This window comes from Acomys russatus, chromosome 8 (genome assembly GCF_903995435.1).
Source record: "Acomys russatus chromosome 8, mAcoRus1.1, whole genome shotgun sequence".
NCBI classification, from domain to species: domain Eukaryota; kingdom Metazoa; phylum Chordata; class Mammalia; order Rodentia; family Muridae; genus Acomys; species Acomys russatus.
In genome coordinates this window covers 76,120,963-76,407,720 of record NC_067144.1, presented here as the reverse complement: position 1 = coordinate 76,407,720, position 286,758 = coordinate 76,120,963, and the positions used below count along the sequence as shown (strand labels likewise).

General features: G+C 47.6%; 5 protein-coding genes and 1 pseudogene across 17 annotated transcripts; 5 read left to right on the top strand and 1 right to left on the bottom strand.

Annotated features, from left to right (window-relative positions):
• Window positions 1–15,465: 15,465 nt before the first annotated feature.
• Window positions 15,466–17,701, bottom strand: LOC127192949 (zinc finger protein 239-like). Its single transcript, XM_051150330.1, is given in 2 exon segments — window positions 15,466–16,843; window positions 16,846–17,701. Coding segments are annotated over 2 exon segments (1,167 nt in total). The 5' UTR covers window positions 17,027–17,701; the 3' UTR covers window positions 15,466–15,857.
• A 24,991-nt stretch (window positions 17,702–42,692) lies between these two features.
• Window positions 42,693–54,973, top strand: Zbtb21 (zinc finger and BTB domain containing 21). Of its 7 annotated transcripts, XM_051150325.1 has the most exons (4): window positions 42,715–42,921; window positions 47,715–47,858; window positions 51,495–51,660; window positions 53,686–54,971. In XM_051150325.1, the coding sequence occupies exons 2-4, from the start codon at window positions 47,844–47,846 to the stop codon at window positions 54,672–54,674; spliced, it is 1,170 nt and encodes a 389-aa protein (XP_051006282.1). In that variant the 5' UTR covers window positions 42,715–42,921; window positions 47,715–47,843; the 3' UTR covers window positions 54,675–54,971. The 7 variants fall into 7 exon arrangements, with proteins under 7 accessions (XP_051006277.1, XP_051006282.1, XP_051006280.1 ...); XM_051150320.1 differs by having other exon boundaries at window positions 42,693–42,821; window positions 51,495–54,973; XM_051150323.1 differs by having other exon boundaries at window positions 42,715–42,821; window positions 47,721–47,858; window positions 51,495–54,973.
• A 22,410-nt stretch (window positions 54,974–77,383) lies between these two features.
• Window positions 77,384–135,701, top strand: C2cd2 (C2 calcium dependent domain containing 2). The gene is made up of 14 exons (XM_051150335.1): window positions 77,384–77,924; window positions 88,239–88,337; window positions 102,154–102,273; window positions 104,135–104,239; window positions 108,473–108,595; window positions 110,860–110,983; window positions 113,187–113,295; window positions 115,448–115,512; window positions 117,023–117,147; window positions 117,875–118,049; window positions 119,364–119,477; window positions 124,189–124,316; window positions 125,996–126,320; window positions 135,376–135,701. The coding sequence occupies exons 1-14, from the start codon at window positions 77,664–77,666 to the stop codon at window positions 135,591–135,593; spliced, it is 2,091 nt and encodes a 696-aa protein (XP_051006292.1). The 5' UTR covers window positions 77,384–77,663; the 3' UTR covers window positions 135,594–135,701.
• A 6,594-nt stretch (window positions 135,702–142,295) lies between these two features.
• Window positions 142,296–196,481, top strand: Prdm15 (PR/SET domain 15). Of its 7 annotated transcripts, none has more exons than XM_051150315.1 (24): window positions 142,296–142,392; window positions 154,538–154,583; window positions 155,169–155,262; window positions 156,554–156,707; window positions 158,424–158,676; window positions 164,968–165,069; window positions 171,390–171,632; window positions 175,192–175,321; window positions 176,459–176,655; window positions 176,874–176,968; window positions 177,333–177,420; window positions 178,318–178,485; window positions 179,793–179,887; window positions 182,313–182,444; window positions 183,533–183,667; window positions 184,193–184,356; window positions 185,089–185,168; window positions 185,469–185,588; window positions 187,606–187,737; window positions 191,247–191,330; window positions 191,658–191,833; window positions 193,519–193,599; window positions 194,829–195,038; window positions 195,995–196,481. In XM_051150315.1, the coding sequence occupies exons 2-24, from the start codon at window positions 154,547–154,549 to the stop codon at window positions 196,469–196,471; spliced, it is 3,447 nt and encodes a 1,148-aa protein (XP_051006272.1). In that variant the 5' UTR covers window positions 142,296–142,392; window positions 154,538–154,546; the 3' UTR covers window positions 196,472–196,481. The 7 variants fall into 7 exon arrangements, with proteins under 7 accessions (XP_051006272.1, XP_051006269.1, XP_051006270.1 ...); XM_051150312.1 differs by having other exon boundaries at window positions 142,297–142,392; window positions 171,435–171,632; XM_051150313.1 differs by having other exon boundaries at window positions 142,297–142,392; window positions 176,459–176,553.
• A 21,750-nt stretch (window positions 196,482–218,231) lies between these two features.
• On the top strand, window positions 218,232–241,055 carry Ripk4 (receptor interacting serine/threonine kinase 4). The gene is made up of 8 exons (XM_051150326.1): window positions 218,232–218,469; window positions 226,869–227,160; window positions 231,635–231,783; window positions 233,307–233,356; window positions 235,262–235,420; window positions 236,126–236,229; window positions 237,513–237,774; window positions 239,376–241,055. The coding sequence occupies exons 1-8, from the start codon at window positions 218,282–218,284 to the stop codon at window positions 240,533–240,535; spliced, it is 2,364 nt and encodes a 787-aa protein (XP_051006283.1). The 5' UTR covers window positions 218,232–218,281; the 3' UTR covers window positions 240,536–241,055.
• Window positions 241,056–259,226: 18,171 nt separating this feature from the next.
• LOC127193046 (DNA-directed RNA polymerase I subunit RPA12-like) lies at window positions 259,227–261,970 on the top strand (annotated as a pseudogene).
• The last annotated feature ends 24,788 nt before the right edge of the window (window positions 261,971–286,758 follow it).

The following is a 286,758-nucleotide window of genomic DNA, read 5'->3' as shown; positions in this document are numbered from 1 at the left end:
ACCGAGCACTTAACAGGAGAGAGCAACTCCTCCGCCTACAGACAAAGGCCCACAATATACCATGTGTGCCTTTCTGGGTCTGGGACAGATACTAGGACTGGAAGCTGGACTCTGGGTGGAGTGCTGAAAGTTGTAGGGAAAGTGGGGGGGTGGGAGGTCTGGGAGGGGGCAGGAGCTCCACAGGGAAACCATCAAGGCCTGCGGATCTGGGCACAGGGGGACATGCACAAACCATCAAGGCCTGCGGATCTGGGCACAGGGGGACATGCACAAACCATCGAGGCCTGCGGATCTGGGCACAGGGGGACATGCACAAACCATCGAGGCCTGCGGATCTGGGCACAGGGGGACATGCACAAACGGATGCACCAGCCAAGAACAATGCATGCAGAGAACCAAGACCCCGTTCAGATGTCACCGACGGACGATAGCCATGATGTCCTATTCAAGTTAACCGATGGACTATGGACTCTCCATGTGTAACCGATGGACTCTCCATGCGGTTGGGGGGAGGGCTGCTGCTGAACCTCTGACACGCTCTCTGCTGCCCACAGTTTGGTTACTGCCTCTTGGCAAGACAGCCTAGTGAGCACACAGAGGAAGGGGATGCAGGCTATCCTGATGAGACCTAATAGGCTGTGACCAGACAGTTGGGGGATGACCTGGCTCAGCTGCTGTATCTGACCATGTGCATCAAGGAGAGTCTGCGGCTGCCTTCCCCAGTCATAATGGTCTCCTGCTGCTGCACCCAGGACATTTGCATCATCAATGTTTTTGGAACCTATCACAACTCAAGTGTGTGGCAAGACCCTGAGGTCAATGACCCCTTTCGTTTTGATCCAGAGAACACCCAGGACAGGTCCTCTGGCGTTTATTCCCCTCTCTGTGGGACCCAGGAACTGCATAGGACAGACTTCGGCCATGAGCAAGATGAAGATGGCACTTGCACTGAAGCTTCTGTACTTCTGCATCCTGCCCGACAACAAGCAGCCACATCAGACGGAGCTGATCCTGCATGCAGAGGGCCAGCTGTGGCTGCCAGTGGAGCCAGTGAGAACCAGTGAACAGTAAGCCATGTACTTTGTCCTGAACTTCTTAGTAGGTTAGAGAGGCATGACTCTGCCCTTGTAAATTACAAAGCACGATCGTGCTGTCATGCTGAAAGCAGGGGCTGCCAGGGTTCCACCGGAGCTAGGGTTAGGGAGTCCAGCTGGTTTGAGCCAAAGATCCCTGACTTCCTCTGGATGTTCACAGGCTCCGAGAGTTCGCTGTCCTCCAGCGAAGCTGTGCTACTCTGGGAAATTGGGAGATGGGGGCAGGGTGTGATTGAGCAGGAGAGGGACCAGGAAGAAAGGCCAGACTGAGAGTCATTGTTTTAGAGGCAAACTCTTAACTTCGCCTTTACCACCATTCTAAACTCATATGGGCATCTTGTCACATTGGAATTCTGTTTCAGTGGGCTGTATTTTGCTATGCATGTTAAATCTAAGAGGGAAAAAAAAAGAATGCTAGTCTCTGGTTAACTTCATTCTAAATTTTCAGCTCCAATAACCATCATCAATTGTCCAAGTACAACAAAGGTTGTTAACGTCTCTTGTTAATCATAGCTGATTCTTGAGTTTCAACACCTTCTGGTCCAGCAAAATGCAGGTTTTACATTAGTGGTGGTTCTGGTCTCTTCTTAGGAATTCTTCAGTTCCAGCTGACAAGACATCATAGATTATTCATACAAATGAAACTTCATAAGCCAGGCCTCCATCCACTATGCTGCCCTCAGCATACTTATTTTCCAAGCTACCATAGAACAGCCAGCTGAGCTCTCAACACTCAATAGCTTTTCTATCCCAAAGTTCCAAAGACCTTCCATAGTCCTCCCCAAAACAACATGGTCAGGTCTCCCACAGGAACTCCACGTGACCCTATTACCAACTTCTGTCTTACTTGGGGTTACTATTGCTATGCTAAAACAGCATGACCAAAAGCAAGTTGGAGTAAAAAGGATTTATTTTCAGAATGATATTTTCTAGTTCCATCCATTTGCCTGCAAATTTCAAGATTTCCTTGTTTTTAATAGCTAAGTAGTATTCCATTGTGTAAATGTACCACAGTTTCTTTATACATTCTTTGGTTGAGGGACATCTAGATTGTTTCCAGATCCTAGCTATTACAGATAAGGCTCCCAAGAACATAAATGTCCTTGTTATATGGTGGAGTGTTTTTTGGGTATATGCCCAAGAGTGGTATAGCTAGATCTTGAGGTTGAATTATTCTGAATTTTCTGGGAAAGTGCCAGATTGATTTCCAAAGTTATTGTACAAGTTTGTACTCGCACCAGCAACAGAGGAGTATTCTTTCTCCACATCCTTGCCAGCGTGTACTGTCACTTTAGTTTTTGATCTTTGCCATTCTGAAAGGTATAAGGTGGAATCTCAGAGTCATTTCAATTTGCATCTCACTGATGACTAGGTACTTTGAACATTTCTTTAACGGTTTCTTGGCCATTTGATATTCCTCAGTTAAAAATTCACTGTTTAGTTTCATACCCTATTTTTTAAATTGGATTATATGGTTTGGTGGTGTTTAATTCCTTGAGTTCTTTATTTATTTTGGATATTAGCCCTCAGTCAGATGTAGGGTTGGTCTTGTCCCAGTCTGTATGCTGTTGTTTTATTGACAGTGTCCTTTGCCTTACAGAAGCTTTTCAGTTTCATGAGGTCTCATTTATTAATTGTTGATCTTAGAGCCTGAGCTGTTGATGTTCTGTTTTGGAAGTTGTCTCCTGTGCCAATGAGCTCATGGCTTTTCCCCACTTTTTCTCCTAATAGATTTAGTGTGTCTGGTTTTATGTTGAGATTCTTAATCCACTTGGACTTTAGTTTTGTACAAGCTGATAAGTAAGGATCTATTTGCATTTTCTACAAGTAGATATTCAGTTATGCTCGAACCATTTGTTGAAGATGCTATCTTTTTTCCATTGTATGGATTTGGGAATGTGAATTGTAGTATGGTTGTGTGTGTGTGTGTGTGTGTGTGGTGTGGTGTGTGTTTCTTGGTTGTATGTATGTCTTTGTGCCAGCCATATGCAGTAACTAAGGAAGCTAGATTTACAGATGGTTGTGAGTGACACAATGGGCACCGAGAAACAAGCCCAGTTCTACCATAAGAGCAATGAGTGATCATAACTCCATACCCATCTCTCCAGCCCATGGATGAGAATTAATTGTCAAATATGAAGATGTAGTTTAGTAAATGGATAAAATATGAGATCTAATCATGTGCTGCATTCAAACAACTGATGGTAAGGACCAATATACTCAGAAAATGAATGATGGGAAAAGAGACTCATTTAGATTGTCTCCAAGGAAGAACAGGCAAGCATTTACCTCCAGCTTATCTAAAGCAAAAACTTCGAAGAGAACATGTAGATGACAAAAGAAATAAAATAAGGTCATGGAAAACAGTTGAATACATTAATAAAACAGAGTTTTCTTTTTTGGAAAAACTAAAAGTTGCAAATAATTTTTGAAATAAAAAAGAGAAGAAATAACAAGTAAACATGTTAATGAAGACAAAGGATACCACAGAATGCAAAACTTCAAGAGAGATTATTGTTAACTCAAAAAAAAAAAAAATCAAACTGGAAAGCTCAGAAGAAATGGATAATCTCTCCATATTCATAAACAAGGAAACAGAAAATCCAAATAATAATAAATTACTGCAATCACTCATTAATTATCTGCTGCAGATAATAGGTGTGATGCCCCTCAGGGCAGAGGCATCACAGGTTCTGACTCCTGAGTGATGCTCTTATGTGCTGCAATGGGGCTTGAGCTGAGGGTTTAGTGGAGAACCTTAGGCCATTAGGGCTCAAGAACTTGTTTCAGAGATACTTGTGGGACCCCAGCCTTATTTCTTACCATGTAATTCTGCCAAAATAATAATCCTTCCTCCTCCTTGCTCTTTCAACACCCAACTCATTTAATCTTTTTTATTCCATGTTTACTTTTACCTTTTCCAATGTTATTCTAAGTGTAAGCATTTGACTAACTGTGCTGCTGCAGATGTCAGGCAGAATTTCCACTAGAGTCAGGGAAATCCTACACAGAGGACATCTTTTATATTACGTTTAACTATATCTACAAAACCAAAACTTCTTCCAGGCCAGACACTTACAATGTCATCAACACTGTCCAGGACATTCAGTGTGACTCTGGGTCGATATTCTGAGTGCTCTTCATGAGAAATCTTGATGTAAAGTTCAGAGAAATTCATCATGGGCATTAAATTCGGCATGTAGAGACTGATTCTGGCTGAGAGAAGATGCTGTTCCAAAGTTGTCCTACACTGTTACGTCATCTAGAGAGGAGCCATGCTGCCCAGCATGCTGATATGGGGCCTATACATGTCCTCTTCACATCTGCAGACTTTTGTTTGGTTGGTTGGTTGGTTGGTTGGTTGGTTTTTTTTCTATTGAGAAACAGCACTTTGGATATGGGGAAGTGCTGAAGAAAAAGATTTTAGAGATTAGGGATAAACCTTAGCACAGCACCTTTTGACTGTCAGAGCAGAAAGGTAACAGGCCCTGACCTGGATAATTTTTCTACAATCTCCCATATATGAACATAAAATAAAGCATGACACTAATGCAGTGAAAACCTTGCTTTGGCAAGAACTTCAAAAGCCCTGACTGCCCAAGGTAATGGAAGGCTGTGGTGAGGGAAGCATATTTTTATGTTAACGCTTACAAAGCAGACAAACTCTGAAACTCAATTGCTTGCCCTGCTTTGTTAATTAGAGAAAAGCATAGCAATTCCATGGTCGCCATTGCTATTTAGAGTCCGTTAATGAAAACTACCTTCAGTACACAGTCTGGATGATTAGCCTCCCTTTGCATTTCTCACAGTAAAGACAGAACGTGAAAGTGCTGCTATTATTAGAGACTGCTGTGTCAGGATCAAAGAGAAGGGACAATGGCCACCGCATCTATTAACAGTGTTGGTCTTCTACAATGGATGCTGTTGTTTTTGACAAGCATTCGAGTGTAGCTGTGGGGACCGGCTGTGATTCTGCTATTGCAGAGAGCAAGAGTGATGAGATGGATCGGGCATATTATAAAGAATGTAAAAACTGTGATAGCAGCCTTCTGGAAATTAAGGATATGCTACTTCAGACAATATTTCCTGTGTGTGTGTGTGTGTGTGTGTGTGTGTGTGTGTGTGTGCGCGCGCGCGCGCGTGCGCACGTGCGCATATTTAGAGGGGGGCACTTTCTACTCCATATCACATATTTGGAGATCAGAGGACAACTTACTCTTCTTTGTTGACATCTGCTATGGGCTTGACCGTGAGTTGCCAAGATTGCATGTCCAGCACCTTTGCTCCTAGAACCAATTCTCTGGCCATGGTACTGGAATATTTTTAAACTTCTTTTTATCACATACAAGCATTTGAAAATTGTCATTAAATGCTGCATGCTTTTCTCATCAATTTTAACACCTACAGTAAAAGTGTGACATGTTTTCCCATTTCATATGTTAATGACATAGAGGCTGATAGAATGAGATAATTTCAAATAGCATTCCTTTGAATAACACAAAAAGCAGAAAAGGTAGAATTGCAGTGCTGTCGTTTGATCAAATGTCCTGACTTTATATACATCAGAAAAAGCGTTTTATCCAAATAAAACTGGTGCAACAAAAGGGAGGAAGGAAAAAAGATGGAAAGGAAGGAGGGAAGCAAGGAAACAAGGAATAAAGGAGAGAAGAGGGGAGAAAGAAAAAAAATCATTAAACACAGAATATATAAGAAGTGACCATCAATGGTTTTGAACCAATAGAAGGGGGCAATCATCCAGTCACCGGATACTCTTTAGATAATCAGAATGTTACCACCGCCCAGGCAGGAAGCAGCAATCATGTCACCACATGTGACCCTCTAGGCACTGCCAGATACCTGACAGGCCAGGAGTCCAAAGCTGCAGATAGAAAATACCAAATCTGAGCTCTCTCCTGACCGAGTGGATCTCCAGACTGACAGAGCGACTTTTCATTTGTGGCATCTAGTCAGAGAACTTACAATAAAAGTTACAGGGCATTTGTTTTTGTAGAGTTATGATGATTCCAAACAATACTGAGAAGGCAAATATTTATTTAGAAAATTCTGTAGAGGTTGAAGATTAGAACTCAGGCTGAATTCTATTTCATGGACACAATGGCTACACAGGCTGGTGAGAATGAAGGATATCTTAGTTTGCTGACTACATTGACCTTGAGAAAAATAAATTTTCATATATTTATGATTTTATAATTTTACAACATAGAATCATATACCAAGGTTACTCTCTTTTATGTTTTGTTTTGTTTTTGTTTTTTGAGACAGGGTTTCTCTGTGTTAGCCTTGGCTGCCCTAGACTCGCTTTGTAAACCAAGCTAGCCTTAGACGCACAGTGATCCACCTGCTTCTGCCTCCCTCGGTGCTGGGATTAAAGGCGTGCGCCACCATGCCTGGCTCTAATGCCAGATTTTAGAGAGATGCAGTAGTGCATAGTCGACAGGGACGTCAGCGGTTGGAAGCAATTCTGGGGTGCATCATGATACAGACCTTGCAAATACCGGATCACCTCCAGAGATCTCTCATGCTTCCTGGACTTTCCCAAATCAATGGCTCCTGACAGCATGTCAGAGGCTGGAAGCAGTTTGGGGGTGCATCCTGGTATAAGACCTTGCAAACACCAGATCACCTCCTAGACAGCCCACATGCCTAGTGAGCTCCCTTAACAGGGTGGCTTTTGGCAATTTAGGCCACTGTCACACGTGGCAGATTGGAAGAGCTCAGCATTAGCTCTGTATATCAGCATCCAGTAAACAACACCACTAAAATGATGTGTTTAAAAAATGATGTTGGCTACGTTCAACTTGCATGATAAATTCAATAGAATCCAAAGAAAATTCCTAGCAGTTTGCAACAGGAAACTTGATTCCAAAGCTATTTTTCACATGAGAAAATTCAAGATTCTCAGAAGGGTTATGAATAGTACTGGTTGGTACAATGTGATGTCTGTACTTACCACAAAGATAGAACAATTAAGAATGTGTACAAAAAAAAGAATGCGTACAATACTTGTGAAAAATTGAGGGGATTGGAGAGAAAAATATAAAAACATAAGCCTAAAAATATATTCAAGTTTTCATCAAAATACCTAAGGAAACTTGGACAGGAAAAATGTGAATTTGACCCATGTTACCTATGATTGCACATGTATACAAATTAAATAGACACAGACTTCATGACTACTACAGGAATAACTCAAAGTGGACCCTAAACTGTTATATTTCTGACCCTCCAGCTATTACTGATCTCTCTTCCAAACAGAAAGACCCCATGCTCTAGAGCTTTCTCTGTAAATGGAGGTGACCAGAAATGGGGGCTATGGCTCAGCAGCCCTTCAGGACTTCTTTGTGGTTTCAGGCACACACAAAACCATGTTTTAGAATAATTTAATGTCTGCTTCCTGGCACATGGATTATGTCACAAGATGTGGAATATATCCCATCCAACTACTCAGCACCATGCACACCTGAGAAACCTCTGCATCTCACAAACTCCTTTTGTACCCTGGAATTGAATTTCCATGAATCATGTATGCCACTGTAACTGGTGGTAGTGGGAAGTCAAAAGAATTCTAATCAAGCATTGTTGGAGGATGCTTCCCATCCTCTCCTTTCTACCATTTTCAAAACTATATAATATTTGAAACCAAAGCTGAATATGAATGCAAGCACCAGAACTTCTAGAGCAGAACCTTCTGATCCAGCCTGTCTTCCTACTGCACACCAAAAGTAATGCCCGTATGTGCACACCAGTGATATAAGAATCACAACTTTCCACTTCCAGGCCTGCAGAGGCCCCTCAGATCATCACAGGACCAACAGAACCAGTCTCATCCACAGTCCATCTCCATCCTAGTAGATCAGAGTCTGACAGGACAGCAGACCCTCTCCTCCTGGACTGGGCACGGTGGCCATCAAACTCACCACACATGGCATGTGGTCTTCCTCACAGTTCACTGTAGCTGCATCAGAGAGGAATCCTGGAAGGAACCTGTAAGCTAACTCCCACCAGTGCCCCTCATTGTTAGGCCTGCTGGGAGTCCCTCATCAGCGTGGGGAACCTAGCAGGGCTCAGGACAGTAGCAGCTCCTCTACTGGGAGATCAGAGATCAAATCACTTGGACAGCTGACAACTTCTTGGCTCTGACCCTCCACCCTAGGGACAGACAGAGCCTGGGGAAATCTGTGTTTAGTAGGCTTTCACTCTCCCACAGCACTTCTTGTTCCTCTCCCAAGGCACAGGGACCTTTGTTTACATATTCCATTACACACTCAATGTCCGCCGCAGCCATCTCTGCCTCATAGCTGGGATGTACTGTAGCCAAACTTCTGCCAAATTCAAACAGTAAAAACAAAGCAAAAAGTGGCCAGGAATTTTAAAGGAAGGAACAGTCAATGGAAGGTGAATTTAAAAAAACAAATAAAAAGAAAAGGGCATGGCTGCTCCTGTGCGTGGTGGAGTAGTACATTTATTATAGATAAAAGGGGGAGCACAGCCAGAGCCAGGGACATCTGGGAGACCAGAGTGGACATGACCCTGAGCCATGTAAAGAGAAGGAGGAGGGGAGAAGGGAGAGCCAGATCCAGAGGTCAGCATGGGAAATGATAGATGAAAAAGACCAGGTAACCAAAAGGATTGGATTACATAAGGAAGGGCAGCTGGGAAAAGAACAGCCAAAGCCCTGGGCTAGAGTACTGGGTATGTCAACCATTGCCCTGTAATGGGTAGGGACTGAAGGATGCTGGGAGAACAGGACAGCCAGGTTTGCATCGACTTGTTAAAAGGGCACCTCAGGCATTTGTCCCAGGGTTTGAGACTCAGTGGTAGACAGCGGTGAGAAGGGTGAAATATTTTCACTGTAATCTCAAACATTATTTTTAAAAGTTGAAACAGGCCTTATGGTCCAATATTCTTCAGAGACGAGACATACGTACTAGAGCACACCGAGTATTGCTCACACCTTTTCTCTCACGTCGTCCATTTCCAGACTGGAAAAATAACATTCCTGTTAGCCAGAGCCATACTAGTTTGTCAAGCGCTTCAGTCTTGGTTGAACTAATGTAAGTACAGAAATTTGGTTTCTAGAAATAAGTTCATTTCCTCATCCAGATTCTTAATTGCCCTGGTCTCTTTCTCTCCAAAATCACCAGTTTGATCACCTGACCACTTGTGGCTAATGCCAACGACTGTCAAAGCAGGAAAGCTCTCACCTTCCCTCCTCTCCGCCCTTGCTGTGCTGTGACTGCACCAGCTTTAAAGTTGGTCAGTGAAGCTCATTCTTACACAGGTCCCTTTTTATTTGCAGTTCTCCGCCCCCACAATCCAGGAAGAATGGAAGACACTCATTTACTGGTGTCTTTTCCTTCTCAATGACTGGACTGTATTCCAGGCCATGGCAGCCAAGGGTTAGGTGTTCAGAGCAAGCCTTAACCACACAGCATGAGGGAAGGCTGAACTACAGGTGATGCTGTTCCAAACAAAAGCCTTGAGAAGTAGAAATTAAATTCTTCTATCCAAGGTCTCTCTGTGTAGCCTTGGCTGTCCTGGACTCGCTTTGTAGACCAGGCTGGCCTCGAACTCACAGAAATCTGCCTGCCTTTGCCTCCCCAAGTGCTGGGGTTACAGGCCTGTGCCATCACGCTGGCTGAAATTATTTTTAGCTAATTAACTTTTCATCCCAATTGTAGCCCCCTAGCTTCTCTCCTCTCAGACCCACCCCACTTTCCCATCCCTCCCCCAAATCACAGGAAAGCCCATGAGAAATAGGAATTAAATTCCTAATGACCGGGGAACACTGGAGAGTAGAAACAAATAAGAGATTAGAGCAGTGATAAAATAAGAAAAAGAAACTTAAATATACCATTAAGTGACTTTTTAAAAAGATAAATATAATTGAAAAACACATAGATAGGGCGGGCAGTGGTGGCGCACACCTTTAATCCCAGCACTTGGGAGACAGAGGCAGGCAGATCTTTATGAGTTTGAGGCCAGCCTGGTCTACAAAGGGAGCCCAGGACAGCCAAGGCTACACAGAGAAACCCTGTCTCGAAAAGCCAAAACCAAAAAAAGAAAAAAAAGAAAAACACATAGGTAAACTGACTTTGGAAAAGGAATGGCACTAATGAGATAGTGTTTGACCTTGTCCCTGTGTGCAGTGTTAGCTGCTGAGACCTGTAACCTGACACAGCTACAGCCTGGTCTACAAAGTGAGTCCAGGACAGCCAAGGCTAACACAGATTAAAGAAGGGTTTTGGCACCTCAAAAGCTATATTGAGAAAAATCCACCATAGTACCCAACTGTTTGGGTTTTATATAATTCCAGATGTACTCAGTGTGACAACCAAGAGTAGCCATCGCAGCCAAGACAGAAGAGCTGAGGATTTCTGTCCTGTAGCAGGAGAGGAGAGCACGGTTGTTTCCAAAGCAATGATTTCCTTCAACACAGGAAGCACTGAGATTTTATTCAGGGAGTCTGAATGCACTCACATCAAGGTTTTCCTACTCCTAAGCGTGCTAAGTTAAAGCCTCTTCTGAACATGGTCAATGTAAAAGCAGAGCTATTCAAGGATATTCTTAGCTCAGAGTCATGCAGAAACAGATGTGAATTATATATGATAGACAGAAACACCTCTGGGATGTTCATCATGTGCCACAAGGTCTTAGCTGGAAATCAAGTAAACGACGCTGTGAGGTGGATTGTGTGGGGCCTGTGCTACATGTCAGTCGTGGTGTTTAGCCTAACAGATGTGTCAATGCCACAGTTCCCACATATACAAAGGACAGAGAACACAAATTCAGAAAACATCAAGGAAAAGTCACCTATCTGCACTGTGGACACTGTGCATAGAGGAACAGCTTTATTGAGCTATTCTAACCCCACAATAAAGCTGCTTTTGCCTCTCAGCAGGAAGGCCACAGCTGCTTCCATGCAGGACCAGAGGAGTTAATTTTAACTAGCCCTGACTGCAGTCTGTCTCGGGGCTATGATGTCACTGTCTGGAATCCTACTGTTTAATCTTTATTTTTATTTTATATGTATGTGTGTTTGCCTCCAATTGTCTCTGTGCAGTTCCAACAGAGGCCAGAAAGAGGTAGGGGATGACTGGGATGGAGTTAGCTACCATGTGGTTTCTAGGGATGGAACCAAGGTCCTCTGTAACGATACTTAACTGTTCTTAACTGTTAACCAATCTTTCTAGCTACTTTTTAATTTAAAGTTTATTTTTACACATTTTAATGTTGGGAGCAGTTGCACACTGGATTGGCAGAAGCAAGCGAGGGAGCTTCTTGGGGGCAGCCCATTCATTTTATGCACGGCTGAAGAATGGGTGTCCCTGGTCTAGGCAAAGCCCAAGGGATTTTTGCCTCAAGGCTGTGTATTGTTGCTATACTGCCTTACCGTGCTTGTTTCATATACCTGACATGGAATACAGGTGCTACTCTCTTCTGTTGGGCAGATTTCCTAGAGTCTTACGAATAAGAGTTTATGCTTCCTGGTGATCATTCCTGAGTTGATTCAAGTCACTTCCACCCTCTTGAAAACTAGGTAAAAGCTCAGTGAAGCCCTTGATTTACACCAAGAAGGAAAACAACATTGAAACAAATTAATAATCAAGGATATTTAGGTTTAATCCAAGGATTAAGGCCCAGGTGTACAGCAACTAACCCTAACGCTTTTACCCTAACCCACCATAACCCTCTAACTCTAACTCCTAACCATAATCTAAACCTAACAACGCTAACCCCAACCCTTAACCATAACCACTAACCGTGATCGTTACTGACATAGTTATCAATTCTATGATAAATTAAGCATAACCCTAACCCTCTAACCATAACCTTAACACTAAAACTCTAAACCAAACCAACCCCAAATCCTAACCCAAACCTAAACCTTAACATAACCCTAGCCAGTCTACCCTAAACCCTACCCTTAACCCTAACCTAACCCTGAGTTGTAACCCCCAATCTTGACCCTAATCAAACTCTATCCCTAAATCTAACCCTACCCTATCCTAACCCTAATCCCAAAGTTTAACAGTAACCGGTAGTCTAACCCTAACCCTTAACACTGAATAAATCCAACCCTGACCGTGAACCTAACCCTGAATAGCCCTAACCCGTCTAACCCTAACTCCCTGATCATGATGCCTAAACCTAACCCCTAACTTGTCTAATCCTAACCTTAATCCCACCTCATCTAACCCTAACCCCCAACTCTATCCCTAACTCTGAACCCAAACCCTAACATTAACCCCCTAATACTAACCCACTCCAACTACAGACATAACCCCTAACCCTAACCTTAACCCCTAACTCTAACCCCTGAAACCCTAACACTCTAACCCTAACCCCTGACCCTATCCCTAAACCCTAACACTAACCCCATAATCCTAAACCCCTCCAACCCTATACCTAACTCCTCTCTAACCCTAACCTTAAACCCTAACCCTCTAACCCTACCTTAACCCCTCTAATCCTAACCCTATCCCTTAACCTCCTAACCCTAATCCTATCCCCCTAACCCTAACCCTTATCACCCTAACCCCTAGCTCTATGCCCCAACCCCTCTAACCCTAATCCTATCCCCCTAACCCCAATCCTATCCCTCTAACCCTATCCCCTAACCCTAACCCTGATCATTACTGAACATATTTTATTAATTCTATGATAATAATTAAACATAACCCTAATCCCTAACCCAACACCCCCAATCCTAAACCCTAACCCTAAGCCCTAAACCTAACCCCTAAACCCCAACCCTGACCCCTAGTCCTAACCTTACTATTTGAATTCATGGGGATTTTGTCCAAGAGTTTGCAAGTCCAAACAAAACAGAGAGGGGCATCATAATGTCTGAGTAGATTTTTGATACTTCTCACATTTCTTCTCCAGAATAAAAAATCTTGTGTAACTGAATGTAAGTTTCTTGGCTAAAGATTTTACCACATCCTTTCTAGTCATGGATTCCCTTCAGTATGAGTTCATTTGGGTCCTCAAAGGCTACTAGGATATGCAGTAGTCTTTGCACACTCAGTTTTACTCTTGTGTAAGGTAACAGAAAGTGCAGAACTACCATACTGATAACATTTATGGGTCTCTCTGCAGTATGATTTTTTCTCATGATTTCTAAGACCACTACTACATACAAAGTCTTTACTACATTGCATCGGGTTTCTCTCTAGTATGTGTTCTTTTATGTATTTGCAGGTAACCACGTTGTGAAAGGCTTTGTCACATTGATTACATTTGTAAGGTTTCTCTCTCTTTTATGTATTCGAAGATCACTGTAATATGCAAATGTTGGGAAAAAGGAAAAGGAACTTGTCCTAAGTACTGCATAGGACAAACTAAGTCCATAGGGCAAAACTAAGTTCAATTTCCAGGCCCTAGGGGAGCTGGGGACTACCCAATAACTGGCTGCCAGCTTTTGTTATTCATCTTTTGTTCCTAAGATATAATGACTATTCCTAACCAGGGCTTCTGTGGTTGATGTTTAGTTCCTAACCACAAAAAAATAAACAGCTATGATTGGTTAGACCGCAAAACCTACGTTCTGTATCAGCTGAGACTGATCAGCTACATAAGGAGAGCTCTTATCCCTAAATACTGATTGGTGAAAAATGTAGCTGTGACTCAGGCACAAATGTTAGTGGTTTTCAATCTTAAAAGCACTTTAACATTCTTGTTGTGGGCTGGAGGCAGGGGTAGGGTGTCACATCTTAGCTTATAGCCCTGATTGATAAGTAGTGGCTTGATTACAATAAATCCATGTATTTGCATTGACCTGGTGTTTGTGCCGGATCTCAGTGGACCCGATAACAAAAAGGCTTTACTGAGCCAGGCGTGGTGGCCCACGCTTGTAATCCCAGCACTTGGGAGGCAGAGGCAGGTGGATCGTTGTGAGTTCGAGGCCAGCCTGGTCCACAAAGCGAGTCGAGTGTAGCCAAGGCAATACAGAGAAACCCTGTCTCGAAAAACTAAATAAAAAACAAAAACAAAAACAGGGGGGAAAAGGCTTTACCACATCGATTACATTCATAGATTTTTTTTTTCTCTCCAGTATGAATACTTTCATAATGATGAAGACTATAGAAATGTGGTGAGGGCCATACAGGTGACAGAAAAACAGCCTTAGAACTCAGGAAATATGGCCCATTGGTTAGCACACCCATGATGGGTGTACCTCAGAGAGGCAGAGCCCTGGGGACTGTGGGTCCTGGGGAGTCTATGCTGCTATGGAGCATCACTCTGCCTGTTACTCTTCTGCTCTGCTTATTTATCCTTGTTGTCTTCATACCCTTCTTTATTTATGAATTGTATGAAAAACTCTAAGGGGCTTCCTGCCCCACCCTGGGCAGCATCATTGGCATGCGCGACAACAGCGCTTGACCTTTGGAAGCACTGTGACTGGAGGAGACTGGTTCATCCACCACCCTCAGAAAGAACTTAGAGACGTAGACTGCTCATATGGTTAGGATGGTTTTGCTGGTGACTCTGATGTAGAAAATACTAGGGAACAATTGGAGTTCAGAAAACTCACACACTTAGTAGTTGAGCTAGGGACTTTCTGAAGCCAGGGAACAAGAACAGCAGCAGCCTGACTGGCCGATGTGGTTCGTTAAAGTTGAGCTAGTGATCAAGGTGATGATTAATTCCTTGTACCCATTTTTGCCCTCAGCTTCCTGGTACTATTTAATAAAAACTGTTAATGAGTGGATGTGCGCCTTGAGGATTTAAAGTAGAAATGACTGGTATATATATATATATATATATAATTTTAGATTTGTAATTCTTTTAAGATTTTTATAAGATCACTTTTTAAGATAATTGATCCTTTCTAATTGCAAATTGTAGCCTACCAGTACAGAGAAGCAACTGGCTGAAAAATTACCTTGCTTGCTTACACTTTGTTAATCTATAACACATTGCTTAGTTACGAATGTATGTGGGTTCTTGGGAATATTTTGTTTTCTTCACCTGCAATATGTAAAATGTTTTTCACGTAAAGGTACTGGGGAACATACTGGTTTTCCATAATCGCTCACTAAAAGAAAAAAATGTAATCACATTGTAATTTTTATACTGTTTGAAAGATTTTGCTGGGATATGTAAGTCATGGGAGAAAAAAAAACAAAGTTGTTGGAGCTTGTCTTGCCTCACCCGCCAGGTATGCATGATTGTGTGTATGTGTATAAATGTCCCCTCCTTTTTCTCTTTTTTCTTTGCTGTCCACAGTACCAGCCCCAGCCACAGGCCAAGGGGAGAACTGGCCCCAGTGAATCCACCGTTATTCGCTCACAGAAAAGTGAGCGATCGTTTACTGACGCTCTGTCCTGCCTCAGTTTACCCTGTGATGTTGAAGCTGGCCTTCGACAGAAATGTGCAAAGGCTTTACTTTATTAAATATATTCATAAGGTTTCTCTCCAGTATGAATTATTTCATGGTGATAAAGACTATAGAAATGTGAAAAGGCTTCACCATATTAAATACACTCACAGAGTTTCTCTCCAGTATGAATCCTTTCACACCTTTAAAGATAACTGTGGCATGCAAAAGTTTTATCACACTGACTACATTCATAGGTTTTTCTCTTCAGTATGTGTTCTTTTATGTATTCGATGACTGTTACATGCAAAGGCTTTGCCACAGTGGTTACATTGAAAAGGCTTCTCTCCAGTATGTGTTCTTTTATATATTTGAAGATGATTGTGATGTGCAAAGGCTTTAACACATTGATTACATTTTTAGGGTTTCTCTCCAGTATGTGTTCTTTTATGCCTTTGAAGATGACTGTGACTTGCAAAGGCTTTATGACATTTGTTACATTCATAGGGTTTCTCTCCAGTATGTGTTCTTTTATGTATCAGGAGATGACTGCTACGTGCAAAGGCTTTACCACACTGGTTACATCCAAAGGGCTTCTCTCCAGTGTGTGTCCTTACATGCCTCTGAAGATGACTGTGACTTGCAAAGGCTTTACCACACTGGTTACATTCATATGGTTTCTCTCCAGTGTGTGTCCTTTTATGTGTTCGTAGATTACCGTGACTTGCAAAGGCTTTACCACACTGGTTACATCCATAGGGTTTCTCTCCGGTATGTGTTCTTTTATGTTTGCAGAGGCTACTTTGTTGTGAAAAGGCTTTACCACACTGATTACATTTATAGGGTCTCTCTCCAGTATGTGTTCTTTTATGTATTCGAAATTCATTATGATGTGCAAAGGCTTTTCCACATTGGTTACATTTATAGGGTTTTTCTCCAGTATGTGTTCTTGTATGACTTTGAAGATGGCTGAGACTTGCAAAGGCTTTACCACACTGGGTACATTCGTAGGGCTTCTCTCCAGTGTGTGTCCTTTTATGTGTTCGTAGATTACCGTGACTTGAAAAGGCTTTACCACATTGATTACATTCATAGGGTTTCTCTCCAGTATGTGTTCTTTTATGCATTTGTAGATTACCATGACTTGCAAAGGCTTTACCACATTGGCTACATTCATAGGGTTTCTCTCCAGTATGTGTTCGTTTATGTATTAAGAGATGACTGTTACGTGCAAAGGCTTTACCACATTGGTTACATTCATAGGGCTTCTCTCCTGTATGAATTCTTTCATGCCTTTGAAGAGAACTGGGACATGCAAAGGCTTTACCACAATGGCTACATTCACAGGCTTTCTTTCTAGCATATGTTCTTTTATGATACTGGAGACTACTGTGATGTGCAAAGTTTTCACCATATTGAATATCTTCACAGGGTGTCTCTCCAAAATGAATTCTTTCAAACCTCTGTGAGTGGCTCTGATATGCAAAGGTTTCAACAGGTTGAGTATATTCAGAGTGTTTCTCTCCAGTATGATTTCTTTCATGCCTGCAAAGATAATTGGCTCATGTGAAAGCTTTACCACATTCATTACACTGATGAATCCATTTACCTGTGTGAATTAATTTTACAATTGGGTCTAATAATAAAGAGGAATCAGATCTTGAGGTTTTATCACTTTGTTTACGTTCATGGTGTTCCTCTTCATAATGGGCTGTTTTGTGTCTTTGACGATACCTGTGATGGTAAGAGCATTTATTACACGGCTCACATTTATAGCATCCTTTTTTCTATATGAGGGTTTTAACGTGTTTGAAGAGCACTAGAAGGACTCAGATTGCATTCGTAGGTTTTCCTATAGCGTGAATCATATCACATTTGTAAAGTGAACCAGGGCAAGTAGAAGAAATTCCACATTCCTAGTACTCAAAGGGATTTTCTGCAATGTGCGTTTGTGGATGTTACCAATAGAGTTGAAAAACAAAAGATCTACAAATTATTTGTAAACTTGTATTACATTCAGAAAGTCTACTCAAGGTGGTTTTCTTTTTATAATTGTTATGGGAGAGAGTGAGTTATGTTGCTTGTTTCAATATCCCTATAGTCACACAGCTTGTATCCATTATGACATATGATAATCCTATTGAAAGAAGAATACCAAATGACAGGGCTCCACATTGCATTCTCGCAGTTTGAGTTTTGTTCCTCATAGACATGTGGTATGGGATCAAGTCTTCTCCACAACAACATGCTTGACTCTCATAAACTGCCCCTCTCAATAAACACAGCAACTTTACTACAAGCACCTGAGTAACACCAGCATCACTATGTCCTATTTACTTACTAGAAGGTTTTGGACATATAGCTATCACCTAGTCAATGTGTTCTACAGCACAGCTCTAATAGGGCTATGATTCAAATGGTGATGTCTGTTAAGGCATTGTTTCCTTGTTTTCTTTCTTAGAGGAATGCCTTGCAAACACGAAGCAGTTACCTGACATTGAGGTACACGGTCTTCCGAGAACGTGATAATCATCACTACACTTAAAGCAGAGATTTTTTACACTGTTGCTTTTCTTTAAAACTTCCAGGGCACATTAAAATTTCTTCTTCAGCCTGCACATGAAAATTACCTTCCATATCTTCTAGAATTCTGACATTGCTCTTCAATATTATGGTCTTCCCAATTGTAGCCTAAAATATAGTACCAGAAAATGTATGATATATTATTGGAAATTAGACAAGTTTTAAGTTACTATATTCATTGAACCTTAGAACCATGCCTGATTTATTCACCTCATTGTTCCTCAATCTTAACTGAAATTACAGCAGAGCATCAATTAAAAAAAAAGAAACATTTGTCCTCTTATTTTAAAAAGCAAAGAAAATTCACAGTCTTACCTATAGCAGTGAGGTTCCTGTAGGTCTCCAGCATCACATCTTCATAGAGACTCTTCTGGAAAGGATGCAGCAAACCCCACTCTTCCTGAGTGAAGCTCACATGCACATCAGCATAGGTCACCGCACCCTAAAATGTACAATCATGTGTACAACAGAAAGCGTGATACTGACATCACTGCAAACGTATGTTTAGTTGACAACATATTCATATGATTCTGGTGCTTCTTCCACTTGTTTCCTGACACAGAGGTTCTAATGTAAACACCAAGCCATATGGCCTTTCTTATAGTGGTAAACACCTAGATCGCAACCCTGGACTAAACCTAGAATGATTGTACTTCCTTGATAGTTAATTTGTTTCAATCTTGTTTTTCTTCCTGGCGTAATTCATGTGGTTCACAGAGCTCCTAGCAGTTTTTTGCTAATTGGAAGGAGGGCTACAAGTTACTTGAATCAATTCAGAAATCATTACCAGGAACTATAAAATCATCTTCATAAGATGCTGCAGGAAATCCTCCCGATGATTGTGCCAGACACATGAGACAAGCATAGGCAGGCAATATAGCAACAACAAGCAGTTCTGAGGCAAAAATCCCTGGGGCTTTTCCTAAACCAGGGATACACACATTTGCCAGCCACACAAACACGAGTGGGCTGCCTCTCTAGGCTCATTTGCTTGCTTTTGCCAATCCTGCACAGCTCTTGGCATCCATGATTTCTGCACCTTTGAATAGGTTGTAGCATTGCAAGAGAAATGCCAATTTTAACAAACATAGAGACAAGCAAACAGATCAATAGTACTGAGCACAAATCAGAGAAATTGTATGAACAATTACTAACTACAAAGATGATGGGCAAGCTGGGTGTATTTGCTCATCCCAGCACTCAGGAGGCAGAGGGAGGTGTATCTCACTGAGTTGGGTGCCAGCCTGTTCTGTGCAAAGAGTTCCAGGACAGCAAGAGGTACATATTAAGACCCTGACTCCCTTGAAAAAAAAATCAAACAAACAAACGAAAAGATGGAAAGAACTCAGAGGTATTTTTTGAAGTTCCTACAAAGAATTATACATTCATTCCAGTTCTGTGTGCATCTTCAGAAATCCAAGGGACTCCAGTTTACAATGTAACATTAGTAAGATTTTACTAAAAGAGAATGCAGTTACAAATGAACAGATGGAAATATTAGCAATATAAATGTTGATCACAAATAAGCAACACGGGGCAGGAGAGATGGCTTCCCAGTTAAGAGCTCTTGCTGGCCTTGAAAATAATTGAAGTCAATTGCCAGTATTCACATGGGGGCTCACAACTACCCATTACTCCAAGTGCAGGAGCTCTGAGGCCATCTTCTGACTGCAGTGACGAGCAGGCACACATGACACACATATTCACACATAATACACATATTCACACATGATACACATATTCACACATGATACACACATTCACACATGACGCACACGTTCACACATGATGCACACGTTCACACATGACGCACACATTCACACATGACGCACATATTCACACATGACACATATATTCATGCATATTTTACTCATATTCATTCAAAAATTCTCAGAACAGACACAATAGGTAGGAAGAACGTCACGCGCCTGCAATCCAGTGACTGAGAAGGCTCAGGTCGTATTAATATCATGGATACATGCCATCCTGAGAACGGAGCATACCCTCTGCCACATTTCACAGTTCAAGGTGTAGGTGATGATCGACACAACAGCATATGCTTGCACGTACAAAACCCTACATACCCAGCCCACCAGCTAATAATATAAACACAAAAAGCCAGGCATAGTGGCCCACATCTAATCCTAGCACTCTGGAGCCAGAGTCAGGTGGATCTCTAAGTTTGAGGCCTGTCTGACCCACATACCTATTTTCAGGATAGCCAGGGCTACACAGAGAAATTGTGTCTTCAAAAACAAAAACAACAAAATTAAAAATATAAAAACCCCAGACTAGGGATGAAGAGATCGCTCAGAGGCTCAGTGGCTCCTAAGCATCTTTATGAGATCTGGTGTCCTCTTCTGGCAGGCAGAGCACTGTATGCATAATAAATCTTTTTTAAAAAGAAGTTCATAATCAAAACAAAAAACCCCACCCAACTAGCAAAATAAATAAGCATTGAATATCAATTGCTTCTACTTTATCTTATGTGATTTAGGGATAGAGTCTATAATGGTACAGGCATGACATCATGAGAAGGAAGCTGACTGATCAGTTTCAACCACAACAAAGAACAGGAAATGGGTTGAATCCATAGACACTCACATCCCATCCCCAATAAGGAATCTAGAAAGGCTCCTCCTACAAAAGCTTCCATAAGCTCCACGAAGAAAGCTACAAAGGACAGACAAATGTTCAAAGACATCAACTTATCTAGGAGCTTTTTGATTCAATCATCTGCATTCTGACCCTGGCCACTGAAAGCTCACGGTCATCCCATGAAGAAAATGCATTTAGGCTAACTTCAACGATCCCAATAGTCAGCAACAGCCCGTATACACTGTTCAAATGTCCAAAGACTCTTTTGACACTCAGGGCACGCTCTTCACTGATTCATCTTATAAAATCAATAAACAAGTTCTATCTTTCCAACATACAATGGTACAGAATACCCTTCTCATTCCAACAAATAGGAATGTGTACCTAGTGAGGGGAGAGTAGACAAAGGCAAGAAACCCAGCAGGGCAAACACCAAACCCTGCAGCTTTGTCTCAGAAGCTTCAAAGAAACCCTGTCTCGAAAAAAAGGACGAGGAGGAGGAGGAAAGAGGAGGAGAAGAAAGACAGAGGAGGAAGAGAAGAAGAAGAAAGAAAGAGGAGGAGGAGGAGGAGGAGGAGGAGGAAGCAGCTTCAATTTCAAAGGATTTAGATGACCCTATCCCTGCCGACTTCTCAGACACCCCTCAGTTTGGTTACTTCTACTTTCCACAATGAGGATTGCACATATCTTCTTAGGACAGTCCGCTAATTGGAAATGCAATATTAACTGGATCAAGCTAACCTATGCAAATCATATGCCACCAATCTGGTCTGTTTCCATTCACATTAATGAATTAATATACATGCTGGAAAATTACAAAATCACTCATCCTGCCTGAATCAAGCCCTCTACATAATGGTGCCCCCTGCAGCTGACTGCCTTAAACTTTAGTCTGTCGTCTAGCTGCTGCCTACCCCGTTTCACCCTGCAGTTTACACAGTAACCTTCTGGTCTGAAGGCAGAAGCCAGGCTCCACATGCAAATCCTGTTCCTGTTCTTGTTCCTGCAATGGACAGTTCACTGCATGACTCAAATGGGTAATTCTAAAACTATTGTGGTACTGCCTTTTAACTAAAGACTTTAGGAAGTTTAATCAAGAGGAAAGCAAGCTCATTGGCCTGAGGGGCAAAAGACTGGGATCAAGGTGACCTGCGTCAACCATAGCTTGTAGCAGAAATATTTTTCTAAAAGCCTGAAAATGCAACTGTCCCAGAATTAAAATGTCTTCCAAAGGAGAAATCAGTCCACACACAATTAAAAGATTAATTAAGAAAAATCTCTTTAATGACAGCATGAATTTAGCTCTGGCTAGTGTTCAAAGAAGAGCCAGCCAAGCACAGATTTTTGCATTCTACATATGCTGTCACCCTTAAGTCTCTTTTAGGGTCAGGCCACCAGGTTATGTTTTGAACAATTTAAATATGGACTGGAGGGTGGCAAGTCTAGCCACTTAGACAACAAAAACATCACCAGACTTTTTTTTTTTTTTTTTTTTTGGTCTTTGTTTTGTTGTTGTTGTTTTTCGAGACAGGGTTTCTCTGTGTAGCGTTGGCTGTCCTAGACTTCCTTTGTAGACCAGGCTGGCCTCGAACTCACAGCAATCTGACTGTCTTTGCCTCCTGAGTGCTGAGATTAAAGATGTGCGCCACTACGCCTGGCATTTTTTCTTTTAAGATTTATTTATTTATTATTTGTACAGTATTCTGCCTGCATGCATGCCTGCATACCAGAAGAGGGCACCAGATCACGTTATAGATGGTTGTGAGCCACCACGTGGTTGCTGGGAATTGAATTTAGGACTGTTGGAAGAACAGACAGTGCTCTTAACCTCGAGCCATCTCTCCAGGCTCCCAGAAGTATTTCTTAAGAACACCAGTACTGGGGCTGGAGAGAGTGCTGCCTCAGTGGCTAAGAGAATTAGCTGCTCTTTCAAAGGACCCGGGTTCAATTCCCAGCACCCACATGGCAGCTCATAACTGTCTCTAACTCCAAGATCAGACACCCTCACATCAACACACATAAATTAAAATATTTTTTAAAAACGAACCCCAGTACCCTGAAACAGCATGGCAGAAGTGGGAGGTTCTAGAGAATGGAAAAGAAAGGAAAGGTAGAAAGCATGCAAGCTGGGGTGTGGAGGTCTTCCACAAGCTATGTCTTACGTCAAGTAAGCTTTTAAAGAATAGTATCTTATATACTACTTACAGGGAGGAAACATAAAAGCCGGGCATGGTGGCTCACACCTTTAATCCCAGCACTCAGGAGGCAGAGGCAGGTAGATCTCCATAAGTTCAAGGCTAGCCTGGTCTACAAAATGAGTCTAGGACAGCCAGGGCTGTTACACAGAGAAACCCTGTCTTGAAAAACCTTTAAAAAAAAAGAAAGATAGGGCTGGAGAGATGGCTCAGAGGTTAAGAGCACTGACTACTCTTCCAGAGGTCCTGAGTTCAATTCCCAGCAACCACATGGTGGCTCACAACCATCTAGAATAAGACCTGGTGCCCGCTAATGACCTGCAGGTGTACACTGTATACATAATAAATAAATAAATCTGAAAAAAAAAAGAAAGATAGAGAGATAGATATGGGAGATGTCTATAAACTCAGCAGAAACTATCATACAATGGGACAAACTCAGGAGGAGTCTAATAACGCAATGCTGCACAAGGAGAACCCAGGGTATCTCAAGAACATCACTGACCACGCCCACAGTGGCCTTGGGACCCACACCCCCATGTAGTGAAAGAGTTGGGTTCTAAGGCTCTGAAGTAACCCCTTCCCAAAGGCCCCGGCCCCAGACCATTCCCAGTTCTCCCAAGCATATTCCTGGCTTTAGAGAAGGAGCTCTAACTTTATTTTCAGTACCTGGGGGCCTTAGGGAAAGCTCCCGAGGCCAGGCCCCTGACTGTTGCAGGCTCTGCCAAGCACGTTTCTGGATTTGAGAAAGAGCTTCTCCGTACAAGGGGACTTGGTGGAAAGACTTGCTTCTTCAGGCCAGCCCTCAACACAACAGTGTTTTTCCTTTTCAAAGAGTTGTCACCTAGAATAATCTTGTCTACGTGGCAGAACTACGCTTTTCTCAAGAAGAAAACTGGACCTTTATGGCACACCAGGCCTTAATGTTGACTGTGACTCTGCAATGCCCCTTGAGGAGCTTGTTAGAAGCCTGCTCCTTGATATGAGGATAGGCCTAGTGGCTGGTTCTAAATCAGAGCTGTCTCCTTTGATATGGGTTGGAGCCAAATGTCTGGACAATCCTGATGAAGAAACATGTGTGCCCTAGCATCCTCATCTCTAACAGGCCTGGTTAGCATGCGACTTATCTGTGGGGTGTTTTAGAGGCAGTCTCCCTCAGCTTAGAACCCTGCCTAAACCTGTCACTATTTTCCTAAGCACTGGTAAACCCTTTAATCATCAATTCTACTCTTCTACATCACGGTTTAATAGTGGAGTGCTACCCAACATATGAGATGCCGTTTACAACTTCCACAAAATTAACTCCAAATGGATCTTTTACACCTAAATGTCAAACGCTAACGACAACACTAGGGAAAGAAACTAGGGCTCTCCAAATTTGAGATCCTGCCAAGGATGTTTCTACACACAAGCCCCTGCTCCATGTACTTTGCATAGATGCAGACTCCACAGTGAAGTTATTCAGAGGCCACCGCTGGATCCAGGGAGTGACTAGGATCACAAGGGACCTCACAAGTGGCCACCGTTTACCACCCAGGCCCAGGGAGGACCCACCCACACCAGCTCCCGTTGCTCAGCCTCCTGCTCCTCCCGTTTTGGGCAGTGACCCTGCGCTCACCATGTCCCGACTTCGGAGCTTTCCGGAGCTCCCCTCCCAGCACCCAGCAGCTGCGCTCAGGGCACAACACAGGAAACCTGTAGCCTGCTCAGCTACATGGAACCTGCAGCACGGCACCCGGAAGAACCCGCCTCCATGTCTGATTGGCAGGTCCAGCTGGAGTCCCTGATTGGCCGGCGAGTCTTGAGTAACGTGAGCACCTCCCTAAGGGTTTCGGTGTGCTGAAGTGAACGCTGTCTAGTGGTTTCTGGCCCCGATTTCCAGTCCAGCTTCAGACCCTTTCGAAATCAGCAGAGACTGACATTCCAGCAGCACTTGTGCCTGTCCTCCAACAGCCTACCTGGCTGTCTTCCCATCCAGCTCCGGGGAGGACTCAGCAGGCTCTTCCCCTTGTTCCTCCTGCAATCAAGGTGGATAACTTGTGTAACTCATTACTCAGCTTGCAGTGGAGTTACCGATCTGTTCCACATGTGCAAAGATGCCCAGAATATTAACAATTGAGGAGAGGTTTTAGGAAACAAAATTTTTGTTTTATGGCTTAATGCTGGGTTCAGGTAAACTGCAGCTATTTTTCACCTGGTAGGTGTGATACTACCCTGGGAGAAAAGCAGGAAACAGACGAGTTTAAACACCGTGAAGTACTGTTCTTAGCCAGCACATCTTCCTGAGTGGAAAAGTGTTTTGTTTTTTAATTGTATTAGCAAAGGTGCTCTAGATGAACAGGCCTGATAGAATGAATCCCTCTGTGTGTGTAGAAAGTGGGTTCATTAGAATGTATCATGGGCTGTGGCCCACCTAGTCCAACAGTGGCTGTCTACCAATGGAAAGTTGAAGAATCCAGTAGCGGTTCAGGTTAGGGTCAGACAAGTCAATCATCATGGCTGCAAGTTCCTTTTCTCTCCTTACAGTAGGCATACACGCCATCGGGTGTACCTGACGTGTGTCCTCCTGGGCTCCCATTGCTGCCTATATACCACGTGGGAGATAAACTCAGACTTGTAGATTTTGTCAAGTGCTCAACCACTTTGTAAAGACTTGTATTGTCAGTCTCTCTCCTGGTGTGTGTGTGTGTGTGTGTGTGTGTGTGTGTGTGTGTGTGTGTACTCTTCCCTAATTTTGCTGAAATTTAGGCTTTAAGCACTGAGTCTAAGTCAGTTTCTGATGCTTTCAATTCTGTATTTCTTCTGGGTCATCAGGGCTGAGGTAAAAATAAACTTAGATCAACCATTCACTTAGATCAACCTTACTGCTGTTAATAACATGTTCATTGGGGCTGAAGAGTGAGTGGCTCAGTCCTAAGAGTACAGGCAGCTCATCCACAGGGCTTTGATTCCCAACACCCAAGAGAAAGCTCACAAATGTCTGTAACTCCAATGGCATTATGGGGGATCAGGCACTCTCTTCTGGCCTCCACTGATACCTGGATGCACCAGGTAAAATCAATTTTAATTTACACACACACACACAAACACACACGAAGAAAACCTTTTGTACAATAGGGAATCACAGATGTAACTTGCAGATCTGGCGTCCTAGGAGGCAAGAAGAACGCATCAGATGTCCTGACCTGGACATACAGGCAGTTCTGAGCCATCTGATGTGGGAGCTGGGAACCAAATGTGGGTACACAAGAGAAGCAGTACCACTGCTACTAGTGCTCCAGCTTCCAAACACGTCATTGTAATAAGATGAATGCTCTGTCACTCATTCTGTCTCCTATCACCTGAGGGTGATCAAGTCCCTGCTAGGTGGTTGCTGACGGATTCGCTGGATTTCTATCGCTCTGTGAATGGACTCTCCAATAAGAAAAATCTCCATAATTTAAGATATGCTTTTTGGTTTTGGAATATTTTTGAGACAGTATTCCTCTACATAGCCGTAACTGTGTTAGAGCTCACTATGTGGACCAAGCTGACCTCAGTCAGAGAGCTTGGCCTGCCACTGTCTCCCAGGTACTGGGATTACAGGAATGCACTTCTAAGTCCAGCTGAGATACGCCTTTTTAAATTACCTCTCCTTGAATCAGGGAATTGAAGAACAAAATAAAATTTAAAAAGTAATTGTTATTGTTTAGATGAAGAGTAATGCTTCTTGAAATTCTACATTAATAATTTAAACTTGCAAGTCTTTTTGTATGTTCTCAATGGCTTGGTTATTTTCTTTGCTTTGTTAATTTCAACTATTTAAAAATATTTGAATTATGTGTGTATACACCCTTGCAAGGTATATATGTGGCAGTGAGAGTGCAACTAATTACTGTCTATTATCTACTTTCTCTATGTGAGTTCTAGGCATGAAACCCAGACAGTCATTTGGTTTTGGTTTTGGTTTTTGGTTTTTTTGGTTTTGGTTTTGGTTTTTTGAGACAGGATTTCTCTGTGATAGCCTTGGCTGTCCTAGACTCGCTTTGTAGACCAGGCTGGCCTTGAACTTGCAGAGATCTGCCTGCCTCTGCCTCCTGAGTGCTGGGATTAATAGCGTGCACCACCACTGCCCAGCTGAGAGTCATTTGTTTAAGTGACCTCAGTGGCTCTTATTTGGGCATTAAAATTATTTATGTATGCGATGTGTGTCGTTCACCATCAGTGGTAGCCTGGCTTGGCTTCCGTGTCTGGCTTGCTTCTGGATGAGAACAGAGGGCCCTCAAGGTCAAAGGTCCCGTTTCTCACTCAGGGACAGAGAGCATGCAGGGTGAGGCTCCCAGTCCCACCGGGCTTGGTGTAAATGAGTTTTCCACTGGGTATTACAATTAGCTCTTTTAGCATGAGATTGCAGGTCTCAGATGGAAAAGGGTTCCAAAAGCAGACAAAAGAATCAGAGACAGCCTTTTGTTAGGAATCCCACAAGAACAGCAAGCTACACAACCGTTATTAGATACACAGAGGACTTAGCACAGACCCCTGCAGGAACCATGGCTGCCTATTCAGAGTTTATGAGCCCTCATGACTCCAGCTTAGTTGATTCTGTGGGCTGCATTCTCCTAGTGTCCTCAACTCTTCTAGCTCTACATTTATTCCTCTCCTTCTTCTTAAGGATTCCCCACGCTCTCCCTAATGTTTGGTTGCGGGTCTCTGCATCTGCTCCAATCAGTTGCTGGGTAAAGCCTTTCTGATGACAGTTGGGCTAGGCAACATCCTGAGTATAGCATAATATCATTAGGAATCATTTCATTGACTTTTTTTTTTTTTTTGGCCAGTCTTCTTTGCTTCTGTCTCTGAGCCATCCAGCTACAGGTTCCTGGCCATCCAGGCAGTGTTGGTCATGGTTTCATGCTCAGGGAATGGGCCTCAAGTTAGACCATTCATTGGCTGTCCACTCCTACAAATTCTCCATAACCAATACCCCAGCACATCTTACAGGCAGGACAAAGGTTCTGTGGCTGGGTTGCTGCCCCATTTACAACAATGGAAGCATTTCTTTGTTAGAGAAGATAACCTGCTCAGACTCCTTATCCTGCATTCCTAGGAGTCCTCGCTAGGGTAAATCTCATAGGTTCCAGGGAGCATGCACTGTACTAGGTTTCCATATCACCTCCCAAATGCCACCTTGTCTCATCCTATACACCCTACCTCCAGCCAGTTCCTCAGCCTGTCCCTTCTTGTGCCCATCACTATCTTCCCCCAGTCAATCCAGAAAATCTATTCTATGTCCCCTTCACGGGGAGATCCATGTGTCAGCTCCTGGGATCGTTGTATAAAGACAGCCAAAGTAGACCCCACAAAATTGTCTTCCAAGCTGCACATATTTGTCATGGCCTAAAAACCTATAATCACATCACATAAATTCTTGAGTCTCCTTAAGAAAAACTATTCAAATAATAAAAATACATACACAAAGTGACATGGTAGCTGAAGTCAAAAAATTTTAGTAGAAAAGAGATTCCATGAGAAATTTATCTGGAGGCCATTTGTGTGATATTTTGGTTCCTAATCTTCTTTATTCTCCCCATATCCTGATAAATTAAGAAAGACAGAATTAAAAAGTAATGGCCTGGTTTCTTAGATAAAATACTGATTCTGTTGGATGTTTATTACTGATGATTCACTCAGTCTACAATGTAAATGATACAAATGGTGTAGAAACAAATGAAAAGTCTGTATTTTGTAGAGAAATGCAGTGCTAGGTAGTTTCAGAAGGCAGTCATGTAGTGAAAGAGAGACATGAGTTTAGCACCATTAAAGAGACATCCCTTGCTCTGGGTTGGAAGCCTAGGAAAGTACACTAACGTAAGACTCTACCCAGCTAAGCCTTTAATTTACGGAAGGAGTATACAAATCAATTCCTACTAGTTCCAGCAAGCAACTTCATATACAACCTGCTGCATGAATGGTCCAAATATGGTAGGGTTTAGCAACACTTTACAGAATCACTTATGTTATACTGGTTCTGAAAACAAGAAAGATGTAAAATTAAAAGTTTGGATTGTTCTGTAGTTTCATTTCCTTACTTTTGTACACATCTGTGTTTGGCACAGTCAGAGCCCCCAGTGAGGAGACTGTGAGAGCTTACTGTATGAAGCTGTGAGGACAAAGCTGGGTTGTATTTTGAGACAACAGGATGCTGACATACTGAAGCTATGAGACATCTGCCACACAGAGCTGTGTATAGGGCGCGGAGGTATCAAGGGAACAGATGCATGAAAGGTTGCAGGGATCGACCTATTGAATATGAGCCTTTGAGTGTGAGGCCCCATGGGTCTGAGACAGATCTGCAGTATTTGACGTTGGCCCTGCTGAGTTTCAGTCTTGCCTTGATCCAATCTTCTTTAATTTGACCACATTCATCTCCGTCCCCACCTCATTTATTCTTCTTTCATACAATACATTCTGTTGGTAGTTTCCCCTCCCTCCACTCCTCCAACTTCACCCCCTTTCTCCTCTCTCCCCCACGTGGAAGGGTCAGCAAATTATGTCATCTGCCCTGTTTGGTCTTTTTTATTTGTTTCTTTTGTCTGCAGCCAAGATTTTCAGAAGGTCTCCCTCTGTCAAATCTGATTTTTATCAATTTGGACAGAATCCACACTTTTTCTTCTCCTGTGGTAACATACGCATAGCCCCTCACCCAGATTAACACATTTCCTGCCTTCCCTTCTGAGGTTAAGACATCCTTAACATAAGCAGGTTGATTTAGTTCAGCAGTTTTCCCCCCATAATCCAATGTCTCTCAGTGCTGTTGTTTCTGTTCATTAGCATTCAAAAAATTTTAAGTTAATAAAGCATTATTCAATCTATCTCTGGGGGTATTTGTTACCAGTTTTTGTTTAAGCATCTCTTTTCATGTATGATTGGATTGAGAGACCAAAATAATTAAAATCTGTATCTCAGGGTCACAGAGACAAGAAATAGACTTAAAAGGCTTAAACACAACTTCAGAGAGACTTGGGCGAAGCTACAGGAAAGGGACCTAGAGGAGATAGTGTTGAAGGACTCAAAAGGGCCTCCAGCCTCAGTCATGTGACCACATTCCTTTCTGTCCGCCCAAGATTTGGTTCCTAGGAAAACAGACCAAAGTGCTCCAGCCCTGTGCACTATTGCCTGCCCTGTTCCCGTAGCAACAGCCAATCAGCACAGGAGGGGGCATTCAGCTGAAACCCGAACTGGATGTTCCTTTGGGTGAGAAAGTGAACAAAGAGAAACAAGAATGTTAGAGCCTTTTTAGTAAGCTATCACTTTAGGACACTAGACCCCCTTATGTATCTTAGCCAATAGGCGTTTGCCAAGCTGGGACCTCCACCCCTGCTTTGGGGCACTGGGAGGGAAAGGAACGTAAGTAACCCCCAGACAAGAGCAAAGGGTCCCCTCTGGACACCACTGCATTGGTAATGGCCCTTCTCCTTTTTGCTGTTACATAGGTTTCACCTCCTGGGGATTTTGGGGGAACTGGAGGACCAGGCATAACAGGATCTCTCTACTACTAAGCAGTAGGATTGTGTGGTGTACATATTATATGTGGAAAATTGCTTCGTTTTAATAGAGACATATGCTGGAGCATTGTTAGTCTTAGTTTGTACAGCTATTCCCAAAATTGCCATAACTTGTAATAAATGTAATTGCTGAATCAGCTTTTTTCAGAACTTAAAAGCAGTTGACCATTGCAATCCTGAATATGTATCTCTAGCATGATGCATTAACATGTGTACATATTTCAGAGTTTTAAACTCCGCAAGATGAAACACATAACCCATAGCATGACATTGCTTAAAGGTGACGTCATTGAACAGGATCTGTACTCTTAATTCGGTAGACAGACTTTCATCTAGTAATTGATCCTCAACAACATAAATATGAGCTACAGAAGAAAAATAGTCATGAGTGAACATGCTTGTTTTAATTTTCATTTTGTGATGTCATAAGTCTTTGGGTATATCCATCTGTTTGATGGCTGGCAAAAAAGTTAGACCCTGTAATCTTCCTGGATTTCTAATAGGAATTAAAGGAAGTTAAAACAAAAACAAAAACAAAACAAACAAAAACAAAACCCCACATGGTTTTTGGGCACGAACTTGCCTTAACTGCCCTGTCTGTAGCCCTGTAAACGTTTTAAAGCCTTTATATATCATCTTACCATTAGGCAACAGAAAACAACTCATACAAGAGAAAAACCTTGTTTATGTAAACAGTTTGGTGGAGACTTTCAACATCACAGTTGCCTCAGTTTCAAAGAAAAAAAAATCTTGTTTCATCTCTTTTTCATCATAGCCTTGAAGCAAGTAAATTATTTCCCATGTTCACACAAGTCTGATGGTAGAGATCACAGTATTGAAGTCGGCATTAAAATGTGCTGTATATGTGGCAAATTCATATACAGCTCTGGTCTCAGAGCTGTTCAGAAATCACCTGTAGTGTGTAAATATGTTTTTTTTTTTTTTAATCCCAAGTGTAGGATTTGGGACAGCCTTAGTTTATCTACAGATGATAACTGCCTCATGTGTCTCAGAGAGGGGTGTGGTCTTTGCCAGCTGCAGTTAGTTTAATTCTGAGGATTTGGTATAAATATGAGCGCTGAGAGAGAAGGATGAGGGCTTTGAGGAGACAGATGGAGGAAGGAGAAGTCTGCTTGTTCATCCCTGTGCTTTCCATTTGCTGTTGCTGGATTGCTAGACATCCTGATGGCTGAGATTGGTGTTTTCCCAAAGAACACAATGACCCTAACCAGCTGGAACTAAGCCTAAAGAGGTCTACATCCCCTATGCCTTCTAACCTTTTTTCTTTCCTACCTAGGGTTGGCAGGTTGGAAAGGGAGGTAAAGGCTTAAGGAACCTCAAATAAAGTGGGGTTAAAACCAGTGCCTACAATCACATTTCACCTGATAAGGACAACAAAGGCTGGACATGCATTTATGTTTAGCCCTGGATTTGGTCCCCAGCACTAAACAAACAAGCAGCTGGTGCTCTCATCTTTCTCATTTCTGTGGTCAAATTCCTAACAAAGAGCAAATTTGGGGGTGGGTAATCACAGTTTGAAGGGATCCAGTCCATCATGGTGAGAAGCTACAGTGACAGGTCATGCCATGGTGACAGGAGCTTGCAGCTGGGACACCTCATCTCCTCCCATCTTGACAGAACAGGAAGCAGAGAGGTCATAGGAAGTGAGACTCAGATACAAACCCTCAAGGCTCATCACTCTTTCCTTCCTCAAGATTCCACAACAGAGGGATGGTCTTGTGCACTGTGTATTCAGATGCTGATTTCTGTGCCCCTAGATCTGGTTGCAGTCTCGACACGGGCATTGTCATGATTATTGAAGAATCTCCTGTCTCAATGTCATGTAAAAAATGTTCTCCATCCTTTCTGATTGGTTAATAAAAAGCTGATCAGGCAATACCTGGACAGAGGAGATAAGAAGGAGGGCATCTGGTGTTGGGGGCAGGGAGAGAGGTCATCAGGAGATAGAGGATGGACCAGGAGAAGGGGCCATGAGATCGGCATGAGGATGTGGTTATGAGGAGTTCACCATGAGGACACACATAGAACAGAGGAAGCCAGGTCAACAATAAGATAGCAAGTAACTTGGGGCACATGGCTAGGAAGTGGCCAGATAAGCATAGTTGGGTTAGAATAGAGGAATATCTGCCTAGTTAAATTGTTTAATGCTTGTTGAATAAATTTAATAGGTCTCTGTGTCTCATTATTTGGGAGTTAGAATGGGAATAGAAAAAGCAACATTTAAAAAATTTCTTCCTACACACAACCTTTTTAAAACCGCCACTACTGGGGACTAAATGTTCAGACAGTTAACACTCAACCCCCAACTATGTCGTTACTGAGTAGTTGTTTTAGAGCCACTTGGGGCTTTTTGGCACTTGCTTCCAGGATGAGCCCCTGAACTGGCCAGCAAATACTGGCTGCAGAAGCCCCTACCTCATTTTAATACTAAGTTATGATGAGCAAACTTCAAGCCAAGAAGAGAGAATACAGGGTTTACTTTTAGGAGATCATGGCAGAGGCAAGTGTGGTTCAATAAAACACAGGCATGAGGGCCTGGGTGTGGATCCCAATACTCACACACACCCAGGCGTGGGAGTGTCCACCTGCACACACCCAGGCGTGGGAGTGTCCACCTGCACAAACCCAGGCGTGGGAGTGTCCACCTGCACAAACCCAGGCGTGGGAGTGTCCACCTGCATACACCCAGGCGTGGGAGTGTCCACCTGCTACAACCCAGGCGTGGGAGTGTCCACCTGCACACACCCAGGCGTGGGAGTGTCCACCTGCACACACCCAGGCGTGGGAGTGTCCACCTGCAACACACCAGGCGTGGGAGTGTCCACCTGCACACACCCAGGCGTGGGAGTGTCCACCTGCACACACCCAGGCGTGGGAGTGTCCACCTGCACACACCCAGGCGTGGGAGTGTCCACCTGCACACACCCAGGCGTGGGAGTGTCCACCTGCATAAACCCAGGCGTGGGAGTGTCCACCTGCACACACCCAGGTGTGGGAGTGTCCACCTGCACACACCCAGGCGTGGGAGTGTCCACCTGCACACACCCAGGCGTGGGAGTGTCCACCTGCATAAACCCAGGCGTGGGAGTGATCACCTGCACAAACCCAGGTGTGGGAGTGTCCACCTGCATAAATCCAGGTGTGGGAGTGTCTACCTGCACAAACCCAGGCATGGGAGTGTCCACCTGCATAAACCCAGGCGTGGGAGTGTCCACCTGCATAAACCCAGGCGTGGGAGTGTCCACCTGCATAAACCCAGGCGTGGGAGTGTCTACCTGCATAAACCCAGGCGTGGGAGTGTCCACCTGCATAAATCCAGGTGTAGGAGTGTCTACCTGCATAAACCCAGGCGTGGGAGTGTCCACCTGCATAAACCCAGGCGTGGGAGTGTCCACCTGCATAAACCTAGGCGTGGGAGTGTACACCTGCATAAACCCAGGCGTGGAAGTGTCCACCTGCATAAACCCAGGCGTGGGAGTGTCCACCTGCATAAACCCAGGTGTGGGAGTGTCCACCTACATAAACCCAGGTGTGGGAGTGTCCACCTGCATAAACCCTGGCGTGGGAGTGTCCACCTGCATAAACCCAGGTGTGGGAGTGTCCACCTGCATAAACCTAGGCATGGGAGTGTCCACCTACATAAACCCAGGTGTGGGAGTGTCCACCTACATAAACCCAGGTGTGGGAGTGTCCACCTGCATAAACCCAGGTGTGGGAGTGTCCACCTGCATAAACCCAGGCGTGGGAGTGTCCACCTATAATCCCAATACTGGGGTGGTAGAGATAGAAAGAGCCTCCTGGTAAGGTAATCTAGTTGAATTGCTGAGCTCTAGGTTCAGAGAGACCCTGCCTTAAAAATAAGATAGAAAGAAGGGTGTGGTAATGCACATCTTTGATCTCAGCACTTGGGGGGAGGGGTGGGGGAAGAGTCAGGTTATCTCTATAAGTTCAAGGCCAATCTGGTCTATCTAGACTGTGAGAGCCTGTCTTAAGAAAATGAAAGAAGGAAAGTGATTGAACTCTGGCCTCCACCATACAAATGCATACACATAAATATAACACTAACACACACACACACACACACACACACACACACACACACACACATGTTGCTTAATACCAATGTGATCTTAATATTCAAGTGTGCCAATCAAATGTATCTCCAGTCTTTAACCCCATTTCTTGGCACACAACTCCTTAAATCCTTGGGCTCTTCAAGGTGGTAAGGGTCATCTTTTGTACTCTCTCTGAGCAGAATGCTGGCTACCAGCCCTCGGGTAGCTTGAAGGTTGAGGAAGGTCACAAGAAAGGCCAAGACAGAACCAGAGAGTATGCAGTTTCAGCACCAATGTCCAGATAGAAACAAGGGACTGAAGCTTAAGGTGAACACCAACAGCCAACCTGGAACAAATGGCTGAGATGCCTATTGATATGCCAAAGCAAACACTGGCTGCTAGCCTCTCCCAGTGCCTGTTACAGAATCCTGTCTCCTCTCAGAATTTCTCACTTCTGCCCCATTCTAAACCTCTCCAGCACCCCCACCCCCAGCTTCTCTTTTCTCTTATATAACCTAGCCATTTTTCCTATGCATGCTCCTGGCTCTTGGTCTTCCTCTTGGCCTCTCGGCTCCTCTCTCTTCTCTTCCTCCCTTGCTCTCCCCTCCTCTCCTCACATGGTCCACTCTATTCTGCTGGAGTTGAGTCCAGAGTCTTCCAGATGCCACTGGCTGTGTGCTTCCTCATATCTACAATAAAACCTTCTTGGGTTTAATCAATCCTGTGTGAAGAAGCCTTCATATCAACCCAAAGGGCAAGAACTAACAGAGATTTCCAGAAGGCAGGGCCTCAGGAACGTCCCTGGATGTTCAATGTCTACTCTCCCTTGTGTCTCACGACATCCTTCTCTTCCTTTGTGTCTTTTTGTAAGGAACATTACTGGTAATTGTCAGGTGCTATTTGAGCTCACTGAGAAGCTTAAGTTTGAAAGTTGGGTTGCTCCTCCTCCCATTTAACACAACCATGTGTATGTCCAAGACCCAATGTCCTGGGTCAGCCCACCAGCCCCAGCTCTACAATGAAGAGAAGAAAAAACAGCCAGCAGCTAAAGGGATTAAAAAGTAATGTGGCCTTAAGATCAGCTAGGAAGTGCACCCTTTCCAACAGAGGTTGTTATGTTACTATTATTTATGCTACACTATAACAGCGCCTTCAGAGAGAACTGGAAGCTGGGCTCTTATCTGTACTTAAATTCAGTCATTTAAAATCCAGACCATGAGCCGGGCATGGTGGCGCACGCCTTTAATCCCAGCACTCGGGAGGCAGAGGCAGGCGGATCGCTGTGAGTTCGAGGCCAGCCTGGTCTACAAAGTGAGTCCAGGATGGCCAAGGCTACACAGAGAAACCCTGTCTCAAAAAAAAATAAAAATAAAAATAAAAATAAATAAAAAATAAATAAAATAAAATCCAGACCATATAGAGCTCCTTGGTAATTTTCTTTGCTATAAGCTGCAAATGTAAATAAGTATTCCTCTGGGTTCTAGGAACCATCCCACCAGTCACACATTAGGATGTGGAACTTCAATACACAACCAGCCACAGGCTTATAGTCAGTGGACAGTGGAGGGCAGTTTAGATGTTAAAGCCCAAAACCTCAGGAACTGTATGCTAATCCCAGGTAGATGGTGTTCAAATTAGACAATTACAAATGGTATTCACGGCTCTAACCATTGTTGGAAGTAGTTGGTGTTCTAAAGAGATGTGTCCCACCCTTAGGCTGTCAGACCACTGAAACAATCTGTCCCCACGAAACTGGAATTTCCTCAGGTGCCTCCCAATGATAAAATGAAGAAACCTGAAGCTGAGGACACACAATAGAGAAACCTGTCAGCCCACCTTGCAGGAGACCCTGGAGCTGAAGCAGTGACAGCTCAGTGAAGTAGCGCCTTGACCAGGACTGCTCAGACTCTGTGTGTGTGTGTGTGTGTGTGTGTGTGTGTGTGTGTGTGTGTGTGTTTTCACTGCACCTCTACCTCTTCGCTCCTCCTTCCAGTACAGTGACACTGAACACATTTCTGTTCTACATTTGGGCTCTTTAATTGAATTTTGAGAACAAGTGCCCAAGGGTAGCCTGTTAGAGTAGCCAGGGCCCAGGCTTTGACACTGAATATTCCCATAATAGTGCCCACAGCCTGACTCCTGCCAGTTTTTCAGGGATATGGACATTGCCTGGCCCAATAACTGTGGTCAGAATCACGTCATTGGGTAAGAATGGAGTGGGAAAAGCAATTTGAGTATTTTTTTCCTACAGCTGGGACATCATGATAGAACCAAACTATTAGTCTTGTCCACTGATGGTAAGGGGAGAATTGAGCATTGACAGGAAAGCAGGTTTTGTCAGGAGGCCAAGTCTTGCTGCTTCTGTAGCCCTGGCACAGGCTTGCACCATCTCACTGTAAAACCCTAGCTGATTTTTATAAGAGAAAAAAATCTTGGGAATATTGCCAGAGTTATGAGGATACTCTACACTTCTAGCCAAGAGTCTGCCAAATGGTTCAGCATGTAGACTTTGTAGAACCACAGATGATGTCACCATGGTTTCTGCTCACTGGGCATCTCTTCCTAACAATTTCCAAAGTGCAGGCACATTCATGGCTGTTAACATGCCTCAGGAACTAAGTGAGAAAGGGGCACTCACATATTTTTAGAAGTCATTTCAGACATATCCGGAAACCTGACAGCACACCAGATCAACTGAGTCACATCTGGGAAGGAGAGGGTAAGTGAAGACTGCCTACCAGCATAGAAAACAGATTAAGTCATTTGACCTGGTTTCAGTGAAAGTGCTCCAGGGCGGTTGCCTAGAATGCACAAACCACCTCAAAAGCCCATCACTCTGGAGGTGGAGGTAGAAAACTCAGGAGTTCAAAGCCCTTTTCCTCGGTGGCGTAGCAAATCTGAGACAAGGATGAGCTACACGAGACACTGTGATTAAAAAGTCTAGTGCTAGCACGTGCAACGTGAGGGCTATACGAAAAGACGTGTAAGCATCGTGTTTGCAGTATAAGCATGGCAAGCTGGAATGTGAATGCTGGCAAAGAGAAAACTCAGTAGTCACGATCTCCGTCCTCAGCAAGACCACAGCCAGCCACATGACTCTCACCATAAGGGACGCTAAACCCTAAAAATCTCCAAGACTTAAAAACAAAGCCAGAAATCCAAAGCAAAGCCAATCCCATTTCTGGTCTTAAGCAGCTCCTGGGGTGAGGACACTCAGCAGCAGTGTGTGCTGCAATGATGCCTCTTCCCTGCAGACCCACACCCTGCCAGGAAGGGGCTAAGTGAATGGATGTCTCTAATGAGTCTGTTAGTTTTGCCCCACATTCTGACTCTGCTACATTCCCAGGACAGAAATGGTCGGCTTCTTTCTGTTTGTCCAGGAGCCAGTATGACCTGTGCCGGGGACAAGGTTGGACTTCCTTGTGTATGGCCACAGCATAGGATTGGGCTGCTGATTATCCCAACTTCTTCTTCACCAGGCAGCCCAAGGCACCAGAGGACACACCCTGGCTTGGTCATCACTGGCCTTAGGATCTGTTGGGTGTCTGGGTTTCTGGGAAAGACAGTCCTACTTCCTCCTTCTGGCTCACAGCCCTGACTGCACAGGGTCCTGGCATTTATCACTGTGTCCTCAGTTCATATCTGTTTTTCTGGAGAGGGCAGCAGCTCCCCAATGGCAGAGAATATCTTCATAGTATTAATTTTCATAGTACCAAAGCCCAACAAGCTAGTAAGCAAAGTGAAAGCAGAGAGAAAATGAGAGTCAGGCGGGGAAATCAGGAATTTGAGGCGAGCCTAGACTACATAATGAAACACTATCTCAAACGAGATGACAAACAAAAAGCCAGAATAGTGACTGCTGTTCTGCCGAACAATGATTCTCTTTTATCACATCTTTAAAGATGTATTAGTAGCCGGGAACAGTAGCACACACCTGAAATCCCAGCACTTGGGAGGCAGAGGCAGGGGGATCGCTGTGAGTTGGAGGCCTGCCTGGTCTACAAAGTGAGTCCAGGACAGCCAAAGCTACACAAAGAAATCCTGTCTCAACAAAACCAACCAAAAAAAAAAGTATTATTTTATTTGTGTGTGTGTGTGTTTATGTGCACTTCACGCATGGAGATGCCATGGGTATTAATCTCCAGAGCTACAGTTACAATGCGAAACCCAATGTAGGTACCGGGAACTAACCAGTGCTCTGCAGGGAACTGATGAGCCGTCTCTCCAGCCCCCTTTATGTCTATACTGTTTAAAGATCAAGCTTCTCAACAGTGAAATAAACATTTAACCCAAGCCAACTTCACCCGTGCCAAAGGTACCATGATGATGCAAGCATCCTGGGTTCTGAGCTGAGGAGGCTGGGAAATGGGGAAAGGAGAATTACTCTCCAGGTATCTTTATAAGAAGTACAGGAAGACTGGGTAGACAGAAGAGGCCATTTGATGGTGGAAGCAGAGGCTTGAGTGACACAACTACAGGCAGAGTTGCCAGCAGCCACCAGAGGTGGAGAGGCTAGGGACAGTGTGCCAGTGTCCTCCATAGGAGCAGGACCCTGCAGACACCAGAGTCCAGCCTAACTGTGAGTGACCTGTATGAAGCCTCTAAGGTTAGGGTACTTTACCACCTCAGTCCACCTACCACTTCCACCCTCTACCCCAGCTCAGTTATTTCAACGAATAGCCACCCAAAACACGAGCTGGGCAAACTTGGATGTCCAGGTATACATTCAAAGTGAAGTGATATTTAAGAGACTCACAGCTGAGTAAAACTTTGCATTTACAAAAACACAGAAACTTGTTCAAACCCCACCTAGAAGGGCCGACCTCAGTTTACAAAAAAAAAATATGTTTAGCATATAAATTCAGAGAGGTTTTTATAACACCACAGCATTGTGCAGCACTGTAACCCAGTTTCTTATGGAAAACCCTAGCAACTGGGCCAGGATCCAGCCCTAGGAATGATCCCGAAGGTCTGGGAACACCCAGGTAACGAGACAGTCTCCATACCAAAGGAACATTCGTGTTAGCAGGGAAAAAGGCTTTCCAGCAGCCAGAAGATGGCATAGACATTACAGAGGTAAAACTGAAGCGTAAGGGAGGAGGCTGTGGTTTGACTATGAGAGGGAATGTGGGTGTGCCACACCGAGGGAACAGGGAGCTGGTAAGGCGGACTTGGTGAGGGTGGTGAACACTTGTCTACGACAGGCAGAAAGCACAGCAGCCATACCTAGGGTTGCAGAGGCAGTAGGCCACTGAAAGCCACAGGCACAAGTTGATGAGATGTGTAGGCATAAGGCTATTGTGTAATTCAAACGCTGATTTCTGTACCCCTGGCCCATTACTGGTTGCAACCCTTGTTCTGAGACTCTCCTGTTGTATAAGCACTGCTCCCCAATTGCCCCCTTATATGCCAATAAAGAAGCTTACAACCAATCACTGAGCAGGAGAGAAAATGGGGCTGGACTTCCTGGCAGCCAGGGGAGGAGGAGTTGGAAGAGGAAGTAAGGGATGCAGCCCTGGGAGAGGTCCAAGAGAGATCAGAAGGTGGAGCTGGAGAGGGGAGAGCTACAAAGTGCAAGTATCTCTGGGATGTATGCTGGAAGGGAACCAGATTAGCTGAGAGGGTTAATAATAGAATAATAACTGCTCAGTTATTGTGCTGTGAAGCTTGTTAAAATATATAATAGAGTCTCAATTATTTGTGAAATTGCTGGGTTAAGAGAGAAACTGAGAAACAAAAAGTTTTATAAAAATAACTTTAACAGACATGCATTTAAAAGAATGCATACAGCTAAAAGTGGAATCCACTGTGGAAGGGGACCTAGAAATCAGTCAAGTAGCTACAGACTGGCCAGTTAAGATAGAAGCCCAGGAAGAGCAGAGTTAGGGCCAGTGAGGAGAGACCTGAGGGATACCTGAAAGATAACCTTACAGGACCTAATTACAGATGAAGGCAGAAATTGAGAAGTAATCCCAAGTTTCCGGTTTATGTAGTAGAGCACACAGCAGTCCCAATAAGCAGAAAAGGACACCAAGTAAAGTTTAACAGAAGACAGAACAGACGAATTCATCTCTGAGTCCATTGCTGGGGACCATCCAGACGTTAACTCCTAATGAGGTGGTTAAATCATGTGGATACAAACAGGTACGTGGAAGCGGAGCTAGAAGTCCTGCCTGGGATGCATCAGTGCATGACAATCAAGGGGGCCAGGGGCCCACACGAAGCCTAGGGGGAACAAAGCCAATGTCAAATACAGGCAGCAACAGACAGCCCGACCAAAGGTACCAATGAGGGCAGAGGTGTGTAAACCCAAGAAATAGCTGAAGTGACATCAGGGCTGTAGAAGCAGCAGAACTGCAGAGCAATTACAGATGACAGAACCAACACACCTGAAGCCCAGAGGTGAGCTGAGAAGGGAGACACACAAGGCTTGTCTGAACAGATGTGGGTCAAGGTGTCAGGTTATTGCAGGATGAAGCGCAACTTCCCCCTAAAAGCAATGGAGAAACTACTGTTAAAGCTGGAGCAAGGCAGCATTTTAAAAGATTTGTCTGGCTGCAATGCCAGGGTGGAGAGAAACCTGGAGGCTAGGAGAGCAGTTAGAAAGTTGTGTGTACATTGCAGGGAGGGGCGGTGTGTGTGTGTGTGTGTGTGTGTGTGTGTGTGTGTGTGTGTGTGCGCGCGCGCGCGCGCGCGCGCCCTTAAAGTGACTGCATTGTCAGAGCATCTTCCCTGGCATGGATAAGGCAGTATGGAGTAAGAGGATAGGCGAGACCACAGCCCTCTGAAACCCAAAGTGTGGGCATGGGCAGGGGTCAGAGGAAATGACACAACATGCCAAAAAGGTGCAAGCCAGGGGACAGGACACACAGGGCAAAGCAGAATAGTGCTATCATTGCGTCTGAAGAAGGAACCGATGCAGTATCACAACCCAGAGGTCACCTGAAAGACCCAAAGGTTTCTGTCGTAGGCGGCTGTTAGGTCAGATTCAGAGAACTGGCAACCTCGTTGAAGGTGGAGGAGCCCAGTGTACAGGCAGCAGGCACTAGAGATACAGAAAATGAGCGGCAGAAACCTGGGAAATGGCTGGAGGGAGGCTGCTTTGCACTTCGTGTGCTTAAGGGAAACAAACAAATCCAGCTTCTATCTGGGCCTCAGGCTTTGCAACTCCACCCTGATTTTCTGGCAGGTAAAACACTCAGCCTTGTCGAAGGTGACCATCTGGAAGCCCTCTGTACAAGACTTCTTACTTTAACTGCCACAAAGTCCAAAATACAAAGACATTTAAAAACAAACAAAAACTCTTAAATGACTGTAGAAGAAAACTTTTAAGTGTGAAATTCTAAAGGCTATAGTCTTGAAATTAAAGAAACTAAATATTCAGAGCTATTCATTGCAGATTTTTTTTTTCCAATTTGGATCAACTTAATGCAAGATTCTTTCTCCCACATATCCCTCACACACTTCATAAAGCTAATTTATCTTGGTTCGTGTGGTTAAAAGCCACCTGAAAATCACACACTTCTTGGAACTTAGGACACCTAATTTAAAATCTAGGCATTTTAAAGGTCTGTTACAGAAATTCCACTGGCTAGACTGTCTGCTGCTATGTTCAGGCTCTAGAGAACTGCCCCGCTGTTCTGTGGCCTGGAGACTCTTCACAGCTTGGGGTTAGCAGGTTGGCATTTGTTACTGGCTGTCTGGTTTTGGCTGAGTACAAAGTAATCTGACAAATGGAACTGTATTTTTCATGCAAAAACTCTAAAAGACAATTGGTGTTGCAGGAAAAGGGTTGCTTGTTTGTTTTGCTTTTAAAGGGGGCCAGGGTCTCACTCTGCGCTTCAGAATAGTTAGCAGGAATTCTGCCTCAGCCTCCTGGGTGCTGGCATTACATGCATGCACTACCCTGCTCAGCTGCATCACCACTTTAAAAGGGAGAGGTTTGGGTCTGTGTTTGACAGGCAGATGCTACAGAGCGAATAAGGGGAACTGCCGATCTGAAGGGAGGTGAGCCTGGAAGCCCATCTTGTTCGCTGCGGCTCAGCTCGCTTTCGGGGGGCTACTCATGACCACAGACGCACACACCTACCCTCGGGGCATCCCCGCGCTCCACCGCTCGTGACCGCGCCTCCTGAGAGAGGCACCCACGCGGGGACCCAACGCGACCGCGCTCCCGAAGACCCACCCCCCCCCGGCCCGCCCCCAGCCGCCGGGCACCCCAATCCCAGAGCCGCGCACGTGACGAGCACTGCCTGCGATGACCTCATCCCTGGTGTGGGATGACGTCAAATTCAAGATGGATGGAATCACAGCGGCGGCGGCGGCTGCGGGTTGCGCGAGCCGAGTGTGAGCGGAAAGGGGCCCGGCGCCTGCCCCAGGGCTGAAGAGCGGTGAGTAACCGTCACGCTCCGCGCCCTAGGAGAACGTCGGGCCCAGTCGGGGGCTACGGCCTCTCCGCAAAACGCGGCCCTTTCCTGACGTAACTCTGAGGTGATTTCTCTCCTTTTTATCCTCCACCAGTGGGTTGCGGGCGCCTGGCCCTTTTACGCGTGCGCGGGGCCGCGGGCCTCACCGAGCATGCCCAGACTCCCACGTAGTCGCGTGTGCCTTTGCACTGCGCATGCTCTGTGCCCGCAGTTGGCCTCGCCCTCGCTACTACGCATGCTCAGCCACTGGGCCCACAGAGCTACTTAGTCTGGACGGGTGGCCTGGGTAGCCGCGGTGTTGGATCCGGGGTGCATGCCACTGCAGAGCCATTGAGACGCCGCTGCAAGCAAAGGCGCGCTCTCCGGGGCCGGTGGCGTGCGCGTGCGGGGCCGGGGAGCTGGCGGGCGGCGGGGCACCCAGCACTTGCAGCGGCTGGAGCGTGACAGCCTGGCAGCCGGCACTTCCGCGGTCACCTCCTGAGTTCAGGAAAACCCTTTCTTACCACCCTCCCCTCCCCCCGCCCTGGGCCCGGGGGTTTTTCCTCCGGAGACATAGCTCGGAAGACCTCACAGCAGATCACATGTTGGCCGGGTCTCACCATCTTCCAAATCTGCCCTTCTGCAGGGACTGCACCTTGTAGTCAAAGTACATATATGTGTGTTCCTGAGGCCCTGGGTTGTGGAGACCCGCACAGCACACTGCAGCAAGTGTGCAGGGGAAGGTTTTCTAATATGGGGCAGTGTAGGGGGGCATTGAGCAGCCCTCTGAAGCCAGGGATTTTTGTGTGGTGCGTGATCTACAGTTGCTTCCACATCCATGGACATCTGCATTACAGCATAGTCCGCTGGTTGTTCATCGGCATGACCCTGAGTCATAAGTTCATGAGGTTTGTCCCATGGTCCTCCCACTTTGTTGAAGAGGGCAAACGTAGGTTAATCCATGTTAGCATTTACACAGAAAACCCTCCTCCACTTCTGGTGATTAATCATTACCCTAAACCTTACCCCTAAATATTGACATTAAAGTGGAAAGGAAAGTAGTCACTTAAAAGTGACTCTTAATTCAGTCTATGTACTTAACAGCATGTTGTTTTTACTACTTATTGAAAAGTATAGGGCACATCAGTCTTAGGAAATAAAAATTGTCAATAGAAGCTCTCCCTTGAGGTATTAACAATATTATGTACTGGGGCATACTAGCTATGTGGACAATAAAAGCAACAAAATAGTTAACATAGAGGTCTCCAAGCATGGGGATAGTTGAGAAGCCATTTTAATTGTCCTAGTACTAGACCTGATTGAAGGTTGGATTTACGGATATCAAAGATTGGCCAAAGGGCAAAGGAAAGAGAATACTTTTTTTTTTTTTTTTTTGCCTTAGGTAGCCTGGCTAGCATCACCCCAACCTAAGGGAATGTATGAAGACAGCAGGTGTGAGAGTATGGGTCACAAGTTACATGTAGGACAGTGGGTTCCCTGAAGATGGATCTGTTCAGAAAACAGCCAGGGGCTAGAGTCTCTGAGCGAGATACAGACAGAATCAGTCTGGCCCCAAGAGCGCAGGAAAAGCGGAGAAGATACTCGGGCTCTACAGTCTTTAGAGAGATAAGGATGAGCAAGTTTAATACTCCAGTCTAGGGAGCTTCCTGTGCGCGGTGGACACCTGCTAAGCCTTGTGCTAGGAGTTCATAGGTGAAAACTGGCTTTTGTGGGAAGCATGTAGGGTCTTCTGAGGGTTCCACATACAAAAGCAGATGCATTGAAATCGCCATGTGGTTACTGCAGAGGGATGAAATGTTGCTGTTGGCAAATTACAACAGCTTTATCTGTCCATATGAATCTTTCTATACAAAGTGGCCAAATAAAGGAGAGATAGAAGATACTTTTAGGTTTCAGAAGACGGAAGTGCAGGTTTGTGGGTTAGGTGGTAAGGAGTGCCACTGTCCAAGGCAATTCCTATAAAGGAAAACATTGAATTTGGGCTGGCTTACAGTTTCAGACGTTTAGTTCATTATCATCATGGTGGGGCCATAGCATCTTCCAGCCAGGCACAATGCTGGAAAAGGAGCTGAGAGCTCTATCTCTTGATCCGAAGGCAGCAGAAGGGAACCATGTCCACACTGAGTGTACCTTGAGCATAGGAGACCTCAAACCCCATTCCTACAGTGACACACTTCCTCCAACAAGGCCACAACTCCTAATAGTGCCACTACCTATATTTTATCCAAGCATTCACACACATTAGTCTATGGGGGCCATACCAGAGCCACCCAGATTTGCTACAGAGGTGAGTTGTCATCAGTCTGAGAAGTCTTGTATGCTAGTTTGTAGTTTGGGTTTTTTATAGGAAATAATAATTTAAGAAAAAACCAAAAAAGGAAAGTCTAAAACAGGGCAGTGAAGTGGCCAGTTTTATTTAGAGAAAAAAATCAAAGAGCTTCATTTCTAGTCCTTAATTTAACTGAAGTAGAGACTAGAAAACAATCACATATTGTGTGGGATTCTAAGTTGGTCATCATAAGGAATGCCAAAAGTAATGTATTGGACCTTAAAGAGCTTGCAGTTCTGGTGGGACACACAGCCAGTTAGCATGTAGCAGTGGCTAAACACAGTGTAGTCGTGTGCCTGCTTTGTGTGGCAAAGGAGTTGGCAGGAGGCATTTGTTTTTTGCCTTTTTGACAAGGGCTTGCATCCCACATTGGCCTTGAACTCATAATCCTCCTGCCTCAGCCTCCCAAATACTGTCACTGTAGACATGTGCCACACACTGTATTTTGTTTACCTGTTCTAAGCTTAAGTAAGTTGAGGACTATGTTTGTTTAGTTGGCCTGCTTTGATTTAGTGTACAGACCCAGTGACCTAAACACTACAAACTCGCTTCCTCACAGGTACAGAGGCTGGAAGTTGGAGATAAAGATAGTGTTGGCAGGCCAGGTCTCTCCTGGGGCCTCTCCCCTTGGCTTATAGAGAGCATCTTCTGTGTCCTCTGAGGGTCTTCCCTCCATGTTTGTCTCTGTTCTAATTGTTTGTTCAAAGATACCAGTTTTATTGGATTAAGGCACATTTAACTTAATTAGCTATGTAAAGACCTCAGCTCCAAATATGATTGCCTTTTAAGGCGCAAAGGTTAGGACTTCAACAAACAAATAGGCATGTTGACTGGGCATGGTCAGCCCTCCAGGACTCCCGAAGGGTTAAAACTTGAACTGAGTTGGAAAAGGGGTTTGGTGAAATCTAGGATGGTTCAGGTTGACCGTGGAGGAGGTCGGGTGGAAGGTTATGTTTTAGGGACAAAAGCAGGAAAAAGCCACAGTAGGTAACTAAAGAATTTTAAGTAGTTTGAATACAGGTATCTATAGAGGCTTGAAGGGTTCATCCCCCCACCCCCCCAAGTTTGTATTTTAGCCTGTTCTGTTTTAACTAGAATAGATGGGACTATAACTTTACTCAGTATTGCATTAAGATGGTTCCTGAGCTCCCTCTGCACCCCTGGGGACTACACCACTGTCATACCTTTCTCTCCATCAGGACATTTAGCACACTGAAACTCAGTTTTGGGGTTTCCTAATCTCTAGATAGTAGGGCTTTGTCTTCCTTGAGAACCCCTGGGTAAAGAATGTAATTAACATCTCTTAGATACATTTAACCATGCTTTGTACATGGAGAGGGCCGGTGAGGAAGCTGCGTTCATGGAGGAGATTGTGTGCTGGGTCACTAGTGAAAGCCTTGCTTGGGGAATCTAGCATATGAAGGACCAACATGAAAGACAGGGCAGGGGCAGGCATTGCTCAGAGCCAGCAGTGTTACAGAAGAGCCATCCTCCTGGCTGAGCATGACAGTCCGCCTTTGAAGCAAATTTGAGCTAGAGAGAGGGAATCTGAAATGTGTTGAAATGGAGCACAGTAACTTGACACGATGAAGGATCCCCTAAGCCAGCCTGGCCTTGAAACCACTTTAGATAATTTCTGAATGTCTGCAATATTACCAGGTAAGGAGCCAACTTCCTGTCAACATGTAGTAAAATCAAGTGGAGAGTGTGAGGGCTAAATCCAGAAGTGAGGGCTTGGGGAAGAGCTGTGTCTGTGTAGTCAGATGTTGGGTGTTCACCTTGTGTTCCACACATCCCTTGAGTCCCAGGATCATGTTAGGCTCTTGTAAGCACTCTCCAGCATTGCAAAGGGGCAGCGTTCCCAGAGTTTAGCCTTAGATTAGTAAAGGGACATTTCCTGCAGACCCGTAAGTGCATTTTTTGGCCTGTCCTAGAGCATAGGTCTTTTGTAATGCTCTTTAGCTAGGTACCAGTCTCTTAAGTTGAAGTAGGGGAGATCATTGTGAGTCCTCTGTCATCTCCTCGCCGTCCCTTCATAGTACCCTGTTGAGTTTTAGAGTATGTGCTTCCCTTTCTTATGCATCTGTCTCCAGAATATCCTACTCCAAAATTGCCTACCTACCTTAAACCTCATTCTGAGTAGCATAAGAATTTAAATACTTGGGTTGAATTAATTTATATTAAGATACGGATGCCTCACCTCATCTAGTGTATCATAGACATTTGTGTGATGACATTAAGTATTTTCACTGAGTTCATTTATGAGGGGCTTTAGGGTCCTTCTAGGAAGTTGACTTGAAGCCAGGACAAGCTTCAAGAGATTTTAAGCCGGGGCCCATCAGATAACGTTCCTGGGAGTTCTGAGCCTTTGAATTTAACTTTAATATCAAGCAAGTCCCAAGCCTTTTCTGATTTCCTACCAGTCACTCACTCATCCACCCTCCCACCTCCCGGCCACATCAATAGCCTCCTGACATCAGTGTTCTTCCACACTCTGTGCCTTCTTTACCACATTGTTGTCTGCCCAGTCACAGGAATGTGAGGTGCAGGAGAACAGGAAGCCAGCCAACGAACTCACCTCCCACCACCAGCACCTCTTATGATGCACAGTGTACCGCGGGCTCACAAAACACTCGGGAGAGGAAGAGAGAAGAAAGATGTGTACTTGCCAGGTGGGATTTGCTCTGCAGACTGGGCTTTTCACAAGTTGCTTTGTTTATGCCTCATGGGATTCCCACATTTTGTAGGTGGGGCTAACACTGAACAGGCAGGGCACTTATTCACAGAAAGGAGGAACAGTCTTGATAAGAGTATGCTCCTGATAGGTGGCAGTAGACCAAAGACTTCCCCATGTATAGCTGTCTACCATGAGCTTTTACCATAACAAATCTCCCCGTTCTCCTTTTTTTTTTTTTTGAATCTTTAGGAAACAACATTAAGTAGATCCATCCCAGATAGAGTTTGGGAAGGTATTTTTGTAGGGAGATGCAAGTGATAAGGAAGTCAGCCTGATTCAGAATCTGTTTTTTTAGGGGCGTTTGTCTCAGCTGCTTCTGCTTTTAATAGGCTCTTCCACAACTTGGTTGCTGAGCACCTTCCAGGCTTTTTTTTCCCCATTGTTAAGTGATGGGATTTCTGCATAATGAGTCAGGTGGAGACGATCAGGCCAGGGACATGCGGTTGTGTGGTTTGTATATGCGATCTGTTGCTTCTGTGGAGTTATAGTTAACTCATGGAGGAACGTGAGTGTGCTTTACCTTATCATTCATTGAGAAAGTGCACCCAGCAGCACAACTGCTCTTCCAAGGGTTGAGCAGCTAAGATATCAACAGGTCAAGTCTGGAGGATGCACGTCCCTAGCCACAGTGTGTTGGATTGCCAGCCAACAGTCAGCAGCTCTGCTCTTCCCCTGTGTTTGTTCTCTCGAGGCAGAGTTTATACTTTAGTTGCTAAACTCAATAAGTGGTTACACCTGCTGTAATCAAAATGCAAGAACTCAAATAGTCCTTGTTTGCAGGTAGACCAGGACTGGGGCCATTGCTTTCAAGTCCTCATAATTAAAGTGTAAAAGCAACCCACAAGTGAAGGTGAATCCATATCACCAGGTCTCTCTCCAGCCACTCTTCTGCTTAAGATCTCTACTGTCTTCATTTTGGCTCCCAGAACCCTTTGTCTATCTCAGGGTCATGACAGTTCCCAGGGTGACTCTTGTTCTCTCATATTTGTAGTGCTGCATTTACTGCCCCTGTCCCTTGCAGGTCCCCTCACCTTTCCCTCCAATCTCTTCCCCATGCTTTTGGTCCCTCATCTGGCTGGCTTTCACCTATGTCTGGTGGCTGTCGCCTGTACTGATCTCTTACAGTGTGCATAGACATTTTTCTATTCCTGTACATTGTACATTGTCAACAGATTGCTGTGTGCCAATCCTATGCAAGACTAAACTCCAGGAGCTAGGCTATGCTTGTCTTTTTTACATCCTCTGTGCTTAGTAGAGTTTTAGCACATTCTGCATGGATGCTAGCTTGCATCTGTGGTTTCAGGTTGTCTTGGTTCTTCTTTTAAAAATAGAGCCTGAGCCAGGTGTGGTGGCGTACGCCTTTAATCCCAGCACTCGGGAGGCAGAGGCAGGAGGATCACTGTGAGTTCAAGGCCAGCCTGGTCTACAAAGCGAGTCCAGGACAGCCAAGGTTACACAGAGAAACCCTGTCTCAGAAAAAAAGGAAAATAGAGCATGATGGAAAGGGCCTGAATATAGATGTTTGGACCGAGATTCCAGGGAACTTTGGAAAGGAAACAGAAAGATGTGCACAAAGATAAGATTGATAAGTTGTCACTCACCTGTGGAGCATCAGAACTGAATCCCTAGAAAAAGAGAAGCAAGGAGGGAAGCAGCCTGGTATCTCTGCCAAATCCAGCTCAACAAAGGCCGTCCTTCTCCCTGTCCTGGCAGGGTCCTTGGAGATACCCTTGACTCTTCCCATTGCCCTGTAGTTACTCCGTTAGAAAACTTAATGGCTCTGCCTTTACATCCAATGCCAGCCCCTGCCAGGTGATCCTGTGTCTGTTGCTTTGTCATCTGCTGTCCACAATGAAGCCAGAACTGTTATAATTAAGACATAACTCAGGCTTCTTGCCTATGGTCCTCCAATGACTACCCATTTCCTACATAGTAAAATTCCGTCACAGCAACCAGCCTTACAGCCTTGATCTTGTCCATGACTCTCAGCTGCAGGCCAGAAGAGGACACCAGATCACACTATAGATGGTCATGAGCCACCATGTGATTGCTGGGAATTGAACTCAGGACCTCTGGAAGAGCAGACAGTGCTCTTAACCTCTGAGCCATCTCTCCAGCCCGCTTTATCTGTTTTTTAATTGCTGGTTTCAAACCACTAAATTGAATTTAAAAAAAACAACCCACTTGAAAAAAAAAAGCAGACCAAGCTTTACTTTTGATCTGCTGTTTCCCCTGTGTCAACATCTTTAGATATTCTCAGTGCTACAGACTGCCAGTGCATGGCTGAGTCAGTCTTGTGGCAGCCTAAGCCCAGTGCTTTTCTGCTGACCCCTGTAAAAGATGAGACATGTCTTTACACAGCTGTGAGGTGCAATGAACTAGGAGTGAGTGAGAAATGGAAATGGCTGGCAGGAGAAAAAGGATCTTATCCAAGGCCTTGTTACAAGTGAAAGAGCTACATGTCACTGTTAAAGGAAGGGAACCCTGATTGTGCTAGCTTCATCTCTAATGGCAGAAATGAAAGGCCAGTAACAGAGCCACACCTCTGTCGCACATTGCACTCTGTTCTCTTTGAAAAACAAAGAGCCTGAGAGCCTGATCTCCAAGTGACTAGTAAAGGCTGATCCCTGGGATCTGGGAGCTGTGGACTTGTTAACTTTGGAGGACTGTGGGCAAGGAGCCTGAGGGTGTGTGTGTGTGTGTGTGTGTGTGTGTGTGTGTGTGTGTGTGTGTGTGTGTGTGTGTGTACGTACATATGCTTACACATGTGTGAGTACTCTCTGTGGTGCTGGTGATGGGATTCAGGGTCTTTTTTTTTTTTTTTTTTTTTTTAAGGTGTCATTTGTTTTAGAAATATTTATTTATTTATTATTATGTATGCAGTGCTCTGGCTGCATGTACACCTACAGGCCAGAAGAGGGCGTCAGATCACATTATAGATGGCTGTGAGCCACCATGTGGTTGCTGGGAATTGAACTCAGGACCTCTGGAAGAGCAGTCAGTGCCCTTAACCTCTGAGCCATCTCTCCAGCCCGGGATTCAGGGTCTTACATGTGAAAGAAAGTACTGTACCACTAGGCTACATCCCCACCTCTGTGACAGAGAGAAAGTGCTCATATAGCAGAGCCCACACATCGTGTCACATGAGAAATCTGCTTCAGCCTAGACCACCAAGGAGCGGGGGGCGGGGATAATATGGACCTTTTCTTTGATACTAAGTTAAACCTATTCTTACAGTCCTGACAGCCACACATTTGAGTGTTTACTGTAGATGCTTGTTCATCTAACCTTTGCCACACTCTTGCAAGAGTGCACAGTTGTTACCCTGCTTCACACACAGACGTGTGTGCGGAAGGCATCAGCTCATAGAGTGAAGCTGGCACCTAGGCCTCACATTTGGCCCCAAAGCTCATACTCACCCACCAAGTTGCCTTCTTTCGTCTTTAAGTTTGAAGAGAACTTCAGTGACCTTTCAGCTCAAATTCCTTAGTCAGCTTTATAGCCAGGCTAAAGTTGTTGACAGTTCATACTTATTAATACAGATGGTAAAGGTCTCACCTCTGTCTTCCAGATAAACTGCAGGATGGAGGGACTGCTGCATTACATCAACCCAGCTCATGCCATCTCTCTGCTCAGTGCCCTCAATGAGGAGCGCCTCAAGGGACAGCTGTGTGATGTGCTCTTGATAGTTGGGGACCAGAAGTTTCGAGCTCATAAGAACGTCTTGGCTGCCAGCAGTGAGTACTTCCAGAGTTTATTCACGAATAAGGAGAACGAGGCACAGACTGTCTTTCAGCTGGACTTCTGTGAGCCTGATGCTTTTGACAACGTTCTGAACTACATTTACTCTTCCTCCCTTTTTGTGGAGAAGGGCAGCCTTGCTGCTGTGCAGGAGCTGGGGTATAGCCTTGGTATCTCCTTCCTGACCAACATCGTTGCCAAAGCCCCTCAGGCTCCTTTTCCAGCCTGTCCCAACAGGAAAAGAGTGCCGGTGGAAGACGATGAGACCAGCTCTCAAAAGCGAAGTGTCATTGTGTGTCAGGGCAGAAGCGAAGTGCCAGGGAAAGCCAGTGGTTCAGCCGTGCAGGACCTCAGCCATGCTGCCCGGGCCTCCCCAAGTGGTACAGTCAAGACCAGCACCAGTAAGCCAAATGTGGCCAACCCGCCAGAGCAGCTTCACAGCCTGTCTGTAACTGAAAAGAGCTGGCCGAAGGATAGTGCTGCAGTGTATGCAAAGTCTCTGGAACAGTCTGGGGCTTTGGATGATCCTAACAGGGGCAGTTTGGTAAAGAGAAATGCAGTCCTGCCCCTAAAGCCTTCACAGGACAGGGAAGCCACAGACGATAAACCAAGGGTGAGTAGCCCGCTTCCCAAGGGGAAAGCTATAGAGCTGGCTCTGAAGAGACCACGGCCACCTGTTCTGTCTCTTCGTAGCTCATCAGAGACTCCATATCTCTTAAAAGAAACTAGCAAAGGAGGCGGCCAGGGGGAGGACAGGAACTTGCTCTACTACTCTAAGCTAGGCCTGGTGGTCCCATCCGCTGTGCCCGCTTCTGCAAACCAAAGCATTGACAGAAGTGGCCCTCTGGTGAAAAGCCTCCTCAGGCGGTCACTATCTATGGACAGCCAGGTTCCCGTCTACTCCACGTCTATAGATTTGAAATCATCCCAGGGATCATCCACAGCGGCAAATGAGGCACTGGGCAGTGTGTTCTGTGCGATGTCTCAAAAGTCATCTTTAAAAGATTGCAGTGAAAAAAAAGCCCTGGATGACAGGCCTCAAGCGCTCCAGCCTCATCGTCTCAGGTCCTTTAGTGCTTCTCAGTCGACAGACAGGGAGGGGGCCTCCCCTGTGACTGAGGTGCGCATTAAGACCGAGCCCAGCAGCCCGCTGTCGGACCCCTCAGACATCATCCGGGTCACTGTGGGAGATGCAGCAGCAGCAGCAAGAGACCTGCCCCTCAAAACAGAGGAAGACCAGAGGGATATGAGCAGACTTCCAGCAAAGAGAAGGTTTCAGGCAGACAGAAGGTCACCTTTGAAGAAGTCCAGGGCAAGTGAGCACGGGCCTGCCGCCTCAGAAGAGAACTGTAAAGGGGGCAGGAGCCCTCCTTCCCTTGACAGCAACTTCCCAGATTCTGACTTAAACAGAGAGGAGTTTGGTGAGTTGGAGGGGACGAGACCAAACAAAAAGTTTAAATGCAAACATTGCCTTAAGATTTTTAGATCAACCGCGGGTCTTCACCGCCATGTTAACATGTACCATAACCCAGAGAAGCCTTACGCTTGTGACATCTGTCACAAGAGGTTTCATACCAACTTCAAAGTGTGGACACATTGTCAGACCCAACACGGCATAGTGAAGAACCCATCGCCAGCCTCTAGTTCCCATGCAGTTTTGGATGAGAAATTCCAAAGAAAGCTGATTGACATAGTGAGAGAGAGGGAGATTAAGAAGGCCCTGATCATTAAGCTGAGGCGCAGCAAGCCTGCCTTCCAGGGACAGAGTAGCTCCCCAGCACAGCAAGTCATCAAGAGGAACTTGCGCTCCCGAGCCAAAGGGGCCTACATTTGTGCCTACTGTGGTAAGGCATACCGCTTTCTCTCTCAGTTTAAGCAGCACATAAAGATGCACCCGGGAGAGAGGCCCCTCGGAGTGAGCAGAGCTTCTAAGCCGAAAGAGCGGGCTCTGGCACGCGCGGTAGAGAGCAAGGAGGTTTACCCGTGCCGCCTCTGTAATGCTAAGCTCTCTTCTCTTCTAGAGCAAGGCAGCCACGAGCGCTCGTGCCGGAACGCCACCGTCTGCCCTTACTGCAGCCTCAGGTTCTTCTCCCCCGCGCTGAAGCAGGAGCATGAGGGCAGATGTGAGTACAGGAAGCTGACGTGCTTGGAGTGCATGCGCACCTTCAAGTCCTCCTTCAGCATCTGGCGGCACCAGGTGGAAGTGCACAACCAGAACAACATGGCTTTAGCAGAGAGCATCTCCCTGCCCACCCTGGACCACAACGGTGAGGTGGCAGCTGCTTCCAGGCCTCAGGCCGAACCCAGCAAGGTAAACTACGTAGCCACTGTGAAAGAGGACACAGCGTTTAGCGATTCTTCAGAGCACGTGAACTTCGATTCTGAGGACTCCTCCTGCCTCCCTGAAGACTTGAGTCTTTCAAAGCAACTGAAAGTCCAAGTCAAAGAGGAGCCCGTAGAGGAGGCTGAGGAGGAAGCTCCTGAGGCCAGTGCAGCTCCCAGGGAGGCTGGCCCTAGCAAGGAGGCCGGCCTATGGCCCTGTGAGAAGTGTGGAAAGATGTTCACGGCACACAAGCAGCTGGAGCGACACCAGGAGCTGCTGTGTTCCGTGAAGCCCTTCATCTGCCATGTATGCCACAAAGCCTTCCGTACCAACTTCCGGCTCTGGAGTCACTTTCAGTCCCACATGTCTCAGGCCACAGAGGAGCCTGTGCAGAAAGAGGCAGAGGTGTGTCCTGTGCCCACAAACTCCCCCTCACCGCCACCTCTGCCACCTCCACCACCCTTGCCCAAGATCCAGCCCCTGGAGCCCGACAGCCCCACAGGCCTGTCTGAGAACCCAGCTCCAGCCACGGAGAAGCTATTTGCACCCCAGGAGTCAGACACACTCTTCTACCATGCCCCACCCCTTTCAGCAATCACATTTAAAAGACAGTTTATGTGCAAGCTCTGCCACAGGACATTTAAGACCGCCTTCAGTCTTTGGAGTCATGAACAGTCCCACAATTAAAGGACCTACCCCTCTCACCTGTCACAGAACAGCAGGCCCTCGGCTTGTAAACTGTGTCCTAAGACAAAATATTAAATAATAATAAAGGTTGGGAATTGTTATGTTTGAATTTTAAGTTTGGGATATATTAATACTGGCTGGGAATGTCCTCACAGCTTTAGAAACAAACTCTGAAATACTGTGGTTTTGGACCTCGGCTGCAGGGGTTTGAGTCTGTTACTGCTGAAGTTGGGTTAATGTTGGTAACTGCATGGTGCCTCATTCCAAGGCGTCACTATAATCACTTGATTCATATTTTTGTTGTTTTGGTTTTTGTTTTCTGGGTAGTAGGATGCTAGGGAAGTGCAGTTGTTTTTTTATTTGTTTGTTTTTTGTTTCTTTGGTTCTTTTGTTTTACTATTACAGACACCTAAGTTTGAGGTAACCCTTAGCAGTGTTTCTAAGACCAAAAAGAAGAGGTGTCAATTTGCAGTATTGAGTCAGATTTGAGAATACTTAAGCAATAAGAAAAGACAAACAAACCCCCACTATAGTAAATTATCCTGACACTTGATAAGACAAATACTTGGTATTTTATGTCCTATGAAACTTTCTTTTTGTATGAAAATTGTGAGATTTTTAAATCAGCAATAGTCACACTTAGATTTTTTTATAAAATAACAAGCTATCAGTCCCTTCATATAATCAGTGATGGGCACGTGCTGAGGAAGGCAGAGTGACGGAAGCATGTTTGTGGGGTGCTTTACAGCCAACAGCAACAGGTTACTTGAGAAAGCCGCTGAACTCTGGTGTGTTCTCTACATCATAACACGGCTTTCAACTGGTGCTTCAGAACTGACAGGGTTTGGTCTCGGCCAGCTTGGAGCCTGGGTGTCACTGGGATAAACAGTGCTAGCATGAGGTTAGCAGAGCCTTACCACAGCCTGGACCACCATTGCTTCTAGGGCCTTCAGAGATGAGAGGAAGTGCCACGTTGCAGCTTCCATGTGCTTTCCAAGAACTGTCTGTATGTGGAAGATACAGTTTTCTGCCTGTTTTTTTGTTTTGTTTTGTTTTTGTGAGGACTTCTATGGGAGTTTTGGAGTGGATGAGAGTGAAAATATCACTACCTGATATGCAAATTTTTATTAAAGCACTAGCAAGGGTCCAAAATTAGTTTTTGCTACTTGATGTGGTACCTAGGGTTTCGGCTCCTTTTTTTTTTTTCCTGTTCCATGTAGGTTGTTATTAAAACTCTTCATAGTTAGTACCCAGATTTCAGTGGAGTATTTCAAAAGGCAAAAACTTTGATTTCACTCCTGAGGGAGGATCACGCCTGGAAAAGGTATTAGGGGGACGCAAACCTCCCTGTTCACTTTTGCTGCAAGCTGTTCCTTCACATTTTCAAGGTGTGCTCTGGCAGAGGCACCAGCCATCTCACCAGCATTCTGCATCCATGGTGGCAAAGGCAATCTTTATATTGAAACAAATACTTTTTATAAAACACTAATTGACTTTGTATATTATAGAAACTATATGTACAATTTTGCCTTTTATCCTTTCACTTGAAAAAGCTATCAAAAAAATCCCTAAATATGTCTGCATTTCCTATTTTGTTCCTTTAATTTGGCAGAGAAGGGAAGTAAAATTGGATTGCAGTTACTGATTCTTGCCATCTGCTTTCTTGAACTATGCATTTTAGAGATGAACTAAAAGTGTTTGCCATTTAGTGAATGAAGCTAGTACCAGTCTAGGTAGCTGTCCACTGAATTCATTCTCCCTACGGTGAGTGAGTAGGCTCTCCTTATGAACACCTCAGAGTGTTCCTCCTGCAGGGCGTGGTGGTGCACGCTTTTAATCCCAGCACTCGGGAGGCAGAGGCAGGTGGATCACTGTGGGTTTGAGGCCAGTCTGGTCCACAAAGTGAGTCTAGGACAGCCAGGGCAACACAGAGAAACCCTGTCTTGAAAAAGTAAAAACAAAACAAAAACAACCCAAAATAAGACCATCTCCCTCTGTGGATAACTTCTTTGTAACGACAGAGTGATAATCTCCAAACCTGGCACTGCCCGCTCAGTGCCCCAAAACTTGAACCTATGCTACATTTTTGAAGATTTATAAAATAACCATTGTTGCAAAAAACAAAAAAAACACAAGTATTTTTGATCTAAATATAGGCTCTGCATATCTATTAGGTTTTACAAATTACCAGTGTTTGTCGCCTTTTTTGTCTAGGAAGAAAACATAAGGCTTCAAATAAAATTTTGAACCAAAAACATTTCTAATGCAGTTGTGGTTTTTCTATTGCTTTTTATACTGTATCATAAAGGCATCAGGCTGAAAGAATTTATTTTGGTGTCAAAAACTATCCTTCCACTCATGTAACTATTTTAAATGCTAAGAAACAAAATAACAAAAGACATTAATCACTTTATTCGGTAAACAGTTTTTTAGATAATGTTTATCTCAGCCAGCAGGCAGATATTTGGTGTTCAATAAATAGGTCTTTTGCCGTTGTAAATCTTTAGATAGTAAAGATATTCTTGTAAATGTTTTTCTGATTGTAATTTTTGCAAGTGTAGAAAGCGCATTATTTCTTGTAATTATTTAAGATGCCTGCTTTTTTATGAAGTTGTGGAAAGAATGTAAACTTTTAATATATTCTTTGTTAACATGAGAACTTGTTTTTGAATTGCTTTCTTTATGCGGAGAGGATTGAGTACCCACAACGTTGCTTCCACTCGGAGGAAGCAATGGGGCTGACAGATCCATGCATCCCCGGGTTAGCATTTCCAGGTAGCTAGCAAATCTCCCTTTAAAACTAGTTCACATGCATCTGTGGTTCTGCTAGATGTACAGCTGACCAGAGCTGTGTGTATTCTGCTTTTCTGTTTGAGAATATATCCTTCTCCTTGAAAAGATTGCCTGGAGCCGGGCATGGTGGCACTTGCCTTTAATCCCAGCACTCAGGAGGCAGAGGCAGGTGGATCGCTGTGAGTTCGAGGCCAGCCTGGTCTACAAAGTGAGTCCAGGATGGCCAAGGCTACACAGAGAAACCCTGTCTCGAAAAACCCAAAAAGAAAAAAAAAAAAAAAGAAAAAGAAGAAAAAAAAAGAAAAGATTGCCTGGTACTCAGTCACTTATCACCGGAACCTGCATGTAGCCCTTGTAGGTACTAATGAAAGTGGTGACTGAGGTGGTAAGATGGACCCCCTCTCTGGGACAGGGGCCTGAACACTGCCTTCCCAGGCTTAGTGGGCCTGAAGTCTCTGTTCCCTGTAGTTGGGCACTCATGCGCGTATGCGCGTGCACGTGTGTAAAATTGGTGCATTTTCTTAGTGCACAATGAGTAGCTTCCACTCCTTTAGATTTCCTTATAAATGTCATCCATTAACCTTTATAAGAATATTCAAAGTCAGTTTGTTGATTTCTGATATCTGATTGATGGTTTGGGGGTAGTTGTGAAATACATTATTGACTCAAATAATGCCATGCACACCCTTACTGAGTGCTTTTTAAAACAGATTTTAGTCCAGATATAGTGGTATGCACCCGTTGTCACCGTATTCTCTGTTTGGAAATCGAAGCTGGAAGATCATTGAGCTCAGGAGTATCATAGAGAGACTATGTCTTTAAAAAAAAACAAAAACAAAAAAACAAGTAAAGGTATTCAAGCAAGTTTTCTTTGCTTGTGGCTTTAGCGCTTGAAGACGGTTGACATTTTGTGACACGTTCCTCAGTGCCCCTCAGTGAGGAGTCCAGCTGGGAAGCAGGCCACTGCGAGCTTTTCTCCAGGGAGCTAAATTGGGGTTTAGATTCTAGAGAGGAAAGGGAAGTTAGGGTTTCAAAGATTCTTTTTGGAGATGGGCTTTGGAGAGTCAGAAGCACTCTTCTGTAAGTCGTTAAAATATAGTCGGATTCCACATTCTTGGGTCATTTGTGCACACTGAGTCTCCACAGTTCTTGGTTAATAGCGATTCTCAGAAGGTGGCCATTCACAGCTGGCTTTAACCCTAACTGCCCTGAGGGCAGTTGTTTTGTAATTGTGTACAATTTTTGTTGCTACATGCCTTTGCAGAACAGAATGCTCAGCTTTTTTTTTTTTTTTTTTTAAAGAGATAACCTTTTGAGGACAGAAAACCATAATCAAGTAGGGATACAGAGACACTCCATTGCTTACTCTGTCCATTTCTGTAGTGTTTCCTTTGTTTAATGGTGACCAACAACGGATGGGGCAATAAACATGTACTCTGCTCTGCTCTCGGTTGCGGTGGCGCTGGTATCTGTCCTTTGAGAATGACAAGTGGTGCCGTCAGAATGATGGGGGCAGTGCTGGTGAGTTTGGGGACACTTGATTACCTCACTCCCACCCCTATTCCAAGTTGCCTGTAGATTTAAGTTGCTAGTTGGATATATCCCTCAGTTATATGGGGTGCCACAGGTGTGCATGGGTGTCCCTCAGTTATGTGGGGTGCCACAGGTGTGCATGGGTGTCGATCTTTGTGTCATTCCTGCTCAGATTCAGTTGGAAACCACCATGTTCTTTACTTTCACAAGGGTGATTGTGTGTTAGGGAAGAGGGCGTGAATCCACAACAGTGCCCGAGCACCTGCCTTCAAGTTTCAGCAGAGCCACTGGTGAGCTAGTCTCGTCTCCTGATTGTCACATTTTTCACTGTAATGAGGCTCCTCCATCACAGGGATATAGTCCCTCTTTATTTTTTGCAAATACCGGACCGTGGGTGTATCACTAAGGTAAGAGAAAGGGCCCAAAGAGAATGGGAAAACTACTCTAGTGGATGGAGCTGCTTACATCCCTTCCAGTCGGAAGACATGGCCAGATTTAGACTGGCAAACCCCTCATACTCAAGTACCACTAGGTGCTACCAACACTGTCACAGGTGTGTGACATACCAGGTGCAAGTCATTGGCAATTCTCAGTGTGCAACTCTGAGATCATTGCTATCCCTAAAAAGAGACATAACAGCTGACGCCAAGTGCTTATAAGACACCAGAGCTTGGCTTGCTTTCACTTTATTCCCACTTCCAATCTTAGCCCAGTCATAGCTAGCCCTCTTCCATAGGGATATTCCTTAACCTACAAGTCTCATAGACTTGGTCATTTGGACAATCGTGAGCTGCCCCTTTGGTATAGAGTCCTTTGATTGGACCTGCCCTTGCTGTACATGTGTTTGGTGCCAGAATATCTCAGAAACAGTTGTAATGCAGTTGCCCTGTTTCTGGTGTGTTCCTTTCAGTCTTGTGCCTGAGGCAGAGCCTGCCTAGCATCTCTGTACTTTGTTTCTTTGCATCCAGAACATAATTTATAGGAGATGTTTTGAGACTCTTAAAATACCATTCCTTTTCTCAACCTTACCCTATAGTTTTGGCTAATACCTATTGGCCAGGTTATTTTTATTTTGTAGTCACTGCCAAATGGGAATTGCCTCAGCTCACCCTCACTTCATTTAATTATGGATTTTCATTCTTGCAAAAGCAAAACAATGACATGAGAGAGAGAGAGAGAGAAGAGAAGAAAAGAAAAGAAAAGAAAGAAAATCTTACGTATCCCCCACCCTCTTGTTCTGATTTACCTGTCTACTCTGGTGGGTTGTGGAGTCACTGATCCTGTTCCATCCAACTGCCAAGTTAATTCTATAGAGTTCATCAAAGGGCCTTAGTTGGTAGAGTGCTTGCCTAGCATGAGGAAGCCCTTGTTCTGCTCCTTAGCGCCACATAAACAGCACCATGACACACACCTGTAGTTCAAACACTCAGGTAGGTGGAGACAAGAATATCAAAATAAAGTTGAAGGTCTTCGTCGGCTATATATTTAGGTAAAAATCAGCTTAGGCTACATGAAACAAGCCAAGAAGGAAAAAAAAAAAAAAAGTAAATGATAGGTAAAGGCCGCCAATCCTGACAACCTGAGTTCACTCTCCAAGGCTCAGGTAGTATGGGGAGACAACTGAAAGTTGTGCTCTGACCTTCACATGAGTGCTGAGGCATGTGTGCCTATGCTTATAGACACACAAATAGGTAGTAATTAAAAGAAAGGATGGGGGCTGGAGAGATGGCTCAGAGGTTAAGAACACTGGCTGCTCTTCCAAAGGTCCTGAGTCCAATTCCCAGCACCCACATGGTGGCTCACAATCATCTATAATGAGATCTGGTGACCTCTTCTGGTGTGCAGGGATACATGCAGGCAGAGCACTGTATAGGTAATAAATAGATAAATAAATCTTAAAAGAAAAGAAAAGATGTTTACCAGATCAAAAATCAAAGAGAGATTATTGAACTATGTGTAAAGTCGGATGCTATTTCTGTCTGACTTTTTTTGGGCGGGGCGTGGGGTAAGGTTAAAAAACATCTAGTATGAAACACCCTGCTAGCTCTTTCATTGAGCACAAAAGCATTTGCTGTAGGGATGTTGTGTCTCCGAGAAGACTGGGCTCTCTTCCACAGCCTCACCACCACCATGCACACTGCTGTAGAACTGTCTGGTGAGAGTGGTCCCTGTCTGGTTGGGGTGACAATTTGGGCATGGTGGTGCTTGCCACCAGGGGTTGTGATGCAGGTCAGCTGGAAGGAGCACTTTCTCTGTACATACTTAGATTGGCCAGGATGATGGTGGAAAGAGTTCTACTCAGCCTCATAAGGTACATAATTTGGAAACTCTGTTGGAAGTTAGCTTTTTTTCCAGGGTACAGCTAACAGGAGGAACATTCTGTGCCCCTGTAAGTGTCAGGTTGTCCCAGATAAGAGGGAAAAAAAAAAACAAAAAACAAAAAACAGGCAAACAGGGTTGAAGGAGGAGGCCACACAGGCCAGCCAGGGCTAGATAATGACACCTTGTCTCAAACAACCACAAAAGTATGAGAGGTGAAAAACACCAAAAAGGATACCCAGGGGCTGGAGAGATGGGCTCAGAGGTTAAGAGCACTGGCTGCTCTTTCAAAGGTCCTGAGTTCAATTCCCAGCAACCACATGGTGGCTCACAGACATCTACGCTGAGATCTGGTGGTGTGCAGGTGTATGTGCAGGTGAAACACTGTAAAAAGATACCGAGGCTAAGGGCAAGGGTGGTTCGTTTGTGGGAACTCTTGAACCCACACTAAAAAGTTCTAGTGTGGTGGTTCTGGGGAAGTTGGCACAGAGGATCCATGGCGCTCACTGGTCAGCCAGCTTAGCCTAATCAGTGAGCCCCAGGTCCCAGTGAGTAACTCTGCCTCAGGAAAGGTACATGGATCCTAAGCACCCAAGATTGATAGCTGACCTTCACATGCAAACAAACACACATGCGAAGCCTTAAGCTAAGGAGTCTTCTCTGGCCACATGAGTTACTAGGAATGGGCCTGCTTTCCTGCCTTGAATGAAAAGCACAAATAAAATAGATGAGCCAACAGCTCTCGAGAACTGGACGCTGGAAAAGAGGTGATGTTGTCCACAGAGGCAAGGAGAGGAAGTGGGTTCCCCGAAACTGGAGCTGCAGACGGTTGTCAGCTGCCGTGTGTATGCTGGGAATTGAATCCTGGTCCTCTGGAAGAGCCGCTAGTATTCTTTAATTGCTGATCCATCTCTCCAGACCCATAGATGTGACAGTTCTTATATAATCTTGATGTTGAAGACTTCAAATACTTTATACTGATTGACATTAATACTTGATAAAAGCACTTATCATTAATGATAATTTCCATATGTAAAACACTTTATTTAATTTTAAAGTTATTAATTTTTCACATTTAGTTTGTGTCTGTGGGTGGGTATGTGCATGTGCATGTGAGTGCAATGTCTGTGGACACCAAAAGAGGGGTGTCAGATCCCCTAGAGTTGTATGTATGGGTGATTATGGGGTGCCCAGTATGGATGCTGGGAACCAAACTCCACTATTCTGGAAGATCTGAACCCTCTGTCCAGCTCCAGTTATTAAGAATTTGATGTTTAGTGTTACTTAATGCTAAAAAGAATATTTAATGAAAATCTAAAATTCTTCATTTTATTTTATTTATTTTTATTTATTTATTTATTTATTTTTGGTTTTTCAAGACAGGGTTTCTCTGTGTAGCCTTGGCTGTCCTGGGCTCACTTTGTAGATGAGGCTGGCCTCGAACTCACAAAGATCTGCTTGCCTCTGCCTCTGCCTCCCGGAGTGCTGGAATTAAAGGCATGCACCACCACTCCTGGCCTATTTTAAAGACTTTTATTAGTTTTAACTATGCATGAATCTGGGTGTAGGTATGTGCCCAGAGTACCCAAGGAGGCCGGAAGTGTTGGAACCTGAGATGGAGACACAGGCACTTGTGTAATGTCTGATGTGGTGCTGGGAAGCAAACTCAGGTACACTGCAAAAGTAGTTCAGGCTCTTAGCTACTGAGTCACTTCTCCAGCCATTGCTTTACTTACTTGTTTGTTTATGTGTGTGGGTTTGGGGAAAGAGACACCCACATGCCACAGCTTGCATGTGGAGGCCCAAGACAACTTGCAAGAGTCAATTCTCTCTCTCTGTCACATGGGTTTGGGACTTAAACTTAGACAATCAGACTTGGCAGCAAGTGAACCATCTCATTGTCCCTAAAAATATTTTTGATCATCACTTGGTGAAGAACAGTTATCAGACATGGAAGTCATCTGAACTGAAAGGCAGGACGAGTCAGGTGCTGAAAATACTGCTGCTTTCAGGTTTTGGTGTTTTGAAGGTTTTGTTGCTGTTTGAGGAGGGAGTTGAGACTTATTCTCATATAGCATAGAGTGGCTTCTAACCCACTATGTGGCCGAAGCTGGTCTTGAACTGCCAATCTTTCTGCCTCTGCCCCCCAAAATGCTGGGGTTACAGGCATGTGGCACCACACTTGGCTTGTTGATGTGTTTGTTTTATGAAAACCAACAAAGTCAAATTATAATAAATTCTGATGATAGAGCTGGTAAAATATTTTATCCTGAAGTAATATCATGAGATACCTACTTTCCCATCTTTCAGTATGTTTAGCTAATTTGATGTTCTACAAGAAAATGAATTTTAAAATATGGGGAAATTGCTCCTCTTGGATTTGCTGAGTTGTTTAGTTGTTGTGCACACCTCTTTCTACCTCAAGGAGATGCTTTTCCATGAGAGGGAGCACTGTTCCCTGCTAATCTATGTCAGGAAGGTGCCCCAAGGCCCAAAAAAGGCAACACGGTAGTAAAGGGGCTGTGCCAGGTTTGCCTTGAGCTCTGGGTAAGCAGACCTGCTTTCTGTAGGGAAGTTCTTCTTATAGGAGTTATTAGGGTCAGAGCCTGGACTCTGGGGGTCCTGACAAACCAAACTCAGCAACCTGTCCTCAATAGGCTGCTAACATGACAAGTAACAATGAAAAGCAGAGAAAGAAGATGCATTCAATGTAACCCCACTGGAGAGAGATACAAATACAGAGATCTAGTAACCACAAGTGCCATTTAAGGATGTGTACATGACTTTTAGGCTTAAACAGAGGACAAGGAGCATACATAGCTAAGTAGTCCTGGTCAAGGTGTGGTCTTGCCCATCATTAACCTGTCCTGTCCTAACTCCAATCACTTCTACAAGGTGGTCTGACAAGTTGTCAGAACTGTGTGAAATCTCTTATGGCCCAGGTTCCTTCTCATTCTGGGCCCCAGGCTTCAGCCTTTTCCTCCCAGCATAAGAGCCCCACAGAAATTCCAATTCCTTGGGAACCATTTCCATAGTTTGACAGCCAACGTGAGGGCACAGGTGTGTGTCTCTTTTACTATCTCCATTCTGTCAGGATGGTTATACTCTGAAGATGAGAAAAGCGTTTCAGACACAGATGTGAGCATTTGTCAGTTGCCTTCCACCTCCTGCCACGCATTAGTCTAGGTCTGCCCCCAGGGGTACTGTATGCCACTGAAGACCTGTGAAGCTGCACAGCATGGTGGCAGCCTCCCCCAGAGTCAGGAAAGAACACCTGGGCAGGAGTCAGTCAATGAAGCCTCTGAGAAAGAATGATGCCAGGGCCCATTTGGGCACAGACTGCGCCAGGATGAAGCTGGGTCACAGGCCGGTCAGGAGGACGCAGTCATGTAACCTCAGGCAAAGTGCAGCTCTTCTCAGATGTGGCTCAGAACATGGACTACACACCTGGTGCTCCAGAGGCTGTGGCCTCTAGAATGCTGAGTGAGGAAGGAACAGGAACAGGTAGCCTTGTTTTCTTTGTGCATTCTGTTTGAGATGCAAGGAAGGAGCCACAGCTGAGCACTTGGAATCAGGCACACTTGTGGGCAGGATGGAACTATGTGCTCCGAGCACAGAACCGTCCGTGGAGGACCAGTCTCCAGATGCAGGCCCAGGGCCAGTCTTCCTCCCTGACTTTTTTTTCCACATCTCTGACACCTCCTCTACCACCAATATCCATCAATATAATGAAGACTTTGAAGTCACTCTGATACCTACCACCTTTGCAGATAAAAACCAAAGGTGGAGGAATAGTAAAGCCTTCATCGGAGACAACATAAACAAATAAGAGTGGAGAGACAGGAAACACTCTAGAGCACTGGGTGGAGAAGTGAAGAAATTATCAGGCATCCCAGGAACCTCTTCTGACCCTCAGCCTCTCCAAGGTAAGTGAGAAGCAGCCTTGGGGGACAGCAAGGGAAGACTGGCCTGAAAGCATGTAGGATAGGGGTAGGGACAAAACAGGGATGCTGCGGGAACAAGGGAATTGACTCTATAACAGAAGATGGAAATGAGAGCATGAGAAATAATGAAAATTAAAAATTGATTCTACACACATTTTGTCTTGCAGAGAGAAACATCTTGTTTTGTAGAACACTGTTATGTCCAGTGACCCCGTTACCAGCACCATGCTCTCCTTCCTCTCCTGGGGTGACAAGTGGAAACTCAACACACAACGCACGGTCTCCACTGTGGGCATGAGATCCTGAGGACCCAGGACAGGTAAGAGCCGGAGAGTCCTGGCACCATCTTTATCAGCTCCTTTCTGGATTGAATACTTAATGTGATTTCAGTTGTCGACTTGATGAGCTTTAGATCACCCATGGGAACAAACTTGTAGCCGCGCCTGTGAGGGAGTTTTTGGATTAGATGGCGTGGGTCCCAGACAAAATAAAAAGGGGAGCTGAGCACCAGCATTCAGAGTGCTCTGCTTGTGATCATGGTCATAGTGTGACCCACTGCTTCAAATTCCTGCCATCTTGGTTTCCCCAGCATGGTGGGCTCTGTGCCCTGAAACTGTGAGTCAGAACAAACCCTTCCTTAAGCCGCTTTTGTCACAGTATCGATAAAGGGCCAATATAGCCAATATACTGCTGGGTGTGGTGACTCACGCCTGTAATCCCAGCACTCGGGAGGCAGAGGCAGGCAGATCACTGTGAGTTCGAGGCCAGCCTGGTTTACAAAGTGAGACCAGGACAGCCAAGGCTACACAGAGAAACCCTGTCTTGAAAAACCAAAAAAAAAAAAAAAAAAAAAAACCAATCAAACAAAAAAAAAAAACAAAAAAAGAACCAATATACTTAGTTTTTTGGAGACAGAGTCTTAGATTGTTGCCTAAGCTACCCTTAAACTCACAGTGATTCTCCTGCCTCAGCCTCTCAAGTGCTGTCATTACGGGCATAAGCCACCACAACCAGCTCTGGATCTTCTTTTCATACAAATCCTCATGTTTTAATTCACTGGTTTCTTTTTTCGTCTGCATCCCTTAGTGTGATTCCCTTCATAAAAGGGACTGTGCTAAACAGAGTACAGACCAGAACAATTAACACCAAAGCCAGCCATGGGCAGACCCACTGCGGAACACCTGCTGAGATGAGAGGCATCTGGAAGGCAGCCAAACACAATGACATCTTAGTTGGGCTGATGTAGAAGTCATCCAATAGATGCCTTTAACTCAGACACCTCGAGACACCTTAGATACCACGGCTTCAACAGAAGCTATGTCCCCTCAATTTTTCATACTGGAAACAACTCTTTTTTTTTTTTTAAAGATTTATTTATTATTATGTATACAGTGTTGTGGCCGCATGTACACCAGCATACCAGAAGAGGGTATCAGATCACATTATAGATGGTTATGAGTCACCATGCAGTTTTTGGGAATTGAACTCAGGACCTCTGGAAGAGCAGTCAGTGCTCTTAACCTCTGAGCCATCTCTCCAGTCCCCTGGAAACAACTCTTAATGCAGCAACATTGGCAGTGGGGAGGCGCATGGAGTGGCTAGCTGCCCTGAGACAGGTGAGTGATGCAGCCTGCTCAGGTGTCCTGAAAGAGGTCGGTCATGCCCTGCTGGCTCTCGTCCTCTGTTGCCTCCTCGCATCATGGTGTAGCATGAAGCCCTCACCGATGTTGGAGATGTGCTCTTGGACTTCTTGGCATCCAGAACCCTGAGCTCCACCTGTTACTCTTCACTTGCTTCAGCTGTGGCAGTAAAGCAGAGAAAGACAAAGCAGAGCATTTATTCAAAGCTGAAGGTAGGGCTAGGGAGAAGATACAGCAGGTAACATGCTTCCAGTGGACCTGAATTCAACCCCATAAACCATGTAAAAGTCAGGCAGAGGGTCCAGTGCTTATTATCCCAGCCCTGTGGAGGTGGAGACTAGCAGATCCCTGGGGCTCACTGACCAGCCAGCCTTGCCTACTTCATAACTGGAGACCAGGGAGAAACCCTGTCTTAAAAGAAGGTAGAGGACACATGAGAAACAATACCTGAGGTTGGGACACGCACATGCACACAGAGAGAGAGAGAGAAAGAGAGACAGAGACAGAGACACAGAGACAGAGAGAGACAAACAGACAGAGACAGAGAGAGACAGAGGACAGACAGACAGAGACAGAGACAGAGATAGAGAGAGAGCTGAAAAATTCTTCCTGTGTGTTGGGACAGCTATTTTGTGTTTTGTTTTGTTTCTTCTCATAATAGAACTTAATGGAGTTTCAGCCCAGAAGAAAGTCTGCTGGAAGCATCTCTGTGGCCCTCTTCCCCTCAGGCTCTGGTAACAGTGCTGTAGAACTCACTGTGGGCCACATCTTGTGTAGCATTTCCCACCAGTGTTTCAAGGGGTTAGTTGAAGGTTCTGAGTCCAGTTCTCTCAGAAGCCCGCTTCACCCCTAGGACTCTTGGTCTTCAAGGGAGCTGTCAGCTCAGTGTCCCACCAGCAAGAGACAAGTAAGGCCCAGGGCCTCCACACTTGCCCATGTGCCCAGCAGATGCCTGAAAACTGGCAGTGCCACAGCAACAGCCATGTTCCTAGGGTGAATGCCAATGAGCTGGGGAAACAAAGGAATCTCCTTTTAGGCTCTTGTTCCCGCCCCATGATTCTTTGGGCTCCAGCAGGGTGGGGACTTCCCAAGACAGAGTATCCCCATAACATCTGTGCCAGGGTCTGATGCTCCTGAGCCAAAGCTGTTCTTTTTTTTTTTTTTTTTTTAGACAGGGTTTCTCTGTGTAGCCTTGGCTGTCCTGGACTCAGCTTTGTAGACCAGGCTGGCCTCGAACTCACAGAGATCCATTTGCCTCTGCCTCCCAAGTGCTGGGATTAAAGTCATGCACCACCACTGCGCCAAGGCTGTCCTTACCAGCTGTCTGTCTACTTTGTTCTGGCTTCCACCTAAGGAACCTGTCTAGGCTCTCTTTCCATCCACCCAGAGTGGAACATAGGGCAGCCTCTGGGAGTTTCTCTCAATATAAAATGGGACTGTGGCTCTGTTGGCTTCTGCCGCAGAGGACGTTCCATACTTTATTGCAGAGAAGCCTCGCTGGTGAGTGAGCATGGCTGTAGAAGGAGAGTGCAGGGGGCCACCCCTCTTCTGCACACTAGAAGGCTGATTCCCCAAAGCATCGCAGGTGAGACCAAAGTTCTAGAATGCCATCTGTGCTGTTCTCTGTCACCTTGACACAAGCTAAAGTCATCTGGGAAGAAGTTAGCCTCAACTGAAAAGATGCTTCTACCAGACCAGCCAGTGGCCTAACTCACTGTGGGTGGTGCCAGCCCTGGGCAGGTGGTCCTGGGTGCTCTAAGGCTGAGCAAGCTATAAGGAGCAAGCCAGTAATCAGCACACCACTGCATTTAGCTCCTGCCTCCGAACTCCTGTCCTGTTTCCATTCTTGCGCTGACTTCCTGTGGTGTGGAACTGTAAACAAGATAAGACCTTTCCTCCCCAAGCTGCTTTCCTTCATGGTGTTTTATCAAAGCAATATAAACCCCAAGACACAGTCCTCAGAACAGTGGCTGAGTCACTACAGCTGCTCTTTCACGGGTGAATTAGCAGCCAGGGAAGGGCTGTTTGTGGGAAGCCAGAGCCTGGATGCACCTGGTGCAACCTCACCTTGCTCTTGATATCCCGCATATCTCGACGTCATGTTCCTTACTTACAAGTGAAATATGTAACATGTTATTTTCCACACGAGACTGTTTCTAAGTGCTAACTCAGGCTTACAGCATCTGATTCCTTCAGTGTTCCTAATTCCTTTTAAAGCATCTTTGGTCTAGTCCAAAATCAGTTATGTTGGTTAAGATCCTGGGAGTTTGTTTTTTTTAAATATTCATTTATTTGTATATAGTGCTCTATTTACATGTATCAGACAGAGGACATCTGATCCTATTACAGATGGCTGTGAGCCACCAAATGGTTGCTGGGAATTGAACTCAGGACCTTTGGAAGAGCAGCCAGTGCTCTTAACTCCTGAGCCATCTCTCCAAACTGCCCCACCCCCACCCTCACCCCCACCCCCACCCCCGATCCTGGAAGTTTTAATGCTGGTCTTTGCTATTCCTGCTGCATCTCCCTGGGATTCTATGGGGGCAGTTTAACTAAGGAGTCACTAGGGTACCAACAAAATTGGCTTCCAGAGGGGCTTCTGATAGTGGTGCCAAGGACTCTTGCCTGACATTATTATGTGCCTCTCTCCCCAACCCAAATCCATTCATTGAAATCCCAACCTTCCAGGTCTGTGGTGGTGGTACACATCTTTAATCCCAGCACTCAGGGAGGCAGAGACAGGAGGATCTCTATGAGTTCAAGGTCAGCCTGGTCTACAGAGTGAGTTCTAGGACAGCCAAGGCTACACAGAGAAACCCTGATTCCAAAAACCAAAACAGAACAAAACTGCACACCAATTAGAAACTTATCTAAGGCCGGGCGGTGGTGGTGCACACCTTTAACCCCAGCACTCGGGAGGCAGAGGCAGGCAGATCGCTGGGAGTTCAAGGCCAGCCTGGTCTACAAAGCGAGTCCAGGACAGCCAAGGCTACACAGAGAAACCCTGTCTCGAAAAACCAAACCAAACCAAACCAAACCAAACAAAAACAAACAAAAACAAAAACTTATGTGTTTTGTTATATAATGATGGCCCTCACCAAACAGGACAAGTAGACAAAGCAGTCACTGGCCCAGAAAATACTAAGTACCTGCTTGATTGCACTTTGTAATCACCCTACCTCCAGTCAGAAACATAAAGCATCATCCACTAGGGAGAAGGTGGAGGCCTAGGCCACTTGGGCTAAACAAGAGTCTGGAGTAGGGTCATGCTTGAAGCCAGTCTGTGTGTCTCCCTGTACAGCAGAGACAGCAGCCCCTGAGGCACAGGCACACAGGCAGTCCTTAATACCTCATCTTCCTATGTTGATGGAGTCTCCAGGGTAGGGCATGGCTTCACACATGTGAGTGCCAGAGTCAAAGGCCATCTTCTGCAGTGTCATTTTGCACAGAGGCATGTGTTCTGGCCTCTGGAATATCCCCAGGGGGTGGAGGGGAGAGTTTTACAGAGCAGTCATCACCTCCAGCTACTCAGGTCTTTATGCCACCCCAAGTTTGTTGTTGTTGTTTTGTTTGTTTGTTTTTTACAGAGTCTGCTGAGCTGTCTAGGAATCAAGGGCCAGAGAGCCAGAAGGACAGTATTGGGGCAAAAGTGGTCCAGGCTCTTCCTCTAGGCTTCAAAAAATACCAGATATTAGGAAGGAGGTAACTGAGGGTCCCAGAGGGAGAGGAGGAGGTTGTCCTCTGTCTTTCTATCCATCAAAGCCGACTTCTAAGCTGAATTAAGGCCTGCATTTCTTTTTATTCTTCCCTCTATCGTTTGTACTCTAGATTTGTGTGTCCAGAAGGAAGAGCCAGAATAATCTGGAGTTATCTATACTCTCACCTACCTGGGGAGCTGGGATTAAAGGTTGTACCACCACCACCTGGCATTGGTGTTCACCTTTTAATAGTCAGTGCCTTCAATCACTTTATTTAGCTATTTAGTTCTTTATACAAGAGTCCATGACGGGAGGAGCATCTGTTGGTTGTGCGTTCATATCTCCCTTCCTCTTCCCATGATTCTCACTGACTCTACTTTTTGGTTAAGTCTTTACATACTCTCCTGTTAATGTTGGACCCAGCTTAGTGTCAGTTCCCAGTCTGGCTTACACTATGAGACTTCAGATGTTCATCAGGAGGGACTAGTACTCCTCTGAGTTGAGATTTTTTTTTTTTTTTTTTTAGAATTAGCTCAAAATGCTGGATTCCTGCTTTGTGCTCCTGAGAATGATCCCACTCAAACACACACACACACACACACACACACACACACACACACACACACACACACACACAATTGCTCCTGGGAAATCTTGTGGGAAGCTTGTTCAAGCTACCTGCCAGAGGCAGGCTGTCACCCAGGTGCATTCCTCTGTATGTTTAGCTTGGGCAGAAACATGGGTGATTCCTTAGTCTGCCCAGGGCAGGTGGGCCTGCTCAGATGCTGACTGCATCTCCTTAACGTTTCTGTGACTCAGGCTCATCAGCAGGAGTCATCTGGGTGGGGTCTTAACACATGTCCTGTTGATTGACGGGTACCTGCACTAGGATGCTAACCATTCGAGATGATCATCTCCAGACAGGTGCTGGGACTGGATTCATCTAGGTAGCTCTCAGAACAGGCTTGAGACCTACAGACACTCTATATAGTTCCTTGAGTGGGTTCCTCAGTGACTGATCTCTTCTCAGGTTCAAGAGCGCCCATGTTTCCTTTAGACAAGTTTCTGTGTTCAGGAAAAAAGGGGGACTCTTACTTCCAGCCTTTGAGACTTTTAAGTATAAAATAAAATTTTCTTGCCTCTGTCTTGTAAAGTAGGATGGGAAGTTGAGTTTGGTCACAAAGAACTCAAGGCGTTGAACCTTGGTTCAGCCATTTTCTTGTGGCCTTGGACAAGTTCCTCCTCCTTTCTGAACTGAGCTTCATTCTTAAAGTGGGACAATGTTTTCCATCGGTGCTGCCATGATCAGGAAGCGAGTCCTTGCAGCCCAGTGTTTTTGGGGGCAGGATCTGATGGCAGCTAAGGCTCAGTACACACAGCTTTGACCTTCATGTGTACCTACCAGGTGTCTCACCTAGCTGGTGTATCTTTGGGACTTGGAGTGTCATCCTGTCAGAGGGGGCCCTGCTTCACAACACTGCTGTTTCTGTTGGCCCCACTCAAGGGAACTGGCTGGCTGCTCTCCACCCATAGAGGCTGCACTTTCTCTTGTTAAAAGTGCTGGGGATTGTTGCTACCCTCAAGGAAAGGCAGGGAGGAAAACAGGACCCAGCCACAAGCCCAGAAGTGGCATGATAGAAGAAAGGGGAGTTTCACTTGGGCTAGCTCTGAAAGGAGTGTGCGCGCATACGTGCATGCGTGCGTGTGTGTACCTTGTCTGGTTGGCTCCTTGCTTGGGCTTTACAGCCATGACAGGAAACTGGTCTAAAATGGATGAGTCCAGGATACTGGGCCAAATGTCTTCCCACACTCTGCTCGCTCTCCCAGTATAGCCCTGACTCTTGCACTACAAAGTCAGCTGAACAGGAATTCTCATGGTAACAGGAGCAGCAGAGTATGGGCCCTGCTGGGAGGAGACTGTCATAGTGCCCCAACGACTGCTATCTGCCAGGGTGCTGGGCACAACTTGATAATCACAGCAGCCACTTCCAGGAGAAGAGACAAACTGGAGCATCCTTTCCTTTTTGTTCGGGCATTTAAGAAAAATTTTTTCTTAATAATTAAGAAAAATTAGAAAAAAATTTTAAAGCCCTAATTCTTTAGAAGTATGTTTATAAACTTTTCAGTGAGTTGAGGATGTAGCTCAGTTGGCAGTGTGCTGGCCTAACATGCGTTAGGACCGAGTTCTGTCCCTAGTACCACATAAAGCTGGGCATGGTGATATATATTTAAATTCCCAGCACTCATGATGTAGAGACAAGAGGATGAGGAGTTTAAAATTATCTAAGACTACATGTGTACTTAAAAGTCAGACCGTGTAAGGAAAAAACCCCACCAAATATCTCTTCAACAGTAGTGAATAATTTCTCACACGAATGTGGATAACTGCATGTAGACACAGGACTTATAACATTAGATATGTTTATTGAATTTCAGAAAATACAGCATCTTCATATCTTTTAAGCTTAATTGGTAAGATGGTAAAATATGTGCAGCCTTGATGTCCAGATGAGGAAATTGCCTTGAGACAGGGTGAGTCACCATAGAGCATCCAACGGGCAATTCTTGACTAGATGACAAGCATCTCAGAAATGTCTGAAATGAAAATGAGAACAGTGAGCTGGGCCTGGTGGCACACGCCTTTAATCCCAGCACTCGTGAGGCAGAGGCAGGCAGATCTCTGTGAGTTCGAGGCCAGCCTGGTCTATAAAGAGTCCAGGACAGCCAGGGCTACACAGAGAAACCCTGTCTCAAAAAAACAAAACAAAAACCCAACCAACCAAACGAACAGACAAAAAAGAGAATGGGAAGAGTGGGGCCGTTTGCTTTAGGCCCTCGGAGCTAGCTCTTGGGAATGTGCTGTGAGGGATGGAATTCGGAAAACGGGTTCTGTGCTTTCCTCCTCTCTGCCAGGATATCCAGCCCACTAATGCTGGAAGTCCAAGTTCAGAGTGATGCCTTTGGGAGTCCTCCAGGCAGTTAGCTGCTCCTGGTGGCTCCTGTGGATTGATGTAACATGTTTGAGGCTAAGAAGCTGGGGGATGTTTCATCACTTACTAACCACCACAGAGGAGACCCAGGGTCAGCAGCCAGAGCACCTAGGCTCCTCCTCCATGCACAGACCCCTACCTCACCTACTCACAGAAACTCAAAGTCACTAAGTTTTGCCTTGAAGAGTGGTTCAAACTGGACTAAGGAGATGGATCGGTGGGTAAGAGCACTTGCTGTGTAGGACTTAAGTTAAAATCCCTTTGAATCCATGTAAACAGCCAAATGTGGCTATATGCCTGCCACCTAGTACTGGTGGGGAGGGGGGAGAGATAGAAAAGTACTGGGGCTTGCTGATCATCAGCCTAGCTCCAAGGTGAGCAAAGAGATCCTGTCTCTGTAGGCCAGGCTGGCCTTGAACTCACAGAGATCCATCTGCTTCTGCCTGTTAAGTGAAAGATAATCATTGTTCTAGGCACAGACTCAGAGAAGCTAAGTAAGGAGCGCTGGGGGTGGGGGTGGGGGCACAGGAATGGATCTCCCTGTGACTGGGGGGCAGGTGGGGATGGGAACAGGGGTGATCAGGCTGGCGTGGGAGGGGAGAAGGGAGAGAATACTGAGAGAGATGACTGGAATTGGGGGTCATTTGGGGGCAATGTAGAAACCTACTGCAGTGGAAACTCCCTGGAATCTATGAGAGTGACCCTAGCAAAGTCTCCCAGTAATGAGGGATACAGAGCCTGAACTGGCCATCTTCTTTAGCCACGAATGGCTTGTAGCAGTGGGACAGGGAAATCTACCCAGCCACAAAACCTTTGACCTACAATCTGTCCTGCTTACAAGATGTCTTGGGGTAATGGTGGCAGAGAAGTTGTGGGAGTGGCCAACCAATGACTGGTCCAACTTGGAAGCCCGTGCCACGAGAGGGAGCCCACACCTGACACTGCCTAGACAACCAGGAACCAGAGGCAGGACAGCCCAGAGACCCAGGATAGAACCAAACATGACAAATAAATAGTCAATAATATGATTCCTAATGACATTCTTGTACACTCACAGATCAGTGCCTCGCCCAATTGTCATCAGAGGGATGTATCCAACAACTGATGGGAGCAGACACAGAGACTCACAAAGGAGGGTGAGGAAGGATTGTAGGAGCCAGAGGGGTAGAGGACACCAGGAGAACGTGGCCCACAGAAACAACTAAGCAGGGTCCTTAGGGACTCACAGAGACTGAAGCAACAGATGCAGACCCTGTATGGGACTGAGCTAGGTCCTCTGAATATGTTATTATTGCTCGTTTGATGTCCTTGTGGGACTCCTGACAGCAGGAGTGTCTCTGAATCATTTGCTGTGTGCCTGGTCTTGTTAGGCCCTGTTTGGTGGTTATCCCTGGGAGGCCTGTTCTTTGTTGTTGTTGTTGTTTTGGTTTTTTGTTTTTTAAAGAAATCAGAGGAGGAATAGATCTGGAGGAGAGAGGAGGTGGACGGAGGGACTGGGGAGGGGAAACTGCTGACAGGATGTAATCTGTGAGAGAATAAAAGAAAAAGATAATTGAGAAAAGAGACAGAAACAGAGACAGAGAGACAGAGAGAGACAGAGACAGAGATCCTGTCTCAAGGGAGTAAGGCAGAAAGTGGTAGAGTGGGACACCTGATGTCCTTCTCTAGGACATGCCGTGTGCATGGGTGCATGTATCTGAAACACACATGGGCTTGTACACACACACACACACACACACACACACACACACACACAGTGGTTGAACCCAACAAACACTAACAGCCAAACATGACTGAGAACTAGACCCATAAAACCGCTGAAGGCAGGCACCCCTCATAGGAGAATTGTAGTCTGCTCACCAGGTCAAAGATGTGTGTGGGAAAGGAACAGCTGGCTGATGGGGAGCAATCAGGATGGAGAAGGTGTGTGCTGCTTCGCCAGAAAACTGAGTGAGCAGAGCCAGCAGTGGGTTCTAGGAGCAGAACTAGAAGTGTCTGACCCCTTCATGGACTTACAAGGTGTTTCTGCCTCTTGTCCTATAAGCCAGTGTCATTATTTCCCCACAGTTTGCTTCTAGAAGCAAATATTGACACCCTCCATGGCTACATGCCAACAGCCTCTTTGTAGACACATATGGAAATACGACACATTCCAGACTAGGGATGGTGGTTAATTTGCAGTTTGTTACAAGCCTGTAGCTGTGCCAGTTGGGTAAGCAGCCCCTGAGACATGTCCACGGAGGAACAAGACTGGTTGTACCAGTCACACAGGATGGATGAGCTCCTAGTCCCCACCCACACAGTAGCAGCCAGCACAGACACATAGACACACAGGCAGACTTGGGCACAGGTAGACGTGGTCTAGTCTGTCAGGTGCCTGGTAAGACCCACATCATCCAACTGCACAGATCTAGCTATAGATGAGAAAATAACCAATCTTTTCTTCAAATGAGAACAGATCTCCTTTGTTTCTGCTTAAACTGCCAGATGTAAAGAGAGAAAGAGGGAATAGGTCTGAGCCTCTTGACTATGCCTGTCAGTGCTCATCAGTCTGTGGTAACTTGCAGGATATGGCTAGGACCGTTTTTTGTTTGTTTGTTTGTTTTGCTGTTGTTGTTTGTTTGTCATTTTATTTTTTCAAGATAGGGTTAGGGAATTGTTTTTGTTGTTGTTGTTGTTGTTGTTGTTGTTTTTGGTATTTCAAGACAGGGTTTCTCTGTGTAGCCTTGGCTGTCCTAGACTTGCTTTGTAGACCAGGCTGGCCTCGAACTCACAGCGATCCGCCTGCCTCTGCCTCCCGAGTGCTGGGATTAAAGGTGTGGCCTACTGCGCCTGGCCCAGGTTAGGGGGTTTTTAATCCTACATCCTGACTGGGAAAGTTCAAACTCAACCCCAGCAGTCTTGAGCTGATTCCATTCTGTTCCTACAAGGTCCCTCTGACCAACTGCCACCCAACGTTTCTCCTCAAAGACAGGGGTGGAGGGACACTGATTCTAGGCCCAAATCTCCCCTAATGTAGCCAGTCATTGGCTTGCAGACTTCTACACAGTAGGAGAAGACTGAGTGTCAGGTCCACCTAGCCCAACTTGAAGCCTAATTTCATTGAAGCCACTGCAGAAAACAGCTGAACCGTGTGAGTTAAGGCTGTGTCAGGTCTTGGGAAATCTGGCTACTATTTCTGACAACTTTCCTAAACATTTCTTCTCAAGATGAGCCTACAGAATGCTGTCACAAATGCAGGAAACACGGATACAGGGCACACACATATCTCACCACCACATACGCTGTACCAGGTGCATATTCCACCCACCCTACCGCGCATGTACACACACACTCCAAAGTCAATGGTCCATCCACATCCTGAACTAGGTCCTGGCTTTGACATGCACGTTCTTGGATCTTGAAATAGCACAGGCATCATGCCCACATTGCAGCCCATGAGCCTACTTTAGGTTGACAGCCACAGGCTGCTGCAGCTAGCCTTGCAGAGATCTTAGTCCTGGTGGTGGGGAAATTCTTGGAATTCTCGCTTCATCTGGACTTCCCTCAGCCGCAGGCACACTCACAGAGAGCAAGCCATGGCGCCTGGCTGTAACCTCTGGGGTCGAATGCGACCGGACGAGGTCACCACCTAGTCACCACTCTGGATTGCGGTAGGAGAGACCGTGAGCGTTTAGGCCACGCGGGCCCTTGGGGCCTTTAAGGGGGCGGGGCTGTGAAGGGATACTCTGCTCCTGCCCCGCCCCCCAGGCCCAGCCTCCTCTTACTGCGGGCTGCAGGCTAGACGGCCAGGGATGTGAGCTAAGAGGAAGAGCCTTGCCCCGCACTTCCCAGCGGCGCGTGGGGAGCAGCTGCCTCTGTCCTGCGTTTCAGTCCCAGGCGCGCAGCCTTCGGTTGGGTGCGCAGACAGATCCCCGCCGCCCTCCCCGCGTCCTCGGCCTCCCAGGCTCAGGCCCCCGGGCCCCTGTGTCTCAGCGGATGTCCTGAGTCGCTAGCCGCCAGCTTTGCGCGCCCGGGGGCCCGCGGCTGCTCCGGGGAGTCAGGGAGCCCTCGCCGGGTATGCGCCGTCAGCATGGGCTCGTGGCTCGGCGAGGTACAGTGGTTCGCCCTAGTGTCGCTCTTCGTCGCGGCCCTGGGCACCGTGGGCCTGTACTTGGCGCAGTGGGCGCTGGTCAGGGCGCGACCCCCGCCCCGGCGGCGGGCGGAGCCGGACGAGGGACGGCGCCAGGAGTCGGACACACTCCTGTCCTGGATACTGACACTGGATAGCTGGGGGAACCAGTGGCAGGCGGCCTGGGTGACCGCCCTGAACTACGAGGCCGAAAGAAGAGGGGTGAGTTCCTAGGAGGGCGTGGTGATTGAGGGTAAGAAGGGCATCAGAAAATGCCCTGTCCATTGGAGTCTGCCACAGTCCCTGACCTGCCTTAAGTCTTTGGAGCGTACAGCACCCGCGGTTTGGGGGTTAACAGACCAAACATCTTCGATTCCCTGGGGTAGGCTGTCTGTGGGAGAACCACCCAGCCAGTCCCTAGTGTATTCTGGGTGGACACTTACTGATTTTGAACCCCATAAATGGAAAACCGTGGTCGAAATATGCTTCCATTTTGAATCTCTTGTCCTCTCTGCCTAGAGCTTCTAAATTCTGAAAGGCTTGCATTTCGGAGCACGTAGAATAGTGACCATTTGTTGAGATCTCACTATTTGCCAGATGTGGCCCAGGGAACTGTAAGTGCTTATGTCACTCCTAAATCAACATGGCATCCTCGCCATCACCATCATACTACTGGGGAAACTGAGGCCTGGAAGGTTAAAGTTACGTAGCCTTTGGTGTCACAGCCATGATGTCAACTCAAATGTGCTGACCTCACACCTAGGGCTTATTACCTAGCTCTGTGTTTCACACTCCTGCGGTTGTTTCTTTCATTGTTAATTGCTTGCTGACTTACTTTACTTTTAAGAGATGTTAGTGTAAGGACAAGTTCCTGGCGTCTACAATTTGGAGGCATTCCACAGCGGAATTAGGGGGTCAGAGCTGTCCCCCAACTTAAGGTACAAAGGCATCTGTACCTGCTTTGCTGCCTAGTGGAGAAGCCTTACACTGACAGCTTTGGCCACAGTGAATACCACAATGTTCAGTCACTGCCATGGTTGAACCTATCCACTTTCAGAATATTCCACAGTGGGCCCTGAGCCTAGTCAAATGACCATGGAGCTAAAAACCAAACAACAACAACAACAACAAAAGGGGGAGAAAAGCTGTAAGTATAAATTAGCACAAATCCAACAATACAAGAGACTTTACTCTGGACTCTCGGAAAAATATTTTTGGATGCAAAGGCTACAAGCTCAGTTGACATCTGTCCTGATACCTAGAGTAGGTGCCCAGTCAGCAGAGCTGGACCTCTACCCCGGGTCAACACCGAAGCTGTGTCCTCATATGTAGGAGTAAATATGATCCCACCGTGAAGCTGCCGTCACCGACCTACATTTGATTTCATGTCAGAAGCTCCAGCATGGAGAACTCAGAGTTGCCTGAGCTGATGCTAGTCTTGTTCTCTTTCTCTCTAGGGTGCTAGTGGGTAGACATGGGTGGCCTAGAGTTAGTGTTACTCCCTTCTGTGACTTTTGCATGGTTTATTTCCTGTCTTTTCTTGGTTGACTTCCTAGGGCACGGTCACTCTAGAGATGTTCCCAGGGTTTCTTGAGCTTGGAGGGTTGACCAGAAAGAAAAGGAAGCCCTCCTTAGCACTGGTCTTGGTTGAGCAAGTGAATTCCTATGGAATTAGTGGCAGGTGAAATCCTCTCACCTGTCACCCTGGCCTTTGCAGGTGGGGGCGGCTGGCTCTCTGGGTCTGTAAAGACACTGGTTTGTTTGCATGGTCCTGTTGGCTCTCTACTCTTTGCCAAATTTGGCCATTTATCCCAAGTGAGCTCCTGCCTGAAAGTCCCAGTACTATATAAATGTTGGGTTCAAGCTCAGAAACCGGTGGCTCCTGCAGGAGCTTTGTACGCACTTTTGCACAGAAGTTGGTTTTTATTTTACTTGATTGGCTAATGCCTGATACCTGGGACGCTGCTTGATTATATTCAAATGGAGGGTTTTGCGTGCAAATAAGAACTCAGTAACTTACCTTTCTACCCGTGTCTTGGGCTTTGACTGTTGTTACAGTGATGACGGTGGGGGACAGATGCTGGCATTTATACTAGTGAGAGCCCAATCCCAGAGGCCACACCTGCTGGAGTTTCTCTCTGCCCTCCCCCAACTTCTAATGCTACTAATCCCTGATTATGCTGACATTCCCACAGTTTACAGGTTCCCTGCCCCCACTCTGTCCTGAAATCTCTTTGACCCAGCCAGGCAGGCAACTAATACTTAGGAGTCAACCAGTACTTGGTCTGTCACTGGTGGAGTGGTATGGAGAGACACTGGTAATGTTTGATCATATCCAACATCTTCCATGAAAAAGGAAATTTTCTACTCAATGAAAACAGTAACCTGTCCTATTCTAGGTTTTACCCTAGGTGTGTGTGTGTGTACTGTGCATGCAATTGCATACATACTTTTGTATGTGTACATGGAGAGACCAGAAGACAACCTCAAGGACAGTATTCACTTTGTATTTTGACCCAGGGTCTCTTATTGGCTTGGTGTTCACTGATTTGGTTAGGCTGGTTGGCCTGAAAGCCCCAGGAATCCCCCTGTCTCTGCATTTACAGTCTCCACAGTGCTGGGATTACAAGCATGCCCCTCCTTCACACCTAATTTAGTCCTCTGGGTTCTGGGAATCAAACTCAGATCCTCAGGCTCACACAGCAAGAATTCCGCTCACTGAGCTACCTTCTGGGACCCATGGTCATTTTAAAATGCAAAAAAATTCTAAACTTTTTGCCCATGCCCTTTTCTCTCTAGAGGTGAGGAGCTGAGAGATCATGGTCGGCCTAGAGCCTGGTCTGGCTTCTTTGTGGCACTCTCTCAGCTACAGTCATACCCCGTGGGGAGCAATTTCATCCCTGAGCCTCAAGTGTTTCTTTAGAATGAGGTCCATCAAGGAGGTCCTGAGTGATGTCGCTTCGTCCATGTGATCCAAGGACTACGCAGTGACTCATGGTGGCTTCTTTGGGCTCTTATAAGTGTAGCTGTGTGAGTTCCAGTTCAGATTCCAGTCATTGCTCTAGAAGTAGTTTGTAGGGCTGTTAGTTGGGAGTGTAAGAGAGGAAACCATCAGTGACCAGGCAACTGGTCAGCAAGTAGGAACTGTGGAAATCATTGGAAATAGCCATGCATGCTTCTATGTCACAGTGCCATGTTCACAGGAAGGCCTTGGGCTAGCTGAAGGGTAGAAAACAGGAGATACTTTCCTCCCCTTGGGTGAGAAGCCACTGAACACACCTCTCTCTAAGCCATCTGTCAGCCAGAGATCTGTTGTACCTAGCAATGCATATACTTGATGGTTTCAATGTCAAGTCTAATTTCTCCACCAAGTTGACTTTGCCCATTAGTGGAGCCCATATTTCTGTAACAGAGAGCCAGGGAGCCCAGAAAGTATTGCGTTATCTGAAAGTAGCTGCTCAGGGTCACCTGCAGTTACCCCAACACTTTGGTTTATGGTAATATCAGTTACAATAGTGATGTCCACACTCCTACACCACCCAGGATTACCCAGGATTGCTGTTTCCACAGCCCTGGCTTGGGATGCCAGCAGGCTGGTAGCAGGTAGCCTCGCCTGTGGCTGCAGGGCCTCCCTTCCACCCCATACAGAGCCCCTGCTCTGCCGCTGGTGTGATGGGCTTCTCCATTGTTTCTTCCCTGCCCTCAACAGGCCGTAGCCCTAGATGAAAAAAAGATCCTCAGATCTGTTCATGTCTGTAATCCTTCAATTCAAGATTCCTTCAACGAATGCTTTAACACAAGTGAGTGAGACTGTTGGGCAGTTTACATTCTTTGGAGGATGGACTTGTTCTGAACAGCGTTGGCTTCTCAGATTCTGCAACTTGCAGGCAAATAATGGCCAGTAACTGCACTGCTTTCAGTTTATGCTTACAAGAGCCAATGGCAGAAACTGTGCACAGGGAAACTGGTAGTGAGACTCTGACAACCACGTCAAGTAAGGGTCCTGGGTCAGTTTGTACCTCACCCCCACTCCCCACTGAGAAGTAAATGGGCTGGGGGCAACTCTGTGAACTCTGTCATGGCCCCCACGTCGCAGTCTCCTTTTTGCAGCTCACACACTCAGGCCTATTCCCAGTATGAGCATCTTCCCGCAGGGCATCCCAGAGTTCCTTGTGGTACAGATCTCCTCCTCATTTAACGTCTTGAAATATCACAAACTCCTGACTCCTTCCGTCCTGTGAGGATGCAGCCGCAGGCACACACCCAGCAGACTGCCCGTGTTCGCTTCTTGGTCCCTTGTGCCTCCATCTGCTCTGTGGGCTGTGAGCTGAGACAGAGCTCAGTCTCTCCACACAGAGGTGGGCTTCATGACCAGCTCAGATGTGGCTGGGAGCGATCCCTGTGCGTGAGTTGGGTAAATGGCAGACAGGCCTGGTAGAAGGAGAAGACAGTGGCTGATTCTGGTTGGCGTCGATAAGACAAAGCTAACTCCCAACACACTTCTGGTGGTTGAGGAGGGAAGAGAGTTCTTTAACCATGTGGGAGATCCGTGTGAGCCCCTGCTGGAGTTTGATTCCCAACTCTGTGCTCTCTAGTTGTGTGGTCTTGGGCAAGTCTGATCTCTCTATATTGCTGCAGAAGGGAATGCTGTAGAGACGTGGTGAGCCTGTATAAGGCCATGAGCAGTGCCTGGCATATCCTGAGTAAGTAAGGTGGTCTGCTCTTTTGTGAGCTTTCCATTGAAAACTGTTTGACTTTTGATTTTGCAGAAAAGTTGGAAAGATAATAGTTTCTATGTGTTCCATCCCAGCCTCCTATAACTATCACTCAATTATGAGAACGAATTCACTGTTGGTACAGGGTTGCTGTAACTTACACCTGGAGGAATTCAGGTACATAAGGAGCTCACCCAGGCATAGTCTAACTACAGCCAAACACTCAATAAAATTAACATCGACCAGAACAAGAAGCTAACCTGGACACAGTGTAGCCACAAACTAAAAGCACCATGAAATTAACATTGTTACAATACAAGACATTAACATTATCACCATCCCTTTAATAAGAAAATAAAGCATCTCTCCACCTCTACAGCTTCCTCTGTACATCATCTTACTGTCCATGGGTTTCCCAGGACCCTTAGTTGGCATTTCTTAAGTTTTCCACAGTCTGTAACGGTTTCTCATTTTGTCTTGTTCTTTATGACGCCTTGATAGTATGGAGTTGTTGCTGATTGTCATTTTGCCGAATATCTGTCTGCTTTTCCCTGCTGTCGGGTTCAGACGGTACACACAGAAACAGCACCCCACGGACTGTTCACTATCAGGGAGCTTATCGGTGTATCTCGCTCCTGGGAATGTGTGTCCTGGCCCTTTTGGAAAGATGGCTTTGCACCTTTATGTCTTCACCTTTGGCTGTGGTTACCTTGTCATGGGAGATGCATCCTTGGATGTTTCTGTTCGATTTAGTGTTCCTCCGTGTGGCTGACCTGTAACAGTTACCTGTGTGCAACTGTGTGAAACAGTGATTTGCTGTTTCCTTCTTTATCAACTGGAACTCTGCTGAATCACTCCTCCATGTATATTTAGCTGGATGTATACATCATTGTGGATTTATGGTTTGTTTGTTCTTTAAATTATTCTGTGGGTCCTGACCCTGTACCATTACTATTACTTTGCTGCCTAAATTGCTAGGGTGAAAGCTCAGGGCAGAGAGAGCACCCGGCTGACCTTCCTCAGAGCCAACGTCCCAAAAGGAAAAGGCAGTTCTCCTTCTGCATTAAAAAGAAAGAAAGAAGGAAAGAAAGAAAGAAGGAAGGAAAGAAAGAAGAAAAAAAATCCTTCAAACTGAATGTCTCTCCTTCCTGCTTCCCATACATCTCTGTCCATATTCTGACTTCCTCTTACTCTCTATGGCTTCCCCCACCCCATGTTCACTCCCTGTTAACTGCTTGCTTGCTCTGCCTCTTGACCTATGGTTGACTTCATTTAATCCTGTTTACAATAAGCAGAAAGTTCTTTGATTAAAGGTGTGTGCTAGGGCTGAGACACACCACAACTAGAAACAGGTTCTTCCAGTAAATAACACAAGCTTGGGGCTCACAGTGTGATCAAATGCCCTGCAACATGCTGCTGTGTGCTTCTCTAGCCAGCTGTGTTCTTCGTCAGCCCACATGTGTGTTTCTTGTTTTAACTGTGTGTGTCTGTCTGTGTGTGTGTGTGTGTGTGTGTGTGTGTGTATTGTATATATGTATGCCGTGGCGCACATGTGGAGGCAGAGGTTAACTTGTGGGATTTGGTTCTCTCCTCCTTCCTCCTCCTGTGTCTGCCAGTCCAACCTCCCCTACTGGGATTTCGAGCAAGCATCACTGCATCTGACTGTTTGGGCTCTAGGAATGCTGAGCTTGCAGGGCAAGCACACCTCAGCCCTCTTCCTCACTTTTAGTTTTCTCTTTCTTGATCTGCTATTTGATGAATTTGAGTCGACACAGTGCTAACCCTGTAGAAACATATGTGCTAGAACACAGGCTCTGTGAATGGTCAAGCTGGTTTTCTGGATGTTCTTGTTTGTTTTGTTTGCTTGTTTGTTTTGCTTTTTCGAGACAGGGTTTCTCTGTGTCGCCTTGACTTGACTGTCCTGCACTCGCTTTGTAGACCAGGCTGGATGCTCTTAATACCCTTCTTCCTACTCCCTTTAAGTGGTTATGTCTTTCACGTGTTAATGTTAGGCTTCCTTGTGAGGGTTTGTTTCTCTCTAGTTTTTTTTTTTTTTTCCACATCTTGGTTTAAAGATGCTTTTAGCTGAACCTGATGACTTGAGTTTAATCACTAGAACCCACCTTGTAGAAGAGAATTAGCCCTTTCAAGCTGTCTTGTGACCTCCACGTGCATGCTGAGGCATGTGCATGCCATCTTCTACACTAAAAACATATAAGAAATACATAAAATACAATCAAGCTGGTGAGAAGGCTCAGTGGGTGAGGATGTTTATTGCCAAACATGGGCCGCTGCAGCCCACATGGAAGAAGGGGAGACTCCAGTTTGTCCTCTGACTCCTACAAGTGTTCTAGATTTTAAAATTAAACCCCCACTTCCAGTGCCGTGGGATATTACTTTTGTCACGTGCAGCATCCCTATTTGAAATTCTTGGGCCAGAAGTTTGTTTTGGTTTGGTTTGTTTTTTCTGAGACAGGGTTTTTCTGTATAGCCCTGGCTGTCCTGCACTCACTCTGTAGACCAGGCTGGCCTGGAATTCACAGAGATCCGCCTGCCGCAGCCTCCTGAGTGCCAGGATTACAGGTGTGCGCCACCACGCATGGCCCAGAAGTGTTCTTGATGTCTGATTCTGAAATATTTGTTTATGTGTAATTAGATATCCCAGGGATGGGACCTGAGCCTAATCATGCACTTCTCTTCCATTTCATGTGCAGCTTAAGGAGTGTGCATGGTGCCTGGGCCAGCACACGCTGAAGGTAACAACACAGATTTTAAACAGTCCTGTGTTTGAAACAAAGCTTCATGGCATGTATGAAGTTTTACACTTGTGACCCTATGGCTGAGCTTCCACCTGTAGTCAAGCTGTTCTAGATTTTTCCCTTCATTGCCTAGAGCCATTGTTTTAATCACAGAGGCTCTGTAGTATGGGTCAGGGTCTCAGGGTTACCTACCTGACTTCTTGGTTTTTTGTTTGTTTGTTTGTTTGTTTGGTGTGTGTATGTATTTGTGTGTGTTTGTAAGGACGGGTGAATGTGTGTGTTTCTGGCAGTTGTTACATGAGAGATTCTCATGCGTGTGCAGTCTTTAGTCTGGTGGTTGTGGACTGGTGCAGCCAGCCTTGGGCAGAACATCGGGAGTGCAGGAGTTGGTGGAAAGCTGTGGGCTTGCTCCACTCCTGAGCCCCAAGAGCAGGTGGATTGGAAGAAAAAGGCAGTCTTTTCATCCTTGCTTTTAGAAATGATTTTTTAAGGCCAGGAATGGTAGCGCATGCCTTTAATCCCAGCACTTGGGAGGCAGAGGCAGGTGGATCACTGTGAGTTCGAGGCCAGCCTGGTCTACAAATTGAGTCCAGGATAGGTAAGGCTACACAGAGAAACCCTGTCTCAAAAAGAAAAAAAGAAAAGAAAAGAAAGAAAAACTTTTATGTCCATTGGTGTTCTGCCTGCTTGTATATGTGTAAGGGTGTCAGATTCCCTGGAACTGGGGTTACAGACAGTTGTGAACTGCCATATGGGTGCCGAGAATTGAACTCCAGTCCTTTGAAAGCGCAGCCAGTACTCTTAACCCTGAGCCATCTCTCCAGCTTTCTCTCCTCTGTCTTATTTTAACTTACAATTTGTGTCTTTTGTAAAGAGAATCCCTTGACGTTAAAGATCTTCCCAAGGTTTTTCCCACAAGGCAGCACAGGAAGGAGCATCCACCCTACTTGTCTTGCTATGGCTCCAGGACAATCTGTGAACAGGTGGAGTGAAGGCAGCCCCATGTTTCTAGGCTTCTCTGGGGGCACTCTGTGTTCTGCTGGGCTCACCTTAGCATTCAGGCACTCTGCTGATGGCACCTACCCGGCACTGGCCTCTGTGCCACAAGGTCAGCTCATAGTACAGCAGATTCATAGTCCTTAGCCAGCTGCTCCCCCCAAGGCAATCTTCAGCTCCAGACTCTGCCAGTACAGCCTGGAGACGGTGACATCATCCCTCCTGCGATGCAGAGTTTACCGCCTCTCATGACTGAGGAATGAAGTAGGTGCTGTTAGCATGGGGTGAGGTTCTGAATCCTAGGTCAAAACGAACTGTGCATTTTATGCTTCATTTGGGTCTCTGGGAACTCTTAAAAGGTCAGGAGAGGATTATGTCACTGCTGTTGTGCGTAGGCCTGCCAGAACTCCTCTGGTGCCATCGCATGCTTCTGTCTTCTAGCGTTGCTCATACCCATATAGGTAACTAGCGTTCTGCCATGGAGTCCTGACTTACAGCAACTTCTTGCTACCCAGTCAGAATTTAGACAGGAAAGGCTAACTAGCAGGAAAAGCTAAAGAAGTTTTCAATCTTAGGGCATCTTAGTATGCAAGCTGGCAATTTCCAGAGAACCATATTTAAGAGGACAGTCCTTGGCTTGCTGTCCAAGCCCATATTCACTTTCATAAAGCAACAGTCTTACTGCCTTATAGTCACATTGACTTAATATATCTGCCATTTGGAAATTTAAAAAAAAAATCAAAACAAAACACAAATGAACAACAGAAACAAAAAACAGTAACAACAAAACAAAAATACCAAATCAGGGTCTCATGTAGTCCAGGCTGGCACCAAACTAACTCTGTAGCCAAGAGTAGCTTTGAACTTTTCATCTTTCTGCCTCTGCTTCTCACATGCTAGGATTTCAGAGCTGTGGCAGCATGCTGATAGAACCCAGAGCCTTGTGTATGCTAGGCAAGAACTTGGCCAGCTGAGCTCTATCCCTAGCCCTGACTTGGACATTTTTAACTTGAAAGACACTCCCCATCTCTGCTGCCTCCAGACAAATAGGAGGTTGACTCAGTGAGTACACCACTTGCCACATGAGCATATGAACGTGAGTTTGAATCCCAGCGCCCATGTGAAGGTAGCATGCATCTTTCTAATCTTAGAGCTCATATGGCGAGATAAGAGATATAAGGATCTCTGGACGTTCATTGGAAGCTAGCCTGGTGCATGTCTCAAACAAAAATGAACAGAGGTGGGGACTGACACTTAAGATTTTCCTGTAACCTATACATTCGGACAACAAATGTTTACATATACACATTATAAACACACACACACCACAAACAAACAAACAAACAAAAAAAACAAAACCAAGAGAGACACAGAGTTTATTGGAGAATGCATGGCTTATTGAACCATGTGGCTGGGGAACCAGGCAACTTTGGAGGGCTGTGAGGCAAAGACTGGGGACGCAGGCACCAGAGAGGTGCCTTTCCAGTCAGTAGTCTTCTGGGTCATTTCACATCCCAGAGAGATTCCAGGCTCTGGGTTTCTGCCCAGCAGTGGAAGAGGAGAAGGGTGATAACACCTCAAGTAGCAGAACTGCCCACAGCCTCACAAAGCAGGAGGAATTCCCTCCATCCAGGGAAGAGCATTTCCTCAGGAAAGCACAGCTGGGAAGGAGGTGCAGCCACAGCCTGCCCTGAGGCTGCATGTCTCCCCTGTTCTGAACCTTAGGGCTCAGCACAATGCTTCCTTGCTTTATCTTTGAGTCAATTGCCATCTCTGTCACTCCCTCCTTGTGGAGTCCTCCTTGCCAAGTGTTGAGCAATCTCCAATATTGGCTGGATCTCTCTCTCTCTCTCTCTCTCTCTCTCTCTCTCTCTCTCTCTCTCTCTCTCTCTCTCTCTCTCTCTCTCCCCACCCCTCCCCTTCCCTCCCTCCCTCCCATTGCTGGGATGTTCTTTTTACAAGTTTTTTCTTTTTAATTTCGTAGCAAGTGTGTACTTAAAAATAAAATAAACAGAACTCAAGCTACATTTATGCATTCCTCTTCACATGGCCTCTCTCTCTTCCAGGGTCCACTGTGTCTTTCTTTCCAGCAAGACCCACGGCGACAGCCCTTGCAGCTGAGAGTCGGGGAGGTCTCCAGTGTGGCCAAGTCAGCCCAAGAGAAGGTGAGCTAGGTATTTGAACTGTGCCATCTTTCCCTGCGTGCTGAGTGAATGCCAAGCTGGAGCTGGGCAAGTGCTTTGCTTCAGAATTACTGAAAATAGAACCTTTATTCTGGGAGAAATGGCCAGCCTATCATTGGATAAATGGATTGGAAAAAAAAAAAAAAAGTCTGCACAGAAGAGAGTATCATTCAGCATTGAGATAGATAGAAACACCAACACGTGTGTGTACCATCAGTTGGCCTAGAAAACATGTTACTGTGGGCAGGAGATGTACCTCAATTGGGAGCATGCTTACCCAGCATGCATGAAGCCCTGTGTTTGCTCTCTAGCATATACATTAGGGATGGTGGTGCATACCTGTAATCCTAGTACTCAGAAGGTAGGGGCAGGAAGACCAAAAGTTCAAGGTCATTTTCAGCTACACAGTGAGTTTAAAGCCAAACTGGGCTACATGAGACCCTATCTCAGAAAACAACAAACGTCATGCCACATGCAGCCCTGTGTTATATAATTCCATTTATACGGATAAACCAGCTAATAGAACCAGGCCAGAGATGCCAGGACCTGGGTTGGGAAGAGTCTGGTGGGGATGGGAATGGTTGCCTACAGGCAGAGGGTTTGTTGGTGGTAATGGCTGCACAGCTACAAATGTGTTGAAAGCATTTGGGTGCACAGTCTAAAAGGCTGAATCCTATGGCCTCTCGGTAAAACTGGCGTGTGTACGTATGCGAAGTTGTTACGTGTGAGGCGGAGTTTCTGAGCCAGTGAGATGTGCTGTAGAATGCGTGCCACTGCTCAGAGTTTACAAGTGAGATGCACACATGAGACTGACCAGAAAGTCCTGGGAAATCTCAAGACTGAGTCCCAGAAATATAAAAAAATCAACTTGCTGTATTTACATGACCATCTTGTACTTATTGCCTTTATTGCTAATGGTTATTGTTATTATTAATACCGTATATTTTATTTTCCTGGCCTCTAAATCTTCCCCAATATTAAGAATGGCTTATTTGCCTAATATTCAGCTTATCTTCCAGACTCAGAAACCCTCCCCACATGGCTAGTGGGGCATCCCTGCCACTGTGGTTCCCATGGATGTCAAATGAGTGAGACCTACTGTAAGAGGAAAAGGGGCCCTGTCAGGGCCATTCATTACAACCCTTGAGAATGTACTTCTATATACATAAAAAGAATATAGTCATGGGCTAGAGAGATGGCTCAGCAGTTGCTTGGTGCTTTGGCAGAGGACCAAAGTCTACTTCTTAGCATCCATACTGAGCAGATCACAGCCCTCTGTAACTCTAGCTCCAGGGTATCTGACACCCTCATCTGGCCTCAAAGGGTATCTGTATATACGTAAATAAAACAAAACTAAAACAATTAAAAAAAAATAAGACTCTCCTCCCTGCCTGCCCCTAACAGTTTAGCTTATGCTTGTATTTCATATTATCCTACACATGTGATCTTGTGTATCTGTATAAAATCTAGGAGCCACAAATGAAACAGGCAGTATTTGTTCTTCTGAGTCTGGCTTAATGAGATTCTCTCCACTTGCATCCATTTTTCCCATAAATGGTATAACTTCCTTCTTCTAAATGGCTGAAAGGAGTTCCATGTGTATTCAAGCCACGCTTTCTTTATGCGTTCCTCTGTTGTTAGACATCTAGGGTGGTTTCATAAGTTAGCTATAGTGGATACTGCTGCAGAAACATTTAGCGTGCAAGTGTCTCTATGCAGACATATGTGTTTTAGGCTGTGACATAGGCAATAGTCCTGTCTTCTGTCCCTGCTTACTGCCCATAGTGGTGACCATCCAGAAGCTAGATGACTTTCTTCTTCCCAGACTTCTGTGTGTTCCTCACCCCCCTGCATGTGAAAGACCAGCATTTGCAGATCTGTACCCATTTCACTTTCAAGTTACGTGTACAGGGTATGTTTAGCAGACCACTCGGAGGAAATCCCAGGTATCTCCAGATGAGGAGGCGAGTGCTACCATCCATCCCTCACCACCCCCCCTCCCCGCACACCCTGTGTCACCTTCACAGCAAGGACTATTTGTATTTGTTAACTTCTGTCAGCTTATATACATACTTTAGTACCAAGATTTCTCTTCATGGGACTTGAGATTCATCTGATCAGTTGTAACTTTGTTTCCTTACCTGTCATTGGTCTGGACAAGCTAGGCTTGTGTATCTCCCTTGCTTGGTTGTTATTAGGGTTAGGGCCTTGTAGAATCAGACTTATTTATTCCTCTTCCTTGGCAGGATAAATAGCTTACTTTTTTTCCCCCCCTCACAAGCATAAATGACAGATGCTGCAGGGGCCTGGTTACTCTCTCAGATTCCTAGGTGCACACTTGAGTGTGCCAGGTTTGGGTGGACTAGGTGGGTCCAAGATACTCTATTTAAAACTGGCCACATTGGTTACTGTGGTGCTATGCTATCAGCCCAAGGGAGGTCCCTTCCCTTCAACCATTGCTAGTACAGAAGTCACATGCCCATGCTACCCTTTTAGTGAGTCCAGAGAGCTCTTTGGAAGATCCCAGAGTGGTAAAAGGAACTGAAGTCTGTGGCAGGCGTTGGAACATTGAAGCTGGCACAGCCCATGTAGCAGGCAAGAACTGGAAGTAGATGGGCCTGTGGCCACTTTTTACAGGGTAGGAACTGAGGCATGGAGAGTGGAGATCATAACCTTCCTGGGACCTCCTTGGGAAGTGCCTCCTCCAACAGTCGGCATTGTCTCTGTCAGTGGCAGATAAGGACCGTGACTCTCGGGAGCTGGGCAGCTTTTGCTTGTTATTTTCTGAAACTGCCAGTCAGAGGGGCAGTGGAATAGTGCCAAGCCTGGCAACTGAGGAGGGACAGAGGTGCAGGCATTACAGCAGTCTAGTTTTAAGGATCTTCATATCTGCCCCCCAAAAAGCAGTATCAGAAAGTGGGTGAGTGCAGGTATTCCACTCCTTGGAATATACCCAGAAGATGCTCCAGCACACAACAAGAACATTTGTTCAACCATGTTCATATCAGCCTTATTCATAATAGCCAGAACGTGGAAACAGCTTAAGTGTCCCTCAGTAGAAGAATGGATAAAGTAACTGTGGTACATTTACACTATGGAATACTACTCAGCTATTAAAAACAAGGAATTCCCAAAATTTGTGGACAAATGGATTGAACTAGAAATGATCATAATGAGTGAGTTCACCCAGAAGCAGAAAGAGTCAAATGGTATATACTCACTTATATCTGGACACTAGCCCAATGGGCATGTCCCATGAATGTTTTCACTTACCAGGAAAGTGGGACAGAGGGGAGGACATCCTACTGGGACTCTAGGTGAGAGAAGCAAGGGAGAATGGGGAAATAGAAGGATCCAGAGGGTCCTAGAAACCTACAAGAAGAACATTTTGATGGGCAGATCTGAGCCCAGGGGTCCTGCTCAAACTATGGCACCAGCCAAGGACAATATGTGCAGTAAACTTCGAACCCCTACCCAGATCTAACCAATGGACAGGACATTCTCCACAGTTGAGTGGAGAATGGGGTCTGACTTTCACACGTACTCTGGTGCCTCATATTTGACCATGTCCCCTGGATAGGGAGGCCTGCTTGCACTCAGAGGAAGGATAGCAGGCTACCAAGAAGAGACTTGATACCCTATGAGCATATACAGGGGGAGGAGGTCCCCCTCAGTCACAGTCATAGGGGAGGGGAGTAAGGGGAAAATGGGAGGGAGGGAGAAATGGGAGGATACAAGGGATGGGATAACTTAATAAGTTATAAATTAATAAATTAAAATATATTTTAAAAAATATATTTTAAAAAAGAAAAGAGAAAGTGGGTGGGTGAAGTGCATTCCTATTAATCCATCTACAGGGTGAATACACAACCAAAGTTTCTATGAATAGTGTTTGTACATCCTGCTCAGAATCATATCTCTCACCATAGACAAAAGGGAACAGCAGTCGAAGCTGTGCGAATACGCCGATGTGAGCATAGGCTGTTACTCCACCTCATAAAGGAAGGAAATGCTGACACATTCTTTAGGGTATATGAGGACCTTTTACTAGGCCCAGATATAAAAGATTAGACACTGTAAGAGGTATTAGGTGAGGCTCTAGATATGGTCCAGAGAGTCGAGTACATAGGCAGAAAATAAAATGAGGGGTAGGCATGGAGTTAGTATTTTGTGGGGACATGCCTTCTGTTTGGGAAACGGGAAGTTCCGGAGTTTGGGAGTGGCACAGTGAAAACCAATAGAGAAATCCATAAAGATTTTAAAGGCTTTGTTTCATTCAGTCGGCCTTATTTGCAAGCTGTTGTCTTTCCCGTGGCTGAGCTGTGGTTTCGTCCTCACCAGGTCCTTAGTTTGATGGTGGTGGTGACATCCATAGACAGTGACATGCGTATGCAGATGCTCACATCTAAACTCTAAACAGAGTTTAGACACAGTTTGCTGCAAGTGGCGTATTCTGTCTCAAATGTAGAAGTTATATCGTTACAAAATTAGCAACTTGGGGCTGGAGAGATGGCTCACTGACTGCTCTTCCAGAGGCCCTGAGTTCAATTCCCAGCAACCACATGGTGGCTCACAACCATCTATAATGTGATCTGATGTTCTCTTCGGGCGTGTAGGTGTACATGCAGGCAGAGTATCGTATACATAATAAAAAATAGATTAAGCCTTAAAAAAATTAACAACTCAGAAAACAGAGAGGATGAACCTCCCCGAGACTAGCCCTATTCAGTGCATTTCCAGGTCTATTGCTTTGTTATGTCTCCCTTGTGTTATCTGAATTGTCTGATTGCCTCATCAGTGGGGGCATATGACTTGCTGGAGGGAATCTGCATGTTAGGCAAAGGCTGTGTTACCCTGGCAGGAGAAAGGATCTGAGGACAGGGCTCCATGCTCCCTTGCCTCTTCACACAAGGCTTGGCTTCCTCTCTGGATGTGTAGCTAGCCACACCCCGCACCCAGCCATCTTGGGCATAGAGGTGGTATGAATTAACTCAAGTGGTACACAAGATTGCTTGGCTTGAAGTAACTACTAACCACCTTTACCTGGCCTTAGCCAAGGCTACGTATCTTGTGCTAAGAAAGGAACAGGTGCTCCCAAGCCCAACACGTTCCATTTCATAATGTCTTTTCCCAACTGGCTACTTGGTTTGTGAGTGCATACAGAGGGCCCTAAGCTTGGACTTTGCCTGCAGCCTTTCAACACCCATGTGTTTCACAGTTGTCTTTGCAAACACAGTTTCATCATTAGTCCCTCTCCACAGCGCACAGTGCGCGGTCTCAGGGTTTGGACAGAGAAAAATACCAAGGGCAGGGGTGATAGTCAGGCCCTGCCCCCCACCCCCACCCCACTGAGTCTGGAACAGTCTGATCCGATTCACACAAGGCACTTTGGACGTTGAACATGTGTGTTTCGTAGTGAGTATCTTCATACTGAATATCTTCCCATTCAGTTCCATTCTGAGACTAGAAGGCAGTGAAAACAGCTGGGTTTCCAGGCTGAGGCCCCGCCTCTCACCCCACTTTTGATTGGTGGAGGACGAACTGGGGCTTCCCAGGAGCCCTTTAGTTCAAGAGCTTATCGGAAGGGCTCTCCGAATCCAGGAAAGCAGTTTGTACTATTTTCAGTTTATGAAGCTGCATGTGCATAGCGTGCATGCAGTAGGCATGCCCCAGGCCCCTCTGGACACGGCTTCTCCCAGCCCCTCCCTTCCTCACCTGCGTCTGGATGCAGGCTTCAGCACTATGAGTGACTGGTTATTGTTCAGTTGCCCGCTGACCTGGACCTCCAGCCTCCTGGCTTTCGAGATCGCTTAGTCTTTCTGACAATTTTACCTGAAAGCTGTGTAGGGACTCCCGGCCACCACCTGTCTCATTAGCCCACAGGAGACACTTGCTTATCACCCACAGCAAGCCCTGAAGAGTGGTGGCATTTTTCCTGTACCAGCTCCCTTCAAGGGTCATCTTGTTAGATGGCGCTTCCTCCAGGCACAAGCCTGGCCCAGATTTCTGGCACTAGTCATAGCAAGGCCTGCTGTAAAGAGGTGATCCACAGCGTGGGCTCTGCTCTCCTCAGGCCTTCTTTCCTCCTTGCTTAGTCTCAGCATGCACCAGCAGACTGGTGATTTCTCCCAGACTCAGCTACATACTCACACAGGAACTAGTTCCTACCTACGCTCTCTTTCTTCACATCCTTGGAAAGATTCTGCTCTAGAATGTTCCACCCAGGAGACACAAGGTTCTGTTTTCATGTAAGAGTATCCTGGAGCCAGCCCATCCTCCAGAGTGTGCGCTGTAGCCCTTTATGTCTCTCAGCTTCATCAGAGGCTTCCCTGTCAGGTGTCTTGACAATCTAGGTGCGAACCCTGGTGACGAGACCAGCCCTACCATGCCAGGGCCGCCCACTCAGTCACATTCCTTTAACAGGTGGGATGGGTGTTGTTTTAAATGTACTTCAACCCTTGGCAGAAGAGGAGAAATTCTAAAGTGACATTGACGTCCCTCTTGTCCACTGCCAGCCTACTAAAGCAATGAAGCTCAGAGAATTAAAACTTCTCCAGGAATCCTGTGCTCAGGGAAAAGAAAGGCTGAAGCCTAGTGCCAGTCAAAGGGGGAACTTGTCACTCAGGAAGAGGCTTCACACGGTGCCGACAGCTTATCGGACGTCGTGGAGGAAAGACTGAAGCTAAGACAGTGATGGATGGGACAGCGCCTTGGCCAGCCGCTTAGCTGTAACACCCTTTGCCCTCTGCGTACACACCAACCTCATGTCAGGACCCTGTAGATACACCTGGGACCGTTGGGCCCTTTATTGGTTCCTCTTCCCAATATGGCCACAGCGTCTACTTCCTTCTTGGCTTTTTATCAGTATTTGTCACTTCAGTAGTTGTATTGGGGCATGTAGCTGAGCCAGGCTGTTACGTTTGCCTGCACCCTGAGAACTCTGCTGTAACATGTTTGGAAAACTTACCAGTGCTAGCAGTGGTAACACTGAGAACCAACCGCAACGATTGCAAATGGTATCACCTTTCTGGATGAGTGGCCTGGTGCTCTGTGATAAGCTTTTTAAAATCAAGCCAAGGTTCCTAATGGGATAAGGACCAGCTTAGGCTAAAGGTTTTAAATAAAAGTCTAGGCGTGCTCAGGATGCAGGAAAGGCCCAGCCAGGCTGCTGAGGTTGGGGTGAGTAGGTCTGTGTTTGCTAATTGCAAATCCTTTCCCAGCAGGGCTGGGCATAGAAAACAGGGGCAGGATTCCATAGGGCCCCATGACATCCATACCTGTGATGGCCTTGGATATGAAGGGCCGGGCTGTGTTTCTTTTCATCTGTGCTCATGAAACTCCTGTTAGAAGAACAGAAAGTGCCGTTGGATGCAGGGGAAACTGAGACAAGAGAGTAAGTTACTTGGCCAAAGAACAGAGCTACCAAGTGGTGGCTCTCTGGCTGCTGTGCACAGTATTTTTTGTGGCTCTTGCACCTGTCATAAAAGAGATGAGATAGGGAGATACGACAAGAAATGAGACAGCCCATGAAATTGTGAAACCGCAGCAACAAACAGTGTAGATAGTGGGAAGGCCACAGCCATGCTTGTGTGGTCAGTGGTGTGCGCTTACTTCTACAGGCATGGCTACTGCGCTTTGTGTGCCGATGTCTACCAAGAGCATTGTGCTCCTGCTCTGACCATGCCTCTCTGGTTTGCAAGGGCAGTGAAGTCAGCAAATTTGTCTTTACTTCTCACAGAAATCTCCAGTGATCTTTTCGTTTGCTTGCTTTATGTGACTTGAAATTTCAGTCATGCCATTAACCTGGTATGTATGCTAAAATGCTAATAGGTTGTGCAATTTTTTTTTTTTTTTTTTTGAGTTAGGATCCTTCCCATGGCAGGTGGAGGCTCCTCCTGGGAGGTTCCACCCCCTGAGTGTTACTGTAGACTCTGCCCTTGATAGGAACCTGCTTGTTGGGTATTGACACATGGTGAAATGATCATTGGGGCTGCTAGATCAGGAGGTTTATTGGAACCCAGAACATCATGGATAGATGACAGAATAACTTGGCCTTTAATAGGAAGCACTAAGTGCCAGCAAGGAAAAGGCCCACTTCATTCCAGTCTGCCTTTTATAGGAAACATCTTTTCCATGTCTTTTCATGCAGAGTTCTTGAGGGAGAAAGCTTATACACAGATGCTTCTGTGCGATGCCATATCAAACAGTCACAATTCCCCCTGCAGTACGGTATTGGGGGAAAGCCTTTTTTGTCATATTTCTTGATATGAGCAGAGAGCTTTCCTGGAGTGGCAGTTAGAATCCAGGAAAGGAACCACTGTAGTTCAGGTACAACCCATTGTAGTGAGAATTCTGGAATTTTGGCTCCTTTAAAAACACAGAACTATTATAAGAATTTGTTTTAATCTAAGGGGTGGGGATATGGGGCTACCTCACACTGTTCTAGCAGAGGTGTGGTTTTGCCAGGTGTAGATAGTGGAATTCTGGGAACTTTTCAGAGGTCATATAAATGCTAGGGCCCCGAGAGGTAGGATGGCTAGTTGTTAGTTGTTCAGGGGGGTTGGTTGTGGTTTGTTAGTAGTCGAGCTCAAAGAAAGAACAAAAGGAAAGATATTTGATTCAGGGATCTCTCTCTCTCTCTCTCTCTCTCTCTCTCTCTCTCTCTCTCTCTCTCTCTCTCTCTCTCTCTGCCCCCTTCCTTTTCTCTCCCAGCTAATGATATAAGGTAGGAGGATACAGAGTAGGAAAAAAGAAGAATACACAAAGTAGTAAAGACAAGAAATACTCCATCTACTCAGCTTGCCTTGGAGTTGACTGCCATCTTGTTTCCAGAATTTTTCACTTTAGCCCCCTAGGAGAGTTCCTTATGAAATAAGCCTGCGAGTCTATATATTGTGACTCAATAGGCAAATAGGATGCATTGGTTACTTTCTCATTTCTGTGACAAAATTCCCTGACAAAAATCAACTTAGGAGGATGAAAAGTTTGTGTAGTTTATAGTTTGAGAGGATATAGTTCTTCATGCTGGGGAAGGCATGGTGGCAGGAGCTTGATGCCCTAAGGGAAGGCAATGTAGAGGTGAATACTGGTGCTCAGCTGGCTTTCTCCATCCTGGGCACCATCCTATGGCATGGCACCAACAACATTCAGTATAGTCTTCCCACCTCAGTTAACCCAGTCTACACACGCCCTCACACACATGCCCAGTGGCTTGTCTCCTAAGTGATTTTAGGTCCTATCAAATTGACAGTGTTGACTCTCATACTGTGTAGATGTGATAGTACTTAACCCTGGCTGGTTAAGATCCCTATTTCAACCACCAAACCAAATAACCCAATTAAAAAATGGGGCTCTAAACAGAGAATTCTCAACAGAGGAATATCGAATGGCTGAGAAACACTTAAAGAAATGCTCAATGTCTTTAGTCATCAGGGAAATGCAAATCAAAACAACTCTGAGATTCCATCTTAACACCCATCAGAATGGCTAACATAAAAAATTCAAATGACACCACATGCTGGCGAGGATGTGGAGAAAGAGGAACACTCCTTCATTGCTAGTGGGAATGCAAACTAGTACAACTACTTTGGAAACCTATCTGGTGCTTTCTCAGAAAACTGGGAATAGGGCTTCCTAAAGACCCAGCTATTCCACTCCTTGGAATATACCCAGAAGATGCTCCACCACACATCAGGGACATATGCTCAACTATATTCATAGCAGCCTTATTCATAATAGCCAGAACCTGGAAACAGCCTAAATGTCCCTCAGTTGAAGAATAGATAAAGAAATTGTGGTACATTTACACTATGGAATACTACTCAGCTATAAAAAACAAGGAAATTCTGAAATTTGTGGACAAATGGAGGGCACTAGAAACGATCATACTGAGTGAGTAAACCCAGAAGCAGAAAGAACCACATGGTATATACTCACTTATAATTGGGCACTAGCCCAAAAGGCATTTCCCATGAAAGTCTTCACCTACCAGGAGATTGGGATAGATGTGAGGACATCGGACTGGGACTCTTGGTAAGAGAAATATAGGAGATGGGGAAATAGAAGGACCCAGAGGACCTTAGAAACCTACAAGAAGAACATCGTAATGGGTGGATCAGGGCCCAGCAGGGTCTGTTCAAACTACTGCACTAACCAAGGACATTACAAGTAGTAAAGATCGAACTCCTACTTGGATCTAGCCAATGGACAGGACATTCTCCACAGTTATGTGGAGAGCGGGGACTGACTTTGTCATGAACTCTGGTGCCCCATATTTGATAACCTCCCCTTGGTGGGGAGCCCTGGTGGCACTCAAAGAATAAGCAGGCTACCAAGATGAGACTTGATAGCCTATGACCATAAAGTGGGGGAGGAGATCCCCCTCGCTCATAGACCTAGGGGAGGGGAATAGGGTGAAAGTAGGAGGGAGGGAGGAATGGGAGGATACAAGTGATGGGATAATAATTGAGTTGTAATCTGAATAAATTAATTAAAAAATAAATAATAAAAATATCTCTGTTTCAGAGTAAACACTGGGTACTCTCCTCACATCTCCTCACATCTTTATTGATACAATATTCTCCTCACATCTTTAAGAATGTTTATAGAGGGGAGAATAGATTGCAGAGTTGGGAAAAGACGATTTGGGAACTGGTGATAACAGGTCTGAAATCCTGTAGGGAATGTAGTTTAATGGGAGAGAGATACCCATTCCTTTTGGCTAAGGGGCTAACTAGGAAGCCTAGCTATCATTTTGTGGGGAAATCTGGATTCACAGTCAGGCTAGTGCACCTGGGTGATAGGGTGCTGTAAGGATGGGGCACAACTGGGACGCTGTAAAAAGACTTTGCAACTTGAAGCAGCCCCATTAATGACTCTACTGGCCCTGGGAGTAGGGGAGGTGAATGGCTTCTCAGTCCCTTCTCCTATGGCTGTGATGAAATAGCTGACAAAATCAGCTAGAGGGAGAAGGGCTTGTTTGCAGTCATTTGTATTTCAGCTAGTTTCTTCTTATGCTGTCCAAGACTGAAGCTGGGGACCCTGCTGCTCCCCTTTTTAAAGGGTCTGTCTGTTGCCTCAGTTAACTTAAGCCAGATTACTCCACAGGCATGCCCAAGCTAACCTGATTTAAGAAGCCCCTCATGGTTGGCTGTGAGTGGGGGAGCTTGTCTACCAGGTGGTTCCAGATCCTGTCACGTTTACAGCTAACACTGACCATCACAGGTAGCTAATTATGAGCTTTGGAGTCTTGTGTTCTAGAAATCCTCAAGTCCTTTGAATTTAGTTATTGGCCTGATTTCTTCTAGGCTTATCCAAATGCTTAAATGCTCTGTGTCCCTCAAGGGATGGCTGTTGGGCAGTTTTACATGTTCTTGGAAACCAAAGCTTCTTATGAGGTTTAAAACACACTTCTACCTCCCACCCCAGATCAGCTGTGCTCTCAGCACAGGGCTGATGGGCTCAGTGTAGAAGGGTCTAGAGCGTCTTGATGGTCGTGCAGCCAAAGCTCTGTTTTATTGTTTATCTCAAGCAGTAAAGGGCACAGGCCCTGGGAACAGGTCCCTGCATCAGCCATTGGCCCATGGGGTTCTTCTGCTATCAGAATTTCCACAAAGGATTGTTTATAGAACATTTATTTTTAACATAAATCAGTGACATTTCTTACCCAAACATTTTTGTTGTTCTAACCCTCCATGAACTCTGGGGTTGGGGAAGACATAACCGGTTCCTGTCATCCATCTTTTGAGAGCACCATCACAGGAAAGCATGTAAGAAAGATGAAACTGTTTCCTTCCAGAATTGAGAAGGAGGGTGATTTGTTTTAGGTGAACTCCTGATAGGCCGTGTGCTCAGGACTCCACTCCTAGAGTCCTGAAGCTTCCCTAATGGAGCTCAGAGCATCTGGAGGATACGTTAGTGTGTGTGTGTTGGGGAAACGGCAGAAAGCTATGTGTGGAAGCTGTGTGTGGGAGGCCAGGGGTGAGAAATAAAGAGGGGCTGGGTGGCCTAGCTCTGTGCTTTGTGCATCAGGCCTGGCAAAGTAATTATCTCCACAATCTTTTCACTTTGTGTTTTAGATTCTGAGAAATACACTGGAGGATTAAAGAATTTTCTCTGTCTCCCAAAGTGAACTGCAGGGGTGGGGTCAGCCATTCCCTGAGGGAAGGCAGAGGCCTCTCCTGTGTCATCCATCTTCAGCCGTCCAGTGGCTCAGTGGCCAGCTTCCGGGCTGCCTAGCCACCCTGCCGTGCAGCGCCTAGCATTGCCCTGTTACTGCACCTCCTATATACCTGGCATCTGGCCTGGTGCGCACTGGGCATGTTCAGGGCTTTGCCTGGCATGGCTGGAATCTGACATAGAAGATAGGCTCCTTTAGGACTCACTGACAAAAAAACACTGTGTTATTTTGTTCATAAAATGAAATACCTTACAGCAGATTGTGGTTTGCTTTATTGTTGGTGTAATCGTCTCTGTCGTCTATAACTTTGTTCTACAATACAAGTTCAGTTTATATTTGAGCTCATATTATAATTCTATTTTTGTTAGAGTTATTTAATTTTACATGCTTATAAGTTTACATAAATATTTTAATGTCTTAAAATTTATTCTCACATTAAAAAATAATATACTAAAGCTATTTAGATAGAAATAATTTTACGTCCTGGATAACATTTTTAACTTTTTTCTTCATCAACACATGTTAAAGTCTTTGGTTTGGTTTGGTTTTTGGCTTTTTTGAAACAGGGTTTCTCTGGGTAGCCCTGGCTGTCCTGCAACTCACTTGTAGATCAGGCTGGCCTCAAACTCAGAGATCTGCCTACCTCTACCTCTTGCGTGTTGTTTTAAAAGTGTGTGCCACCACACCTGGCTACTTTTTACATTTTTTGCTTGTAATGCTTATGACTTATTTTCTTTTAAAGGCTTACTTCAGCAAAAGATGGCAAGTGGCTTTTTTTCTACATGAGGGTAGAAATGTCTAGAGCTTTAAAAAAGTACATTTATTATTTGTATACATGCGTGCATGTGTGCTTGTGCGTATGTGTGTGTGTCTCTATGTGTATGTATGTGGTGTATGTGGTAGATGTGTGTGTTTATGTGTGTGTGGTATGCATGAGTGTATGTGTGTGCGTGTATGTGTGTATGTGTGTGTGGTATGCATGTGTGTATGTGTGTGTGTGTGGTGTGTATGTGTGTGTATGTGGTGTGTATGTGGTATACATGTGCATGTGTGTGTGCGTGCATGTATGTGGTTATGTGGTGTACATGTGCGTGCATGCGTGTGTGTGTGTGTGTGTGTGTGTGTGTGTGTGTGTGTGTGTGTAGGTCAGAGGTAACTTGTAGAAATTGGTTCTTAAAGCATGTTAGTCCTGAGGATGGAACTCAGGTTGTTAGGTGTGGTAGTTAGCGTCTATATGTGGTGACTCATCTTATTGGCCCTGTCTGGAGAATGTAAAAGCAGCCACTGTTAAAAAAACAAAACAAGACAGCGATTTTTAAAGAACAAAACCTTCATTATACATAAAAAAAAAAAAAAAAAAAGCATGACAACTAGACTTTAGCAGGACAAAATCTCTTAAGAATCCATCAGGAATCAAGTGTCTGAGGCAGTGTCTAATTCCTGAATTGTTTCCTGGTAGGAAAGATGTGTATCTGAGTATTTACCTAAAGTTGAGACTCAAAATTCTTTCCTTGCTAATACAGAAAGTCTAGGTTGCTCAGTGAAATGAAGGTGTCCACAGTAGGCACTGTCCTTGCTGTCCTCTGAAGATCCCCTGTCCCCTGTCCCCTGTCTCCCCAGATGGTGATCTGTCAAGTGGTGGGCGAGACCCTTCAGTTCCTGGTCAGTGCAGGGCCTGCCTCTGCCCCAGGCTCTGAATTCCAGCTGTATGACGTCCGGCTTTCCCCGTTTCATTTAAAGGTAAGGCTGTGTAGATGTCATCAGTCACAGGAAATCCGTGGTAGTCATGACCTTGTGCTCCCTCCCATAGGCAGGAGGCGGGGAGGGTCCTCCGTGCTGGGTGGCCGACACTGGAAGGTCTGTGCCCCACAGCGATGAGATGGAGCCCTCTCCTCTAGTAGCTCCTAGCCTGTATGCTCTGTCCCCTTTCTGAGGCCATATGGAACTAGGGCAGCATGGTGTACAGCTGGTTGGGAGAAGTGACTAGATAACTGGGTGAAGGCCCTGTGACCCACCCTGATTCTCCATCAGGGACTGTCAGCATTCAGCAAGCGCGGCCATGATGATCTTCTGCAAGCAGACAAGATGAAAATGGTGGCAGTTTGACTCTGAGAATAGCCATATTCAATAGGGTCCTTGAGGGCTACAGGACTGTGGGCTCATGGTCCTGTTGGCTATATTTCAGTTGTAAAGAGCTCATGCACTCCATCACTCTTTGCTTGGTCACTGTGCCTTGTGCCTTTCCAGCTCAGTCACCATAGGTGTAGTCCTCAAACGATACCTATTGGCTCAGTCTCCTGCCAGCCTTTCTCATTGTTAAAGATACTTATGATTCCTTTTGGTCATCTGGTGATATAAGATGTTCTCACCACTTTATGATCCAGGCCCTAACCACACCTGCCAAGTCCCATTTGCTATATCTGGCCCTATACATAAGGCTTCAGGGATGAAGGCCTGGCCTCCATGATTCTGCCCCCTCTTATATGAGTAGGTCTGTTCAATATAGGAGGCCAGTTGAGGCTGCTGGAGTGGCCCAGGCGATAGGGGGAAGGATTCCACGGCACTCCATATAGAATCCCAGGGACGTGTGGACATGGATACTGGCCTTGCCCAGGACCGAAGACAGGGTGCTCTGGGTCCCTTTGCACTCTCTGCTCTCCTATGGCTTGGTGACAGAAAGAGCAGCACGGAGCACAGTGAGGCTGTAGGGTGTCCGTGACACCTGGCCTGAGGAGCTGCCTGGGCAGAGGGGAGGCTACCCATTCTGGAAGAACCATGGTAGACCGAGGCAGCGACTGAGTCATTGTCCGTGAGAACAGGTGACTGAAGGAACACACATAGGGGCTGGAGCCCCGGCTCAGCGGCTAAGAGCACATTACTGTTCTTGCAGATGATCTGGGCTTGGTTTCCAGCATCCTCATGGTGGGCTTACAATCTTTTGTGACTCCAATTCTAGTGGGCATCTCAACTCTTCTGGCCTCCGGGGTCACCAGGCATGCACACAGTATACTTACATACACATAGGCAACTCATACACATTATCTTAATTACTTTTCTATTGTGGTGATAAAATATCATGACCAAAAGCAACTTGGGGAGGAGAGAGTTCATTCCAGCATACAACTCTCAGTCACACTCCGTCACAGAGGCCACGGAGGGTGCTGCTTACTGGCTTTCTCCCCATGGCTTGCTCAGCCTATTTTCTTATACAACCCAGGAGCACCTGTCCAGGGGTAGCATTTCCCATAGTGAACTGTGCTCCTCCACTAATCAGAATCCCTGCAAGATTGACTATAGGCTAATCCTATAGGGCCATTTTAAGGTTTGTTTAGGTTTGGGTCAAGTTGACAAAAATCACCTAGCACACACATAAAATAAAAATAAATTTTATAAAATGAACACACAGAAAGCGTTAGTGCACATGGACACACATATAATATGCATGCATATCTTGTACAAACACAGCACACAGTACACACATGCAACATGTGTATATAGTATACATATGGAACACATAATAGCATGCATACATGAGCTAATTAAGACTTGAGGGAATAACTCAGCTACCCAGTAACTGTTGCTCGATGGTTTGTTCTCACAGATGGAATTCCACATGGAAGAGAAGAGAGAGGACATCCAGATCAGGTGGTCTTTCACCCACACGCCAGACACAGCCATCAAGATTCAGCCCCAGGCCCCAGGGGAGGTCAGTCCGTAAGTCTTTGTCCTTCTTTCACTGGTGTGAGTAACCCTGAGTGGCTAGGGCGTGTCTCTAACTGGGCAAGTCTAAGGTGGGCAGCCCCTGCCAGCCACTCTCCGCTTGCTGACCTGGGCCACAAGAGACAAGGCGCTGAGGCTTTGACAGAGAGGACACTTCCCTTTCTACTCCTGGGGCCTCGGGGTATGAGGACGGAAACTGGGCTGCGGTGAGTAGGTGAAAGGTTCCCTGCTGTCACTTTCCTTTGCTGGACAAGGGAGTCCTTCCTGTGGCTTTCAAAAAGCTCCCTTGAAGTTCTGTTCCATTTCAACCAGCTCAGCCACCGAGGACTCACCACAGGAGAGACGTGTGGACTTTGTAGCATGTTCGCCTTTCATCTCACTTTTGTCTTCTCCTCTCTTTTCACTTTTTCTCTGGTGCTGAGAATGGAACCAGGGCCTTGAACATGCTAAACAAGTGCTCCGCCCCAGTCCTGTCGACACTTTAGCCTCCGTGTTTTGACAGAGATGTGCGCAGTATGAGGACTCGGTTGATTGGCTTTGGTTTGGTTTGAGTTTGTAAGTTTCACACACACACACACACACACACACACACACACACACACACACACACACACACACACACACACACACACTGACTAAGGTAACTTAACTAATATCAGACTGGTAACACAGCTACCCAGGGGATAAAAATGACTCAAGGAATCTTGAACACAGAACGGTCCCTTCTCAGCAAGAGATACCGAACATGTCAGGGCTTGTCTGTGTCTGTGTCAGCCTGTATAGCTGATGTCATTGTCTGAGAGAAGCAAACAGCAGAAGGAGGAAGGGAGAGAAAATGAATTGGGGTGGGGCTGCCCTTCTTTCTCCTTCCTTCTGCTCCTTGCTTCTCTCTGGTGATAACGTCATTTGTCCAGGGCTGCCGTCCACACAGGCAAGCTCAGCCACGTTGAATTTCTCATGTGGAGAAGGACACCAGTCTGTGGGATTCCTTGAGTCATTTTTTTCCCCTATGGATAGCTGTGCTACCAATCTGATATTGATAATTGCCTCAGTCAATGCTTCTTTGTATATTTACTTTTTATATAACTTATTTTTTATTTGTATGTGTATGGGTTTTGCCTGCATTTTTGTCTTTGTCTCATGTGCATGTGGTGCTTGCAGAGATCAGAAGAAGGCATTGGATGATGCCCTAGAAGTGAAGTTAGCAAGGGTTGTGAGCTACCTTGTGGGAGCTGGGAATCAAATGGGTGCTCTGAACTACTGAGCCTGCTCTTTAACTCCTTGTACATATTTTCCACTAATGTCAGTTCCACCAACAGTCAGACTGGGGAAAAGCTCTGCACCCATCCGTTTGGCCCTACTGGTATCTGCGCACAGCGACTGTGCCATTGTCTTTTTACAAAGGTGATTGCATTCATGCCTCCTCCTCCAGCCAGCATGCTGTCTGCATTGTGTACTTCCTCTTCCTCATTCTTTATGCACTCAATACATTTCTCTGTGGAGAGGCATTCTGGAGATCACCTTGTGGCTCAGTACTAGACCCACAGCACCCCTAGTGAATGAAAATAGCACTGGGATAGGGGAGGCCGGGAAGGGAGATTGCCCTGGCAACTGTTGGATAACGCAGGCCATCAGGCCAGAGTTCCTGTCTACTGACCTACGACTGTGCAGGTCAGACAGAGAAACAAGAGCTCAATAGGAGGCGTGGCCATCATGTGGGGTGTTATTCAGCCAGAAACGGAGTGGTGTGCTGGTGCATTGTGGATCCTGATTAGCCTTGCAAACAATAAAGCCGGATTCAGGCTACACTTGTGACATCGTGACACATCCAGTCCGGAAGAAGCAACCCAGAGAGAAAGGAAGATGGATGCCAGGGCTTGAGGACTTGATTCCTGATACGATGGAGTCAGAGTTTATCTTTGGGAAGTAGTGAGAAGGTTGTGAATATATTTAAGTAGTAGTTGCTCAGTACTGTGTATATACAAAAAAGAGCAGTGAACTGTACATTTTAAATGCTTATTTTATATCAAGTGACTTTTACTCCAACTTAAAAATGAAGGTTAGGTAATCAAGAGACCATTGAGGGGATAGGCAATAGCCTCCTGGTTCAAAGCACAGGCTCTTAACTGTTTTAACCACTTGGATTTGACTTTCAGCTCTCGTGATTATGGACTGTATGGCCCTGCAAATGTTAATTGACTTCTCTGTGCCTTAATTTCCTTATCTGTGAAGTGGAGGTAATGCGATGCAAGGATTCAGCTAGGTAACACACGTGTATGAGGCCTCCCATGGGAGCCATGGAAACGCCAGTCATTCTGGTTCTTGGTGTTTAATAGAGACCTTATGTTTTAGAGATTCGGGTCCACTTTTTAAAAATTTCTTTTTAAGTTTATATATGCACATTACATCCTTATCATAGCTCACTGCCTCCTCTCCTCCTGGTCTCCTCTCCTCTCTCCCTCTACCCCCTTGTCCTCAGAAAAGGGGACACCCCCCTAACCCACACCTCATATCAAGTCTCATCAGGACTGAGCTCATCCCCATGCAGGCCCAAGTCCACTCTAGGGAGGACTGGCCAGGCAGGGGGCAGGCAGCCAGTTGTCTTACAACAACATAAAGTCAGTTCCTGCTGTACAGGTTGCAAGTGTCCTATAAGCCAGTGGGAGCCAATGCCTCTAAAGGCCCGGCCTGTACAGCCAGATGGGGCCCCCAGTGAGGGTAAATGGCACCCAAAGTGCTTGCAGGCTTCCCACTACCGAACAGCATTGGAGCCAAGGTGGTGGATATTGGCAGAGATGTTGGCAGACCTTGACCATCACAAATTCTCTTCCCAAACCTCAGAAAGATGGCACGCATGCCTGGGCAGCCAACAGAGTATGACCTGTCATCTTAACAAATTATCTACTAAGGAGCCCCTTTTTCTCAAAAGTGAAAACCAAAGCTCTAATTGTGAAACGAGACTCAATGATACCAAGGTATCCTTCGCATTAATTGTGATTTTAAGACTAGATCCTTTAAAACTGAGTGTGGTACCATAGGCCTAAAATCCCTAGTCCATGGGAGGCAGAAGCCGGGGGATCATGAGTTTAAGGCCGACCTGGGATACACAATGAAATTTTCCCTTAAAAACAAAACAAAGGCTGGGGATGTATTCCACTGATAGAATGGGCAAAACCCAGTGCACTAAGACGTTTATAGAAGTGGTTCTCAACCTTCCTAATGCTGCGCCCCTCTATACAGTTCCTCATGTTGTGGTGACCCCCACAACCACAGATTGTTTTGTTGTTACTTCATAACTGTGATTTTGCTACTGTTACGAATCTTAATGTAAACATCTGATATGCACGCTGTCTGATATGTGACCCCTTGTGAAAGGGTTCCTTGACTTCCCAAAGGGGTCATGACCCACAGATCGAGACCCACCGGTTTATAGAGATCTGCTGCACAGAATAGAACCATACACACTTGGATGAGCACCAGTACCCAGCTAGGAATGGCTCAGGATGATTCCCGGGAAGCTTGTTGTGGTCCCTTCACAGGTTCCACATGGGGCTCTGGACCCTGAGCTCCAGAATGGTAACAGATCAATCCTGACTCTTAACTTGATGGGCTCTAGAATCACCATGGAAACAGACTCACAGACAAGCCATTGAGGGAGTTTCAAGGTTAGATAAACTGAGATGGGAAGACCCATCCCATAGGCTGGGATCCCAGAGTGGACAAAGAGGAGAAACAAGTTGAGCACCAGCATTCGTCTATCTGCTTCCTGATTATGTGCTGTGATTAGCTGTGTCCTGTTCCTGCCACCTTGCTTTCCCTGCCATGACTGACTGGGCCCTTTCTTACATCCACAACCAATCAATCCAATAGCTGAAAGCAGCACATGTTTTTTCGGGGTCTGGAGTCTTAGCCCTGGTCTTTGCCTTCCATCAAGTTCATGGCTGCACTGTGCCTCTCTGCAGCTCAGAGGCCTCATCAGCCCCACATAGTTGTTAGCATGACTAGCTCATTATGTCGCTGGCTGCACTCTTGAAGGCTGCTGCTGTTCCTGGCGTGTCATGAGCTAGCAGGACAGTTACAGTCCTAGTAACAACAGCCAGCGTAGCTCTCACACCAAAGCTGAGTGATGTTGTCTGATGGTTTTAACATCTGGCGCACTTGTCAGTACCTGCGTCTGGCATGCGGTGACCTCATGACCTCTCTCTCTCTCTCTCTCCAGAAACAGGTGCTCGAGGTAAACATGCTTTCTGAAGCCCTTGAGGATCTTCTCAAGCACCTAGTTAGTGCTGCCTCTCCATCTGTTTTTCTGAGCACCAAGCCTATGCAAGTTAAAGAAGCTCAGGTAAGCCCAGATCGCGGGACACAGGAGATTCCGAGCTTATGTTTCTAGTGCCTTCATTTCCCAATGTGGGGCTGACACAGCCCAGGCAGATATTGCCCTCAGTATTAGAACAGAGCCTTAGATCGGAGCTCCATGGTGTGAGACGTTGCCAGGCCACTCAATGTTGCTCTCCTGGTGAAGCTACGGTCCCCCACTTTGCACCATTCATTAGACACTGTCAGCCGGTGATGGGGTTTGATGCTAAATTCTAGGTGACTAGGGTCACAGGAATGTGAAAGATCATCTTTACCCTCATTTGTTTGCAGGGTGGCAGGCAGGGCTCAGCTAGGAGATTAGAACAACAGTAGGTTATGGACTTCCTTCTCAGAGAAACAAGGCAGGGGCCTCAGCCTTCCTAAACACCAGGGTCAGTTATCCACAGAGGTAGGGGCAAGCCTTAGCATCTTGTAGTAATCCTGTTAATGGTGGATTCTTGCAGAGCGGAGGGGACTAGCAACCATAAATATCAAAACTGGGGATGGTTCATAAGAGTATTTTGTATTTTCAGAATTCATGAACCCTAAAACATAAGGACCTATGCTATCATATCCAATCACATTCTAAAATGAAACTGTTCAGTTTCATTAAACGCCACACCCATGGCAGGCCTCTCCAGAGAAATTGAGCACTTGGAATGGGGGGTAAGAGAGATTTAAAAGATTTATTATGATGTTTTGGCTGATAAATACATGGTCTGAAGCCTTGCACACAAGGAAAGTTGACCACAGGCTCAGAGCTCAGGAGGATAAATGATCCTGTTTGATTCTAAAAGCAGAAAAAGAGTGTGGCCTGGCCTGAGCTGCCCGGAAGGAGGAACATTTGAGAGTGGCTCAGAATTTTCTTCTCAGGCCTTCCACTGACGGGGTGAGGCCCACTAGGAATGGCCGTCTACTTTACTCAGTCTGTCTGTTTAGATGTTGATCTCTTGCTCTGTAGCATGCAGCATACATGAAACCCTGGATTCAATTTTTAAGGTCATGTTTCCTAGGCATGGTGGCACGAGCTTGCAATACCAGCACTCAGGGTCAGACGTTCAAGGTCATCCTCCATTATAAAATGAGTCTGAGGCTAATGGAGTCTGGGTGACACAATACCCTGTCTAAGAAAAAAAACAAAAAACAAAACTTGCCGTGAACATTGATCTCATCCCAGACCACCATCATAGAAACACCCAGAATAGTACTGATCTGGGTATTGATGACCCTGAAGTGGAACTCTGGTACTTCAGTGGCTGAAGCACTTGTGGTACCAGTATCAAGACTGGAATTTGGATCCCTAGAACCCAAAGTAAATGCCAGGTGGACATAGAGTTCAGCCTGTAATTCTAGCCTCAGAAGGCAGAGACCAGGGGATCCTGGAGCAAGCTGGCTGGCTGGACTAGCTCTGTGTTCAATGGAGAGACCCTGCTTCAGTGACAAAGCATCTCATCTCCATCCCATCCTAGTGTTTTCAGGAGGTTTACAGTCCTTCTTGTCCTGTGGCATTCTTCACTCACAGACAGTGTTTGCTGGGTGGTACCCATGAGTGTCTGGGGAGATGTTAATAAGCATCCCCCGAGAAGTATCTCAAGTCCAATCAGCACACAGGATAGCTTGTGCATGGCTTTTACTGTTCAGAGCCCAGCACCTGTCAGAGAACCTTCTAGGGTTTTAGGTTCTTGTGCTAAATTTAAGAGCTCCTGTGAGCACTGTCATGGCAGCCAAGGCTCGATGCCCCTCTGAGAATAAGATATGTCCGCTCTGCCTCTGTCCCCTCACTTGTGCAGTATCAGAGGTCCGTAGAAGTTCTTCCTGTGACTGGTGGGCTCTGCCTGGAGACAGGAAGTGATCACAGGCTGATGGCCATTCATTACCTAGGTGTTGTCCTGTCAGGTCTGTCAGCCTGAAGACCAAGTCTCTATAAAGCACCTCTTCTGGGTCAGAGCATAGAACCATATGCTGGCTAGTCTTCATTGCCCTGGCAAGTAGACCACAAGCAGACTTTGAACAGGGCCCTCACTATTTCCAGGGTCTTCATTTGAGAAAGAAAAGGGGTCACTCCAGAGGCAACAGAACCTTTCTATGAAACAGAAGTGTCAATTCTGAGTTGACTCTGGGGGTCAGGTGCTTTGTTCTGGTGTCCGTGAAGACACTGGTGTCCCTGAAGATGGCGCCCCATATAGAAGCCAGCACCCCTGGCCAACCCCTAATACCCTCACAGCTGTTGCCTTGCTTTTCTCCCTGCAGACTCTACAGTGCACTTCTTCCACTGCTCAGGAATCCTGCCCTCCCAAACCTCCAAGGGCTCATGAACTGAAACTGCAGGTGAAGAACATCCGAGTCTCCCTGCTAAACCACCCTGGTGCTTCAGGTGGGTGTTGTTGCTGCCAGGGCCTCCTGAGGTTGCCCTCTGCCATGGGAAGGGCCTTCCTCGACTAGAGAATCCTCATATGGTAACCTGGGTGGGTCTACAGTGTGATCCCTGACTTCCTTGGCAGAAATATATAGTGAAAAGCTTGGTCTTTGGCTAATGGGCTTGGAGCCCAGAGGCCACAAGCCGTAAGCCCCTTAGCACAAGCGAGCAACTGAGGCTGGTGATGGTCAACAATACATACCCGCAGAGTTTGTGGGAAGGATTCTCAGTGTTCCAGATTCAGAGAAAGGGCGAGTATCTGAAACAGTGGCAATGCTAGTAACAGATTCTGATCATTATACAGGATATATATGCCGTGAAGGACCACACTGCACCCCATAAATATGCAAATGTAATAAGCTAAACTCATCTGCACGTATGTGAAGGTCAGGAAAAAGCAGTGTCATGGTTGCTTTCTGTTTTCAGCGCGACAGATACTAGCCTTAGTTTGTTTGTTTGTTTTTTGACTGAGCCAGTAAAGTCATGTTGAGTGCCCCCCCACCTCGAGGCTCTGAGCAGTCAGAGTTCTGCTGTCCTGAAAAGCTGGGTAGGTGCGTGGCTGATGGGGGATCAGAGTGCATGGACTCACTGGTACTGCTGGAGCTGCTGATGGGAGAAAGGCAGCTGTGGAACTCTGGCTCTCCCCAGAATTCCCAGTGGTCACTGCGGTCCCCCAAGCTTAGCAGCCTGAAGCAGGACATGACTTTTCAATTGCAGCTTGATGTTGATGAGGAGGAAGTGAGGTTCTGGTCATTGTTAAAGAATGCTAGGAGTTCTGGTCAGTATCTGCAAAGGTCCAGTTTACAAGGCATAAAGAGGCTTCATTTGAACTGTGTTTCTACAAAGCCGGCTGTAGATGATGTTTCTGGTGCAAGTGCTTGCATATTGCCTTTCGCGGCTGTATCACTTAGTGGCTGAGTGGGTCCCCTGGACCACCAGGCAGGGTGGGTCCCAGCCTGGGAGTCACATGCTATGCTACCAGCTACCATTCCCTGTCCATCCAAGGGAATTCACCTTGTGTGTACTGCCTAAGGTGCCCACATCTGGAAATGGATCCAAGTCTTCCCTTGAGGAGTGAGTGTGAAAGTTACTCTACCCGATCCATTTCCAGAAGGAGTCACAGAAGAGAGGACTTCAGGTCTGATGCTGCAGAGGAAACACTGTCTCAGGGCAGGAATATCTGTGAGATATCACAGTGCCGATATCAAGTGCCCTCAAAGGACCTTTGGTTAGAGGTCTGTGTTGGGAGGTGGTCTGATGTGTTTTGATGCTAATTACTGCTTGCTGTCTCTGACCCACCTTTTGCTTAATAAAAAGCCATTCCACCTGGGCAGGACAGAGGAGACAGGTGGGGTTAGGAGAGAGAGAGAGAGGAATTCTGGGAAGAAGAAGGACCACCACTAAAAAAGGAGAGAGACCCTGAAGTGAAGAGAGGAAGGCCGCCATGGGTTAGATGGAGGAGAAGCACATGGCTGGCAGCGTGGATGGAGAATCCGGCCCAGATAAAGAACATGAACAAGTATTTGGGATTATGAACCGGAGGTAGCTTGATAGAAGCTATTGGAAGCAGATGGCATGGGGTTGAGGCGGGGATCCCAGGCCTGCCACACTATGGGAGGGAGTTTAGAAGGTTGATATTTGCCCTGCCCCAGGTTAACTAAGGCTATTTTAAAATATAACAAGTGTTTGTGTCTTGATTGATCGCTAGCCAGGCCTACAGATAATACAGATAATATAAATAATTTAGAAACAAGAGGTCTGCTTGTTTGTAAGTGGGATACAGGTTGTCTGTGAGGTGCAGCCACAGTTTAGGCTTAGAACCAGCTAACTTTTGCTAGACTGTTAGTCATGTCTGGAAGAGGGGCCAAACCTCAGCACATAGCGTGTTGCTTCTGGATGAGGCTCCGTGCCAGGGAGCCCTGCCTGCTTCAAGGGTTGATGAACTGACGGAAGGAGGCGGGATGCTGGTGTGAGTCCAGGGCTGCTACCACCGAGCCATTGCTCCATCATTGAGAGCTTGTACATGGCAGACGACAGAAAGGTCTCTTAGGAGTAGGTAAGCTGAGATTATTAGTAGTAATTTTGCCCTTCTTTGTGAGAGTGAGCAAAGTTTTAATTCAAAAATAAAAGCCAAATACAACCTTGCTTTATCTGATCACAGGCAGCATTGGCTATGTGTGTGAGGCCCAGCTGAACGACCCTGCTCAGCGGTTCATCAGCACCCTAGTGAGAAACACTACAGACCTCGCGTGGGAGGAAGAATTCATCTTGTGAGTATAGCCTGCATCCTCAGGGCCTGCTGGTGGCAGCTAGACCTGCTCGAGATGGAGAGATCCTGGAATCACTGTGTAGCACTGTTTATACTAAGAGTTAATTAAAGACATGAAATCAAGTTGTCCTGAGTTTCTGAACCACAGCCAGCCCTGTGTCCAATATGGACTTTTTAGAGACAGCTCTGGGAATCACCTTTCTCCTGTTTCTCTGTTGTGACACAGGGCTGTTAAGGGATTCCCTGCTTCCCTCAGCAGCTAGCCACAAAGCCAAAGGAAGGCTCCAACTGATGCCAACCTCTGAAGGAGAAAATAGAAAAAAAGGAGGAGGCACATGTAAATCACTTATAAATAGCAATATAAAGATCATAACTAAAAAGTCATCACACAGGATCAAATGATGCAGTAAAATTCATCCATTTTGGAGCTGTGGCTCTGGCCAAGGGCGCTGGCTGCTCTTGCAGACCTAGGTTTGAGTCCGAGCACCCATATAGCAGCTCACATCCATTCCACTGGATCTGATATCTTTTTCTGTCCTCTGCAGGTACCAAGCATGAATGTGGTATACATACATGCAGGCAAAACACACATACACATAAAATAAGTACATCTAAAAATGTTTAAATAGCCATTCTATTAAAAATAAATAAATCCAAGCTGGGTGTGGTAGTGCATGTTTTTAATCCCAGTACCTCGGAGGCAGAGGCAGGCAGATCTCTATGAGTTTGAGGTTGGCCTGGTTTACATAGTAAATTCCAGGACAGCCAGAGCCATGGAGAGATCCTGTCTCAAAAATAAATAATAATCAAGTCCACTTGAGTTTGTGCCAGAAACGTAAAGCTGGCTTAACATGTGAAAATTCATCAATAACTCTCACTGTGTCACTAGGTCATAGGAGAAAGTAAACTTCCTGTCTTCACCTGCCTCAAAGAGAGTCACTACTGTTTAATACTGGTTCCCAGTTACTTGTTTTTTATTTATGTTTTTCTGAGACAGGATTTCTCTGTGTTGCCTTGGCTGTCCCGTACTCGCTTTTTAGACCAGGCTGGCTTTGCACTCACAGCGATCCGCCTGCCTCTGCCTCCTGAGTGCTGGGATTAAAGGCGTGTGCCACCACGCCCGGCTTGGTTCCCAGTTTTGAAACAATTAGGACAAATTCATGAACCCATTTGTAATTGGAGTTTTGAAGCTCACTGTGCATGATTGGTCCCAGGAGCAGAGCACTGGCATCAGAACAGGCATGACTTTGATCTAGAGAACTGGCTAGTGCACTTAGAGAAGAAAAAGAAATGACAGAAATGATGTGCAGATCTTGGGAGGGGAGCCAGAGAGACAGTCCAGTGGGTAAAGACATTGATGATTCTCAGGAGTTCAAAGCCCAGGACCCACTTGGTGGGGAGAACCAACTCTAGCAAGTTGTCCGCCGACCTCCAACTGTGTGAGGGTGTTTATCTCAGTTTGTTTGCTGGAAACAACGACTCCATTATTAAACAGTGCTTTAGGACTTGGCTGAATAAATTTTTATGAGACCCAGGCAGCAGAGCACTCGGCACCTGTCAAAAATACCTATGATACCAGGAATTAGGTGACTTAGGAGATCGCCTAACGCTGATAACGGTGATGGTGGATGTAGCATGGGAACGGGGACACCGCATGTATGTTAAGCAAAAGGTGTCTCAGGAAGGAGGAGGAAGGCATGTTGGATAGTCTGGGTTCCGTACTCAGTTAATCATATATAGTTGTGCTTTTTAAAATGGTAACAGTGACTTGTGGCTTTTAATTTTAAGTTAATAAAAATGAACCAAATTGATTTCAGAAGTCGAGATATCAGTCTGCATTGCCCACCTGTCATGTGCCTGCTGTATTAGCGCTGTCTGATACAGTTCTTATCACCAAAGGAGGGTGTTCCCTGAGCTCCCTCTGAAAGGCCAATTCTGGGTGCATTGGTGGCTATTTCCGAGTTGCCAGGCTGCAGGCATTCTATTTTCCATGAGCAACAACTTTGTGTTACTATGTGTAATTAAAAAAAATACATTGTAAAAACAAAACAAAACAAAACAAAACAAATACATTGTGTGTATGTGGGAGGCGGGGACCCAACCCTATAGCATTGAGGTATGAAGGGTTTCACAGGGCTTTGTTCTTCCTGCAGTGAACTGAATGCCAAATCCAAGGAACTGCTCCTGAAGGTCTCAGAGGATGAGCGCTCCTCAGAAGGTGGGTGCTGCGCAGGCAGAGAGCTCCAGACCTGGACTGGGGAGGGGAGAAACCCTGCAAAGAAGTCTGCCCCCTTCTCTGAGCCACAGGTCTCCCAATGGGAGTGTTTGGTGCAAAGTTGAGCATCAACAATGTCATTCATTTTGGGGACATGCTTGTCTAGTTTTTAAATTTTTTTCTTTGTGGGCTGGAGAGATGGCTCAGTGGTTAAGAGCCCTGTCTGCTCTTCCAAAGGTCCTGAGTTCAGTTCCCAGCAACCACATGGTGGCTCACAGCCATCTATACTGATATCTGGTGCCCTCTACTGGTGGCAAGCTAACCTGCAGGCAGAACACACTATAAATAATCTTTAAAAATTTTGTGTGTGTGTGTGTGTGTGTGTGTGCGTGCGTGCGTGCGTGCGTGTGTGTGTGTGTGTGTGTGTGTGTAACCGAACCTTGATCTTCTAGAAGAGCAGCCAAGCACTCTTAGCACTGAATCATCTCTCCACTCCCTGTTTTTAAAAATTCAGAATTTTTCATGAATAATTTTTAGATTAGAGGAACAATTTCGAACCATTCCAGACTTAATGAACTCCAATTAAAAAACAAAGATAAAAACCAAAAAAACCAGTAACAAGCCGTTGTTGGTTGTTTACACCTTTAATCCCAGCACCTGGGAGGCAGAGGCAGGTGGATCTCTGTGAACTTGAGGTCAGCCTGGTCTACAGAGTCAGTCCAGGACTGCCAGAGCTACACAGAGAAACCCTGTCTCAAAAAACCAAGAAGAAAAAAAAGAAGGTAACAAACTTTTTCATCATAGTCATTGGTAGCCCTTGGCAGCCCCTGTCCTAGTGTCCCTCTCTATGAAGGCCCCTTGGGCTTAAAATAGACATGTGATTCAGACACAGGAAATCAACAGTCCAGGGTAAAGTCACCAACATAAACATCGAGTGTACACCTGGCTATACATTGGGCAGTTTCAATGTTTGTTAGATTCTTTTATTTTTACATTTAGTGATGTGTCTGTGTAGGTCAGGGGGCAACTTGGAGGAGTTGGTTCTCTCCTCCATCTGGGGGCCCTGGCAATCAAGCTTAGTGGTCAGGCTTGGTGACGAGGGCCTTTACCCAGTGAGCCATTCTGCTGGCCCATAAATTATTTTTTCTTTCATTCCATGGTGCTGAGCCTCAAGCATGTTAGGTAAGTCTCACACACGCACACACGCACACGCTCGCACGCATACGTGCATGCAAACACACACGTCTGCGCGCACACACACACACACACACACACACACGTTTGTTTCCCAGTTTCTGTCAGTGGTTAAAGGATGGTTGGCGCAGTTCCATACCCTGTGAGGTTTGGATATTTCCTTTGCCAGGCCTGCCCTGTAGCCTCCTTCCCTCTGGAATGCCCACAGCCTCTTGGTATTTGGTGGTGACACTAGCGCTGTGTAGTGGACTTAATGGGACATCCTTAGGGTCGTGTGACTGGGAGCATCACCTTTGCTCTTCCTTGTCTTCCACTCTAGGTCTGTTGGGGACAACAACCATTCACTTGGACTTGTTTAGGAAGCAGCCTAACGGCCCACAGACCTTCAGACTGAACAGCGGGACAGAGCCTGACAGCCTGGTGTTGGGCTCAGTCACTGCAGAGGTATGACAGCCACAGTCCTGTCGCTTGCCTGCCAGGGCTCAGGCTCACTGTTGCCTCCATATGACATGCTAAGCTCACCCAGGAGGCCCTGTTCTCAGCATGGGTTGCAGGTTCAGGTGGAAACATTCTGCCAGGATTGGCTTAAGCCAGCTACCGAAGGAGATGACCTTTCCCAGTGTCATCTCAGCAACACAGCTGCCCTCTCCTTGGCTATTCTTGGAGTTTGATGCATTTGAGCTTGGTTCTCCTGGGTTTGATTAAAAAAAAAAAAAAAAAAAAGTAACATGGGTGAAGAAACTAGTGGTTATTTGAAGAAGAAAAAAAAAAAAAAAAAAAGCTAGTGTACTGGTGCTGGGTCAATCTGTTGCCAGTATCTGCAGAGTCCACATCTGCAGGCCCACAGCTGTAGCTAGCCCCAACCAGAAAATACTCAGGAAAATGAAACACAGCCACCCAAACAGCACCATACTGAACTTGTGCAGAGCTTTTTTTCTTACCATAATTTTTTGAGCTGTTCTCTTGTATTTGTGTTATTGTTTTGCATATGAGAGGGCATCTAAAGGTCATTACTATACCAGGAGAGGACAGCGGTGTTCTGTGTTCTCATGACACCATGTTCTGTGAGGGACTTGTGTGTGGGTGTTGGTCCAGTGAGTGTGGGAAGCAGCTGTCCATGGAAGACCTGGCTCCACTGTGTTTCAAAAATAAATGTCTGTCTTCGCCATAGTTTTCTTATGTAGAACCTGGTGAGCCGAAGCCCTGGCCAGCTCCTCCCCGTGTGTCTGCTGCAAAGATAGAAAAGGACCGCACGGTGATGCCGTGTGGGACTGTGGTCACCACTGTCACCGCTGTGAAGACCAAACCTCGCTTTGACACAGGGAGGGCATCCCCACTGAGCTCAGGTGAGACTGAAGTGTAGTAGTATTGTAGGAGAGAGCCACAAGCAGCCAGCACTATGGGCTACAGCACCGAGGCTCAGCAAAGAAGTCTGGTGGCATAGAAGGAGAGGGGAAGAAGGGAGAGGAGAGGGAGGGAGAGAGAAAAAGGGAGGGGGGGGAGAGAGAGAGAGAGAGAGAGAGAGAGAGAGAGAGAGAGAGAGAGAGTGTTAGTTGAGGGACAGAGGTGAGGTTCTGCCTGGCAGTTACACCAAAGTTGCAGTCTGGATCTAAGACTCACCCACATGGGACTCAGAACTCCATCACACTCATCACTAAAAGTCTAATACAGATAACTGAATGTATGTTAAACACCACTGATAAAGAGGCATGATGTGGGGCTGAGGGTTTGGCTCAGTTGGGCAGCGTTCACCTAGTGTAGCTGGGATCCCCAGAATTGTGTGAGGTGGGCAGAGTAGCACCCATTTGTACTCCCAGCACTGGAGAAGTGGGAGCCTCAGGAGTTCAACGTCATTCTTGCCTAATACGAAATTATCCAGCCTGGGATAGATGATGCCATGTCTCTAAAAACATTTTTTAAAGTTTATTATAATTTATTAAGATTACATCCCAATTGTTATCTCACTGCTTGTATCGACCCTTTCCCACCCTCCCTCCCTCTTCTGCCCTACTCCCCTCCCCTAGACCTCCTCCCCCACCATCTGGCCTCAGCCTATCAGGTCTCATCCGAATAGTCTGCATCCCCTTCCTCTATGTATCTACTGTGTCTCTCCACCAAGGGGAAGTGATCAGATTGGGGGCACTAGAGTTCACATCAGAGGCAGTCCCCTCTCCCCCCACAATCATGGAGAATGTGCTGTCCATCGGCTAGATCCGAACAGGGGTGTCTATGTTCACTGCATGCATTGTCCTTGGTTGGTGCCTAAAAACATTTTTTTTTAAATGGGGGCAGCACAAACCTTTCTAGCTGGCCCCTGGATGAGGGAATGAAAAGCACGTTGATAATTTATTAGTATATTGTTTCTGTTTGTGTAAAAGAACCATCTTCCCAAAGTAGCTCCCTTGGCACAGGTCAGGGGACCCACAGTTCACATGAGAACTACAGTTTCATTAGAATGGCTCTGAAGTTTTTACTCAAGTCTAGACTCTTCAGCCCCACTTTTGCAGCACAGTGAAAGAATAGAGGGTATATATTTTAAAGCCCAGCCCTGGTCAGTAACAACTTCAGGGCCTCAAGGTGCAATAGGGGCCTCTTCTCACTTTCTAGAATCTTCTGCTGAAAATTTGCATGCCCTTGCTGATGTAGTTCTGTTCTTGCAGAGTCCCCCGTGAGGACACCCATCAAGGTGAAGGTCATTGAGAAGGACATCTCTGTCCAGGCCATTTCGTGCCACAGTGCCCCAGTCAGCAAGACTTTCTCCTCTTCAGATACAGGTAAGATGTGACTGCTCTGCGTCTCTGCACATCAGGGCTTTAGGAGCTACAGTTTCCTTTTCTTTCCTTTGGAGAGTCTTTGGTTTTAGTGGCCAATAGAAAATGAAAAGGGAGCAAAGAATGTCAGGTACAGGATGATGGAGGACATAGCTAGGTCCCTGTGAGGTCTTGGGAGCACTCTAACAAAATAAGAAGGTGGTGGGGACCCCACTTTGTAACTTTATGTAAGCCATCTTTCTTATCTTTTGGCACGTGGGTGATGTTAGTGCCATTGCATGAGCGATACTGGGGACAGCGTGGCCTGGATGCTGTGCTTTGTCCACAGTGTCCGCTCAAGCATTTAAGAGTAGTTTTCTGAGCTCTGTAGGCATTTCTTTTAGTTATTTTTACACAGCTCCAACCAAACAGCTGGCAGAAACAGCATGGCGATGGGAAAGCTTATTTTGGCTCCAGTTTCAGGCCATCATGCAGGGAGGGAGGGGAGGCACGAGAGTGTAAACATGTAATGGAGTAAGTATCACATTGGACAAGGGGTTGAAGATATTCTAAAACCCTTCAAAGGCCTGTCCGAAGTGTCAGTGTCAGTCTCCCAAAATAGTGCCACTGACTGGGGAGCAAGTGCTCAGAATATGAGCCCGTGGGAGACATCTGATATCTAGGCCACAGTATTGCATCGTGGCTCCAAAGGGTCATCACCTAATAACGCAAAATGCATTTAGTACAACTTCAAGAGTTCACATAAACTTGATAGTTCCAATACTGCTCAAGGATGTAAGTCTAGAGTTTTGTTTTTGAGGCTTGGGAAAGTCCCTTAGCTGTGACACTTGTACAATCAACAGGAAAGTCATATATTTCCAGATTTTCGGAGTACAGAGCAATTGTGCCCACTCCAGAAGGGAGAAATGAGAATGGTAGGAAATTTTAGACTAGAGGGAAACTGAACCCCAGCAGGGCACTGAATGCTATAGCTCTGTATCTGGCATTTAATGCATGGCAGAAGCCGCTTGTAGCCCGTGTGACCTCTCTCTGGGGCAGGCTCTACTCATTGCCTACAGCTTTTCTTGGGACATGTTCCATGCTCCTGGCGTTGCCGACATCCCTGGGCCTCTACTGCCACTTAGGCCTCATCCTCAGAGATCTGCCCAGTGAGAGGCTTCCCACAGGAAGCCCAACCCCGAATGCCTGTTACTTGGCCTCACAAGCTTTTTTTAATCTAGGTGCAAGCCTTTATGATCCCATAACCCTTGTGTACTGCATGCCTGAAACCCTAGCACCATGTGGACACCACTAAGTTTCGCTGGTCACTTGCTAGTTGGCTAAGCCTCCTTGTATCATGACCACAGCAGTTTCTGAGTGCCTAGATGAACCTGTGACACACTTCTCTAAGCAGTCCCACCCAGCCCCTGCCACTATGGCTTTTGAAAGGCATGTCTTTCAAATGAATGTGCAGTTTTCTATGCTGGAGCTTGTGATGCCAGGGGTCTCACCAGTTCCTGAAATGTTCTGACAGCATCCTTCCTACATCCCAGTGCAAGCTACTTGACTTCTTCCTACCGGTTGTTATGGTGAATACAACCTATGACCACCTGTCACACTTGCTTTGGCAGCTTGAGATAATTCTTTTCTAGCTAAAAAGTTCATTTTTCATACCTTTCCACTCTAATTTTTATTCTCAAACCCCACTGTAAGCCTGGCTAAAACATACCGCAGTAACCATGCCACACCATAGCCTGAATGACCCATCCTCTTTATAACTTCCAGAACACAGGTTAAAATATAGGCAAGTTCTGTGCCAAAATGTAGCACAAATGGTCTCTAATCCTGTTCCCAGTAGAGTCCCTAGGTCCCATCTCAAACTGTAGGAACTCAATCTCACTACATTTCTCTCAGCACCCAGACCTCTCACACACCCACAGGAACAAGCCTAAGGTCTACTTATAGTATTCTAGAACTTTTCTTCATTTAAAAGAAATAATATTTCTGTTTATTTTTTGATACAATGTATCTTGATCATATCCACCCACAACTTCCCAATCCCCCTCTTCCCATACCTCCTCCAACACAAACCCATCCTGCCCTCGTGTCTTGTTTTGTTTTAAACTACTGAGTCCCTGTATGTATATGGGGCTATCCACCAGAGCATGACTTCACCTCCCTCAGCAGCCGTCAACCGCCAGTCGCCCTTCAGCTAGGAATGAGGCCCGTGAACCCACCCATCCATGTGAAATGTTGACTGGTTTGATATTGGGCAAGGGTTCACTGCTGCTGTGACTTCATGAGTACCAAGGCCATTTTGTATCCAGAGGGCAGCTTTTTACAGCACTCTTTCCTAGCCTCTAGCTCTTTTCTCCTCTTCTTCCAGATTGTTCCTTGAGCTTTGGGGAGAATACTTATTCTCAGAATTTTTATTAGTTATGAGTCTCTGCACTGATCACTGCCAAAGAGGGGGGCTTCTCTGACAAAAGTTAAGGTCAGCACTAATCTGTGGGTATAAACAAATATTTTTGACACCATGTCCATTTAGCAAAAACAATAGAGAGCTCCTTCCCAACCCTGGGCTTTTGACCAGCTTTATAGGATCAGAAGTGAATTCCTTCTGTGCAGCCGACTTGAAATCCAAGAAAGAAGTCGGTTACCCCATTAGCAGCCTGTTGGGTCAGTGCAGTAGGATGCAGGGTTCTGCTGGCTTAGCCCATTGATTCTTCTTCTCTCCCAGCAGCTTGCATAGCACCTTCGGGCAGGGAGGAAGTTTTCAGGTCAGTTTCAGCTTTCTCTATGTCCTAAATGGAAGTGTGTGGTGTCTTCAGCAGAAGGTCTTACCTTGTAGTTATGGTGGGCATCAAGGGCAGTGGCAATAGCCTGTGTCACTTTGGGGCCTCTAGGATTTCTTCAAGGCCTTTTCTAGTTCCATGTCTCCAAATTCTTCCACGTTCTCAAAGGTTCAAGAACCATATAGTTAGGCTTCATAGAACCAACAATCCACATCTGTACTTTTGTGTGTTTTTTGGTATCACTATGAAAAGGGACCTGACAGAAACAGTGTAATAGAGGATTATTTTGACTCACTTTTCAAGAGTAAATGCATGGTAGCCAGAGTGACAGAGCCATTCACGCTGTGGCTGACTAGGAAGCAAGCAGGAAGTTGGGAACTAGGGCCTGGGCTATAATCTTCATGGACACCAAGACGCCATCCCTAAAGGTATTATGGCCAGCAGAGTAGCTCCACCATCTGGGAGCGGGCCCTCTAAATGCTGGCCTATGGGGACATTTCACGTCAAGCTGTCACAGTACCAATTCTCCAATTTTAGGATTGTTTTCAGGTAATCAATACCTCAAAGGAACATCTTCCTGTGCATAAGACAGTATTGGGACCTGAATTTGATCTCTAGCCTCCACCTAAAAAGTGGGGAGTAACCAAGCAAGCCTGTAAGCCTAGCTTTGAGACCAAGGGTGTCACTGTAGGAACCAGCCCCTGTGACCTGGTGCCATGACCGACATCCCGCTCCCAAAGCACTTTTGTTGCCCTGGTTACTTCGTTTGCTTCAGCATCTCTGGGAAACAAGCCCAGGACCTTGTGTGTGCTCTGCATGTGCTCCAATCTACACCCCCATCCCTTCTTGTCCTCTTTAATTGTGCTCTAGCAGAACAATGTAAGCAGTAAAGACAAGCTCTTTGACGGAGAGGACTCACTAAGCATCTCCGCCACCTGCCTGATGGCACTGTTATCATTCTCCTTGTCACGTGGAGACTTTTTTTTTTTTTAAAGAAAGAAAACAAAAAAGAAAGAAGGACTTGCCTTATGGAGCTAAGGAGTGGGAAAATCACATAAACCATGCAGGCTCTGTCAGCAGCACTTGGTACATTTATGACACAGGAAGGGGTAGCCTTGTAATAGCTTTTATTGGGTGCCTCTGATTACTGTTCTGTGTCAGCCACTTTTGGGAGGGAGAAGGAGTTATCTGCCTTTGTGAGGACTAAATTTTTCCAATTCTTTTCTTCTTTCTTTTTCTTCCTTTCTTTCTCTTTCTTTCTCTCATGTGTGTGTGTGTGTGTGTGTGTGTGTGTGTGAGAGAGAGAGAGAGAGAGAGAGAGAGAGAGACAGAGACAGAGAGAGAGAGAGAGAAAGAGACAGAGAGACAGAGACAGAGAGACACAGAGAGAGAGACAGAGACAGAGAATGAACATGCATGTGCAGGTCAGAGAACAACCTGCAGGAATCTGTTTTCTCCTTCCACTACTGGGTCCCAGGGATCGAACTCAGCTGAGGTCAGGCACGGCACCTTCATTCACTGTACCATCTCTCCTCTGCCCACAACTTATTTATTTTTGTCTACTGGCTCTCGCCACTTTGCAAAGCTCTCTTGAGAAAAAGTATCAGCTTGTAATCAGTAAAACACATTAGTTCTGAACAGATACGTCAATTAGTAGCTCATAACTACCAGGAATCAAGTGGTACATGACAGTCGCCTTCCCTTGTATCTGAAAGTAAAGTTTTCCTGGAACCAGGCTTTGCCTGTTCATTTCCATACGTCTCCTGGATGCTTATAGTCTATGAGGAGATTAGCGGCAAAATCTCAACCCCTTATTTTCTCCCTCTTCCTCCCATGTTTGCCAACCACTGCTTATAGACTCTTCCTGCCCCCTGCTCTGGGACTTGCGTAGGGGCTTTTTAATTTTGCTACTAAACTCGGTGCTACCTTCCTTCTGGTAGAGCTGTTGCTGCTGAATGGTTCAGATCCTGTGGCTGAAGTTGCTATTCGGCAGCTCAGTGAATCCTCAAAGCTGAAGCTGAAGTCCCCACGGAAGAAAAGCACGATCATCATTTCAGGGATCTCTAAGGTAGGCAAGGGCTGCAGCAGGAGGCGGGCGTCTCATCCGCGCAGCACTCCAGTCCCTCGTCCATGCAGAGTGTCTCCTCTGCAGAGCACAGTACAGTTCCTTCCCACCAGAGTTAGTTACCTCTGGGACCACAGTAGCCCTTGGCCCTTGATACGGGAAGGTAGCAGCCGTCTGCTTGGTGATGCTCTGAGGCTTGAGAGCTTGGTGAATCATTTCTAAAATGATTACTAAGAAAGACACATGTAAGATGCCCCTTGTGGTGCAGTCTGCACATACCTTCCTCCCAGGTTCACTTTTTCCACATTACTCATTTCTAAAGCATTTAAATATTTTGCAGTAAATATGTGCATTCTTTTCTGTTATCTGATAGAAATAAAGGTTGTTCTATAGAATGTTCCAGTTCAGCTCCCCTGTTCTTCCACTCTGTGGTATCTTCATGGAGCAGAGGGTGGGGGTGGGGGTGGACCGCTTCTGATGGCAGCCATGCCATGGGCTGCAGAACAGCCTAGATCTTCAGTGCAAGGGGCTATGTAAGAAATCCTGGGTCTTCGAGACATTTCCAAATATGCAGGTGGAGAGAGAGCTGTAGTGAGGACAGATTCGGTAGTTGTGTCCATGACTAGGGTAGATGGATTGGATCTTCAAGGTCTTCAAGAGAGTGGGCAGGAGATCATGCTAGAAATTACCCTCTTAGTTGTTGGCAGGCGCCACTGGTGAGTCACCATAGATGGTAGTGTACACAATGTGTGGGTAGCCTGGGCCCAGGACTCCAAGAGAAAGCTCACGGGTGTCCTTGAACACCAAGGCGGGAGATGTCTCTTTTTAGGATGGCTTCTTCAGCTACCAGGGTGTGAGGGGCAGATCGCTGGGGCCACATAGTAGAAGCTGTTAGTGTAGGTTAGATAAGTAAACAAAAGATAGCCCATGGAAATCTGCTCTTCACTTTCCGGCTCTGCTTCAGAATTGCCAGCTCATCTTCACACTTAGTATATGTAAGCCATGTGTAAGCCATGATTAATTTTATTGACATGCAGACTGTTGTATTGATAGTCACCAAGCACTTCTGTAAGCTGGTTCATTTGTCAGCTGAACTTAGCAAAGCTACCTGTGTGCCTGTCACCCAGGTTGAGAACAGCATGGCTGTTGCCCCTTATAGTCACTCCTGTTGGACCACTGTCCCAGCTTTCTCTCTTACCTATTATTCAGTGCCTATAACTTTAAAACCAAATACAGTCCTTAAAAGGATGAAATCTCTTCTGGATAATTTCTACTTTGAGACAAAAAGAAAGTGCTTTGTAACAAAGGTATAAAAGATTAAGTTTATGCCCAGGTTCACACTCTTTACTGCCCTACAGTTTGTCTACTTTGAAGAAAGTGCTAGTCCTAGCACTCACCTTCTGGGTTTTCCATACTGATAGTCTACAGTAGGCTGGATGCCTCCTCTTCTCCAGCCCCCCAGCCTGTGCCTCACAGCTCTGAGTCTCAGCTAAGATGGAGACCTATTTTTATAAGTATCTACCACATAGCATAGGTACCTGGTATTGATATTTCTAGTCCTAGTACCTTGGAAGGCAATATTCAGGTGGTACCAAACCCTCCCTGCCTACCATGAGCTCTAGTCACATCCCTGGGCTGGCTTTTTACTTGCTCTCAGCATTTGTTGTACATCTCCCTGACAGACCTCATTGTCTCAGGACCACAGTGCTGCCCTCATGCAGAACTATGCAGCTGCTATGGACAGCTCCAGCCAGGGGGATGCCCCATCCACTTTGTGCCCTGCAGAGGCAACTGTAGCCTCTGCCACCGCCCCACTTGAAGAAGATGAGCCAGCCCAGGCCCTACCTGACCTCCAACCTAGAGAGCATGATCTGGACCCCTGGGACCTAGAGAAGGAGGCCCCAGCAGCAGAGTGGAGCTGTCCAGCCTTTCAGGAGCCTGATGGGGACGAACGGTCGGAGAGCTCCCTGAGTGCTTCAGAGGCTGGAGCCATCAAAAAGCATAAAGGTACCTGTTCCCAAGCCCCCAGCTCTTCACTTGGACATCCCTCTCTGTGTCCTCACTCCCATGCTTGCCCCCTCCCTTCCTCCCTCCCTCCCTCCCTCCCTCCCTGGCAGTCTGCTCAGCCACTGAGAGCTGGAGGGCAGGTGGGAAGCCTGCATGTAAGCAGCAGGGCCTCATCTTTGCATTGGGGGCCACTATGTTTTCATGCCTCCAAACCCTCCCTGTCTGCCTCTCTCCATCTGGAAACAGTTATCTAAGGCTTCAGAGTGTCACCAGGAGCCAGGCACCATAGTGGCCAGGGGCAGAAGAGAGTGAACAGAAATTAGCTTTTTTACTCCTCTCAGTCTCTTCCTCCAGCTAGCACCAAACCAGACCTCACCACCTGGAATCAGCAGGATCTAAAATGAAAGAACCCTAGGAACCAATCAATTCTTTCTACGAGCAATGAACCCGTATTTCAGAACCCTGCATTTCTTGGGCACGGGCACTTGGAACCAGGCCTTTGCCTCATAGTCACCTCTGGTAACAGCCCCAGGATTTAGAAACTTCAGGCTACTGAGCCTTACCTCCAAGATCTGAAGACCATACCTACTATCCACATCCTCGCAAGATGAGGGCTGAAGGAGGCACCTGAGTCAAACCAGGAGCTGTGGTAGAACTCGGTACCCACTCTTAATTCTGCCTTCTAGCTGGGGCTCCACAGCCCACTTTCCTCTGGCAGAGTTCTCAGTACCCTACCCCCAACCCCCGGAAAGCACTGGGCAAGAAACTTAGCCACCCTAGGGACTAGGAATCCTGCACAGCTACTTCTGTTAGGAACAGGTTGGGGTCTCCTGCCGAGCAACTCTGTCTCGTGGAGGACATGGGTAATGTCTGTAGGAAGCTGTGGTGCTACAACCAGGAGATGGGATACTATTGGCCCCTAGTGGGTAGAGGTGACAGGCACTACACTCCTTAAGGCACAAAGCACAGACAACACCACACAGCAGAGTGCAAGTCCCAGGTGCTGAGGCTGAGAACCTACCCTGGCTGCTCCAACTCTCCCCTGCCCATCCCTTAGCCATTGATGGGTAGCTGCTTGCCTGTGACCTGTGCCAGGACCATGCGGGGACAGATAGGAAGGACTGCATGTTAAGAGAGGAAAGAGAGAAAGAGGGTATTCCTGGGGGGAAGATTTCAGACCACCCAGCCTGTCCTTGGGGACCTTCAGTTGAACACTGTATCCTCTCTTGGTGAGCTGTGGCCCAGGGTGTCAGGTGGACTGTCTACTGGCCAACCCTATGTATACACTCTGACCTGTTTTTTTGGCCTAGGGTCAAAAGAGTCAGTGAGCAGGGAGGAGCAGGGAACATAGTGGGATATCCCGTGCCCCACTTTGACTCAATGGTCTATATATCCTCATGTCCCTACAGAACCCAAACCTCTTCTTGCATCCTCCAGGTCACTCAGAGGTGCCAAGCCTACTGCCCCTGTGCATCCCATCCAGTGCTGCTTTCCTTTCTTCCTCTAGCCTTTCCTGCTGCCACTAGCTCTGGTCTCCCTTGGGGTCTCCTCCTTGCTTTGCCTCTACCATATTTTTCCTCTTCTTGCTGGCCACACAGATGAATGCCTCTTGGGAATCTGGGTGTCTGGCACATCTTCTTGTAACCTCTATGCATGTGAGCTTCCCCAGAGGCTGGGTGTTGGGGGAGATGCAAACATGGTTGGCTGGTTTGTGTGTTTCACTCCTGGCTACTCCTGGAGTGGAGGTTGAACCTGCCCTTAGATCCTTGAAATGCCTTGACCTAAAGTCTTCTGAAAGGAAGTATTTGGCAACGTCTTAAAAGTTATTTTGTAGGGCCCAGGCATGATAGTGCATGCCTTTAATCCCAACATATAGGAGGCTGAGGCAAGAGAATCTCTGGGTTCAAGACTAGCCTGGTGTGTGTGTGTGTGTGTGTGTGTGTGTGTGTGTGTGTGTGTGTGTGTGTGTGTAGGGAGATGTTCAGTGTGTAAACTGTTTGCTGTGCAAGCATAAAGAACCAAGTTCAGATCCCGTAATCCTGGTACTGGTGGGTGACTGAGACAGAATCCCTGGAGCTCTCTGGCCTATAGCTGGTTGGTGAGTTGCAGGTGTGGTGGAGCATTCTGTCAAAAACTATGGTGGAGAATAATGGAGGAAGACAGCCCACATTGGCCTCTGGCCTCCACATAGATGTACAGGTGAGTGCATTTGCACATACCCCCCCCCCACACACACACACACTTAGTTTTCACCCTGAAGTTTCTAGAAGGCTTGTACTTAGCTTGAGGGGTTGGCAGAATCTTAACTAGGTCTAAGGTAGCTTGTCAAACTTTTTATTTTATGCCAGTTCTTTTTTGTTGTTGTTGCTGCTGTTTTCAAAATTGGTGCTACAGGGAGTAGCTTGGTGGGATTTAGCTTTGTTTGTTTGTTTTATGTGTATGGGTGTTTTGTCTGTATGTATATATGGGCACCACTTGCATGCCTGGTGCCCGGAGAGGTCAGAAGAGAGTATCCCATTCTTGGAATTAGAGTTCTAGGCTGTAGGCTACCATGTGGATGCTGGGAAAAGAAGCCAGGTCCCCTGGAAGGGCAGCCAATTCTCTTAAACCTCCTAGCCGTCTCTCCAGCCTCCAGGGCTTGGTTTTAAACCAAGGGTTACATACATGACTTGGAAACCACTGGTACCTCCTAGTATAGTGAGGAGAATGTTGGAGGCCTTGGAAGGCACCCATGTAACTGGAATCTTCCTGAAATTTACATGTTATGATTCTTTATCCAAAACAGAAATTTGATTTCCCAAATTCAGATTTATTTTAAGTTTAAAAACATTACCAGAACTGAGGATGTATCTCAGTGGTCAAGTGCTTTGTGTAGCATACATTAGGTCCTGGGTTTGTTCCCAGCACTTGAAAAAAAAAATTACCACTTCAGTTGTGTGACAATAAGCCGATTGGAACTATGCACATAAGTCTAAGTGGTAAATCTTACCCTATCTGTGCTCATCACAAAGGCCCTTAGAAAAATATAAGAAAAAACTGGAAAGAAGCATTGCCAAATATCTTGCATGGTGGCTTTGCTTGTTTGCATGTGTGTGCATGTGCACAAGTGTATGCTCATGTGTGCATATGTACACAAGTGTGTGTGCTTGAAAGTACATTTGTATGCGAGAGCATGTGTATGTGAGAATGTGTGCTTTTAAATGGATAAGCATGCACATGTATGTACAAATGCGAGCATGAACGTTCATAAGTCCAATGCTCACATGTGCATATATGTTCATGTGTGTGTATATAAGCATGTCACATGTGTTTGTAAGAGTCTGTGCTTATATGTGCATGGTGTACAAACAAGTGTAAGCATATATGTATGAATCTGCAAGCATGTGTTCATGTGCATGTACATGTGTGCAAGCGCGTGAGCATGTGTGTACTCAAGTATACGATACAATGATTCCAAACTCTAATTCATTCTGACCCTGCTCTCACGTGCTTTTCTTTTTGCCTTTCAACATCTCTGCATTTCGTGTTCATTCCCTTTAACTTAAGAGGATCACTATGCCAACCAGAATTAATTACCTACACAGTAAGTTGTTTTGTATTTTTGGCTTGCATTTAAAAAAAAAAATCTGTGTAATTGAGTGTGTGAAGAGCCCCTCACAGAGTGAAGGCTGCCTTTCCCCTTGCTTGGTGGCCTGACATTCCCTGTTTCTGGTTTTCTATGTTTCTGGCTTCTAAGTAGATTGTCACCTTCATCAACCATCACACAGGACACTTCCTCTGTCCTCTGATTGTACACACCCACCTTGGGATGGCTCCAGGAAGGTATCGCCTAAGTATCCTGACCAGGATTAGGGAGTGAAACAGGGGGTCCATCATTGGTTTTCTGTCCCTCGAGTTGCCCCGTCTATGACTGGTGTATGTGTGTGGGAGCTTCTTTTGAGATTCAAGGCTGCTTTAGGGCACTGGAGCACATCTCCAGGCTGCTGGCACCGTCGTCTTCCTATGCACAGATTTTTCCATAGACATCGTATCTTCCCCTTTACAGAAATAAACAGGGTAAATTTAGAAATGTGACAGATGGAATTCATAATAACTCTCAAATTCCTCTGTGTCTTTATTCATGCTTCTATCTTCTTGGGATTTTTTTTTTTTTTTTTTTTTTTTTTTTTTTTTTTTGGTTTTTCGAGACAGGGTTTCTCTGTGTAGCCTTGGCTGTCCTGATCTTGGGGAATTTTAAAGAGGAAACTAAAACCAGGAGCTTTCTTCACTGCCACCTCCCCATTTAAAAATTATGTGATTCGCCTCAGATTTCACGTAACCTCAAATGAAAGTTTGAAAACACAATGTGTGAAAATCAAATCAGGGCAGTCAGGGCTGGTATCTCCTTAAACACTGAAAACTATACTATCACAGACATATGCTAAATACTCCCTCATGGAGGCCGGTGTGATTTTAGCGTATGGACAATGAGTCAGAGAGTTTCCTTCTCTATAAAACGTTGTGCACAGAGCCTCCCTGCTCCTGTGTATTCGTATGGCTTGCTGTGAACTGTGGTCATCTGCTGTGCCAGAGGGCTGCAGATCTAATCCCTGTGAGTGACCTCCTCTACCTAACCCTCAGCCTTTCCCACTGTCTTCTGAGCCAAGTTCTCTCACCGTGGTGTGGCTGTGCCTCTCATCCTGATTGCTGTTCTTCTACTATTATTTGACCCCAGTGGTAATTATGGTGGCAAGTTTTCAACAGACTGTAGATGCATTAGTTCATGACTATGGCTCTGTGGTAGAGGGTTTACTTGGTACCCATGAGATGTGAGTTTGATATCCAGCGTCACAAATTCTTCTGGAATCCTGCCAAAGACCAAGCCAGTGCCTTGCTTTATCCTCCTGTCTGCATGTTCCTCTTCAAGGGTGGGTCTCATTGACAATCAAGGCCAGACTCTTTCCCTGGCAGCATGGAAGAGCTAGACCTGGGAACATTGGCTTCGGGGCCAATCACCCTGGCCCACGCATATGTCATTGTGTGACCTGAGCAGTCACTTCTCCAACTATAGTGTCCTCATTTTTCAGCAGGGGTCCTCCGGACTCGGGGCCGGGGGAGTGGGGTGGGATTGGGGGGACAGGGGTGGCGGGGGAGGCACTTAGAGCATAAGCTTAGTGAAACAGGCCTGAGTACCCACATCAAAGACATGTTCTCGGTCTGGAAACCAATGTCGTCTCACAGAAGCCATGATTTCTAAGAAGGCCCTATAAACCAATGCGGGAAGAAATGTACGTACATAGGATTGAGTCTATTTCTGACTGATGCTGAAAAGTGAAGTTTAACAAACCAGCAGAGGGGCTGCAGAGATCATGAGGAAGGCTGAAAGGACAAAACAAACAAACAAACAAACAAACAAAACCCAGCCTTGCTATAGATCACAGCATGATGCAGGGCCTTAGAACAGGTACAAGCCTGCTGAATAGATGGTGCTGCAAAAATGGCAGTTTGAGCCTTGGACAGTTGTACACACAGTAAACACACACTTGAAATCTTCCTTTTTCTTTGTTTTCTCCCTTCTAGGTCATTCTGCAGTTGATCTTAGCTAAACAGCTGAGATACAGTAAAATCTAAGCCTCTCAAATACACCAGTCTTACACTTGACATTTCAGGGCTTGCATTTTATTAGGCATTCCTGCTGCAGTTTCTCAGGGTCAAACTGTACTGCTCGCCAAGAAGTATGAAGATTGCCTCTTAAAACTGTTTGAATATAGTCACCTTGTGCCTGTCTTCATGGCCTGACTTCCTGTCTTAACCTGGCTGATCTATGCTTATCCCTTGTGACTGAGGCACCTGTGTTGTCTTAACTTCTTTTCTCATTTCTGGGATAAAATACTCTGACAGAAGCAACTTAAGGGGGAAAGGGTACAGTTCATCACAGTTGGGGGGGCAGAGACAGCAGGAGCTTGTAGCAGATGATTACATTGCATCTGCTTTTGGTGCTCAGTTCGCACAGTCCAGGAAGTCTTGTCACCCGGAGTGGGCAGGCCTTCCCACCTCAGTCAGTGCAACCGAGGCAACACTCCACAGGCTTGCCCAAAGCCTTGTCACCCAGGTAATTCTAGATCCTGTCGAGTTGACACCTGACAGTGACCATCTCATGTGCCCTTCAGACAGGTCACTCGGCTTTGTGCTGCACACAACCTGTGGTCACATGCCCCAGGGATAGTAAACTATGTATGGCAGAATATAAGACAACTAACAAAAGGAAGCCAAGATAGTGCTTGTCTCTGTGTCCCTGGCCAACATGTAAAAACATGGCAGCCTTGGATTCTGATTATTTGAGGAAGGGTAACAGCCGTCAGCCCAGCCACATGAAATGCTCCTTCTCCAAGATGTCCCCAGACCTTGGTACCTCAGATGGCCAACATGAATCCAATCCTCAACATTTTGGGTAAGATGCTGACTGGGTTTTGTTGTGAGGATCAGGGCATGGCTCCACTGGTTACTTCTCTGATGTTTGCTCTTCTGTACAGTGGTTTCTGGCCATCATCTTCGTCCAGATGCATCTGTCCCCTTTCTTGGCTATAGCATGTCCCTGGGGCTGTAGCAAAGTGCCATGAACCTAGTGTCTAAAATGATAGCTTTATGATCTTTTATCTCTAAATGCAAGCTCGGGATGGGAGTGTCCATTGAGGTCTTGAGGCCAGGAGGAAGAAACTACCCACGACCTTTCCTGGCTCCAGGGTTTGTAACAATCCTTGGCCTTCCTTGCCTTGCAGATACCTCTATCTTTACCTCCCTCCTCTGTCTTTCACATGATTTTTCCTCTCTGCGTCCCTTTCTTATCAGGCCACCAGGCATCAGACATGTTTGATTAGGTCCATCTTAATTATCGTCTTTTAATTTGATCACCTCTGGATGACTCCATCTCCAAATAAGAGTACATTCTGAGGTTCTGAGGGCCAGGAGTTCAACACAGGAACTTGAGGGAGGCACAGTTCAGCTCATAGCACTGTACAGACCATACCATAGGCCAAGCTTCAGCTTAGGGACATACAGGGGCCCTTCCTACCACAAGGGCTCTGGGGTCTACAGCTGGCCCAGGGCATGGATTAATGTGTTCTGTTTTCTAGGCTTCCATTTACCCTCCAACCTCCTCTGTTTCAAATGCGAATACAACTCCAAAGGTAACCTAGAGTAGAATCCAGGAGGTGCTTGTACAGCTGAGATCCTTACCCCATCTCCAGCTCAGTTAACTCAGGGTTTGAAATGCCCTTGAAGCCAGGAGTGCCTCTGCCTAGAGCTCAGTTCTCTGTCTGCCTGATGCCTTTGATTTGACAAAATCGCCCACATGGGCCAACTCCAGTCATCCAAACAGTAACTTGTGGTTGGTGTCTTGCTCAGGGATAGGACTCTAGGAACAACAATCCCACCAGTGGCAACACCAGGCCTGTGGCTGGGAGCAAAGTCATTTGCATGGATGTACTTAGCTCCTTTTCATTCTTTTCCAAGCATTCCCCAGATCCTGGCAATTGCTCCTGGATATATATGAATCTCTGTGATTCATGACAATCAGTTTGTTTGCTAAGGAAAGGTTTTTAAACATTTTCAGGAAAACGTGTGCAGAGTAAATCAGCTCATCCCTCTGGGACAGTCCAGGTTCTTTGCTTCTGCCAGGGTGGATTTTTGTTTGTTTTTATCAGTTTTTGTTTGTTTGTTTTGTTTTTTATATTTTTGAGATAGGGTTTCTCTGTGTAGCTCTGGCTGTTCTGGAACTTGCTTTGTAGACCAGGAGGGCCTCAAACTTGGAGATCTGCCTGCCTCTGCCTCCCAAGTACTGGGATTAAAGATGTGCACTACCCCACCACCCCCAGACCAAGGTGGCTTTTATAAACAACCAGCTTCTTTCTCCATTGTGAATACGGATGGTAGGGAGACCCTAACCAGGTCTCCTCCCTGCCCTTGGATGCTAACATGTTGCTATGAGTGCTATGAGGTTTGTGTTCAGAAGCACACCCACGTTATCATCTCTCCTTGGCTCCATAGCCAGGGCTCTCTTCTTGTGAACACAACCCCTTAAGGCAAATGGTAATGAACTTCATAGGACAGCCTGACACATCTTCATGGCCTTGCTGAGCCTGACCTATAGGATGCTAAATTAATTAGTACAGAAAATGATGCTGAGTTGCTTCTTGTATACGCTATGCCTTCAGCTGACCTTCAGGGATTATTTTCACCCCAGCAAGTGCTACCACTCTGTATTTTCTGTCTTATGCACCATCCTTGGCATCTGTGCCAAGGAGTTGAACCGTACAAAACAGAGAGTTTCTTTTCATTTTGTTTAGCCCTTTTCTTTTTCTTTGTTTTTATTATTTTTATTGTTTGTTTGTGTGTGTGTGTGTGTGTGTGTGTGTGTGTGTGTGTGTGTGTGTGTGCTGGAATTTGAATTCAGGGCCTTGTAATCTACTACTGAGGTAAATTTTTAGCCTAGCATGAGGATTTCTAGGTTGAAAATGATCTACTAATAAATTTCATGTGGTTTAGTCTAGTATGGGTGAATGGCTAGGTGGATGGATAGACTGGTAGATAAAACAGATGCAGTATCCTAGTGTAAGCACATAGAATGATCTAGAATTAATTAAAAAAAAAAAAACCTGATTCCCTGGAGAACAGTACTTTACTGAAAGGAAAAACAAAAACAAAAACAAAAACAAAAACAAAAACAAGCCCCACGATTTCCAGGGCTCTTAGCTTGCTCTTAGGGGCATGGCCTTTGTTCCTAAACACACAGCTCAGCCCTATGCAGAGTCCTAGTAAAAGGAAGGGTCTATAACGGACCCCAACTGACAACCCACACGTGCAGGCTCGCCAGTCCTGCTATTGGAAGGTTCTTCCTTTCACTCTGAGAAGTGGCCTCCTACCATCTACTAGGCTGTAGTGTTTGCCCCTGTGGCCAGTGGTTGCTCCTTGTTGGAGCACCTGGCTCTTTGTCACAATGTTGAGCGACTTTGCTTCCTCCTTGGCCTGAGTTCATCCTCCCTATATCCCTAACTACTCTTGTGCTCCCCTCTTGCAGGAGTCCTAAGGAAAGGCGCCAGGCTCTTCTTCCGCCGGCGACACCAGCAGAAAGACCCAGGCATGAGCCAGTCACATAACGACCTGGTATTCCTGCAGCAGCCAGAAGGGAGGCAGAAGAAGGGGGTGACCCTCAGCCGGCTCCTGAACAAGAAGCTGCTTGCCAGGCATAGAGGCAAGCACACCATGAATGGAACACCCAGTGAGCCCTGCCTATAGCCCGAGTCACCTCCTGTCCTTGCAGCCGGAGGATGGGGACCACAAAGGCCACTACCAGAATAGCAGGAACCAGAGCCATCAGATGCCTGCTTGTCTAGCTCCCCCCGTGCCCCCCCCTCCCGCCGCATGCCAATATTGTTGTCTTTTAAAGGGAAGAAACAATCTGCGTGTCTGGCCAGGAAGCTTCCCCAAAGATGACAAATGACACAGTCCAGCTTGCCACCAGATACTCAGTAGGAACAGCTGATTCCAGCTGTCACCATGCCATCTACGCATTGAGGGAGACCTGAATCAGTAAGCCATGTGTGCTCTGATGGACTATGGGTGGTAGGCAGGAGGGACCCCAGTCTACCTACCCCTTCCTCTGTCCTTCAGGGACTATTGGGGTTCATGTCTGGGTCATGGCACAAGGGAGAGGCATCCCTCTGGGCTGTTGCTATGAGCAGTATGGGCTACCTCACCTAACTTGCTGTTTGGAATTAAAACATGTATGTGGTCCTGGGGACGGCGTATGGATCCAGGCAGGAATTTTGACCTATGAGGAAATTACAATAGGAAAAGATGTGCTTTGACAAGTGTGAGAAGGTGGTTTGCCTTTGATATTAGCCATAGAAGTTAAAAACTTATGCAAACACTAACTGTGTCCTATGCAGATTATGCCAGACACTCCCTTTTAGAAATTCAGATGTGTTTCTTAGTTTCTCATGTCAGGATATCTGATTTTCCCATAGTGCAGACAGCATGCTAGACTCAAATATATTGAGGCCGACATCAGGAGCAGTGAATGATATAGCTTGTATGTGTGTATATGCGACCACACATACATGGTTCTTGCCAAATACAGCCAACAGCTAAAACAAAGAACTTTTAGGGCAACTGGGGAAATTATTCTATACCTCAGGTGCCAGTTAGTCTTAGGTGAAGGAATTTTTATAACAATCAGTGAAACTTGCAGGAATTCTTTTTATCAGGTATTCAGAATTCTACTGTGAACAGGGACTTTCTGGCTACATTTTAGGGTGCCCTGGTCTTTGTTTACTATGGGAAAATGATAAAGTTGGCACCTGGCTTCAGTGTCCCCATATATCTCTAAGGTGCTGTCCTCATCTGTGCCCAGCACTGCGGATTCACTGGGTCTTACAGCCTCAAGAGTCACGGTGTTTTGACTTGCCAATAAGACCCATTTTCTTCCCATAACAGTGGAAAGGCTGACAGAAAAACCTGAGTTCTCTCACTGATATGAAGTCAGGAAGTCCCTTCTGGTGTCTTCTGTTCATCAGAAACATATATTTCAGGAGCAAAGTCACTGTTGACCAAAAGTGTCTATGAAAGCCAAAATTATAGAAATATGTTTTTATTTTTTCCTGTCTTAACAAGAGAGATTGGGAAACTACATTGGAAATCCTTTTTCTTTCTGTTCTTTTCCTCTGTTCTGGGGATTAAGCCTGTGGCTTTGTGCACACTGGACATGCCCTTGTTTACTGAACTACTTCCCTCTTTTACTTCATCACCACCACCACCACCATCATCATCAAGCTAAGGTCTTACTAAGTTGTTTCCTGGGCTGCCCTGTGATTCATTCTATAGCCCAAACATATCTTGAAACTCTGATCCTCCTGCCCTCATCTCTCAAATAGCTGGGAGTACAGGCCTGAGCCACCCAGTCCAGTGAATTTTACTTCCAAACAAACATTTGAAAAGTCTAGATGGGTGTGGTGGTGCTGCCTGCGATCCCAGCACTTAGAAGGTGGAGAGAAGAGGATGTGAGCTTCCAACTCAGCCTGGGATACATGAGACCCCTCCTCAAAACAAACAACAACAAAAATAAAAGAAGAAGAACCTGAAAGCCTCTCAAGTAATTCTTGGGTGACTTTGAAGAGACATTTTGAACACACATTGTCTTTAAAGATCACTGTATATTAGTCACTGCAAAGTTCCAGAATGACTCCATCAACTCCAAATTGGTTCCTAAAATCAGTGATCCCTACCACTGTTTGGGAATGGAAGTGATTTAAATGCTGTGCTTTTCTTGAAGTATTGTTATTCCATACAGTGTGCAGAGCTGTGACACATACCTGCCAATTCCCAGAGACTACGGCATGCCAGAGATTCTGATTCTGAATTTTCACTGTGGGGCATAAGCCCCCATCCAACATACTCGGGGCCAGAAGTGTTTCAGACATTTTTTGGATCTGTGGATACCCTGATAGACTTTACCATCTGAGCATCCCCCTGTCCCAAATACAAAATTTTCAGAAATAGAATTTTGGGTTTTGGACTTTGGGGTTAGGGATGCTCAGCCTATGCAGGTTTGTTGGCCTGATTGGTTTTGGCATTTAGGCTCAGTCTATTCAAATGAGAAGGTATCAGGATTTTAGTTTATGCTTCCTTTCTTTCAGTTAACAGCAAAAAGAACAAATTGTTTTTAGCCATCCTAGCCCACACATGATCCTGTGAGCACATGCTCCTAGCTTCCCACCCACATCTAAGACTCGCTTCCTCTACGGTCTCCACTGCACAGCCTTTGCCAATAGGGAACACCACCACAGCAGAAGGTGCAAAGAGGGGAGACACAAACAGGTGGCCTCTGGGAGTACTCTGAGAAAATGGGCCTTCGCATCTCCAAGCTGTTGGTACACTTGTGCTTCGTCGTGGTTTAGGGTAATTATGCTGAAATGAACATCATTAAGACTGTGTACCAGGTGCCAACAACGCACATGTGTTAAGTCACCTCTGTCATACAATCTCCACTACCGTCTTTCATGGCTTCAGTTTCTGTCTTAAGGTGTTGGTAGAGTAATAGAGAAATTTCTCATAAACACTAACACACACGTCTGTGAATCTGGAAACAGATCTCAGGTTGGTTGGCGTGAACTGGCCACACTTCCCCTGTCCTTTATGCGGTGACTGAATAGAGCTGCTTGTGTGTGATGTGGGTGCAGCAATAACAAAACTAGGGTTTTCTTGCTCTGGTTGAAAACCTACTATGGACCAGAGGATCTAGACAAAGCACTTTATTTTAAATTTTAGGTTCAAAGCTAGCCCTCCTTCCATTGGTGACCAGTTCTAAATCAGTTGTGAATTTTCTTCTCAAGCAGAAAGGGAAAGATTAATTTATATTGCTGCCACCCAAAGTAGTGGGTTTTTTGTTGTTGTTGTTTTGTTTTGTTTGGTTTGGTTAATAAGCTCAGGGCTGTCATTCTTGAACTTTCAAAGTACAAGCTGATAGATGGTGGAAGGCAAAATGTGCCTCTGTCACACAGAAACAGGTGTGGGTACCGACCCTGAGGACCAGGTACTGTTTCCACTAACCCAACAGGCCAAGACCTGAGGACCAAAGCACCCGCATGGGGACAAAGTATGAACTCCCATAACCTCTGGCTCTTTACATAAAATGTCCCTGTTCTGTGTATAAATACATATTGGAATCACCACGCTGCCTGGTTCACTTCACTGACGGTGGGATGAAGATGTGACCACCCCTTGAGCTGTAAGCCATGGTTTTCTGCCCACTGTCATGTTGAATATCTACTGCAAAGAGAATAAAGGTAAAGGCTTTCCAGGTGTGTGGTGAGCCTGAAGCTGATATGTAGCAACTGGCAACTGTGACAATTGTATTTGCTGCAGCACTTTAGACATGGTGATGACGGGCAACATGCATCGAGACACAGTTGCAGCTTTACTGACCTCTCAGGAAAGAAATGTGCCATGGAAAGCTTAAGTTTAGTTGTTTCCAAGTCCTGGGTTGTCCTTAGAGTACCAGAGGCTCCTCTAATGTTTGAATTACTGCCACCCTTGTCCCTTTGTGTGACTGGCCATCACAGCCAGCTGACGGAAAAGATGTACTGATACCTGCTTTAACCCTTCGTTCCCGGCAATGGACTGGGGCTAAAATTCACTACAGGACTTTAGCAGTTCCAGGTACCTTCTGGGGAATGATGAATTGTGGGAGTTGCGAGCCAGGGTCTGCCTTAGCCTGGGTGCCCCCCAAAGCCGTCCCTGACATGGCCTATGGGAGTGAAGGCAGGGGAGCATTCATCAGTCTGAGTCCTTGCTGTAAGTGCCCCACCCCAGCAGAGGGAATAGGTAACAGTTTAGCCATGGCTATGTGACAGTGTTTATCCTTTCATGGGACATGGCAGTGGTTTCTGGGGTGGGGCTTGGGCAACCTTACTACCTGCTGCAAGCAGCTTCTCCCCTCACTGGTCTTCAGCTTCTGTGGTCTCCTTCACTTTGCCTAGCCATGTGCAGAAATAAAAGCATTGCAGTTGTAGAGATGATGCACCGAGGAGCCACCAGGGAGACCACAGGTCCCACTCAGACTCCCTCACTCATCAGCTCTGCTCTCAGCCTGCTTGCCTGTGTGACATCATGCATACGGGATGGCCAGCCACTGTCACCTTCCCTTCAGGATGAGTCACCTAACCCTACCCCCTAAGCCAAGCCCCATACAGCTTCTGCATCAAAGGTGGCACCTACTGTGGGGATATGTTAATTTTCTATTGCTGTGATAAAACACCCTGACAAAAGGCAATTTAGGGGGAAAAATGATTTATTTTGACTCATAGTTCCAGAGGGATTGATGTCCATTATCCCAGGGAAGGCTGGCTGATTACAGGAAGTGGGGCAAGACTCTAAACCTTGAAAGCCTTCAGCAAGGCTGTACTTTTTTTTGTTTTTGGTTTTTTTCGGGGGGGGGGGGTGTTCGAGACAAGGTTTCTTTGTATAGCTCTGTCTTGGAACTCGTTCTGTAGACCAGGCTGGCCTCAAACTCATAAAGAGACCCCTGCCTTTGCCTCCCAAGTGCTAGGATTAAAGGCATGCACCACCACCACCCAGCTAAGGCTGTACTTCTTAAAGCAGTGGGGTTCTTAACCTGTGGGTCACCTTTGGGGGCTGAACGAACCCTTTCACAGGGGTCACCTAAGACCATTGGAAAACATTTACATTGTGATTCATAATAGCAAAATTACAGTTATGAAGTAACAACAAGAATAACTTTATGGTTGGAGGTCACAACACGAGGAACTGTATAAAAGGGCTGTAGTATTAAGGTTGAGAACCACTGTCTTAAAGGTTCCACAACATCCCCCAAACAGTAGCATCAACTGGGGATCAAGTGTTCAAATACCGAGCCTATGGGGGGGAGGCTTTTTGTTCAAACTCCAACAGGAGAGGAGACCTCACTACTGGAGAGATGGCAGTACCCCGGCTCCTCAGACCCACCCACCGCACTAGGTAAGGCAGTGATGGCAGTGCCTGTGTCCTGGACTGGAGAGCATATGGAGACTCTGGATGCCAAGGTCTGCTTTATGCTGATATCCCAAGAGGGGACTAGAGGGCAAACTGATCACAATTTACCAGCTGTCCAGCTGATTTCTGCTGGCACCTCTAGAGGAACTCTGGACAGCCCATCTTCCCTGCCAGGGTTGGCCCCTGTCAGGCACCCTTTGTCATTCTAGAATACACATTTTCATTCCCAGCATTATCGCTGTTATGTTAGACTGGGCCAACTCAGGCCCTGCCTTCTCATGAAGTAGCTACCAAGAGCCCACAGGCCAGCTACCTGCCACAGTTCGTCCACATGCTCCTCGCTTGGGCTTAGCTTGCTGAATGTAGGTATTTTAGCAGGTACCCTGCACTCCTAGCATCTCTAACTCCTCAGCCCCCTCACGAATTCAGCTTCTACTCTGCTGGCTTCAAACATCACTATTTTTCTGTCAGGGGCACTCCATAATTATTTTGACCTTATGACATACCATTTGGCCTACAAGGTTTTCCTCTGAAATCTAGGTGACGCCATAACTTTAATTTTGCATGTATGGATACCACCACCGTCTCTTGCCAGCTCAAAAAGTAGCTGGTTTCTTGGGTCACCACTAGAGTGGCCTGAGTGCCTAGGCAGCTAAATATGGAGAAAACAATCTTGAGGTCATAACTTCCTGGGGGCCGGAGGGTGGGGGGGGGGGTGTAGGAGCAGGACGCCCTGACACTGAGAACTCTCAAGGAAAAGTCTTTCAAGTAAGTTTGCTTTTTATACCCTTGCTCAGTAGGTGATGCTCCGTTCAGCCTCCATGTCTTCCTTAGCCCCAGATTTACACTGGCTTTTCTGTGACCTGTCAACTTTTCCTTCTGTAAACAGCCTGATTTTATTCATATATTTAGTCCTGTTTCATGTGTAGAGGCTGAGAGAACTGGCCCCCTTTGGGGAACTGTGGAGGTGTGTAACTGTTTTAAAGGTGTGAAGGGCAAAGGTGTTCCACTCAGTTCACTACACTACACCATCTGCCCAATTCTCATGGACCACACAGCCCCTCTCCCCAGCTTTTTCGTCCACTCAGTCCCTTCCCCAGGATCTTCACAGCCTGCTCCACCAGCTCTCCATACAGTCTCTCCTGTTCTCCATTCCCATAGCCAGTTACCCGCTCCCCATACAGGAAGGCAATCATCCTTTATCTTTGCAACTACGCATCTCTGTCCGGGGTTTCTCAATTCACGAAGCCGTTTCCTGGGCTCACTCTCCAAACAAAGCCTCAGCCAGCTCCCATTCCACGCAGTCCGTCCTAGGCTCTCCGACCACGCATTCCGTTATCCCTGAACCCTGCTCGCACAGCCTGTAGCCCCCCCAAGCTCCGGGTTCAAGCAGCCGAAGCCCTTGGCCCGCCCCATCTGCCTGCATTGCGCACTACAACTCCCACGATGCCGCGCCACCGCCCCCCCGGTTTCCGGTGCTGCGCAGTTTCCGGAGCGGATCGCAACCTGGAGTCCGGATCCGACCCCCGCTCTGCACATTCCACAGGCAGGTAAAGCCCCGGGCCCGTGCTCCTCGCGGCCTCACCGCGCGCCCCCCGCCGCGGCTCGCCCCCCGCGCCGGGCCCCGGCCTGGCCTCCAGCCGCGCACCCCCCCCACGCCCGCCCCGGTCCGGCCGCCGCGCCGCCTGTTCTTTGTTACAGTCGCGGCCGCGGGCGCCGTGGGCGATCGGAGTCAAAACCCGGCTGGATTCCGGAGCCGCTCCGGGATCGCCCTGCGCCTGCCGGGTTCCGCCGCGCCGCGGGCTGGGCCTCCGCCCTGGGTGCCGGGCCTCGGGCCCGTGCGCACGGCCCGCGCCTACAGCCAGCCGCGCGCCCGGCCCACGCCAACGGGCGCCGGGTCGCCCACTCGCGGGCTCGGCGCCCTCCGCCCCGCGCGGGTTTGGGCGCAGCGCCCCCGGTACGCCCAGGCCCAGCAACCACAGCCAGGCCCTGCGTGGCTGGCGGGCTCAGGTCCCTACAGTCCCTTCCCGGCTACCCGGCCGCCTTACCCGGTTTTCGGGCGCAGCCCAGGGAGGGGCCTTGGTCTCCAGCCCCTTTGGCGTTTAAGAAAGTCCGAGGCTGTGCTGTGGCTCCCAGGCCCAGGCGCCTTACTTGTCTCTACCTTTTGGTGGCTCGGGGACTATAGTGGCAAGACTGGCTGGAGACACGTACCCCGCCTACTATCTAGGAAGAGGGTGGACAGGTAGGGCCCAGGGCCAGGTGGAGCCTGCATGCTCCCAAGATGAATTTTGAGAGGGCAGAGTTAGGACACCCAGCTCGCGGTGGGCGAGCGCACGCTCATCAGGCCCTTCTTGCAGTGGTTGGAGGGCCTCTTCACACATGCTCACAAGCATCCCCCTCCTCCGAAGTGGTTTAAAATGGTAGAAGCAAATGTGTGAGCTGGAGGCACGTGGACCTGTGCCTGAATTTAAAGCTGCCAACGCTTCATTGAAAAACACGCTAGAGCCTGTCAGAACCCTCGCATGGAGGTGCTTGTGCAGAGCCTGGCCGGCCGGGCTCTTGAAAGCGATTTTGAGGGTAAAATCTGAAGTCCCTGACTGAGGAATCGGGCGGAAGGACAGTACTCCCTGGAGAGTGCCCTGATGTAGTCGCTGAGACATGATCCTCTACACACCCCAAACCTATCGACTTTCCACATCTTACCTGCTGCACCTGCTTCCTCAGACGCCCCCTCCCCCTAAAACAAAACAAAACAAAACAAAACAAACAACACTGCCTTACTCTGAAATAAAACCTATAGATCGGATTATTAAAGGGAAAAAGAACTAAAATTTCTCTTTATGGGGGTTTATTTTTCTCCCTGATTCATGCTTTTGTGCAAATGTCAGTGAAAAATATACCAATTGTTCTCTTTGGGGGGGGGGGGTCAGGCAGGGTAGTTTAAGTTTCCAAAAGACAAATGGGTAAATTAAAACATCGACTCCAGCTAGGCAGATGGCAAATGCTTATAATTCCAGCCCTCTGGAGGCTGAGGCAGGGGGATGTTGAGGTTCAGAGAAGCCTGGGCCACTTAAGACAAAATCAGCTACAATTACAAGGCTGTCTTAGAGTGATTAGCTTTGAGAAGGACCACGGTTCCCAGGGGGATGTTCTCCTGTCATTTTTTTCCTGTGTAGAAGGTGGAGAAGACATTCCTACATTTTGCAGGAAAAATGGAGCTTAAAACTGGTCACCAGCAGTGCCTTAAAGGCTGCCCAGACTCAGTTTCTCATTTGCAGTATGTGGCAGACAGCTGTTCAGGATACCTTAGCCAGACTGATTTACCAGACCATTCCTGTGGCAGATCTTTGTTGACACCTTTTGTACACCCAGAAAGCAACGGAAGAGGTGTAGGAGGCATAAGTACCGATGGTTAGGCAAGAGTGGCAAGGCTAGGAAGGAGGAAGGCTGCAGGGCTCACACACAACTAGAACCAGAACCATCTGTCTAGGGCAGGGTGGCTGGGTGGGACAGAAGTACTGTGAGGAAATCTAGCCTCCTGGTGGAGAGCAGAGTGGCCTTGGGCAGACATGTGGCTAGCACACAGAAGCCTGCGTGGAAACATCGTTGGCGTCTCGAGCTGGGAGTGGACCAGGGTGGAGAAGCCGCAAGATGACGCACGTGGACAGGTTTGAGCGGGGCTGGCCCAGGGTCTGTGTCCTTAAGAGCCTGTGGCTACCTTGGGGAGCCAGAGTATCAAAAAAGTACAAGCCAGTAGACTACCGAAAACAGAAGGGAACCCTGAAGGGAAGATTCAACATATGGCTGCTGTCTTAGAGGCACCAGCTGCTCTACCGCCTGGGCATCCTCAGACTGCCCTTCCGAGAGGCCATGGACGTGACTGAGACCTGACAGCTCTCCTCTAGAGTCTCCTAGGATAGGTCTCCCTTTGCCCAGGGCAGGAGGCCACACTGATCCATTTATTCTCTGGCTTGGTGTAGCTATAGTCCTGGAAAATATCTTGGTCCACAGGTATTGGAGGGCAGGAGATGGGAGACAAGAGGGGAAGACATGGAGTCGCTGTGGGTGCCTAACCCTAACCCTAACCCTTCAGTAGCTTGAAGCGCTACCTAACTGGCAGTTTTGTCTCCTAATTCAGAAGGGTAGGCATGAAGCTCTGTTGTTCCTACCTCGTGTTCCATCTTCTCACCCAGGTGGCTCTTCATTCTGGTCTCTCAGGAGAAGAGCCATAGTGGTCATTTATTCTCAGCAGGTGAAATAACAGGGAACCATAATATGCCTTGTGTACTTCCTTGAACCAGCTGCTTCTGTTTTCTTTTTCTTTTTTTCTTATTTTTTGGTTTTTCGAGACAGGGTTTCTCTGTGTAGCCTTGGCTGTCCTGGACTCACTTTGTAGGCCAAGCTGGCCTCGAACTCACAGTGATCTGCCTGCTTCTGCCTCCCTGAGTGCTAGGATTACAGGTGTGCGCCACCGCATGCACCTGGCTTTGAATCTTTCTTTGGGTGCTTGATGACAGGTCAGTGAAGGCTGCCACAGCTCACCCAGAAGAAATGAGCATAGTCTATGGTCCTGTGAAATCACGTCTGATTCAATGAATAGACATACTTGTGTTGCGAGAAGTTACAACAGGGGCGTCAGGAGAGCAATTGCAGGCAACAGTGTGTAATGGACGGTTTAGGATCTCCAGGGAAGGAGGCAGGAGGGTACAGAGAAGAGGCGGGCTCAGCTTGCTGATGCTTAAAGAGAAGCTGGTTCCTGTGATTTGAATGTGACCGGGGCCATCCCGTCATGTTGCTTACGTGTTAAATGGCTGCATTTACAGGAGGGATAGGAGGCTCTGTTTTGGAAGTCAGTGGAACATTCTTTTGCTGCTCTTTTAACCTGGCCTGATCAGGTAAGCTGGTGCTGGGAATGGAGAATGGTAAAATGCTTCTGTGGAGATACCGGCCGAGAGAATGCTGTGCCTGGCACAAGGCCAGGTGGCTTCAGAGGTAGGTCTAGACCCTGGGAGGGGCAGGAGCTGCACCAGGATCCTGACTTGGAGGTGGCTTTCGACTGTGTGCCATTATCAGGGGAAGGGGACAGTCGAGACACTGCAGAGCAACTGGGTACAGACGGAGGAGGTACAGGTGGCATGGGGTATCCAATGAGGGAAGCAAAGCAGGGGACTGATCACTAAAGGAAAACATCTGGGTGGGGCCCTTGAGGTACTTACTGGTGGGGGATGTCGGCTATGGGGAGTGCCCTATAGACTCGTTTGCTGGAGCCAAGGGAAGTTCTCATAGAAACAGTTCCTGCATGTCAGATACTTTCATTCCGATTCATAGCACTAGCAATCACAGTTATGAAGTAGCAGTGAATTAATTTTATAGTAGGAAGTCACCACAACATGAGGAACTATTAAAGAGTCACAGCATTAGGAAAGTTGAGAACCACAGCCTTAGAAGGTAAGGAAGTCAGCCATTTCCCTAGGACTTTTACAATGGAAGGAAAGAGGAGGTCACACAGGTGACCTCCAGGCCAGACTCTTTTGTTTCAGAGTGTGAGCTTTGAGTGTCTGCAGATGCTGCCAGAGAAGGGTAATAGAAAGGGTTTCCAGGGGAAAGTGGGGAGCCATGCTTTTGGTGTGCATGTGGCAGTCACGCACTAAGAGAACTGGCAATGAGAGTCTGTTGGGATAGGCCTTAAGAGTCCGTAGGAATCTGACAGATGGAGAGAAGCCTTAGTCTGTTTCCTGGTGAAATAACAGAATTCCCTAGCCTAGGTAATTTATAAAGAGTGAGGTCATATGGAGGCTGTTCCCAGCTGCATTAGAAGGCACCAGGAAGCCCATAGGCTGGGCATCCTCGGGTTACCCTTCTGGGTCGGGGAGGCTGGGGCACCTTGCAGTATCGTGTGGGAGAGCATCACTGATGGGAGGGGTTGGAGGGAAGGAGGAGACCATGACAGTATAGGTCCATGAGAGGGGGATAGCATCTTGTGACTCAGTCGCCTTTCAGGCCCACCCACTCACCTCCTGATACCATCACAGTGACAACCGTTCGTAGCCAGGATTTTGAGACCACATGTACCTCATAGCAGTTCTGGGAGAGGAAACAGCAGCAGGTGACATGGAGGCTGGGAAGGGGATGTGAAGTAATCCTTAGGGAATCTGTGCAGGTGGATGCCCTGCTGGAGTCCCTTGATCTTTTCCAACCTCTGTCACATGGAATGGAGGCAGGCACCGAGTCCCAGGGGATCTGATGAGCATTGCTGGTAAACTTGTGCCAACTAGGCCTGGGTTGCTTGAAGACCCCCACTTCCTTCTGTTGAGATATACCCTGGTCCAGGGTTTGTTTGGCATGTTTTTCTGTGCACTGTGGCCTGGGCCTCCATTCACAGTTCTGAGGGCTGAGGAAGTTGCTAGTACCACAGGAAACTGCATGAATGATATGGCTTGAAAGACAGTACAGAAGCCAAGTGTGTCCTGAGCCCTGAGTAGTGTCAGGAGTGTATGGGTGACGCGGTTGGACTTCCACTGCCTTTTGACTGGGGAGAAGGAAATACACCTGCTGTGTCAAGACACTGCCTCTGATCTCTTGTTTGAAATGTGAGCCCTAGGACTACAGATGTGTACAGAGCCACCACATCCAGCCAAGAGGTTGTCTTTGAGAAGGATGTTGCCTGTGTCTACGCCTCCCTCTACAGGTCTTTGGCGTTTTGTAAATTTGGTGAGCACATGCTAATTAGTGATGGCAGGTTTACCTTTTATTGTAAAGAACCACAGTGCTGCTTGGCTAGGCTTAGTGCAGTGTATTAGGCAAGATGCTTCTAGAACTCCACTCTCACAGGCTGCCAATATTCTGCCACTATAACTGGTTGAGCTAGGATCCTCAAGTTGAAGAACACACTACTTCAGTTTTCCATTTTTATGCGCTAGACTATACACATCTCTTTTGCCCAGAAACCCCTCTGCAAGAACCTGAAGTGAACGTTGGAAGCAGCCTCACCACAGATAAGCTAAGAAATTCAGAAAGGATGGAGAAGTTAGGAAAGAAAGAGAGTAGGCAACCTTGACTGAGGACTCCAGGGTGCAAGAATGGCAGGCCCAGCCCTAAAACCTCAGATAATAGGGGCTAAACCACACTTTCTGGAGGGTTCTGGAGGTGGAAGTTGAATGCAAGTGCCTTGCTGGCTGGAAAGGAATTAGACATGGTGGCGTGGTGCTAGAAACTGTAGGCCAGAACCCTTCTGGCAACATCTGGCATTCTGAGTGAGATTGCCATGCCCTGACAGCTTGCTCTGCCTCCAGGTTGAAATAAACACATTCAGACCATAACCAGGCTTTCCAGGGAAGCTGCAAGGGAAGGACCACAAGAAGCAGAGTAGGACCACAGGAAGCAGAGTAGGACCACAGGAAACAGCAACGAGACGAGCAAAGCAAGATTCCAGTGGCAGTAAGGGATGGAACATGCAGACATCGGAGAAGGGAGTCGGTGAAATGGACAGACGTGGGCCTTACCTCATTGACTTGCCCTTCTAAACAGCTAGGTGAACCTATGTAGAAATTAAAGTGTGCAGTCTCCCCTCTTCCAGCAGTAGGCTCTGCACATGGGCATGCCCATAGCAAACCCTGCACACACTCGAAGAAGGAGAAGAAGAAAAAAGTCAAGTGGAGGAGCAGCCCTGTCTAGCAGGTGGTAAAGTTCGGCCAGATGAGGGCTCGAGCCCCATCTGCAGGAGCTGAAGCAGGAGTGGGGCTGGTGAGCAGAGAGTCGTGTATGGACACCCTGGGCTGTGGGGTTGTCGGGGCTAAGAGGAGAGAGTCCCATCAAGGCACCCTTGTGTCCTGACCCTGGCCCTAGGTGTTTGTGGGGTAAGTGTAGGACTTTCTGAAGAACGGTAGCTCAGATTGCAGGGAGGAAGCTACAGCTTGGCCACTCTGGTCACAGCAGAGGACCGCTGTATCCTGGCTGTTGTATTTTAAGACAGAGACTCTGGCCTTCTCACCTCAGTTTGCATGGACTGTTTTGTCCTGCAGAGGGTCAAGCGGGTGACAACTGTGTCCAGCTTGTGCCCGTGGAGCTGTGTGGGGCCTGCTGTGCACCTGCCCTGCTGGCATCTGCTCTGTGCTGCTCACTTGGACAGAAGAAGACTCTGAACTTTAAAGATGAGTGAAGAGGTAGATGGAGAGGGTGGGACAAACAGAAGGGAGGTGAGCCTAGCCTGGGAGCACAGCTGTGCGCACTGTAGAAGCGTGGCAGGCACAGCGAGCCGGGTTGTATAACGTCAGCCTGACAGGGCCTAGCATCACCTAGGAGAGTGGCCTCTGGGCAAGCCTGTGGGGGCTTATCTTCATTGCTCTTACTGATGTGGGCGTCAGGACCGTTCCCTGAGCGGAGATCCTGGACTGTGTAACATGGAGGAAGCCAGCTGAGCACTGGGAAGTACTTATCGCCGGCTGCTTCCTGACTATGGGTCTAGTGTGAGGTGTGGCTTACAGCTTCTGCTGTCTTTGAGCTCTCTTCCAAGATTGACTATCCTTGAACTGTGAGCCGGAATAAACCCTTTTTTCCTTAAGTTGCTTTTAAGTGTTTTATCCTGGCTTCAGGAAAAGACTAAAACGGGCAGAGAGTCCGGAAAGGAACATTTATTAAATGACAAAGCTTTGTGCTCCACAGGAAATGAGCTTACGAAGCCATAAGGCCAAATATGGGAGCCAGAGGTCAGGTGGCCAAGAGGCACCTGCAGCACCGTTAGCTGTGCAGTTTTTCCAGCATGGATGGTATGCTGAACCCATTCTGTGTCTGCATCTAGGTACATATGCACTTGCCTGCAGGTGACTGTTTCTGCACAGGAATGGGCAGGAAGCAGCATAGAAGGTCAAGGTGGAGAGATGCGTAGGAAGACTCTGTCTGCAGTGACTTGTAGCAGACCAGAAAGGCCAGTGAGGGAACCAAGGTCCAGGAAAGGTGATGACAGTCAGCCTCCAGGCAGCAGTGGCCGACATGCTGGCCTTCCTGTACTAGTTAGTACAGGCTGATGATAGTAATGTGGCCCCTCAGCCTATTTACCACAGAGGGAAGAAGCTCCCTCTACCCAGCTAGGCTGATGAGCTGCTGGCCTGCCCTGATCCTAACAAATCTATTCTGAGCGATTCCTCAGGCCTCCAGTGCCTGCTGTGACTTGAGTGGGGTCTGCAGAGTCCCAGGTGTTTAGCTCAGGATTCTAAGCCAGCATCCCTCTTTCAGCAGCTGTCAAACCTAGATCACAGTACAGAGTTTGGTGTAAGTTCATTTGCTTTTTCCCTGTAGAGATCTCTCCGTTATTGTTTTTAATATAGTCACAAGTTCCAATGGGAAAGATGGCCCACTTGTTTCAACAGAAATCCCCAGGGCCTCTAGACTAGAGCTGGCTCCAGATCCTTGAGCTGTGAATCTTCAAGCTAAGACCCATTGTAAGTGTAAAACATGCCTAGACTGCCAAGACTTGTGAGGAATTTCCTTAAAATGTGAGCTACATGCATGAGGATGCTTGGGGCAAGAGTGTGTACAGAGCGCAGCTAGGTCTGTGTGCTTGACTCTTCCCAGATCTTTAAACAGGGCTATAAACAGGGTTGTCCTAACTCCAGCATGGAATTGCACACCTTTAGTCCCAGCACTGCAGAGGCAGAAGGATGTCTTGAGTTTGAGGCCAGCTTGGTTTACATAGCAAGTTTCAGGGTTACATAGTGAGACCCTATCTCAACAAAACAATACCAAAAAAAAAAAAAAAAAAAAAAAAAAATTGATGGAACCAGAACAAATGGGGCCATCTTCAGAAAGGCTCTGTCAGGAAGCCTCACAGTAAGGCTAGAGTGACAGGCTACTGGCTATGTTTCTCCTGTGCAGTGTTGGCAGAGCAGCCATCAGAACAAGATAAAGGGCTGAGGCAGCCACGTGGACACAAGCAACAGATTTAATGGTTTATGTTGGAGCAGAGTCCTCTGTAAAGTCCTAGCTGACCCGGAACACGTGATTCTCCTGCCTCACTATGTCCAGATTTGTGCTGTTTTCGTTTTTTTTTTTTTTTTTTTTTAAGACATGGGGTCAGAGTTAAAATTTTTACATGTGGGTGCCCAGTCATCCCAGCACCATTCACAGGAAAGGAGGTCCTCCTTTTTCTACGGAATCTTGTGGAAACTTGTCTGGGCATGTGAGAGTCTGTGCCTGCCTGTTGAGCTTCATGCTGCCCTTCCTCCCTGCCCAGACCTCCATCGCTATAGCTTTATAGGTAAGCTTGAGATAGGCAGACTGAATGCCCCCACTAACATGCTTGTCTTAATTATTTTTTCTGTTGCTGCAGTAAGACACCTCACAAAAGTAACCTAAAGGAGGAAGGGCTTATGCTGTGGCACAGTCCATCACAGTGGGGAACGCATGGCAACAGGGGTTCTCAACAGTCTAGACACTCTCGTTGCATTTTAAAATTTTTTTAATTTCATTAATTTATTCAGCTTACAACTCAGTTGTTATCCCATCACTTATATCCTACCATTCCTCCCTCCCTCCCGCTTTTACCCTATTCCCGTTCCCTAGGTCTATGACCAAGGGGGACCTCCTCCCCCACTATATGGTCATAGGCTATCAAGTCTCATCTTGGTATCCTGCTTATTTCTTTGAGTGCCATCAGGCCTCCCCACCAAGAGGAGGTGGTCAAATATGGAGCACCAGAGTTCATGTCAAAGTCAGTCCCTGCTCTCCACATAACTGTGGAGAATGTCCTGTCCAACATGGACATATGCTCAACTATGTTCATAGCAGCTTTATTCATAATAGCCAGAACCTGGAAACAGCCTAAATGTCCCTCAGTTGAAGAATGGATAAAGAAACTGTGGTACATTTACACTATGGAATACACTCAGCTATTAAAAACAAGGAAATCTCGAAATTTGTGGACAGATGGATGGGACTAGAAATGATCACAAGGAGTGAGTTAACCCAGAAGCAGAAAGACTCACATTGTATATACTCACTTATAATTGGGCACTAGCCCAAAAGGCACTTCCCATGAAAGTCTTCACTTACTAGGAGATTGGGATAGATGTGAGGACCTCCTACTGGGACTCTAGGTAAGAGAAATATAGGAGATGGGGAAATAGAAGGATCCAGAGTGTCCTAGAAACCAACAGGAACATTGTGATGGGTGGGCTGGGGCCCAAGGGGTCTGCTTAAACTATTACACTAACCAAGGGCATTACAAGTAGTAAAGATGGAACCCCTACTCTGATCTACCCAATGGACAGGACATTTTGTTTCCTTATAGTGCAGTGGCGGCCTTCTGTCACCACAGCCATGTTTAGTTGGGTGTGCTATAGCTCTGCGCCAGCTTCGGGCTACAGCCGTGTCAGCTGGATGGTGCAGGAAACCTGCTGAGCCTTAGGCAGCTGCTGGGCAGGTGTCTGAGCAGGACAAGTACTGTTGCTGCTCCCTGGTCCATGGTGTGGCACGTGCTCTGAGACACTGGCGAAAGGTGATTTCCTCTCCAAGTTTTATACCTTTCCCCTTCTTTTTGCACAAAATAGTACTTTCTAACGTCCCTTCTTTAGGGGTATCCTTCTCATTTTTGGTTCTGAGATAAACCATCCCTGTGTAGCCCAGAGTGAGTGGCCTTGGACTTACCATCCTCCTGCCTCAGCTCGCTTAATGTGGGGATCATAGGTGAGCATTACTACACCAGCACTGTTCTGTTAACGTATGAGAGTTATAGAAATCTGGGGACTGGACTTGGCGTCTACAAAGGAATGCTCATGGATGAGAGTAAACTTTGAAAATGCACCTCAGTGCATGTGACCTCTGCTTAGAAGAAGATTCTAGAGGCTGTGCTATGGGGACAGATACATCTAATAAAGAATGCTGGGGAACCTAATGTTATGCACCATGTAACTGACCAGCTTCACAGTGTTTTTTTTATGTTCTCACTTTCCTCGCACACCAGCATCTAAAGTGTCCTGTCTTCTCGCTGCTTGGAGGGGTGGAGCTGGGGACTGGCCTGCTGCCCTAGGGAGAAGCATCGCACCACATCCCTGTGCACAGATTCAGGGTCCAAAACAAGCAGAAGAGAGTAGATTCTTTTTCTCCTGTTCCATTCTGATCAGCATTGTTGGCTGCGTGCTGTGTCCTGCTGGGGTCTAGCTGTGGCTTGGGTAGCCTCTTATTACCTGTTCTGGCCTCCAGCCAGCAGTACCAGCCATAGACTGAGGCAGTCCCTGCTTGCTTTCTGCTCAGCGACCAGCCACTGTCCCCATCCTGGCTTGGTACCCACTCTACATGAGTCCTGAGAGGCCAGGGAGAGGCGTGAGCTGGGTTAGAGTTAGTAGGCCAGCTCCTAGCTTAGACGCCGATTCTAGAAAAAGAAAATGTTTTGCTGAGTTTGAGAGTTAATGTGCCTGCTCATTGTTAGTATTTTTAAGCAACATGGAAAACTTTAAACCTGAGAGTCGCTTCCCTGGATTTTTTTATAGCACCTTTTTTCTCCCATCCTGCTGCTTTCAGCCCTTCCCTTCTTCGCTTCATCCAGTCTGAGTTTTCACGGAGGCTTTATTCTGCCTGCGCTCTCATGTTAAAGCAGCTGGGCTTGGGATGGGTTTGGAGGGCACGTGAGACTGACATTCAGGAGGCATGTATCAGCTTGCATCCTCTCCTGAGACAACCAGCCGTAGACCGAGTAATCAGATGGCCGGGAGGGTGTGGAGTTGGAAAGACCGTTGGGTGGGAGACACTGGGTGCCCCTCACTTAGCGTTTCTCCCCAAACTGAGTGAAGCAGGGGTTTTTATAGCCGCTTTATAGGTTTGAGCAGGATCGCTCTGTGGTCTACTGCCTACTGTGGAGATGGCTTTTGAGGCAACCTTCGAAGGATGCATGGGAAATAGAAATAGCTTGACATAGGGCTTTGTGGGGGCAGGAGAACCCACCATGGCGTGTGTCACACACTGCTTATTACCCACTCAGGGTAGATACTGAGGGGCAGCTTACAGTAGAAATGACTGCCTGCGAAGAAATCACAGCCCAGAAAGGGAGGGCAGAGAAGCAGTGGCAGTAAGAAAAGTGGCTTCTAAAATACAGTATATATTTTTATAAATGGCAGCTGCTATGAAACAATAGAGATCTGAGTTCACGAAGGTCCCCCGAGACATGAAGACATCCAAATATATTGCTTTTCCCTAAGAATCATTATTACTATAGATGAGGACATGTTTAAGGTTAAAAATAACTATTTCAGTGTTTGTTCTCTTGAAGGCACTGTGTTTTATATTCTTGCACAGGATTGAGGAGTGTTAGAGATTATCTATAAAAGCTATTGAGGAGCTGAAGAGATGGCTCAGTCAGTTCAGTGATTGCCAGGCAAGCGTGAGGACCTGAGTTCTATCCCCAGAACCCACATTTAAAAAGCTGGGCTTGCAGCATGCACTTGTAATCTCTGCACTGGTGAGGCAGACACGGGGTCTCTGATGCTCGCTGAACAGCCAGCTTAGCCTAATTGGCAAACCCCAGGTCCCAGGGGAAGTCCCTGTCTTGGAGAATGGCTCCAGAAGATTGACACTTAAGGATGACATTGACCTTGGCACACATATGCACACAGGTATATGCGTACCTACACACCTAGGGAAACACTTACATAAACCATGTTGTAAAAGCTCACTATTAATGGCGCTCTCTTGTATCTTGACAGGTGTCAGCAATGGCTGAAGATGGCAACGATGAGATCATGTTTATCTGTGAGTGACCAGTGGGCCTGTCTGGGGCTGGCGCGCTGGGGCTGATACTTCCTGTCTAGGCAGAGCGGCATCCACATGATGTTTGTATGGCACAGACATGCATCTCTTTTAAGTCTGTAATGTGCTGACTTGCTTTGTGAGCCTGAATGTTACCGGTCTGCTGTAGTGCTGTGGCCTCAGGCCGCTTCTCTTCAGGACTGCCATTAGTGGCACATGACTGGGTGATCCTTAACTCAGAAAGTCACCCGAGATTTAGAAAGAATGAAGGCTATGAGGTTTAGGGTCATGGGTTAGTGCTGTTCTAAACCCTGACCTTCCTCACCATGGAGATGATATGTGGGACTTGAAAGCACCATAGACTTGTGCTCTTGGGAAGGGGCTCTTGCTTGGCGTTCTGTGCTTTCAGGAGCACTAAGAGGCGGCTTTTGTAACAGGCCTCCTCCGTCTGCTGCACCCTTGCTTGTCTTTGTGTCCGCACACGTCTCATGAGCCTCGTTGCGTTAGAGTCCCCTCTCCCAGGTTTGTGGTCTTGGGTTTCTCTTTCCCTGGACATTGTCTTCTCTGACACACAGTGTCTGTTTACAGGGTGTGAAGACTGCAGCCAGTACCATGACTCAGAATGTCCTGAACTGGGACCCGTGGTCATGGTCAAGGACTCCTTTGTGCTGAGCAGGGCAAGGTGAGCGAGTGCCTAAGCTGCCACAGCAGCCCTGTCTGTGAAGAGGGGCTCTGCCTGTCTGTGTGGCCAGAGTGCAGAGGCCCCATGTGTCTGCAGATAGAAGGAGGCTGAAGAACCAAAGTGAGAGTGGGCAGGGTGGGGGGTAGGGGCGTTGTCCGGCCCTCAGGGAGCTGGGCACCTTCCCCCTGCGATCAGTCCTAATTGTTTCACAGCATGAAGGCATGTTTCCTCAGGGACCTCACAGGGCTGGGCTGTGCCAGCCTGGACTTCTTCAGTTTATGTAAGAGCAAAAGTGGCCAAACTGGCCAGGCAGTGGTGGTGCATATCTTTAATCTCGGTACTCAGGATGTAGAGGCTGGTGGAACTCTGTGAGTTCAAGGACAGCCTGGTCTACAGAGCAAGTTCTAGAGTAGCCAGGGCTACACAGAGAATCTCTATCAGGGAAAGAAAAAAAAAAAAAGTGGCCAAACCATAGGTCTGCCTGTTGAGTTTATCCGTGTTCTGAATCTAGGCCTCTATGGACAGGTATGCACTGTAGATGAAATTGGAGAGGGTAAAAGTTCTGGACGGGTCATCCAGGCAACAGGTCAGGTTTCTGACTCTACCAGGAAAACCACACCTTACCTTGAAGATGTACTGAGGCAGCCTGGTAGCCAGGCATTGCTCTTCAGGCCTTCAGAGATCTAGTGTAAGGGCCCATAAGCTGCCATGCCATGTCTAAGTTACCTCTGTGAGGCTCTGATGGTACCCAAATATGTCTCCCACTGGCCCAAGCCTCACCCATACTGAAGTTCTAGCTCTATGACCTCATTTTCCAGCATTTTCTTTGACCTAGTCTGGCTAATAAAGCCACATCCTCAGTGAAGCTGGTCCAGCCCACCCAGACCCCTTTGCTGATCTTCAGCATGTACAAAACACTTCACCATGCTCTGTGCCCCTCATTTTTCTCCCTTCCCCCACCCTTCTCTACATACAACCTTAAATGTCATAACTTGGTCTGGTTAAGTTATTGTGCCTCAGCACCCACACCAGGAATGTGGGGTCAGTGTTGTCTTGTGTGGCTTTAGATGTGTCCCTTAGTGTATGGGCTCTGGATCCTCCAAAGCTTAGCCCAGTCCTGTTCCCATGCATAGGAAGGGCTTCGTTTCTAACACCCCTCCCCCCACCCCCCCTCCCCCTCTCCCCCCCCCAACAAGGTGCATCTTTGAAGCCTGATGGTGAGTGAGGCACTGCGCTGCTCTGGTCCGTGGGAGAGCCGGCAGGGCCTCCTTGAGACTCCTTCTACTTCCAGGTCCTCCCTCCCCTCTAACCTGGAGATCAGGCGCCTGGATGACGGGGCTGAAGGTGTGTTTGCAGTGACCCAGCTAGTCAAGCGCACACAGTTTGGTCCGTTTGAGTCCAGGAGGGTCGCCAAGTGGGAGAAAGAATCTGCATTTCCTCTGAAGGTAAAAGCTGCAGGGGCAGAAGCTCCATGGCCCCTTCAGAATCTAGGGCTGCATGACTTCTGATGGGAGCGGGGTGAGGAACGCTGAGTGGAGAGGATTTGAAATGCAGGAGAATTCTTCCCTTTGCTTCAGTATGCTTTATGTCACAGAGTGTGAGGGTTAAGACAATGCCTATTAACTTGTAGCTCTTTAGGGAATACATTTAAGGACAGACAGGAATTTAAGAACAGACAGGAATGACCCCAGGCCGACGTAACTCCTCTTCTTCCCCAGCAGGTTGCTATGGCTGCAGCACAGTGATGGTTTCTGTAAGCTTCCTGCACTAGTGTGGTTATCTCACTCACATGTGTGAGCTGCACGAAGCTCTCAGAGATTGAGTGACAGCATGGGGCCTGGTGGCTGCACAAAGCACATCTAACTGAGGGAGAACAAAAACAAGACAGAAAACAAGTGTATGTCAGTTACAGGGATAGCCGAGGATCTAAAGTGAACCGCAGGAAGCCTGCTGAGGCTGAGGAGGCTCAGACATGGAGCAAGTCTTCAGAAATAGCTGTACATAAACAGATAAGGGCTGAGATGCTTCTCAGCAGCCCTAGGGACATTGTGTTCCTCCTTGAGACCCAGAAGAGGTGACCACCAGCCTTAGATGGTGTAGCTTCAGAATTTGGCACTCTTGGGATATTTGAGCTTATGGACCAGACTTCAGCCAAAGAGTACAGACAGACACTTGATGGTAGACACTTAAGGAAGAAAAAGAAAGGTTCTGTGCTAAGGAATAATGGGGAAAGGACTAAATCTGAGCCGAAGGCAGGTGGCTTTGTACCTGCCCTCTGTGGGCCCAGGTTATGGGTAAACCCTGGCGCCAGCTCATGGTTGGAGAAGGTCCTTCATGCCTGTCTGGCTTTCTTCCACCTCAGTTCTACAGTTTATTTTTCAGGTATCAACTTGTTCTCAGCTCTGAGTACCTGTGTATCTCAAGGGAAGTCCTGTGCCCATGAGAGGAGGGTGGAAATGTGCCTTCCACGCCCACTAGGTGTCACTGGGCGCCTCGTGGCCTCCCAGTTGGTTTCTGCACTTCTAAGGGCCATACACTAATAAGGGTGTGTTCAGGAAAAGCTTGGAGCAGGGCAGGGTCCCTGAGGAAGCAGCCATCGTTCCACAGACCCTGTGTCTATGCTAACTCAAAGACACTAAGGCTCTTCCTGTCCTGCCCACAATTAACTTTGAAGCGTTAGTGATGTTCTAAAGGCTGGGGCCAGCATACCTGGACAGAAGGATTCTGCTGCTGATGTGCTTGGAGCAGAACCAGGAAGAGAGTTCCAGTATCTCACCATGGGAGAACTCAGGTGTCCCATCCCCAGTGAACCTGAGAGGAAAGCTCTTTGTTATTATGCTGGATAGGAGGAGAGCTCAGGGTCTCCATGATGCCTAGAAAGGAGAACACTTGATGCCTGGACAGGAGAACTCAGGTGTCTTGCTCCCCAGCTGGCTGGCAAATAGTCCTCAGACACGCCATTGACGAGGGGTCTGTTGGATGTCTTCAGCTTCCTCCTCCTTGTGATTAGTCTGACCCATCTAAGCCAGAGTCTTTCCCTTGATCCCTCGGCCATGGTAAACAGCTTGTCAGCTGTTCTTATCAGAAGCAGTGTGATCTCCTCATGGTCCCATGCCACCCAGATAGACTGGTGGGTAACCAGCCCGTGGCCCTCTCCTCAGGTGTTCCAGAAGGATGGGCATCCTGTGTGCTTCGACACTTCCAACGAGGATGACTGCAATTGGATGATGCTGGTGCGACCAGCACTGGAGCCTGGGCACCAGAACCTGACAGCCTACCAACACGGCAGTGATGTGTATTTCACCACCTCACGGGACATCCCAGCGGGCACAGAGCTGCGTGTGTGGTACGCTGCCTTTTATGCCAAGAAGATGGACAAGCCCATGCTGAAGCAGGCCTGCTCCAGTGTTCAGGGTACATCCTGTTTCCTCACTAGGGCTGGGCACCATGCCAGAGATGCTAATGAAGGTGCTAGGTCAACTGCTAGGGCAGGGGAGGTGGGGTGGAGTCACATCGGTAGTGCTTGTCCCCCATGCCTGGGCATATGGAGTAACAGACAGTGCTCACTGAAATCTTGGGACTCTTGCTGATGAGAAAGGGTACCTGTCTGTCTGTCTTCGTGTGATCTGAGGCATTTGGGTATAATAGCAGCACTTGCTCTGGTCTCTGGGTTCCCACAACGGCCTGTCCCCTTGATGCTGTGAGGAAGCAGCTTATCCCTGTGAGCACAGACGCCCAGGGGCAGGACAGGCCAAGCGACAATGTAGAGCAGTGGTGCTCAACATCCCAAAGGCTGCGATCCTTTAATAATATAGTTTCTCCTGTTGTGGTGACCACCAACCATAAAATTATTTCTTGCTGTCTGTGATTTTGCTGCTGTTATGAATCATAACATAAATATCTCTGTTTTCTGTCGATCTTAGGTGACCCCTGGGAAAGGGTTGTTTAACCCCCCCCAGAGAGGTCAGAGAGATTGAGAGCTGCTGGTGTAGAGGATGAGGGATCCGGGGACAGGCCAGTGGCAGTGTAGGAGGTAAAACCCAAGGGCAGGCCTAGTGACAACAGTGTAGAAGGTGAGGTGAAGGAACAGGCCGCATCAAAATGCAGAGGGTGAGGAAACTGGTACTGGAACAGCAGATGTAGCTGCTGTGCTGTCAGTGTGCCAGTGCTGCCACTGTGCTCCTCCTCAAGTCTGCCTCATGAGCATGTGTGCATGTCTGGACAGATGCCTTGGTGTGTACATGTGATTGTTCTAAGCTGCAGAGCACATGATGTTAACAGATGCATGGGTGCCTTCGTGTGTGTATGGATGTGTGTGTGCTCTTGTGAGCATGTGTACAAGATACACTATGTACATTTTGTATGCATGTAGATGTATAGGTTTGTATATGTATTGGAGTATATGGAACCATGGGAATTACATGTCATTGTATGTTCAGGCATTCGGTAGTATACATGTTTGCACAGATGCACAGGTGTGTATATGCTAGTATATCCAGATCCATATAAGTATACACGTGCTTGTATATATACAGGCATGCAGGCATGTGCATGTGTACACAGATACACAGGTGTGTACCTATGTTAGTATATGTGTAAATTTCTAGGTATGTGTCTGTATGCTCAGATATACAGATATGTGCATATGCTTGTGTATATGTACACATATATGAAATTGTGCATGTGTAGACATATGCAGGGGTATATGTATGTGTTTGTGTGTGTCCTGGTGCATATGCATACAAGGAATGTAGTTCTTTGTGGAGGAATCATTTGACTGAGCCACCAGATTCAGGATCTCCTGTTGGAGAAGCCAGTCACTGTGCCTTCAGTGCCTGCCCTATTTGTTAACCTTGGTCCTGGGCGTCTCCCAGGGAAGCAACCTGGCTAGTTGTTGTCACAAAGTGTTTCTTCACTAAAGTGGTGCAATGCCTCTGCTTCTGACCCCAGACACAGTGACCTCTCATGGAAAAAAAAAGTTTTTTCCTATGCCAAGCATAGTGTGATACAGAGGCCTCACAGGGCGTTCCTGACATTCTGCAGAGATCTCACAGGCAGAGAGCTCTGCCTGTCCTATATTTCTAGTCAGGTGAAGTTTTGAGGAGTGGAAGTGTAGGCTCTGTTTTTTAACAATTAAACTTTATTATACAACCCAACTAGCTTACACAAGAGGGAAAAAGGGTTAAAGGAAAAAAAGAGTGAACCTTCCGGTATCTGTTCCACGGGACAGGTTCTTAGGTGTCTATGGCTTGCCTGTTGGTCCAGCCTGTTCACTGATCCACGTGTGCTCAAGCCTGGTCTGAATCTGTTGCTGCTCTCTCCTCTCCGCTTGTCTGTGGAAGGGCGGTCTCCTTCTCCCATTGAGGGTTGATCAGAAAAACAATAGTCCAGGTGGAGTCACCAGGTCTGTTTCCTGAATTCCAGGCCCAGGATGGCTCCACCCAGTCTACCTCAGGGTATCCATGGGGTGTCCAAGGGTAAAGCCCACCAATACTGTTTTCACCTGACAAAGCTTACAGTCTTTCCCACATGGAAGAGCCTGGGTGTGTGTCCTGGGCCAGCCTCATAAGCAGCAGCAAACAGAGAGCCAGGCACAGATACGGCTTCTCCCAGCTCAGGAGCTGAGAAGCGTTTCACTGCGTTTTGGGACAGGTGCAAGCAGGTGGGGACTTGTAAGTGGTGCAGGTCACTGACTACTGCCAACCGGGCGGCGAGCTAGAGTCTGCATGTCTTTCTACCTCTGGGACACTCACCTAGCCCTCTCAGGCTGGCGCTGCTGGCATATGCTCCCCTATGGTAGAAAATTTATTAATTCAGAGCTTTCTATTCACCCATTTTTGCTCCCAAATAATCGAGACAGAGACGTATTGATTTATTCAACAGTCTTTAACACAGTAACTGGGCAGATCTCCTTTATGTTAAGCTGGGCTAGTCTGGCTCTTTCCAGCCACATGCCCTGAGTTACTTGCCAGTATCGGTCCTGTCTGGCTGCATCTGCTCCATCAGGCCACATCCTTTCTCTCCATCTTCTTCCTTCTCCTCTGCCTCATGGTCTCTACCTGAGATCCCCCCAAGCCCAGGAGTAGAAGCCCTGCCTACCTCTCTTCTGCCCAGTTACAGGCTGTCCAGCCTTTTTACTAGCCAATCAGAGATAATTGGGGAGCAAAGTTTATACAACATAAACCTGTGTGTGTGTGAGAACGCACTCATCTGGATTGGAACCAGATCTCGGGGGGGGGGGCACAGAATTTAGCATCTGAATACACAGAACACAAAACCAACCTCCCAGCACTCCCCTGGACTTCCTCATTGGCTAAGAGGCCAGCTACCTCCCTGGCTGCCCATCTGTCCTTTCCCTAAGTCCCTCCACAGTACTCCCACAGAGCTTGGGCTATGTACTGGATGTATCCCCCCAGCATAAGCAGCCCGCCTTGCCCACATCTCAAAAGCCCACAGAGAGCAAGGCCTGTGAAGAGGTGAGAAGCATCTATAAATCAGCCTCAACTGATTCTAGTTCCCTAGTTGGAGGTAAGAGGGATGGACTTTGCACTCTGCTTAGCTCTAGGCATACAAGAGTTTGCCACCCCCAGGTGGAGTGTGCGAGTCTTGTAGACCTCACTTTGTCCTCACCCTAGGTGGGTTGGACCCCCGGAGCTATACTGTGGCCCAGGCTCTACGATAAGCATGGACCAGGAAGGCTCCTGCTCTTCCTGCCCTTTCACGTTTCCTTTAGATGGGCATCTTTATTACACAAGTCAGTCAGTTTGTGCATCTCTGGAATCAGGTCCTAAAGATGGATGGTGTCCACCTTCTGATGGTTGAATTTAGTGATTTTTTTTTTAACTTTATGATTGCATGAGTGGTGAGCATTTGCTAGGAGATTTTTTTTTTTTTTTTTTAAGATTTATTTACTAGTATACAGTATTCTGCCTACATATGCACCTGCCCACTATGAGAAGGCCCCAGATTTTACCATCTAGTTGCTGGGAATTGAACTCAGGACCTTTGGAAGAACAGATGGTGCTTTTAACCACTGAGCCCTCTCTCCAGCCCCCTTGTTAGGAGATCTTTATTATAAGCTTTGATCTTCCCTCAGCCTGTGGTAGGTGGTAGGGCTCCCTTGAGGCTGGGCAGCTGCAGCCCTCAGTGGCCACAAGACCACCAGGGGAACAGCTCGTATTACTCACTGTCACAGCTAGGGTGCAGCAGGCTTGGTGTTTTCACTTAACAACAGCTTTACCAGTCAGCACTGTGAGTTGAGGAACAAACAAATAAATAAAATAAAATAGTGGACATAGATTTTTTTTTCATCCTGGCTGTAGGTACATGTCTCTCTGAGCCCACAGTTGAGGATGATTTGCTCTCCTTCCAAAGGCATGAAAAGTTAGGTGGAATGGGCAACATGGACTCAGAATCACCCTTCCAATGAGAAAGGCAGAAGGTGACATCTGCTAGACCCTGGGAAGCCATGCTATGTCCACAGTCTGGTCGCTCTAGCACTCTCTGCTGCTGGCTCTGTGGCCAGTGTTTTCTCATTTTCAAACCAGTTTCCATGCATTCAGTTAAGCTCCCCACATGGAGTGCCCACGTCAGGTGCTTTCAGCAGGTGTGTGCAAGTGTGTGACTCTGCCGTAGTGTCCTGTCAAGCAGTCCATCCTCCCTCCCTTCCTGACTTCACCCCCGGTGACCTGCCCTGAGCGAAGCTGCTGTGTGCTCTGCTGTACTTCTCAGTCTGTGTGCCTGGTTTCTGACCTATACTCTCACCTAAAGCCCTGCTTCTCGTGCTGCTGTGGACTCTGGCTGTGTCATGTTGTTTGGCCGAGACATTTTCCTGTTTGGAAATGACAGCATCTAAGGACCGGTCTGCTGGCTATTGACTATTGATTTTTTTGTGTGTGTGCGTGAAGTTAACCTTTTGCAAATCTTTTATCATGGCTAATTGATTCTTCCAGTGAAAAGTCTTCACTCAGTGCCAGAGCAGCGGATTCCACAAATTCTCATGTGATTATTGTATTAGATGAAAGGAAACCCAGCCCGTGTGTGCATGTGCGCACGCTCGTGTGTGTGTGTGTGTGTGTGTGTGTGTGTGTGTGTGTGTGTGTGTGTGTGTGTGTGTTGTATATATGTATGCCATGGCACACATGTGGAAGCCAGAGGTTAACTTCTGGAACTGGTTCTCTCCTGCGTCATGTAGGTCCCATTGAACTCAGGAGTGTGGGGTTGGCAGCAGGCGCCTTCTCCTGCTGAAGCTTTGCTGGACCCCAAGGGCTCCTTTTTAAAAATTTCTCCTTGGGAGCCTCTGAGTGTTTGGGAACCTGAGTGAGAAGTGGGAATTTGGCTCTTTCCTCTGTTTACTCCCAGTTTCCTGGGAGTCCCTAACCAGATTTCTAGAAATTGGCAAAGAAGAGTTCAAACAATGGGAAGGACATTCAGGATGCAGTTCCCACCTGCCACCTTTTTATTAGCTTTTCCCATCTCTGATTTCAGCCTAACAGGTTCCACGCTGCACGGATGCTGGTCTGCATCCTCGTCTACTCCTTGCGTTCTCAGCACTAGTGTGGAACACAGCGAGTTGGGATGCTCTTTGCTTTTCACATGGTGGGTTACAGCTGCAGGTCTGAGAGACTCTCTAGACTCAGCTGCAGTGTTGAGCTGCATGGTGATAGGTCTGGATGCGGCTGCAGGGACGGTAGCTTTGGGCTGACCCAAAAGAGGAAACTAATTAGACCAGGTCGTAGCCAGTGCAGGACACCTGTGACTTGCTGAAAAGGAGCCTGCAGTCCCCGTCTGCATAGCCAGGGACAGTCTGTGTTTCTTGAGCCCCTGTCCTTTTCCCTCTTTCTTGGGTTCCTGTGTGTCATCATTGGATGGCTAGAGGCACTGCCTCAGCAGCAGCCATCTGCCCCAGTTGGGGATTTTAAAAAATTGGACAGTTAAAGCTTACTCCTACTTGGGCACCAGGCTCTACTGCCAGACAACAGTTACAAGGCACACACTTATCACAAAAGTCTCTGTGGGATATGTCAGGTCAGGGCCACAGCCATTCTGGGCTCAGGAACACTGAGATGGCCGCTGTGGGTCCCACCATACCCTGTTATGTGAGCCACTGAAAATGTAAATGTGAATCACATGCACACACACACGAGAGAGAGAGAGAGAGAGAGAGAGAGAGAGAGAGAGAGAGAGAGAGAGAGAGAGAGAGAGAGAGAGAGAATGTATGTTTTGTGTGTGTGTTGCTACAGGAAGAATGTAGGTAGCGTATCTATTTCTGAGTTACATGCCCAGCCCCCCTCCCCTTAAAAAAACCAGAAAAACAAAAACAACAACTTTTGAGACAAGGCCTTACTTAGTTGCCAGTCTGTCCTTGAACTTATTCTGTGACCAGAGCGAGGCTTGGACTTCCATCCTTTTGTCTAACTTACTAAGTAGTTAGTATTACAAGCCTGCACAACCAGGCTCAGCTCAACTGTGCATCCTGAAGGCTCATTTTTCTCTTTGGGAATATGAAGGAGTGTAGTTCCACAGGGCTGGTGACTGGGAGGGACCACATTTCTGCATCTGGTAACAGGACTCACACTGTGGCAGGGAATAACATGTCTGTAAAATGGGGATGAACTTGGTCAATGCATGTGAAACTGAGAGCAGTGCCTGCAATGCAAGTGCTCATGAGTCTATGGGCATCTCCTTGTGTCTTGTGTCTTACAGCTGCAGGCACCCCTGAGCCCAGTGTTCCCATAGAGCCTGAGCGTGGTCAATGGGTGTGTAAGGTGTGCTCCAATACCTTCCAGGAACTTCAGCTCCTGAACGGTAAGGTAAAAGTGGCAAATGGGGTTATTCAAGGTGGATAGATCATTGAGCATTTTCATCCATGTTGGCACATGCTCATAGTTGTCAGGCTTTGTGTCGTCTGCCTCATGGTTCGCAGTGAGCTGCTGTCAGAGCTTCTCTTCTTGGCCTTAACCTCCTAACTGTACTGCCGACTCAGCTCTGGATATGGTTTCTGGGCCAGAAACCGTGACTTGTCTATTGTAACCCTGCCTAGTTTCTGTATCTGACCATCTCCCCCTGTCTGTCTTTAGGACATCATGTTACCTCAGGCTCCCTGGAGATGGCCACGGGGGAAAAAAAAATCTACTCCATCCCCTAGTTATACAGGATCCTGGGAGCCTCTCTGGTGGGCAGTAGAGAAAGATGCCAGTCATATAAGCTACAAGGAAGCTAAGTGTGAAAGCTGTGACCTTTGTCACATACAGAACATACGGCCCAAACCCCAAGGGGGCCACTGGTTAGCAACTTCAAGGATGTGACAGGGACAACTGTGTTCTGCTCTTGTAACATGAGCAAATCAGTGATTGGAATGTTCTGGAATCTATGAGAAGGTTCTTTCTAGGTAGATTTTAGCTACAGAAATGCTAATGTGAGCATTTTCAGGAGACATCTTGGTCATGAGGCAGGGCTTACACATCTCTTAAGGATCGTGGCTGTCTGTTCTTGTGTTCCTGGGCTGTCTTCCTAATCTTGTCCTTAACTTGTCCTCTGCCTGTGGAAAATCACGTGTGTTCACAGATGGGAATGTGAGCAGCTGCCAGATTCTTCTTCTTTGTCTTCCTCCTCTTCTTCCTTTTATGTGTTTGCATGCATGTCTGTGAGCCACCTGTCTCCAGTGTCCATAGAAGCCATAAGAGGGCAGTTAGATTCCCTGGAACCCTGAGCTACAGAGGGTTGAGAGCTGCGGTGCAGGTGCTGAGACATGAACCTTGGTCTCTTGATGGGCAGCAAGAACTCTCAGCCACTAAGGTATCTCTCCAGCCCAGTCTGCTGTTGCTTCCAGGCTTCTTAAGAGTGCTGGGTTTGTGAAAGAGCATACATACCCTTTAAGTGAGGGCAAGGCCGCTCTGTAGAAACCAGAAGATGCAGAGACATTACACATATATGGTCACTCAGCCCTGATTGAGAAAGGCTATTTGATTCACTGGGTAATTTTCCTTGGTGACCAGTTTTAGTTGAGGAAAAAGCCTCCCTTCATTTTGGTAGTAGAGCTAGGTCAGTGTTCCCAGATGCCAGCTAAGATGACTCTTCTTACTATATACTTGCATTGACATAACAGTCTCATAACAGTCTGTACAGCCATGATAGCATTTTTTAGATAAACAGACTGAGGCTGAGTGAATAGCCCACCTGCCCAGGCTGTGTGGTTGCACATGCTGGAGCCATGCTCAATCACGCTCTACTACTACCGTGGGGTCATGAGGCTCTTCTTTCTCCTGCAACCCTTGCCTGGGTGTCCAGTGGGTTACTTGATAGTCGAGGGTCTGGGTGGTGAGCTGATCAAAAGAAGAGAGACGCAGAGCTGAGTCTCTGGGAAACTGGGCTGGGGCAGAGGGGCCTTTTGTTCCCTGCAGACTGGCTTTGAGGACAATTCGAGAGCTAAATGACGTGGCTTTGGTACACAACTCTATGGTAAATAGGCTTCATTGGTTCATACTATGTCCAGTAGGAGAATGTGAATCCACAGTCTCTATCTTAGTGACAATTGCAGTGGGCCTGAAGCTGCCTTCTGCAGAGCTTTGAGAGCCTTGCCTCCAGTGGGAAATTGGCTTTGTTGTTTAGACTCCAACCTATGGTGGTGTCTCCCCTCTCTGTGGTTGGCTAACTTCAAAACCAGATGGACTTGAACGCATTTCATGCGTTTATTCATGATTGAGCTTAGAACATATATGGCTGTAGGCAGGTGAGGGTCAACATGTGTCTTTTAAAGTCAGGCCCACCATGCTGAGCACCAGGGACCACTGAGGTTGGACAGCATGGGAAGGAAAGCACAGGCTGCTGTTCTTGACCTTTTACCTGATGCTGTCATTTCCTGTGTTCCCTTGGGGAGCCCTGCTCTTGTCTCAGGGGACCACTTAGGGGTGTCTGATTAAACATGAGGCAATAGTGAGTGTACTGGTTTTGGTGCCCTCCTGGAATTCTACTCCACTTAAATGCAAAGACAAAGAAAGGAGAAGTTGGGAGCACTGGGCACGGTTGAAGAGATGTCAGGGTGTGTTTGTAGCAGCATTAAGCTTGCAAAACAGAGAAGCCAAAGCCAGCGATAGGACACTCAAGAAACATGTCTGCTCCTGCAGAGCTTGGGGAGTGTAAGGATCCTGGGAGGAGAGGTCAGAGAAGCACAAACTGTTGGCCTGCTTAGAACCCTGGCCTCCTGGTCTGCCCCAACCCTGCCCTGGCCCCACCCAGCAGGATCTCTGCTTCCATCAGCAGAATGTGTCCACCCTTGGGAGAAACTTGAGACTGGGGACCCCAAAGTATGTAGCACTGAGAACAGGGACTCACAGGGTCAGATGTTGGAATTTGGACAGCTTCAGACTTCATTTTCTCCTCTTAGAGTGCTGGAGCTGGCTCAGGCCCCAGATAGGGAGGAGGGATTTCTCTGTAGAAACTAAGTAGGGAGATGAAGGACCTGCCAGTGCGACGCTCAGCCCCTGACCATCCTGCAGAGTAAGACTCTAGATACTGGAAGAAAACTGAACATGAGCAGGAGACCAAACAACTTGTCTGAGGAATCTGAAAACAACCCCCCCAAAAACCCTCCAAGCTGAAGTTGTCACTCAGGTGAGAGTTGGCCACGTGGCACTGCATCCTTCAGGTAAGAGGAGGCTGTTGCTGAAGGAATCAGCATGGTTTTGTCAGGACATGAAAACGAGAGCTGTGGTAATAGACATAAAGTCGGTGGAAAAGTGTCCAAAAACACAAAACATGGAGGACGCAAGCAGAAGAGATACAGAGACCGGAGAGATGGCCTCACACTCTGCAGGTGGCCAGGAGCGCCCTGTAAGAGAAAGGGACAGGCAATAAGAATCACTCAGTGGACTGGGGATGGACTTCAGTTGATAAAATGGTTGCCCAGCACCACAAACCCTACTGTCAGTCCCCAGCATCCCCAAAACCAGACATAGGTTACATCGCCTGTAACCCCAGTCCTCAAGAGGCAGAGGTGGAAGGATCCAAAATTAAAGTTACCTTCAACTACATAGTAAGTTTGAGATTACCCTGGTTTACATGAGATACTGTCTCAAAAACAAACCAGATAGATAGATAATAGTCAGCAAGAAAACACTAAAGGACGCAAGTTTACAACCTAGAACGACCCACCAGGCCAGCAATGTGACAAATGACAAAGACCCCTATGCTGTCATGGGACCTAATCATAGGGCTAGAGAAAAACAAACCGTTGGAGGGTAAGCCATTAAAAACAAAGACACTTGTTAAGACAGGAGGCAGACTCTTCACAGTCAGCAACCTAGGGCAGATGCTCAACACATCCAGTGAGGAGAACCCTGGAGCATGCAGGCTGTCGCCATCAGATCACGCAATGAAGACATTGTTACCCACACTAACACTGGATTCCAGAGCCCAAATGTGTGATTTCTGAGATCCCAGCACGTCGGTTGTGTTTTACCTGCTATCCTGCCCAAAGCAGTGTGCATGCCTTCTACACATAGGGAAAGGGAAGAGTCCTTTGCAGGGAATAGGAAACGGATGTGCAGGTCACCAGCCCAATTTAGAGAGAGCAGAGGGCTCTGGGAGGAACAGGAGAGAAATCCAGAAGGTAACTGTGACAGAGAGGAGAAAGGCAGAGCGTATACAAACTAGTAGCAGACATGGGACAGTGAGTGAGTGATGGAAGTTAAGGCTGTAATTAGCCACAGGATCAGGAAAGCTAACCACGAATGCTTTGTGGCTCGCCTGTGGATGGGTCCTTCTGCCACAGGATCAGGAAAGCTAACCACGAATGCTTTGTGGCTCACCTGTGGATGGGTCCTTCTGCCACAGGATCAGAAAAGCTAACCACGAATGCTTTGTGGCTCACCTGTGGATGGGTCCTTCTGCCACAGGATCAGGAAAGCTAACCACGAATGCTTTGTGGCTCACCTGTGGATGGGTCCTTCTGCCACAGGATCAGGAAAGCTAACCACGAATGCTTTGTGGCTCACCTGTGGATGGGTCCTTCTGCCACAGGATCAGGAAAGCTAACCACGAATGCTTTGTGGCTCGCCTGTGGATGGGTCCTTCTGCCACAGGATCAGGAAAGCTAACCACAAATGCTTTGTGGCTCGCCTGTGGATGGGTCCTTCTGCCACAGGATCAGGAAAGCTAACCACGAATGCTTTGTGGCTCGCCTGTGGATGGGTCCTTCTGCCACAGGATCAGGAAAGCTAACCACAAATGCTTTGTGGCTCACCTGTGGATGGGTCCTTCTGGCTGTGGTCCTGTAAACACCAGTTGTTGGCTTACACCAAAACTGATGTGATTTTTTTTTAAAATGGAATTGGGAGGAGTCTGAGGTCTAAGAAGAAAGCAGCATATATAGAAAGCAGAGTCTCCATACTTTGTCTTAAAGTGTTTGTTAGTAGGGCCTGGAGAGACGGCTCAGCGGTTAAAGTGTTAGTAGACACAGGCTTTTGTTTTTGTTTTCCTGTCATTATTCCCTGAAGGTAGAAAAGTAACTGTTCGCATAGCATTTTTTACTGCGTTTTGGTGTTTTAAGTGTTAATGTTGTGTATGGAACATGTATTGGTTTTTGCAAATACGGTGCCATTTTATGTAACGATCATTGGTGTCCGTGGGTTTTGATAGCCTTGGGTTCCTGGAAGTATCCTCTGTAGGTGTGACTGGGTGGATAGGGTGGGGCAGGAGACTGCTGTTTTCTGTAATGGCACCTTTCTCCTTGGACTTATTATCACCAATATCGTCAGTCTTTTCATATCAACAGCTTTACACTTCACTTACTTCTTACTGTATTTTCATTTTCAAAAGTAACTTCTGATGATTTATCATTTCTTTTTGGGTTTTTTTGTGAAGTTGTCCTTTGTAAGTACTTCCGTCTTAGTGTGTCACACTCTGTGGGAAAGTTAGAAAATACAGACAGCCAAGGAAGTGAGTCAAAGCTGCAATAGTTTCAGTGAGTAAAACCGTGGGCTGCACCAGCATATGAGCATGTGCCCTCCTGCGCTCACAGCCTGCCTCATGGTGACATCATGCCCTGCCTGCTCTCACTTCCAAGCATTGCTTCAGGAAGCGGGATGCGACCCACGTGGCAAAGTTCTGGAAGCCCTGTTACTGTATAAAAAGGGACATGGTGGCACTTGAAGGTACAGACAGAAGGATCAGAAGTCGAGGTCGGTCTGTGCCACACGACAGTCGTTAGTACATAAACAAACACATCGGCTGTTTGCTTGAAAGTTCAAAATCTGAAGCACCATACATTTCTAAAATTACAGTCCACCATGATGCGGAGCTGTCTGGTCCTGAGTGTGTCAGATGAGGGAAGCGCAGTCTGAAGGTGTGTGTGTGTGGTGGAGCCATTTTGCTTCAAGAACAATGAAGATAGTTCATTTCCTGTACAGAGGGCACACTCACCAAACACAGCATCCTGTGCAGAGGGCACACTCACCAAACACAGCATCCTGTGCAGAGGGCTCACTCAACAAACACAGCATCCTGTGCAGAGGGCTCACTCAACAAACACAGCATCCTGTGCAGAGGGCACACTCAACAAACACAGCATCCTGTGCAGAGGGCTCACTCAACAAACACAGCATCCTGTGCAGAGGGCTCACTCAACAAACACAGCATCCTGTGCAGAGGGCTCACTCAACAAACACAGCATCCTGTGCAGAGGGCACACTCAACAAACACAGCATCCTGTGCAGAGGGCTCACTCAACAAACACAGCATCCTGTGCAGAGGGCTCACTCAACAAACACAGAATCCTGTGCAGAGGGCACACTCACCAAACACAGCATCCTGTGCAGAGGGCACACTCACCAAACACAGCATCCTGTGCAGAGGGCACACTCAACAAACACAGCATCCTGTGCAGAGGGCACACTCACCAAACACAGCATCCTGTGCAGAGGGCACACTCACCAAACACAGCATCCTGTGCAGAGGGCACACTCAACAAACACAGCATCCTGTGCAGAGGGCACACTCAACAAACACAGCATCCTGTGCAGAGGGCTCACTCAACAAACACAGCAGAGGCCTGCCACAGTGAGGTGGGTGCTGAGCCGGCAGCAGCTCAGCCTCCCACTGTGTCATCACCCGCCCTTCTTCTCTTACAGAGCATCTCTTGGGTCACCGGGAGCAAACCAAAAGCCTTCCTACAGGTGGCCAGCAGCATGAGGCGGCTTCTGAGAAGGAGCCTGACGCACCCAGGATGGGGCCTCCCACAGCAGCTGAGAGCAAAAGCATCCAGAGTGTCATGGTCACCAAAGAGCCAAAGAAAAAGCCTCGAAGGGGAAGGAAACCCAAAGTGCCCAGAGCTGAGCAGCCCCTGGTCATCATCAAAGACAAGGAGCCTGCAGGTGAGTGCTGGGGCCGGTGCTATGTTTCTCATTACCTCTTAGTTTCCTGGGTGACCATCCTGGCAGAGAGCGTTGGTGAGGTAGGAGTCCCTCAATGAGCTGTTAAAGTATGATTATCCTGCAGAATCTTTTACACTAAAGGACTCCTGGGTAGCCATTGTCTCCGCAGGACTGGAGCCCTTAGTCTGGCTACATAAATCTTATTTATTGAATTTTGCTTTGTTTTGTTTTCTGACAGTCTTGCTGTAGTTGGCCTTAAGCTTAGCATGTAACCCAGGCTGACTTTAAACTCTACCCACTCAGCCTTTTGAGGAGCTGGGATGGCACAGCCTTGCCACAGTGCCTGGCTGGTGTTTGTGAGTCTTGGCCATGTCATGGCTGTCAGTCACAGATCTTCCGTTTGCCCGGCATCACCTAGTCCCATCATGTCAGTCTCAGTATTTGTTGCCCACTGCTTATGGGTGGACATGTTGCTGGTCATGGCCCTGTTCTTTTTAATCGTGTATGTATGTATGTGTGTGTGTGTGTGTGTATGTATGTATGTGTGTGTGTATGTATGTATGTATGTGCCAAACAGACCATGGCATATATAAAAGCCAGAAGATAACTTTGTTCTCTTTCAGCTCTATGAGGGCAAGGCCAGGCTTTCACAGTAGATATCTTTACCACTTTAAAATTTAGTCTAATAAAATTCAAAGTCTTTGTAAAATTCCAAAATCAATCTCTCTCCCCTCTCTCCCCTCTCTCCCCCCTCTCCCCCCTCTCCCCCTCTCCCCCCTCTCCCCCCCTCTCCCCCCTCTCCCCCCTCTCCCCCCTCTCCCCCCTCTCCCCCCTCTCCCCCCTCTCCCCCCTCTCCCCTCTCTCTCTCTCTCTCTCTCTCTCTCTCTCTCTCTCTCATATCAGTCTCTGAGCTGTGGAAGCCTGTAAAATAAAATTTAAGTTAAATACTTTCTTCACCAGTGGCCTCCCCTGGCCTCTCTCAATGCCAAGCCTCAGCTGTTCTTCATGCGTCCTTCATGCCTTCAAAACCAGTGCCACCTGGGTGACTCCTTAGACTACCCAGCTGACAACAACCTTGACTGTCTCTGAAACACAGTTTCTGTATGCTGACTCTGAACACTTCCCTGAAGATTTCACCTCAGTGACGATGGTCTCTTTGCTTCGGCTGATCACCATCAATTGTCATAGTAAAGCAGAGGTTTTCACTTCAGTTGTTCTGGTCCCTTGTTAGTTACAGCTGATTCTTGAACTGTGGATTTTCATCACAAAATAGCAAATAACCCTAATAAAGCCTTTAAGGGACTCTCCAGCTTCTCTCTGGAACGCCACAAGCTTCCGTTGTCTATCCTCCTCTCAGCATTGTTATCCGCTAAGCTCCCACAGAAAAGCTCACCAACCTTTGAATATTCCTCAGTGGCTTTCTAGCCCCAAGTTCCGGAGTCCTTCCAAAGTCGTTCCAAAGTCCTCCCCAAAACAGTGTGGTCAGGTCTCTCAGAGAAATAACCCATGATCCTGGTATCAGTTTCTGTGTAGTTAGGGTCACTATTGCTGTGATGAAACACCATGACCAAAGCAACCTGGGGGGTAAAGGGTTTGTTTGGCTTACACTTCCATATCATTGTCCATCATTGGCTGAAGTCACGGCAGGAGCCGGAGGAGGAGCTGATGCAGGGCTGTGGAGGCTGCTTACTGGCTTGCTCAGCCTCTTTCTTACAGAACCCAGGACCGCCAGCTCAGGGATGCCACCACCCACAATCACTAATTAAGAAAATAACCTACAGCTGGATCTTATGGAGGCATTTTCTCAATTGAGGGTCCCCTCCCTTCAGATGACTCTAGTGTGTGCCAAGTTGACATAAAACAAGCCAGCACACCACTTGAGCCATCTCACCGGCCTGGGCTGCTTCTTTGGTTATGCTGAACCCTCAGCTAAATTTGCAGGGATTCACTCTGTCGCTTGTACATGTCCCTGGAAAGCCACTGTCCTCATACAACCCCTGTCCCAGCTGCCTGACCTCTCTCTCTGATGCTCGGTCCACCTCACACGGGACAAGGTGTCTTACCCTGCTGCCTGTGCAACCGGCACTGATGCTCTTTATTACCTTTGCCATTGGGGAAATGAGAAGCAGCTTTGACATTGAAGAGAGACGAGAAGAGCAGCTTTCAAAGAACACTCCCGACTTTCCTGTGTCCTCCTCTCTTTGGCTATGGCCTGTTCTCTGAACCATTCGGACGCATCTGTACATGAGCAGGAGTGGTTTGAGCTCCCTGTGGGGTTTCCTTGCCTCTGTAGACAGGAAGAAACAGAAGGAACTACTTCCTGGCTGTCACTTGCAATTGGTAACAGTAGGTGAAGCCAGTGGCTCCAGAGAGGTGTCTCCCGGCCACTGGTGGGAGCAGATACAGAGGCCCACAGCCAAACGTTAGGTGGAGAGAAAGCTCAAATCAGAGCTCTCCATGGGTCCCTCCCCATGGAGCTTGGGGAACGCTGCAGAAGAGGGGAGAATTGTAGGAGCCAGAGGGGCCCAGGACACAAGGAGAACACAACCCACAGACCCAGCTAAGCAGGTCTCATAGGGGCTCACAGAGACTGAGGCAGAGAACTCCCTGCGCCTGCATGGGTCTACGCTAGGTCCCCTGCGTATCTGTTATGACTGTTAGTTTGGTGTTTTTAGAACTAACAGTGGGAGTGGGGTTGTCTCTGGCTCTTGGCCTGCTCTTGGGATCCTCTTCCTCCTCCTGGGTTGCCTCACCCAGCCTTGACATGAGGGTTATGCTTAATCATATTGTACCTTGTTTTGCTATCTTCCTTTGCTATGCTTGGGAGGAGAAGGCATGGGAAGGGGCTGGAAGGAGTGAAGGGAGGGGAAACTGGTCAGAGTGCAGTGGAAAAAAAAAAAGAAAAAGAAATAAATAAACCAGTGGCTCAGGGTCTGGGGTGTGACTCAGCTTGTTGTCTGCCCGGTATGCACAGAGCGCAGGGTCTGCCCAGCACCATAGACACTGAGCACGGTGGCACATGCTGAGAATTCAGATGTCCAGGGTTATCCTTGACTACATTAGAAGTTCAAGGCTAGCCCTGGCTACATGAGACCCTATTTCAAAAAATAGAAGGACAATGGTTGAAAGTTCTTCTGTGTAATCTCCATGTTTAATGTTACCCCATTTCGGATGTGGCTCTGAATAGGACGTTTACGCACCTTTGAACACCCTCAAGATGACTGGTCATACATGTAAATCTCTGTCAGAGTTTGTTTAATAAGCTACAAGATCTCACTGTATATCCGCCTGCTGTTTACCAGGACTGTCCCGGGTAGAGTCAGGAGAGGCTGAAATAATGTGATGCTTGGGCTTTTCAAGGCATGAAGTGCAACTTTGGTTTGGACTAAAAACGTACTTTCTTTATATACAAATAAACGTTTAAATACTAAAGTGTTCTGCTTTTATCCCTGTTGCATCCACACTCAGGATGTGCCCCCAGGGACAGTGCTTCTCCTGGGGCTGTTACAATCTGTCCCTTACACTGGGGATGACTCTTTTGTCACACCCTTTTGCACAGAGCACGTGGCAGAGATCATTACTGAGATCCCCCCAGATGAGCCTGTGAGTGCGACGCCAGATGAGCGGATAATGGAGCTAGTCTTGGGGAAGCTCGCCACCCCCACAAATGAAGTCAGCTCAGTGCCAAAGTAAGTCCTGACTGTACATGGCTGGTGCTTGGGGAGGGAGCGCAGGGAACAGCTAATTGGTGCTGGAGGGAAGGTGCCTCCCACCTCTGACCCCACAGCAGGCTTCATCTCTTCTGGCCAAAAGTGTGTGTTCTGAGCCCCAGGAGTTCCATAGTGTCATAGTTCACTCACTGTGAAAACTTTTTTCCCTTAAAACACATGACAGAATATTCACCGTCACAACTCTTTAAGGACACAGTTCAGAGACAACTGTGGCTGTCCATCCCCCAAGCCTTTTATCTACCCAAACGGAAAATGTCCTCAGCACCCACCATTTCTAGCCTATGTCCCCCATGACAGCAAAGACACAGTATTTGCTTTCTATGAATGGCTATTTTACTCAGCACATGCCCTTCTGTGTCACAGTGTGTGTGAATGTCCTCCATAAGGCTCGTGTTACACTGATGCATGTGCGTGCTCTGTCTGCTCTCCCATGGAGGCTCCTGGGGGCTTTGCCCCCAGCTGTGTGAGCGGGCCTGTTATGGCTCTGCAGTTGCTTGTATCTGGATTTTAGGCAGTTTCACGCCTTGCTCTGCTTTCTTTATTGTGAGCAAGGGAAAGAAGTGTTTATACCGCAGTTATAATTCCCTGGTGAGTTTTCGCCCTGAAGTTGACTCAGCTGCTGGTGTTTTCTATGCCCTTTGGAGTTGGTAGACTTCACCTGGTGAACCTGTGAAAATGTGGATGTGTTTATTATTTCTTTCCTTTCTTACTGCCCAGAGGATTTCAAGCCCATACCAGAAAAAGTACGCTTGACAGGATGAAGCAGCATTTAAAAGTCAGGTTCAGCGTCATCATAAAGTGGAATAGAGCTGAGGCCAAGTCAGGGCAGGGACCACAGTCAGGGCTGCTATGCTTGGAACACAGGTAGAGCTCAGGTCTGCTGGTGGCCAGTGCTGAAGCCAGAGTGAAGGTGCTCAAAGTGTCTGTGCCACCTGGGACTGGGTGGCTCCAAGTTCTGCCTTTCTTCTCCTCTCCTCCTCCCAGTATAGCTGGGAAATGTGGCTGAGAAACTTCTGAGATGACTGTGATCAGAAACCTTCACTCCGAGGACCCAGCCCCCACCTCTCCTTGACCAGCTGTTCCTCTCTTGGGCAGGTTCACGCATCATCCAAGCAGCACCATTGCCCTCAAGAGGGGCTTGGTTCTGTCCAGCAGACATGGCGTCCGGCGGAAGCTCGTCCGGCAGCTGGGTGAGCATAAACGAATCCATCAGTGTGGCACCTGCAGCAAGGTCTTCCAGAACAGCAGCAACCTGAGCCGGCACGTGCGCTCGCACGGTGAGTGCGCGCACGGTGAGTGCCTGCCCAGCCCACGGGGCAGGGCCAGGAAAATGTGTATCCATCGCTGGGTCCTTGCTGCAGAGCTGCTGCAAGGGGTGGCCCTGTGGCTGCCTGTCGCCTCCAGCACAGGGGCACCCCACCCAGACAGAAGCTTCATGTGTCAGAGATGGGTGCACCTCTCTGAGAAAGGCCGAAACAGTGACTCTGCCTTCTGTTGGCTCGGTCCTCAGGTGACAAGCTGTTTAAATGCGAAGAATGTTCAAAACTGTTCAGCCGAAAGGAAAGTTTAAAGCAGCATGTCTCCTACAAGCACAGCCGAAATGAGGTGAGAGGACACTCAGACATCTGACTAAGCAACTGTTTTCTAGAGGACCCACAGTAGGGGAGCTCTCGGTTCCAGAGGGAGGTTCCTCTGCCCCACCCCATGCGTTCTGAGCCCAGCTTAGCAGTGCTCACAGAAGCAGTAAGGACAACATGGGAGAACGTAGGTAACTGGCATTTAGGGTGCACTTATCTGAGTGTGGGGTTCTCTTTCTCACACAGTTGGACAGCAAGAGTATTCCTGCTAGATCAGGGGAGGAAAACTGTGGGATAGCCAGCCCTAGACGTTACTAGAACAGCACACACCAGGGGGGCACCTGTGATGAACTCATGTAGTCTTCCTTGCTGACAGTGTGCCCTTTGAGCAGGTGGACAGTGAGTACCGCTATCGCTGTGGCAGCTGTGGGAAGACCTTCCGAATGGAGAGTGCGCTGGAGTTCCACAACTGCAGGACAGGTGAGGCCCCTGCCCCAGCCACCTGCCCACCATGTCAGGAGAAAGGTCCCACTGGGCTCCTTGGGCATCTCCCTGGTCCTCTTATATCAAGGGATGGAGGGAATATTCAGAACTGTTCAACCAGTGGAGAAATCTAAAGCAACATTCCCTAAGGGAAGGAAGGATGGGTTGTCTCATGTCCGTTCTTAATTCTCAGACCCTGTGTCTGAGGCCACCGTGATGCAGGACCCTCATCCTTGCTGACAGGGTGAGCAGCAATGCGGAGTTTGTTCTAGAAGGGTGTGAGAAAAAAAATGCAAAGGCTTGAGACGGGAAAGGCCACCTGGCTTGTGGGAGCTTTCCTCCCACCATCAGCTCCCTGCACCTGTGTCCCCTGCTGCCACCCAGACATAGGTTTTGTTGCCACTTGGCCCAGGTTGTTGCATCCTGAGCCTGCTTCCGTCTGCTGCTCTCCAGAAGGGAAGTGGAAGCCATCTTTGTATGAGGGCAAAAGCCATCTGTGCTCTGAGCTGCACATGCTCAGAGGACAGCTGTGGTTGTAGGGTCTGGGTGCGCTCAGGCACTGTCTCTTGGGCCAGTGTAAGTGAACTGTGGAATCTGTGCAGGCAGAAAGTAGGCCAAGGAGTGGCGGCTCGCTGAGGCCTGCATGTCCTGTGCTCTAGAGAGGGAGCCCTGAGTTCACCAGTTGCTAGGATTTGGCCGTATAGCCAAATCACCAGAGGAATGGGGGTGGGGTGGGAGGAAGCAGAGGCAGAGGCATTACCTTAGAGGCCTACTGTTTTTTTAGAGGCTGGTCTCCTACTTTGGCTCTGCTGTTCACCCTGCTGAGCGGCACACGCTGGAGCCCGGTCAGGGATGATTTACCGCACGTTGTGTGTTTGTTTGCTCTCTGGACAGATGACAAGACGTTCCAATGTGAGATGTGTTTCAGATTCTTCTCCACCAACAGCAACCTCTCTAAGCACAAGAAGAAACATGGCGACAAGAAGTTTGCCTGTGAGGTCTGCAGTAAGATGTTCTACCGCAAGGATGTCATGCTGGACCACCAGAGGCGGCACTTGGACGGTGAGGCTGGGGCCTGAGATGCCTGCTTTCTGACCTGGGCCCTGCGGGTCTTGGGATGCTGTTAACAGTGCTGCGATCAGAGAGAAGTGCTGGGAAGAATGAGGACCAAGAAGCACAGATAGACTGCTGCCAGACAGTTATCTGAGGTGTTTCTTCAGAGAATGGTTTTGGTATGATGAGGTGTAAGAAAGGTCAGTACGGCATCCTGCGTGCAGCAGGTTCAGCCATGTGAAAGGAGTGGAGTGTGCCGGTGGGTCCTGTGGGGTGGTGGCCATCAGCCTGCACAGTAGGTTCTGTGACATCAGAGAATAATCCAGCAGAGTCAGCTCTCTCCACACATGGAGGCAGCAGCAAGAGAAATGAAACAGGTTAAACACAGCACTCTGACTAAGGCTGTCCTTATTTCCCTGCTAAGAGTCACAACCTCTTTGTCAGTAGCACTCACTGACATAAACACTATTTACAGAACAGTTAGGGCTGCGTAGAATGCATGACTATCAGCTACATGCACATAAGTCTGTGAAAACAAGACCAGGTCACATCCCTAGTCAGTTCCTGCTCTTTGCTCCCTCCCTCCCCACCTTGGTTCCCATCAGTTCATAACCTACAGCACAGTCCCATGAGATTCTTAGGTCCATGTGGTCCAGGCCCCACTCAGCCTCAAAGAACCATGGGCGAGTCACTATGCCTTAGTTTTCCTGCTTGTACAGTGGAAGTAATAATTGTTTTCAGAACTGAGGATACTATGGACCCTGCTGTTTTCTGTGAGGAACCTAGCTGGACTAGATCTACCACTCACATGTGACCCACACCACTACACCACTGCTGTGGGCAGCAGCTCACTGCTCTGGAAGCCGAGAATGCCCCTAGCTTCAGATCCACTGTGCTGTGCCTCACAGACCTGGGCCCCGACTCAGCCTGTTCCCTGATGCCCATGTCACCAGCTCTGTGCCCATGTCAAATCATGTAGAAATGCCCACAAAGGACACCTGGTTTCTCTCCTTTGGTTAGAGATTGCCTGTTTCACATGAAGTTGGTTGGTTGGTTGGTTGGTTGGTTGGTTGGTTGGTTAGGTTAGTTGGTTGGCTGGCTAGTTAGTTAGTTAGTTAGTTAGTTAGTTAGTTAGTTAGTTAGTTAGTTGGAGTCCTGTTGTGTTGCTCAAGGTAGCCCTGAACCCATGGGCTCAAGCAGCCCCACCAGCCTCTTGTACATCTAGTACCACAGTCTCTTCAGCATAGTTCCCAGGAAGTGCTGTGATCTGACCTGTGCTGTGTAGCCTCATATTTCCCATCTGGTTGGGATTTCAGGTGTGCGGCGGGTGAAGAGAGAAGATTTGGAGGCCAGTGGGGAAAGCCTGGTTCGTTACAAGAAGGAACCTTCTGGATGCCCAGTATGTGGCAAGGTAATGTTCTGCAGTCACTGTTGGTGTTGGAAGCCAAGTCCTCACTCTGCTAAGCTCAAGCTCAGAGCTGCAAACAGGGAGCATTATCCAGGAAACTTATAGGCATGTCCAGCCCACAGCCTGCAGGTCCTTTGCACCCCGAGATAGCTGTGAATGCAATCTGACATAAAATCATACGTTTAAGACATAGCACATGTCCTGGTTAGGTTTCTGTTGCTGTGGTAAACCATGACCAAAAGCAACTTGAAGGGAAAAGAATTGCTTATAGTCCATCATGAAGGGAGGTCAGAGCAGGAACTGGAGGCAGGAAGCCATGGAGGAGTGCTGCTTACTAGCTTGCTCTCCATGGTTTGTTCAGCTTGGTTTCTTATAGCACTAGGACCACTAACCTAGGGGTGGCAATGCCCACAGTGAACTGGGGCCTCTTGTCAGTAATTATCAAGAAAATACAACCACGACTTGCCTGCAGGGAAAACTAATGGAGATGCTTTTCTCAATCGATGTTCCTTCTTCCTAGATGTCTCTAGCTTGTGTCAAATTGACCAGAAAACCAGTTGCCATAATGAGGTTTATTTTTTGGCTTTCAGTTCTACTGTGCAATTCTTAAGTGTTAACTTTGTTCTTTCTTTCTTTTTAAGATGTATTTATTATTTATGCAGCATTAATGCCTACATGTGAGCACCAGATCTCATTATAGATGGTTATAAGCCACCGTATAGTTTTTGGGAATTGAACTCAGGACCCTTTTTTTTTAAAAAAAAAAAAAAAAAAACAGCCAGTGCTCTTAACCTCTAAGCCATTTCTTCAACTCCCTTTAGTGTTAACTCTGTAAACAACACCATGTTTCAGCATCAAGAGGTTATAAATGCATCTCCTAGGGCAACTGAAGTATCCCTCAGGTTATAAATTTGGCATTTTGGTCTCTGCCACCTGGGATGGGTTTCCAATGAATCTGCTGAGAAATGTTGGGTTTTGTTCTGTCTTTTGGTCCCATCTGACACTGTGGGACATGTTGTCCTCATGAGTGTCTGGACTTTGGCTTTGGATCCACATTGAAGAGATGAGATGCCCTGGGGCTTGATGCTGTCTGTGCCAGCCATCCCTGCTCAGTGGCCAGGTAGTATTTTCTAAGTTAGGGATAGCCCACCCCACGGTGATCAAGATAGTACGTATTCTTGCCTGGGAAGCCTATGCTGTTGTGCAGGTGCCTCCACATGAGCTGCCCTGGCCTTGGTTCTTGTCTACAATGTAGGCATCTGGGGCTCCTAGCACCTGTCCTGGCTGCCACACATACATTGTCCCATTTTTTACACATGAACACCTGTTCTCAACTGGAAATGCGACTGCTTGTTTGTTAGACTCAACTCTGACAACTCAGGTAACTGGAGGTACTAGCTGTGTCCCCAGAGGAATAGAAGTTATGTCCTTTACTGCACAGAGCCCATACTGGAGGTCACACTTTCTAGAAAGGGCTCTCTGTGCAAGTGCACACTAGGGACAGAAGTTCTTGAGAGGCTCTTTTACATATGACTCAGGCAGCCTCCAGTGTTGCTTAGAGGAGGAGCCACTGCTGAGCCTGTCACAGCCACACAAAAGAGCCATTGGCATAGGGTAACATTGGCACCTGGGCACCGCCACACTGGGGAACCCAGAGCCTCATGGCTGTCCTTTCTTGATGGTGAGAACATAGACGCACTGTCAGATCCAATGATGCTTTCTAGAGGAAATGAGAAACTGTGCTTTCATATTTCCTGGCTTCTTTCAACCTACAGAGCAAGCCAAAGCCTGTGCGCCATGTGTCAGCACAGTGGTAGAGCCATGTGGGACCTCTGAACTTAAACTGTGGGTTTGGGGTCCAGGTGATGCAGGAAGATGGAGATGGAGCCCGTGGCAGTGGATAAGTAGGCCCTGGGACACTTCATCTGAGGAAAGCCCTGCCATCGAATGCTCTGTGACCAGTGGGTCTCCTGGGACCCTTGGTGATGGTTGCATATCTGCCTTTTAGACCACACGTTCCAGCCCCAGCTCAGGCTTGGCTGTTAAGTGGCTCCCAGAGGACTAATGTGGATACATGAGTGAATCTGCATCCATCTCTCTAGGCTGGAAAGAGAAAGCAACATGAAACAGTACTCAAACTGAGTTGAGTGTCTTCTTTGGTATCTGCTTTGAGAAAATTGCAGGTATATCTGCATGGCTCCTCAGTGGGCCAGTGAGCTGTTTAACGCAGCACAAGCACTCTGGGCGCTCCCATTGCAACAGAGACTGGAAACAGCATGTCCTCTCTTGTGATGTGAGTAGATGTCTAAACCACCATAAGTCTAGAGCTTGCCAGGTCTCCTTGCCTGGCTTGTCCTGTGGGCCGTAGGGATCAGCTCATGCGCATGTCTAATAACCCAGCCCTCACTGCACTGCTCCCTGTTCCCAGGTGTTCTCTTGCCGGAGCAACATGAACAAGCACCTGCTGACCCACGGTGACAAGAAGTACACCTGTGAGATCTGTGGGCGCAAGTTCTTCCGAGTGGACGTACTCAGGGACCACATCCACGTCCACTTCAAGGTGCAGGTCCCATGCAGGTGGCACCCAGTTATCTGGCCGACCCTAGGGAAGTGTCTGTGTTAGCTTTTATGCTCCAACAAAGCACACAGATGAGGCACTCACCAGTAACAGACTACATTTCACAGTTCTGTAGCTGGAGGCTCAAGATGAAGGTGCTAGAAAGTTACTATTTGTTGAAGGCGTCCTCATTCATCCATCACCTTTTTGCTGTGTCCTCATGTGGTGGAGGGAGGAAAATGTTTCTGAGGTCTACCTTTTTTTTTTAAAGATTTATTTATTTACACATATGAACATTCTATTTGCATATATGCTATGTATGACAGAAGAGGGCATCAGATCCTATGATATAGATGGTTGTGAGCCAACATGTGATTGCTGGGAGTTGAACTCAGGACCTCTGGAAGAGCAGCCAATGCTCTTAACCACTGAGCCATCTCTCCAGCCCTGAGGTCTACCTATTAAAGGCTTTAATCCTACTCATGAGTGTCAGACCTTACCATTCCCCAAAGGGCCTGCTTTGTCACACTATGTAAAGTTTTAACACATGGACACTGGAGTTCAGATTGCTGTCATGTTCTTCCATAGTTGTCAGCATGGCCACCAGCAGGCTTTTCATACAGACTTCCACTGTCACACCTGGTTGTCCAGCTGTATGACCTGAACAGAGATTCTCCCTCTGTGAGGCCTGACAAATTACTCCTACCTGGATGTAAGGATGTAAGGCAAGCTGCTGCCTTCCAGCCTTCAGGGAAAAGAAGAGGGTGCAGGAGCCCCGGGGTGGAAAGAGCTGAGTGTGAGGACAGGTGGAGGAAGCACTTGTCTGCGTCAAAGGCTCAGTGTAAAGCAGAGCCGCGTCCAGGCAGTGCCGCGGCCATCTGGGGGCCTCTAGGACTTTGCCTGGTCATAGGTGGCATTTTGTGGGCAGGTGACCCCAAGAGCTGGTGAATGCCTGTACCGTGGGATCCCAGACCCAGGGCCATCCTGGGGGTCACAGGTATAGCTCACTAGGCAAACAGCGGATTCCCTGAAAGTCCTGACCAGAGCCGCAGTGCACTGCGTTAGAGGCCGGGTCTGTGGCTCCTCTGCAGGATATTGCACTAATGGATGACCAACAGCGGGAGGAGTTCGTCGGCAGGATTGGGATCTCCTCAGAGGAAAATGATGACGACTCTGATGAGAGCGCAGACGCGGGGCCACACAAGTACAGCTGCAAGAGGTGCCAGGTATTCACACCCTGCCGCTGAGCACAGGGGATGAGGAGCTGGTGATCGTGGAGCTTTGGAGAACTCATGCGCTGTTTGGTCCATTTCCTCCACTAAAGAAGATTGTCCCGTATCACCTGGGCTTAAGGATGGTACCCGTGGGCCTCACACCCATCAGAACCCACTGTGGCTTGTCATGTACATAAGCAGGACTGCTGACTGGGGTGGGACCAGTGTCCCGGGAACTGGCCTAAGTATCCTCACTGGCCACAGACTGGGGATGTCCTGCCCTGTCCCTCTCTTGGCCTAACCAGCCTGAAGCTGATCCATGCCACACAGGTGGGTTGCGTGCTTACAGGGAGGACAACTGACAACCGGGACCCGGTTTCCTCAGCCTCACCTGCTGAGCAGCAAGCTTCTGTGCATAACCACCACCTTGCCCTGGCACGAGTAACTAACCCTCCTCAGGGGGTCTAGGTGATACAAGTGTAGCAGAGACGCCCAGGGATGGCAGTGGTCAGCATCCTCCGCCCTGCGTCCTTACAGCTCACTTTCGGCCGTGGGAAGGAGTACTTGAAGCACATCATGGAGATCCACAAGGAGAAGGGCCACGGCTGTAGCATCTGTCACCGGCGCTTCGCACTCAAGGCCACCTACCATGCCCACATGGTCATCCACCGAGAGAACTTGCCTGACCCCAATGTACAGAAGTAAGAGTCCGGGGCCCCAGGCAAGAGGGGGACTCTGCAAAGCCACAGTGCTTCCGAGCAAACCACAATCACTGGGCCATCTTATGCCAGATATTTGGGGCACCTGTCCTTCCTAATCTTTCTCCCTACAGGGTTCTAACAGTAAAGTATGTTGGCTTACTTGACAAGCCAGCACAACCTTTCCAGCATAGCTAGGTTTCATCCATGCTGCCGCAGGTCAAAAGTCAGTCCAGGGCTATGTGGTGAGCAACTGGGTGCCTGAATTCAGCTCCCAGGGTCCGTGGCCAAGTACCTCAATACTTCAGAGTCCTGTGGCCAGGGTCCCAAATCAGGTATCTCAGGGTTGGCTTCTCCTAAACTCTCCTTGAGTAGCACCTGGCGTCTTCTCTGTGTCCTCATAGGCTCGGCCTTCTGTGCATTCCTGTCTCTTGTCTCCTCTTCTTAAGGACTAGAGCCACTATGGTGACCCCATTTTAATTTGCTCTATAAATGCCTGTCTCCACATATAACCACATTCTGGGCTAGGACATCAACAACTATTTGAGGAACACAATTCAGTCCATTACATAATACCTTTTTGCCTCACCTCCATTGATAAAGGAGCCCCCTTAGCTGGACAGACCCTCACAGCTAAGGAGACCCTCCAGCAGATGAGGCTCTGACAGTGGATGAGCCCCTCAGATGATAAGCCTCTAGGGATGTGTAGCTTCTGAGGTCTCTCTCTACTTTCAGGTACATTCATCCCTGTGAGATCTGTGGGCGGATCTTCAACAGCATTGGAAACTTGGAGCGCCACAAACTCATCCACACAGGTAAACATGCTCCTGCCATGGTGTTTGGTGCCAGCTCACCTGCCCCGTGCACAGACAGCCACACCTTGGCTCCCTCACACCCCATCCCCGTTTCTCCAGCTTTAAACCCTGGCCTCCCCTGCCACTTGCAGCACATCCCTTGTCATCTACCTGTGTCCACTCCAGGCCGTAGGGCCTTCTCTTTCCAAAGACTCCCATAGAGCATGTTGAAAAGGCAGCCCATGGTATCACTGCGCTTTTAGCTGAGACCCCTTTCTGTTGTGCGTTAAGGCTTTCAGACACTGCTGTGTTTGTTTATAGGTGTGAAAAGCCATGCCTGTGAGCAGTGTGGAAAGTCCTTTGCCAGAAAGGACATGCTGAAAGAGCACATGCGTGTGCATGACAACATCCGAGAGTACCTGTGTGCCGAGTGTGGTAAAGGTGGGTATGTGCCTGGAGCCACAGGGTGTCCTTAGAGTCGTGGGACACCCCAGCCCACCAGAACATGATCACTACAATTCTAGGCCTGAACATAGACATAGTCTGTGCTCACGGCTGAGTGGGTGGCCGCCAGCAATCATAGAGTCTTCTTGGCCAAGGAGGCCAGGGTCCCAGGTACAGGAAACTGTCTTTCTCAAAATCACATCACTTGCCACAAAACTATCCACAAGGCACCTGTATGGCCTGTAAGAAATGCTGGATGATACAAGTTGATGAAATTCTAGTTTGAGACAGGGTCCATGAAGCCTAGGCTGGCATCCTGCTTGATGTGTAGCCAAGGGTGACCCTGAGTACAACCTCTTTCCCTAAGCCCCTTCCTGCCTGGTTCTGTCTAGCTCTCCTTCTCTTGCCACATACTAAGTGGGTTCTCTCATCCTCCAGCCTCACTTCGAACAGAAGGCCTGTGACGCCAGGGAGCTCTGTCTAGCATACCAGCTGGTCTCTAGTGCACATACATAGACAGAGCAGAGCAGTTATGAGAGTGAGTGACTGAGACCATGAACAGGTGTTAGAACAGTGGAGTTGTGACCCTTTGCAAGAAAGACAAACAAGCTGTGGCAGAACACAGCGCTGGTGGCACTGTTTTGAACATAGCTTGATATGATGGAGGCAGAGCCAGAGAGGGAACAAGAACAGGCCAGTTACCTAAAGAAAAGTCTGCTGGGTAGCCAAGCTTTGGCTAAATCTCGCATCACCTATGGGTTTTGTCTCTGGGTGGTGGCGGGGTGGGGGTGGGGGTGGGGGGAGGGTGGGGGTGGGGGCAGGTGTGTGGCATTTTTAATTTGAGAATTGGGAGGAGAGGGGGATTAAGGTAAAATTGCTTTTCCATAGTCAGAGAGGCCTGACACTTACCCAGCCAGGGACTGACAGCTGGGAGACTCGGGCTGGGACTCATGTGTCCCCTGCTGGCTCTTGACTTGACAGGCCCTGTGACCCAGCTGGGTTGTCTGAAGTCTGTTCTCCACACTGAGAGACAGGTGAAGATGGGTAGGAACAAAATGGGCCTGGGTGCCTCCGGGCCTGGGTGACTCTGGGCACACTCTCCCACTCAGCATGACATCACTGCTGGTTTGTCTCCTGAGGTGGCTAAGGACTGCACCATGCCTGCCCTGACATGTGAGCACTATGGGTGTACTACTGCTACCGTGGCCACTGCCACTCACCCACTGTGCCTTGGCTGGTGAGGATGCCTGAAGTCATGAGGCTGTGGATTGTCTCAATGCCTAATTGACTGCAACAAGTTAAAAGTATCAGTCTGGCAAGATGGCTTGGTGGGAAGAGGAGCTTGCACATAGGGGTAATGACTGTTTGATATGTGCATCCTACAGAGTGGAGGAACTGACTCTGGAGAATTGTCCTCCAACCTACACGGTCCTACACTCACTCTCCCTTGCTCTCTCTTTCTTGTTCTCACACACACAAAAGAAAAGAAAAGAAATTTCTGATGGTTTTTCAAGACAAGGTTTCGCTATATAGCCTTGGCTATCCTGGAATTCGCTCAGTAGACCAGGCTGGCCTGGAGCTCACAGAGATCCACCTGCCTATGCACCCCCCCCCCAAGTGCTGTGCTAGCCCTAAAATATTTTTTTAAATAATGGCACTTTTTAAAAATCTAGTGTCCTCATCATAGTTAGCATTTGTGTCATCAAGACAGAAAATAGCCCTGGTTATCTCTATATTGCACTGCATCGTCTCAGGTGCTGTTGCTGACGCACTACCATTCTAATGGTACAGTAAGTCTCTAGTGGCCTCCTGAGGTGGTGACTTTGTAGACCCTGCATCTGGTAGAGTGGGACCCTCGGAGGTGATGCCACACCCTGCTTCTCCCCTGCCCATTCTGTGTCTGTGGAAGTTGTGCCCTCTGAGTTCAGACAGGTTCTTCAGGGGAGTGGAATGGGCACTAGTGCCCTGGGGCAAGTTCTTGGGAGAATGGCACTCACTGATCTGCTTCCTGCAGGCATGAAGACCAAGCATGCTCTGCGCCACCACATGAAGCTGCACAAGGGCATCAAGGAATACGAGTGCAAGGAATGTCACCGCAAGTTCGCCCAGAAGGTCAACATGCTCAAGCACTACAAGCGGCACACAGGTGCGCTGCCCCCACCCGCAGAACCAGACAGCCGAGTGCGCGTACAGAGAGCCCGTCCCTCAGGGCTGCCCCTCGCTGCTCCCTACAGAGAGCCCGTCCCTCAGGGCTGCCCCTCGCTGCTCCCTACAGAGAGCCCGTCCCTCAGGGCTGCCCCTCGCTGCTCCCGGCCCCAGCTTGCTTACTGTCCATCTCAGGGCTCTCCCACCTCCCGAGTACTGTGGCCCTGTGCATACAATTGGGAACCCCTGTTGTAACCATCCCCTGTGCCAACCACCTTTTTATGAATTTGTCAGTGGTCTCTGGCTGGGTCCCTGAAAATCATTACCACTTACTGGGGTACCCCATGTCTGCAAAGGATCACAAGCCCATTCTACCACCAGAGTGAGATCTTTTTTTCCATGTCTCTCTAGTAGGTCCCCCCCACCCACCCCAATGTGTACCCCTGGCTGCCCTGGAACTCACTCAGTAGACCAGGGTTGCCTTAAACACAGAGATCCATGTGCCTCTGCTTCCTAAATGGTGGGATTAAAGGTAGGCACCACCATTGGCACCACCGCTACCACTACCCCTGTCTCTGGCATATTTTTTTTTAATAATAGCTATTCTGACTAGGGTGAGATGATTTCTCACTGGAGTGTTGGATTTCAGTTTCTTGGTAGCTGATGGTTATGAACATTTTTATATATTTATAATATAAAAGGTTATTATTATAATCACTTCTTTTTTTTTTTTTTAAAAAAAAAATTTATTTATTTATTTATTATGTATACAGTGCTCTGCCTTCATGTACCCCTGCAGGCCAGAAGAAGGTATCAAATCACATTATAGATGGTTGTGAGCCACAATGCGGTTGCTGGGAATTGAACTCAGGACCTCTGGAAGAGCAGTCAATGCTCTTAACCTCTGAGCCATCTCTCCAGCCCCATCACTTCTTATTTTTAGCTTGGATAGCTTGTTTCTAAAGTTTTGACTCATTATACATTGTTCATATTAACCATCTGTCAGATGACTACTGACAGGTGTCTTCTCCCATTCTGTTTGTTGTCTCTCCACTCTGTGAGTTGTTTCCTTGGCTCTGGAGAAGTTTCATGGTATGATACACAGTTTTACTTTTGTTTCCTGGGCTTCAGGGCTCATCTCAAATAGCATCATGGCACCAATGTCTTGAAGTGTTTCTCCTAAATTTTTTTTAGTACCAAAGTCTTATATTTAATTTTTGATCTATTCTAAGTTGGTTTTTGTAGAGATAAGAGTCAAGTCTGAAGTTTCTGCATGTAGACATCCAGTTTTCCCGGCACTTTTGTTAAGAGTCAGTTGGTTGTACATGAGTTTATTTTAGGATATGTTTCGTGGATGTGTTTGTAAATATTTTAACATTCCAGTTTTTGGTATCTGTGGTGGCTTTTATCAGTGTTTATAATTTTTATTGTAGGAACATTTCACTGTTTTCATTGTATCTATTCAGGGTATTTTTTTTCTTTGTAGTTATTTTGATTAGAATTTCTTTAGTGGTTTTTAATTTAAATTGTACTTTAAGCCAGGAGATGATGGTACACACCTTTAATCCCAGCATTCAAGAGGCAGAGGCAGGTAGATCTCTGTGAGTTCGAGGCCAGCCTGGTTTACAGGGTGAATTTCAGGACATCCAGGGCTAGAGATAAACCCTGTCTCAAAAAAAAAACCAAAAAAATAAAGTATACTTTAATGAAAAGACCTTTTTTAATATAAAAATGATTTGCATTTTATAACCTGAAGCCGTGGTGGCATCAGGTTTTACAACTTGCTCCATAGGCTTCAGCAGTTGGCACTCCAGCACCCCGGTGCTCCGGAGGCATGTGGTGGACGTGTTCTCCTTCTTGGGAAGCCCTGTGGCAGCTTCAGGGACTCTACCAAGCCTTTGACCATCTTCAGTTTAGTATTGCCTGAAGGGATGCTCTTGTGAACTTGACAATATGCACTTTCACTAGTCCCAGGATCTTTATTGTATCTTTTCCCCAGTATGGCTACAATGTGTAGTTTACGTGGATGCTGAGGGTCCCCACTATATTTTTATAATCTTTAGGTCTAGACTTGAAAGACTTGATTTAGAAGTCTTGATTTGGTGATTTATGATGACTCTCCAACGTGTGTCCTGTCCTGAGATTCTCCTGTTCAGAAGCATCTGCTACGTGTCCAACCTGACTCTCAGGACTTTTTATTATTTAGTGTGTATTTATTGTACAAAATGACAGGCTTCATAACGTTTTTATGCATGCACATGATGTATGTTTTCATGATTTTTCACTAGAAGATGTATACATTATTGATGTATATTCCCCCCCTCCCCCAACCCCTAGAGGCTGGTCTTGAACTCATGGTATACTAAAGATGATCTGGAACTACTGATCTTGTCTCTTCTATCTGAGTACTGTGATTATAGGCGTACACTGCCGTTCTTGGCTTGCGCAGTACACGGGGCCAGATGCGCACTCAGCACCCTGAGCCACACCCTCAGCCTTCAGCTTTTGTGATGTGCATCTTTGTGTTGTTCTTTGTGTTGGGTAGTTCTCCTAATTCAATATGGTTCAGAGGATCTCCGTGCAGTCTTTGGCTGTCCCGCACAGAGATAGGCTGTGTGCAGGCAGGATGATTTGACTTCCCTTCTTCCTGCATTTTTGGTTCTTATCTCTCTCTCACCTAATTACTGTGCTAAAACTGTAGGTGCTATCTTAGCTACAAGCATGGGAACCGACACCTTGTCTCCTTTCGGATTATAGTAGAGCTCACTTCACCATCTCCCTTCTGGTACAGTGCTGGCTCTGGGCTTGCCATGCATAGCCTCATGCTGAGGTGTGCTCCGTCTGCACCGAGTTTGTTAAAGCCTTGTTTTGAAGAGACATTTGATTTTATCAAATACTTTTTCCATATCTACTTGAGATAATCATGAGTTTGGTCCTTCATTCTGTTGATGCGCCATATCACATTTGTTAGTTTTCTTGCATCCCAGGATGATGCTGTTTGATCATGCTCATCCTGTCCTGTGGGTGTGCTACTGGGTAGTGTGGGGGGGGGCGGATCCCTGGTGTTCGTGTGACCACAGAACCTCCACAGTCTCTCTTGGAGATATTCCTGTTCTTGCCGTCGGTCCTAGCTTTCTGTGGATGTTTAATCTCTTACTTTGTGTCTCAGAAGCTGCACGAAGCTTTTTGAAGCTAAGTAGTATATAGGTGAATTACCCTGTTGAGAGAAATTGTTGCTGTCTCCACCACTGGGCTCCCCTCTCTATATCTGTGTTCTTAGGCCTTCTCAAATCTCTTCATTTCTAAAAATATGGATAAAGGCTAAATTTTTGAGGCTACAGTTTCCAGGGTAAATTTGGGAATAGATACTGATTTATTTTTTAAATTGTCTTCTGACAGTTTGCCATTCCTCTGAGCTCCCTGCAGCATGAAGAGGCTGAGATGCCCTCTGTGCACACTTACACCGGAAGCTCACTAAGTGTGTGATTTTGACTATGACTTTTCCTGCAGGAATTAAAGACTTCATGTGTGAATTATGTGGGAAGACATTCAGCGAGAGGAACACCATGGAGACCCACAAACTCATTCACACAGGTAACTGAGTCTCCAGCATGGTCCAGACTGTGCAAGTGAGCAGAGATGAGAACACCTGCTGTTTCATAAACACTTGCAGAATAGGGCTGTCTTGGTTTAATCCAGCCCCTTGGCCTCTAAATCCCACTGTACCTTTCCAGTGCCTGTTCTTCAAGGACCAAGGCCAGTTGTCCCTGCTAGTCTTAGGCCAGTGGTCTAACCAGGTGATGGTTCTCTCCAGAGAAGCAGACGTTATGGTAGATGCTTGGCGTGGGAGATGACTGAAGCATCAATAGCTCTCTGCTAACTTGCATTTCTTTTTTCTACCCTATTTACGTGTGTGAGAAGTGGGGAAGCAGTGGACGTGTTCTGTGTGTGACAAGAAGTATGTGACGGAGTACATGCTGCAGAAACATGTCCAGCTCACCCATGACAAGGTGGAAGCACAGAGCTGCCAGTTGTGTGGCACCAAGGTGTCCACTCGGGCCTCCATGAGCAGACATATGCGGCGCAAGCACCCCGAGGTTAGCCTGGTGGGGACTCATTCCCATCTCTCCATAGAATAGCCTGGTCCCACTGTGGGTTTGGGGTACCTGCTCTGTTCTGACACCCCCTTGTCCTGGTACAACCTGAGTTTAAGGTAGAGACCTGGTCTTAACTAAGTCTCTAAATTGTACAGTTTTTTTTTTTTTTCTTCCTACAACAGGATCTGTGTAGCCCAGACTGGCCTAGCACTCACTGTGTATCTGAGGGTGACTTTGAGCTTGATCTTCCTACTTCCACTTCCCTGAGTGGGATTTCAGGCAAATACCCAGTTTTATGTGGTGCAGGGCCTTGAACCCAGGGCTTCATGCATGCTAGGCAAGCACTGAGTCAGCTGAGCTCAGGCCAATAACAAAACCAAATAAAGTTACCAGACCCCTAAGAAGGAAACTTCCTGAGCATGTAGGTTGAAAAAAAGGAAGTTGTGAGCCAAGTATTGCTAGATATGAGCAGGGAAGCTCTTTTGATGTCTATAGGTTAAAAAAAAAAAGCACATGTAAGCTGAATACCCACACGAGCTTTATCACCTTTAACAGATACAGACTTAGCGTCAGCTGGGACAACCACCCCACTGTAGGGCAGGAAGAACCATGTGCAGCTGTAAGAAGCACCAGGAAGCCTTCTGCCTTTCTGTGGGCCTCTAAAGTCCCGGTGTGAGCAGGAGACACAGTCCTCGGAGGCCTAGCAGTGTTCTGTTGGATTAGCCCAAAGACAGCTCCCTGCCACCCTCATGAATAGTGTACATTTTTCAACCTTTTGCAACAGATTTACGGGCTGTTGGGGGTGAGGTCAGATGCGTAGCCTTCCCCACAGTCGCAGTTTCTCTACAGCTAGTCCCTTTGGTAGCCCACTTTCCTTCTGCCTTGCTAGTGCATTCATTTTCTGCCCTGTGCTTGTGTCTGTGGCCTTACATAGGACTTAATTAGTCACCAGTTATGAGATAAGTAATGAGTCTAAGCAGGTGACTGGTGTTGCCCACCCATGAGTAACACAGCAGGGCTGGTGGAGGCCACGTGGGCTCATCAGGCAGGACACGGTGTGAGTGTTGCAGGCTAAGGAGCCTCGTGAGTGTGCTCATAAAGGAAACAGCACTAGGTCCTCACTTCCTCACAAAGCTGCCATGCATTAAGCTGAAGGATGCTCTTCTTGGTGGTTCTTTGTAGGACAGTCTTATTGCTCTGTGTCTCAGCTCACTCAGCTCCCTGTGATGACAGAGGGCGCACTGATACCACGCTGAGAGCACATGTCAGGAAGGAAGTGGCCTCCATCTGAAGACAGGAACCACAAGATAACAGATAGGTACCAGGTGTCCCCACCAGGCTGGAGAGCACTGCATCGGCTTGAGATAGGGGATCAGAGGACAGGGTTGGGGGATGCCCTAGAGAGAATTCTAGAAATAGTTTCAGGGCTAGAGAGATGGCTCTGTGATACCATCACTTGCTCTTCCAGGGGTCCTAAGTTCAATTCCAAGCAACTAGATGATGGCTCACAAGCACCCATAATGCAATCTGCTGGCATACAGGTATACATGCACATAAGGTGCTCGTATACATTAAATAAACTTAATAAATCTTTGGGGAAAAAAAAGAGTTTGGGCTTCTACTGCATCATCAGAGAAGCCGTTGGGTGAGCATGGCAACTCTACTCACTGCCCTCTGCCCTGCAGGTTCTCGCTGTTCGGATTGACGACCTGGACCACCTCCCTGAGACCACCACCATTGATGCCTCTTCCATCGGCATTGTCCAGGTGAGCAGCACGGAGCACACCTGCAGGGTAGAGGGGAAGGGGAGCAGAGGGCACATACCAGCTGGACCCTGAGGAGACACAGGCTCCAGACACACCATGCTGTACACATCAGCACAGTCTCACTGGGATCTGCTTTGCCTTCTTCCCAGAGCCTTCTAGAGTATGTCTTAGTTTTGTTGTTGTAGCTATGAATTCAGATGTTCAGATATTGGTGTGTATGACTTTAAAAAAAAAAAAAAGTACTTTGCAGGGCTGGTGGCTCAGTGCTTAGGAGCACTCGCTACTCTTTCAAAGGACTATATTCAGTTCCCAGCAATGATATCACAGCTCACAGCTATCCCCAACTGTAGTTCTAAGAAATCTAGTAACTCTACTGGCATCTGTGGGCAGCAAGGTACCCACATTGCACACACATGTGATACACATACATATGTGCAAACAACACTCATACCCATAAAAAAAAAACTGGGGTTAGAGATTTAGCTCAGTGGTAGAGGGCTTGCCTAGAAAGCACTGGGTTTAGGGCTCTCGGTTCCGGAAAGGGGGGGGGAGACAAAAATAACACATAAAATAAACCTAAAAAGAATTTTAACTGATCATGTCTAGAAATTTTTATTATGACTATTAAACTTAACCATATTAGGCCTATGTAGTTTTGGTTTTTTTTTTTTTGTTTGTTTGTTTGTTTGTCTGTTTAGACAGGGCCTCACTGTATACCTGGCTAGCCTGGAACACTATGTAGACCACACAGGCCTTGAACTCACCAAGCTCCACCTGCCTTTCCTCTCCAGTTCATAGGTGAAGGTGGGAAAGGAAGTGTCTCCATCACCATCCTCTAGCCATACTCTGGGTCTGTCTCCCCCGAGGAAGACAGGTGGAGCAGCACTACCCTGCCCTGCCCTCCCATGTGCTGGCCCATAGCCCATCTTGCCAGCACTCTCAGAGCTGTGTAAGGGCATGGATAAGCCTCAACAGAAACGAGCAGGAAATGCCCGCATAGTTTTAATCAAACCTTTACATCCAGGGTTCCTGTTGCGAGTCGTGGCTAATAGGCACTTTTCTTGATCTGAGTTCCCCAGGAGGGAAATATTCCTCTTTTAAAGATGTTTCTATGTGAACACAAAATGGCCGGGTCCTGTGGTGGCTTGATGCCCTGTGGGGCGCTGCCCTGACCCTATCGACATGGGCCCCACTGCCCTGGTTGGGTATTGAAACCAGTCTCCTCACAGCCTGCCCTGGGCCTGGAGCAGGAGGAGCTGGCAGGCGGGAAGCAGGGGAAGGCTGCCAAGCGCAGCCACAAGAGGAAGCAGAAGCCGGAGGAGGAGGCCGGAGCGCCAGTCACTGAGGACACCACCTTCAGCGAGTACCCTGAAAAGGAGCCCGAGTTCACAGGCAGCGTGGGCGATGAGACGAACTCTGCTGTGCAGAGCATCCAACAGGTTGGTGACAGCCACCCCTGCAGGGGCAGCTTCTCTAAACTCGAGTCCTGCTGTGTGTCCATGTAGATGTGTGTTCACAATGGTTCCAACTCTCACGCTCACTTTCCACGTAGGCCTCATGCCAGCTGTGACCTCCAGATCACATGTGTCATTGTTGATAACAGTGTAACACCCTAGCATTGAGAGGCTGAAATATGGTTCCCAGTTGGGTGCCCCAAAGGGCCTGCCAAGGAGAAGAGCCTGGACAGCCATCAGCCCTGAGCTGGCTTTTCTGTGAAGTCTCTGCTTGGCTCAGCCTGTATCACTTGTCTTTTGAGACCCCACTTCTTCCATAAGTGTATTTAATTTTTGGAGATGATAACTCTACAGTAAAGCTGTTTGCCTCTATCTGTCTTCCAGCAGTAGGTATGAGGGAGCTGCGGCTGTGGCTGCCCCCATCACTACACAAAACAGGCAGGTCAGAGGGTAGACGAAGATAAAGGGTTGGGGGCTTCCTGGCTTTTCAGGCTTGCGTGCGTGCGTGCGTGCGTGCGTGCATGTGTTCTGTCTCTGTCTATCATTGGGATATACACCCACATACCTGGCTTTTAAACATGGATACTAGGGATAGCATTCAGGTCCTCATGGATCTGCACTTTACCACCTGAACTATCTTCCCCAATTCTGGGCATGATTTATTCTTTTTTCTGGCCAGTAACATTTGTTTTATTTCTTTTTCCCATCCTCCATTACCCCTGAGAACTGTCCATATTTCCTTCCTCTTTTCTATTAGTTCAATTGTCCCAGGACACTGTAATCTGGTTTCCCCAGTGGGAGCCTTACTCTAGCTCCCTTGCCTGAGCATGCAAATTTTAGTGCAGACTGTGGCTGCCGGTAGAAAGGTGCTATGTAAGGGTCTCTCGCTCTCCTTTTTGCAGAAAGAGTTCATTGTCTCTTTCTCCATGTGACATGTGCAGGTGGTGGTGACCCTGGGGGACCCCAATGTGACTGCTCCATCAAGCTCCGTTGGCCTGACCAACATCACCGTGACCCCCATCACCACTGCAGCTGGGACTCAGTTTACCAATCTTCAGCCAGTGGCTGTTGGACATCTTACCAACCCTGAACGCCAGCTACAGCTGGATAACTCCATCCTTACTGTGACGTTTGACACTGTCAGTGGCTCCGCCATGTTGCACAACCGGCAAAATGATGTCCAGATCCACCCGCAGCCAGAAGCCTCAACTCCTCAGTCAGTGGCCCACTTCATCAACCTCACCACACTGGTAAACTCCATCACACCCCTGGGGAACCAACTCAGTGAGCAGCACCCACTCACATGGCGAGCCGTGCCCCAGACAGATGTGCTGCAGCCACCACAGGCTCCTGCGGCCCCACAGCAGGCAGTGCAACCCCAGGTGCCAAATGAGCAGCAGCAGATGTACAGCTACTGATCCTCGGCGGCAGGGATCCGAGGTCTTGAGGTTTGTTTGCTGGATACCAAACGGAAAGAGTGTGCACATGGCAAAGTCACTGAAGTTGAGTTAGTGTTACAGAGTTATCGGCTTGGCTGGTGACATGGCCTTTGGCAGGCAGGAGCTTAACTCCATGGAGTTCTGCCGTATGTTTCCCCAAGGTGGTGCAGCCTGGCCAGGCCACAGTGTCATCCTCAGAGGTCTGTGATTGTCGTGGGGCTCAGGGACACAGATAACAGGATCCTAGAAGCAGGTGTGATGTCCCAAGGACCAAGGAGAGTTGATCTGTTTTCTTCAGCACTCCAGTGATGATACTGAAATATATCTAGCCTTACCAGGCAACACGCGGAAGCAAACCCACATTTCTCCTTGCTCCTGGATTCATGAGCAAGGAGAAGTTAAACTCTTCCTCTGAAGTCTCAGTTAGTTTGTCAGGAGCTGTGGCCTGAGGCCTCCTGTGAGAAGACTCACAGGGCCCCCAGCTTAGGCACAAGAGACATCTTTGAAACATTCAGATTGATTTTTATGAACAGTCTGTTTTATTTCATAACTACGTTATGTATTATGACCCTCTTATGGCCAATATTGATTTATTTTAATATGATAAGGTCGTTTGCACTGTAGGGTGTTGGTCCCTGTCCAGTTGTGCACAGATGCCTTGTGTGATGCCACACCCAGTTGTGTGCAAAGTGAGCCCACACGCTCAAATCCCGATGCTCCTCCAGAGCTATCTCAGGACTCTGCCATCCAAATGTATGTATTACGGTGCAGTTAAGCCACGCCCCTGAACGGAGGGTGGGCAGTGAGCCCATGTTTTCTTTCTGTGTAAGCCTTAATTCCAAAGGTGGTTGTGTCTGAAGACCAGTTTGCTCTAAAATGGAGAAGTTTAGCGCTACAGGAGAGAAGCATAGCTAATGATTCCTATGGGTGGGGTGAGAACAGAAGAGGTCATCTTGACAGGGAAGATAAGCTGGCCACTGAGGGAATGTGGCCCCCACAGTAGCAACCCATTAGCAACAGGCCAGGCAGCCCTCATGATGTCCACAGTCCCAGCACAAAGACGCCAAGAGGTGAGATGAGAACAAAGGAATTTGGTCTTGCTCTCATCAGTTCCTAACGTCACACAGAAGAACAACTTGAAGATGAACTTGCCTTACTTTGTCCTTGGTCCTGTGTTTCCTGGATGTATTCAGATGTGGGCAGCCATGCTACAGAAACCGTGGCAGCTAACCAGCAGTGCACAAAGGAAGCTGCAGTCAGCCTGGTGTCACACAAGATGCCACTGTCTTAGCTCCTCATTCCAGAGAGCAAGCTTTGAGGGTGAGGCTGGAGCTTGTGTCCCACAGTTGGAGCCTAAGGAGGGGATGACACTCATGGACAGGCCTGCAGGTCTGTGGGTCACACCCTCTCCATATCCACACAGGCCAATCTCACCTCTTGGTGGATTACATGCTGGGAGATTCTTAGACTTTTTAATTTATGACAGTTGTTTTTATGTTATTTATGGGTGTAATTAACTGCTTTGTACACAGTACTCTTAGCAAATGAACTTGGGCTAGAGGTGAGCTGTTTTCTAAAATATTGCCTTCATTCTCCAAATCAATTGAAATATTCCAGGAAACCGTGGAAGCAGTGGGCAAGTCACAGTTCCTACACTAGTTTTTTTAAAATAAATTCAACCACAATTCCTTTTTGCCTTTACAGACTCTCAATGAACGAGCCGAGCCCAGATGAGCATTGGGCTCTATCAGACATCCACTAGCGTTTGACTTTTATTCTCTTCCTGATAAAATAAAGGCCTTTGAAATTACACTTTTATTCTTTAAAGATGTATTTTTTTGTGCCTCCAGCCAAGCTGTCAAATTCTGTTGAAAGACAGAGCTTGGATTGTGCAAGTCTCTCCTGCTTCCACTATCGGCTTAAATCCATAGAGGCATCTACTTCCTGCTGTTGTAGGCAGGAACTCGGATAAATCCAGCATTTCTCCCCAGTATCTGTGACGCATGGTCTCTCCAGGGTCATTGACTGAGGCATGCAGTTTGTCGTAGCATGGTTACAGCTATTCTGAATATAGAAAGTGGATACCAAAACAAAGGCATCTCCACACTCCAGGTTCCCTACACACACAAACCACTGTTGATTAGAACGAAGTGTTCGGTTTTTTGTTTTTTAACTGATCTAAGGTGGGCATGGCTATGTGTCCAACTAGCCCTGTGACTCTGTCTTGGTTCAAATAAATAAATGTATTGGAATTTTGTTTACTACTTGTGAATTGTAATGCTGTAGGGTCACGTATCATGACAGGAGCACAGGGCTCCACTCTCTGGGACCAGGTACCCTCTCCTGTGTCTGGCATGAAACCCAACTAGAGAGTGCCCCCTTGTGGAAGGCAGATCCTTCCTTTCACACTGTTCTTGCTCACTCCGTGGATCTTGAGGGTTGTGAAGAAAGGCTGTTCTGCAGCTCTGAGGGTGTCTCATGTCACAACTGTTTGTGTGATGGTGAATAAAGGTGCTGTGACCTGTGCTTTTCAGTTGCTGGCCCTCTGCTCTCCTGCTCCTGATGAAGTTGTGCCTGCACCTTTTGAGAATGGCTCTGGCTCCTGTTGGAGGTGGTGGTCTCATTTCCCTGCAGGCCTGAGGTACATGGTTGGGCCGTTTGAAACACCCTGAGACACTGAGTGCTGGAAACTTTCCCCAAGAGTTACAATATGGACTTATTTGTAAAGCTGAGGTCAGTTAATGGCTACCAGGTAGTATTTGGCAAAGCATTTCTGTGGGTCTGTGTTCTCAGATGGTCCCTTACTGATACTGATTAAATATTTGATGATGTGTTCTAATATTTGTCCCTGTGGGTTATATGTTTGTTTTGAGGCAGGGTCTTATGTAGCCCAGGCTGGTTTTAAACTGTGAACCCCCAGTCCCTCTGTTTACACCTCCCAGGTACTAGAATTATAGGCACGCACTGCCCTGTCTATCTGGGACTCCTTTTAAAGCCCCCAAACACCTTTATTATCAGTCCTCTAAGGAGCCAGACCACCAGGGCATTTCACATATCTTAGCATCTGGTAGCAGCTAGTCCTCCTGCTGGTAAGGCCTGTTGAATAGCTGGACAGCCCTTTCCTGTGCGTCCAAGCCTGTACGTCCCTTTGCACTCGGCATACGTTGGATGTACCAGTGGGAGGGATGAGGCAACCCTTACTCACTTCCACAGCTGATCCAGTAGCACCATAATGCACTGTCCTTCAGACGTGTGACCTGAAGTCATCTGACAGACCTTACAGGAAGGCTCACCGGGGCTCCCAGTTAATAGAGTCTTTCCTGGCTGGGAAAGTTGGACACCTGGAACAGCCCATCTGTAGTGTCAGAAACTTGTGTCGGCAGTTTTTCCCATGAGTCTTTACGAAACATTGCAGATTTGAACCATACCACTGTGTCCCTGGTCCCCATAGACTCGTGGCTACCTCATAATGCAACAACGCTCAACTCTTAAGAGTCCCAGGTCATCACAGCCCCAACCCTGTGGCAGAGTATCTACTGAAACTCAAGACAACCTCTTAGACATGAAAAATAAAGGCACCGAACCTGGGAGGGTAGTGAGGACATACCAAACCCAGCAGGTAAATGTTGAGCCCTGTAGCCCCACATCCAGCATCTGGGGTTTGAGAGGACCTCATCTGTGTGCCAGTGGCTGGAGCAGCTCCTGCTTCCATTCTGTTTGCTGCACCTGTGGTTTCTCTCGGCCCAGCCTCGCCAGTTACTATCTGTAGCTCTTCTGGGTAGATGACTAGGTTTCTTGGAATCCCCAACATCGAGGGATCTCAATTGCGATGGAGGCTTCACCGTACATTTCTCTGCTTGGGAACTCCCTGAAGGAAACAACCCTGCTATACACTGCCCGGCCTTCCAGGCTTTTCTCTGGAACCATGGTGTAAACTTTAATTCTGCACCAGTTTAAAACCAGCAGCATATGAATGGTGCCAAGTTCGGCTCTTAGCTCAAGGCGCATCCCCTTGGTCTGCGGCTGCAGCAGCCTCCAAGTGCTGTGTAGTCAAACCTTGGCATTTGGGAGGACACTTAATATGAAGTTCCTTATGTGCTTAAGCCAAGTTGTTATCGATCAATGCTCTCTCCACATGCAGTAAAACAAGATCCCAAAGAAACAAAGCCAACCGAGCCATTGGCTTCTCTCACCAGTCTCCATGGGACTTGAGTACATCACTGTCAAAGGCATCCTAGATCTAGAGTGGCAGGTTATCATGAGCATGTTGGTCTGGCTTCGACCCAAGCCTTATATCCCATTCCCTCTTCAAGGGCTGACTCTCCTAAGACAGTATACAAGCTGCTAGCATTCCCAGAGCCCTGGAAAATAGGAGCACATAAGGTGCCCCACACCCCAGCAGCTTGTTCCTCGTGATATGTTTGCCCTCTTACTTGCACAAATACATGGGTGAGGATACCCTGTGCTATAACATAGACCCACCTGTGACTCCAGAAAAGGTCCTCTAGGGAAAGGGAGGCTGGAGGCCCAAGAACTGCTTCCTGCTGAATGTAGCTTTACACAGTTGGGATTCAGGTCCGTCCCAACACTGGCAGCTGTTCACAGCTTAGCCCCAAATAAGCCCCTCTCTTCCCCCCACAAGGAAATGGAGCTGCTGGCCAGGCTAGGAACTATATTCTAGACTATTACATGGGTAGACCATTATGATACAGACCCACCAGATGTATTATTGGCTGCAGTCGCAGGAAGCCTGGAGTCTGTTTATGCTGAATTTTGTTGCACTAAACACAAGTCCATTTCCACCCAATGTCTCAATGATCAAAATGACTACATTTAACTCATAGAGTCACAGTCTTCCCACGCAGACCTAGCCCTCCCCACTGTCCTCACACCACACAGCAGCGCGTTGTCCACTCAATATGCAGCTTGCCTCACATCCTTCCACATGCCCCTGGTTTGTTCTTTAGCTCTTACCCCCAGAAGGCCATCAAGCTCCTCATCCTTCCCCAAAGAAAGATGTGTTGCCAGTGGCACTCAAAAAGATGTGTGTCCCATATGGTCACTTGATTTTTGACAAAGAAGCCAAATCCATTCAATGGAAAAAGGATAGCATCTTCAACAAATGGTGCTGGTCTAACTGGAGATCTATGTGTAAAAAAATGCAACTGGACCCATATTTGTCACCTTGCACAAAACTCAAATCCAAGTGGATTAAAGACCTCAACATAAAACCAGAGACACTAAGTCAATTAGAAGAAAAAGTGGGGAAGAGCCTGGAACATATTGGCACAGGAGACAACTTCCTGAACAGAACACCAACGGCCCAGGCCTTAATGTCAACCATTAATACATGGGACCTCATGAGGCTGAGAAGCTTCTGTAAGGCAGGAGACACTGTCAAGAGAACAAAGCGACAGCCTACAGACTGGGAAAAGATCTTCACCAACCCTACATCTGACAAAGGTCTAATATTCAAAATATATAAAGAACTCAAGAAATTAAAAACCACCAAACCAAATAACCCAATTGAGAAATGGGGCTTGGAGCTAAACAGAGAATTAACAGAGAAATATCAAATGGCTGAGAAACACTTAAAGAAATGCTCAACCTCCTTAGTCATCAGGGAAATGCAAATCAAAACAACTCTGAGATTCCATCTTACACCCATCAGAATGGCTAAGATCAAAAATTCAAGTGACACCACATGCTGGCGAGGATGTGAGGAGAAAGGAACATTCCTTCATTGCTGGTGGGAATGCAAACTAGTACAACCACTTTGGAAATCTATCTGGTGCTATCTCAGAAAAATGGGAATAGGGCTTCCTCAAGACCCAGCTATTCCACTCCTTGGAATATACCCAGAAGATGCTCCAGCACACAACAAGAAAATTTGCTCAACCATGTTCATAGCAGCCTTATTCATAATAGCCAGAACATGGAAACAGCCTAAGTGTCCATCAATATAAGAATGGATAAAGAAACTATGGTACATATACACTATGGAATACTACTAAGCTATTAAAAACAAGAATTCCCGAAATTTGTGGATAAATGGATTGAGCTATAAATTATCATAATGAGTGAATTAACCCAGAAGCAGAAAGAATCAAATGATATATACTCACTTATATCTGCATACTAGCCCAAGGGGCATGTCCCACAAAAGCCTTCACTTACCAGGAAACTGGGACAGAGGGGAGGACATCCTATTGGGACTCTAAATGAGAGAAGCATGGGAGAATAGCAAAGTATAAGGATCCATAGGGTCCTAGAAATCTACAAGTAGAACATTATGATGTAGAGTTGGGCCCAGGAGTCCTGCTAAAACTAAGGCACCAGCCAAGGACAATACAGGTGGTAAACTTTAAACCCTTACCCAGATCTAGCCAATGGTCAGAACATTCTCCACAGTTGAGTGGAGAGTGGGATATAATTTTCTCACGTACTCTGGTGCCTCACATTTGACCATGTCCCCTGGAGGGGGAGACCTGGTGGCACTCAGAGGAAGGACAGCAGGTTACCAAGAAGAGACTTTATACCCTATGAGAATATACAGGGGGAGGTAATTCCCCTCAGGAACAGTCATAGGGGAGGGGAATAATGGGAAAATGGGAGGGAGGGAAGAATGGGAGGATACAAGGGATGGGATAAACATTGAGATGTAACAAGAATAAATTAATAAAAAATTTTTTAAATAAATAAAGTACATTGTAAATAAAAAAAAGGTACATTAAATTAACAACAACAACAAAAAAAGATGTGTGTCCCATTATGGCATCTGCAACCAAGCCCAGCACCCTCTGTGGGCCCTTGGTGCCATGTAAATGTCACCAGATCCCCGGGCTTGTCAAATCCATGAGCTCCAGGACAGTGTCTTAACAAATAAGATGGAAAACAACCAAGAAAAAAACACACCCAGTGTTCACCTTTGGTCTCCACACAAATATGGACATGTACACCCCATGCCCCAACACACCCCATACCACACAGAGAGAGACAGAGACAGACAGACTGACTGACTGACGATGGTGGCACCACAACCCAGCATCCCTTCCTGGGTGCAAGTCACCTCCCCCACCATACCTGCCTTCAGGTGGAGTTAAAGCTCATATTTGAACTGATTCATCAGACAAAAGCCAGACTTCCAACTCTGAGGCTTAGCTCTCTGTAGTGCAGACTGCTGTGAGAACTTGTCTTGGGTGGATAACACGTCCCCCTGCACTGACTTATGGCTCAGCCTGGCATCTTTGCCTTCATCTCAGACAAATCACATTTTATAACCCTCAGCTGTAATTTGAGGGCCGTTGCTTGAAGCCTGAAATAGAAGCATGGCTGAACTACCCCAGACATGATTTATTCTGTTACGAAGAGAACAGATGGAATGGATTTCTCAACGTACAATCTTCCCACGGCGTTCCTGCCCCAGAGCGGCCTCGTGTCAGATAATTGGTGGTGCCCACTCTTCCTCTGTTCTCGGTCACAGCCGAGATGAAGAAGAGCTGATTATTGCCTTCTGCCTAATAGCTTTTCACTTCTTACACCCCTAAGCTATCTCAGCAGCAGCCAGTGTTTCTCAGACACTTTCTCCCCTCTGAACCTATAAGGGGTTCAAGTGCTGGCTAGAAGGCGGAGGGGGATGGGGGCTCTTCTGCATATGCTCAGTGATAGTCTCTCCGGAAGGTTGTATGTGATCAGAGACTATTGACCCTAAGACTCCAGAACATCTTATTTCATTTGTATATGACTTAAGTTCACAGGGATCGTCTAGAGTGGGTCTGACTGGTCCATATTTATCAAGAGATGGTGGTCTTTTAGTACAGACAGGCTTGGGGCAGTTCTAGGTTACATAAGAAAATGGCACATGTAACAAGCACACATACACATACATGTAAATCTACACACACCTATCGAATGTCTCGGGTACAATAGCTATTGATTTGACTTTGTCTTTGCAGGTGAGTGCCTAATGTTGGTAAGCTGGAGTCCAGGTTGAAGTGTGCTAAGGAACATTTACTTCTAGAAGCTTTTGTTTGCTGTGTTGATCTTGGGTTTTTTTTTTTTTAAGATTTATTTTATTATTATGTTTACATTGCTCTGCTTGCATGTACACCTGCAGGCCAGAAAAAGGCATCAGATCACATTACAGATGGTTGTCAGTCACCATGTGGTTGCTGGAAATTGAACTCAGGACCTCTGGAGGAGCAGTCAGTGCCCTTAACCTCTGAACCATTTCTCCAGCCCCTTGATCTTGGGTTTTAACCATGTCTGTCCTACATATGCTGGATCTTCACTGGGTCTGTCAACACCACTCTTACTTTTATCTTATATAGATTGTCAAGTGAATGCATATTAGATTTTTTAATTAATTTCATTTGTAAGCAGATGCTTGTTCGTTTTGCTGGAAATACCAGGAGGGCTGGGTGGGAATCTGAAGTGAGGTCCCATTGCGTCTTTGCAGAGGTATAAAAAAAAATGCCACTACATCAAAGTGTTTTAGCCATGTATGCTAAGCAATTTGATTGGATTCTACCAAAGTCAAAAAGGAAATAAGAAAATGGCTCACTTTTTCTTAAAAACCAAAATACAACAATAGGAAAGGCCAGGAGTTTCGGGACTCACTGCTGAGAAAACAAACAAGCAGGCATGGTGGTGCACATCTATGGTCTCAGCACGGAAGAGGCTGAGACAGGAGGATTGCCACAAATTTGAGGCTAACTCAAACCCCTGTATAAAAAATAAAACAAAACAGAACAAAACAGAACAAAACCACACAGTTTTTTTTTTTCCTTTTGTTTTTAAGGATGCAAACTCTTGAGAAAAATTACTCACATTGCTTTGGGGTTCCTGCTGGTTCCTTTTTGGACACCCACAGCTATCTCCAAAGCAGTAAAACCAGTGGCTCTTGGGGTTACATCTGCTCTCGCTGTGTGTCAAGAACAGACGAAAACATGGCCCAAAGTTACTGAGTCTATCTTAGAGTTAGGAAGTGCTTATTGTTGGTACTACACAAAATTTCACAAACTATTCTGTACTTAATGCAAATTCCGAAGAGTAAGTGGACAGTTTTTGTTTTTGAGAACGGGGCCTCTCTGCATAGCCCTGGCTGAAACTCGCCAGGCCGGCCTCAAACTCAACAGAGCTCCCCCAGCCTCTGCCTCCTGAGAGTTCTGGGATCAAAGAAATACGCCACCATGCCTGGCTCCTTGAGCCACATTTTGAATCATGGGTAATCAATCACTTTGCTTTCAGCAAATTAAAAATGACCATTAACATAATCTTTGTAAATGCTGAACTTCGTTTAATCTCTAGGTTACAAATAAGGTGTGTGGGCTTTGAACTTTTTCAACCCTAGTTTATTTGGGGTTCTTTAATACTTGTATCTCCCTTCCAACCCACTCAGCCTCGATGGGAAAGTAAAGGCTAATGGGCACAGGAGAAGTAGATCTTTTTAGACTCAGTTCCTTGGAGCGATTTCACTTTTTGTTGTCAGGATTCCAGCAGACCTGTTAAACAGAAAAGCAGCAGTCCAGCAAAGGTGACTGCAACCGCAGCACCCGGAACCCAGAACCTCGAAATGTTCTCTGGAGCATTTCTCTCTAGGAACTTCTCAAAGCGGAGTGATGAGCAGCCAAACAACGGGAAACAATACCAAAACCAAAGAGCCCCTGCTCTAGTTTTGGGCTCGTAAATGTCTCCTCTCAGAGTCTATACTAGGATGTTTATCAGTCGGCAAAAAACATGTCCCTAACCCTCTTCTAGTGCTCTCTTGCAAGTCTGTGTCCAGCGGACAAGCCCGGCACACCCGCAACACTAAGTCTGTTTCACATCCCACACTTGGGATCAAACGAAAACATGTTTATGTACACTACAAAGACAAAAGTCATAAAATACAAGTGTGCTGAAATATCACTTAAAGATTATTTAGCAGCAGTTACAGTTTATAGGTAAGCAAGGACTTCTGGGGCCATCTGCAAGGACAGCGCAGTGATCCCAGCACATTGCCTGTACAGCATCCGGTCCTGAGTCAGGGCACCAGCCGCTCGAAGCAGCTCAAAGCCCTGATTATAAGGAGTAAATTTTCATAAGTTGTAAACACTGAGCCTACTTTTGCTTTACAACCATTTCTTTTAATTTATTTTTTTCCCAAATACAGTTATTTTGTCTATTCGCATGCTAATTTTTATTCTTTGTTTTTGTTTGAATAAATTGTTATTTTTTAAAAAATAAAAACTATTATGTCGCATTTAAGGGTTACAATATAAGGTTTTTATTCTTTTTCTGTCTGTCTGTCTCTCTCCCCTGCTCCCTAGCCCTCCCCCACCTCTTTTTCAAGGAAAATTCAATTTGGCCTTGAACTCTTCTTAAAAAAAAATAAAATGGAATAGTATATTGGTTGAAAAGGGAAAGCTGATTATGCTTTTGGTGGCCTCTAAAACAAAAAGAATAAGAAAAAAAATAAAATAAAAAGAAATCAGGTTTTAAAATAATATTTATTTTTATTTTATATGTATAAGTGTTTGCATGTGTGGGTGTATGCACACTATTTGAGTGCTTTTAACTGATGAAACATCTCTTCAACTCCAACAATAAGATTTAAAAAAAATAAACAACAACAACAAAAAGCAGCTCACGAAAGCTATAATTAGAAGTAAGTGATCAACATAGGAAAAGAGTTGCGGAATGGTTTTAATTTTCTATTGTTTTTTCCCTGAGACGGTTTCTCTGTGTAGCCTTGGCTGTCCTGGACTTTGCTTTGTAGACCAGGCAGGCCTCGAACTCACAGGAATCCCCCTGCCTCTGCTTCCTGAGTGCTGGGACTAAAGGCGTGTGACATCACGTCCAATGAATGGGTTTCATTTTAAAGAACTAAGTCACCAGATGTAGCATACACTCAGCTGACTGTGTTTAGTTTCCAGGGCTGAAATTAGGTATCTCACGACCCCTGAAACTCCAGCTCCAGGAGAATCTAATGTCTTTGGCCTCCAAAGACACCTGCATTCTCAGGCACACACACACATATACACACAATTAGATATATATCTAATAAATTTCTATTTATATAATATATGTGTGTGTGTGTGTGTGTGTGTGTAAAAACCAAAACACTGGAGACAGGAGAATATTCCAGAAGGTCGAAGGCCAGCTAGGCTGGAGCACATAGCACAGCAGCACAGAACAACAAAACACCCTGCCTCAAAAACATCATGGGAGGAGAGAGCCAACTCCCCAAAGTTGTCCTCTGACTTCCACATGCTGTGGCATGAAAAACATCCTCACTTACACATCAAACACATGCATATACACACATGCATCCTAATAAAAGTTTAATTAGAAAGATCATAAAAGGAGAAAAAAAAGCTAGCTAGCTACGCCAACAGATGTATAAATTATATTTTTAGGAAAGCCACAGGATGAATGAATGATACAGAACTTTTTCAGACATAAAGATTTCCTGTTTCTTGGGTCTTCCCGTAAGGGCAAGCCTATGGAATATGGTGAGAACTGAAAGCAGACATCTGGGCCACCACTCTAAGCTGTACACTGATGGGAAAAGTCTAATGGAGCAGCACTGGGAAGGGGGCAAGCTGGGTGCTGAGGCTGTGACAGCTGTGCTCCCCTGGAGATGCGTCCGACCCAACCCTATCCGTCTGGGTGTGATCCTCTTTGCAAACAGGGATTTTTTTTTTTTTTTCCAGCTGTAGTTAGCCAAGATCCTGTTTGGCTTGATCCACTTCCTGGGGCTATAACTATCACAGGCTGGGTGCTTTACAGACAGGAGAAGTTCGTCTGGCAAGATGGCTCAGCGAATGAAAATAAATTGGTCACGTAAGCCAGGTAACTTGAGTTGGAGATTGATCCTGAAAGGTGTCTGCTAACTCACACAGGTCCTCTGGCATGCATGGACCTGCGCATACGCGCAGTTTACTTGGCTCGAAGATGTAGAGCCCAGAAGGATAGGGCCACATCTGCCAAGGACCTCGAATGTTTCATAACATGGTATAAAGCATCACAGGACGGGGTAACCCTGGTATAACAAACCCACTCAACTATGCTAGCACTCATCTGTTCCCAAGGGCAGAGTCTCCTAACCTGATTCTCTCTTTTTTGTTGTTGTTTTTGTTTTAGTTAATTTATTCAGATTACATCTCAATTGTTATCCCATCCCTTGTATCCTCCTGTTCCTCCCTCAATCCCGCTTTCACCCTATCCTCGCCCCATGTCTATGACCGTGGGGGGACTTCCTTCCCCACTATATGATCATCTCTTAAGACCCCGGCTCCTCAACACCACTGTCAAGCCAAAGACATTTCTACACACGTTCAGAAGGGACACCCGAACCATTGCTATGACATACTAGATTAAGTCACCCTTTCAGGGGCGATCTGGGACACAGATGGGCACATGGGAGAAGCGAGGTGCGGGAGGAGACAGCACCTAGAAGAGATGCAAGAACAGGGTTGTTGTTTGTTTGTTTTGTTTTTAAGATTTGTTTATTTATTTTGTATACAGCTTTCTGCCTGCACACCAGAAGAGGGCACCAGATCTCATTACAGATGGCTGTGAGCCACCATGTGGTTGCTGGGAATTGAACTCAGGACCTTTGGAAGAGCAGACAGTGCTCATAACCTCTGAGCCATCTCTCCAACCCAATAATAAGGTATTTTTAAGGACTTGAGAGCCAATAAGAGATACCCAGGACCCAACAGCAAGACTGAAATGTCTGGATTTCAACCAAAGATTACCACACATACAAGAGACTGGAAAACACCCAAAATAAGGAGGAAAATCAACAGCTAAACCAGCCCAAAAGTTACAGAGATGTAAAAACTAACAAAAAAAAAAAAAAAAAATCGGGATTTTCCCCCCTGCCCAGTTTTAGTTGTGCAGTATGTGTTAAATAAGCCAAATGGAGTCATGTGTTTATTTGTTGAAATCGGGTTTCACTGTGTAGCCTTGGCAGATCCAGCTGCTTCTGTCTCCTGAGAATTGACCTGTGTCACGACATCTGGCTGAAAAGTTTGTTTTTAAAGACCTAAGTCGGGTTGCGGATGTGGCTCCGCAGGTAGAGTGCGATGTGGCTCCGCAGGTAGAGTGTTTGCCGAGCATGCAGAAAGTCTTAGGCTCTATCCCTAGGACCATGTGAACCCGTGTGCTGCTGTACTCAAGAGGCACACACTACAAGTTCAAAGTCGTATTTAATGCGCACTTCAAGTCTAGCCTCTTGGCTGTATAATCAGCCCAAATGCAGGCTGGTCACACTGCAGCGCAGACAAGGATGTTGCCCAACAGACACCAGAACACTTTAATGAAGCTCCACAACCGTTCTGCAAAGTGTTTTAGTTCACTTTCCAAGTTTACAGAGGTCACCGTGGAGGCGTGGAGGTAGGACTGCAGCACAGCCCTGTCCCTGCTTCCAGCTAAGTTCCATCCTTGTCACAGAAGAGGGACCCCGAAGCAGCGGCTAGGCCACCAACATCTGTCCGCAGGAACCCTGGGACATTTATTGGGTGAATAAAGACTCTGGCTGGAGTTTTGTAGGTTCATTAGGCCACAGCGCGGAGAGTCATGCAGCCAAGCTGCGGGTCCCAGCACAGCCGGCAGGTGGCAGATGGGGACAGTTTGGAGACTTTGGCAGAGTCCTATGGGGCGTGTGTGAGAAAAAGAACCCTAAGAGCATTCTTTTCCAAACAGAGGGCTTAAGCAGAGAAGTCTTGGCTGCCGGTGTGCGATCTGAGCATTGATAGGAAGGACCCCGCTGGCTGGCGGAACTGTTGTGCTCAGGGCTCAGCAGGGTGACTCACGCTGGGGCAGGCAGGGACCGCTTCCCAGGGCTCCCGCGTGCGAGCGAGCGAGGCGGCTCCCACCTTGCTCACTTGTGATGCCGCTGATCACTGTGGCGGGCTCAGAAGACGGCGGCCTAAAGCAGCTTTCTGGAAAACGGCCTAGCAGGCAGGGAATGAGGCCTCTGCATTGTGCGCAGGATGCACTGTAGCAGGGTGTAGGTTCAATTTTCTTATCAATTGTATTTTATTATGAACTTACTAAACGAGCCTACCTCCCTAACAACCCGACTAACCCAATGAGAAAAGGATATTAAAGAGCACTACAATGAAACCTTAAGGACATCAGTCCCTGGCGTAGTCAGCAGGATCTCAGCAGACCAGCAATTCCACCAAAGTCGCTGCTGGAACCAGGAGCAGCAGCTGGAACCTCAAGCCTCAGCTGGAGTCCAACGCCTTGAAGCTTTCCCTGGAGCAGTTCTCTTTAGGAGCTGCCACAAGTGCAGGGACGATCAGCCCAAAACCAAGTCCCAACCAAAAGCCCCCTCTCCTGTTTTGGGCTCATATACATCCTCTCAGTCTGTTCAAGGGTGGTTTTCACCAAGGTCCCCCAAGAAGTAGTTCCACCTCTAGGTAGAAAAACATCCTGCTTTCTCACATCTAAGTGGTAAACATCTTGCCCCACTTGGGGTCAAAACAGAAACAGGCTTATCTCCGCTTCAGCAGGGGTGCAGCTACATACAATCTTTGCTGAGACTTAGAAATGGATTTCCAATTTAAGGGAAAAATAACCACAGAACCAACTATTCTGGGGAAGTATGGCTTCATCCCTTGCACCCTATAAAATGGGCACATAGGAGGTAGAAGCAAGAAGATCAGAAGTTCAAGGTCATTTTTGGTATATAGAGTGTTGGAAGCCAGGCTAGGCTACACAAAAAACAGCCTCACATCCAAACAAGTGAGTCTCATCAGTGTAGGGAATAAAGGGATTTTCTGTTTCTAGAAATCATGGTTCAAGCAAAACAAAAACATGTTCACGGGGGACTGTAGAGGCACAGGACCAATAGGAGATGTGCCCATGTTAACATGCACATAGTCAATCACACCTGCCGCCAACTTAACTGTGAGACTATGTCTTATTGTAACCACAGGAAGGTGAAAAGTATCACACATGTTGCAAATGTCTTGAATATACCCTCTCAGCCCTTTCAGCTTGGCCTTGTCAACCTTAAACATGCTTCTAAACACTTAAGTCAGCCTACATCCAGGCACAACTACCCAACACAAAGCCTATGTTACCAACTGATCAGTGTGTCTGTACCCAGGGACAAGCAGATACACTGCTGTGTGCTTGATTATGTTCTGTGACCCTAGGAGGCCCCCAATCCCATTCCCATCCACTCACTTCTCTTCTGTACTTCTCCCTGGTCAGACATCAGAACACTGAGAGGCTACCAGGAATGCCCATGGTCACCCCCTGGGCTGCTAGCTCCAAAGAGTGGGGTCAGCCATCCTCAGAGGGCATATGACCTGATCAGGCCTTAGAACTACACTAGTGAAAAAGAAACCAGGTTCCTTGGATCACTTAAGGTTGGACCCAATGGCCCTGCCCTCTGTAGCTTGCCTTACATTTGCGTGCAGCGCTAGCTGGGCCTCTGAGCTAGGTTCTGCAACCTCTGATGGACTTATTCCAGCTGGAGATAGGACTACAGCCCTTTCTTGGCCACTAAGAACATCTTTCATGACAGAGTCAGACCGTTCTCCACTCTCAGGGTGACTACCTGGAAAGAAAAGTAGCTTTTAGGGTACCCCTGTGGGTGTGGGGGGAGCTCTCATACGTACGCTCTTCCATTGTTTTCCTTTGACTCCCCCCACCTGTAGGTAGGCCCATCAGTCACGTTAGCTATTACCACCCCAAACCTTCCTATTTCCTTTTCTCTTTTTCTTGAAGTAAGAACAGCTGATGTTGAAGGCTTGTTTCATTTTTCCTTATGTCATCTTAGTGTCACACACACTGGGATGAAATCTAAGGCTTTGAGGTTTCCAGGGCCTTCTCCATCCTACAAGTGACCTGTGCCTGTCTGTCTGTCTTTGGAGCCCTGTTTCAGCCTCCATGCTTTGTGTGCCTGCACTGGAAACTCTAAACTGGGTTCCTCAAATGAACCCTAAGCATCCTGTGTGACCTCAGTGGAGGTGGGGAGCATGGCCTGCCTGCCTTTAGCTACCCCAGTGAGAACAAGAAAGCCTTCCAGAAGTTTGAGTGGGAAGATATTGACACAGTATTTACAAAATTACTTTAAAAAATAGTTAAAAGTGGTAACAAACAAGAGAGGAAGGAGAAGCTGGGGCCATGCTATCAGTGTTTTAAGGGTACATGTTGACTTGTATTGTATTGTATTTGTACTGAAGACATACATTTGGCTTGCCAGTCAACTGAACCATACAGGCAGATGAAGACAGGCCAGGCTTGTGGTGAGGGCAGCACAGAGAACTCGCAGCTCAAATCTTGGAGGGAGCCAATTGTGTCTGTTAGAAACTATGAACTTGGCACTTCAACTTTGAGATACTTTGTTTGGTTTGGGTTTGTTTGTATATTTACTTGGTTTTGAAGATGAGAGTCTTACCCTGCTGCCCTGTCTGATCCTCCTCTTCCATTTTCTGAGTGCTAGGATGCTAGGATTGCAGGCATGCCGCACCATGTCAGGTAGTATTAACAAATTCCTTTTGATGATGTCATGTTTTTGCATAGTTGGGTTTTCAGAGATCGCTGTGATCCAGAACGGTCATAGCAAACTGCTGTGGGGTAAGAGCAGGCCCAGCGAGTTCCCACGCTGGAAGAAAGCATGCCTGCAGCTCTCTCACTATGAAGCCCTGGATGGACTAGAACTCCATCTTCCTGTCTCCACTTCATAGTGCTAGGATTCCAGTAGTGTGTCACTATGCCTTACTGGAAAAGTATTAATTCCCACTGGCCTTAAACTCACAAGATAACTGAGGTAGCCCAGAACTCCTTTCTGGTTTCCTAGGGCCAGGACACAGGTGTGCATCACCACAGCTGACCAAGTTGAATTTGTTTTCTTCTTTGCAGGGTTAGCGATGCAGTCCTGAGTACTGTCCCACTGATCAGCGTGGAGCTCTTCCCTTAGCGTATATGTGTTCATTTTCTGATATCCTACTAAGTACTAAGCTAGGGTATAATTTTTTAGTAGTGTAAAGTTTACTTAATACAAAATCAGCTATTCAAAATAAGCAATATACCTGGCGCATTCACAGAGATGTATTACCAAAATGTTCTCGATGTATTTATTTAGTTATTTTAGTTTTTCATGGCAGGTTTCTCTGTGTAGCCCTGGTTCTCTTGGAACTTGCCCTGCAGACCAAGCTGGCCTCAAACTCAGAGATCTGCCTGCCTCTGCCTCCCAAGCACTAGGATTAAAGGCACGCTCCACTGCTGCCACTACCATGCAGCTATGGTTATTGATCTGAAGGAAACCTCACACCTGCTAAAAAGTCACTCCTATCTCCTGACATCCTGCAGCCCCTGGCACAACCAACTTCTTGCTCCTGTGAACTCGTCTACTCCGAACATATCATCTGAGTGGGTCATATAAATCATGCTTTTTGGTTTTGTTTTGTTTTGTTTTGCATGTGATTCCTGTCACCTACCTCATTGCTTTGAATATCATCCATATATATGGCATACAGCAGAACTTTACTCTTTGATTTTCACACACACACACACACACACACACACACACAAACACACCTGCGCACGCGCGCGCACACACACACACACACACACACACACACACACACACAATCTGTGCACCATGCCACTGGCATGGAGGTCGTAGGACTACTTTTGGGAGTTGGGTCTCTCCTTCTACTTTGCTTTTGAGGTAGGGTCACTCTTGTTTCTGCTCGGTGTACTCTAGCCTAGCTAGCCCGGAAGCTTCTCTTGTCTCTACCACTCAGTTCCTGGGAATACAGATGCAGGCCACATCTGGGCTTTTATGTGAGTTCTGAAGTCTAACTCAACTCTTCAGATGCTTACTTACAGAGCCTTTTACCCACCCTCAGAATTTGCCTCTTTTAGTGGTTTCATAGTTATTTCGCAGCATGGACGTGGCACAGTGGGTTTATCCAGCCACGCACTATTGGGCTTGGGGGTTGTTTCCACTCTTTGCTGCTATGGATAATACTGCTGTGACCATTACATACATTCATATTCTGGTCTGAATACTTGTCTTCAATTCTTCGGGGATATATACGTAAAAATCGGAATTGCAGGATCACTTGGTAATGAGGTTTAATTTTGTAGGAAGTGCCAGGTTCTTTTTTTCATAATATCTTAGGAATTGTTTGGTTCTGTCTACCTAACAAATAAGACCATCAGGCACTGCTTTTGGTCTGGAAACACTGGTCAAAGTGAGCAGTACAGGATGTCTTGGGTAGAGCGAATCTGACACGGGACGTGCATACAGTAGCTCCCCAAGTAGGGCTTTCATGAGGAGCTGGCTAAAAGTAAAGGCCTCGGGGCGCTCAGGGAGGCGCTAACCCACAACTCCCACCGGATCCAAGGAGGTGAGTCATCTAGTTGGAGGGGTTCCTGGATGCTCTGTTTTTGTTTTGGGGGGATTGACTCACGTAGTCTAGGTTGGTCTCAAGCTTGCTATGTAGCTGAGGATGAGAGTGCTGGGAATGGATTATGCAGATCTGGGGCTCTGTCCCTGAATTTCATGCACGTGCCTGCTAAGCTTCACCCCCAGCCATGGGATGAGGACTTTAAGAAAGTCATCTTTAAGGACAGTCTCAGAGGCATGGGTGTGGAAGAAGTAGATAGGTGGGCCATTGCCAATATGGCTATAGCTTCACACTACCTCCTGGCACAAGACTGCAAGGCTGTAGTCCTGGCAGTAAAGCTCTGGGGCAGGGAATGAATGAAAGTTCTCCAGAAGAGCGTGGGAAAGACAGATGGGTGTGGTGGTGATCAGGGGCCAACAGGGGTGGAGCCTCTGAGGGAGTAGTGTTTGTGTAAACAGAAAGTATTTGCTTGACAAAGAAGTGGCCCTTTGGCTGAGGGGGGTGGGTGGGCTGCTAGACACCTACCTTTAGGCCTCATCCAAAACTTTAGAATTAAGGCAGGCGGAATCTCTGCCAAGAGCACACTGGATTCTTTTAGAAATACCACTCAAAGCAAATTGGGAAGTCTTAAAGACAACCAGGCAAGTTGTGGCAGGAAGGAGGCTGGGGTTTGGGGTGGGGGTGAGGGGTGGGGGTGGGGACACTTCTTCAGCTCCATACTCCTGAGCCTTCCCAGAGGAACTGCCATTGCTCTAGGGAGCTGAAGTTTGCAAACTTGAAAAAAACTCAGTTTACAGCTTTAGCCCAGACACACACTGGTAGGAAATGATTGCCATCGTCAGCTGTTATCTGTTGGCTTCTAAATTCTCATTCCCCCCCCCCCCCCCCCGCTGCATATGGGAGTGCCCTGACTCGAGTGCTATTCCCCCACGTGTGGGCATCTAAGGCTGCACTCACTCTCTTTCCCAGGAAGAACAGCCACAAGCCCAGAGTCATTTGCTCTGGTCCCCGGGGCCTGGAAGGCTTAACTGTGCCCTTCCAGGGAAGATGCCAAAGGCAAGTCCCTTGTCCTATACGGGTCTTCTGCCTGCCTCACTGGTTTGAGCATAGTGATAAAGGGGCCTGATGCAGAAGAGACCACCTCAAGAGGTATCAGCACTTAAATACACTGCTGGGTCTGGTGCAAGTAGGACCCTAGCTTTGGCATTCTTACAGTTAAAGGCTAGGATAAGCATTGGGAGGGCTAGGGGTGCTTGAAAACATAGGTGGTGGCGGCGGCAGCAGCACCACCCCCACCCACCCCCACCCACCCCAGGTTCCTAGTTGATGAGCAAGCCTCTCCTCTGAACTTCATGCTTTCCAGCTCATCTCTTAAGAACTTTCAAGGCTTGTTCACTGTGGCAGTGCTTTGCAGCTGGGAATCCTACCTGTTTGAGCTCTTCAAGTGATCACGAGGGTCCTTTCTCAGATTCGTTAACGTAGCAGGAGCCATCAGCACAGCAGCAGCCTCCCAGTCCCGGGACACAGAGCTTGCATTATTGCTCACTTACTCATTTTTTTCCTTCTAATCTGTGCTTTTGCCTTTTGATTGACAGTGTATTTAACTTGCAGTTTCACCTCCCCACTTGGAGATGTCAAGTTCACCAGCTAGCAAGGGCTCCAGAGAAGTCCGACATTTAGTTGCCCCTTTACAGATTAGCAGGGAGGCCTAAGCCTAGTGACATCTCTGGAAGGCAGGATGGGGGAAGGGGGTGGGGGGAGGGAAGTGGGGTGGGGGTGGGGATTCCAAGCCAGTTCCATGCTGTGGCTTGGGTTTTGAAGTGGGCTGGCTGTTTTGGGCTTCCTGGGCTCCAGTTTCCATATGGAGTCTGCAGCAGACACTCCATAAATATTTGTTGAGTGAAGCACACAGATGATTAAATAAATGAAATTGGAGTGTTTTATTACTTGACTGCTATGGGCTGTTAGTCACCCCCTCCCTCTGGTGTTGAGCAGACAGGGTGAGGCTACAAGCGTGTAGAGAAGGGTACTTGGGGCTGTACCCCGGAAACGGCTGCCGTGACTCATTTGCTAGACAATTCTTTTATTTTTCCTTACCAAAATGACTATGTATATTAATAACTTACAAGTTATTTTTATCCGTTGATAAAGCCCAATTATTGTCAAAGCGTTAGCTTAAACATTAAATACATTCCCTACAGATGAGTTTAAAATAGCTATCTGCTGTCTTGGACTCGGGAACTATGGAAAAGGAAGGCAGTGCTTATGGCTCCCAGGAGACAACTGCACCTCCACCTCCAAGCAAGCGTGTGCGGCTGCTCCGCTGGGAAGCCAGCTGGGAGGTAGGGCTCACGGGAGAGGGCTCAGTCACCTGGTGATTTGGGGTGGCACCGCTCTGGGGAGAGAGGTTCTCCAGCGTTGGTGTCCTCACAACGCCCCCTCCTCTCCTCCCATCGGCCCATTATTCATCTGCTTTGGTGAGGAATTGCTGGTTCTCAAGTACAGCACGGGCCTCTGACCCAGCTGTCTTTCCAAAGCTGAATTTTCCAGAAGCTGAACAGGTCAATTATTCTTCCTTGTCCAGCCACCTGTTTACCTTTAAGAGGCCACTGTTTTCCTAATGAAGGGACTTTCTGTATTTGAAATGCAGAATGATTGTGTATATCTGTTTATTTTCAAAACAAGGGCTCATTCTGCTCTCCAGGCAGATCTTTGCCCAGCCTCAGCCTACCAAGAACTGTGATTACAGCTTGAACTATAGGGCAGGGCTGGTTGAATTTTAAAGAACTCCTAAGAGGAGTTCTGTGAAGAAAGCAAGACGCACAGGGAGTGGGAAACCAAGCCCAAAGGTTGGATATTGTATAACTTTTTAATGTAAACAAATGTTCCCCCTCCACCCCCCACCCCCAAAAAGATTAGCAATCGTCGGGGCCTAAAAGTGCAGTTTTAAAAGGCTCCAATGTCCTGTTTTTCGACTGGCGTCGGGTACAAGAACTAACCCAGATGGTAACACTGTGTGGGACTTAGCTTCCGCAAATAAAGATGCGCATAACCAGGGAAACCTGAGCAAGCTAGGCGATCCTATCTATGCCCACGACCCAGTTGGAGACTATACTTGTTTCTTTGCGGTGTTTTGCAGAGTGGCAGCGCTCTAAGGAGCAAACTATGTACGTACTACAGCGGCAGCGAGAAGACGACCAGCCCGGGCGCTCGCCCTGGGGAGGGCAGGGATCCCTGGGATCCCTGCAACCCTGGTGGGTCCACAGCGCCCAGTTGCTTGGCTCTCACAGGCTGAGGATCTTGTGTGGGCGTGGGGGGGCGGGACCAGGAGGGACAGAGCAAGTCGGAAGTTACGTCAACGGGCGGGGCACGCACCTGAGCACCTGGGCGGTCGCGAGAGACAGGCAGCGGCGATAAGCACGCGATGGAGGGCGAGGGCCAGGGCCAGGGCCGATGGGCTCTGGGGCTGCTGCGCACCTTCGACGCGGGCGAGTTCGTAGGCTGGGAGAAGGTGGGCTCGGGCGGCTTCGGACAGGTATACAAGGTGCGCCATGTGCACTGGAAGACATGGCTCGCGATCAAGTGCTCGCCCAGCCTGCACGTCGACGACAGGTCAGCGGCCGGGCGGGGCCGGGAGGGATGGGGGCTCCGCTCTGACGCGAGGCGCCGGGGAACAGTTTGCGACACTCAGGCCACCGGCGCCTCGCAGCTCCGGTGCTCGGCCGGGCGCCGTGGCCCTGAGCCCTTTGCGAGGTGCGTCGGGCTTGCCTGGAACCCACCAAGAGCTGCGGTCCGCGCCGGGCTTAGAGAAATTGTCGTGCGGCCCTTCGTGCTTTGTGAACAAGTTAGGTTCATTTCCACTTAGTAATTTTCGTCGGAGCACAAATTGGTGTAAGACTGTAATTATTTCGGTCGGAAGCACCGGCTGGGTTCGGGAGAGGCGTCCGCGGCGTACAGCGGCTCCCAGGGCTCCTGGTCCCGCTTGGGCCGGGATCTGGTTCCGCCCACACCGCTTTTCTCCGCTTACCTTCGTTTTAGGGGACTTCGGGTGGAAGCGGAGCCTCCAGGGAACATCTTGTTTTGACTCTGGGCAGGTGGCCCCGGGCATCCTGGGCTTTTCTTTGTCCTTCGTAGCGGATTGTTCCAGTAGTAGGAAAGAACTCAAGAGCAGTCCCCCGATAAACTGTGGCGAGTGTGGTTTGAGCATAAATTTGGAGGCGCGAAGCGGAGCAGATTCTTCAAAAGCATTTCCTCCAGATTGCACTGTTTACGTTGGGCAGTGATAGTTTATGTATGAGCACATTTAAATGACTTGTTTTTCCAACCAAGCTGATACGGAGCTAGTGCTTGCATTTTACCCATAGATTGTCTTAAACTCTTTTGAGCTGTAGCTGCCTGCAGGACCAGCTTTAAGCCGCGGGGATTCTGAACTCCACCTTTACTTGGGGTGCCTGGGTGGCCATACGGAGGATGGTTTGAGGATGAGGCCTCAGCCTACTACTCCCTTTAGGCCTCGCCCCTGGCCCCTAGACAGTGTCCGAGATCCCCCGGGAGTTTTGTTGTTTGCTTGTTTGCTTCAGCTTCAACCCAGTTTTTCTTACAAACGGTGGTACAGTGGGGACTGGTGTCTAAAATCACTCCCAACTCACCATTCTGTGTAAACCCTAACCCCACCCCGATCCTGGGAACGGGCTCTGTGGTTATTTTGGTGAAATCGGGACCATTTTGAATAGCAGCCAACAGTTTCTCAAATGCAAAAGCAAAGCAAAACAACAAACAAACAAACCCCACTTCTCTTGGGGTGTTTCTTATGCTCTTAGAGACTTAGTAGGATTTGTGTTTTTAGGCAGAGTGAACTCTGAGTTACTCACCATCAAAGACTTGACACAGATTTTGAATTTTGGAGGATAAACATGAACTATTCCAGGTTTACAGTCCTGTGGTTCTTAGGTCTTTTGGGGGGGGGGGGCGGGTGGCCAGGTCAAAGGCTTTGTTTTTTGTTTTTCCCCACTTGCAGAGAGCCTGTGTTGAAGTGTTTGTCCTTTAATTGCAAGGCCTTTCTTCCCTGCCTGAAGCAGGCAGGTAGTGGCATGTCAGCTGCCAGGTAGAGGTCAGCAGCACCCAGCAGGAAGTACATGGCCACCAGGTTGGGCTGGCTGCCTTTGAACTTTTGTACGTGGGGTTTAATTCTTCTACCCAGGCCATGTTTAAGTGTTTAAACCCCTGGGGTGTTAGGAAGTCATGAAGTTCTCCGCTGGGAAACAGCTTAGGAATCCACTTGGTGCTGCTGTGCCTGAGGGGCCTGTGGCCCTGTAGGGCTAGCCAGGTGAGGCTAACTTTCCCTGGGCTGTTGTGATGTATGTCCTGCCTTTGCAAGGCTTTACCTAGAAGAAGGAGGAAACAGAATTTTCCTAGGGGCTTTGCGCACACCCCCGCAGCCAGAAGACATAGGGTCTCATTTGCAGGACCTTAACCTCAGAGATAGGAGAATTTAAACATGGACTTTTTTGAGGGGGTTTGGGAGAAAAAAAAACAGGTCCAGCAAGCAGTCAGTTTTGGCAGCTGGGACAAAGATACAGGTGAGAAAAAGGGGACGTCCTGCTTTCTGAGTTAGAGGTGAGGCAGGAGGGTCCTAGCAGTGGACCTCAAAAAACTGCATGGAGACAGGATGAGAGGGGAAGGACTTGATTCAGACAGACAGACAGACAGACAGAGACAGAAGATGCCTAGAGTATATCGGGCTTGGGATTTTGGCTAGTATCCTAAACCTGTGCCAGGAGGAAAGGAAAAGCTGTGGGAAGCACACAGCCTAGGCAGTGAGGACCTGCAAGCAGCTGCCCCAAGGCAGGGCCTTCCCAGCGGTCGCACATACCTCTCATCAACAGGGTAGTTATCGCCTCCATCTTTTTAAACATGGCTTTAGGTGTATCATGTTTCTTGAAGTTAAAGCTTTCTGAGGTCTTTTCCTATCCAGATGTTTGATAGGCCCCTTTGGATTAAGTTCTGGAGGGAGGGACAACAGTTTGTCCTTTGCAATCTTGTAAATAAGCAGGGCATGCTTTAATCCCAACACTCTAGGAAGCAGACGCAGGTGAATCTCAGTAAGTTCAAGGCCAGGCTGATGAGCACTGTGGTTCTCAACCTTCCTAACACTGTGACCCTTTAACATAGCTCCTCACATTGTGGTGACCCCAACCGTAAAATTATTTCATTGCTACTTCGTAACTATAATATTTACTACCATCATGAGTCATAGTGTAAATACCTGATATGCAGATATCGGATACGTGACCTCCAAAGCGGCCGAAACCCACCAGTTGAGAACCATTGATTTAGAGAGACCTTGTCTTAAAAAAAAAAATTAAAGGAAGCCAGCCATACTTTGCCAGGAGGAAGCAGCCTTCCCTCTATGGGCCTCAACAAAGCCCTCTTAACTTTACCTCTAAGGGAGGGGCCATTGTGGTACCTCAGGAATACTGGAGGTGGTGTCCAAAGCTGATGGTGAAGACGGGGTCCATCCACAGTGACCTCCCAAGTCTACCTCTTCTCCATAGTTTGTGGCTGGGGTCATCTATGTCTACTTGCTGTTTGGGTGTTACTTTAGCTATAGCTGTGAGCCAGTCCCATTTTCACTGGCCAGGGCAGCTAGAGATCTCCTGGCTTCCAGCAGCTGCCCAGGCCCCAGCCTTTACCCATCCTTCCACATGTGATCCTCCTCCATTTCTGTTCAGGGAAGGTGGAGCCTTACTAGGTTCTGGGGCACTCACAAAGCCTCTTGTGAAACATTTGCCAAGGCGGGGACATTTAGAGGACCTCAGCACAGTTCACAATCCACCTCCCCACCCCCATTGATCTGATTCCTCTTCTTCGTGGGACCAGGTGTTTTGGGAGGCTCCTGTTGCTTGGCTTTGGGGAAGGGCTGCCTTCCTGGCTGGCTCTCACTTGGGAGATCACAGGTACAGGGGAGAAGGCCTGGCACTCTCAGAACAGAGTGACCCAGAGGCCCCATGCCTCTCCCTGATTCCAGCTAAGAGGAACTCGGAAGAACAAAAGTCCCTGGCACAGGGGCCCAAGAGCTGCTAATGCAGAGTTGGGCCTCAGCTAGTTGGGACGAGCCTGAGCAAACCCCAGGTTTGTAACTACAGAGCTGACAATTGGACAAGCCTGATTCTTGTCAGTTTTAAAAATAGCAGTGTGGGAACCCCTCTGAGGCTCCTGGGAACTTAATTGGATTGGCTGTGCGGTAGCCCAGCTTAGAGGCTGAACTACTCTTCTCCCAGCCCTGCCTCAGCAATGCTTCCCGGGTTCCCTGGCAGCTGTTAATGAGTCCTCCCCTCCACTCCCCTCTTCCCTGCAGGCATCAGGCTCGTTTGTGGCTGGTCTTCCCTTCTCTCTCCCTGAGGCAGAGGTATGGCTCCCTTAGACCTTCCAGAAATGATAGATACCAGCTACCTGGCATTTCTCTGTACTCCAATTCCCTTCGTTGGTGGGAGACTACACTGTGCTAAGTGTAAATAGGTGTGTGTGTGTGTGTGTGTGTGTGTGTGTGTGTGTGTGTGTGTGAGAGAGAGAGAGAGAGAGAGAGAGAGAGAGAGAGAGAGAATTATTGTAAATGCCTTTGAAAAATATTTTAGGCTATAATCTTAGTAATCAGGAAACTGAGATATAGGAGGATTGCCATGAGTTCAAGGTCAGTCTGGGCACAAACAAAATAAAACAAACCCACAAAAAACAGAACTTGGAGAGCTGCTGGGGCGCGATAGCTTCATGGTTAAGTCCTTTCCTGGCATGCAGGAAGTGCTGGGTTTAGTAGCCAGCTATACAGGAAAAAAGCGCCTTTAGAAACAGTAATCCTAACTTTGTCCTGTCAGAGCCCCAAAACAGGGATGAGAGTGGGGCAGAGGTGTTCTAGTCTCTTCCTCCTCAGAGGCTGAGTAACCACCTTGTCCCAGGGGCAAAGGAGACGGGCCAGTGTAATTTTAGCCTTCCTGCACTGGGCAGAAGCAAGGATTGGGTTGATGTCAGCATGTTCTGTGTCCCAGAAACACTGCTCACTGTGAACAGAATGGTGACCTAGGAGCCTGCTCTGGCCTTGCCACCTGTGATCCCCGCCCCACCCAGCCACCCAGGCCAGAGACCACCTGGGAAATCCCTCCAGGTTTTAAAACAATAGCCACAATTACAGATGTACAGTTCCTTCTGTGTTGTCAGCACTAATCAAAACAACACTGCTTATGAGAAAGGTGTATTTTAAATAATAATAACCAACAATGTAAAATGGTAAATTTTATGTATTTCTGCCTCCCCTAAGCTGGGAGCTGGCCTGGATTAGGCTATGGAGTGGCAGGTGCTCCTGATAACACACACCTAAAGGCTAAAGGGTCTGGTTGCCCCCAGGCTGTGTGTCCTCAGAGCGTCAGGATAATGTACGTGTTTTAGTTTAGAGGATATTTGAAGGTAAATGCTTTGAAAAGTTTTTCTGAATGTCCCAGGACTCTGCCTCACTGCTAGTCCCTTCTGCCCTGAGCTTTTCTGGTTATGTAATCATGGGGATGACTGATTTTTTTGACCCAGGAAACAGTGGCTGGTTTCCAGTGAAATGCCCTGAACCATGTGGCCTGGGTAAGGCGGTGATGTGATGTGCTCCCTGCAGCCTGGCATGCAGAAAGAATAAGTGTGTAAAAGTGCTGGGGTCAGCAGCCCTATAGCCCTTGCTCTTTTAAGTTGGGGTGTGTGTTCTGGAAAGGGCCTGGGGCAAGGAGGGGGAAATTGTTAAACTGAGTGGTGGGAAGGGTAGAAAGAGCCGCTTTCTGCCAGTGGGGTTGCTGGGAGTTAATACTAAGAGCTACCAGAAGAAGCCTGCTGTTGGCTGAGTAAGGCTGTCCAGTGAACAGGGAAAATGGCCCATGCTGCGGTGAGCCTGCAGGCATGGACATTGTCAATTCCTTAGCCTGGAGATGGACAGGTGGGTGGTGGGTCCATCACCTGTGCAGGAAGGATGCAAGGAAGGGCAAGCTAGCCACTGTGGAAGAAAACAACAGCAGTTGGGAGCAGGGAGTGGCACTACAAATTACTACTTTTAGTCTTTTTTTTTTTAGTTTACAATTTTTAAAAAGATTTATTTACTTATCATGTATACAGTGCTGTCTGCATGTAACACCTGCAAGCCAGAAGAGGGTACCAGATCTTATTATAGATGGCTGTGAGCCACTGTGTGGTTGCTGGGAATGGAACTCAGGACCTTTGTAAGAACAGCCAGTGCTCTTAACCTCTGAGCCATCTCTCCAGTCCACTACTTTTATTCTTAACACAAAAAGAGCAAGCAGCTGCTGAGAGTGGGTTTCTGTTGCTATGTGTAGGGGACTGACCAGCCAGGTCCTCAGCTCTTGTCTTCCCCTGGGGAGAAAAGAACTGAACCCAAGAAATACTGTCTTCTCCTTCAAGTGCCAGCTTTATTTTGGTAATGCTTGACCCCTGGGCACCTAGCTCTTCACTGGCCTGTTTTTCCAAATACGTGTGGAGTACAGGAACAGGGCTGGGCGTCTTTCAACCAGTTGTAAACTGTCGGTGACCTAGGCAGGGATGGATGGCCAGTGGTGCTCAGAGGTCTGCCTCATGTGGGGCCAGATTCTTGGAGTCTTCCAAAGAAGAAGGGACCAGTGAGGAAGGTCTTGGTGTGAGGGGAGTTCATCCACCTGTTCTAGGGGGTCTCAAGGCTGGCCCTGCACTCCTGTGACTAGCCACTTTGAGCAGTGTCTGCAGAAGGCTGGGACAGCTTGTTCTGAAGTCATTTAGTGGACTCATTCCAGATGCTTCATTTCAAGCCAGGGATCTGCTCTGTGGCCTGTCGTACCAGCAGGAGGCTCACAGTGTGTGCTCATGAGGCCTAAGCTCCAGCTATGGGTGGTTGGCAGAGGGCTAAACTCTTATTAGAACTTGTGGCAGATTCCTTTGCCAGAATGTGATATCCAGGACAGCTGCCCTTTTTTTTTTTTTTTTTTGCTGTGGCTATTGGTGCTTAGGTTTGTCTTTCCTTCAGGGGGGCAGGGGAGCCTGGAAGCGTCCTTCAGTTTCCGAGGGGAGGCCAGGTTAGGAATGGCTTGTTAGCACTGTTCTGGGTCCTCTGCAGGGTCCTGGTGATTTCCCAACAGCCACTTTAGACCCAGAAGAGCCCCAGTGGGGGAAGAGGGGGGAGGGGGAGGACTAATGAAGACACAGTGAGTCTCAGGTTACTGTTAGCGCTTTTTGCCTTCTGGGGAGACACCAGGGCATCTCAGCCTACCAGGCTTTTATGTGGACACTCAGGCTGCACATTTCCCAGCTCCAACAGGTCTCTCTCTGAGAGTGGTTCTGGAAGTTTTCTTTAAGGAGTTCTTCTATTACTAGAAAACAGATTTTGTAGTCCTGGCATGGGAACCTCTTCCAGCCTCCTGGGTGCTTTCTTGTGTGTATCTGGAGAGAGACACTGACCTGGCCCCTTTGTAGCTGAGGCACACCCTCTTGGGATGGGGCCTTTTACCCTGAGTGCACACTGAGACTTTTGACCCCTGTTGCTGGCACAGACCATTACACAGCAATTCTCATCTGTACAAATATCATGGAATATTGACCTTTGGCTGTAGCTGGTCCATGCAGACCGTGCTGCAGCTGTCTCTCTCACAGACTGCCTAAATGTGTGAGGAGACATCCCCAGCGGCTAGGAAGGAGAAGGCCGTGGACAGCAACACCACAGCTTCTCTAGGCATTAGGTGTGTAGACCTGCCACACGATCTAGCAGCTCTGCTTCTGGGCAGGAACCCAGAAAAACTTAACACAAGGCTCTATAGACACTTTGTCCCCCAAAGGTGCAGCGTTATTTTCAGGAGCCAACGGGCAGAATAGCATCTTAGTTAGCTCTGTGTTGCTGTGATGAAGCACTGACCAACTTGGGGAGAAAGGATTTATTTCATCTTACAGGTTGTAGTCGGTCATAAGGGAAGTCAGGGTAGGAACCTAGAGGCAGGAGCTGAACCGGATGCGATGAGGGAGCTCTACTTCCTAGTTTGCTCCCCATGACTTTACTCAGCCTTTCTTATGCAGCCCAGGGCCATCTGCCACAGTGGCCTCGGCCCCTTCCATAGTAATCATAAATTAAGAAAACACCCCCACAGATGTGCCTGCAGGCCAGTGATGATGGGGACATTTTCTCAATTGTGGCAGCCTTTTTTTTTCCTCACATGAGTCCACATTATGCCAAGTTGACAAAAAAAAAAAAAAAAAAAAAAAAAAAGCCTAATCAATACAGTTGGTTTTGCCCATAGCTATGTAGATTGGGTTAGCAAGATGTAATATGTATTCCTACGCCATTGCTTGGCCACACAAATGAATGGAACTTGGATGTGTACAGCCATATAAATGAATTTTGAAAACACCTTAATAAGTAAAGGCAGACGCACTTGGAGTACCTGAATTCAGATACAGGAAAATGTGGGGGTCTGGCAGGTGCCTAATGGGTACAGTCTGTTAGGGATGATGAAAATGTCCTGGATGTGGTGGTGGCTGCATATACTTTGCCTCTGCGTTGCCCACGTGTGGGTAGCTGGGGGGACAACCTCTGTGCCATCCACAGAAAGTGTGGCCTGCTGCATGTGCCCTTGGCCAATCCCGGCTATGGGCTCGTGCTGCTCTGTTAAGTGTGAGATTATTTCCAGGAGTGATTGGGCCAGCGAAAGAGTTGGACTCAAACAGAAGGTGAAAGTGAAGGCCTTTGGATAGTTAGCTAGCAGTTTTCTACCTATACACAGGACATGCTGTCACCCGTGGGTATCCAGATAACTGCTAGGCTCTGTCCTCACAGTGACCCCAGGTGCAGAGGTGGGGTGTGAGCAGCACCGGACTGTATCCAGTGTTTAATTATGCGACAGTGAACTTTGCACATGTGTGCCTTTATTACCAGTTTACCCTGGCTGGTGGCTGGCTCTGTGTCTGGTTAGGTGACAGCTGCATGCCCTCACACCTGTGAACTTTTTCAGGGAACGCATGGAGCTTCTGGAGGAAGCGAAGAAGATGGAGATGGCCAAGTTCCGCTACATTCTGCCTGTGTATGGCATATGCCAGGAACCCGTTGGCTTGGTCATGGAGTACATGGAGACAGGCTCCCTGGAGAAGCTGCTGGCCTCAGAACCGTTGCCTTGGGATCTGCGCTTCCGCATCGTGCACGAGACGTCTGTGGGCATGAACTTCCTGCATTGCATGTCCCCACCACTGCTGCACCTGGACCTGAAGCCGGCGAACATCCTGCTAGATGCCCATTACCATGTCAAGGTAGGAGCAGCGTGTTCCTTGGGGAGTGAGCTAGCCAGGATGCTGGGTGCCTTAGGGAGGGCTCTGTGTCTAGATGGATCCAGGCCTCGGGAATAGAGCCTGAGGAAGGAAGTGGTTGTCCTTGGAGCAGAGAACTTGGAGGCAGCCTTATTGTCTTTGTGGACAAGAAGTTGGGTTGCGGTCTGCTGAGACCTTGGGTGTTCTGATACGGAACCTGGTTTCCCCCCAGTGTTCTGGGACTATGGATAACTGTTGGGGGAGGGGGAGGTCTGCTGTGTTCTAGACACAGGCTGTGAAGAGGGCTGGTTCACCTGTTTGCTCTCCGCTGGGAAGCCGTGGGCAGCCATGTTGGTGTGAGGCCCACAAAATTTGCTTCTTTGTATCTTTGGAAGTTTATAAAATACAGTGCAAAGAGTGACACAGGGAACAGGCGCCGTGTGTCTGGTTGTGGGTATTGTCAGCATGCACTGGGTCATATGGCTTTGGAGATGTTTTTTCCCCTGAGTACCTCTGCCTCAACACCAAGGGCAGCTAGCACCTGTCGTGGACTTTTCGCATATGACATGCACATGGCCTTGGGGAAGTCCAGGCCATGGGCCCATAATATTGGTTTCAACCTCCTTTTCTCTGTGTGCAAGAAAGCAGATGGACCTGAGTGAGGGAGAGGGATTGAGGGGCCTGGAGCAAACAATGGTCACACAAGGAACAGTGTCCCTGTCCCATGTCACTGTGATATGTCTGATGGTGTAACATTCCCAGACCCTCTCTGCTGGACTGACCTTTAGGCGACTCAGCATGCCTCTCAGCAGGACTCGGTACACAGTGGCCTGTGTGACATGTGTGGAGAAGATGATGCTTGGGGCCCTCAGACTCAACCCCAGGCAGCAAAACTGATAACCATTCTGTACGGTTGCTGCGAGTTGTGGCTTAGGTAGACGTTGCCCAGTCACGTCCTTTACGTCCTGGAAAGTGAGACAGGATAGCACACAACTTTGTGTGGCTTTCCAGCATCTTCTTATGGCCCGAATTTCTTAGGTTTTGTTTCCTTGCGGCTAGCGGGGCTTGGCTTCTATTCTTTCTGGGCAGAACACGACCTGTGGGCCCAGTGGATTGTAAGGTCGTTGCTCTCATATATGTAACCGATACCAGAAACAGAAAACAACAACAAGCCTGGGTCCAGGCCTCGCCTCAGAGAGAGAGAGGTATCGTCACTTGGTGGCAATGGAGCAGTTAGCGTACTCTGCCTGCCAGTCTGGAGCAGGGGTTAAAATGATAGCCTCCAGAGATCTTGGTGACCGACTACCCATCCATACATGACGTGTTCAGGAAACTATTCCTGACACAGAACATTCACAGGAAGCCAGGGTCGGATGTGCACATAGACCCTGGCATACCTAGCGCTGGCCCTCATAGGAGCAGGCCCTCTGTATGCAGCAGGGCATGCAAGGGCAGCGGGGAGTAGGCTTGAGGTAGAAGAAGGCCCAGAAAGGTTACACACAACTCTGGGCCTTAGAGAAGGTGTAGTAAGGGAGGCAGCAGACAGTGTTGGGCATAGGGTGGAGGAAGTATGTGACCCCTGTGCCTTTAAGAACTGCTGAATGGGAGCTGGCTGCACCACATGTGTCGTAATCAGGGATGCCATGAGTATACACCTAGCAGTACCTTGGGAACCTTGGGTCTGGTGTAGCCCCAAGAGTCACTGTCCATGTTCTCCGCAGAGTCTCTCAGCTGCCCTAGATGCAGCCAGGGTTTGTCATCTCATTCCCCTGTATGCTGCCCACCTCTCCTGACAGGTGTGTGGGTGTTCAGGAGAGTATGCTGGGCGGGGGTAGGGCTAGGGGGCACACTACTACCCTCTTCCAAGTCTTATTCTTGGGAGCTCAGCCAGGAGTTGGAACAAGGACACGCACGACTCCCCCAGCTCTGTCACTTTGCTGGGAAGTGAAGTAAGGAGACATTTTGGCTTGTTCTCTGGATCAGCGAGGGTTAGGGTTCACACAGCGCCCCTCTCGGGGACAGAACAATGCCTTGGTACCTAGTTTGTCATCAGCAAGTTGTCTTTGGTAGGTCTGGGTGTTTTCTCCTCCCTAGGTACACAACAGGCACTTAACACCCATTCACTAGGAAGTGAGGGCTGCCCTTGACAAACTCTGGGTGGGCATCCCCTTAAAGACTGTCTCCTCAGCCTGATTGACTATTGGCAGTTTTCACAGGGTCAGCTGATGGGCTGGGAGCTGTGGAGCCCTGAGAAGATGTCCCTGTAGCCACCCTCTCACCTGAGCAACCCTGAAAGGCCCTGTGAAGGCTGCTTCTGTGTGGTGCCTGGCTATTAATATCAGAAAAGTTAGTCTGATGAAAAACAAAACAAAACTGAGACGCGTGCTTATACAGCACAATTCCTTTGTTTTGTAGAAACAGCCTCCCAAGAGGAGCCTGTGATGCTGAGGGATCTGTTCCTCCCATGCAGAGAGTTCCCTCCGGTTTCTGGGCCATTTACAGGTCAGACGTTGGGATCCTGAGGTAGGGCCAGGAGCTGCTCTTCTGCTAGGCTCGCTTCCCTGTGACCAGCCTGGCACCGCTGCCTTGAGCACAGTTTGAGTACCTCTGATGCTTCACAGCAGCCTGGGATTGTCGAAGGCATTAAGTTATTTCCCTGTGTCACTCTTCATTAAATACACTAAACGGCTGAGTTAGAGCCAGACCCAGATCTTTCCAGACTGCTGTTCACCCTGTCCTGAAAGAGGGCTAGGCTACTTCCTGCTGGGTCTGGGGACACTTTTCTCTTTGAGGCAGCGAGAGGGCTTTGGTAGCTTGGTCCAGCTATTCTAAAGCAGAAGGGCTGTGTCCTTAGAGCTTCTCATAAACCCTGAGTTCTTTGGGGATACCGAGTCAGGTGCCAGTGGGACAGCATTTGAGTCAATGAGGCATCAGGTGTCCATGTTGAGCGCTGAGGGAGGAGGACTCTGTCCTGGGCAGGGGGCTGAGAGAGAGAGGCCCCTTCGACCCCTGCTTTCCTCATCCTGGTGTGCCTACCATGCCAGGGTGCGTTTTGCAGTATATATGCGAAGGGACAGTGACAGAGAAGATGACAGTGACAGGAATGGCCCAGTACTCAAGTTCCCTAAATTAGTCCACCTTTCTGAATGCAAAACATTTTAGGCTGCTGATCATTGTTGACCTGAAACTCTTCTTCCTGAACTTCCATAAGAGGTGCAGTGAATGAACACTGTCTCCCCACTCCAAGCAGCATGAAGGATCTGCAGGACTTGGTGATTGATAGCTTTGCCATGGCCACTGGCAGCTTTTCCAGAGTTGTGGTTTCTATAGGCTTTTGGAACCAGCAGAACTAAGGGGCCCTAGGGGCCTGCTGAGCCCGAGCACCGCCTTTGAGGGCTAGCGGAGACAGAGGGCCAGGCCAGCCCTTAAGGGTATGTTCCTGTCAGCTCCCGCGGTTCCCAGTGTCTTTAGTTACCCTCAGTCTTTCTGCCGGTTCAGCATTGATGACACTAGGCCATAGACTTCCTTCATGGGTATGGCTAGTCTGGAAACAAGAATCTTGACTCAGCCCATTTCCTGTTGCTGCCAGGGTGTGTTTGAAGATGAGCCTAGGAGTGAATTAAAAGGCTTAAAACCACATTAGCCTTAAAGGAGACTAGAAAAGGGTCACCTCTCTGTGAGCTGGAAGGCTGTTTGGTGCCGAATTGGGGCCTAAACACACACAGTGCTTCAAAGGAAGGGTCTGGTTTGCACCAGGGTGTGGTGGCACGGGCCGAAAAAGGAGACTCCTAGAGATGTGTGCAGGTCTGAGCTGCAAGGACACCTTCACCAACGGGGGGACCTGCCTCCCCTGTGGACCCTGGAAGTAGAGATGGGGTTCCTCAGTGACTTCATTACCAAGGGAGGGGTCATCTTGTGTGGAGTAGACCAGGGAGCCCGGAAGGTGATGAGGCATGTGTTTTGCTCACTCTAAAGCCCTCTGAAGGCGTGTTGCGCTTTAAAGGACCTGCTGGCACTTGTAACTGCCCCAGCTGGAAGGTTGCATAACCGGACTGACGGTGGATGATAGATGCCCCAGCCTGTCACATGGCTGCTTTTCCCTGAAAGCTGAAGGCTGTTTTTCCCTTTGTCCTGAGTGTGACGATCAGCTACCAGGGTACATGGGAAGCCCTATAGAAGAGGCCTGGCTGTCCTCTCAGTTCTGTCTCTAAGTGAATCCCGTTGTTTTAAGCGTGGTGTCTTTCTTCCCTGCCCCTCAAGTTTATGTTGATGATGCATCCAGGCTTGGCTCTTCTGTATCCCCGTGCTTCCTGCTTGCCCGGGGGCAGGGTGGCCTGGAACTCTGCCCTTCTGTTTGTAGTGAGTCCCTGTAACGTGTGTTGGGGAACCACCATCTGATGCGGCAGAGGGAGATAATGCCACATCCTCTTCTGTCTCCCTTTAAGGCTGACATGCCTCCTTTGCATTGCTTTTACAGATTTCTGACTTTGGGCTGGCCAAGTGCAATGGTATGTCCCATTCTCATGACCTCAGCATGGATGGCCTGTTTGGCACAATCGCCTACCTCCCTCCAGAGCGCATTCGTGAGAAGAGCCGGTTATTTGACACCAAACATGATGTATACAGGTGTGTGATGTGCCACCGGGCCTTATGTGCCAGGCTAGGAGCTCTAAGCTTTTACTGATGCTTCCTGTCCTGTGAACAGCAGTTTCCAGAAAGGCTTTGGGGTACCATTTAGCCACAGAGTTCAGTCTACATACGAGTGGTGTGTGCCTGTTGGACTTGGGGATGTTAGCTGGTGGGTACCTGCTCCCCAGGCAGATCAAAGACTTTTCTTTCCTATGGGTGGTCCTGGCTGACAAAGAGACTCTTCCTGCCTGTTGCTATGCAGAAGCAATTAGAAAAAAAAAAAAAAACAGTTATCAGGCCAGTGTTGGATATGGCGCAGCATTTTCATTGTCTGTCTGTCAGAAGAACCTGTTGCTTTGAATAGCTCACAAGTCGAACAAATCACACTTTGCGGTCACTTAACCTCTGAGGGAGGGACACTGGTTCACAGTGTATAAACTGACAACTTGATTGCTCCTGGTATGGTTAAGGGAAATATTTTTATTGTAAATATGAGAGAGAGAGGGAGAGGGAGAGGGGAGAGAGAGAGAGCGCTCGCGCGCGCGCTCTCGCACAGCCAGAGGCATCTGGAAGTTTCCAGAATAGATAAAGTAGTAGGCTGAACATGGCCAGAAGAGAAGCAGGAGCAGAGCAGAGGTAGAGTGGGAGGGAGAGAGACCAAGAAAAGAAGACAGAGATGGGGCATAGCAAGGTTATGAGGAGAACGAGTGGCAGAGGGAAAGAAACCCATGAGCTGAAGAAGTTTAGTAGGGAGAAGAGCCGAGAAGAGCCAGGGTGCCAGTATGGACTTTATGCTGATAGGCACCACCAGATAGCCACTTGTCCCTTCTGCCAGTGGTGTGGGAAATGGCTTCACAGGTTCCTGAGGAATGCTGGCTTTTGTCTAACCATCAGAATTTGGGGAAATGGAGTTTCCTTTGGACCTGACATTAAGGATTCAGTACCTAAGAACTACCTCCCTTTCCTCCTCATGTTGTAAGGGTCCTATTTCAATGACCTTTGAGGGAAGACAGCACCAGAGCAGCCGGCTGGCTTTTGTCACCAGGCCCAACTGACTGGTTTGACAGAAGCCAGTGTGCCAGTGTTGAGCTTCTGAGCTGTGAGTCCCCTGGGCATGGTCCTCTGGGGACTAGTCAGGGCTTGTAGAGTTGGGGGATAGTACTTTTTTTTTTTTTTTTTAAAGATTGGGCTATTTTCACTGTACCTGGAATAATTTATTTATTTAAACATATGTCCCCCCCAGTAGCTAAGAGGGTTTCAGGCTCAGCTTAGTGCTTTCTATACATTTTCTTCAGCCACTCTCTGATGAAGCCTCCCAGGACCTCTTAGAGGAGCATTTTAGTCAGAACTTGGCCTTGGATTTAAAGGATTGAAGCCACAGCAGAGAAAACCGGGCAGCAAAAATACCCATAGATGTCTGAGTGCTTGGTCTGTGCCCCATGTGAGATGGCGGCTCAGAGCTCAGGAACTCTATGAAACTCGAGGCTCCAGCACCATTTGACACCTAGTTTCTCTTTCAGCTTCGCCATTGTGATCTGGGGCATCCTCACACAGAAGAAGCCATTTGCAGGTAGGTGGCCCTGCAAGTCCTCCGAACCCTCTCAGCCCTTTCTTTCTTAGTGACTGGTTTGGGCTGGGCTAAGCTGTCTCCTCCCTCCCCTCCTCCCCACCCCAAAGCTTCAAAGCCTCATGGCCATCCTCAGGGCAGATACCTTAAACCCATCCTGCAAGTATATAGGAGGCCCAAGGCCAGCTTATTGCAGGTGGCTGACAAAACACTCCTGCTATGTTGCCTGCATACACCATCAGACTTCAGCTTTGTTCTTCAATGCCACTGTTTTGTGTTGGTAAAACTACATAACAAGATACCCTTCCTTCACCTCCTTTCTTCCCTCCCTTTCAATAACAAATGGTATAAAACGTTCCTGACAGAATCCACTGTGTTAATCAGTCTAAACACACCGGTAAAAGCATTCATGTGGTTGGCCCCTCTCCAGAACTTCCACCACATCAACTCAAGTTTTATAAAACTCGAGTCACTTTTAGCTGCGTTGGGAAGAGAAGCCTCCTTTCCTTTATAGCATTTCTAGATATTTGCACCATGGAGGTCATGCCCAGGACAAATGAGGCCCTGGGTTCAATCTCCAGTACCAGACAGACAGATACCATCTAAGTCAGAGCCCTCAAGTTGAGGGCCCGTTGCTGGCCCAGTTATACACTCTAGCCAGCCATGGTAAAGGTGGACAGGTTGAGAGACAAGATCCTCCAAGCACAGCAGGATTTAGGGTATGCTGGGTACTGATTAAACACACAGCAGAGTAGTTCTGTTATGTTTCTGTCCTCCATTGTTTGTTGTTTTAAAAAGTATATTTATTTTATGTATATGTGTATACATATGTATGTGTATACACACACATATAAATATATACACACATACATACATATATGTGCCTGAGTGATGCCTGTGCACCACATGTATTAGTCTGTGGAGGTCAGAAGAGGGCCTTGAATCTCCTGGAGCTAGAGTCACAGGTAGTTGTGAGGCTGGGTGGGTGATGGGAACTGAGCCAGGGTCATCTGCAAGAGCAGCCATGTTCTTAACCCTTAACCATTGAGCCATCTATCCAGTCATCGCCCCCACCCACTGCTCTTTCTTCCAGCTGTGTTTCCCCAATGGAGGTCCACATTCTGAATTCTTTCCAGTGTGATGTCCTGCGCGTTGGACATGAAACGGTCTAATAGCAGAGACTCTTGAGTCAGGTGTATGGTGTATTAAGGACCTAGGCCTTCCGGTTTTGTTGCCTCCCAGATAGGGGAATCAAGGTGCAGGCCTTCCCAGGTGTCGTGTAGGCCCTATCAGGTGGGCTTCGGCCGCAAAAAAAGGAAAAAAAAATCTAGGTGGTCTCCTGACTCCCACTGCATTTGGAAAGCTTACTGGGTTTGGAAGGCGGGCTTATCATGGAAGTAACCTGCAGATACTGAAGAGATAGGCATTGCACAAGACTTAACAGGAAAGTGAACAGAGTGTCAGTGTGGAACCTTGGCAGCCAGTGGTAACTTTGGGCCAATTTTCCAAACCTGCCAAGAGGTGCCTGCTGCCGCTCCACAGGGCACGCTTGGAACGCAGGGGTGGGGAAATGCCTGTGGGAACAGTGGCTAATGGGCCACTTGGTTTAAGATGATCAGAAGGCAACCCACTGAGAGTTACCTTGAGCGATTCCTTATCAGGGCTGGTAATAATAAATAATGGGCAGACTCTGTGCCCATGGCAAGTAGTTCTTAAAACTGAGAAAAACAGAGAGTGTGTTATATCCTGTGAGGATATAGATTAAAGACAGCTCCAGGGTTGGAAAAGGAAACGGTAGCGTCCCAAATGATGTGTATGTCACGTCGTGTTCCCAACACTTGTCCATCCATCTGAGCGGGGAGCCATCTCCTGTCCCCCAAAGTCTTGACATATGCCTCTCCTTTGCAGATGAGAAGAACATCCTACACATCATGGTGAAAGTGGTGAAGGGCCATCGCCCAGAGCTGCCACCCATCTGCAGACCCCGGCCACGTGCCTGTGCTAACCTGATAGGGCTCATGCAAAGGTGCTGGCACCCGGACCCACAGGAGCGACCCACCTTCCAAGGTGAATGCCCTTCTCCTTTTCCCTGTCTCATCCCTGCAGCGAGATGGCTCTTCTAGTAACACAGGACAGGGCTGAGGGCCAAGCTCAGGGTGGGAACAGTGTGTGCAGAGATAGGGGATGACACAAACCCACCACTAACAGGTTGGCCCATCCACAAACCTGAGGGCTGGGATGGGTTATATATAGAAGTAGGTGGTCAGAGCCAAGGTCTACCTCTGCCCCCAGCAGGCTGCATTTTGCTTCCTGGGAGCTTAGAATCCTGGATTTCAAGTTCAGGTACAGTGGTGTGTCCTGAGACAGCTGGGGTGGCTGGTGGCCTGCATTCACTTCTCTTAGGGAGTTGTCGTCATGGATATAGGTACCTTTGGGGTAAGAAAGTGAAGCTGATAGAGCTGCCTTTCACATCTGGGGGCCAGGGAGACGTGAGTAGACCGGGGGCTCGCCTGCTCTCTCTTGTAATTTTAACCCTTTGGTTCTGGCAGGTTACTGAGGAAGACCTGTTTCGATCCTGCAGTTAGTTGCCCAGACACTTAGGGTGGTGGGTGGGTTGTCCTCTGGCAGTGTCTCGGGTCTTTGCTACAAACCAGCAGTAGTACTGGGTATGTTTTCTGCTGGTCAAGACTAGGGTATCACTGCCTCTGTCCCAATAGAATTATGTAGTAAGTCATATCTAAGCGACAGCCCTCTTTGTTTTCTCCCTCAAAGAAATCACCTCTGAAACGGAAGACCTTTGTGAAAAGCCTGATGAGGAGGTGAAAGACCTGGCTCACGAGCCGGGTGAGAAAAGTTCTCCAGAGCCCAAGAGTGAGGTAAGCATCCCTGGCAGGCGTTGTCAGGCTTCCAGTTTGTGGTAGGATTTTCCAGTCCAATCTCTTCTCTGAAAATTCCTCCCCGTTTCTCTTTGAGCCTGTCCTACACCTCCTTCCAGAAGTGTATGTCCCACAGGGGTCCCCCACCTGCCTAGCACCCCGGAGACTGATGGGTGTAGGTAGAACCCTGGAAAGGCAGGGGCCCCCCTGGTAGGGTTAGAGATCTGACTGAGCACAGTCTGTCTGCTCATAGACGGTTTGTGTTACCAGTCCCACATGATGACTGAGCAGTGAGCCCCAAAGGCCAGTGCTAGCTGACTGCCTCTAGGGTAATGACTGAAACAGGGAGCTGGCTGTGAGGGTTGGGAGTGGTGGTTGGGTGGTTAGTGTTTTACCTGGCGTTGGACAGCTTCTCCCAGGGAAAGCAGCTATGGGACAGGTGAGAATTGAGGGCCAAGGTGCACTTGACAGCAATAAAGGGGCAGGACCTACCTCTGATAAGGTAACAGCAACAAAAACCTTCCGCTGACAGTGCTGGTGGCCAGCGAGTGACGTCACTCAGGGTGCAGGTGACCGGCACAGTAAAGCCAGTGCTTCCCAAAGGGAGGGGAGGGCTCAGAAAGAGTTGTGAGCAATCCTCAGACCTAGTTGCTAGAAATCTGCTTTTCTTGGAGCAGCCAGATCTGTAAAGGCCACCCCATCCCCCTCTTCACACAGCCCCGGGCCCGACTGACACCCCTGAGAAAGCCTGAAGCTTTGTCAGAGCAGGGGAGTCCCCCAGCCTGACTCGACTCTCCTTTCTCTTTTTTTGTTTTTTTGCTTTTTGTAGCCTTGGCTCTCCTGGACTCGCTTTGTAGACCAGGCTGGCTTCGAACTCACAGCGATCCGCCTCCTCTGCCTCTCAAGTGCTGGGAATTACAGGTGTGCACCATTGAGCCCAGTTCTATTTTTCCTTTCTTGTTGGGCTGTTTGTTGTGCATGGTCTGGGTCTGGCCTTGCTTGTTCTGTGCTCTTGAAGCTAACCCGTGGACTGTCCTTGGTCTAGACAGTGTCCCTGAGTGCGTAGAGGTATCATGTGGACTTTTCCATTTTTGTGAATGGAAGCTAGGGAAGCCTGTGAGGTTTCTTTGCAGCCCTAAGTCTCAGGGCTTCTTGATGTTGTTTGTCCGTGGTGGTGCACAGCCATGGGACCTCCACCTCTGCCTCGTGGCCAACAGTTTCTGGTCCCCCCATGTCTGGCATGGTGAGCAGGGTCCTGACCACCGCCCCCTCTGTCTTTGCAGGCCAGGCCTGAGTCCTCCCGCCTCAAGCGTGCGTCTGCTCCTCCCTTTGATAATGACTGCAGTCTTTCTGAGTTGCTGTCGCAGTTGGACTCTGGGATCTCCCAGTCTCTCGAAGGGCCCGAGGAGCTAAGCCGGAGTTCCTCCGAGTGCAAGCTCCCATCCAGCAGTGGCAAGAGGCTCTCTGGGGTGTCCTCAGTGGACTCAGCCTTCTCCTCCAGAGGATCGCTGTCACTGTCATTTGAGCGGGAACCTTCGACAGGCGGTGAGTGGCTGGGAGCACTGGCAAGCCTGCACGGGGGCCTCTCCCCTGAGTTAAGAGTCTGAGCTTGTCTTTCCGTTTTCTCTAGTGAGATTTGGGTGTCACCAGCTTAGTTGGTGCTCAGAGCACAGATCTAGAAACCCCACATCAGTTGTGTGGTGCTGTTGGGTGTCACCTGGCTGAGCCAGCCATCGGGCTGAGGTTGGCCTCAAGTCTGCAACCTGGAAAGCCCAAGTCGCATCCACTGAAACTACTGACACCTGGGAACTTTACTTTTGCCAGCTTTGTGCCCCGGACATTTCCAGATAATATTTGCCTCAAGCTTTCATGTTTTATGGGGATCCTTACTTAATATAGGCTTGTATCAGTCTGGGCTGGATGTCCTGTGAGGTGCTGACACCTGGAATGCTATAGCTTCTCTGTGAAGCACAGAGATTTCAATTCGGGCTGTAGCGTGAGACAGGCCAAGTGCAGATGGCTGTGCAAAGACTTGAGATCTTACCAACCCGCAGGGATTATTTTTCCAGTAGAATATTAGATAAAAGAGCATTGAAGGTTAAGGAAATAAATGCCTTGCAAAGATAGGTAGGGGATTGAGTTTGACTGGAGCCAAGCAGTGGACAAGAGAGTTAGAAAAGAACAGTCAGGGTTAAGTTCACAGCAGCCACTGTCACCATGGGGAAATGTATTCTTGAGATTTAACCCTCTCTGGTGATGTCTTGTCCTAACGCCTGAGAGATGACTTGCCAGCCTATGAGAATGTAGTATTTAAGCCAGGCATGGTGGTGCACATCTTTAATCCTAGCATTTGGGGGGCAGAGACAGGAGGATCTCTGTGAGTTTGAGGTCAACCTAGTATACAAAGCAAGTTCCAGGATAGGCAGAACTACATAGAGAGACCTGTCTCAAAACAACAGGGAAAAAAATTGCAATGTTTAGGCACTAGGTATAATCTGCCTCCTTAGTACCACCCACACCTCCAGTGCACTGTAGAAACAGCCTAGAGGTGTTCCGCCTGCAGAGGTAGAAATCTGTTTCTCAGCAATGCAGTGGACTTTCAGGTTCGGTAGAAAGTTCCATTTTGAATACAGAGCAGTGTGTCCTGAGAAATCCGGTTTTGATTTCCTGTGATGTCCTGACAACAGGGGGTATGGCTTTAAGTCTGTGCCTGTCAGAGTTCCAGAAGCCAGCTCTATAGGCCAGTAGTGGCCCCAGGAATAGTGTCTTGGGGAGGGAGGTCTGTCTGAGCTAAGCCTTCAGGCAGGTTGTGTTCCTGTCTGGCTTTCTTTTTGTTGCGCCTTTTAAATCAGTATCAGTGATCCTGCTGTTGCTGTGGGAGGGGCTTGCGGTTGCTTGCCTTTCCCAGCCCTGGAAAAGCCAGAGTGGCTTTATTCAAATCAACAGAGGGACACTTCGAAGACATCCGCTACACTACCCAAGGTCTCCCTGGATGCCTAAAGACCTGAAAGTAAAAGGATGTACCCTGAATGTTCTTGTTCAGAGTCCTTGGAGGTGTGGTCCACCTGACCTCAGAGCCCACAGTCTGCAGGAATGGCCCCTCACTCTGATATGACATCTGACGTTGTCCCCCTTCTCCCCTGCAGATCTGGGCCCCACAGACATCCAGAAGAAGAAGCTAATGGATGCCATCGTGTCAGGGGACACAAGCAAGCTGATGAAGATCCTGCAGCCCCAGGATGTAGACTTGGTCCTGGACAGCAGTGGCAGCCTGCTGCACTTGGCAGTGGAGGCCGGACAGGAGGAGTGCGTCAAATGGTTGCTGCTTAACAATGCTAATCCCAACCTGACCAACAAGAAGGGCTCTACACCTCTGCATATGGCTGTGGAGCGGAGGGGGCGGGGGATCGTGGAGCTGCTGCTGGCCCGGAAGATCAGCGTCAACGCCAAGGACGAAGACCAGTGGACTGCCCTGCACTTTGCGGCCCAGAATGGAGACGAGGCCAGCACGAGGCTGCTGCTGGAAAAGCATGCCTCCGTCAACGAGGTGGATTTTGAGGGCCGAACACCCATGCATGTAGCCTGCCAGCACGGACAGGAGAACATTGTGCGCACCCTACTTCGCCGTGGAGTGGGTGTCGGCCTGCAGGGGAAGGATGCCTGGCTGCCCCTGCACTATGCCGCCTGGCAGGGCCACCTGCCCATCGTCAAGCTGCTAGCCAAGCAGCCTGGGGTGAGTGTGAACGCCCAGACACTAGACGGGAGGACACCTCTGCACCTGGCTGCTCAGAGGGGCCACTACCGTGTGGCCCGCATCCTCATTGACCTGTGCTCTGACATTAACATCCGCAGCCTGCAGGCGCAGACGCCCCTGCATGTCGCTGCTGAGACTGGGCACACTAGCACTGCCAGGCTGCTTTTGCACCGGGGTGCCGGCAAGGAGGCTTTGACCTCGGAGGGCTGTACCGCCTTGCACCTGGCAGCCCGGAATGGCCACCTGGCCACCGTCAAGCTGCTCGTAGAGGAGAAGGCTAACGTACTGGCTCGGGGGCCACTGAGTCAGACAGCCCTGCACCTGGCTGCTGCCCATGGGCACTCAGAGGTGGTAGAGGAGCTGGTCAGTGCCGACCTCATTGACCTATCTGATGAGCAGGGCCTGAGTGCACTGCACTTGGCTGCTCAGGGCAGGCATTCAAAGACTGTGGAGACGCTGCTCAAACATGGGGCACACATCAACTTGCAGAGTCTCAAGTTCCAAGGAGGCCAGAGCCCTGCCACCACACTCCTCCGGCGCAGCAAGACCTAGCTTGCCTCCACAGAACCAGGGCTCCCTGTAGGCTTCTGGTCCATCCTTGTTTCCTCATGGGAACACAATGGTCCTGGGACACCCTGTTGGTGGCCTGCCCATAACACTGACCAAGCAGAGGCTAATGGACGAGGCAAAAATATCTGTGTCAGGGCAGAGGCTGCCACCAGCTACTGACCTGTGGCCAGCGAAGGTGTCTGATGTCAGATGGGTCGGTGTCATTTCATTGTGGTCTTGATTGGCTGCTGATACAGGCCTTTCATTCAAAGGCCATACAAGAGTGTCCCCTTGTCCTAGAGCAAGCCACCACCTCTATTTGCTTGGAGCATAGCATCTTCGGTAGAGGCATGGGAGGGACAGCGTCCTTCATCTTCTCACTGCGATGGTCAGAGTATCTGTCTCTGGAGGCATAGTGGTTTCTTATATATGAGTGGCATGCTAGCTTTGCTTGAGATCGGTGAGGATATGACCGGCACTGGAACGAGAATGATTGTAAAACCACAGGGCGGGTCTTAACATTGAACAGTCATACCGGCCTGGAACTGCTGTTTCATTTCTTTGGGGTTTTGGGGTTTTTTTGTTTTTTTGGTCATGTCTAGGTCACCATGCCTCTTCCCCCACTTTAGGTGTGGGACTGACAGTTGCTGAGTTCTCACCTAAAATGTTAGAGCCACGTATATAAAGTTCTTTAAATGGGTTCATACTAAAAGTTGTTTAGCCAAACAGTCACTGACCCAGGCGCTCTCGGTGAAGTGATGGTTTGAGCCAAGGGCTTTGCTGACTTACGCTGTGGCAGCTCCTGCTGTGTCCCAGCCACAGCAGTTGGACGCCGCTCAGGGTGCCCAATGGAGATGGTTTGTACTTGGAGGTGTCAAAGGCTTGATAGCCTCATTGTTAGACCTTCCCTGTCCGTATTCTGAACGCTGTCACTGTAGAAGTGAATTGCAGAAGTGACCTGCTGTGTGCAAACACATGCTGTAGCATGGTGTGACATAGAGGGACACTAAGGTAATGTGTACTTTGACATGAACCGTGGACACGATACGTTTCTGTGACAGGAAGTAGTGGAGCTGGCCATGTTTTAATATGCCTCAGTTTGCCTTCGCTGTCTCCCACTTCAGTTGTGTAAAACACAAGAGACCACGAGAGATCTGTACGATGTCAATAAAGGACTCACCTACTTTTGGAATTCACAAGACTGTTATTTCTTATCGATAATCTTGAATCATCTGGTCCTTGAAACCAATGTCTGAGACAGTAACTGGGATTTGCAGATGTTACGTATGAAGCAGCCCAGGAGATTCAGGAAGCAGAGGATGGCCCGAAGCATTTGTCTTTCTTGCATGTGCCAGACCCGGTGGAACGGAGCTCCTTTCTTCTTAGCTATTTATTGTTCTCATGTTGTTAACTTTACATCTGAAATCATTTCAAGTTAGATCAATTAGGATAACTTTACATCGACTCTGGGTTTCTCATTCACTTAAATTTGACTTCATTTTCCTGACCATCCTTTCTAAGCTATTCCCTTTCCATCCGCTGTCCTTCAACCTGCTACCACCCCTATACCCGGCCCTGCAGCCGCCCACCTGTCCACCCAGCTGTGCATACCCGCCACTCCTCCTCCCGTCTGCCTTGCTCCCTAACTACCCACCACCTGTCTACTCACTCTCAGAGTAGCTTGCAGACTACGCCTGGCTACTTCTCAATCCTTCAGTGTGTATTTCCCCAAAACCAAGGACTTTAATTTTCTTATAGCCACCATTATCAGGGAGTTAGCATTGGCATGAAACTATCTAGTCCACTAGTCTTTTTAAAAGCTTACTGGTGACCTCATCAGAAGTGGTTCTCCTTAACCATAGGGTCCTGGATTCCATCCAATTCTCTGGATCAGTGAAAGATCTCAAGACAGTAAGGTGGAGAGTGATGGAGGAAAACACCTGATGGTCTCCTCTCGCCTCTGCATGTCTGCACACCTGTGCTCATGTGCAAGCACCACATTTATATGATACATAACATACTATACACACAATGTACCACACACACATACACCATGTACCTACACATACACCCACCCCCACAATAGACCACACACAGCCCACATAACACACATCCCACGACACCATAACACCACGTACACGTACGTCACAATACCCTCCCACAGACCAGTAAATATGAACTACACACACACACACACACACACACACACACACACACACACACATTGACTCCAGTCACTGAATTCTTCTTGAAGGGTTAGGGGATGTCTTAAACAGATGGCTGTGGTGAACAATTCTCATGCTCTGACCACTGCAGCTAATTCCGGAAGTGAGAACATTCTAGAGATTGCTGGGTTGTCGTCTTGGGTTGCCATGAAGGCAGTAAGCTGTGAGTTGTTCCCGGGTCACTGAAAATATCTGCACTGAAGTAAGGATGCTTGAACAACAACAAAAAGCTGCTCTGATGCCAAAGCCTCAGGGTCGGAGAGAAGACAGAAAGCTACAGGTGGGTAGTTTCTCTGCTCGTTGTCAGAGTTCACATGTAATGAAAGGTATAAACCCATTGCTGGGCTAGCTCTTCAGAAAGATTCCCCACCGTGTGAGCTGACACTGTGGGACTCAGGTGAACGGAGAAGAGCCCCCTCCCCAGTTTACACTGTAACGTCTGAAGGTGTTGCATCTTGGGATAGATCCTGGAGCATTCAGCGAACCCTGTCCTCTGTGGCAACCCAGAAAAGTGAGGCCTCTTCATGGTCTCCTTTCATGACTCCAGCTCCTCTTCCTCCTGGAGTCGTTGCCAGGAACAGTTGGGCCACTGGAAAAACAAGGTTTGGTGAGGTGGCAGCCGAGGCTGCAGGTGTGGCTGGTGCGACAGGTGTGGCTGGTGGGAGGTGGCCCTTGCGGGAAAGAACAGTGATCCTCCGTGGGCTGCAGGCTGAACTGTCCTTGTCACACTTTTTTTTCTGTCTTTCCTGGAGGCTATAAGAGGACCCCTGCCTTCTCTGCGCTGAGAGGGTCAAGTGAGGCCTCCACCTCTGCTTCTAGGAAAGGACAAACAGGAAATGGAGATGGGGGTTAGGGTAGCCATCAGCGACAGGTGTCCATGTGCTGTCTGCACACCCAGGCACAGCATCTCTGAGTTTGGGGACCCAGACAGGTCCAAATGAGGATTTGCTGAGGAGCCAGCTTGAGCTGGTCTTCCTAAAAATGTGGAGAAAGTGTCTGGGCTCGGTGGCACACGCCTATAATCCCAGCACTCGGGCAGATCCACACAGGTGGATCTCTGTGAGTTCGAGGCCTACCTGGTCTACAAAGCAAGTCCAGGACAGCCAATGCTACACAGAGAAACCTTGTTCAGTGGTGAAAAAAAAGGAAGTGGATGGAGGAGTCACAAGTAAAAGAAACTGACTGGCAGAAGGGAGAAGAGAGGCCTGGTAGAAGGAAGATGATGTCATGGCATCTTTTCCATTTGCTATGACAAAGCACCCAGACAAAAGCAATTTATGGGAGGGAGGGTTTATTTCAGTTCCTAAATTGCAGGTTACTATCTATCCCATCTATGTCAATAATAAAATGATTTTTTAAACAAGTAAACTTTCATAAGTAAAAAGGTAGAATGTGGGAGAGAAAAGATGAAGGAAATGAGAGTTACATTAGAATGCAAAAACATCTCCAACAGTACAAGTTACGGAAGAAAAAAAGGGATCGCTCCCCAACCTGAAGGTTAGAGCACCCACTCAACTCAGCCTTGCCGGGATGCTGACCTTCATTCTTCTAGAAGGACTAGGAGGTCACTAAGACAGGAATCTGGTGTGCCAGGCCAGGATGTAAGAGGTCACTCCATCATCCAAGGAAAATGGTTTTCAGCCTAGAACTCCTTGGAGTCCAGACTTGTTCTTAGTCTCGCCTTCCAGTCTCTCAAGGCCCAGCCTGCGCTCTCCCTCTCAGCAGGAACTGTACATCCTAGTGCTGAGCTGCCACTGGCTCACCTACGAGGCTGCACCTATTCTGCTGCTAACGTAGCTGATGAGATTTTTATTTCACTCCTTTTATTTCTCCTTTTCGAGAGCTATCCATTTTATACAAATCTGTCTGTGACCTCATTTTCAATATTGTTCTGTGGGAATCTTGTATACTGGAGGGGGGGTGGATTTTGTGTGTGTGTGTGTGTGTGTGCGTGTGTGCGAGTGATCCACAGCTGGGCTGCCAAACTGTGATTGGTTTTATGCCGGTTTCATGGCTCTGAACCACATAGGCAGTATGATTTCAAATGGCAAGAGCCAAGAATACCAGGGGCTTGGCATGATGCTTTTCAAGGGTATTTTAATTCCTCCCTCAGCGCTGGCTGGGATACACTCTCAGGCGATCCTCCTTTGCTGGTAGGTGGGATATTTTCCTCCAGGGGGGGCTCTTCAGGGTCTCCTCCATAACGCCTGCATCACATGGGTCTCTGGCCTTCCTCCTGGTCTCTGAGTGATTCCACCTGAGTTTACACAGTTCCTATTTCAGTCAAGGGCAGCTGGTGTCAGCCATAAATGTCTTTACTTCTGGCCCTGGAGTTTTGTCCCCTCTCCTTGTGTGCTAATAGGCACGTGCAAGGGTTCTGGTGGTGTAGCCAACAGTCCAGCTTTGCAGCGAGGGAATGTGATTGCCAAAAATGACCATCTCTCCAAGCCAGGAGCCACAAGGGGTGGGTCTAATGACCGTGACTTAGTCATAATGATGTCTAAACAGTGAATTTGGATTCCAGTGACAACAGTGGCATAACCATAACCGCCCTGTGGGTGTGGGAGGGGCTGTTGTGTAAGAGACAATCTGCATCCTGCACAGTCGGGAATTTAAAGTCCTTAGCAGAAAAGGTGATGGATAAAGAGAGCATGGGACAGGTGAACACTGGAAGCCGGCTTCCGGTGGAGCCTGGTTGGGATTAGAGTGATGGGACAGAGAAGCTGTTACGGTCTGGTCTGTTTCCTTGATGTGAGTCTTTCACTTTTTACACTACAGCATTTTTTTTTTTACTGTTGTTAGCTTAAAAACAGAAATTTTAACATGGAAAAGACTGAAGACGCTGCCTATGCTTGACTAGTGTGCAGGCAGGAGGGTCTCGTGGGGCTCAGCAAAGGACCAAAGAGAGAGAGAGTCTGACGGTGGTGGGACTTTCTTGGAATCACAGGAACTGAATGCTTTCAGTTTTTATGGTAGTGGCCTGGAGTTTAGGGCAGGCTTCTGTAGCACATGTCTTCAGTGCCCTGGGAGCCAGGCGGGGGCGGCCAGGTGGTCCAGTAGCCTTCTGAGGCAGAGAAGAAAGATACACAGAAGTGAGACAAGGGACTTGCAAAGCTGCCCCAGACTTAGCACTTCCCAACGGGCTTTATCACTACTTTACACCCGACTCTTTTCCACGCAACCAGCCCTCAGTGGCCCCAGTGGCTTCCCAGAGATGAGGAGGTGGTGCTCTGAGATCCTCCTTGCCCACTGCTTTGGGCCCCATTGAGAACATTCCATGTTTCCTGTGTTTCCTTGTCTGAGTAACTGGGCAGAGCAGCTCTGAGGAGCTTGTTTCCCCTGCTTGTCTCCTCCACCCAGTCTTCCATTTAGCCTCTAGAGGATGCATAGATCTCTGACCACGGCTGGTTCTCACCTGGATCTTGCTCCCAGGCCCCAGCCAGGTGCCCTCCAGCTGGCTCCTGTGTGGGCAAATGTGATGTTCTGGAAGGTGACTGAGGCCTGCTTTTAGCAACAGCACCTGCAGCTGGCCTGGTGGCTGTTGTCCTACCTAGAAAGGCAAGTGAGCTTACCTTCTCTCTCCTTTCATGCACCTCTGTCGCCAGGATGCCTCTGCAGAGGGCAGTAGGCCAGGCCTCGATTCACTGTCCTGACTGAGTGTATTTGGTTAAGACTGATGCTGAAAACGGAGGGGGAGGAGTCATAGGCCATGACGGGGTATCCTAGTTTGTTTCCTATTGCTGTCATAACCAAAATCAGCTTAAGTTGTAGAGCATTTATTTGGCCTACAAGCCACACAGTTCATCAGGAGCAGCCAAGGCAGGAACTTCAGGTAGGAACTGAACTGAAGCAGAGCCCAAGTAGGCACATTGCTTACTGGCTTGCCCATCTTGCTTTTTTATACAGTCCAGGACCACCTGCCCTGAAGATAACACCACCCCACAGTGGGCTGGGCCCTTCCGTATGAATCATCAATCAAGAATATGCTCGCACAGACTTGCCCAGAGGCCAGTCTGGTAGGTTTCCCTCTTTTTTCAGATGACCCTCGCTTGTATCAGGTTGACCAAAGCTACCCAGCACAAAGCAGGGTGGCAGAGCCATAGCCCCTCATCTCCTCACTACACTTCTGACCCATTTTGAGTTGAGCAAGCATTGTGAATACCGCTTAACATTCGGGGGTGGGGGGGAACCCCAAGGGACTAGCTGTGACATACTTCTCAGGATGCAGATAGTCCCTAGGGATGGGCCACACTCAGGAAGTGAGGGGTTCGTGCAGAGACTGTGCAGCTCTCACAGGCTGCCAAGCCAACAAGAGCCGCCTGTAGTCCTCTGAGAACATTTTTCCTTCATCTCTCAAAACCAGCCGCAGCTTGTTGAGACCTGCTACCGGAAATCATCACTGGCCGATCTACATTGGGTGGGGGCCTTGTGTTCTGGGTGGATCCATCCCATTGTCCTTGAAGCCGACTGTCCTTTGTCTTGGAGACAGGAGAGGCCTGCAGCCTCCCACCTTCTGGCCTGGGGAAAACGGCAGGGGGAATGGGGGTGACAGCCAGGGTGAATAGCTTCTCAGAGGGTGTGCACACTCTGTTCCCAAAGAACATGGAGACACAAGCATCCTTTGAAGGGCTTGTGTGCACCACAGTGACCTGGGGACCCTGGCCCGAGCAAGTCTAGAGTCCTTGGCCTTTGCTTCTTCAGGCTCTTTGATGCAGGCTTACAGCCAAGGACTCGGTGGGGGAGGAACTGGGTCTGAGTCTGGGGCTATGAGGGCAGTATGTCAGGTGCTCAGCGTCCTCCATCATTGTCATCTATGAATGCCAAGATTGTCCTACCATATCTCCCCCAGTCCTGCCTGGGCTTTCCTACCTCTGACTATGGCACTAAGCCTCCAGCCCCTGGGTAGGAAAAACCTGGGTCTTCTTGGCCTCTCCTTGGCTCTTGCTCAACCTGGATTTGCTGCCTCCAACTCCTTTTAGAACATACCTTCCTCTCTCTCTCTCTCTCTCTCTCTCTCTCTCTCTCTCTCTGTCTCTCTCTCTCTCTTTCTCTCTCTCTCTCCTTCTCTCCTTCCTACCATCTCTGAGTCTACCTCTACTAAAGAACATCTCCTGGGACACCACAGAACCTTAATGAGCATCTGTTGTTTGATGTCTTAGTACATTTGTGACCAGGTGTCTATACCCTGTGGTGGGACCATAGCTAGGCATCACCTGGTTGAGAAAGCTGTCTAGCAGGCTTAGCCAAGGAAAGCGCAGGATGACCCCACCTGATTACTAGCCAGTGTAATCAGTTAGCTACATATAAAGCACCAGCCTGGATAGCCCCTGCCAGAATACAGAGAACGCTCCATGAGATGCTTTACCTCTGCCACACCCCTTCTAGAAACACGAGGCTGTGAGGACAGCCCTGGATTTATCCTGTTTCCATCTTATCTCTGATGCCTTCAAGAAGAACTAATTGGCCAGGCATGGTGGTGCATGGCTTTAATCACAACATTTAGGAGGAGGAAGCCAGGCAGATCACTGTGAGTTTAATTCTAGCCTCGTCTACATAACGCATTCCAGGACAGCTAAAGCTACCTAGTGAAACCTGTCTCAAAACAAAACAAAACAAAACAAACAAAAAACAAGACCCCCCCCCTCAAAACAGTAGCTGCTCTGCAGGAGAGTGAGAGGAAATGGTGGCATGAGAGAGATGAATTAGCTTCTCACATAGGGGATGAGACCAGAGCTGCAACAGGAGCAGGTTTTATTTTGACCATGGATGAGCTGAACGTTCATTTAAACTTGTAGAGCAAATAAAATCCAAGATGTCTGGTTACCTATGAATTTCAGACATATATTGAATCAATTTTTAGTATGCGTCCTAAATACTGAATGAATCATCCATCATGTATCTTATTATATTTCAGTATATATATATATATATATATATACATATATATATATATATATTTTTTTTTTTAATTTATTTATTTTTTTTTGGAGATAGAATCTCACTCTATAGCCCAGTCTGGCTTGGCATTTACTCTGTCTCCCAGGCTGCCCTCAAACTTGTCATCAACTCACTTGCCCCATGCTAAAACACCATGTTAGGCCTATTTATTATTACTTGTTTATTTTTTAATTTTGATGCAGGGTCTTACTATGTAGGTCTAGCTGGCCTGAAACGGAACTCTCTATGTAGATAATGCTGGCCTCCAACTCAGAGATCCTCCTGTCTCTGCCACCTGAATACTGGTGTGACCTACCATACCTAGCTTATATTCATAATTTTCTAGTGTAAATATTTTCCAACTATTGCATACTAAAGTTCCAGCTATTATGAAGGGTTTTTTGCACTAAAAGTTGATGAATACCTTGTATGTTTTCATAATTTAAATTTATACCTTATTATTTATTAACAGTGATATTGAGAGTTACTTGGTTTTTCTCTTGTTTTGTTTTGACAAGGTCTCATTCAGCCAAGGCTGAACAACGTCTGATCTTTTGCCTCCACCTCCTATGTTCTAGGATTTCAGGCATGCACTCCAATGCCTGGCTAAGAATCACCTCTTTTTCTTGGACTTCAGCCTTAGCAGACCAGAAGCTGCTCTTCTGGCTTCCTAGCATTTCTTGGCTATGTGAAAATAACACATTTTTATTCTGAAATGTTTCTGAATTAGGAGTTCTCCCTAAATAAGCTTCTCTGGGTTTGTTCCCGAGGATGCTGTAACTGTTAGTGAGGAGGTCCTTAGCTGTCTTTCAGAGGCAGCTCTGCCACTGGCAAAGCTAGGCTTATTGGGAGCAGGCAGGGGATTCCCACAAAATAGCAAGTTGCCTGCTTGAAATTGTCATAGCAACCACTGGTGAACCAGCTGGGGGATGCTGTGTGGTGGCCCTCCCAGCTTGCTGGGAGTTACAGCTCTTCAATGAGACCAGAGACAGGTGACTAAGGTCCTGAAGTGGCCTACACCAGGCAAGGCCAGGAGGCCTCGGCAGACACCCTCGGCAAGCACCCAGTGTGTACATCTCCACACTGCTGGGGTGGTGTGGCTCCCACAGGCTTGGTGTCTGGGCAGTGCTGACAGAGGGTACGGCAGGATCGAGTGCAGCTGGCCTGGCGGATGTAAAAACAATCATCTGGCACACGGGCTGCTCTCTCTGGTTAGCCACTGGCCCGGGGTGTGTCTCCCAGCCTGAGGGATCACCAGCCTCCTATTAATCTGGATTAACTGGTGTGGTTGGTGTCAGCCTTTGGTAAGGACTGGGATTTACCTCCTAGGCAGAGGGATTTGGGGATTAGGGATGTGGGAAGGAAGCTGTTCCTTTCTCCGAGTCCTAGATAGTTGCAGAATGCAGATGGTGGGCGCACCTGCAACACCGAAGAGGGTCCGTGGGCTGAGCAGTCCCACAGAGAACTAAGAATCCTGGCTCTGAGAAGCAGAGGGAGGGATTTTGGCACCTAAAGCCACTGAGCCTGGTCCTCAGGCGCTGGCAGGCACTGCCACCCTGGAGGTTAAGTAAAGCCGGATGTAGGGATGCCGTTCCCCAGCCCCAGGAAAAGCTCAATTCATGACCCTCAGAGCTGGAGGGCACCGAGCAGACTGTCTTCCTGCCAGGGTCACCAGACCTCATCCCTTCCTTGTGTTGTTACCCAGCGCAAATGGCTCTGATGGACTTTGGGTCCTAATTTGAATTCACTGTTAGAGGAAGCAGATAAAGCGTGGGAGTTCCTTTCAATTAATTTTTTACATGTAGTTATTTTGTGTGAGACAAAAACAATAAATAAACAATGTAATTAAAAAATGGGGGGGGGAGAGAGAGAGAGAGAGAGAGAGAGAGAGAGAGAGAGAGAGAGAGAGAGAGAGAGAGAGAGAGAGAGAGAGAATATGAATCTGGTCAGTAGGCTGGGCGTGGTGGCGCACACCTTTAATCCCAGCACTCAGGAGGCAGAGGCAGGCGGATCGCTGTGAGTTCGAGGCCAGCCTGGTCAAAGTGAGTCCAGGACAGCCAAGGCTACACAGAGAGACCCTGTCTCGAAAAACCAAAAAATAAATAAATAAATAAATAAATAAATAAATAAATAAATAATCTGGTCAGTGACTGACTTGTTTTTTGTTGTTGTTGTTGTTGTTATTGTTTTGTTTTGTTTTTCAAGACAGGGTTTCTCTGTGTAGCCTTGGCTGTCCTGGACTTGCTTTGTAGACCAGGCTGGCCTCGAACTCACAGCGATCTGCCTGCCTCTGCCTCCCAAGTGCTGGGATTAAAGGCGTGCACCACCACTGTCCGGCTGACTTGTTTTTAGAGACTCTTTCAAGAGAGTAAAATGCAGAGCAGAGTTTATTACTCTAGGTGTTCAGAAGCCTCAGCTGGCCCCCACATCAACCGGCAGAGTCCGGAGGACTCTGTCCTTTCACACCTGTAGCAAGCCTCTGATTTCTCCTTTCTTATGTCATAAATCTGGGTGGGGATAGGGCAGTGCTGCCCTTCCTCACACCTCTCAGCCTCCCCAGATCTAACCAACCAACCAGCCCTGGGTTCTACTTTGATCTCTTCTGAATCCAACACCTGACCTGACCCTGTTTCCCTCATCTTGATGTGAAGGAGAGCTAGACAGGTTTTTTATTTAGATCACAAGTCAAGGATGAGAAAAAGACTTGTAAAAAAAAAAAAAAAGTGATGTTTATCCCTTTAGAAGTCGAACCACTATGTGGAGGAGATTGGTTGTTAACCAACTGAAAAACATCCTTGAACAAATTTTGAGAGGAGATATAAATGTGAGCCAAAAACAGGAGGCAGGGCCTTTGGAGACTTGGGATAGTTTTGGCTGCTCATTGCTCTGCTTTGAGATGCTCCTAGAGAGAACTGCTGAGGGAAGGCTTCGGGGCTCCAGGCTCTGGCTGAGGTTCTGGGTTCTGGTTGCTCCAGGTTCCAGCAGAAGAAATCCTGCTGATTATGCCAGGAGAATCGCTCCTCGGAACTGATATCCTTATGGCTTCATTATTGTATTCTTTAATCCTCTTTTCTTACTGTTTAGGTTAGTCAAGTTATAAGTGAGGTACTCGCAGTTAATAAGTTCATAATAAAATATATTTGTTAAGAAAATTGAGCCTACACTGAAGGACTCTCTATGAGGCTCCAGTCTCTGGGCTCCTGTATCTGGTCCTGTTCAGCTTTTCTCTCTGCAGTAAACATGAACTCTAAGTGGTCCTCAGGCTCCCAAGTCTCAAGCTCTGGAGACAGTTAAGACCTCTTCCAAGGGCCTGGGTTCTACTTGCCTCCTCTACTGCCTCTGCCCCCAGGTCCCTCTCTCCAGGAAGCCTCTGAGCTCACAGGCAGATGCTCACATACTTGCCTGGGGTGTAGAAGACAATGCCCAGAAACACAGGGCTGAAGCATACTGTAATCTGCACAAAGGATTGACCCCATGAGGTGTCTTCCCAGTAGCCAAAGAGGGTCCCATCATGGTTAGCACCCCTTATCAGGGGAATGGCTTATTTCTGTTTGGAATTTTCTATATATATTGGGATAAAGAATTGGGGGTGATGGGGAAAGGAAAAAGAGGAAAGAAGTGTGGGGTAAGGACAGGACCTGGATAGGAAAGACTGTGTTCAGGTCCAGGCATTCAGTCCACATGGGTTGGCCTTATTCACTGGGAATGAGAAGATATGTGCAGAGTGTTGTGAGTGTTTCCCTTCCGGGATGCTTTCTTCCAAAGCCAAGGGTAAACTAGACCTATCTGGGATCTAAGTTTCATCCTGATGTTTCTGCACTGGGGCTGGAAGTCAGTCAAGGCACAGTGGCTGATACCTGTCTTCCCTCTGTGTCTCCAGCCTAGGAGCCAAGCCTGCCTTGCGGTGCATAACTCTGGGGGACTGTGAAACGAGGCACAATGAGGGTGCAGCCCAAAGATTTCTGAGATGCCCTTGGGATTTCTGGCCCTGAAGCACACACATACCTTCTTCCAGATAGTTAGACAAGAGCAAAAAATGAAATATTAAATGTAAAATATATACGACACAAATGATATGGAGAGGTTTATTATATGAGCATGGGGGGAGAGGGAAGGGGAAGCACCCCAAAGAGAGACAGACAGACAGACAGACAGACAAACAAAGGAAGAGAAAAACAAGAGTAACGAGAGAGAGAGAGACAGAGAGAGACAGAGACAGAGACAGACAGACAGACAGTCAGGCAAGGTAGGTTTATAATCCTGGGTCATGCCACTCCTAGTGTCAGGTAGGTAGTGACATCATAGGTTGCTAGGCAGACTGGGGCAGTATACTAACAGTACCTGTTAGGCTTCAGGAGGCTCTACAGAGAGACACCAAGTTGAAAGCCTTTAAGTAAGCGCTTTATTAATACCACAAGCTGTCTAATAAGGGGTCTTGGGAATGTTTCAGCCCCTCATGACACAACAAAGTGTCTTTTAAAGATTTCTGAGGTAAAAGGAGGTCTTGTTTCCAGAAGAAGCATGCTGACATGTATGGGGAAGATGGCTGACAGAGTAAAGTGCTTGCTGATCAGGTGTGAGGACTTGAACTGGAACCCCCAGAACCTATGTAAAGCCAGGCATGGAAGAGCCTCTGTGATCCTGGTATTCCTGTGATGAGGTGGAGCGCAGAGACAGGAGAATCCCTGGACTCTCACAAGCCGGCTCTCAGGTTCCTTGTTGGGTTGGGGCCTTGTTGTGCCACAAAGAGACCACACTAGGCAACAGATCGAATGCAAGAGGTTTATTGGGGGGGCATTGGGGGGGTGCAAAAAGGCTGTCCCAGAGTGGAGACATGAGAGAGAGAGAGTCAGGCAGACAGGGAGGAGAAGGTAGAAAGAGCAGCAATGTCAAGAGGGACCCTGAAAGGGCGCACAGGCTGCATAGGAAAAATACTCAACTAGTGCGAACCGTGGAAAAGCGCCACACCTGGTCTGGTGTCTGGTGTCTGGTGGCAGTGTATTGCTGAGGGCAGGCTGGAGGAGTACCTGATTTCCAACCCAGATAGCCTGGGGTGTATGGAGAGGGTCGTAAACAACAGGAGGAGACCCTGTCTCCAATGAGGTGGAAGATGAGGACCAGCACCCAAGGCTGTCCTCTGACCTGCACACATGTGCCACGGCACCAGCACCCACGGCTGTCCTCCGACCTGCACACATGTGCCACGGCACCAGCACCCACGGCTGTCCTCCGACCTGCACACATGTGCCACGGCACCAGCACCCACGGCTGTCCTCCGACCTGCACACATGTGCACGGCACCAGCACCCACGCTGTCCTCCGACCTGCACACATGTGCCACGGCACCAGCACCCACGCTGTCCTCCGACCTGCACACATGTGCCACGGCACCAGCACCCACGGCTGTCCTCTGACCTGCACACATGTGCCACGGCACACATATTTCTGCACTCACAATGAGGAATGAGCTCACGCATCTTTCACACACACTGAAGAGAGGGGCTCTTTTTGTTTGTTTGTTTTTAAGGAAACAGAGTCATGGTGTAAGACTACCAAGCCACAACCAAACAAATAAATGCCCAAAGGTGAGTGTGAAGGGGGTGGGGGGCAGTCTCACGTGCGTGTGCCTGATGCTAAGAACAGCTCACAACTGCAAGGACCAGTCTTGCTCCAAGGTCACTGGAGTCCACCACAGAAAATAAGGACACACACCTGGTTTCTGATTGTCTTCCACATCTTACTAACCTTGTGGCTGAGGAGGATGACCTCATGGAGGACACCTGTGCATCTGCCTCATTTGGTCTTTGAAACCTTCCCAGCCACAGCCTTCTTGAACACACCACCCTGGGCTCTCCCATGGCCAGGTTCTGCCAGCTCCAGATGATCTTCCTCCAACCCTTCTCCCTGCCCAGTGAGAAGCCCAGCGGTGGGGAGCCTTGAGGGCACAGTGTTCAATGAAGTAGGGGCTGGCTGTGCTGACTCCAGGCAACACAGTTAGTTGAGGACACTCTTCTTCTCCAACTGCAGCTGGACTATGCTGGTAGTCAGTGTTGGTGTGGGCGTGGCTTGCCTAGGCTTGCAGGGCACCCACCCCTACCACCTTTTCTGGAAACTTGAGCCTAGTTTTGACTCTATTTTCAGGCAGGGTTTGCTGTTGTGTAAAGAATAATGGCCCCTCCAAAGATGTCAGCATCTTTTCCATTTTCAGAGAGGCTGGGTACTGAGCAGGGCTGAAGGAGGAATGGACAGTGTATGCAATATTTGTCTTCACGCATACGTGCCTCTGCCTGCCTGCCTTATGTGTTAACTGGAACCTACAGGTCCCAGCTAGAACTTCTGCCCAGGTCTGATCCGCTCAGCAGGTGAGGCTGCGGTGCCGTTTGCCCAAGGGCTCTTACCTTGCCAGTCCCAGGGCTGCTGAGTGAGGGCCCTGCGTCTGCCCTGGGGACAGCTTGGCAGTGGCCTGAAGGTTCCTAGGAACTGAGATGCCATGCAGGGGTGGGAAAGGCAGGGCTTGTATAGACAAGGAAGGTGACCCGGGGGCAAGTCTGTCTCCTGTCCTTAGGGAAGAGTTAGTAAGCAGACCATTGTGTGGGAATAATTAGGCCATTAGGACCCCCCCCCCTCACCCTCCCCATCTGCCCTCTCTGCTCTCTGCCCCAGGGTTGGGCCCTGGACCCACCTAACAATCTTACTGTAGGTGTCTGCTCTCCATGGAAACCGGGAGTCATTTCACAAACACATTAGGCCTCATGGGACTGAAGAGGCGAGGAACTCTCAAGAGGCAGAGTTTTCATTTACAGTGCTGTGGAGTGAAGGTGTCAAGCCAAGGCCGCTGAGTCAAACTCAGCTAAGCACAGAGCACAAAGGCTGGTTTCCTGGCGCTCTGCCTCTCAGCAGGATTGCTCTGTTTGCAGAGAGCAATGTGAAGGTGTTCGGGAGCAAATGTTATGGAATTTCTTAAAGTGATGCTTCACGGAGTCTAGTCACTGATTGGATAGGCTTTTCTTAGATTTCCTCACAGTGGCAAGATGGCTGCAGGACAGGTCTCACGTTCTCCAAGGACAGCAGCCAGTGCAGGGAGGAAGAATATCTTCCCGTCTCATGATTTTCCCACCACAGGGTCCTGCCCTGATCAGAGTATGCGTGACTTCTTCTTGTTCTACATTGGCCAGACACAGCTCATGTCCACTCCTGGACCAAGACACTGAAGTCGCAGCCACTCCTGGACCAAGAGACTGAAGTCGCAACCACTCCTGGACCAAGACATTGAAGTCGCAGCCACTCCTGGACCAAGCACTGAAAAGAAAAAAAAAAAACAAAAACAAAAACAAACAAACAAACAAAAAAACAAAACCAATACCAATGAAGAAAGGGATACGTCTGTTTCTTTAATGGTCAGGGTTCTGTAGTGTCTCCTGCCAGCCATCTCTCTTTATTTTTCCTTCCCTCCCTCCTTAATGAATGAAAAAAATAAATAAAAAGAAAGAATATGACTTGTCCCAGGTTTAGGCACCAGGTGTATGAAAAAAAGAAATAAAAAGGAAAGGCCATGGCTTCTCCTAGGTGTGGTGGAGGAGAACATTTATTGTAGATGAAAGTGTTACATAGTCGGGGGCCAAGGGCATCTGTGAGAGTCCAGAATTGGTATGACCAGACTGAGTTGTGCCATGTGGGGGGGAGGGGCGGGGAACCAGGTACAACAGCCAGGAGGCCCAAGGGTACAAAGAGTGTAGGTAACCAAAATGTCTGGATTATATAGGGAATAGCAGCTCAGCCCCTGCTGGAGAGTTTAGGGTAGGGGACAGGAGGACCCTGTAACAGGGAGAAACTGGTGGCCAGCTCAGCTTTGATATGCTAGCCATGCATCTCAGCCGTTGGTCCAGGTTTGAAACCTAACACCTCTCTCCTTCCCCACCCCCACCCCCTTGCTTTTCTCCTCCCCTCTTTCTTTGTATCTCTTTGATAAGGTCTCAGGCATCCAAGATTTGCCTTAAGCCTGCCGTGCAGCTGAGGTTAACCTTGAACGCCTGGTCTTTCTGCCTCCGCCTAGGTACTAACGTTACAGGTGAGCACAGCGGCTGCTCTCCTGGCCCGTTCCTGTGAGCAGGATTGCCCAGGTTTATGTGCCACCGGAGCCCAGACCAGGGCTTTATGATGCTCGGTGAGCTCTGCCCACTGAGTCATCCCCAATCTTAGCCCTTCACTTTCTGTAACAGAGAGGGTATGTGGCAGAGACGTTTGGCTCCTCATCACCTGGTGACTTTTTGAGTTCTCCAGAAAACAAAACAAAACAAAAACAAAACCAACATTTCCTACTCCTAAAAATACAAATAATTACATCTTCCAGGAGGACTGTGATGTGGCTCAGGTGGTAGCTTGTCTAATATTGTCCAAGCCCTGCCGTGTATAAGCTGGTTGTGACAGGGCAGGCCTATAATCCTGGGCCTAAAGGAGGAAGATCAGACATCCAAGGTCATCCTTGGCAACACGGCAAGCTCAGTGTTAGCCTGTGCTACCTGAGACCTTTCTACGGCCGACCTACCACCTGAGTCTCCTTCTAGGGCCTCAGGACCTCAGGGTGTGCAAAGGTTATTACACACCCTTTATTGAGTGGTGACCATTTCTACTTGGGTAAATATACAGACAACCCAAACTTTAGCCTACAGGCTTCTTGCTCTGATGATAAAGCATCCGAGGGCGAGGTGTGAGTGGTGGGCTCAGTGCAATCATCCTCCCCTGGTCCAGCCTGGCACAAATTCCAAATGGATGTGCAAGAGAAAAGCACTGAACTGTCCTAGTAGGTGGAAGTTTCTCACCAGCAGTACCCTGACAGACACATCTCACAGCCCCGTGCAGTGAGGAACAGGCAATAAAGCCCTTAAGAGAAAGGTGTCTGCTTCTAGGTTCTCAGGTTCTCACATACCCTAAAGGTTATTGCACTCCCTGTAGTGAGTGGTGACCGTTTCTACTTGGGTAAAGGCAAGATTTCCTCAAGTGTGTGTATCGGACTCACACCCCACAGCTGGTGAGCTGTCATCTAGAAGACGCTAGACAGGCACTTGGTTTGAGTTAGTGGCCAGCTGGGTGACTGGGGCTTTGCTGGTCCGAATGGTTTTAAAGGCAGAGCAAACAGAAGGGCTTCTGGAGACTTCAAGCCCTCATAGGAGCACACTTCATGGTTGCCTTGGGGTCAGAAGCAAACTTTGAAAACTCCCATGGAACTGTCTGTCCAGTTTCCTCGTGGTTCTGGACCAGCTGGCTGGGTGCCTGGCAAGGCAAGGTCGATCTCTCCTCACAAGAGGGACATCTCTGTCGCGCTTTCACTAACTTCAGTATGGCTACTCCAGGGTACAAAGACCTGCTCCTGACTTAGAGCTTTGCCAAGATAGAGACAGCTGGACCAAGGTTAGGAGGAGGAGGAGCCATTCAGAGATCCACGGGAAGATGGCATCTCTATCTTGCAGTGTCCTCGTCACTTTGAAGAGCTCTTGACCTCAGCTTACTGTCCTGTGTTTTGCTCTAATATACTAAAATATAGAGTCAAGTCACCAAGCATGGGGGGTCAGGGGGTGGGGGGTAGGGGACACCCTTGGAGTCCTGACTAGGGCAAGAGGCCATTTTATAACACCTACCTGTTCCTCTGTGAGAAGTAGCTGAGCAGTAGTAGAAACTTAAGCGATGTTACCTGGACTCAAAATGCTTGCTCATGGCTTCTTTTGCAAAATAAAGAATATTTGGTGGTCCAGGCTTTGTGGTACATACTGTTAATTCCAGCACTCAGGAGGCAGAACCAGGTGGCTCTCTGTGGGCTTCAGGCCAGCTTAGTCTACATAGTGAGTTCCCGGAGAATGAAAGCTATGTAGAAAGACCCTGTCTCAAAGAACCTAAAGCAACAAGAATATGTGGTAGGCTATATTTATAGATTTTTAAAAAAAGATAGGGTCTCATATAGCCCAGGCTAGCCTTGAACTTACTATGTTGTAGGAGATGACTGTGAACTCCTGATCCTCCTCCCTCCACATCCCTAGTGCTAGGATTAAAGACATGTACCACCATACCTGGTTTATGTGGTGCCAGGAACTAACCCTAAGGCATCATGGGTGCTAAGCAAGCACTCTACCAACTAGCCTACATCCCAATCCATATCTATGGACTTCTTTTTACCTACATTGATGATTCTTTTTTCTTTTTTTTTTTTTTTATTTAATTAATTTATTCAGATTACATCTCAATTGTTATCCCATCCCTTGTATCTTCCCGTTCCTCCCTCCCTCCCACTTTCACCCTATTCCCCTCCCCTATGTCTGTGACTGAGGGGGACCTCCTCCCCCACTATATGGTCATAGGCTATCAAGTCTCATCTTGGTAGCCTGCTTATCCTTTCTCTGAGTGCCACTAGGCCTCTCCACCAAGGGGAAGTGGTTACACTGATGATTCTTAATTGCTCTGCTGTATGAGTTGCAAATCTCATGGTCTCAGGATCTGAAAGCCCTTGTTAGGACAGATCCTCTCCAGAGTGTACCGCTACCATGGTCCTACTGCACCTGCCCTCAGAAGATGTGTGGAGCCCAGAGAGTTCCCAGTGTCTACCCTTCAACTTGCAAGATTTCCCGGGGGCCCATGAGTGAGCCTGGAACATTTCGCTGGCTACTGCTGCTACCTACCTTCAGGAGGCACTGGAAGCCATAGTAGACTCCATTGTCGCTGGGCCGGTGCCTGGAAAGAATGACGTCAGACTCTGGCTGCAAGTCAGGACTATTTTTAGCAGCTGATTGGCTGGCAGGAGGGTGGCAGCCTGGGTATAAGGTGAGGCAGAGGTGGAGTCCTGAGATTCCAGTCTGGCGCAGCCAGAGAGACCAGCTCTGTACAGTGGCCTCCTTTCTTTCCAGCTTGGGTTCCATGTATGGCTCCCCTGGGGCCATCATCCATGAAGCTGGACTTGGCAGCAACTAAGTATACTGATATGAATACCCTACCCTGCTCTCACTGCGAGAGCAAACTGTGGCGAGGATGATTCTGTGCTGCCTGGTACAGGCCCCCACCCCCTCGCCGTGTGGAAGTAGCATCACAGTGACTCAGAGGGGTCTTGTGCAAGTTCAAGGAGAAACAGGCATCATGCTCAGCCACTTGGACACTTTGCTTGGCATCGGCCTCTGTGAAGGTGTCTGAGGATGTCAGAGCTTTGGCCTTCTAGCTGCCTTCAGGCCCCCAGGGTCCCTGGGCTTCAGCCAGGTTCCCTGTGGGAACTACCTTCCCTGCCGATTTCTGAGGTCATAAAGTACAATAAAGTCAATGTGTACAAATGGAGAAGAAGCCACTCTCACCTCAGAGAAGCCCCATGCAAAATCAAATAAGCTACTCCTGGGCCCTCAGAGAGGGCATTGGCCAAATAACCTCAAGATCAGATGGTGCAGCCAGGTTCAAGATGTCCCTTTTGGGTAACTGTTAAAGCCTGTCTTTTGGAAAACGTCAGAGAAAGAATTATATTGCATAGGTGAGCTGTAGGACTTCTCAGTTCTGATTAAGGGCCCTGACTAAGCTTGATCCTCAGGGACCTTGTGAACAGGGCCCGGGGGCTCAGCATTCCCCAGCCATGTTCCTCTGCAACCTTTAAGTCCCCCTCCCTGGGCTGGCATGTGACACAGTGGTTGGGTGTACAAGATCCTGGATTTCCTAGGCTGCATCCCCATCATGACAACAGCAACAATGACAATACAGTAGGCTTAAAAGGTGAAGGTTTCTGAGACAGAGTGGGTACACTGTGGACTGTCCACACATCAGGCAGCCACCATCATAACACACACAGGACACACAGGAAACCCCAAGCTGCCCTCACTGCCCTCACTGCCCACATTTCTCCTTCTTCCCAAAGCTACTTTCCATTGCTACAGTTTTGCCTTTTCTACAATCCCCCTACACACACACACACACACACACACACACACACACACACACACACACAAACACCTGGAAGTCACTCTCATCTCTCCAGGAGTTCCTGCCATCGGCTTGCCTCAGTGGTAGAGTGTAACCTGAAAGCCAGATCAACCTTGTTCTTCTTCAGGAGGCTTTGGTGAGAATGTTTATGGCAGCAACAGAAAGCAAACCAAATCTAGGAGCTTGACAGAGTTTCAGTTATTGAGTAGCAGTTAGTGGAAAGTGGTTAAGAAATTAACAAAAGAAAGCAAACTGAATCTAGGAGTTTTGACAGAGTTTTAGTTGCTGAGTAACAGTGGAAAGTGGTTAAGGAATTAAGTAACAGTCGAGCATGGTGCACGCCTTTAATCCCAGCACTTGGGAGGCAGAGGCAGGCGGATTGCTGTGAGTTCTAGGCCAGCCTGGTCTACAAAGCTAGTCCAGGACAGCCAAGACTACACAGAGAAATCCTGTCTCGAAAAACCAAAAACCAAAATAAATAAATAAATAAAATAAAAAAATAAAAGAAAGAAAGAAAGAAAAAAGAAATTAAGTAACAACTGAAGGGGCTCTGGCTTGAACATGCACAGCATGGCTCTGGCCCTGTCCTGCCTTGATGCAAACTCTTAAATTACATCCCCAAAGATCGCCTCTTATTGGCTATTTCCTCCTTCTGTGGCTGACTACCAAGGTACAGCTATCAAAGTATTACCCCTCTTCCCGCCTGCATCCGGCGCGCAGGTTTCCTGTCAGCTGATGTCTAGCTCTCCAGACGCTAAGGTCAGGGTATCCAGTGCGGGGAGGACTCAGGTCTCATCCGCCATAAAGCTGCCCGCCCCTCCGCCAGCTTCCAGTCCGACTTGGATTTCCGCCCAGATTGTGGCTCGGTCCTGCCGCTGCCTGGAGCTCAGGATACTGCCCTCGCCGTCACTTCTCCATCGACGTGCGAGATTTTGAAGGGAAGGTTGTGAAGACCTCAGTTGTGTTCCATAAACTGGGGGCAGCCATACCTATGTCTGTGGACGAAGGATCTGAATCCCAGGGACCAGTGATTGACAGGCGCTGCTCTCGATGCAGTCATGAGGGAATGGCTTACCACACCAGACAGATGTGCTCAGCCGATGAAGGACAGACTGTCTTCCATACCTGTATCAACTGCAAGTTTCAGGAAAAGGAAGATTCTTGACCTTATTTTCAGCAGCTCAGCTATGATACTTTCTTCCTCTTGGAAGGTGAAGATATTGGTCCTTTGGTGCCTTCTCCATCCCCTCTGGTTACAGTGCTTTGTCCTCAGAATGAGGTCACCGCCCCAGACTCTTCCCTCCCCTAGTTGAATTGACTAAAGTTATATTTTCTATGAAAAACAAAACAACACAAAAACAAACAAACAAACAAAAAAAAACAAAGTAAAAACAAAAAAACAAAAACAAAAAACCCTCATCCTAACACCAGGTTTCCGCTTATACCTTTATAAACTACCATTTTCTTTTCTGCCACACTTGTCTCCTCTCTATCCAGAGACAGTCTTTTGTCGTTGTCCCCCCCAACAAATACCCCTCCCTCTCTCGCGTGCCCCTTTTCTTCCTTTGTTTCCTTCCCTTTCTCCCTCTTCCTCTAGCCCCTGTTTTTGTTCCTTATCCCTACCCTCTGTCTCTCTGTGGGAAATAAAGCTTCTGCGCTGACTCCTTGGTCTTGGGGTCCTTAGCTGATACTTTTCCTTTCATATGGTCCTGTGACTTGGATTTGGTCTACAGAACTCCCTAGCCCCCATCCCAGGTCTCTAACACTCAGACTGCATGATCTCCTCATCCAGCAGTAGCTGATCCTTGCTGTTCTAAACAGTCTCCAGGTAATCAGGTGACAGCTGTGGAGTATCGGGTGTCCCTGCTGTCCCGTGGGATTGGAGAGCCTGCACCCCATGATCTTCATTGATTATGTGGACTTTCTGGGACACCGGACAGGCACACTCTGTTCAGTTCAGCTTGGTTGGAAGTTTTCTTCTCACTTTTGGTGGCCACACCACTGGAATCCAGTGTTTGTTCCGAACCCTCCACAAATCCTGTCTGACAGGTTCTGGATTTCTCTTCCTGCTATTGTCCCTCTCTTGGTGGTCCTGAGCTGATACTTTTCCAACAACAACAACAAACAACAACAATACAATAGTTAAATCCAGGAAAAACAAAATGTTGTACAAAAAAGAAAAAATAATCATAGCATCCTAAGTGTCTAAGTTGAGACAATGTCTATGGGTCATAATGACACTAAAAGTAAAACAAGGCTTTGGTCACAGATTGTGATAGTTCTGAATATAGTGAGTAGGATATTATATTGACAGTCTATGGAGATTTATGCTGTGCATGAAGAAAAAAAAAACAAAAAGAAATAAGAATATTGTTACTAATAGTTAGCAATGTGGAAGGAAAAAGCCAAAAAGCAGCTGAGAGCGTCAACAGAACGTAAGCCCAGGAAAAGGAATCAGAGGTGGGAAGGGAGTGCTTATGTCAGAGCCTTGCAGCACCAGTGACTTTCCAAGCAATGTCATAAGAAGAAAAAAAATCACACTCCCAATGGGAGAAATCTGGTCAAAGACTTGACCCCAAATACCACCCTAGTCTCCACAACATGATTGCCAAAAGCCTGACAACCTAATTTAAATCCTCCACACCTGCCTTTGAGGGAGGTAGAGCATTGATCGCAGTTTTGTATGTTGCCTGTCCACTGTACAAGCGAGTGTGAACCCAGCCTTCCTGGGCCGTGCACAAAGCCACCACAGTCACTTCTTTGCTACCTGTAGCTTCCATCTCCGCTATCAAGTTGTGAGGGAGGCCCCTTATCTCTTCCCTGTAGGAAGAGCTTGGCTACCTGCCCTGCCTTCTTTCCCTGGCGTGGGCAGACAAATGCTATTGATCCACCCTTACCTGCACCACTGTGCCTTGGGAGCCACTTTCAAAGGGACTCTCCCAGGCTCAGCCCTTGTGCGGAGCTGTGGCTTTGCCTCTGGAAGGTCATGGGCGAAGAAGGACTGTCCTCAGAACCCAGTGCAGTGAGCAATGACCACTGTCATCGTCCTTCAAGGCCCATGGTCTCTTATGAGATGGCACCTATACCAGATCCATTCTGATGGTGAAGGGGTCTTCTGGCAGACCCTGTGGACGTAAGTCTACATCCACTGCCCTGGCGTGGGAGAGTTACTACCAGGCTGTTGTCTCTCCGAGGCCGTAAGTGCATCTCCTGCTCTGCCTCTTCTCTATGTTATTTTTTCCAAGTGTCAGGCATGGAAATTTTATTCGAGGGGGAAGGGGAAGACAGGAGAGGAACAGAACCAATCAGTCCCAAGGCCCCCAGCAAGGGAGGTATTGTCAGAAAGAGACTGGGATGCGCAGAGCAGCGCCCTGTCTACATGTGGAACAAGTGAAGACTGTCTGAATGAGAAAAAGCGAGGGTTACTTTATTGACTAAAGCAAGGCGGTCAGGCCCTTTTTGAAAGGTGAGGAGAAGGCTTTGGCATCGACAGAAGGCACCGGGTGTGTCTGGGTTAGGGGTGTCATCCTGGGGAGGGGGCAGGCTCCCTAGAAGTAGGTGTCCCATGTGACTAATTAGGGGATCATACCTGGATTTCTCTGATTGACCCTAAGTGAGACAGAAGCAGGGATGTTTGTCTCCACAGGAGTGAGTGGTGGGCTATCTTTTCATCTCACAGGAGAGGAGTAAAAGTGTATACCACGAAGCCTAGAGCATCAAGCATGCTCACCACTCTCTCGCAGAAGGAGTGTGGTAGTGGAGCCACCATGGGGGTGCATGCTTTTAATCCTAGCACTCGAGAGACAGAGGCAGGAGGATCTCTGTGAGTGTGAGGCCAGTCTGGTCTCATACTGAGTTGCAGGCCAGCCATGGGTATATGATGAGACCCTATTTTTTGTTTTTTGTTGTTGTTGTTTGTTTTTGTTTTTGTTTGGGGGGGGGGTTGAGACAGCATTTCTCTGTGTACCCCTGGCTGTCCTGGACTCCCTTTGTAGACCAGGCTGGCCTCAAATTCACATCGATGCACCTGCCTCTGCCTCCCAAGTGCTGCAATTAAAGGTGTGCTCGGCCCGTGAGACCCTGTTTTTAAAAGAAAAGAAAATGTCGTTTAAGTTGTCTTTGATTGTAGAGTGGAGTTTGAGGCCAACCTGGGTCATGTGATTCTCTGTCACAAAACAAAACAATCTAGCTTCCCTTTCTAGCCCTGTGACCCAAGGTATGAGCAGCAACTCTCTCCAGGCAACTCAACCCTGTGCTCTCACCCAGGTTTCTTAGTAGCCCTTTGAGATGTTACTGCGAAGTCACAAGAAAGAAAAGAAAGAAATGTAGATGGAAAAGAAAGAGAGTGTCAGTCAGGGTTGCAGGAATAAGCTGCTCTCATCATGACCCAAAGACCCTACCACATGCAAAATAACTTGAAATATCTTGGTGTATTAGCAGAGACCAAGGGACATGTAAGAGACCAGCCCCACTATAATACCGGATAGAGCATTTCAAACACTCAAAACAGAAGAGACAGGATATATGGAGCCCCAGAGTTTAGCAGGCAGCCTCAAGGCAGGGCATGTGTGGAATCGGGGCGGGTTGGCCTCCTCATGTAGGGGGGCAGCTTCCGGGTCTGAATGAGACAGATCAAATGCAAACGTGTTCCAGAATGACAGAGGAGTCTTTCTCCTGGTGCCTGACATCAGCTCAGCTAAGATGCCTCGCTAACCTGATCCAAAAGTGAGCTCCTTCTGGGCTCACCTGGTCTCTAGGTAAGTGGCAACTGCCCTCTGAGGTCAGTGGAGGAAGACACTGTTAGGATTCTGCTTTAGTCTGCCTACTTACGATGTCATCGCTTATCTGCCCCAGGGGGCATTACCCTGCCCAGGACCGTATAAAAGGACAGACACTACTCTCTCTCCTCTCTACTCCCCTTCATCTCTCTTACTTTCTCTCTTTCTTCCTCTTCCTCTCTCTGGGGTACCCCTTTTCTCCCCTTTTCCTTCTCCCCCCCATGCTCACTTAATAAATTCTGTATAACATACTATCTGCTGCCTGGTACCTTATGAGACCTTCATATCTTATCATCTTGTACCTTATTACATAATTATTATATATAACAGACACTGCCACTGGGATGTACACAGTTGGGGATACATGGCATGGCAGGGTAGGTCGTAGGTGGGCTGGTTAGTTTTTTTTTTTTTCCAACTCTGACACAAACTAAAGTCACCTGGGAATTAATTCAATAGGCCTCTGAAAATAGCTTGGGGTAATTTTTTTGATGGATGGTTGATGTGGGAGGGCCACAGAGCACCCGAGCAGCCGCCCTTGGTAGGTGGTCGCGGGCTGTGTGAGAAAGCAGGCTGAGCAGGCATGAGAAGTCAGCCATATTCCTCTGTTTCTGTTTCAGCTCCCCCCTTGGCTTCTGCAAGCTGAAATAGCGCCTGCCCTCTGTGTTTTAGTTACTTTTCTGTTGCTTTGGTAGAACACCATGACCAAGGCCACCTACAGAAGGAAGGGTTTATTGAGGGCCTAAGATTCCAGAGGGTTAGGGACAGTACAGGCCAAGCAGAGGTATGGTGGCTGGAAAGCTGAGCGCTCACATCTTGAACCGTAACCGAAAGTGGAGAGAGTGCCCCGGAGGTGGCATGAAGCTTGCCTCAGGTGACATACTTCCTCCAGTAAGGCTGTACCTCTAAAGCCTCCCCAGGTAACACCAACAACAGTGTTCTAAGTATTCAAATGCCTAAGACTTATGGGGACTTCTTTTTCATGCCACCATATTCCGCACATTGTTTTTTGTTATGGTGTTTATCATAGCAACTGGTACCAAATCAGGACACCAAGCATTTCCACTTGTGCTTCACCATTGTGCCGCAACGGTTCTCGGCATCTGCTCTCAATGAATGTGGCCAGGACAGCTACAAGCATGGCTCAACACAAAACTATCAACTTAAAATACGAGGTTCCCTCGACCCGATTGTTCTGGTAACTTAATTGCATGATTGTTCAATGTGAATTTATTTTTATTTTTTGCAATGTGAGAGGCTGAACATACCTGCTCGGCCTTGACACTTCCTTATGTAGTGTTGGACAACCATTGCCTATACATTGATGAAGGCTTCCTAAGGGCTCCAGCCAAGGAGAAAAGGCTTTTGTGGCGCATGATCCCTGCTGAAGTTCTGGCCAAACTCCATAAGATGAATATTGAAGGCCCAGAGGCTGGCAAAGACACTGAGAGAGGCACTAGGTGAGGGATGAAGGGACCCTGGTGGGTCAGGAAGAATATTTTAAGCAGAGATAGAGTGGCCCTAGGAGGTCCATGGACAGTAAGTCGAGAAAGGTCAGTTGTAAAGCCAAGGATGGCCCATCAGGCCCAGTGACCTAGGCAGCTCCACTCACCTGTGATACTCACTGTGGATCTCCCACCCCCTTTCAACATGACCTTTCACAAAACGTCCGTGAGACCTACAATGGCTCAAAGGAGGATTCTATAATCTCACATGATGAAAAGTAATGCTCAGTCAGAAGAAACCAAATTTAGCATTTGGCATTTGCATTTTCCTGGACTAGCTATAGGTGGTACCAGGTTTTCCGGAGATTTGGAGCAGTGATAGCAACTGCAGCCCCAATCAGCCCCCAGATCATGAGAGGAAAGAGTGGACACTGCACAGAGTTGTGCTGCTGAGCCAGTGTGAGGTGTGTCAGGTGATTACACACTTGTATTTATGCTCTGTTCAACCTACCGAGGATTTTTCTGAAACATGACACCATCTTGGGTGAAGAGGCATCTGTCTGGTGATTATCGCTATTATTGGATCCGGTGCCATGTGGTTATTATCCAAAGTACGTTTCCCTTGGGGTCTCCTTGGCAAATGTGTCCCCGGAGTTGTAACAGAAGGGTGTTTCCTACCCCTCACTCTCCCTGGTTTGTGTGTAGGCAGGTGCTATCCTCTCTGTGTGCCCTAGGTCATGGGGCCTTCACAGTTGGCCTGGCCTAACCTGCCTCCCCACATTCCTTCTTATTTACACTGGCCGCTGCCCTGACAGGCTGGAGCAGGCTGCCTCAGCAGAAAGATGCATTACAATTCTAGTCCAAAAAGGCTTAGGCTACAGTGTTGCGAAAACTGTTCTTGGGGATCAGAAAAGGGTTAAAAAGACACTGGTGCTCAGAGATGCCCCAGGCAGAGAGAGGTATCATGACATGCCAGATGGCTGCAAAGAGCGAGCTTGGGATGTGTGGCCTGGCAAATGGCTCGATTGATCTAACCTCAGTTTCCTCATCTGTTTCTCACAGGGAGAGTGGACATCATCCTGGCACAAGACAGTATTTCTGAGGACAGATGGAGATCTTAAAGCAGCATGACTCGGCCTCAGCTGGGGCACTGCAGGCATCTGCTTGTGGGCCTGGAACAGCTCGTCCCATAACAAGCCTAAATGCTGCTTCTCCCCAGAGCCTTCCCGTACCAGGATGGTGAACACATCCTATGCCTCCCACACTTTCCTTTTCCTATCTCCCACACCCTTTTCTACCCTGAATGTTTAGAAAGGATGTAAAAGCCTGTAACATTGGCTAGAAGGAGAACTGGTCTAGAGGCTTGTTAATCTGAGAGTTGGGGTTTTTTTTAATCTTTTGAATGGTGTGTCTTTATCTTGTTCCCCAGGTATCTCTTGCTCACTGTTCCCTGAGTTCTTTCTGTTAAATGACCACAGAGCTCTTTATTAGCCACCCCCACAAAACAAACAAACAAACAAACAAACAATCCAAGGCTATTGTTTATGTACCTCTCAGCTTAATCCTGTCTGCCTCCTACACTGTTTTTGCTTTGGAGAAACTGGCCTTTTCTGAATGTTATATCCATCTTCTCATGGCCCCAGAGCACCTGCAAAAGGCACTGGCTTGCCATCAGTGCCTGGCCCTCCACAGTGCACCTCTGGGCTCTGGGATCAGGGTTTAAAGGTGGTGTCCTTATGTATTTGTTGGAGGTGCTGAGGATCGAACCTAGGGCCTGATGCACACAAGGCAGTCACTCTATTGCTGAGACACAGCACCAGCTTCAGCCTTTGGGTCCCTAGCCAGGTGAGCCTGGTGAGTGCGTTCTAGGAGTCAAGTAGACGATTCCTTGTGTCTGAATTGGATGGTGGAGTTGGATGGCATTGCTTTCTCCACTCTTCCAGTTGGTGGGCGTTGAGGGTTCTGATGAGTGCCTTGCTTCATCCTGACCTCTAACAACAACAACAACAACAAAAAAGCCACTGCTGACCCTGGGTGGTTGTAGGACAGCAGGAGTCTCTGGCCACCCAAGAGGAGGGATGTGGGAAACCTGGTGACTACCAGAAGCTGGGTGAAGAAGATTCTCCAGTTCTGGGGGTCTGACATCCAGACCCTGGCAGGTTTGGTGTCTAGGGAGGGCTTCTGGTCCAAAGATGGCGCCTTCTGTTACATTATCCCGTAGAAGAGTGAGAAATCTCACCTTTCTAGCTTCCAACAAGGATATGAGGCTCATTCATAAGGGCTCCCCCATGAGATCTAGTCACCCCTCCACCCTCTGCCCCTGAAAAGGTCCTACCCTTAATACCAGCCCCTTGGGTGTTAGGGTTTGAAGCATGCATTGGTGGTAAAGGCCTGGACACCCTTTGTGTCAATGGGCGTGAACGTTGTTAGAACTCACTGTGCCTTCCTGCCTTGTTTTCCATGCCTTGCATGCTGTGGGAGGCTCTAGGCTCTAGAGTCTAGGGAATCAGAGTCAGGAAGATACCTCTGGCCCTCCAGGGGGGCTCCACCCCATGCTCACCTGCCCACGGCAGACATACAGCAAATTGCGAACAGGAAGTGTAACATGCAAACCTGCCCCATCGGGCAGAGAAACCTCTGCTGCCCCAAGAGCTGATACATGGCTTGGCCCTTAAGATGATGTTTGAAGGCTCATAATTCTGTCCCATACTGATGGCATCAAGCATGTTTTCTCTCCCCTTTGGGGACATAGTCATGGGAACTGGCTGAGGCAGGTTTTTGCATCCAGGGAAAGTAGTTCCATGCTGGTGAAAACAATGCCAAGCCATTGCCGCACCGCCCACCTGCCAGCTTCTAATTACTGATGGGCAGATGGGGAGAAGCTGGCTAATGCCAGACAAGCCCTAAGCGTTGATGCACCTTTCATGGGCTGACGGTGTGGCACAGGGAAGGTGGCCCCATGTCACAAATAAGGAGAGACTGGTACCCTACTGACAGAAGCCCGGCTCTGCCCCCACTGCTGTCTCCCCTCAGAGGAAATATGGCCAGACTGTGGAATCCAAGTGTGTGTGGCCGAATGCCTGGAGCAGAGGGAGGAAGGCCTAGGAACGGTCTTGCTGGTAGGCCCATCCTAGAGAAGTGTTGGGGCTATGCTAGCGGCTGAGCAAGGCAAGAGTCAGGAGAAGGCATGGAAGAAACGCTCCTGAAGGAGCAAGGCTTTGGTGGTGCTTGAAGGAAGCACACACCTGGAGCTCAGAGTCCTAGGTGTCCTAAGAGGATTGGGGGCAAGGAGTTCCAACTCTGGGATCAGGGGTCCCAGGAACTGGTAGTACCAGGGACCTGTAGAGACAAGCTGGGGATAGGATCATGCCGGGGAAAAGAAAAACAAGCAGGTCGGTCAGACCACTGGACATGGAGCCTTGCCACCCTGATTCAGGCTTGGTTCCTGAAGTCTCCTAAAGAATGGCTCCCTGGGGCAACCTCACTCTGATGAATTTTTACCAGTCCTCTGGCTCCACCCACTGCAACCAGCTCCTCACCCATCTCTCCCTCCCCTCTCCCATTGCTCCTCCCCTTGCAGGAGCCAATAAGCTAGCATGGCCTTGCCTGGATACCCACCCACTGTTCTTGTCCTTCCTCAAGGCACATTTTCATTCTTCTTCCATTATTATTTAGGGGTGTGTGTGTGGGTGTGTGTGTGTGTGTGTGTGTGTGTGTGTGAGTTGTATTCATACCTGTTCCTGTGTGCACATAAGTATGCATGCTGAGACCAGAGGATAAACTTGTAGTTTCCCCAGGAATCGTCCAACTGTTTTTTAACACAGGGAGTCTCACTGGCCTGGAGCTTGCAAAGCATACTAGGCTGGCTGATGAACAGGCCACAGGGACCTGTCTGTCTGTCTCCACCTTCCCAGCCTGGAGACCACAAATGTGTACCACGGTATCTCGAATGTTTTGGCTGCAATTCTGGAGCTTGAACTCAGGTCCTCATGCCTGTTTGGCAAGCCCTCGACCTACTGAGCCAGTCCCATGGCCCCTTGAAGACTCATTTTCCAAACCCAAGGTGTTCCTGTCCTATGCAGGAAGCCTGCCTCCACCCAGCGGCACGCTTCCCCTTCCCTGCTGCTTTCAGGTTCCAGCCACCACTCACTACATGCTGACTTTACGCCATGTACTATGCTCGGGACTCCAGAACTATGGTTTCTGTCTTCCCAACCATACTACCGAGTAGCTGGCATCACCCATATTTAAAGAAGGGCTAGGATTAGATATATTTGAGGCAGAAACTACTGAGGACTTGCTTGGCAGAGTTTGGCCATCTACTCTGCCTGCATCTAAACTTGCCCATTTTTAGGCAGAATTCTATCTGTGGCAGAAATGAGCACATTTAGCCCAGTGGCTGGTTTGCCACATTTGAAGCCAACTCCATAAGGAGGTTCTTTCATGCTCATCATCCTCTTTGGCCATCAAGATAGATGTTTTACATTAATAGAGATGAGATATGATAGATATTAATATACATTCAGAAATTTAGACCCAACAACATAGGAAAGATGTTTGCTTCAAGTTTGCCAAATACAAATGGCCAAATCACTATAAATGTAACATTTATGTAATTCCTGATTGTCTCGTGGTTCTTCCTGATGTGTGTAGTTTATTTTACTTGTGTGTAATAATATAAATGAATATGTTAAAAAAGAAACACAATCAAAATAATTTAAAAAACAAAAACCAAAACAAAGCAAAACAAAATGAAGGAAACACAGTGAGGGGAACTTCGGAGGCTGGATCAAACCAATGCGGCCAGCACTGGCTCAAGGTTGTCACAACCTCTGCACACCTGCAGCCAGCCTGCCCCACAAGGCTGCGGGCCTCTTCCCAGCCCCGGAGAGGGATCTCCTCTCAGGCTGTGAACACCTGATGCTGGACTCACTTTAGTCTGGCACCCTGGATATAGGCTACTGACTTAGCCTCCAGCTTCCACTTCTCGGACAACAGAAGGTCCTGCTCTCTCTTGGCCACAGGTGGAACTGGGGAATGTGTCCTGCGTGACTATTCCCTATGGGCTTTGATCCTGCGTGACTATTCCCTATGGGCTTTGAGAACTGCTGTGTGCGCTTGTGCCTCTAGGCACCAGTGTGCGGCCCATGAGGTCGCTTTCAGGCCTCTTTCCTCAGCCTTGATTTCCTGCATGAAACTTACAGCAAGAACAAACAAGGTGCTTGTTTGGGCCTGCAGAGCATGTATGTATATGTGTGTTTGTATAGTGTATGTGTACATACATATCCATATGAGTATTTTTGCGTGTCTATATGTTTGCATGCACTTTACATGTATATGTGAGTAGGTGTACGCGTGTATGTATTTGTGGTATGTGTGTTGTGTGTGCATGTGTATATATGTATATCTATACATGTTTGTGTTTTTGTGGACATGTGTTTCCCTATTGTGTAAAGCTCCGAGAACAGTCCTCTCATTCAAGTGCTAACCAGGCCCAACATTGTTTCTGAGATGAGGTTGAGGGGTGGTAAAGCCATAGACCCCAATACAGTTCTGATCCTTAAGGTAGATGCAAATCTTGTCTGACAGCTCAGAGGAGTGGCCAGTTTAGGATTTTAACTGCATGTCTCCAGTTTGTCATATAATAAGTTCCCAAGTATCAGGTGACTTTGGAAGGTGCATAGCTTGAGCAAGTGATGATGTGGGGACCTGCCAACCTCACCCCTGCCAACCAAGAAGAGACAGGAGAGTCAATTTGCCAAAAGAAGATACAAGACAAGGCCCATGGGGGGGCAGGCAAAGGACAGCTTTCTTCTCCTACACAGCCTGGAAGCTCACCTCCACTCTGGGTAGAAGTACGCAGTGCTAGGTCTTAGGTATGTCCAAAGGATGTCTGACAGGGTGGGCATCTCTAGATACTTCCAGGAGAGAAGACAGGGGGTGGTGTCTGAGAAAAGATGCAAGGTCCTCTATGGAAACGGACCAGCTGCTTCTGCTGTGAACAGCAGGAGCCTCTCTGGACCCTAGGCATACTGGGCTCAGGCCTCGGGCCCCTTCTCTGACAATCTAGCTGTTCGTAGGCATTGGTAACCCACGTGACCGCCTGGCACGCCTGGCAGTTGTGTTCATCATTCTATAGACAGAGATTTCTTGCTGGTGTCCCACTGTCCATGGATGTGACCGTGCTGGAAACACCAGGCCAGTACGTGGATTCCCCAGCAGCTTCTGAGTCAGAAGTTGGAGCTACTCTGCACTTAAGGAAGCAGACCACCAGCCAGAAAGTCAGTCTGGCAGCGTCTGCGGCTCTGGAGCCCAGGGCCTGTCTGAAGCCCGAGTCCCTCAGGTTGCGATGAGCTGAACTTTGCGCTGTCTAAGCTAGGAATGAGAGCTGCGGTGTGCAGCTGCCAGCCCCGTCACTGAGGGAGCAGGTGATTTCTAAACTTGATAAGGCGTTAGTTAGATTGCACAGCCCAGACTGCGGCTATGATGGAAGCTGAGAGAAGTGACCATCAGCTCCTCCAGTCAAATGGGACTAGGTTCAGTCCCTTGAGCCTAGTGCTTGGCAATGGGGGACAAATGACAAGGGCTTTACTCGCAGAGGAGACAGGGGATGCTAGGGCTTCAAAGTGGGACACCATGATGACTGACAGTTCCAGCAGTGGGAGGTGGAGATACAGTGGTGCATGATGGGAAGGCAGCAGATGGCAAGCCCAAGAGCCACCCATGAGCACAGGGCACTGCAGGGAAGGGTCCATGTTCCAGAGAGTTCTTCAGTTGCCCTGGTGGGCTATAAGGGGGAGACAATGAAAGCGGTATATGGGAAGGCGTCATGCTGCAGATGGAGAGATATGCCCAGGTTAGACCTTGAGAGTCTCCAAGTTAAGACGGTACCAGGGGAAGGCTGGCCTTACTGGCCTGCCCTGTCCTTCCCTGGGGATTTTCAGCAGAGCACTGGGACTTCTAGGAAGACTTGTCTGTCTCTTTCCGGGATGTCTCTGGATTGAGCCGTGATGCAAAAAAGGTGCAGGAGTCTGGAGCTGGCCTCTTCTGGAAGCAGATCACCCCTGGGTTCTTCTTCCAAAGCCACTTTCTCCTCTCCTCCCTGACCGTTCAAGTGAGCTAAGGAACTGGCTCTTCAGGTTTTGTGAGTTCAGACACCTGATCTGGGCAAGGAGTCTAAATTTGCTTGTGTTGGGGAGACAAGGCTTGGGGTGCAGAGAGACCCTGAAGCAGGTGCACTTGGCCTGGTGAGTGGGGACAAGGAGGAGAAAGGTGGGGCAAAGGGCAGTGGAAGAGGGCCACTCTGTTCTTCACTGGCGGTTCCTTGACCTAGGCGGGGAGTTTATTGTGCCTTTACTCCTAGCATCCTGAAGGCTGAGGTAAGAAGATTGCCTTAAGTTTGAGAGACCAGCCTGGGCTACATAGTGAGCGCCAGGCCACACAAAGATAGAGAGTAAGGTCTCGCCTCAACCAAACAAACAAAACAATACACACCAGCAATATAAAATACTGGTGGGGCCTTTGCTGTGAGTGTTCTAGCTCATGGCTTTACATAAGAGGAAGCTGAGCTGGAAGCTGTCAGTGGTCTTACGCCCAGCATGCGACCACGCAAGGCCAAAGGACACTGGACACAGACTCTCATCTTCCAAGTTAGTGCTTCTCAAAGAGACTGTTACCTAGCTGGGGCTGGGGGCAGCAGGCAGAGCTACTCCCAGGCCCTCAGAACTTGGGTGGACTCAGCTGTCTGAGTGGTAAGGGGTCCACATTGAAGGCCCCGAAAGACCTTCAAATAACCGCCACTTTTGCTGGGCCTCTCTCTCCTATGTAAGTCACTGAATACAATGATGCTAAAGACCAGGTGACCAGGGGGAAAAAACCAATCATGTCCCCACGTTCTTTGAGCCTAAAATGAGTCTCCAGAGGCCTGGACCTGAACCACCCTTGGTCTCTGGGCTGTTTCAGCCAAAGAAGGAATTCTAACCAAGATCCCTGATCAGGCTTCCCAGCCAGTGCCAAAAGCCCCAAAAAGCCCAAGGAGCCTGAGGAGCCACAAAGAACTGCAAGAAGCTTCCAGAAACAGTGGCTAAAGAGAGTGAGCAAGATTCACAGAGACAGGTCACATTTCTGGTTGGGATCTCGTGGCTAACTGAGTAATCCTGCAGATGTACTTCTGTTTATGTTTTCTAGTACCTTCTTCAGATTTGAAGGCTGACCAGGGGCACATGCCCGTAGTCCCAGGCGCTCCTCTGGAGGCTGATGTGGGAGCATTGCGTGAGACCAGATTTGGAGACCAGCCCGCACATCACAGTGAGATCCTAGCTTAACAAGGAAAAACCCACTGGGAACTAAGAGGGACAGTTTTGAAGATTTTGTGCCTTGGACGTTTTCCCCCCAGGAGATCAATTGAGACAGTTTTGAAAAGTCTGTGCCTTTGTTTCAGCCTCCCAGACTCATGGACATTCTGACGGATGTGCTTGAACTCTGGTGTCTGAAATCTCAGACATATAGAGGCGGCAGGAAAGCAGCACTGCCTTCTTGATGGCTAATGTGCCACTGGTTGAGAACATAGGAGGTTTTTAAGGCTGGTTCCACTTCCTCTTCTCCTTCAACAGCTTAGACAAAGTGACACAAAACCCCAAATCAAAATGCAGACCATCATCTATGAGACAAAATAAAACAGAAACAAAAGGTGAAACCACTTTAAGGAAATGCACCGTGTAAGAATAATCTAAGGATGGATAAAAAAGCTTTCCAGATGTACAGAGCCACCCAGAAGAGATAAAGCCAAGCCCAGCCTGCCTTGTCCCACCTTACCGCCTGACTGTGCACCTCAAGAATACCAAAGTTCTGGTATCTTGCCAACTGGAATAGAATGTCCTTTAAAAAGCCAGGCATGTGTGTGCCAGGCATGGTAGCGCACGCCTGTAACCTCAGCACTCAGGGAGGCAGAGGCAGGTGGATCCCTGTGAAGTCGAGTCCAGCCTGGTCTACAAAGTGAGTCCAGTACAGCCAATCCTACACAGAGAAACCCTGTGTCAAAAAACCAAACCAACCAAACATACAAAAAAGCTCACAAAAACAAAACCAAAGACCCCCCCTCCCCAAACCAAAAACCAAAAATAAAAATAAAATAAAATAAAATAAAAAGCCACCATGTGGTCATACTGAGTTAGCCCAGAACACTTGTGAAGCAGCGTGTCCCCCAGTGCAAGGATTGGTCTACCATGGCTCTTTTTAGAAACTCTCCTGTCTGGAAAGGGCCTGAGGAGTCTTGGGTCAGGACCAGGCTTTTGGGCTAAGTTCCAAGTCTTCCTGGGGACATAGCACTCCATTCCTCAGGCTCTGCTCTTTTGGCCTGTTCTAGAGAACACTCCAATTCTCAGAAGCTTTGTGTAAAGCGTCTCAACGGCTGCCAAAGCCACAGGTCTGCCTAGACTTCGGATGTGTCTCAGATGTCACCTCTTGAGAAGAAAGCAGCCACGGCACATAGGAGAGGGGCAGGGTAGGTCTCCTGTCATCTGTCTTGAGGGGATTGTTGTACTTACATCCCACAGCCACACCCCTGTCACAGAAACATGGGGACAGAGAGGTGAAGTCAAGGCCTAGACTCTCATCTCCCTGCTTGCCTGTGGGGCCCGAGGTGGGGACCCCAAACCGTAGACCCAATGATCAACTCCCAGTAGCCATATTTATCCTCAGAGCCTTGAGATGATGACAGATGAGGAAAGCTCCTGGCTTGCATCTATCCTGGCCATGTCAGCCATCCAGAGAAATGAGTTTCCTTCTGCCTGACTTGGAAATGAGGTTGGAGGCCTCAGCACAACCTTGCCCCACCGCCGCAGCACACCTTTATTAGGGCTTTGGGTTACCTACAAGCTGTTCCCTTAGTGGCCTTCCTTGGGAACTCTACCTGCATGTTAAGTTCATGAATAATTCACCTTGGCAAGGATCATGGAGGCAGCTAAGAGTCAGAGCTCCCAGCCAGGCAGGCTGCAGCAAGGAGGTAAGTAACACTGCAGGCAGAGGCAGGAGGCAGGAATTTGGAGAGGGTGCCAGTTCTGCAAACTCTCTTACCATTCTCTGTCATTCTAGGTAAACTCAGACCACAGCAATCTTGCAGAAGCTAAAAGCATGGCCTGAGGAGGCTCAGCTTGGAGCCAGAGGCCAACCCAGTCACCATCCCAGCACTCCCTCTCTTGCCTGCTACTGTCCTATGGGTGAAAAGGTGCACAGATCTGCTGTGGTCTCTGTTGCCATTAAGAGGCTTCTCAGTTAAACCTCAGCCATCACCCGTGACCTCAGGCAATGAGCCACATCTCGCTGGGATGCTGGCTCTGATGACGTGAGACTAGGATGCTTCTAGCAGGACTCATCACCAAGCTCCTCACACAGGGAAGTGACTGTTCCCACTTGTCCGAGGCATGTCGCCTCAGTCCTGTCTGCCTAAGAGATGACAGTACCCAACAGGGGTCTGACCTGTCTCCTTTTCTACTCAAACAAAGCAAAACACTAGGTCAGTGCCCATTTGCCTTCCGGAAGCTTGGGAAGCTGCCTTAACGGGTTTCTGTCTACTTTCTTTTCTAGACTACTAACATCTTCTATCTGGAAGCAGAGCCAGCTCCTTGTCTTTGACTCTTATGACCTTTGAGAAAAGTGAGAGAAGATGTATGGGTGCTCTACCGGCATGGACACCCACCCACCAGAAGAGGGCACCAGATCTCATTATAGATGGTTGTGAACCACCGTGTGGTGCTGGGAATTGAACTCAAGGCCTCCTGAAGGGCAGACAGTGCTCTTAACCACTGAACCATCTCTCCAGCCCCAGAAATGGCTTCTTAAAGAAGGGTCCAGGCAGCTGCAGGAACACATGAAAGCAGTAAGAAGTTGGGTGGGGTGATGCACATCTGTGTTCTCAGCTCTTGGGAAGCAAAGGCAGGATGGTCATGAGCTAAAGGCCAGCCAGTCCTATAGATCAAGACTCATACATAAAATAGAATTCCAATTTGCTGATGGGTTGATTGGCATGTATAGACTGAGGCATTTCGGGGAATGGAAGTATGTCCAGTGAGGTCTGACCTGTCAATCCTGCAAAGAGGAGGGAAGGCTGCTGACACTGTCATCTGGACGTCAGATGTTCTCACAGGTTCTGTGCCCCAGAGGAGACTTCCTCTATGGATATCATTATAAGGCAAATTATTAAAGAATGTACTTGATGCTTTGCCAAATTTAAGTTTAAAAACCACAGGTCCTTGAATGTCATCCCACTCTGATACCTAATATCCATATAGTCAATTAAAATATAAGCAATGAGAGTTGCCAAGCACCTTCCACTCTGGGCGGGAGTCACTTCAGCTGCTTCTTGTGTGTGACTGAATTTTCAATAATTGTAGTAATTTGCTAAAGATTTTAAAAGAACAAGTTTTTGGCCATCTGTCTGATGATTGATGAAAAATTTCTGTTTGGGAACAAAATACTACTCAATTTTGTAGGCCTTGATTGCAATATGTATACATGCACACATAACATACATACCCATGGGCAAGCATGTGCACACACATCTCTGTCTCCCTGTCTCCATCCGTCTCTGTCTCTCACTCTCTCTACACAGACACACACAGACACACACAGACACACACACACACACACAGACACACACAGACACACACACACACACCTAGCATCACTGCGAGCAATTTAGTGGAGTCAGCAAACTCCTGTCCTCAAAGCTGCACAGGTCTGAGGTCTGAGATCGGTTGCACAGGAAGAACACACCCTGCCCCATTAAATAAGGGAATGGCTACCAGGGCTGTAGATGTAAAACATCTTTGCAAATTCTGATATCAGCAACTGTTTACTTCAGTTAAAGTCCCATTGCCCCACAGTCAACTCAATAATAGCACATGCTACCATAATGCCCGATGGCGCCATCATTTTATTTTTGTGTCATCATTAGAAAAACAAAAGATTGTATCAACTATGTTGGAGATTTAACTGAATTCACATTCACACCTTGCATTTTCAAAAACAACAAATGACATGGGCTTCATCGAATGAGAGTTCAAAAGCCTTGCTGTTACTTAGGGACTTGAATAAAAACTAAGCCATTATTTAAATTACTGTAATTGGCTTTTCTGTTTGAAGCATCTGATAACAGACACATTAAACTGGCCTCACTTAACTGTGAGATTCAGCGCCTGGGAGGAGCACCCTGAGAGCCATTTCCTCATCACTCAAATTTACAAGAAAAGATGAAATTGAAAAAGTATGTGTTGAATTAGAAGTGGCCACTGGGCTGGGTGTGGTGGCGCATGCCTTTAATCCCCGCACTCGAGAGGCAGAGGCAGGCAGATCGACGTGAGTTCAAGGCCAGCTTGATCTACCATGCGAATCCAGGACAGCCAAGGCTACACAGAGAAATCCTGTCTCGAAAAACCAAAAAAAAAAGAGGTGGCCATGAGTCCCTAGGTTGTACCTTACACCAGAAACCCACACTTAGTGTGTGTGTGTGAGGCGTGATGGTGTGGGGGTGTTTGGCTTCAAAATGGCTCCTTGATTTGAAATGCCCCAGGCTGCTTAGAAGATCTGTAGCCTCTGTGACGTCATTGCACTTGTGAGGTAAACATTGGATGGGGTTTGTTTGTGGCGGTGGAACCTTTCAGAGTTAAGGTAGACTGAGAGACCATGTGGAGGAGTGTCCTTAGGCAGGATTAATGGAGTTTTTGGGACCCTGGGTTAGTTCTTAGGAGAACAAGTTATAAGAAAGCAAGAGTGGCCTCTGCCCTCCTCCTGACCCAGCCCATCATGTGATCACTCCTTTCACACATTCTCACCCTGGTGCTGTCGCCTGGTCGGGGCTGCTACAAGTGTCTGCAATGCTGCCTTAACATAACATTCAGGCTGCAAAAAATACATTTATTTTCTTTATTAATACCCAGCCTCACGCATTTTATTACAGCAACAGAAAATTGAGTCAAACTGTGGATGACTGAATTTTCACAAATGTTCTGTGTGTGTTAGAGTTAGTAGTCACTTCCTTTGTGTAGTGGTTAGCACTCAACTTACAATTACTTCTGTTTTTATTCTGAGAAACAGAAATTTAATAACTAAATTCTTTGATTTAGCATGCATTTTTGTTCTATTAAGAGTTTGTTTCAAACAGTCACATGTGTGGCCAAACAATGTGATAGTATGTAGCCCATGGGTACCTGCCCTGTGCGCTGTGTTTTATTGCTCGGTCTCCATGTCCTATACAAATCTCCCAGAAACCAACAAGCAGTTTCTTCTGGCTCTCCCTGATCTGTCCAGCTACAACTTCTACAACCTTCTACAACTCTCTGCCTCACTGCTGGCCACTGTACAGTCAGTAGACATGCATACTGGCAGGGCTCTGGGAGTGGTCACCACACACTTCAGGTTGCGTGGCGCCAGCCCCATCTGCATGTCTGGCTGTGTTGTTTTTTCAGGCAGTTTTTATTGTGGTGTCTTTCAAGTATTTTAAAACTGCATTTATTGATCATTCCGTGGTGGCAGGGAGCAGGTATGGAAGGCAGAGGACAGCTTGCAGGAGTCAGTTCTCTGGTTCCATCATGTGCCCCATAGGACAGTGCAAAGATGGCTTGACAGCAGGTAGCTTGACTTGCCTTTCCTCGGTAAGCCATCGTGTTGGGTTGTGGGACTGTTACAGGGCAAAAGTTGAGGGAAATATTTCTACTGAAGCACTGGCTGGGTTCTTAGACTCCCAAAGGCACCCCCCCCCCAGGTCAAGATCTGTCAAGGGACCCCATGAAGACCTCGTAGGCTTCATTAACAGTAGGATGAACAGGCCACTGCAGCACCCAGGACCCTGGAGAGGAATGGTGCATGCTTCTTGGTGGGGAATCAGGTGGCAGCAATGGCTCTCCACAGCCACCCTCTGAATGCCTGACCCCGGCCTGGAAGCTCTTTCTCGGCTCTCAGTGAGGGACACTGCCGCACTAGATGAAGGGCTCATTTGCTATAGCCAGGTGCTGAGCCGGATCCTAGGCAGCCAGTTCTGGTTAGTGCATACCACTCACAGGGCAGGAGTCACACAGAGTGTCAACAGTATGTGCTTCCACTGTCCTAAAGGAGGGATTTAGTTGACATGGAGGAGCAGTGGCTTCATGATGTCCGTGTCCCAGCTCAGATCAGCCAGCAGTCAATGAGACGTCTGTTCACTCTGTGCTTTTCCAGCAAGGGAGACTACACAGGGCTGGCTGAGAAGCCCGGGACTCTATTTTAGACATACTGCTTAACATGTGGGATCCCCCCGGAGAGGCCACTTTCTCACCCGTCACTTGCTGGTGTCACTCACTGGGTCATGCTCTCTTTTCACGATGTCACCAGGTGCTATAACACGGAACTCCAGAGTCTTCCGTTCCTTTCGCATTGTCTTTGTAAGAACAGCTGACTCACATCACCCAGGACGGTAATGTGGGGAAGACAGAAACGCTGGCCAGTAGTTTCTTCAAGCTGTTGGCCTTTACCAAGGATTCTCATTGTGGCCATGGAGACTTGTGCTGTGGCACAGAACTCTGAGGAGGACCAGTAAGAGTGGGTGGAGCCTGGAGGATGTCTACAGGCCTATGATGAGGTAGGTGGTAGCCAGGCTTAGACGACCTCTGTTCATCACATCCATACTTAGGAAGGAATAAGGACACAACCACACACTAGTATGTGTGTGTGTGTGTGTGTGTGTGTGTGTGTGTGTGTGTGTGTGTGTGTAGCCAGCTCTGTGATGTCCTCATTTCCTCCATGTGTCAGGAAGTCCTTTTGATCTAGGATAAATTGTGGTGACTACTGAAGTTCATTTTGTTCCTAGCTCACAATACCGAAGCCTTTGCACTCTTTTGCACATGTTCTTTTGCAGTTTTGCACACGTCCTTTTTTTCTGCTGCTACAGTCACCACTGTCCTGATTTTTCAGGTCATCCAGGCCAGGCATGTCTTCTTTAAAGCCTGTGCACAGGGTCCCCCACTCCCAGGGACCATGTTCCACAGTGTCTGCTGTGCAGGGCCCTGGGTGAGCCACTCCCTTTCCAGCACGGCCTTAAATCTTCTGCTGCTCAGGACAACAGAGTCACCAAGTCACTAGAGCAGAAAGTCCCTGTCCTTTTTCTGTTGCAGAGAGAGACTTTCATCTGTGGCTCCTTGATGCTCATAACCATTATCTTTTGTCTTCACGGAGCCTGGCTCCGATGCACTGTCATCTCCAATCTCTTATACATGCATGTGCTGTTGGCTTTATTTCAGACCATATAATTAGACAATGCCAGGCTCCGTAAGAGCTGGGGACTGACAGACAAGCCACCACATGACCTCACTCCCGGTGGGTGGGGCTGGCCCAGGAGCTGCCAGGCATCCCCAGAACATGGGGTCCTGCAGTTTCTCAGGCTGTGTCTGGTCCCCTGCCTACCACTTTCCATTCCTTGTTCTGTGTCCAAATCTTCCCCTATAAATGGTGATGCCAGGCCTGAGATGGCATTCAGGGTAGAACCCTGAAATCTGAGGTCCGTTCTGCTGCTTTAACCCCTTTACGCCCTGATCAAGTCTCTTAATCTACCTGTGCCTCAGTTTCCCCAACACCAATAGCCAATTAACACTTGGCCTCCTCCTCTGCAAACCCCAACAAGATTTGGCTTGAGAACTGAGCATTTCTGGAAGGTGAATAACCCATAAATCCAAGCTGTCATTACAATAAACCTAATTACAGGCCTATCAGAAGGCTGAGGAGGGCCCCCCACAAAAATGAGGGGCTCCTTACCTTGGGAAAAGGGGTCACTATCTATGGGTGCTTGTTCCTTACCTGGCCCAAGTTGATCCTGCATTCAGCTTGGAGCTTGCTGTTGTCCTGCCGGGCACTTCGCGCATGAGTTATGGGCCTGGGTGCTTACACACCTGCTTCCTCACCTCTTTGTCTCTGCTGCTTCGGGTATTGGTTTGATAATGTCCCACCCCAAGGAAAAGATGTCTTTGTTCTGGAATGGAGAGGAATGAGGCCATTTATCCAGAGGGTAGCCAGGGATGAGCTTTACCAAACCTTTCATCCCTGTAGTTGGACCAACTGGTCCACCAATAGGACATCGCCTCACCCCAGTTGAGGAAACCTTGTGTCTCACTGCAGAAAGCAGCTCCAGCCTCTGAACCCCCTCAACATTGCCACCGTTTGCACGTTTGAGTCAGGCACTCCCACTATGATAGGTACCTGTTTCCTTCACGGACACACATGAATGAGCCACATGTTCTGGGAACTGCCTCTTGGCATGTCAAGGCCAATTTCAATCTGTGACTCCATTAAAACTGAAAAGGAAAAAAGGGAAAACACAAAGAAAACCCACCCTGTCTAATTCCCCAACCCCTTGTAGGAAAATGGTTAGCCTGAGGGTTTCCTGGCCCAGTGCTCAGCAGGGTGACTGTGTGTCTACCCTCCCTCCCTTTTTCACGGTCCTGATCTGAGGTGCCCACACGTCCCTTTTGATCTGGGAACCAGCCTAGCCCCTGTGTCACAGGCCTCACCTAGCAGCATGGAGGGTCCTTTCTAGGCTTGTTCCTGCCCTGGGCCTCTGAGCAAAGTTGTAATTTCTGCAGCTCTTGTCCTCTTGGTTGCAGCCTTAGTTCAATTGAGCAGCACTTGCCTTGGACTGAGGACTGTATGAAACCCACACAGAGAGCTTCATCCAACGTTGCCATGTACAAGATGACTAGTGCAAAGGACACAGTTGTTTGTCACCATACTCCCTGTCAGTTTTGAAGGAGAGGTTGGAAACAACCGTGAACCTACTCTGTTCGTTTCCCCTCAGGAGAGGGATGGGCAGTCTCCATATTAGTGGCACCTGTAGCTTATTTGGTTTTGTAATTAAGGATATACTCTGAACATCCTTGTATCTAGGCAACACCCAGGCCTCTTGCTGGACGCCCATGCTTGAGTAGCTAGCTCTCTTGACATCTCACACAGGTCAACTAAGGATGTCCTCAGACATTACTAATATCCTTTAAGAAGCAAAACCCACCCCTACTTGAACTCATCTGTGAGTCCTCTTTCCCTTTAACAGAAGTAGGGAGACCAGTCTTTCTATATATATCATGGAATGTGCTAGAAGATTCCATAAGGACAATTAATGTGCTACAAAGATGTACCAAATCTTGCTTCAGGCTGGGCAGGGTCTTTCTCTGATGCCACTGAGGGCCTGGTCACCTACTTATGCAGGGGATGGGTCACTTTCCTTTTCTTTTCCTGTCCTCCCCTCCTATTGTCTGTTGTTCTTCAATATGGAAGATTGTCTTGTACTTTCTAGGTGCTGGTCAATACCTTGGCAATACCTTATCATCAACTCACAAAATCAGTTCAACATGTCCTCTGCGCAGGCTGGCAGGGGGAGGGAGGTGTTGATTTTGAGACATGCAAGATACAGTCCAATCCTGGGCTCCCAAAATATGGCATGGAAATGGAAGATCAAATGGGAAGACAGGATCACAACAGTTCGTGATGGAAATGGGGTGTTCGTACAGCCCGAGGCCTCCGTCCTTCATCATGGTGACATAGCTCCCCAAAGGGACCTGGCGTTCTTAGAAGACTGGATTTGGAGACAGGTCTTTATAGAAGTAATTAAAGTTAAATATGGTTACTAGAGTAATCCTCATCCCACATGAATGGTACCTTTAAAAAAGGATATCATGACATAGACACACACAGAGACCACCAAGAGAAGACAAAAGAAGAAGATGCTATCTGCACACCAAGGGGACAAGTCTCAAGAGAACTCAGTCTGGGAACTTCCAGCCTTCAAGAGTGAGAGAAGACGAACATGCTTTAAGCTGCTGGCCTGTGGTGTTTAGCCCCAAAATACTTACACGGGCAAGTGTGTGTTGTTGTGGTGGTGGTGATGGTGGGTTTTTTGTTTGTTTGTTTGTTTGTTGTTTTTTTTAGCTTTTGTTTTTCAAGACAGGGTTTCTCTTGTAGTCTTGGCTGTTCTGGACTCACTTGTAGACCAGGCTGGCCTTAAACTCACAGAGGTCCTCCTGCCTCTGCTTCCTGAGTGTGGGGATTACAGGTGTGCGCCATCACATCTCGAGCTGGGCATGGGCTTTCTTTTCTGGAGGGGACTCTGGCCTTAGGAGAGAAATGATATTTAGGGCCTCTGGGGAACTTGGACTTCTCTCACAGGAGGTTCGTTTTCCTCCGAGAAATTCCTGAAAGACACTTGGGAATGTGAGGTCTGGCCTCAGTGGCTTATCAGGCCCTGGAGCCACAGCAGTGCAGGCAATGTGGTATGGCCACAAACATCTTCCTCCTGGGCTGGGCTGGGCTGTACTGTGGCCTGGCTGGCCTCACAGCGATGTTCTCTGTGACACAAGAGAGGGCATCACCTCAAGTCCCTAAAAGTCAGAACTAAAGTTGAGCAGATCCCAGGACAGGAACCTCGTGTCAAGGGCAGGCCAGGCCTGAGGTGAGGCCTGTGGCTTCGATCCTGCACTGAGTGATTCTAGGCCTACCAGCTTTTCACAGACCCACCTGGGAACTCAGCTGTGCGAAGCTGTTAATTCCCCATACCTTCCTTGTGAGGCAAATGCTAGACCAGATGGATGAAAGTCCTGCCATTCAGGCCACGGGGTCCTTTGCTTAGACAAACCCAGAGCAGCAGGGAGAGAACGTGAGAACGTTATAGCCTAGAGTCTGGGGGGCTTACAGGCATGATAAAAGGATGGGCAGGGAGCTCAGAAGTCCACTCCTTCACACACGTGCACGCGCGCGCGCGCGTGTGCACACACACACACACACACACACACACACATACACACACACGCCCCACCCCAGTGATCCAACACACCGCTTTGTTGTTGTATTTTAGAGGCTCTTGGATACTACATCCATCATTGCAGGAGAAGAGGTGATGAGGACAGAGCCATGTGGGACACACAGTCCCTGGTCACAATCAGCCAGTGCGGAAACACTGGAGGGCTCTAACAAAGGATAGTGTTCTCTTGCCCGGGAATGAACTTTCCTCTTCTTTTTATTTTAGGTTTTTTTTTTTTTCTTCGAGACAGGGTTTCTCTGTTGTAGCCTTGGGTGTCCTGCACTCACTTTGTAGACCAGGCTGGCCTTGAACTCACAGGGATCCACGTGCCTCTGCCTCCCCGAGCGCTAGGATCACAGGCACACACCACCATACCCGGCAGAATGAGTTTTCTTAAAGCTAGGAGATGGTTTCTTCCACAGCTGCTGCAAATAGCTTCTCCATCTGCTTTGTTCCTGTCAGCTAGGAATGCTGGGGGCTCTGCCGAGCGGGCTCATTTCTCAGGAGTTACCCCAACCCAGGCCACTCCATGACTTTTCAGTCTTTAAACTTTCTCAAAGGTATACTGACTCCATCATAGTGAGAAAAATATCAGGGGCAGCTACAGCTCGTTTTCCTGACCTACAGAGATAGACTAGAAAGTTCGTCTGTCGGAAAGCACAGCATGCACAGCGATCAATCCTATTCTCTATTGAAGCCACACGCACCTGAGCTGCCTTTGAGCTGCTGCCTATGCTAAACGCAGCAGCCAGCAGTCTTCTCGCTTTTCTAGAGGGCTTGGGTGACTGTTACCAGACCCCGCGCTAGCATCACCACAGAAGGCTCTCATGAAGCAGTCCACACTGACACCACATCCAACCCATCTTTCAACATTCTGAGACCTGCATCATCATCATTATTATTTTATTTTTTTCCCTTAGAATTATTTTATATTAAATCATAAACAACAGCTCCTTAACTCTACACATACACCTAACATTTTAAAGGACAAGTGCTATGTCATATTACACCATGGCGCTGGCTAACAGCTCTTCAAAACTTTTGAGAAAAAAAATCTTTGAAAAAAGGTTTCACACGTCACAGGAAACTT

Excerpts from the sequence above, each read along its gene's own strand:
- C2cd2 (XM_051150335.1), top strand. The coding sequence starts at position 77,664 with ATGGGCTCGTGGCTCGGCGAGGTACAGTGGTTCGCCCTAGTGTCGCTC. Across the intron at positions 108,596-110,859 it reads TGCAAGTTAAAGAAGCTCAG|ACTCTACAGTGCACTTCTTC; the intron begins GTAAGCCCAGAT and ends TTCTCCCTGCAG. Across the intron at positions 113,296-115,447 it reads TGGGAGGAAGAATTCATCTT|TGAACTGAATGCCAAATCCA; the intron begins GTGAGTATAGCC and ends TTCTTCCTGCAG.
- Prdm15 (XM_051150315.1), top strand. The coding sequence starts at position 154,547 with ATGGCTGAAGATGGCAACGATGAGATCATGTTTATCT. Across the intron at positions 154,584-155,168 it reads CGATGAGATCATGTTTATCT|GGTGTGAAGACTGCAGCCAG; the intron begins GTGAGTGACCAG and ends GTCTGTTTACAG. Across the intron at positions 195,039-195,994 it reads CTGTGCAGAGCATCCAACAG|GTGGTGGTGACCCTGGGGGA; the intron begins GTTGGTGACAGC and ends TGACATGTGCAG.
- Ripk4 (XM_051150326.1), top strand. The coding sequence starts at position 218,282 with ATGGAGGGCGAGGGCCAGGGCCAGGGCCGATGGGCTCTGGGGCTGCTG. Across the intron at positions 231,784-233,306 it reads ACCAAACATGATGTATACAG|CTTCGCCATTGTGATCTGGG; the intron begins GTGTGTGATGTG and ends TTTCTCTTTCAG. Across the intron at positions 236,230-237,512 it reads CTCCAGAGCCCAAGAGTGAG|GCCAGGCCTGAGTCCTCCCG; the intron begins GTAAGCATCCCT and ends CTGTCTTTGCAG.